Source organism: Micropterus salmoides, unplaced genomic scaffold (assembly GCF_014851395.1).
Source record: "Micropterus salmoides isolate LMB-PRFRI ecotype aquatic unplaced genomic scaffold, ASM1485139v1 Ms_hic_scaffold_11, whole genome shotgun sequence".
In the NCBI taxonomy this organism is placed as follows: domain Eukaryota; kingdom Metazoa; phylum Chordata; class Actinopteri; order Centrarchiformes; family Centrarchidae; genus Micropterus; species Micropterus salmoides.
In genome coordinates this window covers 12,239,211-12,478,948 of record NW_024040152.1, presented here as the reverse complement: position 1 = coordinate 12,478,948, position 239,738 = coordinate 12,239,211, and the positions used below count along the sequence as shown (strand labels likewise).

General features: G+C 41.1%; 7 protein-coding genes and 1 long non-coding RNA gene across 15 annotated transcripts; 3 read left to right on the top strand and 5 right to left on the bottom strand.

The window, feature by feature from the left end:
• Nucleotides 1-19,335: 19,335 nt before the first annotated feature.
• On the bottom strand, nt 19,336-25,739 carry rps19 (ribosomal protein S19). Its single transcript, XM_038710942.1, has 6 exons — nt 25,665-25,739; nt 24,772-24,842; nt 24,445-24,545; nt 21,958-22,141; nt 21,184-21,238; nt 19,336-19,390 (listed from the first exon to the last, which is right to left on the bottom strand). Exons 1-6 carry the CDS (start codon nt 25,713-25,715, stop codon nt 19,361-19,363), a joined length of 492 nt encoding a protein of 163 aa, XP_038566870.1. The 5' UTR covers nt 25,716-25,739; the 3' UTR covers nt 19,336-19,360.
• A 2,702-nt stretch (nt 25,740-28,441) lies between these two features.
• On the top strand, nt 28,442-31,035 carry LOC119896857 (adenosine receptor A1-like). The gene is made up of 2 exons (XM_038710286.1): nt 28,442-28,809; nt 29,724-31,035. Exons 1-2 carry the CDS (start codon nt 28,442-28,444, stop codon nt 30,574-30,576), a joined length of 1,221 nt encoding a protein of 406 aa, XP_038566214.1. The 3' UTR covers nt 30,577-31,035.
• Nucleotides 31,036-33,111: 2,076 nt separating this feature from the next.
• On the bottom strand, nt 33,112-180,610 carry cadm4 (cell adhesion molecule 4). Of its 4 annotated transcripts, XM_038710940.1 has the most exons (10): nt 69,394-71,783; nt 61,923-62,069; nt 55,836-56,123; nt 52,376-52,537; nt 50,602-50,692; nt 45,425-45,597; nt 38,686-38,796; nt 36,202-36,330; nt 35,145-35,223; nt 33,112-34,979 (listed from the first exon to the last, which is right to left on the bottom strand). In XM_038710940.1, the coding sequence occupies exons 1-9, from the start codon at nt 69,488-69,490 to the stop codon at nt 35,183-35,185; spliced, it is 1,239 nt and encodes a 412-aa protein (XP_038566868.1). In that variant the 5' UTR covers nt 69,491-71,783; the 3' UTR covers nt 33,112-34,979; nt 35,145-35,182. The 4 variants fall into 4 exon arrangements, with proteins under 4 accessions (XP_038566868.1, XP_038566867.1, XP_038566866.1 ...); XM_038710939.1 differs by lacking the exons at nt 35,145-35,223; nt 69,394-71,783 and adding an exon at nt 180,261-180,610; XM_038710938.1 differs by lacking the exon at nt 35,145-35,223 and having other exon boundaries at nt 69,394-71,782.
• Nucleotides 180,611-183,523: 2,913 nt separating this feature from the next.
• si:ch211-79k12.1 (uncharacterized protein LOC568891 homolog) lies at nt 183,524-192,293 on the bottom strand. The gene is made up of 7 exons (XM_038710937.1): nt 192,136-192,293; nt 191,295-191,416; nt 190,623-190,821; nt 189,349-189,494; nt 187,161-187,305; nt 185,235-185,379; nt 183,524-184,155 (listed from the first exon to the last, which is right to left on the bottom strand). The coding sequence occupies exons 1-7, from the start codon at nt 192,185-192,187 to the stop codon at nt 184,068-184,070; spliced, it is 897 nt and encodes a 298-aa protein (XP_038566865.1). The 5' UTR covers nt 192,188-192,293; the 3' UTR covers nt 183,524-184,067.
• A 2,132-nt stretch (nt 192,294-194,425) lies between these two features.
• taf12 (TAF12 RNA polymerase II, TATA box binding protein (TBP)-associated factor) lies at nt 194,426-197,946 on the top strand. The gene is made up of 6 exons (XM_038710936.1): nt 194,426-194,584; nt 195,239-195,463; nt 195,936-196,013; nt 196,330-196,444; nt 197,406-197,494; nt 197,620-197,946. Exons 2-6 carry the CDS (start codon nt 195,386-195,388, stop codon nt 197,653-197,655), a joined length of 396 nt encoding a protein of 131 aa, XP_038566864.1. The 5' UTR covers nt 194,426-194,584; nt 195,239-195,385; the 3' UTR covers nt 197,656-197,946.
• A 756-nt stretch (nt 197,947-198,702) lies between these two features.
• Nucleotides 198,703-202,204, bottom strand: rab42b (RAB42, member RAS oncogene family). Of its 2 annotated transcripts, XR_005443395.1 has the most exons (3): nt 201,658-202,204; nt 199,236-200,757; nt 198,703-199,191 (listed from the first exon to the last, which is right to left on the bottom strand). XR_005443395.1 is itself a non-coding variant. In XM_038710935.1 (2 exons), exons 1-2 carry the CDS (start codon nt 201,873-201,875, stop codon nt 200,307-200,309), a joined length of 669 nt encoding a protein of 222 aa, XP_038566863.1. In that variant the 5' UTR covers nt 201,876-202,204; the 3' UTR covers nt 198,703-200,306. The 2 variants fall into 2 exon arrangements, 1 of the variants encoding a protein (XP_038566863.1); XM_038710935.1 differs by having other exon boundaries at nt 198,703-200,757.
• A 719-nt stretch (nt 202,205-202,923) lies between these two features.
• On the bottom strand, nt 202,924-216,691 carry LOC119897317 (CTP synthase 1-like). Of its 4 annotated transcripts, none has more exons than XM_038710929.1 (18): nt 216,503-216,687; nt 215,070-215,247; nt 214,632-214,802; nt 214,376-214,476; nt 213,955-214,074; nt 213,786-213,869; nt 213,473-213,553; nt 211,278-211,429; nt 210,904-211,036; nt 210,614-210,702; nt 209,651-209,745; nt 207,756-207,818; nt 207,574-207,617; nt 207,387-207,483; nt 207,239-207,294; nt 205,464-205,560; nt 205,051-205,195; nt 202,924-204,464 (listed from the first exon to the last, which is right to left on the bottom strand). In XM_038710929.1, exons 2-18 carry the CDS (start codon nt 215,233-215,235, stop codon nt 204,392-204,394), a joined length of 1,767 nt encoding a protein of 588 aa, XP_038566857.1. In that variant the 5' UTR covers nt 215,236-215,247; nt 216,503-216,687; the 3' UTR covers nt 202,924-204,391. The 4 variants fall into 4 exon arrangements, with proteins under 4 accessions (XP_038566857.1, XP_038566860.1, XP_038566861.1 ...); XM_038710932.1 differs by having other exon boundaries at nt 213,955-214,071; nt 216,503-216,686; XM_038710933.1 differs by lacking the exons at nt 202,924-204,464; nt 205,051-205,195; nt 205,464-205,560 and adding an exon at nt 205,570-206,197 and having other exon boundaries at nt 216,503-216,690.
• Nucleotides 216,692-226,499: 9,808 nt separating this feature from the next.
• On the top strand, nt 226,500-230,936 carry LOC119897316. Its single transcript, XR_005443394.1, has 2 exons — nt 226,500-230,085; nt 230,116-230,936. It is a non-coding gene; the product is annotated as an uncharacterized LOC119897316 (long non-coding RNA).
• Nucleotides 230,937-239,738: the final 8,802 nt, after the last annotated feature.

Sequence of the window (239,738 nt, the reverse complement as noted above, 5' to 3'; positions counted from 1 at the left end):
GTACAAGTTATTTGGGTATTTACAGTTCAGATATACATTTATCATGAGCGACCAAGTGGCTTATTCACAATGCTATAATACCAGTCTGAGTGCTTGGAGTGGGTATTGTGTGACCTATGACGCTGATTTAGGCCAAATCCCATAAGCTGTTGAAAAGCATAAACAGATGCCAGTTTGCTGTAAGATGGCCTATTGGTACCAATGCCTATCTAAGTGCACAAAACAATCATCTGTCTCCTTGTAGTTATTTTCTACTGGCTGACTGGTGGATTGTGGAACAACACTAAATAATCGGCACACCCTGCAAGTAATAATAGTCCCCTGCAGAGCACTTGCATTCAAAGACACACATTCCAAACATAGTCTGTCCAAAACAGCTGGTTAATATTTTTTCAGCCCCGTTCGATGATGAGAGGTGATACTCCTTTTCAGAATACACAAAGTCACCCCTTTTGATGGATCTGATAGTTGAGCTGTCTAGAATACACACACACAAGGCTATTCTGTGCATAAAGAAGACACTGGCAGAAGTTTGTATAGGCTACTGAGAGTTTGACAGGACTGAGGCAGCTAGTTTACCCTCACACCATTTCATTCTCTGAATCTCTCTTCCTTACGGTCTATTCCAGGCAATGGCAGCACCAGCCACTGACTATCTCACATCAATACAACAACTCATTCCTGATATTGACCCAGTCATAATCATCTCTTCATGCTGTAGAGACATGAGATCCTCTAACAAGTCTTCTGTCCTGTGGTGAAGCACAGTGTAAGCCTTGCACTGCCTTATATAAGACCTATATCATGCCGCATAGCTGTGGCTAATGCTGATTTAGCCAAGCACAGGGCATTCTTACATAAGGCCTTTACGGTAGCTGTTGCTGTGATTTACTGTATTGGCTCATTACCTAATGGATCTGCAGGAGAGGAGGGGAAAGTGAGGATGGTAGAGGACGAAAGACTGAAAATGAATCCTTCTAGTCATTTCTCGATATAAACTCCAAAGTATTTGCTGAAGTCAGTCTTGGGGACAATCCCCTGCTTATTGTTCAGCTGGGTTATTTATAACAGGTGGAGCAATGGTGGAGCAAAGGTGGGCTTGAGCATAATGAGGAGGTAGTAATATGTCGATATGTAAAAGTCGTGTCAGACAAGAGTAGTTTTAAAATGACAGGTTGTCATCCTTCTTCAGACAGACTGGGTTTTTTGTTCTTTGACATAATCCACTAAGTGCAGAACACTCTTCAAATGCTATTATTTTAGAACCATGCTCCCCATACTTGGCATAAAGATTATATATCTTCAATTGTATGCTCACTTTGTGTAAACAAAAGTAATTATACTGTTACATGGTGCATATTAAGTAAATTGTCACCAACAAGCCACACTTTCTTCTCATCAACAGACCATTACTGAATTTTCAGCCTTTTATGAGCGCAGGACTGTAGCCATTTGCCTCTATATTATATTTTACATTATTATTTATTGCCAAAGGGCAGTTTTGTTTCTTAATAGTTGATGAAAGAATTTGAATTCACTTATCAATCACATAACCCACTGTCTCCCCAGCCATGTCCTGCAGCAGTCCTGCTCCAAGCACCTTGATGTGCAAGCTCCTAGCTTTGCAAAGAAAACTCATTTCAGCCCCTTGAATCCGTTAGCTCATTCTATCTGTCAATCAAGAGTTCATAGACCATAACAGACGGTTGGAAGATTGATTGACTGAGTACCATGGGCTTTCACACCCGCTTTACACTAGACTGCAAACATCCTGTTTGCATCCTAAAGGTCATTGGTAGATATAAACCATCAGGACTGCATTACTAGCAAATACCAAAGAAGCAATGCCTCGGCTGCAATCTCGGCTAGAGATTCTTTTCATTAATGACAGAATTGGTGCTAAGGCATCAAGAATGCCCTTCACTAGAGGATGTACAGCTCTTACTCTGGATATATAAGGACCACATCTAGGGGGACACAGTCATAAGCCTTCTTCATGTCCACAAAACACATGAAGACTGGATGGTAGAACTCCCATGAACCCTCAATATCCTTGCAAGAATACAAAGCTAGTCCACTCTTCCACAACCAGGATGGAATCTCTATTGTTCCTCGTCAATCTGTTTGACAAGTTTGACAAATCAGCTGGAAGCAACTTTCCAGAACCATGGAATAAGCTTTCCTGGGGAAGTTGAGCAGTGTGATCCCCCAACCACAACCCCCATCTGAGAGGTTTTTTGACTATACCTGATCTGGTAATTTGGTAGATGTTCGCATGCATAACATTTACTAATTTGCTAGACACAAAATACAGCTGACGCTGGTGGGAATGTCATTAGGTTTGCAGCATTAGACAAATTAAATTTTTGACTTGACAATGGCACTAAATAGAGTACTCCACCTATTTAGCATTGCACTCCTATATACAGAAATAATGAAAATTGATGCAGCAAAAAGAGACATATTGTCTTTTTTATTAAACACATTCTTTTTCCTTATCCAAATCTGGTATATACAGTACCGACAATGCAACTTCACCACTGACAGTTTGGTTGGAGATTTGGTTATGCTAATTGCAGTTAAAGTAGCCATGAGCCGCTAACCTCAAGCAGAACTGAGATGGGAGCTACGAAGGTTTGATAAGCTTGTTTCTTCACAACCTCTGATTTTTATTTTCATTTTCAAGCTGACATTGACTTCCTCTGGAGCCATAAAACGCTTTATGCTACTTCTTTCATATATGGAGTAGTATTCCCAAAACTTGTAAACAGACTTTGATGTGTAAAATCAGGGGTGTTCCCCTTAAAATGATCACCACAGTTATTACAGTTTATCCCGAGGGGGGCATTACTGTCCTAAATATTTAGGATTCATCCTCTGGGCACCATGGACATCTATACAAAATTTCATATCAATCCATTCAACAGCTGTTGAGATATTTCTCAAGAAACCCAAAATGTTAACCTCATGGGGGTGCTAGATGAAAAGTCAGGGTATCATCAAAGTCACTAGGATTCATCCTCTGGGAACCTTGAATGTCTATACAAAATTTCATGTAAATCTATCCAATAATCTTTGAGACATTTGAGAGACACTGTCATTTCTAGAGCTGAATTATTTCTATATAAAACCTTTCATGGCATGTCAAACAACTCCATGATTCCTAAAATCATATAAAAGGTCACCAAACCAAACCTCATCTACTAGAACTGAGACTTGTCAGCATTTTTAGACCTCAAGAGGAATAAAATCATGCAGTTGTATGACACTCTCTGAAGGTCCTTATAGGCAAATTGTCACACCCTGCAAAATATAAATCAGACTGCCCACTTTATAGTCCCTTGTTTAAGTGATTTACCAGCCCCACCCCATGTCAAAAATCCGGCTACCTGAAAGGAATAATATTTGACACGTCAGCCTAAAGCTAGGGGATAAAGAGAAACAGAGACACGGAGGAACTACAAAGGGAACAGAGATGTGTAATGAAAGAATAATGAAGAGAACAGATTAGAAGTGCAGGAGGAGGGGAGCACTTTAATGCCAAAGTCAGGGGATGGGTAACATACAGCCTCAGGGAATAATAGCAAAGTATAGGCAGAGAAAAAAGAGTGGGAGAGATAGAAAGTGAAGGTAGCTGTAATCTTATATGAATTCTCATGTCTGGTCCCGGCATTGCAGGGAAGACTGAATGAAAGATGTGCTGAAGCTCGATCCTTCACTTCTCCCCATGATTCTTTGATCTATCCATTTGTTTCACTCTGCTAGCATCTCTTTCTATATGTGCCCTCCATATCTGTCCAGTGTAATCTCTGTATATCTTTATTAACCCCTTTCCACTTGCCTCCAGCTCTCATTCTGTCTCCTTCTCTTTCTTGGCCTCTTTCCTCTTGGCCGAGCTACAGACGATCACACAGCTGTTTTCCAGGCATTGATACATGGAGCATGAGTCACAGTGCAGAATATGGGCAGTGACGAAGCTATTCTCTGGGAATTCAACACTACTGTATGTTATGTAGACAACTTTCATTCACTGCCAATTGGCTCTGATGATCAATAGATGAATGAAGTAACCCTTAACATCACTTTCTATTTTCTCTCCCATTGGTACTTCTTGATTTTATAGATTGGATCACTCAATGGGCCCAACAACAAGAGTTATGCTATCCCGGCAGCGTGCATTTGTATTGCTAGTTATAACAGGATCATGCTGTGCTTCGTTTCTGTCCCCTTAAGAGTTTCACTGGGACCATGTCTTTTAATGTGTGTTTTTGTCTATCACAGTGGATTCTGTGTGAGTGGGTGCCACAGTACCACTCACTCTTAACAGTAACTCTGTGGGAGGAAAATCTGTCATGCTCACCATCATCAGGGCCAAGCTACAGGAAATGGTACTGAACAATATGGCAGTCACATACCCGCCCTGTGCCTATAGAGTGGTTCAATGCAGTGCATCATAAAGGTCATCTGTGTGGAACCACAGTTTACAAGAACAGGGTCATACTCAACCCAGTACACCCTCAGGAAACAACTCATTCATCCCTTCCAGATTTCATGGTTTAAAAGGGTATTCAGTTTAAATATAGTCTCTACTTAAAGGGAAAAGGAGAGAGGCAGATTGTAGTGATAATGTAATCTACAGTAAAATCCTACTGCTGCTCCATAGACTGTGAATCATGAAACCACTCCTACAACACAATGACAAAAGCCATTGTGATTACACTGGGATACGGGGACATTTTCTAATTCACAGCTGTAAGCCTTGCATTCAAATAAAAGTCATGTAGCCTAATATCTCAAACAAAAAATGTCTAATCCCCTCAAGTCAGTCAGTAACTCAATGTCATAGAGATGTTCCCCAGCCTCGCAGAATACAATTTTCAGTGCAGCACAAATAATGCGTTTTATAATTCTATTTGTTTTATCCAAATTTGTTCAGTATTATTTGCACTGTGAGGCCCATGAGGAAAACCGCTATAATCCAGTGAAATTTGTCTTGCTTTTCTTCAAAGACTAACCCAGTATTGTGCATGTTTTATTCCTACAATGATTCCTATGACTATTTTTATTTTACACCAGTGTCAAACACTTTCATCCATTTTAATTCACTATGGAAATCAATTTGTGATAATGTTTTTTTTTCAGGCAGGTAATCCATAACAGTAAATATATAGACTTTAAAGGTTTGGTCACAGTTAACTTATCATTGCATGGTAACAGAGGTGAAAAGACAATTTTCTTTAAGTCTACAACTGACTTATTTTTCCATTCTGCAGTTGATCAGAGTCTTATGTCACACAATTAACACAAACTAAATTGCTTATGTTTGTGATGCTATTTCCAGCCTAATGAAACAGTTGACTATGAATTCAATTTAACTCAATTGTATTTATATAGTGCCAATTTATAAGAAGAATTTACAGAAGTTATCTCATCACACTTTTCAAATAGAACAGGTCTAGTCCTTTCTGTAATATTATGTACAGAGATCCAATGACTCCCATGAGCAAGAACTTGGCGACAATAGCATGGAAGAACTCCCTTATACCAAACAGAGAACCTTGAGCAGAACACAGGCTACGTGGGCAGCCCTTTACCTCCTCGGTTGGGGTACGTAAAGATTTAAAACAATAGTACCTGATTCCACAGGAGAAGAGCTTGGTAGCTGAAGGTTCGGGCTTCTTTTATACTGTGGAGACTCTAGGAACCACAAGTAATCCTGCAGTCAGGGAGCGTAGTGTAATAAAGTAATAAGCTCTTTTAAGATATGATGGTGCTTGGCAATTAAGGGCAGAAGGATTTTAATGTCAACACAAACTTTATGCTGTCAAAAGTCACAGGACATTAATAAAAAGAGAAGTCAGCAATAACCATTATTTGAGGCAGTATTATTTTTTAACTTGAGCAGCTATTTTAATTTAAATCTTAATATATTATTATTTAATATAGTGCCACATGTCAGGTTTAAACTTGACCCTTTATTACTTAATTCCTTATTATAGTATATTCTTTAATTCATACAGTACATTTTGCCAGTCATGATCTGATATAGTTACAAATGGAAGCTTATCTGCTTGAAAAAAAAATCATCAGGCAGTAAGGAACAGGATGAACAGTTTAATTTTAATTAAGTTTCAAGAGCAAGACCATATAAATATGACTTTCCAACAAAACTCTAAAATTAATATATTTTATATTGTTACTCTTTTTATGCAGATAATCTTTTTATGCTCTTGAACCACGGTTTGCTTTTCTTCAGAAGTCTTTTTCTGTAATGCATGTAAATGCAGCTTTCAGTGGAAAATTAATTAGGAATCGGTTTTTTTGCCTTCAAAGTCTCCAACGTCTCTGCACTGCACTTTCTGTTGCTTACAAACATACACACTCCCAAACCTCCAGGCTCTGCTGGGCTGTGCGGACATTATCGTGCTTACACCAACGTTGGCGTCGTCTCTGCACTCAAACCCGCAGGCTTTGAATATGAATACATAAACCATTTTATAGAATTATTAATCATACTTCACCACTGAATGAATTGCAGGCAATTGCATTTTCTCTGTGTCTGCCCCCGGGGTTACGATAGGAATATGAAAGTCTTACCACCTCTGTCAAACTTAAATGGTGTACTTATATGTGTGAGCGCATTCTTATTTGCATGTTTATGCTCTCCTGGTAGGTTTCCTGATGTGACCTAAAGCACTGTTATCGTGTAATTTAAAAGCCCTCTTGCTGTGTACATTCTCAAATACACACACATTTGCTTGTGTAACCACTAACCAGTCAAACATTTTATACATTTTCAGCCTAATAAGAAGACAATAAAGAGATTCTATGCAGAATTAGATTTTCAGCATTAGAGAATACTTGATCTGACAGAAATGGATGCTTACATGATTTCTGATGCAAGGGATATAATTTAAGTTATCCTTAAATAATCCTTCTTAAAGTATTGATGCTGAAATTCCAAATCAGCAAAAGGAGATACTAAATTAAGGCAGCCAGATAAAAGTATTATGTTTCTATGATTTTGTAGCTTGTAATTAGGTGGAATATTCGAATAGAGAACTGATGTTTGCAGATTTTAAATCAAGTCTGCTTACAGCTTATTATCTGAGTGTCTGAGCTCCAATTATATTTGTCTCCATGCCTCTATAGTGCTGCCTGATCTGTTTTTCCACCTGTGTGTGCACGTGTGTGTCTGCTGTAGCCTAAGTGAGGGACCCATCTGTGTGTGTCCAATGAAGCCTGAAACATTACATCTTTACTGATGTGGCCCCCCCCGCCCATGACAGGGGCCAGAGCAGGCCGTCGCCTGGGACGCACAGTGCCAAGCTGTCTTTCTCTCTCTCTCTCACATACACACAAACAACAATTCACCAATCCAAGTGATCTACTGACCAGCATACAAACCCTCAAACATCTTTCACTCACTGCTCCCTCATTCTTGTCTCTGTCCAAATTCTCTCCTGATTCTCTCCCCAAATCCCTCCAAACCATCCCATCCCATCCCATCCCATCCCATCCCAACCCAACCCCCACCCGACCCCACCCTCCTGTCTCTCTCCCTTTGAAATAACCTTTCTCTGCTTCCTCTCTTGCCCATAATGGGGGGTAATTATGGCTTTACAGCCACAATGACTGTGCAGTGGGGGCTGAGGAACCGTGACACACGCTCATGCACCATGGCCAAGTGTTGCCATCAATAAATACTTCTGTGACTCCACGGGAGGGCATTAGGAGGCAGAGTGAAAAAAAAAGGAAAGCAAAAGAAAGTGAGGGATGCAGGGGGCAAAAAATAAGAGATTGCAAAGAAAGGCAGCAGTGGGTGGCTGTCAGAGGTGTGCAGAGTCAATTAGTGTAAAAGGAGGAGGAAGAGACAGGAAAGGAGATGTGGGTTGCTCAGATGTTTTAAGAGTAGAGAGAGAACTAAGACAAAAACGGAAAATGTGAGTACAGCTAGGATCAAAGTGATTGAGTGAAGGGAAACAGAAGGAAAGACCAATGCGTTTCTGAATCGACCTGGGGCAAGAGATGGAGAGAGGAACAGAGGAAGGAGAAATGGCAGTAAGAGGAGGTTTCTGTCGATAAAAGCAAAAGCACTTCTGACTGGCCGTGCAGTTTGTCTAGCTTGGCCTGTTGGGTTGGGCCGGACGGGTGGCATGATGAGATTTAATGCAATACTGCAGTGGGCTGCCAATGGGAACTAGACGGGTTGCAAGGCAGTTTATCACACCGCTGTGGCAGAACAAGAGAGGCCAGCCACGTGGGGAGGGAGAGAAGGACTTTTAGTTACATTAATTTGCTGCTGATTCACTCACATAGACAGAGAGCATGTCTTTTTATTATTTGTGATTTTAAGAGAAACAAATTTAAAAACACTTTATAATTCAAGGAGTGGACATTGGCACTGGCATTAAAGATTAAACAGCCATATTAAAGTCAGCACATTTTGTCACACCTCATTGCCCTCCTTATGAGTGAATTACTTCTGCTGCTGAGCCTGCCCGCTCAAATCAATACCTATATTTGTAATCAATTGGCAGCAGATGGTTTTTGCCATAAATGGTATTCGACTGAAACTTGAGAGGCCAGCTACACAGCACTTGAGCAGGGTACATTAGGGGCCCCAGCCCACAACAATAACATCAATTACTGTGTGTTTGTATCTGCATCCCTTATAATGGATGGTGCTGGCGGATCACATGACTGCATAAAGTCCAAAACAATCCTCCATATTCATTGATCATGAGTCCAATATGACTCATCTTCTACCGCTAAACAGAACTCTGATGTCATCAACACAGGCCTGGCTGTTAAGTCACGCACCCACTGATGACATCGTGGTAACTTGTCATCGCTGTCAGGATCTGAGGCAGGGTGACGAAGCAATTGACCTTGGGCAGAGGGGAACAGAGATGGTCTCTGATAATAATGTGTTATAAGCCCCGCGAGCAGGAAGCATATGAAACTGAATCTTTGTTTTTGGTTTATTCAGAGAGTGAATCAGCTTTGTGTAATTCTGTACATTGATTATTCAAAGGAATTCTAGTTGAAAGGTTTCCAGCCTCCAAGCAAACAGGGCCTTCGTTCTTTTCACCACATTTTCTATTCTTCCGTTTTTAATGTAAATTACAAGCAGATTTTCACTTCACACAAGGTCATATTGAAATATTTCTTAAGCATGAATAGTTCAAATCACTAAGAGCAACATCGAAACTGTTGTTTATCTTTGTGTTTTTAAGAAATACTTTTATACTTATATGTGTAGTATTAACATATATCTGACACACAGCCTTACCTTTGCTGCAGCACAGTTTTGTTTTATACTACTTTTGTTTTACTTTGATCATGCCGTGACGTGCTGTTTGATTGATTGACTACATTTTCTTGTCACTGTCTTGTTTTTGTTTTTGTTTGAAAGGTGTTGTGACGCAAAAAAAACCATTTCATCTTCCTCTGTGCACCTGTGTAAGGTTGAATGGGAAAATTGAATGATTTCCTTGTGTCAGCAACTGTTGCTTTGCTTATTCACGTAATTTTTGATTCTTCTACCCCTGGTGCCCCTCTCTCTACCTTCTCCTCCCCCCATGCTCCTGCCCATCTCTTGTCTGAATGTGCATTCTGGAAAAAAGTAAAGTCTTGCTCATCTGCATGCAGAGTGCCTTGGTTCCAGCTGTGAACAGTGGATTGAAATGGAAATGGGAAGGGGAGAAAGAGCAGATTACGCTCCTCAAACGCATGCACTGCCTCCTGGCAGGCCCACAAGCTGAGTAGCACGAGAGAAAAAGGAACATATGTGGGTGGGTGGATGATGGGGGCTAAGAGGTAAAATGTAGGAAGCAGAAGCAGACAGCAACAAAGTGAGGAGAGTGAGAGTAAATGTGGGGAGAAAGGTCAGCAAAATCATTTTGGGCAAAAGTAGAAGATTGAGAGGCCAGACAGTAGAATAATCTACTCAGGAAGGCTGCAAAATGGTGTAAAACCAGATAAGACTATGTCCTCACTCATTAAAAAAAGAGCCCACACAAGCTCTAATAGACCAGACAAGCATATCTGAATAAACTCAGGCCAATCTTATAGATGGTCAGACCTTGAACTTCAGTAGCTGGTTTGGAAAGGCAGATAGACAGTGGCTGAAAGAGATGATTAGCTGTGTGTGTAACATTACACACTTTGTCACAAACAGAACAGATAAACTACACTTCTGATAAGCATGCAAGGTTGGTCTGAAGGATCAAAAGACAATTGGTGTATTGTACTTTTTGTGCAGTGAACTGTGTTGTGGAGAAACAACAGTGAAGGGAAAACATTTGAAGCACTTTATCAGCTGGAATGTATTACAATATGACACAATGGGAAAAGGAGCAATTATAATTGTTATAATTATCAAAGTTCTTGATTCTGTCCTTTAAATTGTTCTCAAAAGTTCTTGAAATTTAAATGAGCATTCATGGGATGGATCCTCTTTACATTACAATCAAAACATTTAAATTAACTTCAGTTTTACACACAATTTCCAAATGTCAGGGGGCCTGGCAGTTTGGTTCATTGCAATTCATGAGATTCCTGTGTCCTGGTGCTACAGCGGAGTGGTGGGTATTGACCTCAGCTGGAACACCCAGATGGGAAAAAAGAGGGAGAGAAGAAACTGTATAATGGAAAATGAAAAAATGAAATAATGACAAGAGAAAATGAGACAGAAAAACCAGAAGAACAATCTCTCTTTCAGGACCCAGAGAGGCGTGACCCTGTGCTGCGCTGCCTGCCCGTGTTTGGTAGGCCCGGCGGCTAGTGCATAATGTTAGCCTAATAATAATAATAATGTTGCACCAAACCTCTGCCACAAAGCAGGACCTGGTCGTCAAATTAAATGCTCTGTCAGAAGAGGGGTCCCTGTGGTGTGCCTGGATTTCTATGGAGGAACACAGTACAATTTCATAATTGTTGTCAGTGGTCTAAATGCAGCATTTGGTCTCAGCTCATCTCTAACCCAGTTCCAACAGGTCCCAAGAGGCACCTAATCACAGCTCACAAACCAGCATAATTGCAAAATACTGTATCTGGCATCATTAGGTGAAATTGGAAAATAATGTTTGTTTTTTGTGAAATGTGCAGAAATGCAGAGAATTTGCATTGCTTTACAAAAAACCACACCATTTATTCCTGTCAGGGAATGAGCAGAGCAAAGAAGTTTCTCAGGAGATGTTTTGACGGAGAACTGTGAAGAGAGAAGGAAGCTTTGAAAGCAGCTCAGCAGTTAATAAGATTTCTGCTAACACAACCTCACCTCTCTGTCACAATGTTTTTGCACGCACGCACGTGGTTTTTACTCACTCTTTCTCACACACACTTTTCCCCTGTCTCTCCTCACTCTCTGACACAAACATGCACACGCAGGGAAGACAGTAGTCCATTGACAACAGTGAAGGATAGTCATGTTTATCGCCATCACTTCAGGGAGGTAAGATACACAAACAAAAGCCCATTGACAGACTGAAGTCCAAGGACATATTTTTTTAAATAACTGTGTGCTTAGAATGAGTGGCAAAGGATCACGGACATATGGGGAAAAAAACCTGGTAAGTGAAAGGAAAACCATAAGAATAATATAGCAAGTACATTGAGTGAACAGAATGAACATAGAAGTGTTACAGTATGGTAGAAATGCAGAAAGGAACATAAGGAGAAAAGAGAAAAGATAAGAGACACCGAGGCGGTAAAGACAAAACAAGGCCATGTTGTTATTTGTCCAGAGGGAGGGGAGAGGACATCAGATTGAGCTGAGGAGGTCACTGTGTGTAAGAAACAAGTATGGCACAGAATAGCACAACAGAAGCCTGAGTTCCCTAAACTCTGCAAAACTGCACCAAAAACACACGTGCACACTCACACGTGTACATACAAACACAATGAAAGAATGTCCAGTAAATGGCAAACATGTACACTGGTGGTAGGGCCAGTCTTGGTTGCATGTGGCTGAATTTGTGCAGCTCATCTAGTTACTCCACAAAATTCAATTGAGAAACATGTTAACAAGTCACGAGATAATCACGCTGAGGCTATAGACAGGCTGCATGCGAGGAATCACTAAAGGTTTGCTATCTAGATCGTATTAGGTGGAAATATTCGTAAGAACAAACAGTCCCAAGAGGGCCTCTCTTGCCCACACAGTCTTACAATCCCCAGGTTTGCCAAAACTCAGACAACAGACCGGCAAATGGTTAAAATACTAATCCAACTGTCCATTTTAAACATTGCAGACACATTTAGAGACAGATTTTCTGGAATACATTTGACCTACTGTTCTCAGTGTTCATGTGCAATATGGGACTGTTAGATATTTTAGATTCACTTGTTTTGGTACATACCTCCTTAAAATGATAAACTGGTTTAAGTGTTAGCAGAGATGGAGATCCTTTACTTCTGTAAAAGCAGCAATACATCAAAGTAAAAACACATGCATAAAATCTCTGCATTAAAGTGTTCACAGTATTATCAGCAAAATTGACTTAAAAATTGACTTATCAGAAGCATCAGAAGTAACAATTAATAAGACACATACTGACTGGATGGCAGAATAGCCCCTCACAGTGTGTATTATTGGATTATTGTTACTGAAATATTACTGTGTATGCAGCATGTTTTGTTGTAGCTGGTCAATGTAAAGATAGTACTTTATCAACTTTTTGGCAGTTTAATTTTACCAATGCACTATATTTTATAAGCTGATCATATATGTTCTATGTAAAACCTTAATCAAAGCTCAGCTGTCAGATAACTGTAGTGCTGTATAAAGAAAAATGTTTGCTTCTGAGATGTAGTACAGAGTAGGACAAAATGAAAATAGTCAAGTAAAAGAAAGTACCACAAAAATGTTTTGTCAGCCACATCTATCTCTTATTCTTTACTTAAAAATTACTTAGAAATGCACATAGATGTGCATATAATCAGTTTCTGCCCAAAAGAAAAGAAAAGGTTTCATTTTGATTCCATGTTTGATACGACTTAAAGAGGTTCAGGGATTTGTCAAAAGCACAGAACATTTTTAGTAGAAGCAGAGAATGACACAATGGCAATGTAAGAAGCTAAGGAATTTTAGTCCTGATGACAAATGGTAAGGCTGGGGGAAGGGGGCGAGGGTAGCAATGGTACTAAGGGATAAAGGAAAAGGAAAAGGTAATATGAAAGGGTAATATGGGCAAGAAAATAACAGGAAGAGGGGAACACTGGCATACAATAGAAAGGTTAAAGTAGAAAGATCATTAGTTTTGTGAGAAAATGAGAGTCTGTGGTATGGTTTAGATTGCAGGAGGGAGTAGGAGGCAAAAGAGGCACGGATTCACTGGAAACAGAGGAAGGAATGAGGGTGTGAAGTCAGAAAAAGTTTTCCTGCATAACTTAAGCATCTCTTAAGTCTCTAACTTAAACTACAATATGCTGAATGAAACAAGAGTCTATAGCCATGCTAGTGCCTCTGATAATGCAAGAATGTTGATGTTCAGCAGATAATGTTTGTCATGTTCACCATCTTACTTTAGTATGTTTGCAATCAAACATTAGCACTAAACAGTAAAGTACAGCTGAGGCTGATGGGAATTAGTTTTGCAAGTATCTCACAAAATTACATTCTGACCAGTGATGGCGCTAGATGAAAAATCAGTTATTACAAACTATCCTCTGGGGAACATGAATGTGTGTAACATATTTCGCAGCAAACCATCCAATGTTTGTCAATATATTGTAATACAGAATTTAAGTCACCCACATGATATTTGACAAGATATGTGAAAGCTCTGACAGTCAGGGGATCGCAGAAGTCATTAGAATGTATCCTCTAAAGATGTAACTAATAACTGTTGTGAATATCAAGGCAATCCATCCAACAAGTGTTGGCAAGATATTTAATTCGCTAGAGGAAAAGTCAGGGGTTCAACACAGTCAATATGATTCATCCTCTGGGGATCAGGAATGTCTGAGCACAATTTCATGGCAATTCATGTAATAGTTTATTCAGTTTGGACCAAAGTGGTGGACCGACTGACATTGCCATTCTAACAATGCCATGTGTCTGAGTCAGTCATGACTAGTGTATTTGTCATATCTGTGGAAGTAAAAGAATGAAATGACATCTCATTGCTAATCTTGGAAATGTTCATGCCTGAAATGCATTTGGACAATTTAAGTTTAAATTGAACAAAGGCAAATTGTAGCAGAAATGACATGTTTGTTTTATTTTTATTTTTTTGACAGGGATAGCTGATCAATTGGATTTTGGTTATTAAAAAAAGATATATTTCATTTGATTTTATGACCATGCAGCCACAATTTGGAGACACCTTAGCCTGGAATACATTTTCTCCAGCTTGTCACTGCCATGAGCCAGAAGTGAACAGTTTTCCACTCAAGTGCTTGTGTTTACAGTAAATCCAACATGACATTAAACTCCGCAAAAGGCCACAGAGTGCAAGGTTAGCTCAACCACTCATTGTAAATGGAGCATGCCAAAGAGGATCAACTATCTTGTCATGCATATACTAAACCTAATCTTCAGTTAATACAGGAAAGAGACCTGTCAGGGCTGTGGGTGAGGAGAATCTGTTTTTTTAGAAACGGGCCTGGCAAGTGAGTTGAGGCTACTCTGTTGGTTACGTTCATACTTGGTCACTTTGACACCTCTGCTTGGCATTTATTTGGAGATATGTCCTCCCTCCCACAGACAGATAGGGGCAGACTGTAAGAGATAGAGAAATGATGAAGCACAGAGCTACAAACACACTTCCTCCTATCTCAGTCTGTCACTGTGTCAACTATCTCCACAGCCATTCGGTGTCATACCGGTGTCTGGCTGTCTCCCTCTGTCAGTCTTTTGTTCTGTGATGAAGAAAGCGCAGGGCCGCAGCATCAAAGTATGAATGACTTGAAAGCTCTGATCTGATGTAGTGTGCGCGCACACAAGCACAGCACAGAAATAATATGGCCTACTCTCTCTCACACACACATACAGAAGACACACTGTGCAATTCAGTCAGTTCTGCTGGCTTTGTAGACAGCATCTGTTCTGTGCCCTGTCATCCTCCCTTTGCACCCCACCCTCTGTGACAGGTGCAGGGGATTCAGACTCGCGATCTAAGGAGACACACAATACTCACAGAGACCCAAAAGTCACTGACACATGGTATTTCGACTACACACGCATGCACACACGCGCACGCGCGCGCGCGCACACACACACACACACACACACACACACACACACACACACACACCTGCTCTGGGGCAGTGCTGCAGTGCCCTGTGGTGCCAGGCAGGCTGAGCGGCACGATGTATGTTTACACCACCTGCTCTCAGGCCAAACACAGGATGAGGGATTAGAGCTGACAGCACACAGAACAGAAACACACATACAGTAGGCAGATGTATATCAAACACTCGAACTATCCAGGAAGTCAGCAAGGCCAAACATATTCTCTCCTTCATACACACAAACAACCAAACCCATCCATCAATCAGCTCTTACACACCCATAGGGACAGATGAGAGTGTGTAAACCGGGCTTCTTGTAGCCGAGGAGTTCTCTCCCTCCCAGACTTGTAATGCAGACGGCAGCGGCTCAGCTCTCTACTAAAACAACACCAACCTTTTGGCCTCAGACTAATTTCTATAAACACACTTTTGCCGACTAGGGCTGACCCCCGCCACACAGCATAAACACACCGTGCGGGGCTGTACACTGCGTCTGCTGTGATGGTTTAACCACTGGTTTGTTTAACAACACTTAATTTAGACTTAACTTTTACGATACAATTTATTCACAAGTACTAAATACTCTAGCTTAACATTATCAGTAGAGAGAAAGTATTTTTTTACACGCGCACTCAAAAAAACTAAATGAGATTGAGGTTTTTAAGTCAACAAAAGTTGAAAGGAAACAAAGGATCGTGGTTTTGATAAGAAAGCAATGTATTTTATGAGAAAAGCATTGTGTTGTGCGACAGGAAGCGCTGTTATCAGATCTGCAACACACGGTATCTACGGGGGCACAGATATCTGTGAACACTGCACTGCACTCCCCCCCCCCCCCTTCATATTTGGTGGTTGTCGTTTTGTTGCCTCAAGGCTAGCTGAGGAACAAAAAAAGCCAGCACATAAAGCTCCACTGGCCCATATTGGAAATGAAAATGGAAACAGATTGGACGTTTTAGTCAATTAGCCCTGCGTATTACATTTCCCTGTGGAAAGCTCCCGAAACTGTTGCAATAGTTGAGGAGTATTGTATATTATGCATAATGTTAGAGAATATATTCACAAGTACTAAATAACCTAGCTTAACATTTTCAGTAGAGAAAGTATTTTTTACACACGCACTCACAAAACTAAATGAGATTGAGGTTTTGAAGTCAACAAAAGTTGAACGGAAACAAAGGATTGTGCTTTTGATAAGAAAGGAAACGCTGATGTTATCTTGGCTAAAACAGAAGCGTATTCTATGGGATCTGTGTCAGCTTTGCCAAGAAAACTCCAATTTAACTCACTATGCCAGAGACTGGGAATGCTGGGAAACTTTCTGAGGTATGTCTAGTCTTTTAGAGGAAAACATGCCACAGGGCATGAAGCTGTGGGTTGACAATGTGTGTATGTGTGTGTAGGAGCTCTCCTGATAGTGGTTCTATTTTAGAGAGACTTGCGCAGCAGAGACATTTCTTAGCTATCTGCTGTTTCCAGCCCTGAGGAGGTGAGAGGCAGGTCTGCATCCATTCTCACTATGATCAAGCTTAGCTGCCAAAGAATTGGGAGAGCAAGTAGGTGCAGCCACCTCCACACATACACGTACACACACTAGGCACGACAAACCACTTGGATGTGTATTTGTTAAAGTGGTAATTGTTCCACAGCACTAATTGCTATAGTGAAGCCTGCTGATAATTACCCAGCACACAATGACAAATCAGTGCATAAACAAATTGACTGAGTGGAGCTGAAATTGCCTTGAAAAGCGCTGCACATTAACACCAGATACACAAAGCACACACACAGGTGAGCATACACACACGCGCACATACGCAGTGAAACAGTAGCGAGTGAACAGATATGGCAGACCTCCTCTGGTGGATTCCACACATTTCTCTATAACTCAAGGACATGTTTATCCTTCTCTCTCTCTTCCAAATTACAGGGTAGAAGAAAAAGAGGGATCACAAAGTAAGAAAAGGGGGAAGGAGAAAAGGATGGGCCAGTGGAGGGAGAGACGATTGGTTCAGGTGTTCAGGAACAGCTGGTCTTCAAATGAAAAACGGAGGGAGCGAGGAGGCGGAAGACAGACAGACAGGGAGATGGAGGAGATGACTGAGAGAATGAGGGGGGGTGTATGAAAAGACGAGATTAATATTTCCTGAGAGACGTGCAGAATAATTGATGGAGACTCTTTATGATGACTGACATTATAAAAACAGACGAGCCCATAGGATGGGGCAGCGTGCATTGCATTCTGTGTGCTGTGCTGTGTGTACTGTAAACACAGATACAGTGGATGACAGACTGGCAAACAACAGGCTCACCGTCCAGGGATCTGCAACACACGGTATCTTGCAAACACAGGACCAAAAGCTTGGTCATCACAAAACACACATACACAGCGAGCACTGCAGCCTGTGAACAACAGTTCAGCACTGTCAGCAAACAATGCCTTGCGATTATTGTTCTTCGAATCTGGACATGAATTGGGTTAATATAAAAGCAATCTGTATTATCTCAAAGGGGGCACAGATAAGTGAACAATGCACGCCCCCCCTCTTCATATTTGGTGGTTGTAGTTTTGTTGCCTCAAGGCCAGCTGAGGAACAAAAAAAGCCAGCACATAAAGCTCCCCTGGCTCAAATTGGAAATGGAAACCGATTGGACGTTTTAGTCAATTGGCACTGCGTATTACATTTCTCTGTAAAAAGCTCCTGAAGCTGTTGCAAAACACAATTAGAGGAGTGTTGGATATTAAGTATAAAGGCAGAGCTAAACATATTCAGGGAACCTTCTGATAACAGAAAATCAACTAAGCCATAAATCCCCTTTATCTGCACCTGAAATTTATATTTGAACTGTCAGGCTTTTTAAAATACTGCATTTATTTATAATGAGGTGTTCAGCATGCCTTAGAAATAGGCTGATGCTATTAGATGTATATTCGAGCTGCTGCTTTAAATACCGGTGAATGCACCTCAGAGGCAAATCACCTTAAAGCGCATGTATAGCAATGATAGATATTCTATAGGCTTTGGCACCCTCTGCAGGATTCCAGAAGCACCACCAAATTAAATCAGTCAAGTGCTCTCAGATCGAGTTTTATGCAACCAAACGTTTAAGTGTATCTAATTAGAAAAGCACAAGTGGTATTAACATGACCAAACTGAAAACCCAAATGTTTCAAAATCCTGCACTTTGGAAGAGACTGGTTTTGGATTCTAGCCTAAACACATTCACTATTTAGACTGCTTAAATTAGACACATGATGTAGTAATAAAGGCCTGCTTTCAATGAGCTAAGCAACCCCTTAGCCACACATTAAATGCTGTAGTCATTTAATATGGTTGCTTAATTTCTTGTCTCAGTTTGCCAAATCTCTAATTTTTTTTGGCACAGTGTAAAATAGTAAGTGTACAATACTCCTTCAATGGTGTAACACTGTCACGTTTGTTTAAGAATTGTTGTTGGCTGTAGAGTCTGTAGGTGGCACTCTGGCCCTGAATGAAACTCTTAAATCATGACATCATTCCTTACCAGCTATTGAACCACCAACTGTGCTGCTTATTAAATGTAATCATCTGCCTTTTAACAATTTTCCTTGGTTGTCATGGTATTATGGACAAATCTGTACAAACTACATCTGATACATGAACACAGTGGCAGAAAAAAAATAATGGAAGTGAAAGTGGTATTGCGACAGAACGTGTTGGCTACTGATGAACAGCTCTTAGGAAGCCTTTTCAAACTGCTTAATGAAACTGCACCCTGACGTGAGCTTTTGCTGGTTCGAGGATATGAAGATCTGAAAACACTACAACTAATGGTAATTTGCTGCCCTTTAGACATTTAAACCAGGCATCCAGAAACCAGCTAGGGTTGATTTCACGCAGCAGCTTGCTTTGCTATTGAAAGCAAGCAGTTTCAGGTCAACTACGTTAGCCTTTTTAATGAATTTGGCTTAACTTGAACAATGGCAATGACATATGAGTCCAAAGACCTATTCCTCAGACAGGGGTGAACAGACTTCAAAATACTGAGCAGAATGTCAATGTCCTCAGAAACACTTTCATTGTACACAAGTTACCAACAAAGGAGGACACAGTGTTTAACTTTGTCCAAAAAAGATTTATTAAACAGTTTTCTTGTTTGCAGCTGCAACCTGGGGGGGGGAGAGACAAAAACAAGACAGCATGAGACATACACAAGTTAAGTCCTGCAGCAGACAGGTGATGTAGTTCCTTTGAAAACTGGTGTTTTCTTTATATCTAAATCCAATTACTTGCTGGGGGGGGAATTGTATTTTAATGGTTTCATCATTTTGCCATATTTGGTGCTAAAGATCTTACTATTTAAACTCATTTATATCAATCAAGATCAAATGGATCTTACCATCTGCTTAATATTCAACTGGTTTACTGTTTACTTGTAAATTTCTTAGCACATAAAGGCCCACCACAACATTGTTTGAACAGGAAATGTGCAACTTAAGGGAGTAAGATGCTATCAAAATGCAATTTCATGGGGACTTTAGAGTGTACACAGTTTGGAAGAGAACCACTTTACTGTGTTCCAATTGCCAAAAACACCATGAATAGCCCACTGACAGTACATAGCAGAAACCTCACTTACAAGGGGAAAAGCATCAATCTCTTACAAAGCCATCAGAATCTGCAACACACACGGGGATTCACAAGGAGGTAGCGGAGCCACACCAACATGCTTCCTGCCAGTTTTGTGCAGTAGGTAGGCAGGGCTGGGCCCAGGTCTGCTCATCTGCATATTGCTCATTAGCATGGGTAAACAAGGAGAAAACTGGTGCCATACGGCAGACTTGCCAAGCATGAAATTCCCTCCTCATGTTTACCCCTTTTACCCTTGAATTATCACAACACTGCTGCCGCTCTCCTGATTTTTTGACAAGGCCCAACTGCGATTTGTTTTTTACTGAGAGCGAACAAACAATTCCAGTAGTGTGCCACAGAAGACACATAACACTTGGCTGGCAGACTCAAATTTGCCTAAAGGACAAGCGCTTTAAAAAGCCTGGCATGCTGAAGCGACACTGGGGCCGTGTACTCCCGCAACAGACAAGGTGTCGCATCAAAGCAAAGGGATGATATTTCTGTGATCGCACACGCTTAAGGCACCAACCGAGCATCTGAACGTCACACGAAATGCCAGTCTCTCTGTCAGTAAAAACAACCTTGGCTGGCCAGCATGAGGTTGCAATGAATCATCTGTGGAGCTTAATACTGGAGCATTTAAATTCAAGCAGAAGATTGGACCAGGCTTTAGCAACCATACTAGATCTCATTATTTAATGAAACAGGTTTTTTCTCATTACCGAGACAGTAGCAAATATGTAGAGGCACAGGTCAGAAGGTTTTGGTGGGATTCAAGGAAATGTTCTTACTGCAACTGCCGTGTTAGCTTTAACCAAGGCCGTAAACAGACAACACATATTGCTTGACAAACTAAATTCATCTCTTAAATGTACTGAATAAGGCTTAGCGTGGCTCAATGTGTTATTTGACTATTGATTCTGTTCACAAAGTTCAACCAGATGCAAAGCAGCAGTGTGTTTCAATAATTACTCATGGCAAGGCGGTGACGCAGACATAGGGGCAAGTTGGAGGTGTTGTAATTCATTAAAGACATACTAATGTACAAGTAAATGCATATATAGTAGTATGTGACACACCCAAACTTTTCTGGGCATACTATAGACAATAGAAGTAATTAAAAATATATGTATATAAAATGTCTATGTACTTTGATGAAATCTGTGGGGGGGATACAGATGCATAACATGCGCAATAGTTCAAGTATTAACTGTCTCAGATAAATGGTAAAGTGGTACAATCTTGCTTGGACTTTCACCAAAATCCAAATAATCAAGTTAGTTGTGCGTATGTCAACATAATATCTAGTGAAGACAGATTAGTTTCTCACCTGGCCAGCAATTCTATCCAGGTCTCTGGTTCCCTGGGCGGTTAGTTTGCGACCACTGAGGGAAATGGATAAAAGCAAAAAATTATTACAGAAAAATTGGACAATATATCACCCTTCATAACTTAAAAAAAATCAATATACAAAATGCTCAAGTCTGCAGTAACTACTTCCTTACGCCACAGTATTACATTCAGGGAAACATCAATTCTCCACCCATACACAAAAATCACTCATTATTAGCCCTGAAACAAAGGCAATTCAAAGTGGAATTTCATTTTTCTGCCCACTTGAACTCAATACAAATCAAGCCCATCAATTAGTCCTTTCAATACAGTGCAAATACATATTAATAGCAAAGTTGAAGCAATATTCAGGCTTATGCATTTAGAGATTTCAGTTTTCCAGCATCCCATTAATGGGGCTCTTTTATGTCATGCTTCTGCATTTGAAGATGGAAATGCAAAGGGGAAAAGAACCATCTGTGGCAGAGTATCCCAAGAATGAATAACCATATGTGTGGAGGGGGGTACCCAACTACTGTGCCCACAGTAGCCTTGAAACACTATATTGTGCATATGCCAAATACATGCCTCTACAAAGACTAAACATACATATCCAAAAGGGTCACATTGTAAAATTTAAACAAAACACAATTACTGTGATTTGTGGGCACTTAAATGCCAAACAGGTTACCTTTAACAAATTAATAAGTCAACATGTGCGTATTTTTATGCAAGATCTTATCTAGGGGACACAACGGATGGAGGCACGCACCCATTGGGATCCTTCTCAATCATCTTCAGCAGCTCAAGGGCCTGCAGCACTTTACGAGCAACGTTCTTGGATCCTACACTGTAGTGGGCAGGGCATACACCGTTCCTCTGGCGACTTCCATAGATCTTGGTCATGGAGCCAACACCAGCACCTCCACGTAGGTACAGGTGGCGGACTGTGGATGCTGTGGGAGAAGAAGAGGGGATGTTTTTATGTGGTGTCACAGTTCCATTACATTGCTTAGAGGGTTTTCACCATGGTAAAATAGAGATGTTGGATAAGTGGGGGTGAGTTCTCTGAACTGAAGAAGTCCTTCAACCAAGTCCAGTTGCCCCTGATTTTAACCTTCGTTGGATTGTGGGAATATTGGCCCTAGTACGGTTGACAGTAGTCATTAAGTTTAAAGTTTTGTTTATGCAGAAAACTGAAACACATTCCATGAGCCACTTTTTAGGCCAATTAAATTGAGCATCAAATCACAGGGTTCTGTGCTGGCCTTTATGAAGACAAGCAAGCTAACACTGCATAGATGACGTATCCGCTAACATGAAATCCACATATTTATACATCCCTTTAGCAGGGTAGAATGTTAGTCTTTTTCTCTTCTTCACATGCCAATTTGGGGCAAGTGGGTCAGAAATATACTTGCCCCATGTCAATATTTACTTGCCCCTAAACAAAGTTATTTATTAGCAGTTATCAATTTTGGTTGTCGTGTGTGTGTGTGTGTGTGTGTGTGTGTGTGTGTGTGTGTGTGTGTGTGTGTGTGTGTGTGTGTGTGTGTGTGTGTGTATATATATATATATATATATATATATATATATATATATATATAAAGGGCCAGTGCAAAGACATTAGTATTTATATATAAAAAAAAGAAATTCAACATCTTGCAGTTGTTTTGTAGCTCTTGGCGCGCACCAATGTCCAATCCAGAGTTGTAGTTATGTGACGAGAGGTTGTCATGTTATTTCTCTAATATCAATCATGCAGCAACTGCTGGGTCGAAATTGAAACCATGCAGACGGAACTTTCTCTGCTGCATTCTCTGTAACGGCCAGCAGGGGCCGAGTTCCATTAGAAATAATGGTAAAATGTTGCTACTTCTCAGCTGATTTATTACCTCAGTAAACACTTTTAAATGAGTTTATAGTCTCAGTCGCTAGTTTCAAGTCTTCTTCAACACAGCATGATGTTCATTTAGTAAATTATGGTCCTGTTTAGGGGAAAATAGACGATAATGCAGCGTATGCTTTTGGACAGGACTACCTGTGATTGACAGATCGCTACCGTGGCAACCTGTTCATCAGGATAGAGGCAACTCGTGTCTGCTGCTCTGTGTACATTTTTCATAAATGGCTGTCAGCAGAAGAACACGTCATGTTTGAGTCTGTTAGTATGTTTCGTTTTAAAGTAAATTGTTTTAACCTTTTTATTTTTTTTTTTAATTTTAAATGTGATTACGTTTGTTCGGTTTTTTTATATCCAGGATGTATTTAATAAACAATTGAACACTTTTGGAAGGAGGGACAGTAAAAATTGTCTTGGCCAGTAAGTTTCAACCCCACTGCAAAAAAGTTTAACGCTGAGCCCTGTAAAAGAATCCGAACAAGGACATAGCTTGTCAGATGTAAAGCAACAAACATTCTCGCATATAGAAAACAGTTTGACAGCCGCTCCTCCAGGAAAATGGATTTGTTAACTGTGAGTGAGTGATAAAATCATAAACTTAGACTAGAAACTAGAAATGGGTATTCATTAGGATTTTAAGCTATACTAGTATTCTTTACTACCAATATTCTTATCAGTTGTTTTTTCCCCCATTACTAAATAATAGCTTTTAAAAAATTAAACAATTTATGATGAAATGATGTTTCTAGAGCAGCAACAGTAAAGTTTGAAACAGCAAAGTTGCAATATAAACTCAATCTCCCACTGGAAGCTAAAATGGCAAACATTAACTAACACACCAAGTCACATACTGTCTACTACATAATCGTTAATTTGGTATGCAGTACACACTGATCACATACCATGCTCAGGAAAGTACTACAGCAATATGCATTCTCACATGACTGTCCCAGCTACCACTGAATCAAGATTGTTTATTACAAATGTAAAATCAACAACCTCTTCTACTACTTATGTTTCACAGTATCATTTTAAATTATTAAATCAATATTTTAGTGTTAAACACAGTATGAATATATACATAAAGTTCCTCTTAACTGCACATTAATGTCCTGAGATGTTTCTCATTTTACTGCCATTGCAAAGTCTGAATAAATTCCTGCTAATCTAGTATACATTTGGGTATTTCTCATGTACATAAATCATCATACCATGCAGTTGGAACACACTACATACTCAATTTGACATCATACTTAGCATACTTGGAATGAATATGTTATTTGTATTATGTTAGTCTGCAATTTTGTACACAGCCCATGGCTAATGAGAAACTAAAATTAAAATATTTGGACTTACCAGCTCTGATGTAGAACCAGTTCTCATCACTGGGTGCCAGCTCCTTGTGCTTACCCAACTTGACGAGGTCAACCCAGTCGGGCACCTTCAGTTTTCCTGACCTGTGGAGAGGCAAGAAATGTCAGTGAGAACTAAACCACAACAGGATGCCATACAAATACTTAAGTTTCTAAAATATAGCACTATGTACAACAAGAGGTACAGTGTCATAAAACAAGGATGGAACCAAGTCCACTGAAAACAAGTATAACGTTGTGTAATCACTCGTGGGTGCACAATGTATTGAAATCTTAAGAATAAGATGTGTGGGGAAAACAAGATACTCACTTCTTCAGGAAAGCCGCCAGGGCACGGACAAACTCCTGCTGGTTGACGTCTTTCACTGTGACACCTGGCATCTAGCGTTGTAGATGATATGGAATGTAAAAAGGCAACACATGTAACGTTAAGATACATTAACGTTACATTAGTCACATCTGACATGCACTAGGAATAGACTGAGTTGGGTTCTCCTGATTACGAGAGTTAACAATTAAGCTGTTCACTGGCCGGTGGAAACAACGTGATCTAACGTTACATAGAACACGAGTGAGGAGTAACGTTATCGACATCAGCTGCTTCGACGTTATGGGAACGCCAGACCCGCTCATCTTCACTTTTGATGTCATTACTAAATAGGAAACGCCAGGTCAACAATCCAAGTAGCAAGGGCACAATTTAAGACACATCCATGTGTGGGGGCTCTCGTTTACACAAGTTCAACCGGCATTAGACTCCCTTGGAGCAGGCGATGAGTGCTAAACTAAAGTTAGCTATCGTTACGGGACCCGTCTCAGGATGACCCCAAGTCATAAACCTTTAAAAAAGAAAATTCACTGAGATCCCAATACGCTGCACGCAATAAATGTTTTGGCTAAATGTATATCAACTTTACATAAATGCAATAAATAGTAAGTTAAATAGGGACAGCTAGCCACCAGCTAGCAGGCCTCAACGAGGTAGCATGGGGGCAGCCATTACTAACAGACCTATAGTATGAGCGCAGCATTCAACTAAAATCCTTGCAAAATACAAATATACATGTCTATTAATCTCCCGCAAAGCTCAACCACTTCATTAACAAGTGTGTTATATCCTGCCTGACTACATTTTGAAGGTAAATGCTAAAGATTTAAAGCAATTTAGCGGCATGTAACCGACGACTGAAAATAGCGCTTTACCTTGCTTGTGGACAGCGAAGGGAAGAGGGTGAAATGGGGTTTCCAACCCATGTTAAAACGGGCAAATCACGTTCCATTACGCGAGACTACAGCGTTGTTTTTTCCACCGATTCAGCTCATCACAGTCCACCGACCACATGACAATTGTGAATACTCAGAGAAGCTGAAACAAAATTTGTTGATAATCTTTTTGAGCCTTGGGATAGCCCATAGTCATCCACATACAGCTTTTTACTGTGTTATTACCTTGCACAATTAAATCTAGAATTGTAACGCAAAACGAGAGAGGCAATTATTATTATGTTACATTGAAATAGGCTGTAGGCTACATTCTGGTGCCACAAACACTATCTTTAAATTGAGTGCACACAAAAAGCATACATTTATCATTTATTTTAATAGAGTTAACTTATTATGATTCTGATTGTGTAATCTGCATTCACCATGCATTCCTCAGAGTCTCCACTTCTACAATTAACCAATAAACATAGGCTACTGTAATTAATTGCAGCAGTTTTTGATTTGTATTGTCTGTGTGTTTTTATGAAATACGGCTCCCTCGACTGGGCTCAGTGTTCCCTTGCCTGGAAATCAGCCCTTTTGGCAGACAGTGCGAGAATGATTGTATAAACATTGATATGCTTGGGTGATTTTTTGGAAATATAGGCATATTTTCCAGGCTATAACTGTCAGCCCTACAGTTTGATTAAGGTCATTTGCATGTAAAGTCAACTTTTTGAGCAAACAACACTTAGTTTTCAAGCTCCAGGCTTTGTTTGTTTGTCAGTTTTGCTGGAGAGTACACTATTATGTATTATTAAATGGACTATCTAAGATCACAGGAGGAATAACATGGATATTGTATAAGCCTAAAGGTATATTGTTTATTGAGGGCATGCATTCCCTCTGTATCCTAGCAAAAGTTCATACACTAATGCTGCATCCTTATTTTATTTAATGGAACAATGGCTTTAAATAAGACTGTGAAATGTCTTTGATATCTCTGCTCATCCATATCACCTCCAACTCATGCCCACTCCATCAAAAAGCACATTGCCTTCAGAGTTGCTTCTTCTTTTACTTTGTTTACTTTGTCTCTCTCAAATGAAGAGACAATTGGATGATTCAAAGTAAATCGGAGTGAGAAGGTTTTTGCAATGAGAACAAAGAATAAACCCTACTTTTGTGTGAGGCCATGCTCATGTGTGTATGTTTGTGTGTACCTTATTTACATTGTTCAGTGGCTGGCAGAGGTGGTGTTGCCCTTTGCACATTTCCAATGGAAAGGGCAGCCATGCTCCAACATTGACACAATTGATATGTTTGCAGAGACAGGAGAGAGAGATAGAAGGCAGGTGGATAAGCAGAGGTTTATGAATCAGGTTTATACTCTGTCAGTGGGGGCAGACAGTTTAGAGTAAGAGGTGAGAGGGAAAGATAGAGATACTGGAGGGAAATAAAAAGGCAGCCAAGTCATTCAGTGAATATATTATAGAGTTTTGTATAAACTATCTGTGTCATCTCAGGGCTTCACAACAGGTAACTGTACCTTTTTTTCTTAACTTACTTCTTTGGCATTATTATCATTGTCAACATCCAGGCACCACTGACCATGCTTAAAGGTTTTGCCTTATATGTTGTTTCAAAGAGCTTAATTGATTAATTAAGGCAATTAATTACACTGGGAGTGACCAGCAACCAATTTGAATTGCAAAACTCACACAGGGTGGATTAAACTCCATTAATTACTTCAGTAAATCAATTTAGCTTAGGCCCTTCAAGTGGTGAGACAGGAGACAACTGTGTAAAGTGATTATGAAGTGGTATAAAGAGGTTATTTCGGGAATGATTGTTATGGAAAAGTGACAACTAACACCAAATGTTCTGAAAGGGTCAAACTAATTACGTGGAATGGACAGGTGTCACATTGCTGCTGCAAATCTGCTTTTTCAATATTTATCTACCCTACTCTATGCAAGACTATTGTTTGAAAATGCACTAAAATTAGCTGCCAATCATTTTTTAATGCATTTGCTGGAAATCATTGGTGTGGGAGTGTGCTCTTGTGTGATTGTGAGCGTCAGTGCTCATGTATTTATGCATAAATGTTTAGGCCTATTTGTGTTTCAGAGAGTATGAGTGTGCAAATGATGCATGGTGGGCCAGAGGGAGAAGAGAGGCAAAACAAAGACCAGAAAAAGAGAGTGTTAACAGTATGTTGCCACCCAGCTTGGTGCTTGTTGCTCTGTGTTTGCATGGCGCTCACATCCTCAGTGGAGAAGTTCTGTCAAATCTGGTCTGGCCTGACCTTTTCACTCTCCAGGCACGTTTACAGCTCTCCTATACCTATCAAAATATCTACTCTTTCCCTGCCCGTCTCTCTGCCCCTAGCACAAACCTTCATCATTCTCTATCCTTCCTCATCTGCACTTTCTCACTCTCTTGCCTTGACCTACACCCCTATACTTAACCTCAAAACTTCCTCCACTCTTTGTCACTCCTTCTCATTTGTATTCTTTCGGTTCTTTGTCTTTCTCTATGTCCGAACACTGCTTTGACAATGCAAGTTAACACAGTAAGGAAAGAGCCGTGTGGGAAGAGGCAGGAGTGAGAGTGAATGAGGCTGTATTTACATAAGCATTGATACATTTTTCTGTAATTTTCTGCTCTTTCACATCATTATCAGTAATTACTTTTTAAACTGTAGTCAAATATATTATTTGCATTTATCAGTCTCTGTCTCGCTCTCTGTCTTTTTTTAAAAATCTCCCCCAGACATGGAATTCATGTGGCTGTACTCCCTGTGCCAGTGCATCCTATCTGTATTTGTAATTGTGGTGAGCGTGAGGTTATGCATGGCGGTCAGTGGCAGCAGTACAGTGGCTGACATCCAGGAGAGAATCCAGGGTGCAGGGCCCCAACTACGGAGTGTCACTTGTTGTCTGCGGCTGTGCCTGGGTTGGGTGGGGGCTGTAGGGGGTGCAGTCGCGGTTCCTGTGACCGTGCTACTCAACCTGCGAACGCCCCAGTGTCTGTACACCTGCATAACCTTGGTGTGCTGCCCCCTGCTGGTCAGGCAGTTTACCATGTTCCTGTTGATGCTGCTTACACTGGACAGCCACCTGCAGCATCACTTGGCAGACAGGTGAGCGTAGAAGAGGGTTAAATCAGTTTAAGCAGTAGAAGAATAAGTATAGATTGTGAGTTTAAGTGTCAAATATTAACATAGTAAAAATTAAATACCAATTAGATACCTTACATAATATTTTTCTCTGAAATATAATAAAGCATCACATACTGTAAATTTCAATTACATATAATGCTTCAATATTTTCTTGTATGTGTGGGAGAGGGTGAATATGTGGGTGGCAAAAGTCAACCAACACTCTCAACCATGCTTTCATCTGTAAAGGAAGAAAATCTATATAAGGTAAAAGAAAAAAAAGCAGCAATCATGTCACGAAGTGCCATTGTATGCTGTTTGTTCAGTGCTGCTAAGGCTTTTTTTTATTACGCATTTCTTATACTGCCATCTGAGAGAGACAGGGCGAGTAAATATCAATAGGCTGGGGCTCTTAGATGTTTGATTGACAGTCACCTACAAAACCAGCCTTTCGGTGCAAGAAAGTCAGTATTATGTCTATTTTAAAAAAGACAACTGAAAAAATTAGCCCCTCACTTCAGGCCTCCCTCCCTCCCAAAGCCAGAAAGTAAACCAGAGGATGTAATTAAGATTGGATTTTTGTTCATTCAGAACTATTTTCAAGAGCAGTCCTTGTGGCCAATTGAGATGCTTACAAATAGTAGATATGTGTAGATATAGTATAGCTGTTAAAACAGATCAACAGCTCTTTAGCACCTCTTGCAAAAGTCAGAAATTAATTTAAAAAATGAAAATGCCCCTTTCTTGATAGGACGAGTTCTTTATTCTTGGTGCGAGATGTGTGTCCAGGCAATGTAGAAACTTTATATCTGCTCATGTTCATTTCCTTCTTTAAGGCATTTGAGAACAGTTTTAGTATGCCAATCAAATAATTTTGTCCACTTTGTGAATGCCAGGTACTCCTCAGTGATGACCCGTCAACGAGCTCTGTGTGTGGTTCTGCTGTGCTGGGTGGGCTCTGTTCTGTCCTCCTTCGCCCAGTTCATCAGCTCGGACGTCCTCGACACCTGGAGACGTGGTGGGACTGGTCCGGGCACAGCTGGGCTTGGGCTGCCTGGCAACTGGACAACCTCTTTACCCCATCTTACCCCTTCCCCTAAGTACCACCATGACCGCAAGATCATTGGAAAGTACCTTCCATACGGAGGATTCCTGTCAAAGTTTTATGTGGAAGACATGCACAACTTCACCTACGCTGAGATTCACAGCAGCCACTGGGGAGTGTGCGCCCCTGACAACATTCTCAGTCCCCAGTTCCTAGTCTATGTCCATGGCATGACGGTGTTCTTGCTCCCCTTGCTTTGCCTGCTGGCCATTTACCTCGATTTGCTATGCATCAAGCCCAGGAAGACTCCTTTTAGTCATACAGATCCCCTGAATAAGGACTCCTGCCGGGTCCGTTCTCTGTCTCTGTCCCTCTCCCTCTTAGTTGTGCTGTGCCTGCCGCTCCATATTATCCATGCTCTCTTGCTTTTCACCCCCAGTACCAATCTTCCTGCCTGGGCTCATGCTGTTGCCGTGTTCCTCTTCCAGCTGTACAGCCTCGTGCCCCCGATCCTCTTCACTCCTTCTAAGAAAAAAGTTGGGGAAGAACGAGCATCCTTTCCTCTTTCTGTTCCCCACATTCCACCTGCAGTAACCCCATCCAGAGGAAAATCTGTCCGTATGGCCCTGTGTGAGGCAGTGCAGGCAGCTCCATGGGCTTCAGCCAAACACTCCCTTAAAGCCAAAGTGTGCCCAGAGGTCTGACTTCTTGACCAAATGGAATCTGGAAAAAATGAATCTGAGCTGTTCACCGAAAATTTGTCATTATCTTCAAGCAGTATGGCATATTTTCTTTAAACAATGTTCCTTCCATTTTTGTGTGTATAAGTAAAATCTAGTTTTTGAAACAAACAGCTTATGGCCCAAAGAAAAATAAATACAGCACATTCCTGTTTGTTGTTGGCTTTTTAACGAATCAGCAACCTTGTTCACAGGCATTATGAATAACTCGCAAATGAAAAGGCCAGTTAATTATCAGGTCCCACACCAAATGTCAGTGAGAAAATTAAGTCTCCAGCTGTTGACTGCTATACTGATCACAGATGTCTGTTTTCTTTGACTGCTCTTCCTATGGGTCTTATTCTAAGCCTGTTTTAAGTGTCTACTAAGCCAACCACCAGTGATGTAGATATATGAGTGACAGCATTTAATTAAACATTCAGTAATAACATAGTAGTCCAGAGAGAACGCAGCATTGTAGGGAAAACATAATTAACCTGGTTATGACACAATCTTCATAGCTGTTTTGATTAAACTTGTAATACAATGTGATGCTCTTGTAATAAAAAGGGCCTTGCTCACACTAATTGGATTGTTCATCTTGAACTGAGTTGGTTTAAGAAATCACTGATGGAGTTAAAAAGAAGAAATCCATCTCTTTCTGCGTGGAACATGAGCATGACACTTTCGCTCTTCTTTTTTCTGTTTCTCATCAACCTAGAACAGCTCTTCCTCGCCCTTCTTCTCTGAGTACCTCTCTTGTTGCTCTTTTTACAGATCTTGTGTCTATTTTTTTCATTTATCTTTTTATTCATCATGTCTTTCCCTGCTTTCATCTCCTCTTTATGTACTCAGAAAATACACAGTACAGTATGTCTTCCTTCACTACAAAAAAAAAAAAAATTCCCTGACTGGAACACATTATTGATAAGAGAAAAGTGAAAAAACTAAATTTCCCCAGCCTCCCTGGCTTGGCTGCCCATTCAATTGTTCTGTCTGCCTCTCTGCTTTCTGGTTATTCAACACATCCAGGCACCTCAATCAATGCCTCATGCTGTACTGCCACTCTGTACACACCTCCTTGCCTCGCTTGGGTCACACTGCCAAGACCCGTGAACATAAGCTGTGTTCACCAAGTCATTAGGGTTGGCTTCACAGCTGGATAACACTGTGTCCAATCCACCACAGAGCCACCACAAATATAAAGAGTTTTGTTTGGATGGACTGGGATATCTACTACAACTCGTAGAAATGAAATATGACTGTCATAAATGGGTCATAAACGGGGAATTCTCTAATGTGGACCCGTTCCAGGACGTTAATCGGTGAAACTAGCATCAGGGAGAAGACGCGTGAGTAATTCATAGACTTCTTGCAGTCATTACTGGCCAGACTATGTAACATTCACTGCATGTCATAAACTTAGGGAGGAATATTGGCTTGTTCCGATCTCATTTCTGCTTATGTCTATTGATTTAATAATCACCCTCTATGATCACTGTGATGGTGCAATTGTCATCAGGTCCAGCAGCTGAATAGTATCATTGCTATGGTCAGATAATGGACGGTTTCCCAGGATGCAACAGAGCAAGCACAGCATTAGCAACTACCCATCAATAAGTCATGCTCATTTGAATGTGATTAAAGTCTTCTTTTATGGAAAACATACAATATAGAGCCAGAGTGAAAAAGGTTTTTCTTTGCAGAAACAACAGTATCAAACAACCAACAAACACAACCAGATTGAGTGCTGTAAACCCTGCAGGAAAACAACAGATGAAACCTTTGTTTGAAGGACATACACTTGTCTGTTTTGAAGACATATAAAGGGGCAATATTCTCAGTTTTATTACTCATCTACCATGGTGGGCCTGATAGCAGGAGCTTCCTTCGCTACCTTTGCGTCATCATAAACTGAAGATATGCCTGGTGTTGAATTGTGTGTGTGTGTGTGTGTGTGTGTGTGTTAGAATTGTTTGTTGGCCGAAGTGTCAACTCATGCTGGTAGCGCCTGGCAAGTCCATTACTTTGATTGCCGTTTGACAATCTGTCTTTATGACAGCCGACCATGGAGCCTTGCCATCGATAGAAGAGAAACACATCGATCTATCACCCGGTGACCTCCGGCGGCTTTCAAATCTAGCCCTGCGCACAGATGGACATGTTGAGTGCTTCTCGACAGAATCGGGTATTGATTGCGTGGAAGTTAATGGCAGAGTCATATTTTTCTGTGTGCATCTGACTCAACCCTCCTGTCACCCTTTCGTCCCCACTATCTGTTCTTATGATTCATTAGCTACGCCACAGAACCTTCTGTTTTGTTTATTCTATCTATTTGGAATGAGCTGCCAGTTATAACTGGTTCCGCCGCCTTCATCTTTATCTTCCCTCCTATAACTCCACTATTCCCCATTGATCTAATCATATGCTCCATCTCCTGTTCTCTTTTCACAGGATTTCAAAAACAGCACCTGCTAATTACACAGTAAACACATTCAAAAACCAGTCTGATCCCAAAGGTTATTTTTGAATTCTTTTTTATTTTGTCGTGCTTTGTATCTTTCCCCTATAAAGAAATAGTTAGCTATATATCAACAATGACACATGGACTCTAAAATAAACAAGAGTGAAAGACAGGAGAAGAGACGACTAGGCACAGGAGACGAAGAGAGAGAAAGACTGGGAAAGAGAGGAAAGGTAAGAGTGAAAAAAGACAGCAATTTCTCTACAGTCAAACAAAAAACAAACCATGGGAAGTGTACATTTCTTTAACATTTACAATTGTAATAATAACAACGGCAATAATAATAACATTAACAACAATCATAATTGTTCAAATAATAATAATTAATAAAAAAGCAATAAGACCTCTGGTTTATCATAAAGACAAATGATTTTTTTATTCTTTTCTTTATTTTCTTTAAAGTTCACTGGACAGTAGTTTGTTCGGCTTTTCACCTCTATAGGCTAATATTCTGTGTTAGTATAGTTGCTTCATAATGCGTTTCAATAGTAAACTTTTTTCTTAATTCTTAAAAGTTTCCTTTACTTTATGTTGCTGTTCTTTTTTATACAAATAAGGAATTCAAAGATATGTATACTTGTTCTGTCAACATGTTTACTGTATGTATGAATGTGCGTGTGTATCTGCATATGTGTGGTATCATTCAGAAAAATATCCATCCATTTATTTCTCATTCATTCCTTTTGCTATCACTCCCCTTGTCCTACTTATTAAGACTTTTAAACCTTTTTTTTATCCTCTTAATGACATTTTAAAATAATTACGCTTTTATTTAATGCCTTAGCAAGTCATATTCCTTTCTTCTTTGTCGGGAACACAGCCCAATACTAATCCTTTCATTATTAGGAGCCAACAAAGGAGGAGCGATAGAGGGGGACAGACAGAGAGAAAGAGAGATATAAGGGAGAGGGGAGAGGATGGTAACAGGTGAACAGAGAGAAAGGGGGCGATAGTTACAAGGAAAGAGAACTGCCTTTTCCTCACTGTTGCAGCGAGGGGGGGGGGGGTTCATTTTTCCAGCCAAAATTATTGGCAGGCCACCCAACAGGGATAGAAAACAGGACAGTTAGCCTGTTCATATAGTATGGACACCTCCAGTGTTGTTAGGGAATTATTTATGAGTTGCGCTCTGTGGGCAAGATACTTTGGCAATTGCAAAAATTTTAATTTTCTAGCGTCTACCGCTCAATAGCTCCTGGTCAACTCCCCCCCCCGCCAACACCCCCACCACTGCTCACACTTTGTCCGCCAGTTAAAGATTGAGCATTGTGAAATGGATGTTTTTCTCCAGGCATGGAATTATAGCAGTCACCCGCTTTCTAATTCCCCTTCCACTTTGGCGACTGCAGAGTGCCTGTTTTCTTTGTGCTCCCCACTTCCCTCTCGATCAAAATAATTATGGCATCATGTAGTTTTTGTCTACTTTCACCTCACCCATCCCCCTCGCTCTCTACATTTTCCCCAGTTTCTCCGACTTACAGTATATGGCACAGTCGTTAATGGCTGGTGGGTCTATAGGCTCTATTTTTCTGAGTCTGTCTCTGGGTGTGTGTATAAGGAGGGTAGGGAGTGGAATGGAGTGGGATGGATCGGCTATGTGCAGTATCTGTATACAGTCGTTTTCAGAAGGCCGCCTGTAATGGCGTGTTGTATATGTAAGTGTATGTGTGTATACTGTATATAAGGTGAAATACAGGGAGAGTAAGAGATAGAGGGATGAGGTCAGAATAGAAGGGAATAGGGAAGGAGAAGGGCTACAGTAGGTACTCCTTCTTGCCCTGGCTGGCGTCGTTCCCATTGAGAAAGGCCTCCTGCACCTCACCGTGTTCATCCAACCCACTGGCCTCATGGGTAAGATAGGAACCTGAATGAAAAGAGACAGAGGGAGCGAGAGGGAGAGACAGAGAGAAAGAGAGAGAGACCAAGAGGGAGATTGGAGGGGGAAGGTTAGGTGGCAAAGCGTCATGATCATTGTAGCGCCATGCAGCATAATCAAACCAATCAGCCCTAATATTATTGAGTACCATACCTGTAACTGATTAATTCATTAGTTAACTGATTGTTAGGTCAATACCAAGCAAGAATAGGCTCTCGGGTACGGTACGAGCCTACCAGCGGAAATTTAAGGAAGGGGATGGATGTGTGAACAGAAGAGGCAGAAGAGGATGGGCAGGTGGAGAAGATAATAGAGAATAAAAGACAGGGAGGGAGGAGAGATTGGCAGAAAAGGGTGGAGGGAAGGTTAGGTACAAGAGAACAATGGCATGTTTGCGTCACTCAGAAAACCCATTACATACATTTTAACACCTCTCAGTTCTTTATGATTAATGATTCGGTGCATTACAGGTTACAGAGAGCAAGAACTGCTCGAGTCTTCTTCCTGCTTGAGTGTCCCTTCACTCCAGGGGTGAGTGACACTCTCATTCTCTTTAACGCAGAGGTTGACTGGCATGCTGACAGTCACGACTGGCCGAATACAAACCCCTAATGGCCCTGTCTCAACATGGTTTGGTTATAATGGTCCTGTCTCTGTGCTGATTGGCAGTCAAGCCATACTGAATGTTGACTGATGGCTTGTCTAGCCACAGAGTAAGTAATGCCTGCTACACTGTTCCCGGATCATTTCTTGGCAGCTGTGGTGCACAGTCAAAGGCTGCCAACATGGGGGCACTTAAAAAGATAGGGAATGCAGGGAGGCTGCTTTTAATAGATGAGCCTTGATACACTAACATATAGTCATAAAACATGGGGACCACACCTACATTTCCCACCCCATCCTATCCTATCCACTATCAGGGCCAAGGTCGTCCATCATGGACAGTGCCCGCCTGGAGAGGAGCATCGCAATCCTGTCTGCTTTGCGCTGACAATTTTACACCTCAGTTTAAAAGATTATTTTCTAAGAATATGGGTGTAACTGCCCTGCAATGATTTTTTCACAGCATGTTATGCCAGAAAGTGGAGACATAAGAAAGCGTGCCTATGAAAATTGTGATAAAATACTGCTAAAATGTGTCCCCTGAGGTGAAAGAAAGTTTTGCATTACTTGGTGTGTGTGTTTGTGAGTGTGTTTGTGCATGTGTTACCTTTCTGTCGGACAGAGCACCAGATGGTGACAATGAGGACACAGATGATGGTGAAAACCAGCAGTGCCAGAACTCCACCTATCACTGCATATGGTACTGCACTGTGAGTTTCTACCACTGCACCAGGATCTGAGAAAGAACAAAAGAAACAAATTTTATGTGTAGGTGGAGTGTGGGGTATATAAAGGGAAATATGGAGATAAAGGGAAAGTGCAGGCAAAGTAGGGAAAATATATAAAAAGTGAGAGACAGAACATTAAAACACCAGCATGTGGGAGAGTACAGGGAACAAGGTGATATCTTCCACTTAACTTGCATTATCACCTTTCATCACCCCCACTGCACAAAACGCCATACAGTCAAAATGGGTGAGAAAACGATGGAGAAATGAGAAGAGTGAATAAAGAAATAAGAATGTGAGCCTCTACAAACCCACTCTAGCCAAGCACCTGTCAACAACACAATGCATTTTGAATGAGGGGGAACTTTGAGTGTGTTTACACCCAGAGCAGTGCAGCCCTGAGAAATGAAATCAAACACTTCACCACAAGATGAGTGAAGAGAGATAATAAGTCAAGCTAAATTGTGTGACACTTTGTAGTAGAAAATTGCAGTAGTGGTAAGGAATTAGTCATGTCAACCTCACCTTGTACGAACTTTACTTTATGACAATTACTAAAACAAAAGCAGAAGAATAATAAAATAATGTGTAGGTTAATACTGAAATGATTAGTCAATTAAGCAATTTGTCAGCTGACAGAATTTGATAATAATGATTATAATAATTTGTCGGTCAGATAAAACAACCAATCTGAAGATATCACCTGCAAGCTCTGGTAAATTGGGATGTTAATTTTTGGAATCAATTAATCGACTAATTGAAAAAAGAATCGAAAGATTAAGTGTTAGTTGCAGCCCTACTATAGATTATGAAACACACTTAAGACCAAGTTTGTGTCTGTGTACAGTTTCACCAGTAAATAATGGCTGACAATAGCCAAAGCATTTTGGAGGGGGCTGAGGGGGTGTCGTGAAAGAGCTGGTAAGGTCAATAGGAGACAAGGACACGGAGTTATTGATGCAGCTCTTGGACCTTGACAGAGCGGAATTAAAACATGAATCATTAATACAGTGCTAACACATGGAGATCAGGAGAGAAAGAGAGAGTTATGGAGGAGGTAAAGGAAAGGAAGATGAGGAAGGGGTACAGGGATTGACAGCTGAAAGACGGTGCGTTCTTATGCATATATTTCTTGGATAAGTGGCTCATTGAGCATTGTGAAAAAGTGTGTCACATTCCTGCTTTTGTGTTTGATCAAGTATTGGTGTGTGTTTGATAAAATGAATACTGCCGCATCTGCAGGCACACAGGACAGGATCGAGCAGTCGGCCAAAGCAATATTTCACAGCAGATGAAAAGGCAAGGATTCAAGCACTATACCTTTACCTCACGCCATCCTGTTCTTAATCCACCGCAGCCCAGAGCTCCAGAGGAAATGACTGACAGTATTAAAAAGTGCGTTGTTTCTCCTCAGATGATACATCAGCATTGACTAAATGTTCACCAAACTGTTCAAGCATCTCCACACATGCCCAGCAGGTGAACAACCTCAACCTGCCACAGTCGGCGGCAGCTGCAACAGAAGAACAAGAAGGATGCTCCTGCTCCCTTCGCTACATCTCTCCTTTTAAGTAAGAGAGAGGAGATAAAGTGCAGCGAAGGTATGGAAAGAAAGAAGAACAGATTACAGGAAGCATGTGTTTGTGTGAGTGTGTGTGTGAGATAAATAAATTCTATAGATAAAAAAAAGAGGGGAACTACTTAGTGTGTAGTGTATAGTTTAACACAAACACACACACACACACATGCACACGCACTTAGCAGAGTAGTGCCAACAGCCTTTCTTTCTCCTGCTGTGTAACATTCATCTGGGAGAATACGATTAGACAACCACCTGGATCCCAGATCTTCTTTCTTTCTCTCCCTCTCGGTCTCTCTCTGTATATGTGTGTGTTTGCAGATAAATATGTTTGTGTAGCATCTCCACAACCCTCCACAGCCCTCCAGAGGCCAGCTTCAGTCAGCTAAAGGCTGGGTGCGTTGCCAGTTTCTTAAACTCTTAATGCAGATTCATCAACAGTACCTACCAAGCACCAAGACCCTCCCCAGACCATGCACACACACACACACACACAAAAATGCTGACTGTGCAATGTGTGTGTGGGGAGCATCAAACAGCCAGTGATAAGAAAGAGGGAGAGAGTGGGAGGTTGCGCACGATGCACACCCAAGTGTCTGCAGGCACGTACGCTCATGTAGATGCAGGGCAAAGGAAGGTTGCAGCAAAAAAAAGTGTGTGTGTGTGGGCCACATGAGAGTCATCAAATGAGCAGGGGAGTGAAAGACACCAAAGGAGAGCAGGGAAGGACGAGGAGAGAGATGGAGGGTAGCAGATGCTGAATAATAAGGTGTGTATGCGTTACCTTTTGGGTCCGGGGCGAAGCTGGATGTTAGGAGGGTTGGGGTGGTGGGATGGGAGGTGATTGGATGGGTGGTAGGAGTGGGAGGGACCGTGGTAGTGACTGACACATTCTCTACAGACAGACAGGGAATGGGATAACACACACATACACAAATGCTTTTATCTACAACATGCAGTGACATTTCAACAAAGGCGCTGCAGGGCTTTACAGCAAAGTTACTACTGCCTATAAAACATGACACATGCATTATTATGGTTGAATATTAATTGAGCTTCTCTCTTCCAATGAGTTTTGAGAAGGAGGAATAGATGTAAAATACAAGAACAGAAGGAAAGAGTTATTTTTCACCGACCAGCAATTGAGGCCAATACCATTTTGATAATTACTAATTACATTTCCAAATTAACTGCATATGTGAAATGGAATCGATCTTGACCCCTGAAAAGGACACAGATAAACGATGTTCTCTGGCAGGCCTCTATGCCAGCTGAGTGGGTTAAAGAAGATGTTTATAATGGGAAAGACATGCTTTAAAGCTTGGGCTGAAGAGAAACCCACCTGGCAGAGTGATATTCATCTTCCAGGCAATTGGAATATATGGGAACACATTCTCTATCACTGACACATTTTCTATGGTACAATGGCAGGAGAGACAGAGACATTGTCTGTGACAGATGCATTCCCAATGGAAAAGTGCCATGCAGGGACTGTCTCATTCAATGGCGAACAATAGCTTGGATCTTGACACATTCTCCAAATCAATGGCTGAGACACAATGGTAGGTAGAGAGGTAGAAAGAGACAAGTTCATATTGCCGTTAAAGACAAAAATAATGGCTGACAAGAACTAAAAGGGAGATGGAGGAGTGGGTGTGAATGCGCGTGTGTGCATCAGCACTTTAAGAATGGATAACATGCCACTTCATCAAACAGTCTCTATAAAACCGCAATGTGCAAGGAAGTCTACGTGAAGTCTCAGGACGCACACACACAAACACACACAGCTTCTTTTGAAACACATGCACGTACCCAGACCACATGTTCATGCATACTTACACACAAATGCATAATTGGCCACACACACATAATACACCCACAAAGACATAAAGCACACCTACACACACCTACCTACACCTACACCCCCCCCCCCCCACACACACACACACACACACACACTGCCCTTTCTGCTCAGGAGTAATTTATTGGTAAGTATTCCTCTGTTCCTCTGTCTCTTCTCTCCCTTTCTCCCAGTGGCCCTGAGATCATCAATCTCTTTTTGCACTCTTCTTATGTCAGCACTATACCTCCCCCAGTCTGTTTTTTTTTCTTTCTTCAAGCCCAGAATGGTCTTCTTCTCTTTGTAAAGAAATGTACATGATGCGTAGTGTATTTTGTGAGAAAAGACAAAGAGATGAGCAGAGTTTTCTGTGAAGTGAAGTGAGAGAGAGGGGGAAAGGAAGAATGGACATGGAATGGAATAGAGAGGAAGAGAAATTATCCCACAGTTGTCTAAGTATATGTGTCTGTTGCTCTTCTCCTGTATGCATGGCTATACAATATGTTGCATGTGTGTGTGGATACATGTATGTGTGCTTGTCACTTGAGCTTGAAGATTAATGGCCGAGGATGGTGCACTAACTGGACTATTACAAATGACCTAAAAATTGTTCTTTCTCACTATTTCCAACTTTTTCTTATCTTCCTACCAACATATCTCACTTCTTTTCCCTTGTTCTTCTTCAACCAAACTCTCTTCCCCTCATTTGCAACCCCTCCATCCTCCACTTTCCTTCATTTGACTGCGTCTCTGGTTTCATTCCTTGGTGACTACATTCCCCCCCTGCCTCTCTTCAACTTAATTAAGGAAAATGCCATACAGCTGTCATTCTCTTAGCCAACAGCGTCCCCCCCCCCCCACCCACCCACATCATATTGTTATTCATTAACACTATATGGCTGCCAATCAGGCACACAGCCCATGTTATTCCAGGGATGGATGTGGCAGCACGTGCGATAATGACGTTTCTCTTCGTATCTCATTCTTGCAGAAGTGCGCCTGAGGATAGTGCGCTGCCATTTTGGATGAGTCCTGTTATTCTTTCATGTTCACTGTTCCTGATTATAAGGACATTGCCCAGAGCAGTGGTGGCTCCAGCTGTCAATCAGTGCACTGAATGTTGGACATTGGTCAGAGGTCCACTGCTGAGGCATTCAAGGCCAACACTGATTGGCTAAAGACTCATTCAAAATGTACTCATATGTCAATATAGGTGCATTGTCATGTGTGAGGGAAAACAGCACTCAAGACCATTTCTTTCAATCAAAATTGACTCTGCATTATCTCTCTCTGGCTTCCTCTGCCACTAGCCCCCAACCTTTTTCCACTTTCATTCTCATTCTGTGCTTTTTGAAAGTCTCACTTCATTAAATAGAAGTCTATGTTTTTCATTCCAATTATTCTGACGGCTCATTACAACAGCCAAGGAGACACAGACTAATCCCTGGTCACCTAGTATCCCTCTCCATCCGACTATGTACCCATCCTTTCATCTTCCTATCACTCCCCTCTGCTTTCCATGACTCTTTCTATAAAACCATTAGTTTCACTATTCTTCCCCTTGCTCACTTCCTGCTCAGTTTTGCATAATTATACACACGCATACACATTCATAAGTGTGTTACATATATGCAAACTAACAATTCTTATCTCCCCATCTCTACCTCTCCCTCTCTCATTCTTTCTCTCTCCATCTCCCACACACTCTCATGCGATTCAATTCTAATGGGTTTTATTGGCTTGGCGATTCATCTGAGTGCAGCAGCTCAGTTCAATTACATAAGGGAGCCCTCCGGGTTTTCACCAGACAATCTGCAACATTCTCCTCCCAGTCACATGCACACGCATGCACATGCACTTTCGAATATATGCACATAAAAAAATCCAATTTCTCCTTAACAATGGTGGCACAGAGATGAAACAACCAACAGAGGCCACATCCTTTACACATTCTGCAAATAATTGCTGTGTGTGTGTTTGTGAAATGTGTATGTGTGTGTATGAGTGTGTGTGCTCTGTGATTCATTTGAAACTATTTGTCACATTTATATCATTAGTGACTCTCTGAAAGTTGCTGAAAGTTAATTTCATCGTATTAAGTTCTGAACACACACACACACACACACACACACACACCAAATTTCTCACTCTCTTTCTCTAAATCATAAACACATCAACACGCTCAGACACACACAGAGTTACACAAGTGTGACCAGTCATATAGAGCTCAGCTTTAATGCATCACGTCTTCTTGCCATGGCCTGGGCTCCCTGGAGAGTTTCCCACCTCTCGCTCTCTGTTCTCCTTCGCCAGCATTACGCCCGTCTCCCTTCATAAAGTGGCAGCGCCTGAAGCACCTGCGACAAATTGGCAGGCACTTTGGCTGAGTTTGTACCCGGTGTACAGACCCTGATGGCAGATAACTTTCACAGAGGGAAGGTTGACACGAAACGAGAAGGAGAGACACGAGAGAGAGCACTTGTAGTTTTTCTGCACCTGCAATAAAATGGTTCCTTTTCCGCTGATTCATCCTTTACAACACACATCCTCCAGCGCTCCCTCCTTGTCCCCCTTCCTCCCCCAGTGCACCATGGGATTCCCTCTGGGAAGGCTGGGAGCCAACTAAACTATTCAGTTTATCTGACAGGCTGTGGTACTGAATGGTAACCTGGGTCTGACCTCCATCGTCCTTCTTCTTTCCCTTTTCTTCCTTCCATTATTTCCTCCTACACTATCTCCCTTCCTCCCTCCCCTCTATCCATCCCCGACTCCTGACTCTGTTGCATTAACTCTCCCATACTCTCAGAAACCTAGGCATTTTTTGAGTAAAGAAAGTGAACTGCAGCTGAACCGAGAACAGAGGGCAAACTGGTGGCATGGTGAAAAACAGTTGAAAGGTTGTGGGAGGAGTGGAGAGAGGAAGTGGACAGGGGGTGTAAAAGAGGTGAGAACAGCGGGCAGAGTAAATGAAAGGAAGGATTTTGAGGAAAGAAATGGGGAGAGGGAGAGAAAAAGGAGAGCCAAAGGAGGAAAGCAGAAAAATAGAGAGATGGAGAAACTGAAATTATTATGACTGAAACAGAAAATCAGTTTACAGAGAATGGAAAAGTAAGGCACAAAAAGAGGTGTGAGATTGGGAAGAGACTGTATATTTTTTTCCTATCAACAAAGCCTTTAGGAATAAGTGTAGAGCTTTGTTACAAAATGAGATATACACTATTTGAAAAAAAGAAAACATAAAAAGACACCTACTATAAAAACGTGGGTGCTGGAATGAAAAAAACACACTTTAGAGTCATGAGTCATCTTAACATATTTTACCAAGTGGAATCATATTTATTTTTAATATTGACTGATGAAATTTGTATCATCAGAAAGTAGCACTTTACTAACACCATATTAAATGATCCATGGTGGTTTATTTGCATATGCAGTGATGTAGAGTAAACACACTGTTTTACAGTTATGTAACATTTGCAAAGACACACATATCACTGGAAACTTTATAGCCTGAATGCAAGGAGTTTATATGACATTTCTGGAGAAAGAATTAACACCCCGTAAGCCAAATTATTAGTTGTGACATACAGGAAAATGAAAAGTGACTTTCAGTCGTCTACAGATTAATATGATGGCTGAATCAACAACTCTGAGCTCTTTGAGATAAGGTTTGAAACAATCTGCCCAGTGGGCGAGCACATATTTTTTGAAGTACAGCAAAGCACCACTGATGTGTGGCTTCAGCAGGAGGAATTAAGAAGCTGATTGCTGGAAATCCAGAGTGCAGAGCAGAGGAGATGAAGCTTGGCTTATGTTGGCTATGTGGATTTCTGGTCTTTTGTGGATTTTGTTTTTTCAGACAGGATTCCTTACTTTAAATGTTCCCTTTTTTCACAATAACAGAGGATATGGGTAAAAAAAGCAAGATAAATCAAATTAATGACCAGCACAGAGCAACAGCATGAAATAAAGAAGATAAATGATGAAATGTAGGAAACAAGAGAAAAACAAATGAAGAAGACAGCTAAAAATGGTGAAGGAGGAAGCTGAGGAGGAGGGAGAAAGACAGAACATTTTTCTACAGAGGGGGCAACTCACATCAAAGCTCGACATGTCTAACCTTCTACGATAGAAAGAGAGACAGAGACAGAGAGAGGGAGGGATGTGGGTGGGGATGTCACCTTTCATCTTGCCACTGTTGCAACCCTTGATGCCTGTAGAAGGCTGCAATTATGTGTGCTGTTTGTACAAGAGCATGCGATGGTTGATTGTGCGTGTTGCACGTGTGGGAGAGAAAGAGAGCGTTAATGTGACGGAGAGATGAGGGGGCGCTAACCAAAAGCAGCCTAAAATGTTATATATAGTAAAATATCATGTCTCTTTTCCCTCCAACCGTCCCTCTGCTTCCAATACATTCTCACTCCCAACCTCCCAACTCGTCAAATATGGAGGAGTGGTGCTTGGATGCAATGACAGGAGCAGCCAGCAGGAGGGTAGTAGACCAAAATGGCAAACTTGCTGAGTGATTAAGCAAAACCACAAAAATATTGTATGGGAAACCGTAGAAGCCTCTGATGATGAGCTAGCTTTGTTGCTGTCCCATTTACTCTCTTGTTTCATGCGTGGATTAAAATACATTATTTCGAATCAGAACCTTTTTTGTAAAAACGGGCTTCAAACTCCAAGAGAAAGTTGGCCGATCTGTCACATTTTCTGAAAACTAACTTTATGGTGATACAACATTTTCATGCAATGTTGCAAGCTCCACCGTCATCCTCTTTAAGCCATGGTGTGCAGTTTATCTAGGTCAACCTTTATTAAGAATTTAGCAACCACCGGTGAATCTAGGTGCAACATCCTGGAAAACTGACAACAAAAGCCCCATACCCGCATCTGACACATCACCTCACCCTCTGATACCTCTGCTCAAGCAACAAGCAAAGTTGATTCGCCTGAATTTTAAATGCAACAGATGTTCCACTGTTGTTTTTTGCCAAATGTTACCATGTAAAACTCAGTTTCAACAGATTCAGCATTGCATTAGTACTTTGCACTGTAACTTCTGTTGTCTTTGTCTCCTATGTGTCAGCTTGTATTGTGAAGTTCATTTAGTTGTCACAAAATCTTGTGCTTTATTTAAGCTACTCTGAATGCCTTGAAGAGAGGATTGGGTCCAGAAGACTTGATAAATTGGTTCTTTACAAGAGATACGCTGAATAATGATGTTGGTGACTAGTATCTGAGCACGGTAGCCTACGTCTTCTTGTGGAATCAATATCTCTGTTGAATCAATTGCAAAGGAGGTTTAGCAGAGGTTTCCTGCTGTGTACCAAATCAGGAAAACAAATAAAGCTGAAAGACAGATGAGACACGCATCACAATTGAATGGTTCTATTGCCCAGTGCCAGAGTAGCCAGACTCCAAAGACACTAGGAAGATAAAAGGATCAATAAGATTTGTCCCCAAAATAGCAAAATAAAATAATTAAAACGCAAAACACAAGAACAAAAAATGCAACAAACAAAAGATCCATTGAACGTAAAATTATTCAGAACAGTTAAGAATTGTCTGGGATACTAATACAAGAAATGAAAACAATAGAGAAAAAGAATCAATGAAGCAAACTTTTTAAACACTTGTGGAAATTCTATGAACTTGTAACATGAAATGAACTATTACTCACCATACACCAATAGGGCATAATGATCAGCAGCGCGTCCGTAGTTGTTCTGGGCCTGGCACAAGTACGTCCCGTTGTGTGATTGGCTGAGACGGGAAATCTGAAAGGTAGGGCCAGAAATCTCTGCCCTCTCAGGTAAGGTGTCATTAATCTTAGACCACTGAATGTTCCTCGGCCTGAAGGGAAGGAGACAGAGAGAGGTATACTGATTGATAATGCTGAAATTATCTGTCTATTAATTGACTGATCAACTGACAGAAAATTTACATTTTTGATAATCAATTAATTGTTCAAGTCTGTATCAAAGAGAAATGCAAAACATTTGCTGGCTCAAGCTTTTTTATTTTATTCTATTTTTTTTTTACAATTTTCAAAATGCATAACAAGTCCTACAACAGCATAATGTTAAGCCTCTATTGTATGCCATTTAAATACAGCTAGATTGTAGATTTACACATATAATTACTTCTACTAGTGTTTCAATTGCCTCTACAACCACCAGTGTTGGGCAGTAATGCATTAGTAATCTGTTATAGTAATGTGGTTACATGTGGTTACAATTTGAAATTTAGTAATTACATTAGTTACAAGTCCCCTTAACGCTTAGTTACTTTGACAATTTGGGGGTTGGCTTGTTCTCTCTCTTACTGGGATGATATCAGTTTAGTCTTCAGTGGAGAGACTGGTCTGGGATGTTTTAGCTTGGCAAGGGGTTGGAGGTGTGGGGAAGCAGTTAGCCTCTACCAAAAGAGGAGAAAAAGGACTACCGATAACTCCAAATGTGCATATGTTGTCTCTTTACATGTACACTTGGTACATGTAGCTGCAAAAGTGTTAAGCCTACATTCAGAAATCAACTGGATATGTTTAGAGTTGGAAAGACTGTAAACACCGCAGCTATACTGTAAGCATAGGACTTGTGTAATATGCAGAGGGTCAGTAATTGCCTCCAAAATAATGTCCATAATAATGTTTTCTCTTTCTGCACTTGTTAAATAGAGACAGCGGGACATGTGGGTGTGGCTGAGTTGTTTAAAGTCACCTTGGATTAAGCTGGACTGAATAACAAAAGTTATTTTACATTTTGCTGTTGCATATTTAGCAATGAATGATATAAGTACTTTTTCAATGTGTAATAAGTAATGAATAATTTCTGAGATTTCTCAAGTAACTGGCAAATCACTGTTAACTACCTCTCTAACTAATACCACTAGTAAACTACTAGTCTTAAACACATTTAGTAAAACCTGAAGTGCTAAAGGGTATTAAAAATGAGAAAGGGAAAGGAGACAAGGGATGAAGCACAGGCACAGACGGATGCTATAAAAAGAGAGGTGAATAAGGAGGGTAAAGAAGCCCACAGGGGGACAATGACATGAGAAGAAAGTATAAAAGCGTTTGGAGAATAAGCCAATGGCAACAGAGGGATGCATCCTGACAAATAATGAGATGGATGGACAAAGGGCAGCGATTGTGTGAAAGGGTTGGCAAGAGGGAAAGGAGGGCAGATGAGAGAGAAATAGGGTGTCAGATGTGCATAGTGGGAAAAAAAAGAAAATGAAAAGTAGTTTGTGTACTAGTGTTATCACAGGTAGAGGAAAGACAGAGAGAAGACGAAATGGTGGGGTGGGAGATGAAGGCAGGGAGAAGGCAGACAAAATGAATTGGTCATGAAAGACAGGCAGGCAGAACAGACAGGAGGTGCGAGGATTACAGAGACATCCTGGCGAACAAAACTGTGTGTGTGTGTGTGTGTGTGTGTGTGTGTGTGTGTCTGGCTGAGTGTCATGGCTCATGCCACCCTGGCCAGATTACAATCCTGACTCATCTGGGTTCTAATCCCTCAGGACGTCTAATTAAACCTCTCTCTTGCTTAGTCACACACACTCTCTCACTCATCCTACACACACTAAACGTGCACAAACAAAATCTCGCTCTCTCTAGCGCACACACACACACACACACATATATATACACATGTACTCCCACAGTAATTCCTTCAAACGCTAACACACAAATAAGCAGGCAATTAAGCAAAATGACAAAACGTCGTCTGCATCTCTTCTCCTAATAAGAGGACAAACAATGAGTGTACCCCTCCTTCAAAAGGAAGTAGCATATAATTGGCCATTAATACCTAACAGGCAATTAACAGGGCCAGGGAGCAAGCGGGAGAGCGACAAGGGGACTGTAATGCGTGTGTGTGCATGTGTGTCCAGGCCAGCGTGAGATGAGGGTCAGAGTCCAGAATGGCCTCCTGTCCCATCTCTCACTGTCACATATGCGTGCACGTACCACACAAACACACACACAAACACACACACACACACACACACACAGTGTCCTCAACCAGCCGTTACAAAGCTGTAGTGGGGCTGTGGCCAATACGATTCTCAGCCAGTCCTCACTGTGAGATTTCACTTAAGTCATCACACACACAAACACACACACATGCACACACTTTGGCTGCATGAAGCTTTACTGTGGAGCTTTAGTGGACTTGATGCCCACAGACAGACGGACCATCTAGGGGAGGGTTTAAGAGCTTAGGACCCAATACCCTTCTGGATAGCGCACAAAGGGCTGTGAACACACTAGAAAAAGGATTTGTTTCAAAGCTGGCTCTTAAAAGTGTTGACTGCTGATTGGGTTTAGTAGCTCTACCCTCACACACAGAGCCACATACAAGTTTATATGTCCAAACTCATTTCTAGTATTCTTTTACACTACACTTTTACATCTCTGCCTCCCTCTAAAGCTCTTATTCTCTTTGTCCTTCATGCAATAAAATATGGATCAGGTGGTTTTTATCCGTCCGCCAGACATTAAATGTCAGGTGATATCGCAGATACAGTACAACTCTTTTGGTTTATGATCTAACTTAGATGCACAATCCATATCCTGATTGTTTTGATAACAGGGGTAATACACCCTTGGTTTAACTTCAGGAATGATCTGCATCATTTGTGAAGGACAGCATGTGGTCATACTCAGTTGGACAGTCTATATCTCCTTTCCATTTCCAAGAAAGTAGTTTATATGAAGTTTCTCAGGAGTTCATTTCTAAGAATAGTTCTTGTGGTAATTAGAGGGAGTTTATTGAGATTTGTGGAGATCAGAAGTACTTGGTTACTTGTAGTTTCCAAGAAAGAAGGCTGATAAAGCACACATGTTCTCCTTTCAATGGTGTTCACATCACCTTATTCTTGTACTTTTGACAAAGGGATGTAAATCAGCAAATAAATGAAACTGTTAAAATACTTTCAATAAAATGATAAAACATTATTTGGAGTCAAAGGAGTTTAGTTTACATAGACAGAAGAGACACTGCGGAGTCTTTTTCACAATGACTCTGTATCTGAATCTGTATTTTCACTAAATCTCAATCTGCACAGCTCCCAAGTTATTTGCAGGTCAACATTAATTAATATTAACGGAGACGTTTTTTCCGCAGTTTGCTTTGCATCTGGTACAAACACAACGTCCACAAATCAGTCACTGTATTTTTGTAAAAACAATTTCAAATACCTTTCACTCATTTTTTACTACGTTGTTTTTTGGATGCTGTGGTTGTATGCTTGCATGCCGTTCGTTTGATTATGTTTGTTTAGGCTACTATTCGTTACTGCTGAAGTTACTAGCTGCAATCCTATTGATACATAAACTAGACTCCATGGCTTTGACTTTGGCTTAGGAAAGTGTTTTATATTAATACATATTAAAACATTGACAGGCTTGTTGTCACACTTTCTACAGTAGGCTACTACAAAAAACATGCCATCTAATTGAGGCTAACTTGCCCTGGGAATATCTATGGTGGCTTTTCAAACCAATTTTAAATACCTGCTTGTTAGTGATTGTTAGTGTGGAGTGATTGTCATGCGATGACAGACATGGGTCGTTTGTGCATGCAAAGATGCATGTAATATTTTTGTGTAAATATGTTGAACATTGAAGTACAACACAATTTATATTTGAGCTGAATGTTAGTCCTTCATTCAATCCATACATTTCAATGTGGAAGATAAAATTTCTTGCAGAAAAATAAAAACTTGAACAAAGTTCCTTTCAGACCCTGTCTTGCTGTGTTTAAACAAACTGTTTAAAATCATCCAAACTGTCCAAACTGACCTGTTCTTTTTGAAAATTGCTTCAAGCAAATACAAAAAAACATTACCAGATACTTATCTACCTCATCAGTTGAACTGCTAAACTATTCTCTGCAGTCTGTGGCCACATCAATGACAACCTTTGGCTATGACTTCTGCAATCATTTTAGATCGCTAAATTCAAGCTTATTCTGAGTTACACTTTGAAAAGGTGCTCTGGGTAAATGTGGGATCTGAACTCATCTAAAGTCAGCAACAATTTTACCCTCATCGGTGTAGCTGTTACCTGCAGCTACCAGCTGTTTGGTGAAGTTACGACCTAAATGTCATTCTCATAGCTCAAAACTATTTCCCAAAACAGTTTTAATGTGTATACTTGCAGTCCCATTTTCTCATTATGAAATTTTGTGTTTGCAAGGGTTGTCGTTGAACTTGGCAACCTTCTGCATGTTGTCGTCAATCAAACGCTTTCAGTGTATCCTTAAGCCGATTTGTCAAGACTCACTGCAGCTTTTCAAGTGAAATGCTTTGTTTATTGACAAACCTTTTATACTTTCTGATTATTTTGTCAGGAATTCATTTTGGAATGAGAGAAAACACAAACACACTGCTAGGACATCCCAAAAAAGCTTCACAGGCAGGCTGGTAAATGTGCCGGTTTCATTTCTTGGGAAAAGTGAAGTTGAATGCATGTATGATTGAAATTCTTTTTCAAACTACGTGTTGCAGTATGGTGACTACAAAAAGGCATCATACCTCCTTAAACCAAGACCTGAAATAGTCTTTTAAATATTTTTTTAATAATAAGAAAACAGGCCATCATTCGCACACAACACTCAGCGTAGTGAGGTTTCTATATCGGCATTTCATTGTTATTTTTACTGCCATGACTCTGTACATGTGCTGTGCCTGTTTGAGTACGTATGTTTTGTGTATCATATTTTCAGGTTCTATAGCAGTTTGTGTCATTATGTTATTTGAAAAAGTAGGACATAGTTGACATTTAACTGAAGGCAGATCAAACCAACACAAAACAGTTTAGCACATGTACACACACATACACAGACTTACAGAGGGTTCCCAGTGACGGAGCAGGTGAGACTCAGCGAGTCGCCCTCTCGCAAAATGCCAGAAGGAGGAACAATTCTAACTGTAGGTGCAACTGTGTGGAGAGAAAAGGAGAGGAGGGGTAAATAAATGAGTATGCAGGTGAGAGAGAAGACAAGAAAGGCACAATAGAAAACAAATGGATCAAAATGATCAAAACGGAGCAACAATCAGACAGGAAAAAAATAAATAAAAAAATCAGGAAATGAGAGAGAGACAGCGAGGGAACAAAAAGGAGGAACAAGGGAAAAGCGAGAAAGTGGCAGGAGAAAGGGTCTTTAACATCTGTTTCCAAGGCAACCAGCCGACAATCCTACGGTTGAGACACCTGTTATCATAAGCAGCCCACCGCTCCAGCAGCTGCTGTACTGCACTTACTTCAGTAACAGAGCGATGGCAAGCCAAATCCACACTGACAGTTGATCATTATTACCAGTTCTCTGGCTGGAGGAACCATCAGCACACAGATTGACAAAACTGTTGAATATGAATCATTCTGACCTATCAACAAATATTAGTATACATGTGGCAAATTAATTAACCAAAGACTGGTGCAGATGTGCGTATATGCCTGTGGAATGTTTAACTATCCAGAATTATTGGTATATTTTTGGGATATTGAATGAGGAGAGAGCAAATGTAGCAAGTGAATATTGGCTGACTTGTTGAACAACATCATAGTAACATCGGGGGAGAAAAATTATTTTATGTACTTTAACATATATTACCACTGAATATGAATGAGCCACCTACTGCCCCCATGTTCCTTTGCAACACATGCTGCTACAATTTGTATTATTCTTATTTTTGCTTATCATTATTAACATTATTACCACTAAAATTACTTGTACTTTACTTTATCTATGTGGACTTTGCATTGTGCTTCTGGATGTTCTTAAACTTGTTTGATAGGATTAGAAGCAAACAAAATGGATTTACATTTTATAGATATTAAATGATGGATTTTAGACTTCTACAAAAATGGTTGGAGGGATGTAGCTCATAGCTGTCTGACATTTTCAAGATTAATCCTACTGAAACATCTACAGATGTGAAGACATTGAGAATTCAGCCTAAAATAAAAATATGGTTCTTTCTGAACTTGTTGCTCTGGGTAAATATTAGATATTAAGCCAATTATAAATTTAAATCTCTTGCAGTACTTTTAGTGTTTGGTTTTACCTGTCTTGAATGAAGATTTGTGCTGAGATTTCCAAGCATACTAACTTGTGCAAATAGGCCAGCAAAGATCCATCAATCCCACAGTGCTGGGATCACTGCACATACTAACGTGACAAAGGTTTTTTTCAACTGATGTTGGTTAGCTCCTTAAACCACAGGCCAGGACCTGGCCGCAGACCTGTTTCTGGCAGCTCTCCGCATGACAAGATTTGTATGTATTAGGTTTTAATGAGAGCTGGTCTCATACAGGCCAGCTCTGAATATCCTGGACTGTATATAAATGAGCTTCATTCTAAAATGAGATATCCACCATTTGAAAAATGAGTCTGCTACCCTGACAAAATAATGGGAGGCGTTAAAGTAAAACACTGTAATGAATAGTACTGAAGTAGCAACTTAAGTGACAGCAATACAGATGGAATAATTTGGGTTTTTGAAATATTTGGTGATGAACATTATGTTACTTCATTTGTTTCCAAGATGGATAGAAAAATCTTCACACACACACACACACACACACACACACACACACACGTCGGAAGATGGAGAGACTTACAATACACATCCAAGCGATAGTGTCGAATCCTCTTCTGCCCGCTGAGTGCCGGGTGGAATGCCTCGCAGCTCAGTGCTGCCCCGTTGTCTTTCCTTTCTACCGGGATTCGGATGGTGCTGGACACACTGAACGTCTTACCATTGTCCTGCTGGGATACCACACCTGGAGAGAGACAGAGGCGATGAGATGATGGAATGAAAGAAGACAGGTGGGACGGCTGGGAAACAAGTTAGCAGCCAAAACATGCCCGTTTTTCCCTTCTCCCTGCTGAGACATCACACCTATGGTGAGAGAGGAAAACAGACAAGGAGGAGGAAGAAGGGAGGGAAAAGAGAATGAGACTTTTAGAGGAGAACACAGGTGGATTGAAGAAGTGAGCAGACTGAAAGGAAGACTAAGTTAGAAGAAGTTAGTGAATGATGAATTAGTTTGTTTCACAGCAGCACCAGGTACCTGTAGAGGGGAGAATGAGTGGTGGAGGAAAGAATAAGAGAGAGAGAAAAGCAATTTGCATCTATATTTCATGGCAATTGTGAGCAGCAGAACTGTTTGTTTGCAGATGGTAAATCAACTGAATATTTTGTGTGTGTGCGTGAGTGAAAGAAAGAGAGAGAGAGAGAGAGAGAGAGAGAGATGGGGGGAGCAAGACAGGTAAATGAGAGAATATGCATAACCGAATTGAAATTTTAACTGAGTCAGACAGAGAGAGAGAGAGGGGCGTCAAAGGACCAGGGTGAGAGAAGAAAGGCATGCAGAGAGGTGCTCATAGACATACAGAGAGAGCGAGAGAGGGCAGCAAAATGGGCATGATTGATGGAGGGTGGGGGCGAGGAGAGCTGCGGCGAGACAAGCCCAGACATGAAAGAGGATGATAAGAGTGCCAAGCCAGATGCAGAGTGGAAGAAAGAGGAGGAGAGACAGGAGGAGGGAGGAGGGGAGGAGGAACAGCAGGGTGACACGGTCACGTATTGGGAGTTTGTGCTTGTTGAGGCAGAATACAACAACATTACTTAAATCGCGCTGAGTTTTCAATTATTGCTGGCCAGCAAATGAAAGCAGGCCCAATCAAAGCGTGAGAGAGGATGGTGGTGGGTGCAGATGAGCAGGAATAAGGCAGCAGTGGGAAGATAGTGTCTTAATTAAAGAGTGCTTTCCTATATCTGTTGGGATCTGCCTCTAACCTTTAGTGTCACAGTTCATTTAACTCACGGCCAAAAGAGAGAGGCGGGAAGAAGAGGAGGAGATAGGAGAGAAAACAGGAGAAACGAGGAAAAAGGAGGATAAGAGAGGAAAGAGAAAGAGAGGGTAAGAGAAATGAGGGGATAAGAGGAGAGAGTGGGAACAGGAAGAGAGGAGAAGACAAAAGAGGAAAGACAGGAAGAAAAGAGAGAAGAAACAAGCCAAGAGGAGAGAAGAGGAAACAAGAGGAGAGAGGAAATGAGAGGAGACAGGTAGAGAGAGGTGGAGAAGAGAGTAGAGAAGAGAGACAAAAGTGCAGTCAGCCTGTCTCTTTGAATGGCTACATGACTCTTAAAACCATTTGCAACCAATAACCAAGGTGAGGAGTGTCACGTCTTTGTCACCAGTGAAATTTAAAAGAGAAATAAAAGAAGAACGGGAGATCAGATGAAAAGAAAGGGAATGAGTAAAGTGGAAGGACAGAGAAGGAGAATAAATGACAGAGACAAGCATGTTCTGACAGAGAAAAAGGGAAGAGACTGGATGAAAGAGATGCCGAGTGTCAGACAAAAATAGAAAGTAAAAGAGACAACGGCTGACATGAAGTTTAGAAGGGCAAAGCATTGCTCGCTGCATGTCCCAAAAACTGTTGACACCAGATTATCTCACATTATTTCATCTAGTCTGCGTGAGTTATTTGAAGGCAAAGGGTATGAATTAATGAATAACAATAACGTAATAATGTGACAGCGATTTGTACTTTTAAAAGTCGTCTGCATTTATTAAAAAACTGAGATAAATTGAATAAAAAAATAATAGCCATTAGCCGGAGCGTGAGATGTTGTGCATAACATAACTCCTAAGAGATATTTTGTTCGTGCTAAGGCAACGGAACAAGGTTTTTGAGAAACTGAAATCAAAACCTCGCTTTATACACAAATGCTGATTTAACGGCAGAGCGCAAAAATATGATTTCTCAGGGGTCAAATAGGCTGAAGACAATGGAAAGATAGGTCTCAGATGTATTATTGAGCAAAGAGATCCAAAGAGAGCCAGCGAGTTAGAAAGAAGGATAGATCAAGGTAACAGACTAATAGATGGCTCATAGATTCATCAGATGCAAAGAAGCAGGGAGAGTTAGATGATGGTGTTACATTTCTTTACTTATTGCAATATATAATGAGTTGAACCACAAGATACGGTTTGTCTTTACCGTTCAAGATGGAATTTCACAAAAGCCAGGTCAATAAAGTCCAGTTTCTCCTATTTTGACCGTTCATTGCACATCATGGATACCTATAACCTTGTCGGCAATTCTGTTAAGTTTCTTCACTAACATTAACATCAATTAATGATGAGTTGAACCTCAAGATACAGTTTAGGTGTCTTTATTGTTCAAGTGCATCTTAATCACAAAAGTATCACTCGGCTGACGTATCACTTACCCTGTTAAAAAAGTTATAACCACCATTGTATAAGTTAAGGCAAAGTAGTGCCAATTGCCTTTTCTAAATATGGAAATTATGTATTGTTTTTCCAAATACAAAACAGACGTTGAATTAAAAAGTGCGTCTTTGTGAGTGTGTGAAGTTGAGGTAAAGTGAGAAAAGCTGGTGTGCATGTATCTGCATCTGTGCTTTCATGTAATGGTGCACTTGTCAGATAATGTCCAAATAAAAGACATTTGAATTGGAATTTTCAAGAGAGAGCATACAGAGAGCAATATACGGGGAGATGTTTATCTGCTTTGATAGGGAAAGAATTTGACTTGTGGACATATTAGACAGAAAAAGCACAGAAATATTTCCAGTGATGTCTGTCTTCTCAAAACAAAGATCAACACAAGTAGATGAACACACTTCTATGAACTTATGACTCTTCGTCTAAGGAGTGGAAACAGAAAAGTTCTCAGTGTTCACATCTCAAAAAAGTGTGTTTGATCACTTGAATCTACACTGTTGCCTAAAAAAATATTGCAAAGAGCATTTGTTTAAAATCAAGGAAACTAGTAGAGAGGGAGAGATTCTGGCAGCCCCACAGCCAAAACCTTCATTTTCTCCATCCATTTATTCATCCATCTTAACCTGCTCCCATCAACTGATCTATCTGCCATTCCCTCTGTCAACCCATCAATCACCCATCCATTCGTGCTTCTTTTATTCAGCACTCAATCTGTGATATCATCCACCCATTGTGCTTCACCTGCCCTATATTTCCCCATTAGTTACCTCATTTATCTTTCATAATCATCTAACGATTCATCAGTCCAATGTCCAGGTACCTGGTATTTCCCGGCCATTACGAATCCAGCGCAGGGTGGCGGCCGGCTTGCTGCGTGGCGACACACAGGTGAGCTCCACCTCGCCGCCCTCCACCGCCTCCTGCTTCACCTCCACCGCGGGCGTCTCCGGGGGCACCAAAACAGACAGTGTTGCCACCTGGTGGTGTGTAGCATCTGTGTAGAGCTGGCAGAAGTAGCCGCCCTCATCCCACACGCTGACGTTGGTCAACGTGATGCGCACCAGCCGTGGCGTGAAGAGCACCATCTGGAAACGGTCATCCTTCAGGGCTGGAGGTACATGAAGACAATGGAGAGGGGTGGGGCGTAAGTAAGACAGCATGGGATGGGGTTGTTGAGGAGGAGGGTACAGAGAGAGAAAGATGATGGGAGATGCAGGAGAGAAGATGGGGTAAGTGACAGAAAGAGTGCTAAGGTATAAAGTACATCAGATCTACATCACAATCTTGTGAAGTGAGACTAAATTTTGGCAATATGGGGGTGCTCAGTGTCTCATTTTACATAGAACTACCGGTTTTCTCTCAATAAGTTAATGTACAGCCTATTATGATATAAATTTCAACATATAATGCTGTAAATAAAAATGTGAAAAGAAAGTAATAAATATATATATATATATATCAAGAGCGAGAATAAATCCAAAATTTTAACCGTTAAGGTGCTCTTCAGCGTGTGTGTGTGTGTGTGTGTGTGTGTGTGTGTGTGTGTGTGTGTGTGTGTGCAGACAGAGACAAGCTGTGCCGGTGTTGTGCCCAGTTGTGCGCACCTCACGGGACGTTTGGATCATTTATCACCATTAACGAACCACACAAAGAATATTATATAGTTTTTAAACAGACCCACGAGGAACTGCAACTTGCGTGCAGTTGTCGGCCGCACGGCATACACGCAAAACTCTGCACAAGACCGGTGAATGGCAGAGGAGCAGAGAGAAAATGGTCAACAATAAGCCTCAGTTTAGCTGGAAATGTACAGTGTAAATTACAGTGAGTAATGAATAAAGACTGCAGCTCTGCAGCTTCTCAAGATTAAAGCGGTGCTACTGTGTGTTACACTACAATCACTAAGCAGACGAGCGAAATCAGTTACATATTCAGTGGGCTGACTAAGTAGGAATGTGAGTTACCTGCTGAGAAATGCAGGTTATGGGTCAAATCAGTTACCAGTGAAGTGGGTTGCCAAAGCATGCATGCGAACAACCTGGCTTGACGAATTAATAGCCTAGCTCAGAGAGTGGGTAGCTTAACTCGCCATCAGTGTTGGCGGCTTCGACATAAACATAGGCTCCTCCGGCCTCTCAGTAGTCTTATTTTTGGCATTTTCCCTGCAAAACTGCACCACCTACAGGGAAATAAAATAACAGCAGTTCAGACATGTTGATGTAGGCACACTGATGTTGCCACTTACAGGCCAAGAAAGTGACAGTTGCTGTAATTGCTTGCACTTTTCTTGCCGATAAGAGCGCAGGTTAGATTGGAACTACAGGTCCAGAGTTGCAGGGCTTAAAGTGCTTGCGTGTGGCTCTGCAGTTGAATGACATTGGCCAGGCCTGGTTGCAGGCACTTCAGATCAATAAGACCATGTATACTTGTTAATTAATGTCTACAAGATATTTTTTTTTTCTGTTTATCTTTTTGCAGGACGTAATTGGCAAGAACATCAAACAGCACAAGAGAAGCAAGGGCTGCTTTAATTGAGTGGTATGCGATTTTCAGCTTTTCAATCGGTTATTTCTTAGCCTTAAGACAGTTTGCTCTGTATTAGCAAAAAGTCAGTATATCTCCCACAGTCTGGAACAAGAGTAGAGTTTTCACCTCCCTCTAATTTGTGATGTCACTCCCATGGACAGCACTGCGGAGAAAAAATTGCAAAACATGGGAGAAATAGTGGCTGTGACAGCAGCCCAGATGATTTTCAGCTCTGGAATTGATAGTGCTGCTAAATCTAAAGCTCAGTTTGATATAAAAAGTTCAGAGAGAGTTTCCAAAATCCGTCTCAATGGAGAAGCTCCAGGCTGTACATTGATACAACATAACAGATGTCTCGGTTCTCTCATTTCCAGCTTTGAGGGAGACTGTTGTTCATTTTCCCAACCACTGATTGGACTATCCTAAACTAGAATGTATTCATTCATTCTCTTTGTAACTGCTTGCTTTAGTCCTCTGTAAGCCCATTTCTAATTAGTGTCTGGTATTTTTATTGTTCAACTTATTAGGTATTAATCTTTATTGTTTTACTCTGAAGCACTTGGTAACTCTTTTGAACAATGCTGTAAAGCTTATTGCATATATTTAAGGAAAACTATTAAATTGGGTGGTCATTGGGAGACAAACTAAGTACCAAAAGTGTACACAGTGTAAACACTACAATTCACTATGGAAAATAACCAAGGATTGAAAACGAACAGTAAAAACCCATCAGCTTTCTGAACGCTTAATTCTGGTTACTGAAAAAAACTAGAATCAATGACAAGAAAAATGGTCATAATAACAAATAACGCTAACAACTGTCTGTGGATGACAGTGGCTCAATGTCCATAGATGCTCATGCGAGACTTATTTTGTATCGACTTGACTGTGAAACCTCTCCCTCATTCTCCATTTCTATTTTATTCTGTCCCTGTCTGCACTCCTTTGTGTTGGTTTTGGCTCTCAGCAGACACTTCCCTGATGTAACAACCGGCCATCTCGCAGCATAATTCATCACAATACAGACACTACAGTATAGATATTGGCTTTGTGTGGGCATGGGCATGTGTGCAAGAGAGAGAGAGAAGGAGGAGGAAGGCCGAATGAGAGAAACAGTGTAATAGCTACATAATGTGTCAGGCGGAAAAAAATAATATAGATAGAAACAAAAATTCACAGGGGAATGAAAGAGTGGCCTGGAGCGATGGAGTTAGTCCACTGTTCCTGGAAGTGCACCACACTAATCTCTCCCCCAAAATTTCCCCTCCACTGGATGGCAGCGTGAGCATTGTTAGAGAGCTATTCCCCACAGATAGGTAAATCTTTTTTCCCTCTCTGCACTAAATGGCAACTAAATGTCAGACTTCTGTTCAGGTCCAAGTTCACCTTTATTGTCCTGTCTCATTTGCATGCTGAGGAGAGCTGGCAATAGGAGGAGAGATATGGACCACTGAGGAGAAAGGGTCCATTTGGTTAGTTCCACCGCTCTATTACAGCTATCAGCCCCCACAATCTCATAAAACACACCCCTGACTGGTTGCTCACTTGCAAAACAGGCAGCCTAATTCACAGCACTTAAAGCAACATTTCTATTTGGGCAGTTAGTGTGGAATGGCTCAGCACAGAAAGGCTTCAGTCTGATATCTGGGCGGCAGATGGGCAATAGGCAGAAATGGAAGAGCCCTACAGCGAGTGATGAAGCAAACGTGGAGGTAGAGAGAGCCAGAGTGAGATGTAATTTACGCTCCCGGAAAATGCCCCCAACGAGGCTCTTCAGTGCTTACGGGAGCCAAATTTGTTATGGGAAGCAATCTATACTTTATACCATGCCTAACCTTTGGATCATTTCCAAGTGCTGTCTCTTTCTCCATCGCCTGACGCTCCCTGTCCTTATTCTTTCTGTTGCTGTGTCTCTCTTAACCCTCCATCGTTTGTCTCATTCTCCCCCACTCTTTTATGTCTTCTTTCTCCTTTTCTCTTTCATTGTAGCTTTCAAACCCCTTCCTACTTCTTGCTCTGATTAGGCTTCATCGCGCTTTCCAAAGGGTGCAAGTCCATGTCTTGTGGGAGAGCAGACAGGGCGTCTCTGTTTAAATACTTAATGGAACTTAACAGGTAGTGCTGATCTGGTAGAATTGGGGTGAGAGTTGAAAGTAAGGTTTCTCAAAGCAGCGACCTCAACTACCCAATTAAGGCCACTCCGTGATTGAGGTGACTAACAACTGAAGAAAAGTTGTGTTGAACAAAAGTATTTGAACGATGTACCAGTGAACAGTGAAAGCGACTCTTTTGTCTTGAGTATTTCAGTCTAATCTTGGCATCATACAGAGACTGTTCCCCAAGGGAAGTGTGGGAGTCTTGATTGTGGAATCAATGTAATTACAAGTGATGGAAGTTGTAATGATTAGAAATGTGAAAAGGTGTTCAAAAGCAAACTTTCACATACATACATATCATGCCATATGCTTGAAAACATGAAAATATATGCCTTTTGTATTTGTTTTCTGTGGTCAAAAATGCAGGTTCAAGTACAGTATGTTCCTCACAGTTCTCGTTTGAGCATAGTTTACCTTCAGACAGGCTCATGAAAATATTGACGGAAATGTATTTAACTCCTTTTCAATACAAGTTTAATTGCGAGGTCTGCTATAGAAAATAATCTGACAGCCAATCACTTTGTCCACGATACTACAGTAGTGAATGTCTACCTACTTACTACAACACACTACCAGCACTTGAATTTATTTTACTTTTTATACACTGGAAAAATTATGAATATGCCGCCAGTTTTAAGTCTGTGTGAGACTGGTACTTGCATGGTTTTGCAGCTGAGGAGTTCTTTATCAACCACAAGCTCAAAGCCATGAGACAAATAAGCATAAGACCATAAGCATAACATTTTGAACATTGTGGCCATCTGACTCTCTGAGAGTCAAAATCAAGCTGGGAAAATGAACACCTGTCACACAATTACAACAGCAGAACAATCCATTTCAGAATTATAACTAATCAAAACTACTTTTGGAGCACCATGTCTGAGAGACTGAATGGACCGAGTATTCAATTCAAAAGAGAGAATCAGATATCAGGATGTAGATATAAAAGCCAGACTGTTAGGGAGTTTGCACAATGCCAAGCACCTTGGATGAAAGGTGAGTGAGCGCTCGTTCAAGGAGATTCTGTCTGCCACCGTGTTTCACCTAATTCCTATGTTGGATCACTTTGACTGTGTTTTTGATATCATTTGGAGAAAACTGCTGTGCAAAAGGAGGACAAAATCCAGCACAAGTGTGCACATTTTTGATGTTCATCTGTTAATGAATAGTCTCAGTTTACTTACAATAGATAGATGATTTGTTAGCTGATTGGATTTTGTTTGCTAGTTCTGATTCCATTTGGATTTGTAAGTGTTTTTAACAAAGTCAAGCCCACTAAATCCAACAATTTGTTTGTTATAATGTACCTGTTTATTAATAATGCAGCATCTGTGTTTTTTATCTTTTGTTTTTTTGTATTTGACTTGGACGAAACAAACCCAAAAACAAAGCATTCATTTGGTTCTTAGGTTGACGTGGTCTCAAAAGCTTAAGCGACCAAAATTTTTTGAATATATTCAAATTCATCCGCTTACCCTCAACTCTAAACAGTTACAAATCACAGTTTTACACCATAGCCTTAAGCCTGAGGTAACGTCTTAAGAAGGTTATCACATAGATTGCGTGGGACATAAAAAGGTATTGCTGCACCACAAAACATAATGCAAAAGATTTGCTCAAATTAAGCTTCCCCCCACAAATTTCAAAGGCAATGTTTAATATACTTGATCATTGTTCTTTTGCTCAGAGCTTTCCTAGCAGCTCTTGCAGAAAATCTGGCTAAGGTGGCAGCTTTTGCGCTTAATTATTTTTATAAAAAACATGTAGTGTTTGCCTGCCCTGAGGCCTTCAATGAAATCTGCCTTCATTATAATATTTGTAACAATGATACTTTCCCATAAAGCCACTTTTAAAAAAACATGTGATTGCCAAGGCCATGCTCTAATGAGAAGCTGTAATAAGTTCTGATCTCATCACAGGGGTTAACAGTGGATTATGCAGAGAGCTTCGAACTATGCTTTTAAAACAGTTAAAGCAGTCACACTGTTAGGGCAGAGAATAAAACCATCTCCTAAATTAACTCTCGGGTTATCTGACTTTCTAATGTGGAATCGCTTCAAAAGCAAAGTGAGGACATTTTCAATAAGAAAAATGTAAAGTGGAAGTGTTGGTGAGTCATTGCTAATGTGTTTAACAGTCTGGCTTCAAATGTCACTGAGGGCAAATACATAGACACAGATAGATTAAGTTTGTCTGTAGAGACAAGTGTGCATGCACATACATACCTCGCGTGCCATTGAAGAAGAGGGTCTGTCGGCGGGGATTCTGGATGACCACGATTGATCCATCGTAGTTCTGCAGGCGGCAGGAGATCTGGGCCGTACCTCCCTCCAAGACTGTCACATTCTCCGCCTGCACTGCCTGACAATGGGCTGAGGGACAGAAAGATGGACGTCAATATAGTGATAGAGAGAGTGGATGATGGAGAGGAAGAAAAAGAGAGAGAGAAGAGGAGAGGGACAAATAGGAAGAAATGATGCAGAGGAAGAGAGATGTTCAATTTGCGCCTCACTTGAGGTAGAACCTTTCAAAATAAGGTACTTAAAGCATCCTTCATTTACTTGCCATTCATCATATGGACAGAAAGGAGGAAACAGAGTGATAGAGATAACAAGACTGAGAGCGAAAGAAAAGACGCTGAAGGACTCAACAAGTAAAAAGGGGTCCTAATGAACAATGTGTGTTTTATGATTATAATAGGGATGATTATAATTACTGCCATTCATCTTTTTACGTGCACAAACACACACATGCAAACAGCCCTATTGCCTCTGGCTAGTCTAACAGAATGCTTCAACACACACATTTGAATACATAATGCCTTATTAAATCTCTAAGTGGCTGTTGCTCTAGAATATAAAACACACACCAGCACAAACACACACGATTGGACACACATAAATACAACCATGGGCACATATGGACGAAAACAAACTCACGCAAAGTCACAAAAACAGATCACAGTTTGGACTGCGGCCCCGCCACCACCTGGGTGGATGTTAATAGCTTAAACTGCAGCCTTATCGTAGAACTCTGAACAACTCTGTGAAAACGCTGGCCACGTACAGAGCTGTGAGACCATAGTGGCAGCCTTGAATGCACTTCACACATGCCATTTCTCATCCAGGTGCAAGCTAAACCAATTGCTTAAACTCCATTATCCCAATGTAATGGTTCTTATTATAGGTATTTGGAAAGTGCTAGGGGGGATAGCACACCAGCTTTGGCTCCTGCAAATGAATATGCCCATGCACAAGGGCACCTGTATGAACATCCGCGTGTGCTCCAGCAAGTACACACTCACCAATATGGATGCATAGACACATACAGAAATATGCATGTATGTGGAACGACATGCACACTCACAGAAACTTTCACATATTATCTTTTTCGAACAAACTTGTCTGGCCCCTAAACCCAATATTTTTAGACAAGGGGATGAGGAACAGCAGGGAGCCTCTTTGATGTTGCTGACAGCCCAAGAGTCAGTAATGAGGAGGTTGATTATGCTCTGATTGGAGCGCCCTCCATGTTTGTGGGTCAGGCTGTTGACACGGCTCCGTTGAGTCACACCTCCTGCTGAGCACAATGGACACCTCTGCCATGTGAATTCAAATGATTTATGCGCAATTAGCTGTACGGCTGTGGCCAGGAGTGGAATGTGATTGCCTTGAAGAGAGAACCAGCTTGCAGGGCTCCTCAAACTAGTATTTACCAATTTGCATCCCCATTTGCATTCTCTCTCTCTCCCTGGCAAAGTGTTAGCCGTGGGGAGGATTTAGAGAAAGAACGACATCAATATTGAAGCATGATGATGAAGCAGGCAATAAGGTGTGCCGATAAAGACGACAGGAATATATATTTCACTGCTGGGTCTAGCAGTGTCTCTGAGCTCTGTAAAGCAGGTAGGAAATGTTGTGAGACAAACAGATGGTGGCTGCCATAGCAGGAGTTGCTGACTTGACTGCTTTGGGCCAAAATAAATGTCTTTACCTGCAACTGAGCATGTCCTAACTTTCAGTAAGTGTGTGTGTGTGTGTGTGTGTGTGTCAGCATTGGGTGTGCATATGCAGGGGTTGGCATATTGCAATTAAGCTACTTTGACATCATCTGATCCCGCCAACTTCATCCAAATTTAATTCTCTCCTCGATTTTAATCTCTTTTAATGAAATACTCAAAGCCTACATATTCATCACATCGGGGGAAACAGAGAGACACAGTGGATATTGAACTGAAGACGGAAAGAAAACCAAGAGGGGATAAAGACAAAGGGGACTCTAATACTCTATGGAATAGAGAAAGAAATCTTGACAATTACCACTAATTGTAGTCATTATTGCTTCCATTCTCTGCATCAATATTGTGATTCATATCGAGGGCCATCAGGGCCTGCCACCGCCATCCCAATTATTTTTCTAATGGCTGTTATTACTCATCTCCGTGGCAACCAGGCTAGGCCGCCATTGTTTTAAACTGTTAATTGTAATAGTGCTGCTGTGCATCCTGACAAAGTCAGTGCAGCGTCTGTGTGTGATTAGTGACCCCTCAGAACCAACAGAGAAAGAGGACTTCAATGGGGAGAGCGACTGCAAACAAAGAAAGCGGTCAAAAGTTTGCTTCTGGGAGGAGGCCAGAAAAACTAATTAGCTATCCATTTGTACACCCACTTCTCCTGACAGCTGTCACCCCTTCAAAGGAAATTAGCTGCAGTGGCGTAGAAGTAAAGCGCAAAGAAAAGCGACAAAAGAAAAAATATATTAAAAACTGTTAACCGCTGTTTCGAGCGGGATGGCTGGCATCCGCTGTCGCCTGCTGAGAGATGCCACCCAGAAACACCTGCTAGCTGCTGGTGGATGATCAATCTGGGCAAAGAGAACAGAGGGATGGAGAGACAGTGGGGGAGTGAGGGCTCTAACCGGGAAATGATAGCAGGGAGCTAGGAAGTGATGGTTTGGGTATAATAATGCAGCTGGCAGGGGCTGGACAAAATATACGAGAGATGACGCATATTCCTCCATTCCCGCTCATAACGCAGCTGGGTACAGCACTTTAGTTTGACTGTGGATTTTATAGGCTTCACATCAAGGCCATGAGCCTGTGCTTCTGATCACCACTATAGTACCTACAGTACAGAGAGGGAGGGGAAGGAGGGAGAGGGAATCAACATCTGTGACAGAGGTATTAATCTGGCCTCCATTAAAATCTGTGCCCATAATAAAATACTCCACAAGCGTCAAATCACATTATGAGAGAATGCTGAGAGCAATCGATACCATGGTAGTGCACTGACGACTATGATCAACGGATAGATAAAACAGGAGGGGGAACAAAAACAATCACTTCTTTCTCCAACCAAGCGGGGGCAGTATTTCATAGCAGTCAATTGGTGCTTCTCATCATTTAAAATGCCGCTACCCCATGCTGTCACAGCCCCGAAAAAGAAGGAGCCTTTATTTACTACGGCAATAGAGATCTGAGAAGGGCCATCATTTCAAAATACATAAACAAATAAATAAATAATAAGCGTGCAAATTCATACGACAAGGCTGTTCAGGGGCCCGTCCTAATGGTCCCGCAATGGGGTTGAGTTATAAGCCGAGGGAGGCAGGGAATAGAGGGACAGAGGGAGGGGATGAAGGGAGGTGTGGAGAGTTAAAAGAGGGGGATTTGGGAGGCAGCCAGGTGGACTGCTGGCTCACCCTTGGTCACGGTAAATTCTAGAAACTGCCTCACTGGTGCAGGGTTAGCGGGCTGAATTACCGCCTTGCTGCGTCTCTCGCCCCCAGTTTCCCTCTTGCCTTATTTCTCTCTCTCCCCATGTCTCAGTGTGAGGAGAGGGGAAGATTGGACAAAAAGACAAGCCACATAAGAGATGAGCTGTCTCCATTTGCCCCAAACAAGCCCTCATGTATCCTTGAAGCTGTGCAGTCACTGTCTCCCTATTCATTATCTCTCATTATCTTTCAGTTGGAAGTGAGCCAAGAGCTTGTGTTGTCTTTGCATGCTGGCCACGAATTTACAAGGGAATCGATGCAGGAGACTACAATGCACAACCCCTTATGTTATTACTGCTTTAATTAAAACAATAACAGCAGCTCATAGTTTCCACTCTTAAGGGGTCAACCGTTGGCAAGTTCTCCATCTCTTCCCATCTGGATGTACATTTTTTCCTGCTATCCCCCGAGTCTGCGAGTCGAGCCCGTTTCCACAGTATGTATGCAAATTAAGTTTGCAATGTTTATGTGTGCGAGAGGTGTGTGTGTGTTGCTCCAGGTTAATCACAGAGTTTTGTGGTGTACTGACTCTATGAAATAGCTGACTGTAAGGTTCTTCTTCTCCATACCTCCCTCTGCAGACCCACAACTCTACCCCATTCCCTCCCCCGTTCTCTTCCCAGTCTAAAATTATCACTCCATCTCACTCAGGGAGCCAGATCTCTGCCAATCAAAACCAGTGCAAAGAAAAAAAAAGATGCTCCCTCTATAAATAATACATAATCCTTTACAAATCTCGCTTTCATCTCTCTCATTACCTTCGTTCTGTCTCTTTCTCCTGTCCTCCTTTTGTTCCCTCTCCTCCACTTAGCCTTTCTTCACATTTTTGAGCGACCCCCCCCTCGCTTCCACTTAGTCCACAACTCATAATTCTCTCCTCCTGCTGCATTCGTGTCTAATCTCATTCTCACCATCTCCCTATTTCTCCTTTTATTTAAACCCGCAGTCACTCCATCCCGCCCTTCTGCCTAATCCAGTCCTCGATTCCTCCGCGCTTCATCAGTCCATTTTCCTTTCTTCCTGTTTTCTTCCTCCTTCTCTTCTCCCTTATCTTGTATTGCATCTTTCATCATGCTTCTTCCTCATCAGCGTTGTCCTAAAGATTCCTCTCACTCTATTCTGGGCCTCCAGAGAATTGTTTCAATTCCTTCTTTCTCTCCCCCCGTTAGCTGCAATCTCTTCACTCCTGTCCTTCGTTCTTTCCTTCTTTTTCTCCCCTCTCCACCCCCCAACGCCGCCGCAATAGTTTCCTTCCAAGCTACAATAGGCTTTCATTCTCCTTGCAATCTCTCTCATTCTTTCTCTTTTTGTGACTCAGTGGGAATCTTTTCCTGCCTCTCTGCTGGTTCTATCTCCACACTCTCCTTTGCTAAATGTGATTTGTTCTGCAGCTCAAGTCTGCAGCATAATCGTGCTGTTTTTATAGTGTGCTGGGAGAGAGGAAGAGAGGGAGTAAGGAAAAGACAGAGAAGAAGTGGAGGGAGTGAATGGGACAAGAGGACAAAACAAATGAGTGGAGCAATATACTGAATATCTCCATTTTTCCTCCCTCTTTCATCTACTTCTCTACTTTTGCTTCTTTTAATTGCCAGTTGCCCAGCTCAGCTCTCTCTCTCCACTTTCAATCCTTCTATTTCTCTCTCTCCCTGTCTTTCTTAATCTCTCTTTGGCAAAGAACTTCAGAACCTCTCTCATTTGACTCTCTCTCCATCACCCACTGGTGTACTGTGAGCACTGTACTGCTAATCAGCAAAATCAGCATAAAATTGTTTCAGTTCACCCTTGACCTCTCATTAGAAACATTTACTTTCATTTATTTATATATTTCATGTCCTGTTTACCACCCTGACTTTGCTCCCCAGTCACACTGCCTGCATCCTCTGCATTGAAATCTGTTGTCTTCTTCCTCTCATCACCTCCACCTTTCTTGTCCTTTACCTCCTCACCTGCCCCTCTCCCCACTCCCATATCTATAGTTTTGACCTTCATATCTTTTTATTTCTCCAGCCCTTTGGTGTATTTCAATCACTCATCCTGCTTTTTTCCCTCTCCTACTGCTTTGCATCTCCCTGAGTGCTCTCCTCTCCTCTTGTCCACCCATCACGTTACTCATGCTGCTCTCTTATTCACCTCTTCTTACCCTTCACAAAGCAACATCTCACCATCTCGCTTTCCTTTCTACCCTCTTTCTAACAGTTAAAGCTGGTTAGCTTTATCTGCTGTGCAGCGTTTTATGGCCCGGGTCTGTCAACAACCCTACAACAATGGCCACCACACACACCCCTAACGGCGGATTAAAGGAAATTTACAGGACTATTACGCGATGGCTACCACACTGGAGATTCACCACAGCCAAAAGCACTGGTCGTAACACCCCTACAAAATCCACCACATGGCAGCCTTCCCTTTAGTTAGGCTCTGTGGCACACGTGTGTGTGTGATGCTGATGAGTGTGTGTGCATGCATTTAAAAGCAAGATTGTCTGTATGCTTGTGCGTGCACATTCAAGGCCCAACACAAAACTGCCCTACTGGCATGAATTACATAACCACACACTGACTGCCAAGACACAAACTCATTCTTCCACTGTATCCCTCACATCCCTATTGTCACTCCCACTCAGCCCCCCCCCCCAAACATCCCACAAAACACAATGTCCTTCTGTTGATCTAATATGCAAAAAAAACCCCGGCTCAGAATTGAGATTTTGGCTGGCACAGAGGAGATGGTACTGTGCACAGCAGAACAACACTTGTTTACCAATGAGCAGCAGGGAAAAAAACATCTCCCTGTATTAAATGCATAATAATAATGGCATGAGGTATTAATAGCACCTAGCAACTCTGCCACTGATCCGGACTCCAATTCAGGTACTGCTTTCTCCTCACCATCTCTGCATCTGTGTTCAATCAATCTCGTGACTCTTGGTTTCAAATCTCGACCTCACGCAGCTCTTTTTGAGGCCTTGTCTCGCGATTTATCTCTGTACCCCTCCCCTCCATCTCTGCCTTTCTTGCACACACACACAGACTGTGTTGTTCTCCATCTCTGTCTCGCTATTTCTCTTGTTCTGCCTCTGCTGCTTGCTCCCTCCCTCCCTCATATACAGTACAAGTTCCTATCTGGCCACATTCTTCTTTCCTTGTGTCAGTCTGTCTCTCCCTCAATATATATTGGTCTCTTGCACTGCACCCACCCCATTCTCTTTCTATTCGACATCCTCACCATTTGGCTCTCTATATCTCTCCTACTCTGGGGTCCAACTTTCTTTTATTAGGTTCTTCAGAGGAAAGCTGAGAACAAGGCTTCAGTCACTCCTATATCTCTCTTTCTTCCTCTGTTTGCATTTGTGACTCTTTCCCTTTAATTTTTTTGGTCCATCAGTCCACTCTCTTTCTTTGCCTGGTCTCTCATTTCCCGGTACATTCACCTCCTGGGCATATGCTCCTGCCTTCATATTCGCTCTAGTCTTAATCTTAATTACCAATTCTAACTTAATTACCAGCATTTTGAACAATTCATCTGAAGCTCTAATTTCGTGATTCCATTGCGAGCTAGTCCTCCCTTGGTCATGTGCTGGGAACTGCACTGGATCTCATTCTGTATCAATTTACACCAATTAGTATCACATTCATAATTGTGTTGTCTTTTTTATATAACAGACGGATCAGATTGCAGTATTTAGAGGTAGATCTGTAGGGAGTTTAAATTAAAGGAACAAGTAGCTTATGCTTACATAAAATTGCCACATCCTGGCTATAATATGTAATGAGTGTGTACATGTGAACATTATGTGCTTGTTTCCCTGAATTTTTGGTGTGTAATGACACCCGTGTTTCCTTCTTTAATCGATACTACACGTCTCATTTAATCTGTATGTGTGTGTATGCACATGTGAGTGTTCATGCGTGCATGACTTACGAGCGATGCAGAGCAGGACCAAGACCAGGCTGCGCAGGGCCAGAGAGAGAGGGGCAGGGAGGAGGCGGCAAAGGACAGAGCTCCGGACAGGCCTCATTGTGTATTGAGAAGCTGTGTGTAGGGATGTGTGAACGTGTGTGTATGTGTGTGTGAGGATGTGCACGTTTGATCAATGGTTCCTCTGTGACCCTGCCTGCACTGCTACTGACAAACTAGTCCACACACACACACACTCTGATTTGTTCTCAACTGCAATGCTGCAGACACGTGCACACGCTAACTGCCCAGCTTTACTTTAGTGCAATCAGACAGTAGTTGTTGTTTGAGGACAACACTTAAAGAAAGGACGCACTATGTACTACACTGCATGACAACACATACAAAGAAACTGCTTTAGCCGCTAGGTCACATAGAACTGAATTGTAGCCAGAGCTTGCATGCAAAACACAGAAGTCTGACCAGCTCAGGGCGCTAAAAGAGCTAGTGATTTAGACACACAGAGATGAGTTTGGAGCAACAAAAACTTCCACTGTTGACTTTAGCACCTTGTGCTGTTTAGAGAGACTTTAAAACATGCATTGTCTTAAATCCATACAGTGCAGAAGTTTTGCTGCAACAAAGCATTACGGGGGCCCAGTCCCATCTAAGCAAAAAGGCTGCTAGGATAGCTATTTTCTACCACAGTGCTCTGAGTCTCTTGAGACCAAAGCCCAAGACTCTGAGATCAATAAACCAGAAAACCAATACCAAAAGTTACCAAAGCAGACCTGCTATACTGTGTTCTTTACCAGCTAGGGTATTCAGTAATGGCAGCTATGCAATTAACCAAATGAGCAACAACTTAATTAGCTCAACTGTGTCAAAACCCAGAGCCAGTTCTGAGCACCAGACTCTTTAATAATGAACCACAAAATGAACCACAACAACAGGCTTGTCTCCTGTAGGTCAAACCACACTGCTCCAAGGAACAGAAAACATCAATGATACTATATTTCAGTCAGTTACAGGCTGAGAAACTATTCCAAAGCAAGTCAAGTTTATCTCTACTGATGTTGACTGAATGTTTACTTTTGAAACAGAGCTACCTACATTGCCATGCCCTCGAGGACAGAGAAATCTAGGGCAACAATGCTCATTCTCGAACAGATTGTATTTTAATGAGTCAAAGAAGTTTTTCTGCACTTCTCACCCAACAAACCGGCAGGCAGGAGTCAATGTTCCCTTGAGCTATAACTGAACCGGCCAGGCCTCTGGAGAGATGGAGACACTATCTTGCAACTCATCTAGAGATAGCTAAGGTTAAATAAAATCCATTGAGCTTGAGTGTTGGTCTATAAAGACAGAGAGTGGAAGTGCTTGCCCTGTGAAGAATAACCAACTTGCAAGGGGTTGAGCAAACTGCAGGCCTTAGTTTTACATATTACACTTTTTCGTCTGCTATTTTTCCTCAGAGACTTGCACATTATTCTCACAAGGTATCTACCATTAGTCGCTTGAATGCTAGTGCTCTTTTGATATGCTATCATGTATACACTGTAGCTTCAATGGACAGTGATTTTACATGGTAATTTTAGACTCAGAATAATCACAGGCTATCAGACAGTATAATCGTGCAGCATCGACCTGCCTAACGTTTCCTTTCCAACATGCTCCACTGGGTACAGTCAGTCCTTGGGTGCACTCCTGATACACACTCACTCATACACACTGATCTGAAAGCCTGCTGTGTTTAAGATCCTGACAGAGTTCCACTGATTGTCAGGACCTAATGCATCGTCGGTTTCAGGGAGTGTGTAGCTCTCGTATGTTTGTATGTGTAAGTATGTGTGTTTAATATGTGTGTGTATGTGTGTATGTGTTTGTATTGCAGAGACAAAGCGTGACGAGCTGCACCACACACCTCACTGAGCACTATCTGATGGAATAAAGTGCGGGTGTCATCCTTAGATTGCTACACACTGCCCGCTCTCTCTCTTACTTGCTGTGCCACTGCAAACACAATGAGCTCTAACGGCAATGGCCCTGACACTTCTGGCAAAGCCGAAAGCGGATCATCGCCAATCTTCCCTACAGCGCCGACTTCACCGGTCAACTGGCTGACGCTGAGAAAATTACTCTGTGTTAGTGTGCACCCGCAAGTTGGGTCTGACGCCTGGCAGCAGACAGACGGAAACGGAAAGTCTTTTCACTTGTTCAAATTGATCTCCTCAAATTGTGTTTAGTGTATCCATTCTGCCCTCTTTCTCTCTCCTCTTCCTTCAATCCTGCAGTCACTCCGTAGCAGCTTGTTAGTTCCAACAAGTTTGCCCTCCTTTAGCCTCACTTCTTTCCCATCAATCTGTGAAAATTGCTATAATCCCAATATGGTATCGTTGTCGATCACATCCATCTGTCTATCTGTTTTTCTGCCTTCCACTTGTTTATATAACCCTGGCCACCCTCCCCTTGCTTTCGAATGTGTGTGTGTCAGTGTGGGATCAGTGTCTGCATATTTTGCATACTTTTTTGTGAAGGTTAGAGATGAGTGTGTGTGTGGATGGAAGCAGTGACAATGGTTGTCTTTCAGGTCAACAAACAGTGACGGCGTGTGTGTCTGAATGTGCTTGCCTGTCCAGTGCTGACTGAAGCAGAGTGTACATTTGGCTGTCTGTCTGGTCCTTTCACTATCTACTACCCATTAATTTATCCATGCAGGCACACACAGAGGCATCACAGTGCCTCTTTATGTTAAATGGCCGTTTTTATGGCTGCAGGGATGCGCACGGCTGTCTGCTGACAAGAACTATGTACATGTTTGTGTGTGGCATTTGTAAGTGGATGTGGATAGAGCAGAAATGAATGTGACTCTGACTGTGTTGTGAGTTATGCTGATGTGAACCTGGCTCAATAAAAAGGTATCAGCCCCATATTTTTACACTGTTGAAACAGAAATCATTGCTAACAGCTAGTCAAACCTCACACCTGTCAGTATATTTTGCATCAACTCTTCGTACATAATGCAATTCTTTTGTTCATGCTCATTGCCACATGTACTATCATTACTGCTACTGGCAGTAAAACTAGCAATAAAAAGCCAGTGGTGGAAGCTAACTACACTAGACTCTGCATCTATGACTTTCATTGTCCTGTAAAACGTGAAAGGCAACACAGTTTTACTATAATAATAGCACCTCTACTTGTTCTTAATCAACTGATCATAAACTATCAGTTCTAATCTGCCACAAGCTGTATTTACAAACAACTTTATGCATTCAATTTGAAACATGCTGTTCCCTATTATCAAGTCAAATAAAGTCACTTTTATTTATCAAGTGCTTTTAACAAAATAGGGTCATCACAAAGTGCTTTATAGAGCAACAAAGGACATAATTACAGACAAAAAGAGGAACACATTGCAAACATTGCACTACTGGTGAGTGTGTGTGTATTTGTGTGTCTACAAAGTCCCTGTGTGGGCAACCCCCTGATGGGTATATTTGTTTTTGTCGCAGTGTGCGGAAGAAGGGAGGTAATGGCAAATTGTGTCCCCTATCCCCCTTCCTCTTTTTCTCTCTCTCCCTCTCATCCAAATCAAATTTTTAATGGGCTTCATTGGTGCCACCGTGGAATAAGTGTTGCCAAAGCACTTAAGGGGCTTAAGTCAGCGGCGTGCTGAAAATATTAAGCACTCAAACAGCCTTACAAGGATCCCTGCCTGCTTAAGTATGCCGAGGAGGTCGTGCCAGCATTTAATACCAATGGTATTAAAGCACTCCGACAAGGGAGAGGAACAGAAATATAGATATATACAGTATGTACCACAACTGGGAATAGATGGAAAGATGGAGGCTGATGGGAAGAATGGAAAGAGGCAGTGGAGGCATGCGGCAGGGACAAGGGAGAGTAAAAGGGAAGGAGGGAATTACAGGCGACAAGAGTAGTAGTGAGGTGAAGAAAAGAGTGCAACTAAAGACAAAGGAGAGAAAAGGAAAGTAAAAAAAGGGTGAGACAGTTGTAAAGAGTCAAAGGAGGAAAGGAGAGGAGGGAATGAAAAAAAAAACATGCAGTGTAGAGGAGGAGAGATGTGAGGGAATCGGGCCAAGGTGTGGGAGGTAAGGGTTGATGGGATAGCTGTGAACCAGCAGCACAGGGCTAATGCAGAGATTCTATCGGGAGGCTTATCCGAGATTAAATTCCTCTTTGTCCTTAAGGCGCTTCTTGGGTAAGCGGAAGTGTCGAATTTATTTCTTATGTCTCCCTTGAGGTTGTGCAGGCGAGTGGGTTGGGAGAATGTATGTGTATATGTGTTTGTGTGTGTTTGAGCATGTTATTGGGGGTACATGTATATGTGTCTGTGTAGGCGTGAATCTTGAAGGTTTATTAGTTGGCAAAGTGTAAAGGCGGGCATGTGTTCCTGAAAGGTAAAGATAAATCAAATCTCCCCGAAGGGTGTTTCAGCATAAGTGTACATTCAAGGAGTGTGATTGCATTAATGTCGGTATGGGAACATATACATATAGATATTCATGAACATAGATTGTATATACTAGTATTATTGTATATAGCATAACTTCTTTTTTATAAAGTTTGTTTTATGGAGCTGCTACAAAGTCCCACAATACTAGATAGTTTAATCACTCACAGGAAAGTATTATCCGAACTGTCCTTATTGAGTAATCTCCTTTGGGATTCTCTCCAGTGTAAGCTAAATTCACTTTGTAACACTTTGCAACTACTGTTTAAGATGCTGCAGAACCAACATGCTTGATTCCTTAATTTTTACAAGTTTTTTTATAAAAACATATATTGACCCAGGTCTGAGTACATTCAGTACAGTTGGCATGTTCAGTCCCCTCCATGGCCCTCTGCTCTCCTACTCCTCTTGTTTTTCTGATTTCTTGTTTGTCTGGCTGACTTGGTGTTAATAGCTAGCCTAGAGCCATGCACTAGCTAATCCAACTTGGTTCGCTCTGAACTCTCTAATTAGAAAAGTCACAGCTCCTCGATCTATGGACATTATCAGTGACTGCACTTTCTGGAGGCACAGCTCAGGCTACTTCCTGCTCACCTCACGCTCCTGGGCAAAGGGATCAATACGGCCCAATCATTTGGGTAGATTTTGAGTGACACCACCAGTCTTTCTTCACACAATTTAGGATTACAAAGTTTTGATTTTCTTTATTTTTCATAGTCTGTCAACAGTGGAGCCTGGCAAATAAATAAAAGTCAATATGGCTCACATTATGGCAGGCTAATACAAAATCACACAGGATTTGAATCACTGACTTTCTGAAATTACATGGTTGGCACGTGAATGCATGAGCAGGCCGTGTGTTTTTTCATGTACTCTTTATACTTATAACTATACCTTTCTCTGTGTTTCTACAATAAACCAGGAGATTAAACTCACTTTCTAGCAGATAACAGACATGGCACTGTCTTTTCACTGGTTTTATAGGGTGCAAGAAAAGATATAAAGGTACTGTGGTAGCCATTGTAGACATCCTATTATTAGTCTCATCCCATTATGCATTTACCATGCATCAACCGTGCATTATTCTTTCGAGCCTGGCAAAGAAGTGAGTGTGCATTTTAAAACACACTCTCAAGTGACAGACTGCAAGAACTGAAGATGGAGAATGCTATTGATGGCTGTTGCTACTGTAATTGAATAAGCCAGTTGAAGCTCAATACTTAGTAGAAATGCTCTTTTTTTTGTTTAATTCACTGTTTTGAGTTAACTTAATCAGATAGAGCAGTTATTTAATAAAAACGGAACTCTTTCTTAGATGCACATGCTTTCATCCTGAATACTATCAGAAATTTCCATCTTGGGGTCATACCCAATCAATGTGAGCCAGATTTGCAATTTGTATCCACAACTAATTCTGGAGAATCTTCCTCTTTTGTTCCAAAGAGGAAGATTCAAGAGGTTTTGATTACCAATTGGTACAAATAATGTTTTTTCTTTAGGATAAGATTTATATTCCCTGAGTATATTGTTGTTCCACAGGAAGGTCTGACATAAGTACAACATCCATAATCCAGATATATATTTTTATATTGAACACATGTGGAAACATTTCACAGCAAGAACACAGAACATTTCAGCTTAACTTTCACTGGCAATGTGTTTGTTTTGCTTTCCCTACAATGCACTTGGTTAAGGTGAGTACAAGATTGTGGTCTGGATTAAAGATAGATCAACAACTGCTTGAAGCATGAGATGCGATGCATTGACTTTTTCTGTATTTAAGCAAAACCATAATCTTTACCTAACCTTAAGTAAGCGTTTTAGTAGCCTAAACCAACCAGCGCACCACAGCATACAAACCCTGATCTCCGGTGTCAGACCATCTGTTGTAACCTCCTCCCTGTGACTTCTGTGCTACTTCCTTGACTGGTAAAACCTTGCCTGTAAATGCAATCCTGCCAGCAATTACTTTCTCTGCAAAACGTAATTTGCCTAGCAAATTAGTATATGTATTTTGTGAGCGACAGGGTTGCATTGTGAATGACTAAAAAGGCCCAGACATTTAGTTAGAACAGATTTTTTTTTTTTTTTTTAATTCAAGGTTCAGTTGAGAAAGACAACAGAATTCAAGGTAGCTGTAGATCTTCTCATTCTCTCAGATAAGAGAACTGCAGGATACAATATGTAAGCGTAGGCCAACAAGGCTGAAAGCTTTTCAATACAGACATGACACCACTGGCCCTCGCTGTTTCTATATATGCATTATTAGGAAGATCCACAGTTTAAGTATGAGAAGACATTACAGGCATATTTTATGCATGCTCACCCACCCCATCCTCCCCACCAGAATGCTAAGCTCAGTCATCCTTATTCACTAAGATAAATGCAAACAGTGTTACCTGCCAAGTTGAGAAGGTACTGTCAGAGCTTCCTAACGAGTGTTTCTGTGTGCGCTGTGAACCACATGCTACACAGCTACCTGCTGGGAGTAACACTCATTATCAATGTGGCATCATACCTCCCAGTGACAGGCTAAGACTCTCTGCTCACTGTTTTCTCTGCTGCAGTGCATGTGTCAGTCGCTCTTCTTTGTGTTCCTGGTGCATGTGCAAACATTTGTGTGTTAAGCATATGGAATCCTCCTTTGTTGTGTGACAGATTGGTTGTCACTGTGCCTATATGTGCATGCACCACTTCACTTTCTTGCGCTTTACTTTCTAGGTATATGCAATGTGTGATGTGTTACTGATGAGAATATCAACCTGTCAAGGCCGCAGCTTATAATGTTTGATTTTTGTGCGCTCTGCGGGAGGATGGTTTGTATATTTCCATGTGTATGTACAGCTGGAAGTGGGGTCTGGACCAGGTTAGCTGTGCGCTGTTGTGGGATATAGTGTGGGTTATTAGAAATGAGCAGCTATGTGCCACCTCGCCAGGGGGTTCCTTGCCCTCCGCCTTGCCCCCATTCCGCCAATTCACAAATGCCTAACAAAGGGATAATTTCTCCCTCGCATGATAAAATCTTTCCTTTCACCCAATGCCTCAATGGAACCCTTTATGGCTTTTTATCACATCTCTCTTTCCCCTCTCCTGAATCTCTTAATGTCTTTCTCACTGTTGCTTTCCAAACCCCTCCCTGCACATTTGCCCCTCTCCCTGCTTGCCCTCTCTGCCTCTGTTGCCTTTTTCCGATCCTTTTTGTGCTTTGCTCTTCTCTCACTCTGACCTTACAGAGGGTCTTTGCACTGAAGTCACTCTTGTTACTCTTTCTACCTCTCCCTTTCTCCCTCTCTCTCTCTCTGGAGGAAAATCACACACTCATCAGTTTGCCGGCTCTGTTCCTGACGAGCAGGCTCGCAAGGAGAATATTAACGAAGCTCCTCAGCCAATTAACACCTAAAGCACATAACAACCTTTTATACCAGCAGACACACGCACACACACATATACGTGATGCACATGCACAGGCACACTACTGCACACAAACACCTGCCGGAAAATACACACATTGGATGCCACACACAACTCAGCCTAAACACACCTACTCATACGAGCAAAGAGGATCACAAAAACTGAAACACACACGGGCCTCAAAGCAAGGATATGCTATAAAACACATACACATGCTCGCACACACACACACACACACTCTAATAGACTGTGCTGATGAGTGTGGGTGTAGAAGGAGGGGGACATTTAGAGGAACAAGGGGAAGTAATGTAGAGAGAAAGGAGATGCAACAAAGTGAAAGCAGCAGTGAGGCAGAGAGGGAGAAGGCGAGAAAGGAGACAAGAGAGGGGGGGAAGGAAAGATTGTGAGAGAGAGGAGAAAGACAGATTTATGGAGTGTGAAGAAAGGCATAAAGAAAAGAGGAAAATCAATGATTTAAGGTTAACGTGGCTTGGCTGCTCCTGACATGGTTCATGCTAATTTGAAGGGTTTAATAGTTGGTGGGTGTACACACGCGCACACACACACATACATACATATTTTGGACACTGACAGACACTTAGTTGTCTTCGCCAGGACATCGCAATGCATAAAACATGGTGGTAGAAAGGGCATTAGCACTGAACCTTTGCGCGCACACACATTTCTGGATACATGTGGGGCAGTATCCTTGTATGCATAAAATATGGTGAGAGACAGCAGGAGCAGGGGGCGTAAGGGAGATAGGGAGAACAAGTGCGAATGGACAAAAAGCATATGGTAATGACCCGGATAACGAAAGGCGGCTGCAAGGGGTGGAGAGTCAGAGAGGGACGAGTGTGAATGTGATAAAGTAATGGTGAGGAGGGAGAGAGAGAAACTTCCCTCACGGCCTGCTGCTTTTGGATTGAACAGCGTGCAAATGAAAAATGGAGATGAAATAATTAGACAGGCTGACTAGAAGCGCTCATCTAAATATGTAAATGCACTTAATTTTACTTTGATTTGCTCCACTGCTTCCCTATCACTCTCCCACTTCTATCGCTTCCACTTTCTTCCTTCCATTCTTTCCCTCTCATCTGTTCCCATTCCACGCTCTCCTCATGTTTTTCATCTCCTTTCTCCCCCTCTGTCTGTCTTTCTGTCACATGCTTTCCCTTCCTCTACATTCTACTCCATTTTCTCTCTCTGCATATTAAAAGTACACTATGTTAATACACTATAGGTACAGCTCAATTATTCACTGTTTTATGGACTTGCAACATTCAAAGAAAGAGAGAGTGTGTTTAATTAGTTAATTCACTCCTGTCTCCATCAATACTCACATACCACATGTACAACTAAGGAGTTACTGGTTGTTAAAATCATTCCTCCTGTCCATACTGGCCATAAAGTTATCCATTTGCATGACAGAAGTTCAGCTGAAACTAATATGAGGCTTCAGCAATCTCAGTTAGTCAAATCAAGTGGGCATATTTCCTTTTTGTTTTTCCCCACACACACTGTTTCCTTGAATGGTCGTGGCGGAGGGACACATCCTGACCTTCAGGTTTGTTGCCAGAATACATCAACTGCTTAGACCAGATACCTACTTGATTCGGCTAACTCAGACAATTGGAGCCTCATTAGACTGAGCTGAATTTTGGAATTCTTAAGGTGTGTTCAGACAGAAAGTAAATAAAATGTTTGCTTCGCTTCATTCTTGCGATTTTGACTGGACTGTTTGTGCAGCCCATGTTTGGGCATGTCCAGCCAATGTAACAATTGTACAGACGTAAGCTGTAAGCTAGCAAGAAGCTAGTATCCCAGCCTCCGACTGAACGCAGAACTCACCAGGAACTCCGCTTTCCTCTAGTCTCTCTCCTTTTTCCTCTCATCTCTGTGTGTTTATGAAGCAGATTAATAAAGGGGTAAGGGATAAGTGAAGTTTTTTGCCCAAGCTGGAAAAAACTGAACTCATGTGGACTCAGTTTGTGCCGCCACAAGCACATGTGTCGCTAATCAGGCTCATGTCTTTCCATTCACCTTTTGCAAACATGCCGCTACTAAAATTTGCCTCAAACTCTGTTTAACCTCTTAGAAACAGATACCTATTTCCAGGAAAAACGCCTAAAATAACTTACCCAAATTGAATCTTACTCCACAACCATTAGGCCTAGATACATAATTCTGGTCTCCTTTGATAGGTCAGAAAGGAATATGAATCAACTGCAAATGAACCTATTTTTCTATTAAAGAGTAAATGGAGATACAATAAAGAATGTATGATGTTTTCATCCATGCCTGGTATAAAATCTACATTTTAATAACAATATCACCATCAAAACCATCATCCTGTAGAGTATAATGCAACTGAATCTCTTCTAAAACACCTGGAATGCAACTTTAACTGTAAAATTCATGAATAGAAACTAATATACAACAGTTATTACACAATTTTTCTAAAATATACGGTGCGAATGTCCATGTTTTGGCCATATTTACTATTTATATGTTCACTTTTATTGGGAGTTTTCTTCAAAACACTATTCCTGTCCATACAACCATGTTCCAAATAACATAAAGCTAAAAACAGTAAATATTGATTAACATTCCTATGACCAAAAGCACTCCCATGCTTTATGGGCCCACACCTTGAGAGCAGACAGACGAATCATTTGATATCTTGGATGGCTGTGTAGCCACTACGGGTCGGTCATTAGACAACAATAAAGTAATTAGGGCCCGAGCACGACCGTGCGAGGTCCCTATTGAATTTGCTCGGATTATTAGGGCCCGAGCACGACCGTGCGAGGTCCCTATTGAATTTGCTCGGATTATATTTTTTTTTTTTTTTTTTTTTTTTTTTTTTTTTTCTGCAAAGTAGGCCCAAATGACATGGCCTAAACATACTCGAAAACTCACCAAAATTTGCAAACATGTCAGAACGGTGAAAAATTTCGTATTCTACAAGTTTCGCACATGGGCGTTGCAAAATGACTCGCTAGCGCCACCTAGAAAATTGGAAAAAATTAGCCCCTCGTTCACGTTCAACCTACATCTACGAAATTTTCTGGGGACATGTATCATGTCAAGACGCACAAAAAAGCCTCAAGAACCCATAGCCTAAAGTCAACAGGAAGTCGGCCATTTTGAATTTTACGGCCATTTTTGGATGATTTACACACTTCGTACTTTAACGAACTCCTCCTAGGGATTTAGTCGGATCGACGTCAAATTTCTGCTGTGCCTTCTAAAGGCATTGACGATGAAAAGTTGTGCTATTTGCGAGTTTTCGTCAATGGGCGTGTCCGTGGCGTCGATGATTCGCTATGAAACAGGAAGTTGTTGTAACTTCAGTGTACATGCTCACATCTGGACCAAACTGTACATCTAGGATGAGAGTCCCGCCCTGAACACATGTACATGCCGACATTCACCCACAGTCATAGCGCCACCTGCTGGCAATAGAAAGTGACCTTTAACGAAGCAGCCCCCGCCGCACGTTTCACCTACGTGCACGAATTTTCTGTGGTACGTGTATCTTGTCCAGACGCACAAAAAAGTCTCTTGGAGCGATGCCCTAAATCCAACAGGAAGTCGGCCATTTTGAATTTTACGTCAAATTTTGGATGATTTACACACTTCGTACTTTAACGAACTCCTCCTAGGGATTTAGTCCGACCGACCTCAAATTTGTGCTGTGCCTTCTAAAGGCATTGAAGATGAAAAGTTGTGCTATTTGCAAGTTTTCGTCAATGGGCGTGTCCGTGGCGTGGCGTCAAACATCAACTCTTCGCCATGACACGGAAGTTGTCGTAGCTTCAGTGTACATGCTCACATCTGGACCAAACTGTACATGTAGGATGAGAGTCCCGCCCTGAACACATGTACATGCTGATATTCACAGACAGTCATAGCGCCACCTGCTGGCAACAGGAAGTGACTTTTAACGAAGCAGCCCCCGCCGCACGTTTTACCTACGTGCACGAATTTTCTGTGGTACGTGTATCTTGTCCAGACGCACAAAAAAGCCTCTTGGAGCGATGCCCTAAAATCAACAGGAAGTCGGCCATTTTGAATTTTACGTCAAATTTTGGATGATTTACACACTTCGTACTTTAACGAACTCCTCCTAGGGATTTAGTCCGGCCGACCTCAAATTTGTGCTGTGCCTTCTAAAGGCATTGAAGATGAAAAGTTGTGCTATTTGCAAGTTTTCGTCAATGGGCGTGTCCGTGACGTGGCGTCAAAGATCAGCTCTTCGCCATGACACGGAAGTTGTCGTAACTTCAGTGTACATGCTCACATCTGGACCAAACTGTACATGTAGGATGAGAGTCCCGCCCTGAACACATGTACATGCTCACATTCACAGACAGTCATAGCGCCACCTACTGGCAACAGGAAGTGACTTTTAACGAAGCAGCCCCCGCCGCACGTTTTACCTACGTGCACGAATTTTCTGTGGTACGTGTATCTTGTCCAGACGCACAAAAAAGCCTCTTGGAGCGATGCCCTAAAATCAACAGGAAGTCGGCCATTTTGAATTTTACGTCAAATTTTGGATGATTTACACACTTCGTACTTTAACGAACTCCTCCTAGGGATTTAGTCCGACCGACTTCAAATTTGTGCTGTGCCTTCTAAAGGCATTGAAGATGAAAAGTTGTGCTATTTGCGAGTTTTCGTCAATGGGTGTGTCCGTGGCGTGGCGTCAGAGATCAAGTCTTCGCCATGACACAGGAAGTTGTTGTAACTTCAGTGTACATGCTCACATCTGAACCAAACTTTACGTGCTTGATAACTCTCCCACCCCGCTATGGAGGACCGATCCTGACACAGTCAGAAATAAATACAGAAATAAATAAATGCTCAATAAATAAATAAGCATCCAATTAAATACACAAAAAAAAAAAATAAATAAATGTAGGTAGTAATTAAATTATACAAGGAGACATAAATGTATATATTTTAATTAGTGCCTTTACTTATTCACCTTTGTTATAATTACCTTATTGTTTATTCAACTTTATTTATTACTAATTTTTTTAATGTATTTATTTATGTGTGTGTTTTAATATTTTTGTCTGTTTTATTCTTCCTTTGTATTTATTTACCTTATTTATTTTCACCCATGGTATTTATTTCTGCCTGTCTTAAATTTTGTATGCATTTCTGCCTCACTATGCAAATGAGGAGGGGCTGTGTCTCAAGGGGTCATCTTCTCTGCTATTGGTGGACCAGTCAGACAGGAGAGCTCCTACTCTGCCTGCAGACATCAACGATCTTGCCCCTCACACAGTCAGATGGCTTCCTTCAGTGCGCTGAGGTGTTTAACAACTCTGAAGACACTACCAGCCATGTCTTCCTTCTCTTTCACGTAGACGCTCCGACAGACAGTGCTTTCAGTTTGCTGCATGCATGGACACAGAACTGCGGTACAGCACACAGTAACGATGAAATGTGTGCTGTTATCACATTCTTCCTCTGTATGTACACATAAACAACAAGGCAGGGAAATATAAAAGGAATTTATTTTATTGTTTGGGTACATTATTGTTCAGTGTACATGCTCACATCTGAACCAAACTTTGCGTGCTTGATAACTCTCTGACCCCCAGACATCTACACGTCAATACCGATTTATATTCATAGCGGCAAGTGCTATGTAGCTCCACATAGGGGACACAGGAAGTGACATATAGCACCTTCATGCGGCGACATAACCGCGTAGGAAATTCACAGCCGCACCGGCAGAGCTCCAGAATGTGCAACTCGGCCGGCTCACACGCGGACGCGCTTACAAGTGCGAGGGCCCGCCCAACGCTGCTTGCAGCTTTAATTTACTTTGTGATTTTAAAACCCAAACCTTTGCTGTGTATGTATATTGTTGTGTTTGTTGTTATTATTATCCGGCTAATATCTCTTTGTGATTTGAGTGATATGAGTTACACAGCTGATCAGAGCTGGAGCTGAGCTTTCTTTAGACTGGTCTGCGGTTTAGGATGAGAGATATCTAGAAGGCAATAACTGCAGCCATGCACAGTGATTACAGAGCAATTTATGTGATATAAGTTCATTTAGATGATTGGTGTTTGATATGGATAAAAATGGTTGGTTTGACGTTCTGACTGACCCTCCTAGCTTCATGGAGGTGTGTGGCATGTAAAGGGTGACAAAAGGATCAGACATGGATTTCTATTTTGCATTTTGTGTAAAAATCGATTGCCCTGCCCTCCGTGCTTAACAGGTTTAAATACACTTTTACATTGGAGGGTATCATTTTACGGACACCATGGAGAGGAGGTATTGTACAGTGATTAATGCCTCTATCAAAACACATACAGGAATGTGAGTTTTAAGATGGACTGTCGCACTTGTCCTATGCTTGTATCCCTGCATGTTTGCGTGTGTCAATTACTCGAGATAATTTGAAATCCATGTTGTGATTTTTATAAAAAGTTGGCCCTTGTAACCCTACAGTAAGCAGATAAGGCACAATGCATTTTATTTATCTTGTTTTGAACTTCTCTCTTTAAGCGTCCCATGTAGTTCACAGCTCTACTGTCTTTTTAAGTCCAATAATTATGGTAACAGTTCACAGATCCTGTTCTAATTAAATACATTGTGCATAAAATCTAAACATGACTGGTTTCTGCACCTTGTAAACAAAACTGTCTGCAAAGCACTGTGAAATTAAAATCTCCCGTCCTCTTATATTTTCCAAGAATATCAATAATTGCTTTTCAAGTGTATGTTGACTAACCACATTATTAAATTAGTGCATTTTCATTGTCACTTGCATTTGCAAAAGTTTCTCTTGAAACTGAGATCTCAATTTTAATGAGACTACAGTACCTAGAAGCAAAAATAAAAATGTGTGAGTTTGCATGTGTGCGCATGCATTTGTCTATTTGTGTTAGTGTGAGTGTGTGTGTTTGTGTGGATTATAGATTAGAAGAGTCACCACGGAAAAAGACAGCTGCCCTTCTTAATGACAATCTGTCAGAGCTCTTCTCTAACCGCTCCTCCTCTTTCATCAGTCTGTCTTCTCTATCTCCAATCCTGTGCTACTCTCTTTAGTCCACTTGTACCAAACATCCCTCACTGGGATATTCACTTCCTGTTCTTCCTGTTTTGCAAGGTGACTCTGACAGCAGTCCTCCTCATTTTACTTCTTTGTTTCCTTTTTTGTCTCTCTCTTTTCTCTGCCTCTCTGTTGTCTATATTAAAATATCAATGAAGACTTGAATGGAGATGTAGATGCTTATTGATTTAGCATATTTTGAAAAAGCATAGAGTGACAGACTTCTGAATTGACTATAGGAAATGTAAATTTGTTGTAATAAGCCACATCCACTCTAGTCAATCATTGCAAAATTGTATCCATCAGCTGAGTAGTGACTTGATTGCGCAAATCGATTTTTAACCGAATCCATGCAGCCAATTATGGGATTTAAAACTTTTCACTTTTGTGGTGCTCCCTGGTGACACAGTATCCAAGTTGGTATAGCTTAAGCCAATTTTTGATGATGAGCATTAACACAAAAGTAAAAATGTAATATTTCAAAATGATTTGCAACAGTAAAGTCCGTAGATGATCTGCCAGTCTTGACAACTTCATGAAAATAGCATTTTGAGAAAATTGAGAAAAAGTTGCATAATTTGACATTTTTAGAGCAGAAGACCATTGGAGCAAAGATGCAGATGAACTGAGAGATTCAATTAGTGAAACTCTAAGCCAAGCCATTTTTGAGGTAATGAAAAAATGTATGTGTGTGTATGTTGTATATGTTTTAACTTATTTTCTACGTTTGAATTGATTTTGTATGACATTATGCTCTACAAATAAAGTTGCACTTTACCCACATTTCAACTTCCTACATCATAGGTAAATGATCATTTCAGTCAAATGATGATCAACGCTGACAAATCTCACATATTGTGACACATGATGAGGCCAGTAATTGTGGTAAGAAGCAAGGCTTGGTAAATAGATTAAAAGATAGAATATGTAATTCCTGGCCACATGCTCCAAACACATAGGGGGCAACACTTGATCTCCTCCCACCCTCTTCCTTTCCTTCCACCCAAACGTATAACCCCACAACCTCCATGTTTACAGTGAATCTGCGCTAGGACAAATTTTCCTCCTTTTAGTGATCTGGTAAATTAAAGGTAATGACATTTTCCATTACAGCAGTGTACTTTAAAATTATTTTGTCTGCTACTTCTGAAAAATAGTGCACTATCAGTGCTCAGTTAGTTAGCAACATATGTAAGTAGTCTTGTTATTATTAGGTTATTGGTAGACTGATCATTTCACACCCAGTCTGCCAAGTCAGAGACAGGGAAGATCAAGTGGTGGCAAGAGACTAAGTAGAGGTAGGACTTCTTTGTCCTCTCATGTTGGACTGAGGGCACAGTGGACGCTACAGTGACTCTTGATCGCCTCTCGGCACAAGTGGTTGACAGGCCAGGGCTTGCTGGTTAACATGCTCACTTTAAAACAATACATAGATGTATTTGACATAATGTCAGAACTATTATATTCATCAATTTCTTTAGATTTTTTAAAACTAAAATTCATCCTGGTCATATTTTACACATTGCACCTTTAAAGTAATTATTACTAAAAGAAAAAGCAAGTATGATTTATTGGATCAGTAAAACTTTATCACTTTTCTTCAGGCTACAACTTTGCTCTCCTTCTCACCATCTGTCTTTCTGCCACTGCTGTCGCAAGTCCCAGGAACATGAGCTGTCTTATGGGTTTTGATTTGATTTCTTTCAGTCCTTTGTTGCGCTTGTTTTTTTTTTTTTTACTTTTTTTTTTTAGGCTTTGTTATTTCTCTATTTTCATGTTTTTTTGTTCCTCTGAGGAGAAAAAAAGGGGACATTCTTTGTGTTACAATGTTTGCTTCTTTTGCTGACATCAGATAGCGAAAGGTGTCAAATGCAGCATATTTTTTTCTCCTTCCCTCCCTCACTAACACTTACCACACTGCCCACATACATCAGTACTGTACTGAACAGCCAGTTGGCATGTTCAAGGTACCTATCACTGCCTCCACACAAGTGACCCTGACACAGCACTGTTTATTCATGAGCCCTTTCCTCCTCTTCTCCTCTCCTCTCTTCTTCAAGTCCTCTCTAACTACCCTAAGGCTCGGTTTATTCATTTATAATACACCACCGTTGTTTTTACCTACATAACAGCCTAAAACTTAGTGCTGTCTTGCACTGGACTAAACAACATACAGCTGCACAAACATCAATCAGTCACAATACTGTGCAGGAATAATTAAGTTGATATACAATATATTAATCATAAATTTAATAAGCAGAGAGGGACAAATTTAAATAAACTCATGTACTAGCAGACCTTAATAAAAGCTCTCGACTTGAATATGCTAATTATTTTTTATAACTGGACCTTTGATTGATTATTATTATTTTTGGTTAAAAAAGAAAATTAATATAAAAAGCTGTCAAGACTCAACTTCACCCTACCTTTTATCAGGGCTGTCAGTCACACACAGCACTGAGTGGATCACAGCTGGGGCCAAGAGGACCAAAAGCTGGTTGAGCCTCCATCCCTTTTGTGCCAAGTGAAAAATCAAATTTATCAATTCATCTAAGAGATTTTCTTACCCTTGTTAATTGTACAGTGGGCTGCTGGGTGCTATTTTCTTTTAACAAGCAAATACTTGTTCAAACCGCTTTAACGAGCCAATAGCACACCGTGCGTCTCAAACCCAGTGAATTGAGCCCCCCCCCCCACACACACACACGTTCATCTATATACTTCTGGACAACTCAAAGTGGATGAAGGGGCTGCCAAGACACAGCAGAGGGATCCACCAAATGAGCTGAAGTAGCTCACAGCAATTAACTAACCTAAATTTTATATACCTCTCACCAATTAAAAAAATAATTTACAATTCATTCAGTTTGATCAACAGCACAGTTTGCTAACTAGCTTGAGGGAACTTGGGGGATTTGAGATCTTTTAGAGACTAACCACAACCCAACGCGCATGACTACAACGAGAATGACACTCCCAGAAGTAGACTAAATTAAGCTGCAGCAGTCACAAACAGGCCTAATAAGGCACTATGTGGGGCCTGCACACCAATAGATTCCACGATGTGTGTGTGTGAGAGAGAGCTAGATGGAGAGTTTTATTACATGACCTGAGGAAAGCCTTCATAACTGAAATCATGTTTGCATAAATACTCTAAATGTATTCATCTGCACTTTATACCCACGACCCCACCCCCACACATGTACAAATAGACACACAGTGTTTTATGATTGCTATGGCTCTGACAGCGGACCTCCTTTAATTTCCTTTTAGTCTTAAATGAGAGCTTGAGCCCATGGCTTGGTAATGATAGTTATTACATTGCTTTGCCTGCAGGAGGCTAACACACAGACACACACAGACACACACACACTTACACACCATTTAATTGATACATGTGCAATTGTTCAGTTCAATCATGGAGTTATTTTGAAGAGAACCAACACAGTAAACCTTGCAAACGCAAACACACAAAAACACACACAACCCCCCACAGCATCACACATAGACATAGTTAAACGCAATCAGCCATTGCAGCTGGTCCTTTTCTCCACACCAAGCTCTTCATACTAACATCCATCGCCTAGCAACCACCCATCAGGAAACATGCTCACCTCCGGACCCGAGTCGCCTGCCCCTGAAAGGCAGCCAATCAGGTGAGCTGCTCCCCTGGGACAAACTACTGTCATCAAGAGGAGAGGGGGGAGGGGAAGTGTGGAGGGTTAGTCAATAAGGCTTCAGTGTCACCAGCACAAACCTCTCTCTCTTTTTCTCTGTCAAGCTGTTCACTCTGTTTTTATGTTCTTTTGACACAGTTATTGATGTCAAAGCACTCAAACTTCATTCTCACCAACCCTACTCCTCTCTCTTACCCTCTCTCCGTGTGTAGGAGGCACTCTATGATTTTAAAACCCAAACCTGTTTTGTGAATATACTAGATCAGATACATATGGTAGACAAACAGTGGACTCTGTCTCAGCAGTATATATTTACCAACAAAATATGCATTGCATCTGGTTTTCTTGACATTTTCTCTTTTTTATCATTGTTTTTCAGACATTATCTTGTCAGATCTAGCTTGAAATGTGCTGCTATCCTGGCGAACACAGGTGCCTCAAATAACAAGACATGGCTGTGTGTTGTTGATGTTTTAGATTGTGACAGTGTTTGTGATGCAACATGTTTTGAGAGGGATTATGTCCCGCCAGAGAATTTAATTTCTTCTCGTAGCTGTCAGGTGATTGACAGTAAGCGGAGCACAATGTAACGCAGTAATATGAAAGCACTCAACCTGGGGACTCTCTGGCACAATGAGATAATGATAAAACAGAACTCTAACAAGACCAAATCAAGGCTTCATTTTTTACTGTGATGGATTTTCTGTCTTATGCAATTTCCAAGTCTGCACAAGTTGTTTTTCAAGAGGAATAAAAATGGCAACAAAAATGTCTTCTGCTGAGTGGAAAAATGAACTATAATGTCTCCAGCTCTGTTAAAACACCACTGGGAAAATATGAGGCACAAACTTAAACAAACAACAATATTATCCGTTAACAATAAAACAGAGATGATCCTGCAGGCTCCTTATATAACACTGACTTTAGGACCTCTAATCTCACAAGAACTCACTTGATCCAATGAAACCCCAATCGAAACAACAATGGAGGTAAAGGATCAGACTCAGCATGCTCAGCCTCACTTCATGCAATAATAAACTCTTCTCTCACTGTTTACTGTCAGATCTGCTGTTGGACTGACTGTGATTATTGCGCCGTACAGGATTTAGTCAAGATCTGTACAGACATCAGGTTTTAATTATCATATATGTTTGACATTATCGGGTAGCTCAAATCATGCTGTAAGTTCACATGGTTAGCTGAAATTGAATCTTAAAACGCCTCATTCTACCAGATAAACGTAGGCTGACCACTAGTCCCGATCAAGCCTTTGATCCAATTGTACGGGTGGGCAAATCTGCTGTAAATCAGCCCAATAATCCTCTGGCATACCACCAGCCTTACTCTGTCTATGTCTTACACCCTTTCTGACTTTCTCTCTCATTCGACTCTACACCGACTTTCATCTTCTGATCCTGTGTTATGAAATAAAGACTTATTTTGGAAGTCCAGGGCTTCATACATACATAATTCCAGTTCATTTTCAGCAAAGACAATGGTAAATGATAGGCAGATGGGGTATGTCCAAAATTTTAAGCTCTTTTGGTTGAATAATCAGTAGAAAAGATGACCAACTATTTCACAAAATATCTGGCTCACTGATAAAAAAAAAAAAGTCATAGTTACAAAGGTGTGCACAATAACTTGAAAGGAGAGAAGTTCACTAAAAAAACCCCAAGGTGCATTTTGGTTAGAAACAGTCACTGAGCTAAAAATGATGTTGCATTTTGGATGAATTCAGCAGCTATGGTGCATCCTTTGTTCACAGTTACAATGACAAAGTGTTCTGATTTTGCTACATGATTTATGACCATGATTGGCCTTTTCTCCATTGTGCTTTGGCTGAGGCTTCTGGCTATTGTAGTATTTAGAGCAATTCGCTATACTAGAGGGGGGAAAATTGTCAAAAAAAACAGTTGAAATAATCAGAACTGATGATCAAATGAACGTATAGTCACTTTTAAATTACCCACAATCTTAAAAAAACTAATATTAACAGTGGTACAAAAAGAAATAATCTGGAACTGGCAGCACCTCTCACTTTTTGGGTTAGGGGCTCCATCTTGCTGTGGCCCCTAATAGTAATAAAATATATGTGCACAAGTGTCAGGAAAGCTGGCTACAAGTATCTGATAAACACTATGTTATTACGATGCCATGTCATCATTTCAGGCAGCAGGAAACACTGTAAACCCCCTGCTTTTTGTCTCACTCCATCCCTCCCTCTGCCCTCCTCTATCACTGTGTCCCTGTGCCTCAGCTGCGATCCCTCCATCATTTCTATCTCTCCCTGGTGTGCTGTGCTTTTTCGCCTCATTGCTTCACCAGCCACCTTCCTCTCTGGGCCCCCTCTCCCCCTCCTCTCTCTCGGTTGTTCTCGTTCAATACCCTACACCCCCTTCCTGCCCCCCACCCCACCCCCACCCCTTCACTGTGCTACCTCTCCTTGACTCCCTCACTTTTTCTCCCACTGCCACTCCCTGCTTCACTCCTCCTGTCCTTCCTCATGTCATCGTGCATCATGCCATTTCTTATCTGTTTGTCACATTCTGCATCTTGCTGGGTAGTCATAATCCGTTCCACTATCTCTCCCTCTCTCTCCGTCTATCTTTCTTTGTGTCCTGTGTTTCATCTCCTCTACATGAAGCAATTATCTGGCTTTCATCGCCGTCCCTGTCCTTCTCTCTGTCTCATGTGTGTCAATGCCTCAGTGTGTATTTTGTGCTCTTGTATGTGCAGTGTCCACGTCTAACACGTCTATACACTACTTGTTGAGGGCTCATTATTTTCCATTTTTGTTTTGCAAAGAAAATAATTTCTTCCATTATATAATTTTTTTTAAATAAGAGAAAATATCAATAATGCAAAACTCTTGGATTATTAAAACAGCATTTGCAGCATCAATATTTCTTTTTTTATTATATTATTGTTTATTACTTCCTGCAGCTCTTCTGCATTCTCTCCTCATTTTCACTTCTCTATCTATTAGCAGAAACGTATTGCCACAGGAGGACTTTGGTTTGCTGCAAACTGTGGAAACCAGCAGGAAACAGTGTAACTTTTTGGTGCGTGGGAGCACAAAATTCAACTGATCAAACTGATCTGGTGTGTTCCTTTCAAAAAGCTCTGGGTGGGTTTCTGTTTTGGTAAAAATTGTTAAGAACTGAAACTGATGAGCCTCGTGTGTGTTTGTGTGTTTGTTTGTGTGCGTGTTACAGAATCTGATTGGTAGGGTCCTTGTGTCCAGCTGTTCTTGCTGTGAACACTAGAGCAGAGTTCAAAGAGAGGACAGGAGAGGGGAGGAGCTAAATAGAATGCATGCGCGCACACACACAATAAGCAGAACTGCAATTCAAAGTGATGCCTCCTGTATAATATAGGAGCATAGGGACACAGACATACAAATTATGGCCACACAGAAATGAAATGTGAAGTAGTGGCTGATGGAACCCTGCATGCAAATGCAAATTAAAAAAGTTAATATCCCTGTGTGGAGTCATACCACAGACACATCCTTACACACACACACAAAAACACAAGCTTACTGCATTCAAGAGAGCATTTGGCTAATGTCACAGCCCTTACAGTAGGTTGAAAGTGTCCCTAAAAGATCAACCTACTGCTGCTTTGAGTCAGCATTCAGATTTGTGTGTGCATATGCAAATGTGTGTGTGTGTGTGCGCGCGCACGCGTGTGTACTCCATTGAGGCCGACGGTGATGAAAATGCCTGCAGCGACAAGACAAGCTTCACCATGACACCAAACACACCCTGGAGGACTGTAGACACCCTGCTGCTCATGGACGAGTGAACGAGGGATAGATGAAGATGAGAAGAAAAGAAAAAAAAGACTATACAAACGGGAGATGGAGGCTGACGAGGGAGACATACGAATGGAGAGTGTTGCGCTGAGAAGGAGAGACTGAGAGGACAGGTAATTTGTGATGACAGGGTGAGAAAGGGAAAACAAAGAGGTAGCGAGAGACAGAGAGAGTGAGGAAGCAGGAGAGATATGCAACGTGATAGATAAAAACACAGAAACAAGAAAAGATGAAAGGCATCATAGAGAGATGGAGGGAATCTTCATCAGAGAGGAGAAAAAGGTAGAAAGAGTATTTATCTAAGCCCTGAGGGGAGGAGAAAAAAAAACTGAGTGAGTGGGAGACAGTATACAAGAAAGAAAGCAAAAAGAGGAGCAAGGGATGAACATGAGCAATGAGAAAAGCTGAAGTGGAGCTGCCTTTTGAAAGCTATTTGGTCCTGAACCCCCATTAATTCAGCCTGCATTTAGCTCTCTCTGTGAAGTACTTTGGTAACAATGGATTCATCAAGCAGCCTGCAGGATTTGAATTTAACTCCAGGAAGAGAGACAGGGATAAAAAAAGGAGGTTGTGGGGCGGGGGGGGGGGGGGGGGGGGGGCATAGATACAGTTAGGGGAAGAAGGAGAGGAGGGACCGGCCTAGTGTGTGGTGATCCTTTATTGTGTTGAGGGCCATTCATCGTGAATAGATGCTCATGGGAAGGGTGGAGTGTCAACTTTTACTGTCACAAAGATGAGTTATTGTTTGTTCGCCAAGACGGACACAAAGAGAGGCAGGGAGAATAACAGCGCCTTTGTGTGTGTGCGCACAGGTTGTGTATGCAAGTGTGAGAGAGGGCAAATGTAACGATATATTCATGCAAGTATGTGTATGTGAGTGTGTGTGTGTGTGTGTGTGTGTGTGTGTGTGTGTGTGTGTGTGTAGGCAGAACAACTGGAAGGAAAATGCAACATGATAACTGGAGATTGAAAAAAATTACATGCAATTTATTCCCTACAAAATCATGTTTAAATGTTATGCCATGTTTCCCTGTGGTCACATGCAGAGGCTACTGCATTTTCAGGAGGCCACACATTTTTGGCATACCCAATTCCCCGCATAATTGACTATCCACTCCTCCTCTCTCCTCCCCTCCTCTGCATCCTTTCCATTACTCCTGGCCCCCTCACTTGTCTCCCTCTGCTGGGATTATTTACCATGTACAGTACGTTGCTGCATCATCTGTCATGTCTGTCGCCTGCTCATCTCTCTTTCCCTCCCTACCATCTCGCTTGTCAAACACTGAGGTCATTATGAGCCATAAAATAACAGTAGACAAAGCGTTCTCTCTTGTGTTTTTCCTCCATTGTCTCCTTCTTCCCTACTTTTCCTGCTCCCATACTTATCTACCAAATTTGAAACTGACTTGGGACTATGGGGGCCAAATAAGCACCATAATCCCTCTGCTCTCCTGCTGACCTCCACAGGCTAAGATAACAGCACTCTAATACGGTGACCAAGAAACAACACAGTAAACACTCTGCAGAGCTGTTTGTCCACATTAAGACTCAATAGAGCCTCAATAAAGCCACACACCTTATCACCTCTGAGGTCCCAGTGTTTTACAGAGCAACATGAGAAAGACAGGTGTATGGCCCAGTGTTTTCGGTTTTTACCAATTTTCACCAAAAATACCCGGATTTTCTCAAAGAAAGTTCCCACTGATTTTCACCCATATTTTATGTCTTCACATTTTAGCAAAAGTTGTTGTGGGACCTGCAGCAAGAAGACGCTGCTATTTACAGTAAATGAGATCCTTTTGTGAAGAGACAGCTCAGAGAATGTTCTGGTAATAGAAAGTGAAGAGACAAATGGGGATAAAATGCAAATGAGCTGCTGATTATGCACCAGAGTCCCTCTAAGTCCTGGACGGATTATGAGATGATAGTTCCCCTGAGTATTGGTGCATAAAGCCCCCCCACAGATGTATGTATCTACATCTGTGCGGTAATGTGACCGCATATATATATATATATATATATATATTTCTTCTTTTTGAAATTGCATGGTTTCACTATGGAGCAGAAGACCTGTAACCATCCTACAGAAAAACTTGGGGTGACAAACACATACTAACCCTTTGAAGGTGCAACAATGGTTTCTTTCTTTTGGCAACTTCAAAGAGAATATTTGAGCCATTTCTTCTTTGTCAGAAAAACTTCTTGCTTTTTCACTTGCAATGTGAAATCTTAATGTCAATTCACAACGATGTTCTGGCTTATATGGGTTTCCTGCTCCACTGGGCCCCTGTGCCTGTACACAGTCAGCCTGACTGAAAATCAGTCCATAGCTTAGATAAGTTAAAAAGAGGAATGAACAGTTAAAAACCAGGGCAGCAACTATTCTGATTTTTCACCAGGATTTCAGATTATTAAAATGTTTAATTTAGATTTTAAGTTATTAGCTTGTAAGGTATCTGCAACCTTGCAGATATGTCACAGATAAATTGGAGGAGGTAGAGGCAGTGGAAAAGTACAAATGAAGGAGAAAGTATTAAATAAATAAACAGTGCTTTACTGTGGCAGGTATATCACAGCTCTGGCTGTGAACTCCAGCTTCTGTGTATTTCCACATTCCCTCCTTCCTGGTATGTTTTTGTGTGTATATGTTGTGGATGCGGCTTACCATTCATGGATCCTGGTTCATCCCCTCACCTGACTTCAATCAACTCATCTACTTCTTGCTTAAATAGTCCAGCTCTCCTGCCATTCACCACCAGATTGGTCAGTCTGTCTGTGACCATCACTTTCCAGTGATCTGCTAATGTGTTTTTGTGACCTTTTCCCTGTGCTTCTGCTAACAGGTGTTTTCCTGTCCTTCAGAATTCCAGTGCCAGCGTCTTTTGTACTCCACTGCATGCCTCAGCTAAACTCCAGCCATAATTCGCCATCTTCAGCCCGCATGCCTACTTCCTCCATCAGTCCTTCCAGCTCATTCACCTGCAGACTGTTTGTTCATTAAAGACCTTTACTTAAACTACTCCTGCTGTGTTCTGTGTCCTCTTCTGTGTCTACCTAAACAAAACACAACAAGGTGCTGGGAAAGAAATTACACACACTACATGGCCTGTGGCCTGTACTATGAAGAGAGTTTAACCTCCTCAGAGTTAACTCGGGGTTATCAAACAAACTCAGGGTTGACAACCTACACTGGTGTTAAACAGTACTACGACGGTGAATAAGATGTTGGTTAGTTGAGTCGGTGTTAACTTAATTGGAGTTGGTGCACGTTCGCATAAAAGGGGTGTGTTTGGCCGTGCAGGCAGATTTTTTCTGCAACATCGCACGCTCCGTATTTTCCAGAAGAATGCACGTTGATTGTGTCAAAAAATGAGGAGACACGTTAACGGCTAAATCTAATATTGTGGTGGTCAGGGAGGCTTGTTGGCATCGCATTGAGTAAATTGTAATTATTTTCACAGTGTTCATCCATCCATCCATCGTCAACTGCTTATCCTGCATACAGGGTCACAGAGGGCTGGAGCCAATTCCCGCTCACATCGGGTGAAAGGCGGGGTACACCCTGGACAGGTCGCCAGTCCATCGCAGGGCCACACATAGACAAACAACCACTCACATCCACACCTAAGGACAATTTTAGAGACACCAATTAACCTAGCCTGCATGTCTTTGGATGGTGGGAGGAAGCCGGAGCACCTGGAGAGAACCCACACGGACAACATGTAAAATCCACACAGAAAGGCCGGGGCAACCGGGGTTTGAACCCACAACCTTCTGCTGTGAGGTGACAGTGCTAACCACTGCAGCACCGCGCCGCCCTGTCTTCACAGTATTCTTGTTTGTAATTCTCTATTTAGTAGAGAGGAAAGTGTAAGTTTAGCCCACAATCACTATATTATCGTGCCAATCACTATATTGCCATGGATTGGGCACCCAATGTAGATGGGCTACATCTAAGACACTGGCCCGTTAATTAAGATCTCCTCCCTAAAATCACAAGGCTGCAGCGCTCGCTGTATGAATGTAATGCTGTTGTGTTAAGAACCACGTCATTTCAGCTGCAACCACATTGCAACAAGTCAGGTTGAAATCTAAATATATTTTATCAAGTGGTGTGTATTAATAGCCAACTTTTCATCAGAAACACTGAGTACATGTGTGGTGTGTAGTCTATAATAATAATAATAATCTTTATTTGTAGAGCACTTTTCAAAAATAAGTTACAAAGTGCTTTAACAAGTGCAAAGACAATAATACCCAAAAGACAATAATACAAAACAATACAAGATAAAAGCATGAAAACATTGAAAAGACTAAAATACACATTTAAGATAAATATAAGTATAAGTAAAATAGAATAAAATAAAAGGGATAAAATAAAGTCAAATAAGATTGTGAAAGGCTCTCCTATAAAAGTATGTTTTAAAAAGGGACTTAAGAGTTCACTGACTCAGCCGATTTTCGAGCTGATTTCCTCGGGCAGGCTGTTCCAGAGCCTCGGGGCCCTGACTGCAAACGCTCTGTCCCCTTTAGTTTTCAGTCGAGACTCTGGAACAGACAACAGACCTCTGCCCGAGGATCTCAAGGTACGTGCTGGTGTGTATGGGACTAAAAGTTCAGAAATATAACAAAGCGAGAGGCCATGAAGAGCTTTAAAAGTGATCAATACAATTTTAAAGTCAATTCTAAAACATACTGGGAGCCAGTGTAATGAAGCTAAAATAGGGGTGATGTGGTCATATTTCTTTGTTCTGGTTAAAAGCCTGGCAGCTGAGTTCTGGACAGTCTAGAGTCAATCAGTAGATTTTTGGGTTAAACAGGTGAAAAGCCTGTTGCAATAATCCAGGCGTGATGAGAGGCGTGTAAAATGGTTTTGTTGTCCTTAAAAGTAAACATAGATTGAATTTTTGCTATATTTCTTAGTTGATAAAAATATGATTGAACAAGCTTTGTGGTGTGCTCAAACCAGACACCAACGTTCTTTGCAACAGGCTTAATGTGATTTACTAGGGAACCAGCAGATGGCAGTATCTGATTTGCCATCTGCTGAGACCCGATGACCAGGATTTCTGTTTTGTCTGAGTTCAGCTGGAGGAAATTATTTGACATCCATTTTTTAACTTCACAAAGGCAGTCGGTAAGTGAACTCAGCATTCCAGGGTCTGTGGATCTGATGGGCAAGTACATTTGTGTGTCATCAGCATAAATATGAAAAGAAATGCCATGTTTATGGACAATATGTCCAAGGGGAAGCAGATACAAGGAAAACAAAATGGGTCCTAAGACCGACCCCTGAGGCACACCATATTTAACTGAACAGAATGAAGAGACATAGTTGTTTACAGACACGCAAAACTTCCTATTTGACAGGTAGGAAGAAAACCATTCTAGAGCAGTACCAGAGATCCCCACTCAGTGCCTCAGTCTGTCTAACATGATGTTGTGATCAATGGTGTCAAAAGCAGCGCTAAGGTCCAGGAGTACCAGGACTGAGCACATACCTTTATCAGCAGACATTAAAAGGTCATTGGTGACTTTAAGCAGGGCAGTCTCAGTGATGTGTTACTTCCTGAAACCAAACTGAAACTTTTCAAATAATTTGTTATTTTCCAGTACAGTGAGCAATTGTTTGGACACAATTCTTTCTAGAATCTTTGCAATAAAATTTTTGGATACAGTTTTGAAATTGATCTAAAATTTAGTGGGAGGTAGGGATCTAAACCAGGTATCTTGAAAAGTGGGTTCACGCAAGCCGTTTTAAAATATACAGGGTAACCTTGAGTTAACCTTAAAATAACCTGCATGGAGCAGTTTAGAGATGCAGCGTAAATTGTCATGGCAAAGGACCTCAGTTAACACCTATCCACCTTTCGTAGTACAGGTTAATCGGGAAGTTACACCCGACATCACAAAGTTACTCCTGAAGTTACCTGGATAAGCCAGTTACCTCACTTTGTAGTACAGGCCACAGTTTACTTACACATGACTTACATTCTGCAAACAGATACAGTACTCAGATGCACACCACTACTACTGAACAGGCCAACCTCCTGTTTATTTCCATCATTGGGCTTTGTTATGTCAGCCTTTCATCACTCTTTGTTGACCCTTACACACATACACAGACACTGCATATCTTTGTGACGCAAACAGAATTCAGAAAACCCCAGAGACAGTCAGTGCATGAAAAGGCTCTCCTCCAAATGGCTCATGTATTGAGCCTGGTCCCCCAGTGGATCTGCCCTATATTGACAGAGCAGAATGGAGAAGGCCCTTGTCAAAGTATGAGACAGAACAGTGTGACACAGTTCTCACACTACCTGAATGAAAACACCACTTCGTCTCCGTTCAAAGAGGCAATTTGGCTGTGATTGTGATTTGTGGCTATGATCTTATTGTGTATGAAGCCAAATGTGAAACTACATTTAAAACTCTCTAAAGGTGAATAAACAGGCTATATACTGAGGGAATGAAGCAATGTCTGAAATATGGATGCTGTTTGAAAATATAATCAAGCAGAAAAATAGGTGAGATTGAAGAAAGCAGAAGAAGGTGGTGTTACTCTTACCAAAAGCTTTTATCTAAACACACAATGACTGTGTTTTCAGAAAAAATATAAGTCTGCTTTGCAGCCCTTACTCATTGATGAAACACTAATTCAACTACAAGCATTTCATAAGAGATGTTTATATTTGCTGTTCAGGGTAAGGTTCTGTAAAAGGTAAAATGTATTTGTATAGTACTTTTATATACAGCGAGAAAGTGCCTCTCAAGTCAATAAAGCAAAACAAATGACAAAGACAGACTACCACAGTAAAGCACAGTCATTGATAAAAGCCCTCTTTGTACAAATAGGTGCACAGACATACTTTCAAACCACTATGACCAACCTAAAGGCAATAAGAAGGCTAGTCCAGACCCTGAGGGCCATAACAGCGAAAGTATGCATGTAAGGTCAGAAGTTAACAAACAAACTGGTGCTTTTTGGCTGAGAGACTTACAAGTTTTAAACAGAATCTTGCAATCGACATTGCATTTCACCAGCATTCAATGACACAAAATCAAGATCAGGGGTGATATGTGCCCTGCGGCTGATTCTACATAAAAAGTCTTGTTGTGGCATTCTGAATGAGCTGTAATTTCTGCAGCGCCAACAGCCAAGAGAGACTGAAGCATATATAATTAATTCTATTAGTTTGAAGCACAATAGGCTGTAATTTGGAAATATTTCTAGGATGGAAAAAGCAGGAGTGGAGGACAGAATTGACTAAATGTGTTGTTCAAACTTAAAAAGTTTTAGTACAAAAACAACATTGATGTTTTCATGACATTTTTTGGAATTAATCAATAGTTAGGCTCTGTTCTACCTTAAATGATAATAAATACTTGTGAATTTTTTCAGTTAAGGGAACTATTGGCTATCCATTCCTCACGAGCAGATAGCTGAGGTAGCACTAATGACGACTTCTTATGCAAAGACACAGAAGTAACATGGTGGCATTTTGAAGTTATGTTTTTTTTGAGTTGGTCTTCACTTTGTTTGCATCTTTTGCTCTACTAGACAGATATGTTCACACCGCCAACAGTTTTACACCATTCCACTATTCCAGTACCAGGGGGAGGGGGGGGTTATTAGGGCAAGAAAAATAGTATAGGGGGCACAAACCTCTAGCTAGTGAAAATGCATGTTATGCAGGTTTCATAAAATTCCAAAAATGTATTATGAAGAGGGAAATGAACTGAACAGTTTGTTACTGTAGAACTGACGTGTACTCCTATATGGTTCAAAAAATATCAATAACTACATATAATATAAACGCAGGGATTAGCTTTTACTACTTAATGTGACCTGATGAACCAACTCAAGCTCAATAACACCTTTCTTCATCGAAGGCATTTGTGTAGAGTAAAATTGCTGGGGAGGAGGACATTTATCCTGTTATGTTCTCACTGTCCTTTCTCCTTTTGCTGCTGATGGCCAGAGTGAATTGGAGGGGACCAGTGAAGCTGTGCGATGGGAGGGAAGGACATTGGGTGGAGAAGAAAGGTGATGCTGTGCTGATGGGATCTTTATGATGTCCTGTGTTGCTGGAGCGTGGAGCTGGGAGATGAGGGATAAGGGCCAAGAGAAAAGAGTGTCAGCAGGGCCTCTGGAAGGAGTGAGCGCTTGGTGGGTTTGGAGGGTTTAACAGAGTGGGACAAAGAAAAAAAATCTTAGCTATTTGCATGAAATTGCCTTCTTGCACATTAAAATAGATACATTCAAGCCACTCATATGTGTGTTTGGAAGAAATGTATTCATGCCTCAATGCTCTTGACACTCAACACTGTTGACAGTTGTGTCTCGACAAAAGAAAAAGGCTCCGAATGTCATACCTCACCCTGCATTTAAACCTTGGGAGACAAAGTATTTCCAATGAAGAGATACTTAACTTCTTCAACTCTCTGAAAAGGCTGCTGTCATTTCACTTGTGGATGAGAACAGAAGTAAACAGAAATAAAAGTTCTCAATTTTATATATATGTAAATGAATCACTTAAGACATGATAGTTTCTCATTTCCTTCCCGTTTAAGGAAATGGCCATTATTACAATAATGACAATCTATCCAATCACATGGTGCAGCAGTCCTTGACATTGCTGGCACACTATGAAATTCACATGTACAAATGAATAAAATCATGCCCTGTGTTTGGGGTAAAGGCATTGGTTGGGATATAATTTTGTGTCGCATTAGGGGAAATTCATGGGACAAAAGACTTCTTGTAAAAGCAGCATTAGCTTGCAAGGCAAAACTCCCCTTCTATTTCTGCGTGACTTTAAAGTTATTTCAGAGCTAGAGGTGGGTTAAGAGTCAGAGCTATAAAGAAAATTTCTCTCAGTCACATTGCCGTTGACATGTATGTTTAGGGGTCAACGAATAAGAGTAATCAATGAGAGGTAAGAATGAGTTCACAGATACAGCGAGTGTGCTCCTCCAATTTACCCATCAAATCATGTTTGTGTGTATCTGTCTACCTGTATCTGAATCATTTGTGTATGTGTGTGTGTTCACCCATGTGTTCATGATGCAGTGTTTGGAGCTGCCTGAGTACATCGCTCGCTGTGTGCAATCTGCAGCCGGTCTGTGGTTGTTGTATTTTTTTTCCCCCCTCATCCCTCCGTTGGCTCCTCACAAATGGCAATTTGTAAAACACGGCCCTCTGTTAGCCCTCTCCCTTGCCTCACAGCCCTTCCCTGCACGACTGCTCCTCTCCCTCATCTGTCCTCCCCCTCTCCTCTTCGCATCACTCGTTTTACTTCCTTCCTTCACTTTCCCTCCTTTCCCGTCTCTCTCCTCTTATTTCCAAACGTCCTGTGCACTCTGCATCCTCGGCTATCTCCCTCTCTCTGCCTGTTTATCTCCATCTGTCTTTCTGTGCCGCTCTCTCTCTCTCTCATTTGCCCTTCCTAGTCCATGTGATTTTTCTTCTTCATTATCTCGACCGCTTTTTTCCCCTCTTTGTCCGTTGTTACTGCTGCGCTCTCATTACCTCCTCCATCTCGACCTCCTGTACTTGGTTTTTTTTTTAGATCTGAATTGGTTTCTTACAAATAATGTAATTAAGAATTTGTTTCTCTGCATACAGTATCATACTGATATGCACATAAAGATGCAGTCACTGTTGAATCTCCACTTTAAACTGCATACTTTATGAACTCACTCTGGCTCCGTTCCCCGAGTGGAAATGGATGGGAACAATGAAAGTTTTGCACTGCTTTCGCTGTCACTCAAATTTAAAAGGAACGACCTGCAGACTGTTGGTTGAGTTGTTGTCAGTATAATATGTTGGCCTCACAGTAGTTGAAGGAAACATGCAGGAAAAAAAATAGTACCTGCAGTATCGCTGTAAGACTGATTAAGGAGGCAAAAAAATATGATGAGGGACTTTTACATGGCTACCAGTGTGCATGCATTCATTTTACTTAATAGTTACAGTACCCGTCTTTCTTAAGGGTGCCTTGAAAATTGAAAGAGGAATGGCTGATGATTGCTGTAGAAGTGCAGAAGGAAAGACAATGGAGGACAATGACTGATTCATAAATGGAGGAGAGGAAGAATAACCTGAAGGACAGATGAGAAGAGACTGATGAACTGATGACACAGACAGACTCCCTTCTCTCAGCCTTGTCTGCTTCATATTACTTCCTTTCTCTCCACTTGTCTTGTCTCATTTTTCACCAATAATGTCAATTGTTTACCCTTGCCTATTATGCAGTTCACCTCTAGTAAATTTGTTCCAGGATTCTGCAGTATTTAGCGTTATTGGCCAGATGAAGTTCTCTGCCCTCTTTAACTCTGAGGTAAACACTCTCAACCTCTGTCATCTTCATTAACCATCCATCCACCTTTCATATACCTCTCTCACCCCTTGACCAATCCATCTATCCAGCCACATGCCTGCATGCAAACACACACACGTGCACTTGTGTGTGTCACTGGCATTTCCATGACAACGTCAACATGAAAACGCCCCTCTCCGCCTGAGGTTCCGCTCATTTGAATTTCATTTGCATGTTTCTCGAGCAACCGGCGGCATTTGACTTTGACAATGGCGGAGAAACTGGCATGACCCTGTCAATTTCTGTCTCTCTTTCTCTCTCAGTGTGTGTGTTTTTCTCTTTCTTCACCCTTTCACCCAGCGTTTTTGTCATTTAACCTCTCAACTCAATCTCCGCTCATCACTCTTTTTCTTTTAACCTCTTTCGGTCCATTGCAGAATGGCATTCCCTTTTCCTTTCTCCTTATCCTTCTGTAGCTGCTGTTGTGAAAACAGATCACTTTCACTTTGTCAAATTGCACTTTTACCACCCCCATCTCTGTTTCTCTCATTTGTAAACATTTTTCTTCCACCATTTTCCATCCTTCTCTATCCCTAACACTCATCTGAAAGAAGCTGCAACTGTAAGCCTTTCATTCCTTCTCTGAATAAGAGTCACACTTGCAGCCTATTTGTTATAGGACAAAGAGCTTTCCATGTATTTCCTTTGCAGACAAACACAGCTGCTGCTAAACACTCATGCACACACACTTCGCTGTTGACACTGCAATGCGCGCACACATTTATTGACAGGCTATAACAAGAAACATACAGGCATGTGTGCACAATCAGACACATACACGCAAACATTCCTACTGAGAATCCAGATACATTATCAGTAGCAGTAAACAGACACAGAAAAGTGCAGTTACACACAACTAATGCTATTTACACTTCTGCCCATGCCAACATTCAGAAAGACGTCCCCAAGTAGCTGTGAAATTAAACTTCTTTTTCAGATCCAACATGTTGAAAAATCTTTTGACTGGTTAACCAGACAAAAGCATTTGCCTTTTTTTCCTCATTTCTTTTCTTTTTTTCCCATCATGAGGATTTCCAATTAAACTAATTCTCCATAGCTGAGATTAGCATCACTAATTTGCTTCCTCCCCTCCACAACAAATTACATGCCAGCATCAACAATGTGGCAAAGTCACTTCCATTCCCCATGTTCTTCTGGAGAAATGGAAAGTTAAAGTGATCTGAGAGTATAACAGAACATGGCTGTCGTGCAACTCTGTCTGTTCACATCCTCCACTGTGGAGAATTTAAAAGCCGTGCTAAGGATGCCTGCTGTAATTGGCTGTGCTGTTGAAGAGCAGCACTGTTTACAGGTTTCATTACTGGCAAGCCTACATGTGGCATGTCAGGGGTGTAAAAATAAGACAGCATCACCAGTCTGCACTCTGGATATGTGTCTATATTGCAAGAGCGTTTTGCTGTCTTTGTGAGAACCAAATGTGTGTGAGAGCAAAGAAGTGTGTGGAGGTATTTGTGTGTGGAGAAGTGGGAGATGCATTCATTAATGTTTGTGTCTGTGTGTGTGTGTGTGTGTGTGTGTGTGTGTGTGTGTGTGGTGTGTGGTGTGTGTGTGTGTGTGTGTGTGTGTGTGTGTGTACCTCGCCTGCATGTGTGCGTTTGTGAGAGAGGGACATTGTGTATGTCTGGTTCTCATCTGACATTTTAAAATCCAGTCAGCAAAAGACAGAGAAAGTTTTATGAAAACAGACTAACTGTCCAGCAGAGAAGAGACACAGAGAGATAGCGAGAGACAGACAGGCAGACTTACAGAGAGATGGGGGCGAGAGTATTCAAAGAGAGAGACAGAGGGGGAGAAAAAGCAACGGGAGGGAAAAGTATTCAGCGAATGAGAGAGAGAACAGTATTCAGAGAGTCAAGGGGAGAGGAAGGGCCTGTGCAGTTTCATTGATTTGAAGCAGTAGGAGGGTAGAGAGTGGGTACAGGGGGAGGCTCAGAGACAGAGCGGCTACTGTAGGAAAATGGCTTTATAATACAGTTAAAGAGCAGCACAAAAGACACAGAGTCTGATGGACAGACGGGTAAAAAGGGACAGCATGGAAGTCAGAGAGAGGAAGAAACAGGCTAAACAGATGGAGAGTTTTTATTTTAATTTTATTATATATTGGACTTCTAAAAATGTTGCAATCCATATTCAAGTAAATAGTTGGAATTGTTATCAACCTATCCAAGTGACAAAAAACTCTAAATTAGCAATTAGTTGTCTTTCTACTTAGTTGTCATCCCTCCCACTCACGATATTTAATTAATGTCGTAATTGTCAACAGCCCATTTGTTGGTATAAACTCAAAATTTACTCACGAGGATCAATAAACTTAATAAACTGCCATATTTCTTGATAAAGGTCAGTGAATCTACCTGATATACAAAACAATAAGAAACAGAAAATGTGAAATAACTGTATCACACATTTGTATGATTTGTAATGATGTGCTCACTTGTTTATATAATCTAAATTGAGATGTATTGGTAATGTGATTTGCCCACGTGCTTATGCAATGTGAGAAGGATCTGATTTTGATCATTCCAATAAAGCGTCTTGAATTGATTTGAACTGAGGCGAGACAGACGAGGAGAGAAAGAAGTGGTGGGTTGAAAGAGAATGAGAGAAATGAGAAAAGAAAAAGTCAGACTGATAAACATAGTGGTGATAAAATAAGGCTGGTGACATTTTATATTTTTCTTTTTGTAAATACATGCCATGGAAACACCAAAAACAGTAATAAATATATCCAAATAAATATTGGCAGTGTAGCCAAAGCCTGATATAGCTTACTCCTCTGTGGCATTGTTGTCCAAAAACTATTAAAGTCATCACTGAGCCACGCAGTTGCACTGGGTGACATATTACCTCACTACCATGAAGACGGGGACTAGTTTATTTTGAGTCAATACCACATACATCATCCAGCTGCTGTATACACACTAGGGCACTAAATGTGTATTAATCAGAAGCTATGTTTGCTAAAAACTACCAGTGTTCAACTGTTTCAAGAAATTATTTACCCTTAAAAGTAACTATACATTTATGACCTGTTTTTAAAGATTTATAACTTCAAGAGAGAACAGATGAGGCGAATATACCCTATTTGCACCATTTGTAAAGGTGTGCTTGCTTATTTGTTTAATCTAAATAGAGATGTACTCTTAATGTGATTTGCACTAGGCAACAACAGAGGGATTTGATTGTGTCAGTAAAGCATCTTGAATTGATTTGAACTGAGGTGAAACACATAGGGAGAGTGGGAAGAGGTGAGTTAGAGAGAGTAAATGAGTAAAGAGAAAATCGGAGAGTGATAGATATCGTGTTGATCAACCTTGTTGATTTAAATTAATTGTTTTATATACTTCATTGCTCTGGCAATGTTTTCCATTTCCCTAGCAATATAGATAGTTCAATAAAGGAATATGTAGACATAGTATGTAGACTTGTAGGCATGCAAAGTTTATCTAACTAGAGACAATACGGACAATAAGCAAGGTAATTAGACATCCAAAGGGAAAGACAGAGCTTTGAAGCAAAGGAGGAGGTGCGATTGCTAAGTGGAGAGAGAAACAGAGAAACAGAGACAGACAGAGAAAAGAACAGATGAGCTCAGAGCACCAAAGAGTAAACAAGCCCAAGCTGCACTCGGTCGTGACCTGCGGTAACCCCGTGACAATGTGACTAATGGCCTTGAAACATACAAGGACCAGCAGAGCAACCACTGATGGAAGTACACAGCAACTCACATAGACAATTTGCTGTATTGCAGCTGCAAAAGAAAACACTGAGATATAAAGAAAGTTAGAGTGGGAGAGATAGAGAAGATAAAAGTACCTCATGGGTAGGAGTTAGATTTGTCTACTCCTGCCACACTGCAAGAGAAAAATGAGCAGGAATATCTCTTTAACCCTAGTTTAGAGTAGTTTAAAGGTGCTACATGCATCATTTGAACAAGAAAGGCAGAAAGTAAAGCCTCTACCTGCTTCTAAAGCCAGTTTTCCCTCTGACCCATCAGGTCTGATTTTTGCAAATCTGCTGCATTACTTTACTGCAAAAAGGGAACATGCTTTACAGCACAAAGATGTGTCTGTTCTTCCAATGCAAACCAAGATGAAGCCTCCAGCGCGTGGCACTGTGGCAGATGGTGGTTCACATAATCCACTTGCATTTTGTTAAATCGTTGTATCATAATCTTACACATGCATTGTATACTTTCATTGTCATTACCAGACTTTGATTTGGAGAGATGGTGATGAAGACAAAGGAAGATGTGACAATATCTGGAGGTCAGGATATAATAGAATACAATAGAACAGCTTTGGACCAGCTGCCTTCACTTATTGCCATCACTGTTACTTGTTCTAATTGATGTTTTTTAGTGTCTTTGTTCTTCGTGTGTCTATTTTTACTGCACAACTAAAGAACTAAACTAAACTAAAAACTGAACTGAATAGAATAATGCTGGATGTGTCCACATACAATGGACAAAGGCAAAAGTGTTTATACCTCTTGGGAATGGACAACCTCACAGGTAAAAATACGGCCGTCATAGTGAGGAGTGAAAAAGGATAATCTTTTCAATATGTGGATAACAGCACATATCTACCCTTGAAGGTATACATGTTGTGATGCTATCGGTTATGTACATGAAAAGAAACTAGTTAGTAGTGTAAAGAATGAAAAGAGCGCTGAGAAAAATTTATTTTCTCACCTCAGCACAGCTGGCCAATTACTGTGTGAAGTAGGTAAGATCACCGGTTTTGGAAAATTACAGAAATTGTTGGACAAAGCTCTCACAATTTGTCAAAAAGGGTTTCAGTCGCTGTTTAATCACCTGACCAACATTTGCTGGAGCACACAGCCGCCTTAAGAGATTACAATTTAAAATTTACTCATTTTATTTAGTCAGCTTGTTGATCATCTGTCTAAGGGATCCGATCTGTCTGGATCGGAGGGTTAATGTCAGTTTTTTCTCTGGGAGTTTTTTTGTTGTTGTGATCAGTCAGGGATGTATTAGTTTTCTGTAGGGGATAAAGTGGTGGGATGCAGCTAGGCTCCACGAAAAGAGGAGGAATACCTCATCAAGCAACTCCAAACGTGTCCTGTGCATGTTTTGTCTTCTTAGTTGACTTAGTTGCCATTGTAAGCCAACATTCAGTGAAGTTTTGTGTTATTTGAACCTGCAATTTCACCGTTCACTTCTGGAGTTCTGCATACAATAATCAGGGTTCAGGTTACTTTATTTGTACCCATATGTAGATTTGGTTTGGCATGCACATAGGTGGGAGCTGTTATGGTTACAGGGTTGTGTGATGTTCTGCCTTTGTAGCTGGGCTGAGTAATGAAAAGTCATTTTACAAGTAATTTACATATATTGTTAAGTAACTACTAGAGTAATGTCATTATTTTGTTAAATGAGTAATAAGTTGTTTACATTTTTCACCACTGAATAAAACTGAATAGAAGAAAGGAGAGGCAGATTGAAGTAAAGAAACAATATGTGTGTGCCGGGGGCAGAAGGCAGTGAGTCAGGATTAAATTCATAGAAAGATGGGGGAAGGACTGAGATTAATAGAATGATTGATTGCCTAGGCACCCCAAAAAAAATCACGGAGGTGGCCTATTTTTCATCATCTTCATCTTTTCTGCCTGAAATTCATCCCTCCCTCTGTCTTTCCTCCTATCTTTCAATCTCTGCATCGCTTTGCCACTGGGGTTTCTTGCATCTCTCTTTCTAGTTTGTCTAACTTTGTCACTGGTCTTTCAGCATGTCTTCCTGTATCTCCTTAAACATTGAATCCCTTTCATCTTTTACACAGCCTCCATCCTTGTTTCTCTCTGCATCTCTGACGATCTTTTTCACATTGCTCCCTCTCACTCTCCGTCACTCAAATTATACAGTACTGTTGGTGTCAGTTAGCTATGTCTCGCTCACCGCCCACACTCGCAAACACCGTTTTACCTAAGCAACCATGGACTGTCGTGCACTTACACATACACATATAACAAGGGGATGTATCAGAAAACATACTGTTTCAGTCACCATCAACAGTGAACTGTCACACTCTCCTGACACACACAGGCGTACCTGTAGATGTACACATGTCAAAACATGCCTTTTCAACATGTTCAAACTGCTGGCAAAGCCTCTCCCACTCCACAACTTTCTCTCTCTTTCTCTCACTCGCAGTTTCTTTCTCTCCCTCTAGGCCTTCATCCTCTCTTTCCCTTTGTCATCCCCCTTTACTCATGGGAGGCAATTACGGTTTCCCCTGGACTCAAACTAATTAGCTGAAAAACTCCCACAAATAAATAAAGCATTCTGTGTGTGTACACACTGTTTGCGTACCTATGTGCTTGCGCTTGTGTGCAAATGAGTGGAAAATGAAGAGTTGAATATATAAATACTAATATGGCATAGATTTAGGCAAAGCTAAAGCCTTTTAGAGTGCGCATCCTAAAAAATGGCACTGAAGTGCTGTGCATACACACACACATGCTCGCAAACACGCTCTTATGGCTGCACAAAATCGATCAAAAGCAGGCACGCCAAAAGACATGCACATATCTGACAGCTTAATTTTGATCAAATATGAAATGTGTACACAGACACACACAGAGTAGCATATATGCGGTATCTGACAGCTCATTTTGCTACAGTTCCAGGGCTGAAATACAAAGCCAGTCATGGCAGCCAGCTGTGTCATGGAGACATTTCTACTTGTCATTTTAATAATTCACTGATATAACATTTTTCCTTTCAATACACACCCATGAAAAATGATAAAATAAACTGATATTAAATAGAGTTGCAAACAGATACACACAAACTCAGGTGTAGGTTGGTCTCTCCAACAAGAATGCTACAGTAACTTATCACCCAGGGGGCTTTCGTGCAAGCTGGTAAATCGAATGCATGTAAGTAGGTAATCACCCTACTTATCTGGGCTGAGGTATGAAAAATTCCCAAGCAAAAAATGTAATAAAAAAAGAGTGAATTCGAGACCTGACATACAGCAGTAAGGGAAAACAAGATTTCCAGGGTTGTATTTCTCTTGCAGTTTGAGCTTTTTGCAACTTTCAGCCCATGTATAACAAGAACCCATATCACAAACATACAAACGCACACACAGTAATGCATGCGAGAATAAGCACACCTATTTCTTGGAACTCTAAAGATGCGCTTACTCACGGGCATGCACATACACAAGGAGAGCCACACAAATAATTCTTGATTCATTGATTCCTCCAGGGGGGACACAGGGTTACTTTTAGTAATAGCACTGTCTCTCTGTAGCCAAAATGAACATCAACACACACACACACACACACACACACACACACACAGACACAGACACAGACACATACATACATACGCACAAAAACACGTGGCACCTTGGTGGAGAGGGGGAATGTGTCCCATTTCTTAATAACAAGAAAGCTCTGGGGAGTTGTGTGTGTTGATAGCTAAATGACACTTACAGGTTGATGAGCTGTGGATATGGCAGGGAAAAATAACAGGCTGCTAGGCACAAGGGGAGGAAGGCCAGGCCTACATAGGGAATTCATGCAGCAATGAGGAGCTGATTAAAGAGCCTGGCAGAAAAACTGGCAGAGGTGCAACTACATGCACTAGATCAGGGATAGCCAGGGAGTCTCAGTTCGCAGATTAACAATATTAATTCCTGCAGGCATAAATATTGTGTCTAAACAGCCTGTGCTTCCACTGAAGGTCTAAAATAACATTTTAACTTCAATCGTTCTGGAGCAAATGAATGATTAACTCATTTTATCTGGTGCTGCCTGGCTGTCGTCATCAAAGGCTCACTTGCTGGAAAACCTCCTACAACTTGCACACCTGAGGCATTTCCTACTGTACTTACAAATTTCATTTATGGGAAACATTTACAGGTAAAACCATTTTAAGCAGGAATGCAAAGCTATGACTGCATGTACAGGTGGTACAGTACACACATACAAAGTCAGTGGTGTGTAAAAGAAAATAACGTGGCTTCATTTTGTTTGAAAGCCCTGAGTATACAAGTGTTTGCAGTACTGTATGTGTTATACTATAGGTAAAACAGTACAGAATCTAAAATGAGCTTGAGCATAAACTACTTTTGGACTGAAAAATGCACATTACACTCAGACACTGAATTGGAAATTCCCAGGTTTACCACTTGCAATCTAGGTTTTCCTGTAGCTGTTAGCAGAGGCGGACCGCCTGAATTAATGACAGCCCTCTAACGTCACAGGAAATGAATTCACATCTATAAAATAAAACCTGAACCCACAGGGCAGGAAAAAAGCAGAGACGTTACTTCATGGCTAAGGCAATATATTTAATGATTGAGACTGTTGTTTAGACTTCCTCTGGTAACTAAACTTATAACAGCAGATGAGATGCCATTATGATCATACTCAGCTCAGTAGATGACAGTGATTGGGTATAATGAACATGCTTTCATGTAATTATTCAAAGCAGCAAAAACAGAAAAGCTAAATTTTCTCCAGCTGGGAAATGATGAGGTAAATAGCTCAATCAGCTCGGTTGACCAGAGTGAAGGTCGTATGGCGTTTAAAGGTAATATGTGGCTCATGGCCAGTAGAGATGCTATAGAGTAATGTTTTAATAAGGGAAATCATGATTTTTATATTTTAACTTAAATTTAAAATCAATTATGCTCATAACTTTTCTGATGAAATCTCTGAATGCATTTATCTTCTTGGACTGTAGCAGCTTTTTAAGCTGAGGGTGTGAGGGTTCTATAACTGATACCCACACTGACCTTATATCATAAGAGCAGCGCTCTGAGAGGAAACCTACAGAAATGCTGTAAAAACCTCCATGCACAATAGTTCCCACAGCTATCATGTTGGCTATTAAGTCAGTGTGTGTGTGTATTAGTTTCAGTCCATATGTTGGTGCTGAGCAGCAGGAGGCTCAATAAAAGGTTTACACAGTATATACTGTAGCTTACTGTGTTGGGCAATGCAGCACAGAACATACATTTATTGGCGCAGAGAGCCAAATGTGTTGCCTATAGCAAACTAGACGATGTGTACGTACAGTATGTGTGCATGTAGAGTGTGTATGTGTTGTGACTGCCAAAAAGACAGGAGTAGTGGAGGAGCAGTGACTTTGCTCAGTGGTGACAATGTGTATTACTCACATCTGATTACAAGAGAGAGGGCGAGGTAGGAGTTGGAGAGATGGAGGGGGTGAAGTGAAGCGGGAGAGAGGGAATACAATGAAAAAACAAGGCAGTGTGTATATATATATATATATATATATATATATATATATATATGTTGTCAGTTTATTGTCTTTGTCTATCTGCCACTCGCCACTTTACTACTCACACTATTAGAACACACACACACACACACCAGCACACAGCAGCCCCCTTTCCATTCTCTCCCTCTTCCACCCTCACCATATACATCTCCATGGAGACTGCCGCCTGGCAACAGCTGGAGGAGAGCCAGTTGCCGCGGCGACACCAACGCCCAACGTCCCCCACGGTAAGGACCAGTGATGTCACTGGGTGGCCAGGATGGGCAAACTATTATGGTCTGGACAGATGATGACCGTTCTGCGAGTTAAACATTTGTCTTCTCCCTTATCATTGCCATATATCAGACATGACTCTTCTTCAGTGACAGATTCTCTCTGTTGTTCATCTTCATTAGAGGTGTTTCTGTGCTGTCTTTGTTCATCTCTCTCTCCCCCTTTCATTCAGTCCATCTCTTTCAGTTTCTCACCCTTAATCTGTCTTTCTGGCCTGTTGTCTGTCTCTACTTTTTTCAACTAATTTGCTTCTCTCTCCTTTATTTCCCTCCTCAGCTCAGTTAAGCTCAAGAAGCTTTAATGGCCTGTTAACATTATTCTTACATAAAAATTCAAAACACATATTTGCATCTCCTTTAGATTAAAACTGACAAGACCACATGTCTCGTATTATAAAATCAGCATTATGCTAACATATGCAAGAATTACGATGTTTACTTAACTCATTCTTCACGGACTAGAAAGAAGCTCACACTGTATATGGGATTACAGCTGATTTATTTCAATGACAATGAGCACTGGAGGGTTTAGGTAGAAAACATATGTATTTTGTGTATTCAGATACTTTACCCTTAAGTTCCTTAAGTAAAAGTACGCTTTATTTGGAAGGGTACCTCTGACATGTATAGATTACTGGATACTGGATTATGTGTGTTCAAAACAATAAATTGATCTGGATCTGTTCTGTCTCTTGTGCTGACTGAGTCTGTGTGCATCCTTCAGTTGTGAAATGTTCACCTATGTTCAGTGGTCTGCCACTCTACATGTTGCAAAGTGGCAGTTTAACATGTAACAGACCTTCACTCTACTGGAAATGTAAATGAAGAGGCGCTTGCTTCAGAGCGCTTGCTTCAACTTGAGGTTTTGCCAGAGGCACAAGTGACATGCAATCAGCTTCAAACATGACTCCTGACATCTTGTCAGACCAATTATGTTAACCACTAACATCTCTCATGGACACCTGTAGAGGAAATTTGCCAAGACAGTTGAAAAGCTTGTGATGGCATAAGCCATTTTTAATATAATCATTCATTGTCTTGTCCATTTTCAATTTAAAACCGCTGTGCCAGGTTACAGGGCTCTACATCTGAATCACATGTTTAAATGATCAAAAATATAAGGCTTGAGTTGTTAGTTTCCTTCGATTATTTATTTAAAAAATCTAACAAAAAAGCTGTCAAACTTGAGGTCAAAGACTGTGTCGGTCCTCTCTCGTTGTGTCCGCCTGTAGGTTCAGAAAAAAAGGACCTCTTCACACACACCTCTTCCTCTTTCCACAGCTGACCAAAATCTAAGTTAATCAGTAAGGTTAATCAGAACAGCTAAATTAATAAACAATTAATAAATCCAAAAAATTGGCTCCAACCTCATCATTATGATCATTTTTTCTTGTTACCACTGGCACTGCCCCCCATCTCTCTCCTCTGTGGGACAGCTGTCCTACACTCTGCCTCAATGATCCCATAAGAGCCCCGCTTTATCATGTCAGCCACTCTTCTTTTCCTCAGCCCCCTCCCTCCATTCATCCACTACACGTAACTTACTCCAATCATAACACACACATACAGGGGTAAAAACATAAACCCAACTTGCATAGGTAAACACTGCAGATTATAACAGAGCCACTCGATGTATCCTATAGTACAGAAAGACACACATAGCGGGATATTTGTTTCTCTTACTATTAACCCTTCACTTTACATGTCTCACCCAAAGCATTACCTCAAACTGATCCTAATCTTGAGCCTAAAATAAAGCCATAAGCCGAACACATCTTCCTATAACAAGTAGTAGTAAATCTCAATAAAAGGTTCTCAAACGGATAGAAATACAACATACATGTGACACACAAACACAGTTATTTTTCTTTCTTACGGTTGACCAGTGACCCTAGGAGAAAATGAGAGCTTGGAAGGCAAGGAGACAAAGAAGTAAAGCCTGAGAAGAGAAACAGGCGTGTGATGAGGAAGGCAACAAGGCAAGAAAGAGTGGTCCTGCTTCAGTTAGCTCACTAACGTGATCTGAAATATTCTGTGCTCACAACATACTTAATTAATAGGGCGACACAGGGCCTATAGCTAAGCTAATGCTAAATGTAATGAAGAAATGAACACAGAGGCTAATGCTACTGGAAGTTCTGCAGACAGTACTATCTAGTTACTGGAGTGGAATAGATCAGTGCTAAATGGCTTGTGAATTAAGTAATTTGCTCTTGAGTAACTAATCTCCTTGTCTTGGTGCAGCAGTGGAGTCCTGGGAAAACATATAAGAACACATACTGTTGACACTGTATACATCCAGACATTTACAGCCTATATGCAAAAAGACACTGAAACAACTCAAACTGACTTATTAAAATAAAATGAAGGAATTAAGTAATTCTCCTTCACACTTATTTCAATCCAATATTTATGGCAGTGTGGAGAAGTCATTTAAACAGATTTTATGCCATCATTTAGAATAAATGAATCTACAGAAAATGGTTAAATGAATAAATAAAAACTCTTTGATATCGATTTTTTTAGTGTCTAATCAAATAATGGGTCTGCATTGAAGTAGCTCTGTACTTTTATAAATCATGTCCTTGTTCATAAAGGTCACTGGGTGTACAGTTGTGAAAATATGTGCTCAATAGCACTGAGTGGATATAAGGGTGCACCTCAACACGTGATATGCATGATATTGTATGTGTGTTTGTGTGGTCGGTGACTTGTAGTGAGGCTGATTTCTGCCCCGCCTGTGAGCCGTCTCGGGGATTAAATGCTGACTTTGACTCCTTGGCCTTCTCTGACACTTCTCTCATCCCATTTTCTCACTTGGTCTACCCCGCCTCCCATCTAATCTGTCCCTCTTTCTCTCTGCCAGCAGTCTTGTTTTTCCTTCCACTCCATTTGTTTTCTGTCCCTTTCAGTCGGTTCTCGTGTTTGTCTCCCTTCTTTCTCTTTCTCTCTCTTTCTCTCTCTCTCTCTCTTATGGCTGTATTGTAAATCTAAATAGCCTGACACAAATTAACAGAGAGAACCCCCCCCCCCAGCACACACAAACCACCACCACCACCACCACCACCACCATCCACACACACACACACATCCTTTCTCGAGGCTGCTCCTGCTAATGGGATAGTTGGACGATTGATTGCTTCCCATCACCATAACATTGGTTATATGTTGATAAGGGCGCACACAATCAGGTGCAAATACACACATAAACAAGCATCCCACAGGCAAATATTTGTCACATTTGTCATAAGCATTACACAAACAGAGAAACAAATCATCAAATTTGCAGTTTTCTTCTACAACTATTTGTTTATTTTACTCTCAGACTGCATCCACACTGAGTGGGAAAGTGCTTACATGTGAAATCGGCTTAAGTTACACATTAGTGTAGTCAGGTTGTTTCTGTAAAGATCTCCATCCACAGTGAAATGCCAAAACATTAACAAGACTAAATGTCTCCTCTTTCAGTTGGCAAAACAACACAACTGTGCATCACAACTCACATCTGGCAACTTGCTTGGTTGAGTCTCAGCTGGTTCATTCTGCTATCTGCTCTCAGTGGTCACCTTATACTATGTTTCAATACAGCCATACCTACAATTTAGCTGCTTCCATTTACATCCCTTTCTATTGCTGTTGTCAAACAACTGAACAAGCAAAAATGTATTTGATCAAGGCCAATAAATATAATTCCTCCACTGCTGCACTGATCAGATCACTATTTTAAGGAGGAGTCATCAAAATAATATTATGAACAAGGTTATGTTGTGTGAGTGATTGCAGAGAAGGTTAGAGGCAACAGAAAGGCATGTTCTTAACGTCACTGCCATACAGACACCAAACATGTCTGAGCAGGCTTTCACTGAGCTACATTTCCCCTGACCTGAGGACTGTGCTTTTGGATTTATCCACAGTGCTGTGCAGTGAAGTCCTGCAGAGACCATGGATGAGGGTTTGAGAGACCAGGGCAAGCACATCCATCTACTGTGGTCAAACACAGAGACAGAGATAGTTGACTGAGCACACACGCACACATTCACACACACATATCCATGGCTAGGCAAAAAGAACACATATAAAAAAGTACACCCAGCCATGGCATTCAAGCCTAATTAAAGTACACTTCATTGGAGATATATGGGTCTGCTTAGCAGGCCTGGTATATGTGTGGATGAGAGAGGGGGACAGGCAGTTAGAAAGACAGAGAGAGAGAGTGGGGGTTTATAAATGTGTGTGTGTGTGTGTGTGTGTGTGTGTGTGTGTGTGTCTGTGTGTGTTTGCACTTCTAGCCTGTTAAAGTTTGAGTTGGGTGAATACACATGGGAGAGCCAGTCTATGTGTAGGCAAGGTTTGGAGAGCTCATTACCGCATTTGTGTGAATCAAACTATCTCTAAAAAGATGTTTGACTCCTGTCTGGCTGGGATTTCTCTTTGTGTGTGTGGTTGTATGTGTGTCCCATCAATTATGAACAGAAACATTTTCTGCCCTCACTTGAGCCTCTGCATGTCTTAAGATGTATTCTATAATAGATGGATTGACTTTTTTATCTTTGTAGGGACTTGTTTTCACTGTATGTGAAATGTGTGTTGATTATCGTCATTCTGATCAGTAGGTAAAACTTAAAGCACACATGCGCACAAACACAAATGCAGTCTGCCTGAAACAATTGCCTCGCTGTCTGTCTTTCTCCTCCTGTTCTCATCCGTCCTTTTTTCAGTCTGTACTCCCACTCCTCCCTCCTTTGCTTCGCTGTCTGACTGTCATGACAGAGAGACTGATGGATGCACAATGACAGACAACCCCCTCTGCACATTTCAAAGGCCACACGCAGACAGGCACAAACACACATACAGGCATAGACGTGAAAACACACATACTGTATGCATGCACACAAATGGAGATAAAGACATACAAATATAATACATACACACACATCATGAAGAAACAAAAGACCAAATATACAGTTAAATATGAACAAAGAGGGAAATGAAGACAAGCTCATATGAAAATATAAATATAGGTATAAACTCCCACACATACATATACACATGCCATGTGGCCAGACTGAAGAGGCAGAATCCTGGTGGGCTGCCCAGTCTGTGGGTTGGTTGGAGCATCAGAAAGTAACAGCTTTATAAACTGACCAAAATGACTTGCTAAGATGAACCAACTGTTGACCGTCTGTGTGGTTTCACCAGCCCCATCCTTGCCTCTTGGTGTGTCAGATTTTTAATGGTACACACCCAAAATATAATGCAACCTAATGCAAAAACTCCTACCTTTGTGAAGATTTGAGCCTGTGATGTATACATGTCTATAACACCTGATAATACGACGCACTACAGTTCAACAACCAGAAAGTACCTAAAAGCTAAAAATTGCATTGCTGATCATACAATGTTTCCGCTTGATTCATTCAGTTGTAGCTGACCGCCACACCAGAATTGTCAACAACAGCACACAGCAATCCACAGTGCATAATATTGCTTTATGTATCACTATTTGTCAGCGGTCACTCAAATTGTCACCGCAGAAACCCTTTTGTTCTGCTCTGTGCATTTTCTGTGGTAAGCAAATGTTACATTTGGTACAAATTCTAATAAATCCAGTTCAATGTAAAGGCAGAGGAGGGCCTTTACTGTGAAACCCTCCTCCTTCACTTCTCTCTTTTTGCGAGGAAATCAGTTTGCCACATATGTGCAAGAATAAATGGGTTTTATCTATCTCTAAACCATGATATGGAGAGTACATCAGAAAACAACTAGGCCTGATGTCACAGCTTATGAGCGACAATACATTTTTATTAACTAGAGCAAAAGACAAAACACTACTAAGGAACTAGCAGTGCCTAGCATTTTATGTTGTGTAGAAAAATAGTAAGACATGCAGAGGCTATTTCCGGCAAAGTAAACCTCAAAGCTTTCAACATGTAATGCTGATCAGCAGTACCAGTTCCCTCCCGCATTAGACCTGTGGACATAGAGAGGGAAGAACGGACAGTGTTGAAAAGCTCAGTGTGTTTGTAAGGTCTGTTTCTGTACAGAATACCAGTGATCTTACAGGAGGAACTGTGTGTGTTACACTGATTAGACAAGTTGGACATGTCTACCCCAAAGCTCAGTAAAAAAGCGCCAGGTGATTTATTTGGTGTTGTTGCTCCACAACACTTGAAAACAAAAAGTGGTAGAGACGCTATTTTACAGGTGTTCATGCGGCTGTGTCAATTCCCTGTACATACCCACACTCCTATTTTCATGCAATAAAGAAGAGCAAAAACTAAACTGCGCATAACGTGTCATGTGATCAGGAGCTGGCAGCCAGAAGCTGTTAGATGATGATGCTGATGATGCTTAAACTGATATCAGTGGGCCAAAACTGAGACATATGGTATAAAAAACATTGCATAACTTTATTTGTGCTGTTTATAAAAGCATTTGCTAGTCTTTGTGCAGTAAGTGCTGGATTTTAAGTGCAGAATTGCAATACTTGGCTACTGAATCTAATGCACGCAGTGAGCTTCCAAAGACATTATTGGCCAATGTCGTATTATGTAAGAATCTCATTTACTGTTGTACTTGAGTCTGCCAGTAGATATCAAGTAGCAAAGTAATTGATGAGGCAATGCCGTGAGAATCCTTGAGGACATTGACAGCTACAGTTGTGCCCTGTGTTAAGCAGTATGCAAATTGCAATGACATATTTCAGTACCACCACTATTACTGGTATCATTACCAGCTGTATAATTTTTGTTTTTACTGAACAGATTCAAAGTGCAGAAATAAAGAGGAAAGTGTTAAGGGAAAAGGGCTAAGAAGGCCTTTGTGAAAATATTCCAAAACTACCCATGTGGAGTCATTACAAACACAAACTATTACTACTAATTTCTCTAATGACAATGAGAAGGCAAGGCAAAGCAAGTTTATTTACAAAGGCAAGTCAAAGTCCTTAACATAATCCATTAAAATGTATGAAAACATGACATCATGGTGAGTATTTAAGGTTAAGTATAAGGCAGTGCCGAACATTTTTAGTTTTTAACCTGAATTTAAAGGGGTTTAAAGTTAGAGTAAGTTTAATATCCTCTGGAAGTTTGTCCCAGCCCTGTGGTGCACAATAACTAAATTACATTAGATTAGAATAGATTCAACTTTATTGTCATTGCAAAGAGGTTGGGTACTGAGACAACAAAATGCAGTTTAGCATCTAACCAGAAGTGCAAAAAGCAGTCAAGTACAACGTAAAGTACATACTATGTGTATAGAGGTATACATACTACTAACCGGGTATTTTATTTTTAATAAAATAAAGTAAAGGGTAGCTGCTTCTCCATGCTTAGTTTGCACTCTAGGAACAGTTAGGAACAGTTCAAATGGTAAAAGACAGTCACTGATATATTTTGTTCCTAAGCCATTGAGAGATTCATAGACAAGCAGTAATACTTTAAACTATATTCTGTGATCCACTGCAAAGATATGAGAACTGTTGTGATGTGTGCGCATGTGTGTGTGTGTGTGTGTGTGTGTGTGAAGAAGTGTTATTCTACACTAAGTGAGGCATTTAAGTGACATTGCGGTATAGCGTTGGTCTGTAACCAGTAACCTGATGGAAATGAAGGCATGGTTTAGTTTGATTCTTGCTATGTTCTTGCTTGGTGATAGAGCAAGGTAAATTTGGGTGTCATCTGCGTAATTGTGATAGTTTTTGCTTTGTGTAATGTGGTCTATTGGACGCATGTAAAAGTTAAACCGAACAGGTCGATAGACTGAGCTAGTCTAGCTTTTTTTTAAAAACATCTTTTTTCATTTGAGACTATCTTAAGTTTGAGATAGGGTCAAAATGGCTTAGTTCACACATAGATTCTCAGTGTTTGATTACATTAAGTTGTATCTATGAATTACTCAGTGTTGCCTCCCACCCAGAGAAGCACAACCATAGTACACTCAGTTATTCCCACAGTGCAGTCACTTATTCACACACACACACACACACACACACACACACACACACGTGTACATGCAAGCACATGCACACAGGGGCCTACAAATTCATCACAGAAGCATATAACTCACTGCCTAAGCTTCTCTCTCACACAGTGTTGAATCCACCTATATCCTCATTTTCCCATCTAGATAGAGTAACGCTACAGTAGCCTCCAATTCCATTTTCTGCACTGACTCTCGCCCGACCCCTCCCTTCCTCGTTGTGCCCGTCTCTCACTCCTTTCCATTTTTTCTCCCTTTCCCTTTCTACATCTCTTCCTCCGCCTCTGAATTCCCTCCGTCTCCTCCTGTTGCATAGGCCACCTCTTATTTTCTTTTTTCACTCTCAATTCCAGTCTGTTAACAGCTCCCTTGTTGCATTTACTCTCCATCTTGCTCTCTCTTTCTCTGTTTGCACAGTCCAGTGGGGCTGCTGACAGTAACCACAGTACAGTAGGTTGCAATTAATCTTTCAAATAATTCTTTCTAACAACCGACAGTAGACACACATGCAGAGCGGGAGAGAAAGAGAGAGTTGGGGAAACAGCGATGGATGGAAGCAGTAAGGCAAGATAGACAGCAAAACAAAAGGAGAGAGCAAGTTCTATTCACATACATATATTATAAAATGATGACTAACTTGTTGTCCATGTGCAAGTCGATTTATTTTATTCTCTTCCCATAATATTCAGAAACTCTAAGTAGCCCTTCAAGCTCGCTGAGGAGGAGTGGAGGTGGTGCAGTAGCTAGCTGCCAAATCAGCTTCAACACGTCACAATCTCAGAAGGGATAATTAATCAGAGATTAATGCATTAAACTTGAACCGCACATTTTTAATATACACTACGTCTCCATTATGACATTCATTGTTTAATACAGTGGCAGCCAATATATTTTGTTTAGTTGTTGGTGAAATAAGACATTTAAAAGTGCATAGATTTGAAAAGCCATTTCCTGTAGTTGAAACAGGAGTGTACTGATTGACAATGGCTTAAGGTAACATTCTCCTCTGCTGTAGCTGTATTTTTAGTACTAACTGGGCATTTTATTTTTACAGCATTGTGAGGAATTCTTTGCAATCCTTTGCATGGGTCAGAGTGTTTATAGTGTTAAGCTTTTCTTTGCTTGTCAGGTAAGTATTCTAGATCTAGGTGAAGTGATCAAAGGTTATTCTACTCTAATACATCTTTTTATTTCTCTGAATACCAGGTAAATCTACACAAAGAAGTGTAATTCTACACTAAGTGAGGCATTTAAGTGACATTGCAGTTAGCAGTGTCAGCTCACAACGCAGCCTGGCTGTTTCTGTGCAGAGTTACCATGTTAGCCCTCTGCTTTCTGACTCATTTAAACCTAAAACTGTTAACATTATGATGTTAACAGTTAACAAGATCCATTTTGTTGCAGTTTTCATATGATATAACATGAACTTCATCAGAAGTCTGTAATCCACAATATCTGGCCAAGAACAAAGTTTAAACCTCTGCTTTTAAGCAAAGTTCTCAGAAAATAATGGAAATTCGAACATCTACAATGTAACTTTTGGTGAATTTATTTTCTCAGCCTCATATTTATCTTTAGGGTGTGAATTCACCACCAATGCAGTTTTGACCAAAAACTGGAAGGCATAACAATATATATATATATATATATATATATATATATATATACATACATACATACACACACACACTGCATGTTTAGGTTTGGTTTTATCTGTTAAGGTGCAACTTTACATGAAATGTGATATTATTTTCTAAGACTGGCATCAAATTAAAGCAAATATTCTTTTGCAAATAAGACTAATTTCTTTTTGGTGATCAACTTCTCTGAAACTTGTAATAAGTCTCAGTAACTCAAAAGTCTGTCAATGTTACACCAAATAAAATAATTCCTATCAATGTCATCACAGACACTGCAAACAAACCTGTCAAACTGTCGTTATGTGGCATGCTGAGCTGTGCTAAATTGTGCATGACCATCTTCCCGACTTTGCAGCGGCTTTTAATCACACTATTTAATTAGTGTTTATCCATTTAGACATATTGCCTGAGTGTCTTGGCTTTTTGTTACACAATTGAAATATGCCCTTGTAACATAAAGTCATTTTCTATGCTTGCCAGTAAAGGAAGAGTAATTAACACTAATTTTGATTCATTTAATTTAATTGGAGAGGTAAACATATAGCCAAGAGTGGATCTTGTAAAAGGCTATATGAGATGAATGGAAAAGAAGAAAGGAAAGGTCAGAGTGATGGTGCAGTGGTGAATGGTGAAGAGAAAACAGCCTCTTTGGTAGAAAAAAACAAAGGGAGCAGAAATGAAAAAAGACAGGGACTAAACAACAACATGAGAAAGGGAAAAACAGGGAACAAAGAAGAATGATGGTGAAAACACAAGAAAACAGATTAGCAAAGAAAAGAGTGTAAAGAGATCAACTATAGGGAACAGAGCAGAACAAGACCAGATCAGAGGAAGCAAGGACTGAGAGGAGAAGCAGGTGTAGATGAGGAGAGGGAGAGATGAGGGATTACAGAGAGATAGTGTGAGACACAGAGATTCTGCAAGAGGTCACTCTTCGCTCTTATTGTCTGCAGAAGACAATCATGGCTCACAGTGAGTCTGTATGTGTGATGGTGTAATGTGTAAACATCTGTGTGAATGTGTGTGTGGGTGTGTGTGTGCTGACAGCTTCTTTCTCACTACAAGGAATAGTAGGCGAGGGGTTGTAGAGAAGGAAAAGGCTAAGAAACCATGACGCCATCAGGCAAGAAAAGGAACAATGTGGTGTTGTACATCAGCTGTAAATCAGAGAAAGACACACAAAAAGAGACATTTACATTTTAGGCATGTGATGAAGGCTTGTTTAGAGTAACTTACAGTGAATACACCTAGCCAAAATTCTAAACATACAGGTATAATCCGATGGAAAGAAGCCAACAGAGCAAGAAAGACACCACAAATTTAGTGAAAATAGTCAACTGGATTTTTGTCTGGTGCAATAAAGTGAAACACATTCGGTGCCAAGCATGAAGCTTTTCAGGCATCCATAAATTCCTTCCTCTACCTAGTATTGTATACAGCAGACATTTTCAAACTGTGAGGAGCGCCTCTCCAGTCTTCCGTGAGCGCATTGCAAAAAGGAGCAGCTAAAAGCTCATTCGGCACACATCTGCATATTGACCTCTGAGCTTACAAGGCTAAGAGCTACTGAATGAAGTTCAGATGAAGATACTTATACATGTTCTCACAGACAGGTGTCCTCACTGTTTTGTCTGTAGATTCACAACCTTATGTCTAGAGAGTTTCTTTCCTCCTGTCTGCTGGGCAGAAGAGATGCTCATAACATTGGCCTAGAAGCAGAAGGCTGAATTCCACAAGAAGCAGGAAAAAGAGGTCTTTGGCAGTATTCTGTCTAACACAAAACAATGTAAATTGACTGAATGAAATCTCTAAGATTAAAGCACAATTGCAAGTAGCTCTAATGTCACAAAATAGATCAACTATTTTGTTTAACTCAGACTCATTAATGCAAGTAAACGTTCACCTTACTTGTGAATGCATGGTCAGGTGTGCAAAAGTCAGAGCCATAGTGACCTCACAAAATATGGAAAATATATTCTTGTATTCTTAGAGCAAGGATGAATTATAGAAAAGGTGGAAAAGGTCATTTTTCCCCAGCAGCAGAGCCAGAGACATAAGACAGAAAGACAGTGTCGGCAACAGTATGTGGATTGATTAATTAAAGATCTTTATCTTTCATTTCACTGACAGAAAAAGAAAGAAGAGACTGCGCTCCAGAAAAAGAGAGATGATTGGATAGAGTGAGAGGGAGAGATGAGGGGAGCGGGGAAGTAAACCAATAGAGTAATAGATAGAAAACATATGTAAAGATCGCTATTCTGGGGGGGTAGATAGATTGAAAGATAGTAGCGGAAGAAAAGAAAAATGACGGTGATGTGGAAGCGAGGAAAGCAGATGTGAGTGAAGAGGAGGAAATGAGGCGAGATGTAACGATGAGGGAGACTGTATAAAAAAAATGTGATGAAGATGTGGAGGGGGGTCAGGGTGAGGAGAATTTTTACCTCTTTCCCATGATGGAGTGACGAGAGGTGGGAGGCGGAGAAGAGAACAGGAGCTGTAATTAATGGAGGAGACAGGGAAGGAGGAGGTGGTTTGAGGGCTTGTGCCGCTAAAAAAAGAATAGTGTGTACAAATTTTCACTCTCTCTCAATGGACTTTAAGACTGCCTACTGTATGGGAAGTTTAAAATAATACCACCTTATTTCAGCTATACAAATACAACCTGCATGGTTGCTTGTGTTTACATCATCATATAACAAGTGGTTACAAATTATTCTCATTTGCACAGCACTGTAAGTGTTCACTGTAATTCTGTCTGCATTAAAGTAAGCTGGTGTTCCTATGCAGTCAGGTACATAGCTCTATGGGCACAAACACACCATATCATTACCACAATTATCCCCTTCATTACGCTGTGATATTATTCCACTCTTTTGCTTTGTAGAGCGAGTGTATATTTCTCTCAGCTTATTTATATAAACACCTGTTAATGGCCGGCTCCTCATTCTGTCTCACAATACTCAGAGCTTTTATCCACAGTTTAAATTTTGCAGAGTTTGTGTGATCGAAGCAATGTGCTAATTGAAAAAACACAGGATGTAATGTAGCCTAACACGTCCTTATGTCATTATTGTCATTATCCAAGCCAAGCATTTACACAGCAGTCTGGCAAAAAAAAAAAAGGTATGCCATGCTAGTTTTCACTCTGCCATCACCCATCACAGATTTTTCCACAACTCCTGCACAAACATGCAATTCCAAAATTCACTAAACACTCTACAAACACTGCAAACACTGTTTTTTTTCCTGCTCTCAGTCAGTACTTACCTGCGCCTCAGGCCACAATACTGCAAAAGACATTTCTGTGCATCAACATCATTAATCTCTGTGATACTAGTGGATGACTTCGCTGTGTCAGAAGTGCTCACTCAGCAGCAATTGTACCAACAATCAATGTCCAAACTGATGTTTGACCCTGCTGGTTTGAAAGAGCCCACCTATCAGAGATTTACAGTGAATCTGCAAGCTGTGGCATCTTTCTACAAGCATCTTATATTTTCTGAATACCTTGCAGCTACAGGTACAGTATGTTCTCCTAAGGTGAAGTTCATGAATACATAGCTGAGGGCATCCAATCGCTCTCCATCACCCCTGAGCTCTAAGTGTGGGCTTGTTAACGAATAATTCTGTAAGATGTGTTCAGAGGTCCAACAAGGTACTTAGGATTCAGGGCAACATCACTTGACCCACGCGGGCAGGCAGGCTGAATAGCCTTGGTAATAACAAGACCGGAGGTTGAATGAGAAAAGTCATTATAAAAAAGTAACTGACAGGCAGAGAGAGATGTTTTGATTCGAAGACTCTGAACTTGCTCCCCTTTCACTCTCCTGTCTTCCAGCTCCTCCTTCTTGATTCATGCTACATCCACTTCTGGCATCACTCGACTCGCTTTCGTCATCTAATCCCACCTTCCTTTTTAGCTTTTCCTTTCTAGTTCTTGTGTCTTTGCTCCTCAGGTTTTCTCATTTGCTCCTGTTCTGTTTGCGCCTCGAAGAGATCACTCGTTTACATGCCTCTTAATCTTCATTTTTGTGTTTTCATCTTTATTTTCATCTTTCTGTCTTCCTTTTCTCTTTCTGCCATTCATCAATTCCTTTCTCCCTCGGCCTCATTTTACCTCTCTCTCATCATTTCATTTTCACCTCCTCTCTCAATCAACTTCTAGCCTTGAGCCATTTTTCCCCATCTGCAACTGTCCAACTGACTCTTTTCCTTCTACCTTCCTTCACTGCCTGTCATCTGTGGCGATGTCAGATGGTGATGGTGATGACTTTAAACAATTCTTTTCATAGGAAAAAAATTATAGAAAGTGGCATCAGACAAAGTAAGAAAAGTAGAACAAAGGTGGTTATGGAAACTTCTAAGAGGTGCAAATTGAATTTCAACTGCATAATCAAAAAGAATACATTGCTGCCCTCCGTTATTTCTCCCTTTTTGAGTCACCTTTCCCTCCATTCCTTTGTCCCCACCTCCCCTCCCTCGATTTATATCCCTTGCTCCCTCTTTGCTGCAGGCCAGGTGCCAGGTCTCATTAGAAAGTGTTGGCCGACATAGCTTTCTCACTGACCTCACCCACTGTTTCTCTCTCTCTCCCTTGTTCTGTCATGTCCTGACCGCTCACCCGTCACAGTGAGAGAAAACACTACACACATGACACGTACTACATTGCCCATGGGTGCCGATACACAGTGGTCCCAAACAGACAGAACCTACTCATAATTCAACTCAAGCCGCTGCTTGAACTGCCAGGTTCAGATAGAACTCCACTTCCATAAAAACCCAGCAGCATCACCTGCACACACACACACACACACCGTAAATTGCATGTGAAGGGACCACTCGTCCAAGATCATATAAACACATGTGCAATCCGCTCTACACACAAACACACTCAAAATCTCTCTATACACCCTGTGACTACAGCTAATGCTCGACCCCTCAGGCTCAGACAGTGCAGCACCAATGACCTTATTCGGAAAACTAGTCTCAGATTCAGCGCTCCAGCCTCTCTCCTCACACACTCTCACTGTGGGCCACCTACTCGAATTGGAAGCCTGCCAGTAGCAAGGTCAGGGTGGGTGTAACATGATTACATAGGCACAACATAAACACACCATATCGGCCTATCACTGCTAGCCAACCCTTAACTTTTTTTTTCCAGTGAGCTTCATTTCAGGGTCGCTGATACAATTGCTGTCCCTCCCCTCACGAGTCACATGTACGTAATAGGCTGGAATAAGGTAGAGTAATGAGTACCGTATGCATAATTTCTTTTGATATTTTACATTAGGTATTATACATTTAAATCAGTAATGTTTACTTGCCAGCCAGTCACTTTTGACCATCTGTCACTGTGTCACACTCCATGCGTGATTAAATTTAGTTTTTATTGCTAAGCCATAGTTTTATTTTATTAAGTTTTTATGTAACAATAGTTCAGAGCATGTGCTTTGAATGTGGGTGTTACGCGATCTCGCACTACAAGATCTTGCAAGATTAAATTGTGACAATATTTCTCATCAGGTAAAAAGCTGTCTTGCGAGACTCAAGCAAATGACATTTGTGTCAAGCCACTCATTAATTTTCTCACGCAGTGAAATACAAATGTATAACTGATAAGATTGACTCATGAAGTGAATCAATACCATACCATGACCATACCAGTAATCAACCGCAGCTCTTGCACCGTGAGTCCAGACAGCTGTGATGAGAGGTAACGTAGCTGATAAGAGTTTTGCAACATAAACATCTTAAAGAGGTGGTATTTTTCTCATTTTCAGGGTAAAAATCTTAATTAGGGGTTGTACCAGAACAGGTTTACATGGTTTAATTTTCAAAAAACGCCATATTTTTCCTCATACTGCACATTGCTGCAGCTCCTCTTTTCACCCTGTGTGTTGTACGCTACGCTCTTGAGCTACAGAGTGATGCATCTTACTTGTACAAAAACTTTGTTGGAAGTTGCACATGCGCAGTACCCAGGTAAGGACTACTAGCCAATCAGAAGCAGAGAAGGGCGGGTCGTAAGAAACAAGGTAGTGTAACCTAGCAGATGGTATAAGTTACTCACAGGTCCACAACCACACAACATCATTGTTCCACATCTTACCATAAACCACTACAAAAATCACCATATTTCAACTAAATTTTACAAAAACATTGGCCAAACAATTTGAACGTTTGCTCAGTAGGTTTCACATCAGGTGTAACATTAGCATTATAGCTATAACTTTAGCTGTGTTAGCCAATGTTTACAACAACTCCGCACTTGAACCGTCTGTGAACTTACATTGCCGTGTTTATTTTAAATATAATACACAACCGATAAAGCATACTTACAGGTTGTGATTGTGAATTTCCAGGCCCAAACAGAGTCGGAGTTGCATCGTCTTTTAGGACTAAATGTTGAACTGTTGTCGCTGTTCCGACGATCTACGCTGCCTTGCCGAAAAATTCTGCCATAGCGCAAAACGATAGACTCGACTCTACTCGGCCCTGCTCCGTTTTCCATTGCAGATAGTACCCAGAGGTAGTACGTAGCTTGTCATCATAGCGACGCCACACACAACTGCTGCAACGTAATGTTACGACGACACACACACCAGCGATCCACACAGCTTTCTTTTTTTTAAGTTAAAACGTTTCAGCATTACTCAGAATGTAAAGACAGATAAGTGGTATGAAAACCTTCCAGCTGTGTTTTCCTCTGCCGTTGTTGCTACAGTGGTCTGTGTGACGGCGGGAGCAGAGGGCTCTGTGAGCGGGCGGCTGGCCGGCCTCACACGCTCCTCCTGCGGGTTGGCACAGGCTTCCTCCGCAGTCACTTGCGGAGCTCCTCAACTCCGAAAATACACAGCACATTTGATGAAATTCCATACGAAAACTATAAAATATAAAACTTTCTGTTGCTGGCCTCTGTCTGGTGCACGCAATGATGATGCAGTGAATATTCTCTCTGACCAATCAGCAGTCTGTCGTGTTTTCACGTTGCATTTTAGTATCCCTCAGCTCGCATGGAACCTCGACGGAGGTGAGGTGATACGAAAAAAAGTACCTGGAAGCCGGTATAGGTACAACATTTCTACAATGGAAAACCAAACAAAGGCGAGTCGAGCTGGTACTGTGCAGTGGAAAAGGGGCTTAACTAAAATCAAAGGGCCTCCGCTCAGACTAGCTTGGTTTGAGGACGTGCCTGACCCCGCTAGCCGCTTGGCAAGCTTTATGAAGCGTTTTCATTGTGACGTCACAGCGAAGAAAGCAAAACGGCCGGACTACAAGCGAGCTGTTTTCAAGCAGTTCAGAGCAGTGCTTTCTGTGGAAGATGGGAACTCCCTTTGGGCTGGACTTTGGGCTTTTTCACTTTGCAAACCTGTTACATGCACAAAAAAGATAAATAACTCAATAAAGGAGAGGGGAAAATCCAAAAAGCATAATACCACCTCTTTAAAACTGAAGCCAGCCTGCTCTGTTTGGAAGCTCTGAATGGGATAACGTTACTTCCAGCGGATCAATAATGTAGTTCTAACAACAAAAGATTTGGACTGGACATTATTTGTCACATTAGTTGTGCAAATGTAAATGGCATTGACAATATGACACTCCCTCTCAGAGGCACTTGTTTTCAGACAAGTTATTGTTTAAAGGAGCACCATCTCATAGCGTAGTTTTTCTTTTAACTCAAAGGTTGCTCTTGCTGTTTCCCTCTCTCCAAACAAAAACAACACGAGATATTTCACAGTAAAAATAATAGCTCTTCCCTTCAGGCTGGAATCAGGTGTGTGTAGCCAAACCGAACAGGCTACAAACTTGGAGAGGCTCTTTAGATACAACAAAAGTATCAATTTATATAATATACAAAAAGTGAAAATATGTGAAAAGGTGAACATTTTAGTTATAGGACCACCATCAGCACAAAGCAAGAATTTTTATTGATTAAATTGGCCAGCAGACAAACAGCAAGGCCCAATCAAAAGAAAGACGACAAGAGACGGTAGGTGTATAAAATCTTTTTGTCTCTTACCACCTCTCGTCCAATAGCTTCTCTTTTTGCACCTGAAGAGCCTCTTCCAGTTTTGTCAGCGCGTGTGCCTTTTGATGGACTATTCTTGTATGTATCATTTATTTGTGTTTTCACAGTGTAATTTTTATCTCACTTTGACAGTGTTGTTCAACTTACTAATATTTTTATTTTCTTTCAGTATGATAACCTTGGTCTGTTGAGGTGCTGCACAACTCTATAAGTCCTTTTTGATTTCTTAATTACTACCTTTCATGCATTTTTGGTTTTTGACTATGCACAAAATTATTTCAGAAAACAGATTACAGTCTGTTGCTAAAAAATAAATGGGTAATCTTTCTATTTCAGTGGAACAGTGAGTGGAGGAGTGAGATTTCTAATGTATGATAATTACATCTGGAAAAAAGCCTGATACATACTACAACGTGATGTGGTGCTGGTTAGCCAGACAGGCAGAGTTTGGGTCTATGAGCTTGTTTCAACCCGAGGACTGGGTGGCAGCTCTTTCATGCCGTCCTCTAGCTGTCATCGTCATGCACCCACTCACGCGGAACCCAAATTATAACAGCATGGAGCCATGTGAATGCATGGATTTGTGCTGTGTGTGTGAGAGAGAAACAGAGAGTGAGAGAGAGAGAGTTATCAGTGTGTGCAAATGTTTTAATGTGTGTGTGTCCATGTATGACAGAAAGAGAGAGAAAGGAGAGAGAGGAAGATGACGAAAGGTTAGGGCTGAACCACATCTCTAAATTTGGCATGAGCTCAGATCAAAGGACGGCAATGGTGGAGAAAGAGAGAAAGAGGAGGGGAAACGATACTCGCGCAACAAAGCTCCAGAGTTTTCTGCTCCCCTATTTATTTTCTGTACTATTATTTGTTCCTTTAACATTTCAGATCACTCCCAAATTTAAAAAAGCACCTTTTTTCCCTTTGAAGGAGTATTTCCCATTTTTGAAAGCTTTTTCAAAACTGTCTCCGGAGTGGACAAATCTGAAAACGCTGGCCTTGCGTTTTGAGGCTGGAACATGCTTCTCTGGGCACTACATAAGTAAACATTCACAGGGCTATAGGAGACATTTGCGTGGCTGTTTCTTGATATAGATTCACAAGTTGTTTTTCCATTTCAAACCCACCACCTAACAAGTTTTGGATCAACCACTCAGCCTGCTTGACGATCAGGTTCCATTTGAGGGCATTTGGGACATGTGGTGCAAACTACAGTTAATGATGACACCCAGATCTTTTTCATGTTTAGGAGTGAACGGGGATATTCAAGAAAACACGCTGTTTTCATGCTTCAATGTTATTTTGAAATGTAGCTGTTTGTCTCTTTCGTCTTTGCCTCCCTCCATCGTCTCTTCCCTTCCAACCTTTCTGCCCCATCCCAACTCCCAAATGGTTATGTGATTCATCACGCTCCCTCTGTCTCTATGTTTCCCTCTTTTTTTCTCTCTCACTCCCCGTCTGACGCTCTCTACAAGGGTGGAACAAATGGAGATCAGTCGGACTAATGCTGAGTTAGGCCCCTCGTTGCTCTGACAAAGCTATAGCATTACCCCTCTCATTTAACCAGCACTCTGATCCACAGGCTTACACACACACAAACACACATACACTTGAAAGGGCACACTTTATCTCCATTTCTCTCTTGAACACTCACACACACACTAACATAAACACAATACAAATGAACACACATGTCCAGAGGTTCTTATGCATTCTTTTCATGCATAAGTGACATTTCAGCCCCAGAACGGTGTTGCCTGCAGTGTTTCCAATGCTCAGGTCAACTGTGGTAGTCTTTAACAAAGACTTCTCAGAGCCAAGTGTGTCAGAGCCTGGCTGTTGTGTCACTTTTTTAGGAGATCTTGGATAACATTCTTAAAGGATAATTTGTTTGTTAGTTTGGGTCATTGTTTCTACTGGTAATAATAACTGTACTCACCAAGTTAATCAGGAAACACATACAGTCAAGCGATATAAGCTAAAAAATAAATAAATGTGAACAAACTGATTGTGAGGTATACATAATCAAACAGATTGTGCTTCTTGTACCATCAGACTTTGTTGTAGAAATGTTACAATGTTGCCAGATCTCAGCAGTTACATTGTTGACTATCTTATCATAACTGGTAGAAACTACAAAAATGAAACCCAAGCTGTAATAAACAGGAATTATCCTTTAAGAACCTTCAGTGTGTCTGCTTACACGTAACAGGATTTTCTCTCTGATTATCACCTCTAGCACTGCTTTTTCTTTGTTTCAGCACCAAATCGTGTCATTTTCTAACATGGTACAAGTGTAGGAAAAGACACACACCCACACAAACTCACCTACTCACACATTACGCACAATAAAGCATATTAGTAGGAGTCTTGTACTTCAATCAGCCAATTAACCTGGAGCAGAGCAGAACAAAACATTTGGCATTTGCCAATAGGGCAGCAACCTTCCAGTAATAATTACTCTTTGAAAGAGCACACACACACACACACACACACACACACACACACACACACACACACACTCCCCCCAGCATGGCATCCATCACACGTCATGTTGGAGACAATGGCGGGTATACTTCCAGCGTAATCAATTATTTATCCTTGTCCACACATGAGCAATCTCAAAATGAAATGCTGTGTCCACACATAAATACACACAAATAAAGACATATACACACACAAAGTGATTGTTGTCAAAGTTGACAACAGCATGCTGACAATATGAATGGTGTGATTCTGAACAACGCCTAAGGGCATCAGAATACTTCATGAAATGGAAGGCCTACACACATTCTTGAATAAAGGCAGAGTAACACACACACACACGCAAGTACATGAATAGGCTCGACATCATGTGTACAATTGAGACATTTTTCCTGGAGAGAAAGTGCCTCGGTTTTGAAATGTCAAGATAAAATACTGTGACAGTGGTGGAAGAAAACATGAGAGAAAGTTTGAAAGAGAGAGAAAAGAGAGAAGGAGAGGGAGGCCTGCAAAGCCCATGTATATTTGATTGAGAAAGGAAATGCAGGGAGTTGAAAAAGGAAAATGAGGAAAGAGAGAAAAGATGATGGAGAGTTACAGTAAATTGGCAAGGCCGCTTCTGAAAGCACGCTCTAGGGGAGAGGGAGGGAAATAGAGTGAAAGACAGAATAAGAGGCAGAGGCTAGGGAGTCGGAGAGAAGTGCAGAAGCAAGAATGGATTGTTAGCTGGTAAACGACTGTCACTTTCTTTAGGGAGATAAACAGATTTGACACCTCCGCATTTTCCCTCTCTCCTCTTGTCCCTTCTTTTCTTTGAACCGACACGGCCTGACAACCCTTCAAAAAAAAATCACTTTCTGACTCTCTCTTCCTTTCTGTTCCCTACTGTTCTGTACCATCTCTCACTCCTCCGCAGCATTTTTCTTTCTCTTTTCTCCTCTTAGATATGTGCGTCAAACTCGCCCTTCCGGCAAAAAAGCGGCATATAAGAAAATAAAAGAAAGAACTACATGAATAAAGACCCCATTTCCCATTTTCCACATGCTTTTCTCTTCCTCACTTGCCAGGGCCTTGTGACAAGATTAGACGAGAAAGGAGGGGGGAATAAAAATCAAATGAAAGAGAGTTTTTTTCCCCGACATCTGGAAGAGGTAGAAAGGGATAGAGAATGGAGCAGGAGCAGTCGAGATGGAGAGTGTAAACGACACAAAGAAGAGGATCAGAGAGGAGGTACGCATGGAGAGTCGGAAAGGGGTAGATGAGTGGAGAGATGAAGAACAGAGGACTTAAAGGAAGACATGTCTGTGCAGAAGGCTTGTGATCAGCTGTCACTTGGGATCTGTGGACCAAGCACGTGTGCGCCCCTACCCACTTACACGTTGCCCTTGCTCGCTTAAAAACATAACAACAAAAAGCTTAGAGATACACACATGTCAATTGAGGAGTTCATCATTACCATCATGACTGCAGTCTTGAGATGGAAAGCAGTGTTGTGGACTGGTGCTGACCGAAGAGACGCAAACACCAAAATAGATATGAGGAATAAACACAGGCTTGTTATACCAGCATAAAAGAAAAAGATAGGAGAAAAGAGGGGAGGGAAGGAGAAACAGAGACAGCAAGGGCGAAAAGATGGAACAGCAGCAGTCATTCGAATAAGCGAGAAGGCAAGAAATGATGGAATAAAGGAGGTCAGAATGCATTAGAGCAGAATGGTTTCTGTGTTGTCTTCCTGTGATAAAGGAAGTTGTTCTACTGTGATAGTGAGGCCTCTGGAGGAAAGATGGGAAAATCTAAACAATGTGAAAATTAGGCCATGCAAACACTCACAGACACACACGCACAAACACATGCACATGTGCTCTTTCACTCTGTACAACACATGTTACCCACTCAAAGGGGATCGCAAAGAAGCACAAGGCAAGCCTCCACTTGTCGGCAAGTATCTCCACTCCACTCTACACACACAAGCAGCCTCACAAACACACACATTCCCACTCCGGCTGTTTATGTAGTCAGTGGCAGAAATAAATAAAAGGCAAGCATCTAACAAATAAAATGAATTTTTAATCAATGGAGCCATTTGAATTAGCTCTGTCATTAAGTAAACAGGAACAAGGCAGAGTTTGAAATATTCATGTTGGGCCCAAAATTCATTAGGCTGTTGTTAGGAGGTGTGGTCCCCCAGGGGCCCCATTCAGATCTGGGACAACACCAAGGGCACAATGATATATATATACAGTACACATACTGTTATAATGAAGGGGGAGAGGGGGATGAAGAGGAAGCAAAACTGAGAAAAGAGAAAAGGGAAGCAAAAAAAACAAATTGTTCTAACACTCAGAGGGCTTTTATAGATATTTAGGGAGAGGGGCTGGTTAGCAGGAAGATGAAGAGAAAATGTAGAGGAAGCCGGGAAAAGCTGAAAGAATGACGGAGAGGAGAGCGAGGGATTAAAAGAGGAAAAGAAACTGAGGGGGAGAGGAGAGGGATTAAAAGACGACGAGAAACAAAGTTAGTTGAAAAGGAGGAGGAAGCACAGAGGAGGGATGGGCGAAGTAGCAGGTACTGGGGATGAAAATGGGAAGAAAGACAGCTGGAGAGAGCGGTAATGCATTGTGAGATCATAGGAGGGTATTGATAACAGATAGGAAATAGAGGTGGGGACGCTGTGTTGTGGATTAATCTGTGGAGAACAATAAAGGATTTACATGTACATCCTATGTTATGAAGGCAAGCCGTGCACCGGGAGAGGAAATGTAGATAACAGAAAAGATGGAGAGATTATAAAAGGGAAAAGGAGGCTGCGAGACAGATGAGAATGATGGAAACTGATTGAAACAAGAATAAAGATGAGATGTGATGGAGAAACTGAAGCAAGAGAGTGAGAGGAAACCAAAAAGACTGAGGCAAAAACAGACGAAAATAAATATATTAATATCCCATATTTTTCTTACAGCATGTGACAGAGCAAGAGAGTATGGCAGGAGAGAAGGAGAGCAGAAGCGAGGGAGAGGGGGGTGGAAAGGAAAGAGCAAATGATTGCAGAAAGGAGGGAGCATGGGCGATTGCGTAATGACTTTAATGAAAGCATTGAATCCCCAACGGACACTTTAGATATGACTCCTGGGGGGGGGGGGGGGGGGGGGGTTGCAGGAAGATGGAAGGATGGAGAAAAGGTCCTGTGAATAGCAGGGAATTTCAAAAAACCTGAAAACTAAAAAAAACAGATTTTGGGTTGCATTTTTAGAATAGCAAATTGAAAAGTGTGTGTGTGTGTGTGTGTGTGTGTGTGTGTGTGTGTGTGTGTGTGTGTCAGAGAGGGATTGGCAAATACAACAAAACACATTATAGAATTTTAATATGATGAAAGCTCCAGGGGTTTTGGCACTGTGTCTTACAAATAAATCTTCCATTGCCTCAAGCATTTCGGGGAGAGTATATATGGTATTCTGTTTTGCCTTTGCTTTCATTTCCAAAAAGGAAAAAAATAAGTATTTGTGTGTCCCTGTGTGGATTTGTGCGCGTTTTGGGGATAGAGTAACAAAAATGTCTTATAATCTTATTTCTAATCTTATGACAACTCTCTGTTGCACAATTCTCCACCTGGCCTATTAGGCCTAAAGCCATTTCTACCACAGCAGTCTCATGTTAGATTAAAAGGCTACTCCACTGATTTAGCAATACCATCCTATATTGATGAACTCAGGAGAGGCATTTTTTTTATTCCAACCATTTAGCTTCCTTTTCAAAACCCAGTTTCCAGCATTACCCACAATGCAACTGCTGACAGTTAATTCTGAGATTTGGGTGCATAATTCTGATTGGCACGGTGGTGCAGTGGTTTGCACTGTCGCCTCACAGCAAGAAGGTAATGGCCCCATGCAACCTTTCTGTTTGCATGTTCTCCCCATGTCCGCGTGGGTTCTCTCTGGGTGTCCGGCTTCCTCCCACCATCCAAAGACATGCAGGCTAGGTTAATTGGTGTCTCTAAAATTGTCCTTAGGTGTGAATGTGAGTGTGAGTGCTTGTTTGTCTATGTGTGGCCCAGTGATTGACTGGCGACCCGTCCAGGGTGTACCCCACTTTTCGCCCAAGTAAGCTGGTATAGGCTCCAGCCACCCGCGACCCTGTACGCAGGATAAGCAGTTGACAATGGATGGATGGATGGGTGCATAATTCTAGCAGTGGCTAATGCAGTTCCCCTTTAAAAAGGTAATTTCACTCAAAGTAGACAAACATATTTTCACACTTAATCCTGGTGTCAAGTCAAGTCAAGTCAATTTTATTTATATTGCCCAACATCACAAAATTTCCTCAAGGTGGCAGATATCTTTGGGTTAATCTTCTAATTTTTTTACATTTCGACCTGTGAGATTTCTTCCTCTTTTGTGGTGCTCACAGCATCTGAAAATTACATAAAAATATCCACTAATTACAAGTTTGGTTGTTCAGTCCCTGGCTCCTCCTGTCCACATATCCAAGTGTCCTTCAGGAGGACACTGACACGCAACTGCTCCTGATGGTTAGGCAAGTGACTTGCATGGCAGCTTCACAGCCACAGGTGTGTGCAGGTTTTCAATGAAAGGCATAATGTAAAGAGCTTTTGGTTAAACCCATCCATTTCCAAAATCTATTTTCCTCTATTTACTGCACAATCCACGCAACACACTTTTTAAATGTTGGTTTTCAATGCTGTTGGCATCACAAACCTCCAGTGTATTGAATCTCGGAGAATGATATCTCAAATCCGGGCAAATAAAATTTAAACTGCATGGCTAGATACCACTATAGTTTATATTGTTTTGGTGTTTTGTAATTTGGGCGAACTGACCCTTTAACTGAATTTCAACCAAACTATCCTCACTTCCCTGAAATGTCGTTAATCCTAAGGTCTAGGGCTCAGAGTGGTTCTCACAAGGATAGAGGCAAGGGAACACACACACACACATTCACACTTACGCCAAAACCCCTCTCCAACACAATAACATGGTTTGAAATACTCAGTATGTCTGTCTCCCTCTCCATCTCTTCCTCCCCTATGCTTCTCTCCCATCACCGCCTGAGGGAACAACACCCACTAAGGCAGACAGAGGAAGGCTGGAGGTTAGACGGGGGTTAATTCAGTCTTTTAAACAGGACAACCAATTGGATTACCAGTGCCGGTAGACGAGGCAGCCACTCTTAGAATGAAAAAGGACACACCTCAAAAACATGGCCAACCCAAATTACACTACCACCCTCTCACACTCCCATCACTATGCAGATCATGGAGCCAAGTGTTTGCAGGACCACGTAGGGAGGCCAAACTGGGGTTGCTTTGTTTTATCATCCCCTTACAACTTAAGCAAATACCAAGTGATTTGTTTTTAAAGTGGATGGGATTGAGCCTCCCAAAAAGAACAAGAGAGAGCACAAAAGAGGAAGGTTCAAAGACCCCACCACCAAGCACACACACATATACACACAAGCACTCTGAAAAACACGTCACGACAAGATGAAAGAGGGGTGGATGGGACGGAGAGAGTGATTGATTTTCATGCCGCTCTAAAGCGGATCCCTCTGGAGGCCTGGATAACGTGAGAGAGAGAGAGAGAGAGAGAGAGAGAGAGAGAGAGAGAGAGAGAGAGAGAGAGACAGAGAGAGAGAGAGAGAGAGAGACAGAGAGAGAGAGAGAGAGAGAGAGAGAGAGAGAAAAGAGGAAATTGAGAAACAAAGAGAAAAAGAGCATAAAGGAGATAATAAAGAACGAGATACTTTGCCCTACTCCAGTTACCAGCAAGTTTTTTTCCCCTTTCAGTCTTTCAATCTGTCTTCATTTAGTTTTTCTATTCTTCCTCTTTTGACTTACAGAGGACTGTCTTTATTTTGACTGGAACCCTAATGGAACCTGAGCGCTTGCTGAGAGAAACAAAAAAAGAGAGAGAAAGAGCAGAAACATGACTGACAGAGAGAGACAGACAGATTTAAAAGTGGGATGAATGACTGCGTGGATGGAGAGAAAGAGAAGGGGCGGAGAGTGAGAGAAGAGGTGAGGTGAGTGAAGTGAAAAGTTGGTGGATGAAAAAAAAGCAGATCAGAGGGTCTGAAAATCACCACAGAGATTGGAAAGGAGGTGTGCGCGTGTAGGTGTTTGGCTGCCTATCACTCTGTCAGTCTGTGTGGTGGACTTTTTGTGTGTGTGTGTGTGTGTGTGTGTGTGTGTGTGCGCGCGCAAAAGAGGACAGCTGCAGAGAAGAAGAGAGAGGTGGGGGGCCAGACTGGGATAAAGGGCTTTGCAGCCATGAATGTCATACTAATAAAGCCCAGTCGGATATTGAGGTTCAGCTTGTGAGGTGAGGAACGACAGGAGGAAAGGAAGAAGGGGAGAAGGGAATATAAGAAAGACGACAAATACAAGAAAGGGGAGTGAGAAAGATGGAGGGAGTGGTGTGAGAGGAAAAAAAATGACATCGCTCAGGGTGACACATTCACACAGTGACTAAAACTTCTCAGGAAAAGGAAAAAAACAGGTCATTACAAAGAAGGCGAGAAAGTGAGACAGAGGGGTACGGAAGGATAAGGAAGGTGTGAGGAATGGAGAGGGGGAGAAAAGTGAGTAAACGGAAAAGTAAAATCACATGCGGGTGGCTGAGGGGTATAGAAGAGGAGGATGAAGAGAGGGGGGATGATGGAAGCAAAAGAGAAACGAGAGCGAGACAGAATGAATGTTTGTTGAGATCCCATTTTCCACAGAGGAGATGAAAGAGAGAAAGAGGGAATTAGAAAAGAGTGGGCAGAGAAGAGGAATGAGCTGGTGATATGGAAGAGTGGGGGAGAGACGCAGGAGAAAAAAAAAACTAGAATTACCGCCCCCCGGTTGTATGCCTCCGCCAACCAGTCAAGTTGCATGTCTGTCCAGGTTCATATATAGTGAATACTTGAAAGGAATTGAATAAAAGGTATAACTGTATTCTATCTCTATATTTATGATACCTAAAAAAATACTGTATGATTCCTGTGAAAACATATTGTTGAACTAGATGTATTGGCTAAAAAGGTACACAACTAGATGATTACTATGTAAAAATGGATTCTTATATTGTATAGCTACACAAAATGTGGCGCTTTTGTTATCTCCTGGTATGCATATATGTTAAACCTCTCTATGAGCTGCAGGTGAAAGGTTTGTAAAATGTTGTGTTTTGACCCCCAGGGCCACCACAGTCTCTTGAGATATCACGTTCACAAAAATCAGACAATTGTGAGGTCACAGTGATCCTTGACCACCAAATTCTAATCAATTTATCATTGTGTCCTGGTAGACGGGTAGACAGACGGACAAACCGAATAAAACCTGGCCACAGCTATCGCCAGCGCGGAGGCATAATGTCCGAACAGGAGCACAAGTGAAGGAGGGTTATAACGTAAATGCAGGAAAAAAAGAGAGGCAGCGGAGAGTTTGATTCTGCTAATCGAGAGTATGGGGGATGTTTGTGATGTGGGAGAGTTATCATTACTGCCATCTAAAAATAACATAGGCATTGGGCGGCTGGTCTGAGAAATGGGGAGAGAGCAGAGGAAGAGGTAATTACAGCAGGCCTATTAGCATGTACGCCGCCCTCATGAAATATTCACACAGGAAACTGGGACTGAGGAGTAATGCTTCTGCAAGTGCCAGAAAGACAACCTGCCAGCTAGCCAAGCAAACTATTGGGACATACAGACAGAAACAAAGACGATGACGATGCTATCTATTCATCCCTCCATTCATAGAATCAGACTTGAAGTCCATGGGAAGCAAAACACTGAGACACACAATCAAAAAAGGTGGCTATGTAGTCAGCCATTCCCAGGTATCTGCAAGCTTCAGAAAGCTAGATAAAATGCTCTTTCTAAAATGACACAGTCAAGAGAAAGAGCTAACCAAGCGAGCTTATTTCCATATAATTGAATTTAAATTTTAAACTGTACATTAGCAATATAAACAAAAGGGCACCAGGGAATTGTTAAGGGACATTAAGTGCAATTGTGTTTAGTAATGCAGATACGATTAAAATCATGTTTATTGTACAACTAGTTCTTTTCTCTGTTACTCCTCCTGAATAAAGAAACTGTATGGGGAAAAATTAAGCCTCTAAACTGCATTGAGGACATTTTCATTTAGACAATTTAAGACATTTTCAGGCTTTCAAGAAACCAAAGATACTGTGATCCGAGCCGCCAACAAGCCATAAAGCCTATTAGCAGACAGACACGTAGCCAGACGGAGAGACAGTGTAATGAACAGCAGGGAGACACATGGTTCTGAGCCTGCTAACAGAGCCTCGTGTACTCATCTACCAATTTAGGTGACGTTGCTGCAGTGGACATACATGTAACAAGTGCATTACTGCACATTCACATGATCATGCACACATGCAAAACCATATGTCACCCAAAGACACAAGGACAAACAGATGGAAATAGGAACAAATAACATTGTTGTCATACACATGCATAAAAAAAGACATAAATAAAGACATTAATCCAAACAGGCATTTAGACATAATATTTCACTGACACTCAGAGCCACCTAAGCGCACACAGACACTCACCCCCAGTGTGCTTAAACACTTGCTAACTCGGTGACGTTAATCCTGGCTGACATTTTGACACGAATGCAGAGCAATATAAATAAACATACGTCCACAGCACATCTCAGACCCAACACAACACCTCTGGCATTGATATGAGCAGACAGTCTGACACAGAAACACACATTACACTGTATTCTTCACTCCACAAGTAGCACACACACACACACACACACACACACACACACAAAACCCCTGAAATACACAGAAAGGAAAACACACATACGCCACAGCAGATAAACAACAGATTTCATAGAGTACTTTCACACATTCAGCCTTTACTGCACGCTTGAAAGCATAATGATATTTTGCAATTCATGTGTTGATAGAATGGTTGTTACAAACAATTATTTTTCAATTAATCACTAAATCATTTTGTCTGTGAAATGTCAAAAGGCTTTGCAGTGCCCAAGGTGACATCTTCAAATATCTTGCTTTGTCTGACTAGAAGTTGAAAAGACCAAGGGAATTCAGTTTGCAAGTATATATGACAAACACACTAATAAAGTATTTTAGCATCTTTCAGCTCATTGTTTTGGTCGGTGGCTTTACAGTTTTGGTTCAGTCTCACAGCTCTCATCAAGCTTATTTCCAGACACAGCAAGCAGCCATTTTCAGCAAAAAAGCTCTGATAAACCGACTGCACAGCACTTGCTCACCACTAAACAACAGAAAAAGTTAATGACTTGCATTCAGCAGCTATTTCTCATAGGTGTTGCTGGTGACCAAGACGGAGCTACAACAGGGATAAATATTGGACTTACATTCACCAGTTGGCCAGATACATAACTCCACATAATTGCTAAAGTTGCTCCATGTCTGTTGGAGGCAAGTGTTAGCCATAACAACTTTAACAGTTAATAATATGTCAGTGTTGTGCTTATGGATTGCTCCACCTCCCCTAAGTTGGCGATAAAGTCAGTTAATGCAGATTTAATAACGTGACAGAAGTACAATTGTTCGAGCCCAAAGTGGCTCTTCTACTGGGACACACATGCTACAATTCTATGATGTAGATGCTTTATCTATCTAATCTAGGATTTTAGCGGCTGTGGTGGTGTTGTATGAATGCTCACATCCCATAAGGATAAATTTAAAGGGAAACTCCCACATTTCACATTTCAACATTTTGGCAATCTTAAATGTCATCTGTATTTATAATTCCAAAATAATTTCTAATACAACCAGCAGTGGCTAGGTAAAATGTAATTTTTGCTTTGCAGATACAAATAGAGACAGACATACAGGAGACAACAACAGACACATGTTACCAATAAGAGAGACAGGCTCGCATACTAAATTACCCAGAGTCACACCTTGGCACACACTCACAGCCGGCTTCCCGAAACTAACAAGTACAAACATGACCTAGCCTTGTCCCCGAGAAAAATCACACTGGTGAGCTGGCATACAGTTAAACAGCTTGGTGCCAAACATGGACACCCACACACAGTGTACCTGCAGCACAGTGACGCAAATATGCAAATAAAGGGTGCTGGAAAATGGAGAATGCTCGATGTGAATAAGCAATCGCTATTAAGAGTTCAGATTGCAGGAGTGGAATCTTGACTTTTTTTTTTTTGGCAACACTTACAGTCAACTACACACGTGCACAGTTCACATTCACACACCCAGGCACACAATAATAATGACTAGCTCACATCATGAACAAGTCATTTATTGTAATATGTGTCACAACATCCTTTTGATTTCCATTTCAACCCTCAAGCACCACCCCTGACCTCTAAATGCTTTCACCAAGCCCTTTCCGTAGGAGCGTGTTCACATGCAAGTTTTTTTATTCATTCTCTGCAACGTAACTCCTTTGCTTTGATCCATTTGTGTGGGTGACAACAAAGCTGATTTAACGTTGGTGCCACTCAATAGCTAAACTGGGAGCATGTGAAAATGTAGGTCTCAGTATTCATCCAAATGAGCAGCAGTGTGCACTGCGAGAAGCTGAAACAACTGCAACAAACTAGTCTTGTAATGTTTTTATGGATATACAGAGAGAGATGCTGTTGTCTAATAGCGTGGTGTCTAATAGCGTGGTGTCTAATAGCGTTCTTAACTTGTATGCCACAATAAAACAATAACCTACAGGAAAACTCATTCATATTTCATGTTCAGGTATTTGGGTGATCATAACAAAACAGCATATTCTTGGTGATGTAAACACAATTGGCTATGTGCATTGCATTTCTTGGCTTTGGTTGCACATTTTTTTTATTCAAACAAATAAGTGCTCAAAGATAGATTGTGTCATGTCACAATGTCATTTTCCATGTCTGAGCTGATTTTTTTTAAGCTCTCATGGACAATCATATTCAGTGGAGGGCTGAGAAGATAAAGGACATGAAGACAACAAAGTGGAAGGAAAATGAAAAGTTAACCTCAATACCAAGAGCTCCTCCTAACATTTAAAAAGGCAAACTGTCCTTCTGTACACACACACACACACACACACACAAACACACTCATATAGACACACACACTCATATAGACACAGACACAAAATATCACACCCTGTCACACACACTTAACCAAGATCAGACCAATTAGGATAAAGGGGGTCAGGTCCCACTTCTCACTGCCTTTTCAGTGCTACAATGCCGCTACAATCCCCAGTGCTCCCCATCCAGACAAAGACTGACAGTACAGCCATAGTCTCAGACATTGATTACGTAAATCTCCTTACATAAGAACTATACAAGGATAAGTGTTTATTTGTTTCTCCCGAATCAGTGTATTTGTATGTACATGCACAAGTGTTGCGTTGTGTGTAAATGCACAAGAGTTGCATTATGTGAGGAAGTCCATGTGTGTGTTTTTCCAGCATGTTTCGACATTTGTGCATGCATGTGCTTATTATATCTGTAAATCCCCATTCACAGACAGATGTGCCCCAAATGTCGACCCAATAAACAACCAGAGCATACGGTAGGTACTTAAACTGAAGGAGCGGTGAAGGTCAGATGGATATGTTTGGAAAATGTTTAACATCAAACAACAAAAGAAACTCCAAATGAAATATCCTTTTGAATTCATGAAACCCCAGAGAGAAAAAAATGCAGTATGTTCTTTCAATCTATGAACAACAGTCTGGTTTGTTCCCCCAGTTCGTGCAGATGCACGCAGTGACTGACTCATGGTTTGGAAGGACAATGTAATTGGGTTTTGGAAGTGTCTCTCTCCCGGGAAATGGCTCCGTGTTTGCCTCTGTGATATTTGTGACACAGAAAGAGTTTTCTGTTGCACAATACATACTGTCAAACACTGTAATCGGCACTGTGGTAGATAAAAGATGGGTAAGCTATGACATTCAGAGATTATCATAAGGGTAGCATTCATTAATATAAAAGTGAATAATCTGTTTCTAGGGAAGTGTTCATTTTACCTTTTATTTATTACATTGCATTTCAATGTTGTATAAATTATCACTTTGATGAGACTTACTGTAATTTATGCTCTTAGTTGTACAGATAAAAGCTAGTAGAAAAAAGAAACATAAAATCTGTTATTTGAGAAAAAGGTGAGAACAGAGTTTATTATTTTGGTGTTTTAGCCAGCTCTGACTTATAGTAGATACACAAGCAGCTACGCTGTTTCAAAACTACACCATTTAAACATTATGCCATAGACAGTCTTTCTCAGTGAAGTTGTTCCTTGTATTCATTCACATTCACAGTTACACACAGCCACACCAGGGAGCTCCCCAGTACAACCCCAGTCTTCCGGTATTGAACACCAAGCAGCTCCACTGGAGCTGCTGAGGGAAGGTAACCTTGGTGATGATTTGTAAGAGGTGAGGAGAGCATTTTCCTTTTTGTTTCTCCTCACATCTAGATTTTACCTAAGAAAGTCAGACACAAACAACTCATATTGTTAGATAAATTGTAATTGTGAAATGAGGTAGTATCCATCCATCCATCCATCATCAACTGCTTATCCTGCGTACAGGGTCGCGGGGGGCTGGAGCCTAACCCAGCTGGCATCGGGCGAAAGGCGGGGTACACCCTGGACAGGTCACCAGTCCATCGCAGGGCATGAGGTAGGATTAATGCAAAAAAACAAAACAAAAAAACAACCAAATTCTGGAGCTGCAGGGTTTTCCAAGCAAAAAGAAGAAACATGAATCTTTGTATTCAGCTACAGGCTGTTCATTAGATAAAGAGTTAACAGAGGCCCGCACTAGTGTAATGACAAAATGCTTCAGTTATCATTTCTAGTCATACAAAACGCATGGTTGTCACCTTTTTACGTTATTTTGATAAAGCCGTGGGGCGTTGCAACGGCCAGAGGTGTGGGCGGAAAGAAAGAGCCATGCAGCAGGGGAAAAAAGACAGGGACAGAAAGAGAGAGTGTGTGAGAAGCCCCCAGATATAGAGAGAAGTGGTTGTGTTTGCACGAGATAAGGCCAAGGAGCTAAATCACATAGTGAGCGAGGAGGTATGCTATTAAGCAGGACAAATATGCCTATTCAAACAGCAACTTTCACAGCCCAAATGAAAATACTTCAGGGCAAGCGACGGGAGAGAAGGAGCAAGAGACAGGGAGGGAGGGAGAGAGAAACAAGGGGGAGAAGACAGGAAAGGGTAAAAGGGGCAACGGAAAGAAGGAGCCAAAGATGGATTAAGCCCAACAGAGGGAGAGCAAAGAGAGATAAAACAGGCAAGGCGCTATTTCATTTGTCTAATTATATTTATCTATCTCTCGCTCACAAACAAACAAAAGAGACAAATGGTGCTGACTGAATAAACTAAAGCTGAATGGGTACAAACAGGCACTCAAACACACAAGCACAAACACACATATTAACCAAAGGCACGCAGCAACAACAACAAAACAAATCCAAGGGGAAGAAATACCGAGAGTGAGAGTAAAAATATGGGAACTGAGAAAAGCGGCGTATAAATGAGAAAAGCTGAGAGTGGAGAAGATAGTAGGGCTGAGGGCACAAGCCAGATTGACACTGAAAAATTAATGCGCAATTGCAAAGAGGGATGTGTGTGAGACTGAGATGGAAAGAGAATGTGTGAGTGACACAAGGACGGAGGAAAAGAATATTGGTCCCAACACTGACAGATTTAAGGTTATGGTCTATGTACTCCTTCTCAGCCACACACATACACACACACACCTTAACTTTCTCCCAGTCGCTCTACTCTCATTTCCTCTTCCCGCTCTGAATGCTGCCTCTTTCACCCTTTCCATTCCCATTTCTCACATCCTCTTCCTCTTTCTCCATGCATGTGTGTGGAGATTTGGCTATTTGTCTTCTGTAAGTCACACACATGCATTCGCGCGCACACACACACACACACACTTCAAAGACAGTTCATCTTCATAGATCTGATTGTGTCAATTTGTCTGAGTGTCACGCAACTTTCCAATTTGCCATCTGCCTGACTGGATCTTATTGATTGGCCCACACACTTGTCATTCTTCCAGTCTCTCACCCTCCTGTCCAATCTCCACATCTCCATATGAGAAGAGTTTTTAGACCCCCTCCTTGCACCTCCATATATTCCTGTCTCCATTCTTTCATTATCACACCTCCTCTAACACTTATATCCTAGCTACCCTTCTCAGCACCATTCCCACATCCCACTTCACTTTTTCTCTCATTTCACTCCCTGGGCTTTATAGCGCACACAAATCAGGGCAATGGGCTTTTATGCTGTGATCAGTAACCCAAATGGAAACGCAGGCATAATAGTGATTACCTGTCATAGCCTGGCTTAGCCTATAAGCAGTGCAGGAGCATCCATCGCCAACTTGAAACGGCAGACTAACAGTCTTAACAGCCTCTGTAATTCAGCAGAGGTTCCCGGCAGTCAGAAACTGTGTTGCTCTCTCGCGCGGCTTTGAATGCCCGAAGAAAACTTTGGAGACATTGAAAAGTTTAACTCCAAAATATGAACACACCAAAAAGAAGAAGTAACTTGAAGGAAAAACACAGGGATTATTGAATTTCCTTTTTTTGTTTACCGCTACAATTTTTCTTGTTACTTATGCCCATTTTACAATGTCATTTAGTGCAGTGCAGTTCTAAACTTTTTTTTATTTTATTTTGATTGCACTTGTGTGTAACTGTGTCTGTGTGTGCGTGTGTCATTCAAAGTCTCCTAGGAATAGACTGAATTTGGAACTCCATCAAATACCCTGCTGACAGACAGACAGACAGACAGACAGACAGACAGACAGACAATCTTGTCAATCTGCAGCTGCAATCCATCAACAGAAATGCAGGGTATTTTATTCAGGAGGAAACAGCTTACTTTTGTCAATTGCTCATTTCTGGCAATGACTTTGCTCTGGCAATAAGTTTCCAGATACTGTTTGAAACAGTGTGCTCAGCAGGACACCAATTTATGTTTGTTTGGTCAGACTGGTTAAAAAAAAAGATGTATTTGCCAATTTCACATGGCGTCTGTCATTTCCTGTTTTTAAAACATGTTAAGTTAACGTTCACCGTTGTTTTAACCACTTATACACTGTATTTGAAGGAAGAAAGGATGATGCAGTGGTTAGAGAGGCTCTACCTTCAATAGAAAGTCCCCAGGTTCAGTCCCTACAACATTTAAGGTGTCAATCAGCTGCCATGTGTCTTATTGATGTGTTTCTCTAGAAAGAATCTGACTCACACGCTTTAATCTCTTCATAGATAACGCATGAAAAATGTAGAAAAAAACTCTGTTGTTTGCATAAATTAGAAATGTGATACAGTAAATGAGCCACACACTGTATGTTTCCTTTCTTTTCTTTTACCTGTGTTCTTAAATTTGTAAAAATGTCTATATTGCCTTTATTGATTGCCTTTATTGTAAATATCCACAGTAATTTCTTCTTGGTTAGGTTTTGTTGTCATTTAGTTGTCTCCACCAAATTCAGTAGTGGTTTTGTTGTTTGGCTTTTTTAGTCCATTACTTTTGAAGTATGTTGTTTTATAAGCCTGTTACTTTTTATTATTTTCTTTTTCTATTAATGCTACCTTGACAATCCTTTTACCAGTTTTTTCCCTGTGCTTTGTTATATTTATTTGCTGAAATAAAGCCTACCTCACTGAAGCTATTTCCAGGAATACTCGGTTTTACAAGCCCAAGAAAATCTCCTGCCATGATGCAAGTCTGCATCGTTTGACTCTGACTGCAGCTGCCATACAGCACAATGTAACCACAGAGAAGAGACACACAGGAGACAACATGTCATCATGATCAATCAGAGCCGGGTAAGACATGCAGGAGAAAATTGATGTAGGCCCACACGAGACTGTCAAGGCAGTGGAGTCAGATGAGTGCAAGCTCTGTCTGCAGTCAAACTCCTGAGCTGTCTCGGAACTCTTCAGACTCAGGCCGACTAACCAACATTCCACACCAACCAATCTGTGTTTTCTCGGCCCACAGAGCAACAGTTCATCATTCTCTCCAGCAAACCCTGTGGCTTCCATTCCCCTTCTTTGCGCATACACAATATGTATTTATTTAAATTAAACTCTTTTCAGTTTCAGTTCAATTACCACTTACAGTAAACATCCTACACTAATGCACCCCACCCCCACATCCCAGGTTATTACAAGATTGGTAATAAAGTAAGTTGTCTTTTTAACACAGGCTAGACTACAAATGTACATACTTTGATCCATCTCACAAACATTTAGTAATAATGTTGATTCGAAAGTTCTATTTTTAAGTAATAAATAAATGCATAACCATTATCAGTATGTAAAGCCATGCCCTGGTGTTGTCAGGTAGGAATTTCATTATATTATCTAAAATCTGACATCCTCTCATTCTACATCTTCTCGCAGTGTAACTACTCAATAGGTGACATTGCAGTTTTAAAAGGTGAAATAAGTAAGATTTTTGCCAATCAATAAAATCATATACTTCTGCAGGGCTTTAATAAGGCTGTTGATCAATAAACATTTGCTTTGACAGACAGTGAGTGGTGTGGTTTTAAAAACATATTGTCTTCTTCTCTCTTCTGATTTTGAGATAGAAAAAACAAACACAAACATTTTCTTAGTTTCAAACTCAGTTTTCAGCTCTTCTGAGATTTTACACAATCTTTTCTAGCTTTCGTTGGTTTGCGAGGCATAATGGGAAAAACACTGATTTCAGTTAAGAGCACAGCTGTGCATCTCTGCACCAATCCGTCAGTTACACGTGGTGAACTGCCTTTGATTTGGAGAGCAGCGAGCAGAGATAATCAAACATCCTTCTGCAAAATGGAGTGTTTTCAAAAAAAAGCTTCAAACATTCACAGGGGTCGAGGTCAGTGAAGGGGGGCTTTAATATGAAAAACTGGGGGCTTGGGGAGAGTGGGCGGGAAATAAAAATTAGCTTCATCGTATAATCAATCACACTTGTTCCCTACCATTAATCAGCTCTTCTCAACTCCTCAAGTGCCTCATTTTCCCCTTCCAAATTCATTTCACAAGCTTCGTTGTGCATGAGCTACTCTTCTTTTTGGTTCCCACAGATCAAGCCATTTCAATATATTTCATAATCTCCTATATTCCATCACATCTCATAAAAGTGAAAAACTAGGAATAGCCAGACATATAATGAATTGTTTTCTCCCTGCTGCTGCCGCATTGGATCAGCTGCAATAACAGGGACTTTAAATCAAAGTCATCCTACAGAATATGGAAATATACACCTGGCAATGGTCAAAGTCAGTTAACTCAAGTACCTCTCATTGAGCAGCGCTACTACACCTGATATAGCTGACTTTGAAATGAACGTCATCATTTTGCCAACAGTTGCTATTTATAAATCACATTTGCATTAATGTCCAGTAACACCCTCATCCTATTCATAATGAATAGGCTCATTCTCACCTAACCAGCAGCAGAAAGGGAGACTCGATGGGCAATATGGAGAGTGTCCAGTGAAGTCTTCAGTTATATCAAGAAAACACCCACACCCCAATAAAATTACTAAAAGTCCTCCTTTACCTAACTTTTTTGCCTAAGTTATCAATATTAAAATCTAAAAATCTATAAAACCTCCTCTCCTTTCGAGACCCTTGAAGGTTCCTGTTGTCAGATCTGCTGTTTCTTGTTCCACACAAGACAAACAGGACTTGGCTTGGATAAAATTGGCTTTGAGCTGTTTGCAGCAGATTTCATCTCACCGTTAGTGGAGGTAATGTTGCCCAAGGCAGGGCAGGTGATCAATATTATCAAGGTGTATCTTCCAATGGAATCAATCACATCTGACGGCTTTCCAATAGAAAAGCAGAAATGAAATGTGCCTGTCTCCTGTGAGGAAGCGATGAGAATCACCGTGGTCACTAATGTGGCTGTGTCAGTTGCTATTCAGGTCACCGGGTTGGACTTTAAACAGGGTTTTGTGGGACTATATTCCCAAGGTTAAAATGAATTTGTAAAGACTACTGGTGAGGCATTCTTACTTTGTTTGTACTTTCAGAGTTTAAACAGTAATGATGTTTTCATTAATTTCACTCTAAACCAAACTATGCAATGCAGTTTTATCTAGCTCTACCCTCAGGCCAAAGAATAATTCATATTTTAACCTTCACATGATTTAAAAGAGGAATTATCACTTCAGATTTTAATTTCTCACTCATGCCCTGAAAAGGAACACCTAAGGGCTTTGATTGCTGTCTGTAATCAGACACGATTTTTCTTACTGCACAAACGTCACAGTCACAGGCATCTGAAGAAACAACAGGCTTTCTAATTTGGCATTTAATGTGCCAGCAGTTGGGAAATGAGTCTCAAAGCCTAGAATGGCTGCTCCACCAGCATGGCCACCCACTCTAAAAGAATGACCATCTTTGATGTAGGCAGCCAGGGGCCTTACTATTGACCTGAGCTGTGTGTGGGGTGGCCAAGATTGCCTGGCTCTTGATGGGAGATGTGTTTGATGACAGCAGCACCACTAAACGGGTACGGTTCCAAATTATGCCTTAACTACCTCTTTTATCATTACTCAACCATCCTTATCCCCCTCTTCCCACTTCCCGCAGGGCTCTGCCGTGATGAGAGAGCACGGCCAACCGGGGGACTCAAGCATGTCTGCATTCTGTATTTATATGTGTGTATGTGTGCGTGTGTGTATGTGTGTCTGTGGTTTCAATGCATGCAGGTGTGCATTTGTGTAGACCAGGGCTTTCGTTCATCACTGAGCCCAGCTCTCAGGGCACTGCTGGAGACATAGGTTGTCTCGGAGGACACTGATTGGCTCAGCGGGCGGCGATGAGCTTGAGGTAGATGAGGTGGAAATGAACTAAACCTGACCTGCCGTGCAAATACACAGTCACTCTACAGTCACTCTTGCACATACACACCACTTGTGTGGTTTTTTATATACACAAGCACTGATGAATAAACACTTGTACAGATGAAAGCTTCTCAGATATGCTTTGATACAACATTTCATTTACACTTAAATTAAATGCACACAGACCCACTTCATCTATATAAAAATGTATCCAACAGCTTGACGACACCATATGATGGCTCATCGTTTGTATTCCCTCCGGTCTTGCTGTGCGTGTGCGTTGGATTGTGTGAGATGTTCTTAAAGATGTTCTCTTCTTAATTTTCTGCATCCCACTGTGTACATGCACAGCAGGCTCCCCTTTTTGTGTGAATTTCTGTTTTCCAACGGTTTCATGTACGCGTGTCTGAGAGATTCTCAGATCTTTCCATGTCCCACCGTGTATGTGCTCATTTGTATGCATCTGTGTTTGGCTACAGACAGTAGTGTTCTTTGATGTTTATGTATGTGTGAACATGAATTATGTGAAATAAAATTTCTACCTATGTTTAGGGGTGCTGCACTGTGTCTTCTCTCCCTTGTGTGTGTGTGTGTTTTTGCCTTTCTGAACCCCTCATAGGTCTACTATTGTATATTATTTTTAGCACATTTTGGCTTTCCAAACACTGGGACGTCATGTATATCACTTACATCACCAAGACTAAATTCCTGCCAGCACAAAATAAATTTGGGTATCTTGCCAGTGCCATTCTAGTGTACCTGCACAAACACAATTGCACAATGTGTAATGAAACACATACATTGCTTTGACAGTGTGGTTATGGCACATTACAGTTAAAGATTATTTCTGCCTTTTTCACAATACCTCATGATTAATGTAGAGCCAGTGTATGAGTTAAATACATGGTTTACCCGGCCTGTACTTTGAATGTTACGAAATCATAGATCAAAAACGTGCGAAAGTCTAGAGGGGATTTTTGTTACGTCTCCCCTCCGGTTACTCCAATGGCAGAATTGGTTTTTTTCCCCCCCTCGGCAATGCAGGAAATCCTTGCAGCTATCTATCTGCTGGGGGACGCATAACACTGTAGAAAAACACAGACATAGCATTTGTGAGGTTTCTGAAGGGACGTATTGAAGTCTGGCCATCTTTGTCAGTTTGCCTGTAAAAAAAGATCTGGGGGATTTCCTACTGCCTTCAATACAGTTTCTGCAGGGAGCAAATACAACACACAAATGAATTTTGCAGGCATCATATTTACTGCAGTCTGTATATTTGTGTTAAATTTGACTTGACCAGTGTAATGCTAATCCATCCATCCTGCTGGGTGGAGTTGGCAAGTTTGAACCATGGTGTGAGCATTGTTAAGTATTAAAATGCTTGTCTGGCCAACTTTGTCTAAAGTGTGACAGTAACTAATAATGTATGCTGACCCCTGCGTGGCACAGCAAGCTGATTCAGGGCTATCTCCATACTGTTTGTCACTACTGTGTAATGTCTGTTACTCCAGTCATCCTGCCATCCAGTGACATCAATTATGTCAATAAGACGCCTCCTCTGCCAACATTTCACATGCATTATGGCGTGTTGACACATCAGTTTTCACTCTACTGTCACTATAGCGGGAGTTACGCTGCTCAAAGTGCAGAGAGGAAATACGGATACAAAATGAACCTCGTGGAGATCATTAAAGTGAGCATAAGTATCAGTGTTGCTGACTTTACCACATTCAGTAGTGTGGCCTGTACTTTAATAACAAGCATTATTGACCTGCAAAAAGCATTTTAAATATAAGGTCACCAACTGAGAAGAACTGGATAACTATTTTCATCCTAGGAGAAACAGATCACTACCAGCGGTCAAGAAAAAGCACATCAAAGAGGACTAAATCTTCAAAGTAAAAAATATATATATATAAAAAATAAAAAAATTATATATCACCCAAACGTGCCCACCATATGAAATTATTACATTACATTTCTTGCTAAGAACTTATTTTCTTCACCTAGATGTTTTTTATAGAAGAAAAAGTGCCAACGTCAGGTGGGCTTGTGTCTGAACCAGATAGTGTTCTTGCCACAATATATATTCATAAGAGCTGCAATGAATGACATTTTTTTTTATCAATTAATTATGGATTTTATTTTTTCAGTTCATCTTCAACTCATTTGGTTTATAAAATATCAGAAAATAGAAACAGATGCCAATTACAATTAACCAGAGCCAAATGTGACATTTTCATATGGCTTATTTTGACCAACCAACAGTCCAAATCCTAAAGATATGCAATTATCTATCTATTAGACTAAGAAAAACAGTAAATATGAACATAGGAGAAGCTGGAACAGGTGAGGTTTTACTATTTTTGCCTACAAATGATAAGGTAATCAATTCATTTTCTGTCTATAAAATAATTGCTTAATGGAAGTTTAAGCTCGAGTATTCATCATTTTAACTCATTTTGCAGACCATATTTTATTTTCTGTTTGGCTTGGGGTTAACTTGAAATTGCACTAATATGTGTTTAAACTACAGATAAAGTAACTTTCCACTGGTCAGTAGGCCACTGGTTGGCTAAACAAAAAGTGAGTCTTCTTTCCAAAAATGCTAAAAAAAATAATTAAAAACAAAACGAAGTGTGTGTTTGTTCTTTCCCACTGTTGCTATACAGTAGCCTAACAAGGGTGGCTCACTAATTAGTTTCTGCATCAGTCTGTGACTGTGAAGTGGGTAAGACTATAGCAAAACAATTATCATCAAGAGAGCTCACCCCATGAGTGGACAAGATAAGGCAGCAATGCCCTTTATCACAATCAATTCCTGTGGCCAGCCCTTCACATCATCCCTCTTAAACTACTGGTCACACTGAAGCAGAGAGAAGAAGAGGAGTGATAAAGTGAGCAGTGGTGGAGTTGAGGTGAAGGTGAAGAGTCAGCTGAGGAGAAAATGTAGGGGGTAAGGTGAAAGAAAAGGTCAGGGGAGCGGACAGACGTAAATAGGGATGACATGAAAGACACAGGTAGTAAACCAATAGGAGGACCAATTCAAATCCTTTTCAGGCCCAGAAAGCCACACGGGAGGAAGAAAAAGAGGAATAGTGCCACTGCATGGAGGGAGGGATGAAAAATGGCGTGGGGGAGAGAATGATGCGTGTCCTGCGGGCTTCGAAAGGCAGAGAAGAGAGACGCCGTCAGGCGATGAAGGAGAGAGCAATTAGATTTATCTGCTCATTAACAGAAGGGATAATTGACTACAAGAGTCTGCAGCGATACACTAGGAGACAGGGGGAGAAGGAGAAAATGAGCCAGGAAGAGAAATGAGAGCAGGTGGAAGGAGAAACGACAGGATCCAGGCAGGGAGGGATTGGGAAGAAAAGAGAACAAGGCAGTGGAAATAAACAAGGGGGACGTTAAAAATGAAAAGAATGAGGAGAAAGGAGAGAGAAGGATGGATGGATGGAGGAGAAAATCAGTCCACAGAGAACGCTGAGAAAAAAAAAGGATTAGTGAGGAAAGAGGGAGAGTAGGAGGGGGAGGCAGGAGGAGTAAATGAGGATAAATGTACAATGTAGTGTTTGTGCAAGAGGGTGCGCATGTGTGTGTGTGTGTCGACATTTATACACATTTCTTATGTTTCTGTTTTTAGGCATCAAGGCAGGTTCTCACACATGTGTGCATAGTCTCCTGCCGGTTGTATACATTTTTAAATGACACATCAGACTGGATTTACAAGACCGGTAAGAAGTACTTCTGTGGAACAGAAGACACACACACACACACACACACACACACACACACACACACACACACACACAAGAGTATGAACAGAGCTGACCAAAGCCACATCATTGTCCACCTGCTGATAGGTTCTCATTTTCAGCAATCAAATCCTGACACACTGCTCAGAAATGGTGAAAGGGCCTGCAGATTGGCATGTATGTCATTAGCCCTTTGTGTTTGCCAATCAGTCACTCATACAGACATATTAGTGACTGATGATTCATTACTCTGTCCTGAGGTGCCTAAAACCCTTTCCATACACAATAAAGTGTTGACAGACAAATCTCCTAGCTTTTATTTCTGTTTGATTAACTGGCTATGCTTTATTTGGGTAGTTTTAATGATGCAACATTGAAATGCATTTGGATATTTTCAAACAAACAAAGTTTTGAAGGAGGTGTAATTGCTGCATTGTTAGGTCTTGGTCTTTATGTCTGTCTGTTTGGTCTGTGTATCAGTGTGTTTCCTGTTTTAGTTTGGTAATCGGCCGTCTCTGGTATTGGTATTGAGCTTTGTTTCCTATTGTCCTGATTACCAAATGTGTCCCACCTGCTTTTGTTACCTTCCCTGTTCCCCGCTATGTGTTATGTCAAGTGGCTCTGCGTGTCCTTCTAGCCTACCACCTGTAAGCCTAGTTTTCTATTTTGTTGGAATGAAGACAACAAATTGTAGTCTAATCAGCTCCTTCTGGTGTCTTGCGTTAAGGCCCAAATTCCTGTTTTCTTGGCCCATGACTTGGTATCATGAAAGTGATAAAATTATATGTGACGAAATTATACAGCACAAAGGTCATGAGCAGGTCAGGTTGGGTAACTGGGTGTACAAAGTAGAGACATTCTAAAATATGTCATAGTCAAAATGTCCTGTCTTGTGTTTTAAATCAGCACTGACTTTTTATTATCCACGCTAGTTGCGTCCACCACTCATCTGAAATATCTCAACAACTAATAGATGGATTGCATGACATTTTTACAGACATTCATTTCCCCACAGGATGAATTGTAATAACTTTGGTGACTGCTGGTGAATGTCATGATCAGGTAAAATTATGATTTTGTCCAATAATTTTATGACCAAATACCTCTAAAACTAATGACATTCCGACATTCCATCAGTCTCAGCTGCAATTTGTGTTTAGTGCTAATTGATGTTGCACGCTAACATGCTGAATTACAGTTTTTCCTCAATGGCTTAAACACATTTCTTGAAATTATGCCTCTTTTTCCCAAAACTCTAAACACAAATCCACAACTTCTCACCCAATTCCCCAAACATCCTATTTTCAGGTCAAAATGAAGCTCTCTCCAAACTTTGACCTTAGACATAACACACAAGCCCTCAAAAAACACACACAGTGCAATACAGTTTTACACACTGGTGAGATAAATTCAAAACAACACTACAAAAACTAGTTATTTATCTTGCTTGTGGTCCTCCCCCTCAAAAACCTTTTCACATGATGAACACAAAAGAAATAACAAATGTATACATTTCCTTAGTGTACTGTACAGTACAACACACCAAACACTTGTCTTTGGTCTTTGACAGGCCAGAGATTCTTTTTCTCCACCACCTCCTCCTCCGCCCTACTCCTGCTCCGCCTCCTCCTACTCCTCATCTTCCTCCTATCCCATCTCCTCCTTCAACTCCTACTGTTCCTCTACCTTCACCTCTTACTCCTCTCCATACTGTGTTTCCTCTTCCTCCGCCCTGGTGTCCTACACCTCTTCCTTCAGATTTATCTGGATCCATTGTTCCAAAACTGAATGAAGTGAAGTGGCCCTTTTATCTATTTGAAGGTTCTGATTGATGTGCTATCAATTTTGACTGTTGTCACATGGGTAGTTGTGTGCTAATTGAACTTAACCTGTGCTGATTGAGTGAACAATATTGAATGTCAGTGCTTTCTCAATGACAACATGGTGTAGGCAATGAGAAATAAAGGGATTAGTGTGTAGAGTTTAGGGAAATGGGTGTGCTTTTTGAAAAATGGAGGTATCGTTTTGAAATTTTAGTTCAAAAGCCTGGTTATAGTGTTTAAGTAATGGGGAAAACTGTAAGACAATGAATGTGGTTAACATTATACCTGCTAAACATCAGCATGTTAACATTGTCACAATCTTGGCCAATGTTTCAGGGCTTCTGGCGTAGCCAGCAGATATCTGGATAATGGCCAAAACTTCCTCTTCTGTGCATTGGCCATTGTTTACAGTCCAATTATGTCTGTGAAGATTCTCAGTCATCAAGGTCGTAGTTGTCCAAGGTGGGTTCAAATCATTGGCAACTAGAGAAACATTTTTTGTCTGCATCTCAGGTTAAATGGTAGGTGGTTTCTCGAGTCTGCAATTTTCCTGGGTATCCTTTCATACAAATACCATTCTGAGGGTGTTCATACCAAACTGCTTAGCAAAATTTCTATGAAAATTCTCAGTCATCCAGGTCATAGTTTTCATAGTTTGGGTTAAAATCAGTGGCAAGCAGACTTGGTTGAAGACATTCAAAGACGTTCATTCTGGTTCCACCATCACCTTCGCCGCATCCTCTCTTCGGCCAGCATTTCTCCCCTCAGGATCGGAGCCGCAACTTCAGCATCTCGCAACGGCATTCCCGAACACTAATATTAATAATGGGCAGCTGGTCTTCCCAAGCATACCACAGCTACATTCACTCAGATCAGGTCTTCTCTTAATTAACCTGAAGCTTTTGGGTGCCCGGGTGCTACGGCAGATCTTCCCTATCATAGCTTCATCACAACACCTCGGATACAGCATCTAGCAGGCACAAGCCAACAATTCTTGTCTTATCCATCAATAAAATCATTCAAAGCATCTGTTGACAGTGTGGTCCTTGCTAGTGAAAGAAAAGTTTCCTCATTATGTTGGTTAAAAGCGTACTTTCATAAAAAACATACAACATGTGCTAATGCAGATTAGTTGTATGAATTTTATATTTAGGAGACAGGTATAAATCATTATAATCTATATCTATTTATTTATATTCAACCATCTATCAGTTTATTTATCCATCTGTTTGTCTCTGCAGTGGCACCCGCCAAAGTTTACGGCAGCCCTCAACCACCCATACTTAAAGCTCTGCGGGATTTCAAATTTAAAAGACAAAAGCTTCGAAGATTTGACTCCATGAAGCAGCAGCCTGACTCTGAGCCAGACACGCAAGTGTTTCTGGGATGGCTAGACACGAGTCAACGTCTGACGTACCATTAATGCAACATCACGCCTTTGATCCTACAGAGGTGGGCTCAGTCCACACAGAGTGGGAGGTAGAGACTGGGAGAGAAAGAGAAAAGGAAAAAATACAGAGAAAACGAAAGAGAAAGCCACCCCTCGTCACCACCGTTATTTTTTTTTTTCTGATGATGACTCAATGAATCTCTAAGTAAAACAGCCATTGCCCTCAGTTGCATCATGGATACGGCAAAGATGAGAAAGAAATAAAACACAGGGGGGGAAGGTGAGAGTAGGCGAAGAAAACTCTTGAGTCTTCATCACTCCTCAACTTGCACAATTTAATTTTCAGTTTTGCCCCCCCTGTTGTTTTACTCACTTTCTCCTTTTCTCTTACTTCTCCTCATCCCTCAGGTGCTAAACTTTTGTTGAATTGCTGTCTAGTCTAGTGCTTGTGTGTTCATTCATTCTAAATTAGAAAACGCAGTGGAGTTGCATCATTCCACTGCAGATAGAATGTGCAGTGAATTGGATTTATTCTACTAATGCAATTATGCATACTGGTAATCAAGTGTTATTTATGGGGTTTTCATTATGAGAATATTCGAGCATCTAATGAAATGGATTTAAATTTTATTATATTTTTATTATTATATTTATGTTTGAGCCACACTTGCACATAAAAAACACATAAAAGCAATTCAAAAGTCTCGTACATTGAAGCAGCTTTTTGATTTGTTGTTTTGTGATTTGGGTAATGCTATGTCATTCGCTCCAATCCATCACTGAACAAGAGGCCATAAATTAATGTTTTGTAGAGCTGTATAAAATTTGAGGTTATAAACTGAAAGAAAGGTCTCTCACATTTTCTTATTAATATGAGCATTTATATGATTTTAATGATTGCTGCGACACCTATATATAAAAGGTGTATATAGTGTACTCATAACTCTTATTCTTATTTTTCAATTCTATTCTTATTTAATGTGTGTGTTTTTCTGTTGTGTTGTATCTGGAGCTGCTGTAAAAAGTGAATTTCCCCATTGTGGATCAAAAAAAGTTTGTCTTATCTTATCTTACAAAACCTACAAACATTTATAAAGTCTCCTACATTTTGTTTTTGATTCTGCCTTTGATGTCGCATTTCTGTACTTCTCCACTTCTTCCAGCACTGCAGCAGTTTAGGGGTTTTATGAGAAGAGTGATTGTGAAAGTGGAAGTGAGGTTTAGCTTCCAACAGTTGGCCCGCTCTCAGCCTATAAGACTGTGAAACTGCCTGACAACGCAGCTCTCCATCCAAACACAGGCACTCACCACAGACGTGCATGCACAAACACATGCATGCACACACTAGTATACCTCCATGCTTGACGGGAAGAGGAAATGGCTTTTCTCCATTTGGAGAGCCACAAACAAGAGGTGCTGCCGGCCCATTTCAGATAGCAGTCCTCTTAAAAGAGCCCCTCTGTTTATGAATATGGAGATGAGGATTTAGGAGAGAGGGAGAGGAGGAAAGAAGGGAAAAATTGAGGGAGGGAGAGATCAGAGAGTGAAAAAAGGGAGCAAGAGTGATTTTCTGTCTCTGAGGTGCTTTTCCTGCCTGCCCTGTGGCCCTTGGCTGGATTTACGCACTGGATTTAGAAGTGTGTGTGTGTGTGTGTGTGTGTGTGTGTGTGTGTGTGCGTGCGTGCGTGGCGCAAATGAGAGGGTCTATGTAGACACAAAGCCAGAGGCGACAGGTCAGAGAGTAATCATACACAGACATGCCTATAGTCATGGGACACACAAACTCACAAACATTCACACACCTTAATAAGCTCCCTTCCACTCATCTATTTTCTCTCTCACACAAAACCCCCCAATCTTCTCCACACCGTTAAACACATCTGCAATCACACACTCACATATAGAGCACATACACCTATGTATCAGCCGAGTGCACAGTGCCGCACTTCTCCACCTGGCTCCTTCTCATCCTTCTGTTAATCTTTCTCTTCATTCACTGCCGAGCCAGCATCCATTGCACCTTAGATAAACCTATATGGTTTTCCTTCCCGCCTGCGTTCATTTATATGCAGCTCTCCAGCAAAACAAACAGTCGTCCGTGTACAGCAGATAGCATCTCAGTATCACTATCCAGCAGCCACTACACACCACATGAATTATGGATAGGTGGAAGTGTGAGGGGGAGGTCAGACAGGAACGACACAGGCCAGTCTCTTGGGCCCTGTTAGATGATTGATGACAGCGAATGTAACAGTTCATTTTCATCATTATCATTGTTAGCATTGTGGTAATGATAGTAACACTTACAGAGCCACTGTCAACATGTGAGATAAAACAACCTTTGTATATGGGGACTGACCTATGATCTCAACAAAATAAAATTACATACAGATACTTAAGAGATATATAATTGCAATTATCATCATTGCCACCACAGTCAGCATAAATTTATCTGATCATTACTGAGACCATACTGTTTAACCTAGGCTTCACCTGCCTTTCGTCATATCAACATCATGACACCAAATAATATATGTATCGTGGTAAATGTTGTTTTTATCATTGCCATATATTGTAATTAACAGATGGAGAGATTCATCTGCTGGCAGAAGAAATAAACGTCTACTCCTATAGGAGTGATTGTTTCATGATTGCTTGTATTTAATGATAGGTTCACATTTGTTCTGTCCTTTAGTCCGTCCTTTAACAATACTCAGATGTCCATATGCACATTGAAAGTTGTTGGTTGCTGCAACTGCTCTAAGGAACATTATTTCACAGAAAGCATTGAGAGACAAAACTGCATTCCGAGATTGAGCCAAAGCAACTGTAAGTCTTCGGCAGTTAGACAAACCAAGTAGGTTCTTTTAAGCCTTCTTGCCTAAGGGTTTAAGGCGCTGACCATGAAGTGCACTGTCTCCAGTTTGAACCCATCTAAGGACTTGTTGTTGTTGTCCTTCCCCATATCTCTCTCTAATAAAGGCCATACGACCAAAAAGAAAAACTACAAAAAAAACATCCTTGTGTTGTTGTCCCTACACTTCAGCTCAGCAAGGAAATACTGCCTGGGGAAACACAAAGAAGGGATTTTGTACTAAAAACACTGTAACTGGAAGATACCAACTTGATTTGTCCATTTCAGACTGCTGAAGCTTCATATTAGAGTCTGTTGAACTTGAGGGGTTTTGTCTCCCTTCTTTTACATCGTCATCGCATTAAGGAATCGTTTCAGAGCCAGTATGGACAAGAAAGAATGATTACAGTGACAAATAACTTTTCCAATGTACATAAAGTTATGGGAGTATTTTAATAGCATAGGTCTAAAAATTATTATTATTATTTGTTTCTTAGAGACACACGTAGGCCTGAAATACACATATGCACACACAGGACCCATAAATATGCTGTTGTCAAGGAGAGATGTTGTTGAGACTGATGGGGCTGCCACAGAGTGACGCGCCCTGAGGACTTAGGGGTCCAACGCCTTGCTCAAGGACACCAGGAGGTAAACCCTGGCTGATGTCCCTATGGACTGAGATACTGCCGCTACTGAGGAATTTTATTCTTCTGCTTAGTTTGTACTGAATCATTTGCACAATAATTATGTGGACCAGCTGAAAACATATTTTGCAATGATTAGCACAGCAGGCACCACTGGGCTCCAACTCTCTCCAGCAGTCCAGAGACATGCAATCCAGGTGAATTGGGAACTCTGAAGTGAGTGTATGACTAATGCAGAACGTGATAACCCTGTGATGTACGTGTCATCTCTCACCTAATGCATGCTGGGAAAGGCTCCAGACCTCCTCTGACCCTTCACAGGATAAGCGGGAATAGAAATTGGATGGATGGATAATTAGCAGAACTGACAGCACTGGCAGCCATGACACCATCATCTCTGTTACTGTAATCATAATTCCAACCATCATAATCATAATCAGCATTACACCAGTATCTTCATCACCATCATCACCCACCCAGGAGGATGGTATCTTACATTATTACCTTCACCATCATCATCACAATGCTAACCAACATCACCGCCGCGGCCGCCTGCAGCTTCATCATCCTCCTCCTCGGTGGTTTCACAGAACTTGTCAGGCCTCATTTCTTAACAGCGGCACCACATAATGAGAGCCATAACCATTATTGTCCAAAGGTCTCCTGTTCCAATCCTTTACTTTACCAAATGACTTTCCCTTGCCCCGGCTCTCTCGCCTTCTCTATTTCCCATTCCCCAGCTCTAATTACACACTGTTTATTTGGCCTCTTGGCTGCCCCCCTAATGCAGAGGAGAGGCGTCATTAAAAAGATTTACAGATGTAATCCCCCCTCCCTCCACACTCTCTCTCTCTTTCTACCCCTCTCTCTAAGTTCCCGCCCCCTGGCACCCCCCAAATATAGCTCACCCTAATATCACCGGCGGGATTAAAATCCGTTTCGATTAATCCCTTTTTCTCGCTGCCTCTCTCTTTTCATGCTTTCTCTCTTACTGCCCTTTCCACCTCTGCAACTTTCTCCAGCGTTACCCCCCCCCCAACTCCTAACGTTTTAGGTTAAAACTGTTTTTATGAGCTGACATTTTGTCTCCTTCACTCACCCTTTCCTCTCTTTCTCCCTTTCAGACCCATAAGCATTATTCCTCTTGTATTATGTTATGTTTAGAAACTGTAATCATTCTGGGTGCCTAACTCAAATGTTATCTCCTTCTATTTGCTATCTATCTGCTTCAAACCTTAAGAAAGGAAGTGAGCAAGATCATTTCCTTCCTCTCCATAACCTCCGATCATAGCCCTGATGGCTTTCACTTGTTCAACTTTTTCTTTGCCTTATTTGACCTCTTGGAACAAGCACAAGAACACATATACCCTTTAAATTTAAGTATAAAACATGCACAACAAGCAGACACAAATAGCAGGATTAAAATCAAATTCAATTAATCCCTTATTCCCATTGCCTCCTACTCAGCGATGCTCCCTTTCTTGCACACTTTCCACATCACTAACTTGCTCATTTTATTCCTCAACCCCTATCTTCTCAGGTTAAAATGGGTTTTTCTGTGTGTGCATGTGTGTGTATGTGTGTGTGCGTGTGTGTGGGCAGGTAAATAATTTGTTATTCCGCTCCCTGACTCCATGTTATCGCTCTTACCTGATTTTCCCACACCTCCACTCTCTGCTTTTAATTACACTCTTTATTTCACAGCTCTTCCTGCTAATCTCTCCATCTAAGGCCTATAGCACTCGAGGCTGAGCTTTCACTCCCACCGCGGGCTCTTTGTACTCTTTCAAAATAGCAACAACGGCAACAAACCCAAGTCTAAGCACGCACATGCAGATAATACCCGCACACCACATCTCTTGAAACACATTAATACACCCAAATGAAAAAGTGAAAGCAAAGATGCACAAATATCTGACATCTGATTTATAGCAAGAAACTTACACTTTCCTCCCTTCGTGCAGTGTGTTTCAGGTGGTGAATAATGCTGCTTTATTAACAGTTTTGGGCGATAACTGATGCAATTCAACTTCAAATAAATTAGTAATTTCTACACAGCCAAGGTAAATCGTTGCAGGCTGAGATCCATATTGATTAGTTGCTACTTTAAAAAGGAAAAGGAAGGGATAATTTTGATTGTGTGTGTATGTGATTGTGTACAAGTGTGTCTGTATGTCAATAAATGTGCTGTTAATGCTCTCACGATCTCCCCACACCTTTCCGACAATGGGTTGGTTGGACCGAAACATTTACACCCACTTCACACTGATTGGTCAGCTGCAGAGGTGAGAAAGTATGCCGAGTTCGAACTTCTCTCTCGAGCTCTCATTTCCCCATTTGTTACATTACAATTTGTAGCACTTTCGTGTGTACAACTGAGTGTGAAATGGAAAGAGAAAGATAATATCAAAAGAGGAATTTGGGCTTTGGGCGACATTTTATTTGGAGCCTTAATCTTTCCAGCACATCATGCAGTCGGTCTCAACAGATTTTCAACACAGCTCCACATAACATTAATAGATGAGTGCATTAACATCCTACTTTCTACATGATCATTTTGTTCTCGTGCAAGTAGATATGTTAACATACAATATGTTCATCCAAATTGTGCTATAATGTGGGAATAGCATGCATGGAATAGCTCACAACATATCAGTGTGTAATGGATGTGTGTAATTACAAAAACAACTGCTGTGGAGCTGTCATAAGATGTTGCCAAGGCCAGACTCTGGTAAGGACAAAACAAGTCTGGTTTATGTCCAAATAAGGTCAAACACAGATGTGATGACATCCATTCTAAGATAATTGTGCGAACAGGCATTACGCGTGTGCCCTTGCGCAAAATTTCACACTGAGTTGAGATGAATTTGACAGAACAATGTGTACACAAGGCTCAGTAAATCTGGCCGAGCGTTTGCACATGCACATTGAAGCTTTTGTGTGTATTCACTGCTTTTCGGTTTTGAATCATTGGGTCCCCAGAGCATCGACACCGCACTTGTGCTTACACAAACCTGTAAACGCTGCCAGCTAGATTCATCAGTGCTGACAGCGCTTTGCACTGCTTCCGCTCAATAGACTAATGCAAAACGGACAGCGTGAGCTCACACTGAGCTGCTCTCAGGTGTTCTTGATAAATTCTTTTATTAAGCCTGAGGTTACACTATTCTTCATGGTGGGAATTTACACCAAATATCAGATGTTTCTGTTGTAGGTGCTTTATGAAGGCAATCTTTATGAACTGCAAAAAGAACTCTTTGCACTGGATGTTGGAAAACAAAGGCACTAAGATAGGTTTTATTTTTAATAAACTAAAGCTGAAATATCTTTCCACCAATCGGTCTTCCATCACTTGACTATTTATTTTTAGTTATTTTGCTTTTATTGTTGCAGTGGTTTATACAGGATGGGTATTTTCTTCTCTTGCTGCCTGTGTAGTGCAGTGAAGTGTAGAGTTTGTATTGTTTCAGTAACTGGACTGTTTTCCAATCAAATACCACTGAGCTTTTCTGTGCCAGAATGTAATAAAAGTGTCTGCTGGTTATATATTTTTTTTACAAATCATTAGCGGTGGCTGAGGGAGGCCTGTGATGATGTCACTACATTTGGAATCTTTTCAGAGAAAAAAAAGTAAAACAAAAATAACACTTTTCATTTTCATATCTGTCATTAACTTTCATAGGTAATGTGTTTATGTCCCATGATCAGTTATATTCTCAACTTGCTGTGTTGTACATAAATACATAGATACACAGTATGTAATCCAGAAAATTGGTGTTGAACAAAAGGATCTTACAGTGTTATACCAAAAGTACATGTCTCTTATCAGCATCTCCATTGTAAGTATAAGTCATATTTTAAGTGTGTTGGTCTGATGCTGAAAGGGACTAAAGGCTACTTACTAGATTGCTGTTGATTATGGAAAAAATTATACACAGACCGATTCTGGATTTTTGAGACCAATATAGGTATATTTTAAGTTTTTTTTTTTAATGTAAACAAACAAACGGTTTTGATAAGTATCCCTTAAATATCTTAAGTGACACTGTTTCTAAATTACCTCAAACATGCATTTGCCATTTCTGTTGCTTATTTCTTTTTAACCGATCTAACTGCAATACATTATCTGCCAATAAATTGGTCTGGCATTTTTAATCCGTCTTACTATAAAATAAATATGTTTCTAGTAGTTCAATATACACACACATACACACACAAAGTTTTAAGCCTGTTTTCGCACTGTGCAGACAAACACGTTTCTGGGTGTGTAAGTATGAAGTGTTCTCGTGCAGTTTAACAAATCATGATTTAACAATTAACTATTTTTAACATTACTCAACAAATACATCTAAAATGTTTGTCACCCTGATTGTTTGAAGAGTAGAGGAGAAACAAGAACAGTGGAGGGAAAAAAAGGAAAGAAAAGTGATAACCCGAGCTGAACTAACACCATGCAGATGAGGTTCTGTGACTGCTTTGCTCTATCCATCTTTGTCATCCACCCTTGAGATGTCTTTATTACACTGAATTACATTACAACGCTGTGCTCTGTTTACACTGGGGAAACATCCCATAATTGAACGAGTGTCACACTTGGATCCAGACAATTGTTAAATGTAAATATGGCATTACCAAAGTGGCTCTGAAACCCACGTTGCATTCATAGCTGTCTATAGTTCTATATTTGCGCTGCAGGCTGGGTGCAGCAGTTAAACACACCTGATTTCCAGGAACTCTCCTCAACTCTAATGGCGTGAAAATTGTTCTATCACAGGAGCTCTGATACGATGTTGAGGGGTAAGCAGCAGTGTGGGGGGAAAAAATCAGAGCTACCTTTGAGTAAAGACATCAGGTGTGTAATGCCATCACATACCCTCTCTGCCTCTTGTCCCGCTTTTAAACAAGCTGAAAGCCTATCCACTCTTTCCAATAAGACCTTTATTGTCCTATAATGAATACATTTCCCATAAAAGAAAGGTGCTGTGGGAAAAGGGGAGAGAGGGAGGAAGAGAGATAAAGAAAGACCCAGAGCAGAAAGAGGTAAATGAGGATAAAAGTGGAACAAACGATAAACACAAGTGAGAGTGGCGGATTTAAGGCTAAGCAGGCTAACAGGGTTTTGGCCAAGTTCTTTGCTTTTTCCAGCACCTTCATATTTCACTCCCATTGTTTTCAGTTTAGTATAAAAGAAGTTTTGTCAGACTGGTTTGCACTTGCAGTTTCAAATCAGCATTCAGTTTGCTGGCTGCTGTGTGTGCCTTGTTTTCTGGCCCGTTAAATAACCCTCATTAAAGGGTAGCAGCAACTAATAACAATGTCCGAGCTGCACCAAGTTTGTCCCTGTGCCCTGTCCCATTCTCTCCTTGTTTAATTTCCCTTTAAGCCTGCTTATTGATTCCAGCCCCTCCATTCCGTAACTCTTTTTATTAATAACACAAGGCAATAACAAGAGTGTCACAACCCCCAAGTTTCGCACAAGCAATTAATAAGATTAATCTGAAGCTGGTGGATGTGTGTTTGCAATGGTCTTTACAGTATGGATCTCTCCCTGACAGTGCGCCTTACCTCATCATACCCCTGCCATGTTTTTCCTCCCCTCTCCTCTAGGCTTTCCCTCCATAACTCTCTGCCAACTCAAACTTCTGAAAGAAGGTGCGGAGGTTTGGACCAAGTACAAGAGAATGGGATTTAAGCAAGACTATGGCGAAGAGAAACAGAGGCAAAGAGAATCAAGAGAATAAAGAGAAAAAAGACAGAGCGCGAGAAGAGAAGGGTGGGAGAAATGGAGGAGGAAATGCCAAAAGGCAAGCAGTGGTGGTAAATTCAGAGCCGGACAAGGTGGAGAAAGACGGAGACCGAGGAGACGGCAAAGAGAAATACGGATGTGCTGAGGGGAACAGAAATGAATAAAAGATGGAGGGAGACAGATAGGATTGAAAGGTAGCTGAGGTGAGTGAGAGAGCTACTGGAAGTATTAGATTTTCGGTAGACATTCGCTCCCTCTCTCTAGTCCAGCTTCGTGCCATGCTGTTGATGCAACTACTAAACTGTCACAGTACAACATGTGTGTGAGTTCAAGTAAGTGCTCATTCACCTACTTGCGTTGCATGTGTTGCATTTATGTATAGCATATATGTACAGATGGAGATCTGTTGCTGTGAATCTCTATGTGAGTGGGATTGCAGAGCATGAAGGATACTTTTCAGAACTTTGTGTGCGTACGCATATGTGTGGGTGGGTGTATGGCAGAACATCACTACGAGTCATCACTATAACTGCAGGGTTTAAATATTTACAGAGGTTATATACATTCTTTGACACTTTAGTAAGAAAACTCCACCTGTGCCACACAGACAGGCTAACTGTTACAGCTGAGAAGAATTCTGTCAGCCATCTAGCACTTTTTTGTTGCTGTTTTTGTTTGGTAAGACTGCCAGGAGTAACATGTCCAAGGCTGCCAAATATCAGAATCACTAACACTGTTGTGTCCTAGCTCAGTGATATCTGCAACTAGGGACTGGTACCCTAAGGATAATTCCAGTTTATTACAACCTGGCTCTCCTTTTCATAGATTTGGCTTTTATTGTTTTTATCGGTTACAATAATATTGTGCTCACTAAATAAAGGAGAAAAAAAACACGAGCGGTCAGATGGTCAGACAAGTTGTATCAAGCCAACGGTTCAGATAATCTGAACCATTCTTTTTACTATAGGAAGTACAGCAGGTCAGAGTTGATGCAATAAGTCAGTCTGTGAAACTCTCCAATGTTTACAACGGACATTTGGTAATATTTTTACCCTGCCCTGTCTTCTAGTTAATTTTGGAGCCTGAGAGTTAGTTTCCAACCTGTATGATCGTCTGACTGCTCTTGTTTTTTGCCTCGTTGAACATTTTAACAATATTGAAATGATGAACAAGATTACGTAAGTAAGTTCCAAGTTGTAATAAAACAGAATTATCCTTTATTCTGTTTAACAGAAAAGGCTTAGATGTCAAAAGCACAACACATCTCTAAGATTAAAAGTCTTCTTCATCTTTAAAAACATCAGCATCAGAGGTGCCATGTCTTCATATCTGTTGTAGACTTGACTTGTTTAATGGTTGATTGTAAGGCGATAAGCAGTCACATGTGCATAGTGCCCAGAATATATTGAACTTACTACATTAATAATGACAATAACGACAGTTAAATCAGGCAAGTTGTTTGTTATATCGGCCTCACACATAAACCCACACACACAAATGGAAAAGGATAACAGATGCATCCTCGGCAAATTATACATTATTTTGTGTGATTGTGCTGATGCTCCTCTTGTGTGGGTGGGTGACCAAATCACATAGCCATGCTACAGTGCCAGTGACAGTCAAGTGTGTGTGTGTGTGTGTGTGTGTGTGTGTGTGTGTGTGTCTGTTTGTGTGTGTACATATACACAGGATGTATCTATGTGTCTGTATGCTGAGGACTGAAATGAAGGTGGGCTGTTATCATCTCCCCTGCCTTCCTCCATCCATCCCACCTCTCTGTCCTCTCAGTAGCAGGTCCATGTAATTTAGTTACAGCCACATCATTTTCGTGAGGGTCGGATGGCAGCATTTTGTTCCCTTACACCCCCTTCCCCCCTCCCTCCCTCTATCCATCCACTACCCCCGGCCATTCCCGGCACTTCACAACTGGATGAGCAAAGCGGCAGTGGCTACCTACCTGGCTCCGTGATTGACTGCAGTGCTGCTGAGCGAGCCTCACTGTATCTGTGCCGTGTTTATTGCTTCTTTCACCTTCGCCGTAATTGAGTCCCTTCCCCATGCGAAATATGCACCGTCAGACAGGCGGATGTGTGTGCGGAAGGAATCTGTGAGGGGTGTGTGTCTGTGTGGGAGCTGGGAGTTGACTGACAGGCTACATAACTCAATTCAACAATTCTGAGGAAACCTGATGGCTGTTTTCTGTGTGTGTGTGTGATTGAGTGTACACAAACCTGTGTGTGGCTATCTGACAGACAGTGTCAACTGTATATATGTGAAAGTATATGTGGGCTCTCTGGAATTTTATAGACGAGAACCTGGCATATCTCTAAAAGGAAAGTGTGTTTAGATGTGTGTATTGAAAGTACCCAAACTAATTAAAAATATATTTCTGCATACGTACATGCTTGCTTATTCACAATTTAGACTCAGGCTCAGGCTGAGCCAGTCAGGAGTGTGTTTGGCATGACAAAAACGCCAGGACAACGATGCATGTGTATGTGCCTGTATGTGTGAGCAGAATACTACTCAGCCTCTTTCAAACACTCACCTACACAAGAGTACACACAACTGTAAAATGACCAATGTTCCAAGAACAAGCAGAAGAGGTGAATTGTGATATATAATGGACAAGTGAAATAGATAAGTGCCACAGAGGTTAAAGAAGAGAGATGGAAAAGCTAAAGGAGGAATAAGAAGAGTGATGAAGAGAGTGTGTGTGTGTGTGTGTGTGTGTGTGTGTGTGTGTGTGTGTGTGCGTCTGAGTGATGGCCTGATCAAAAGAGACTGGTAGGAAGTAGATGGGGGGAATTAAATATGAAGGAGCTAAACTCTGCTTTGCTGTAAATAATAGGAACACAAAGTTATGCAAAGGCTTCAGGAGAAATATAAGGAGTGAGTGGGGTGCTGAAACAAGGAGAGAAGATGTAGTGTTAGTTAAAAACATTCATGGGAGCAAGAGAAGGTGGGTGGGAAATGAATGGAGATGGTTGGAGGGACTGCATGGTCTCTGAAGTGCACGTACGGTGAGAATAAGCCTCCACCTCCAGAATATTGCAGTGCAGCATATAAGTAAAATGCACAGTTCAGCAAGCCCAGAGCAAGAGAGATGGGGAGGGAAGGTAAATCTGGAGGTATGTGGTAGAAAGAAAAAAAGGCAATTGACTATAAAAAGAAAACAAAGTTAAAAGAAAAGAAAAGGATTTGGAAGTTATTCTGAGAAACAAGAACAACAGCAGGAGAAGAGGCATGTAGAAAATAAAAATAATACTGTAAATGAATCGATGCAGCGTTCATAAAAGGAAGGAGAGACTGAGAAAAATAAAGAGTCAGACAGAGGGAAAAAACATTTTGTCTATGCAAATGCGAAGGGGAAAGCAGAAGCACATGCGTTCAAGCTGGCCACCTGGGCCCTGTCAATCCTCCCTCTCTCCTTTTCTCTTCCTCTCACTGTCTACCTCTCCACACCTGGCCACGGCACTCCTATTGCCTGCGGCTACAGTACAAGAGGTAGATAGGAAGAGGAGGCGGGAAGGGGGTGCAAGCAGCAGGGAGGCAGGAGAGACTGTCCATCAGCAAGCGATCCTGGCAATGAGAAAAAAAAAAAACCTTCCCCTTCACCAAAATCTGTCTTTCCAACTATCACGGAGTCTCCCGCTCATTGCAAACCCTCAGTAACATATAGCAAGTAGAGGGTGTGCATGGGCATTTAAGTACCAACAATGTTAGACATAGAAAGACAGGCACACAGGGAGGGGTAGGAGGGATAAAAAAGCTTTTGAGTGATCATGGTGAGCACAAACAAAAAGACACTAAGTCACTGCTGGGGCCCTTGAACTCACTTCACACTGCAGTAGAATTGGGAGTGAGGGATCAGAGAGGAGAGAGGGGTTGAGGGAGAGAAAGACAGATGGGGGGGGGGGGGGAGAACAAGGCATAGAACAGGCAGGGAGAGGAAAACCAGTGTAGCGATCAAGAGTGAAAACAGGTTTTGTTTGAGAACAAAAGGTAGGAAAAGGGTTGCTACATGGATGAAAAAAAGCTGAAAACACTGTCTATGTGCATTTGTGAATATGTTTGTACTTACACAACACAATCACCAGGTGTGTCCCTCTATTTGTATACGCGATCCTAGGGAAGCTCATACTAAAGGATGCCAGAGACGGAACATGGCATTTAAAAGAGAGAGAGAGAGAGAGAGAGAGAGAGAGAGAGAGAGAGAGAGAGAGAGAGAGAGAGAGAGAGAGAGAGAGAGAGAGAGAGAGAGAGAGCGCGCGCGCGCACTGGGACACGCTGCAGTAAATAAGTTTGGAAAGGTCTCTACAGTCTCCCGAGTGCAGTGTAATATTTGTGTTCCTGCATATGTAAATTTGCGTATGCATGTGTGTTTGTATGCACGTAAGCAACTTGCCTGTCTGCTTTGCTGCAGATTTGTGCACACTTCTGTAACACAACCAGAGATTTAGACATCAGTAATCATTTGGGATCAACCTGCTTTTTAATTACCTGTGGTTTATGTTTGTTTTAAATTTTCCCCATAAGCTCATAATTCACTTTCCCTATAGCACAACTCAAATCCATCTCTATATACGCATCAGTTATAATTGCATGTACAAGTAGTACAGTGTAGTCACAAAACTAAATTTGAACCCCTTACTAGTGCCGTCATGCATCATCTGTGGCAAATTTATTAGTGAGACTAATAATAAGGAAGTCAGCATAATTAAGTATAATCTTGGTACCTCTATGTTATTTTAGTACTTGCACTATGCACAACACATAGAGTTGTCTAGGAGCAAGAAGTGAGCTGTTTCCTAATTTCATTTTTTTGCATTTGAATCCTTCAAAGCTGAAGAAACTTGCAAGCAGTAAAACATATCCAAGAAAGTTGTCCAAAATGTCAAATTATGCTTTGTCTGCGTTTGGCAATATTACAGATACAGACACATTAACCAGATATGGGAAACTTCTCTTCTGCTATTTCAGTTGATCAGATCTTGACGTTGAGAAATTAGCTTTGTCATTTTTGCAGGCTCATACCTTCTTCCATCAGATTGTTGAGGCTTCATCTTTGTTGGCAACCTCAATTTCCTGCCTTACAAAGCGTACATCAAAGAGTTTTTGCTTCATAGTGACTTGACATGACTACAGATTTTCATGTAAGTTTACACTGATGTTATGCAAGACTCAGAGTGATGCCTAGCACTAGTTATCATTGTCAATTGTCATTTTGTGTTTTTCTAACATTAAAATAAAGATACATGTTATTCATTCAACATGTTTATTTTATATTGTAAATTTTAATGATGGGAAAGCACATTTTTAAATAATAACATCATGTATTACGGGTCATGTTGGATCAGATAAACAGCAAACTGTATCCCAAAGGATACTAAAAGACAATACCCATCCCAGCCACAGCCTGTCCACCCTGCTGCGTCTGGCAAGCGATCCAGAAGTATTCGCCACCAGACTACTGAGCAGCTTCTTTCCTCAGGCTGTGAGACTCCTCAAATCATCCTCTGCTCTCCACCTTAAATAATAGTTTTCTGTTTTGTTTTTGTTTTTATGTGTTGCATGAAGGGACTACTGCTCACATTTCATTGTACAAACCTTTGTTGCATTATGATAAATATTATGAACCCTGAACCTTGATGACTAAAATAGCAGGAGTTACTGTGATAAAGGGGAGGACAGATGGCAGCCATCTTGGCCCTTGGGAAGAGAAAAAATAATCAAGAATGAAAGCACATTCCCCCACAGCTTTATTTTATTAGTTTCTCTTGCAATAAAGTATTGCAGTTACTGTATATGCAGTCAAGAGGCGACAGCGTCATGCTGTGTGTACTGTGCGGCTCTCCAGACTGTAGGATCTATATTGCAGACACAAAAACCACTTGCTGTCCATGGCTAGAGTCCACAAAAGCTAAAAATGACTTTGGTACCGACCATAGAACCCCACTGGCTGCTTTACAGCTCAGTTAACCAGTATGGCTCAGCGGGTGGCAGTTGCTATGAACCACTGTTTCTCCGCAACTGCGCCCAATGCCCAAGGCCTGTGTCAAACTCATTCAGTATCACAGACTGTATAGCTTTTCCACTCCTCTACTGCAATGGCCAGAAAGTGGAGACACAGTCCTTCTGCAGTCCATGATAGCATTATTCACCCGGCAGATGGACACAGAGATAGAAATATGTCTGTGGACATGAGTCAAAGCACTGCTTCAATCTGCTAGTGCAGTTTAGGGGGGGGGGGGGTGTACCTGTTAATGGCCATAAGGTGAAACAGCAGTTGTGCACTTAAATGCCCCTTCAGCCGCTCGAGAGAAAATGAATCCTGGGAGAGAATCAGCCAGAGCTTTCCTCAAGGTCATTGGTGCTTGGCCACTTTTTAAGTGGCCTTGCCAACTGTAACAATCTCTGCAGAAACAATCGCAGCACCAATCCAATTTGGCCCGGCTTCTTTTCTTCTCTCTTTACTTCAGTGCAGACGGCTGCATAGCTTCACTTTTGTTTTGCCCTGCTGAGAGCAGAGCATGAATTGATGACCTTATGAATCTCAAAAGAGCCCAGCAAATCATTGCGGTAAATCTCACCCCAGCACATTAAGCATGACCGCAGGCTTATTCCCCTCAATTTTTTTCCTTCTTTCTTTGTCCATCTCTCGCTCTCATTCTATTCTTCCTACAAGCGCTTGGGGTCTTTGTGAGCGGCCAACTTTTCAAGGATTGTTTTCATGTGCTGCTAACTAATTGGCTATAATTAATGGCTGTTTATGGTTTGCTAATTAAGTGGATCAAAGCTTACTACTCCTGACATTGAAGCTCTTGTCTTAGGCCTGAGAAAGAGATACAGAGAAGAATAGACAAGAGACAAGCGGCAGAGAGTTTTAGGGAAGTATCGGGAAAGCTGCAGTAGATTTTTTTTTCAGTAGCTGTGTCAACAATCACTTGGCATCTGTCCAGAATGGAGCAATCTGAGTTTGACCTATTGGCAGCTCCTATTATCACTGGTCTTTCACTGATTGCTAGCATTTGATTTTTAAAGAGCGTCCAACAAACCAGAATGTGCGGTTTTCTGTAACATTTGCAAAGATAATCTGTGATAATATTTTCTTACTAAATACTTTAAACATTCAATAATATGTTTTAATAAGGTCTTGTTACACTTTAATAAAAAACAGGAAAAACCTTCCCGACGTTTCTGAAACCACAGCAACTGACACTACCACTTTATCTATGCCAGATATGGTCATAGCTCAAGTGAATTTGCCACTCGTGAGAGAGACATGTTGAGAGTTCTCTAAGATAGAAACCTCTTCAGCATTGTTGTGTCCGCCTTCTGAAAATCTTCACCTGATTTCCCAGTAGATAGTGCAGTGCTTTGACTAGCAATTTTCAGCATCTGACAATCTTATCAAAGCAAACCTATTAATGGCGATGATACGAAGAAGGATTCTAAATGGCAAACAGATGAATAGCCCTGTGCGTGTGTGGGTGTTTAATTCTCCAAGCCGAAGAACCATGTAGCTTTTCTGGAAGTGGGAGGACTGCCTATGAGCTGCTGGGAAACTATTTCAGTACTTGTATGTGTGTGTGTGTGTGTGTGTGTACTGTGACCTCATCGATCATGACACCTTGTCTCTCTGGTGTGGTCACCTACACAGTGCTTGCCCCTCTCTCCGTCTTTATCTCTGTGTATCACCATCCATCTCTCTGTCTCCCCTCCTCCTCCTCCTCATCCCCATCCTCTTCTTACACTAGTACCCTGCACTTTTCTGCTTTGGTCCCACCTTCTTAATCTCACCCTTCCCTCCTTCCTCACCTTTTTGTGTCTTCTAAATCCGTCATTCAGCGCAGCAGGGGTTGCTCTCTCTCCCTCGCCTTTTTTTTAAATTTTGTTTTACACCCATCCATTCTGCAAATCCTGCAATCATTCACTTGTTTGTTGGACTCCTCTCTGTCTTTCTTCTCTGCTCCACTCCTCCCTGCTTCACTGGTCTGTGACACATGCCCCTAGTGCTTTCCCTCCCCACACCTCTCTTCCTTCACAGTTTTATATACTGTGCAGTGAACCATCTATCCCTCTTTCTTTCACCCTCCCTCTCTGACCCCATCAGTCCCTCTGTGCCCCGGCTAAGCCTGGTCACTCTTCATCGGCTAGCTTCTACTGGACACACACACCTCCCAAGGGTAAAGGGAAATGGGGACTTGTTGGCAACATTCGTGCCCAGCATTGACAGTTTCACCTGGGTTTCAGTCCTTTACTGCTCCTCCTTACCCCTGGTAAAGCACCTCATTACCAGCCATTCTCCCCTCTTCTTGTCTCTACACCAAGTCTTCCAGATGAGATGTGCATTCACCTCCACACTGGCAGAGCACACCGTTTCCAGCTCTTCAATTTTAGGCACTTGCCCTTTTCAGCTCAATCAGCCTCTCTCATCCAATCACGGCTGGTAAGGGCTTTGTCGCAGCGCCTGAGTGGGGATAATCACCTTGGTTACTGGTGTTACCGGAGGCCGTTGTCTGGCCAAGTTAGCGTGGCGCCCTGCAGGAGCTGCGGAGACAGGTGTCACAGCACCGAGGGAGGGTGTTAAACAAGCCCTGGGCCAAGCAGGAGGTATAAACGTTTACTCTTAGTCATGGTAACTGTGTCACCAATAGCGAGGAATGCTCACCCCATGGCATTAGTGTTTCAATGTTGTTTCAGACTCAGGATCCCTTTTCTCTCCCTCCACCTCTGTTACCCGAATGCAATTCAACTTTGACTGGCTTAAAACACCAAGTACACCTTGTAACCCAGTGGAAAGAATACATAACAACTGCCTTTGTGTGTAATGCCAAGAAGCAGTGCGGAGGGAATCGCTGTTTACTGATTTCACACTCCCATGGCAAAGACAAATATACAGCGAGAGGGGTCAGCGACTGGAGAAAAGCTGCTGGCTCAGGGGACATCAGGTCACACTATGGAAAGCTGTACCCGAGGAGGGCGTTTCGCTTTTATACTGAGCCAATCAAATTGGATGAAGCAGGATTGATTGGCAGGCTTCGGATGCCAGCAAATGGAGGAGACGTCCTTGGCATCCTACTCAGCATTAAAAAACTTCAGCAGCAAAGTTGGTGAAATGCCAGTTGTTCTCAGAGAGCGACACGTAAGGACGACATAGATCACCATTATGATAATCACGCACTGTACTGTCTGGGGAATAGTAATGGGAAGGAGATGAGGTGGCAGCCATAAAGAGTGTTTCTACATTAGCGCTGGCCTTATTAGATTGACAGAAAGTTTCACTAATGGACAATTAAACAAATGGTCAAATGAGATATAAGCCTTCAATTACCAATTGGTGTCTTTGTGTGCCCCTTTCAATCATTGTGCCTCATGTATTCTGTTTATACATGAAGCTCTCCATGAAACACAGACCGAAGCACGGTGCTGTAAACAGGATGTGAAAAGGGATATGAGACGGCCATGTCATATGATGAGTCCTTGCAGTGGAAACAAAATGTCTTGTCATGTCTTATTTCCCTTTCCTTCTATTGAAGTTGATGTAAAAATAAAATCCTCTGTGGACCTAGTCTATAATGCTAGAGGGGGTTCTTAAGATGCAATCATTGTGTGAAACAACAGCAGCTCAAAAACAGGAGTTGTGGATCGCATTGAAGACTGGGGGGCAGATTAGGAGATAATTACTGTAAAATACATCACCTGCACTAAACGGTGAGACTAGGAACTTCTTCTGCTTCTGAGTAATGGACTCATAAAAGCCCAGGGGAGAATAAAAACAGCCCACACAAGCTCTGTAACTCTTTCAGTCATGACTAGCCCAAAATGTGACACAGTCCAATTTGTTTATGGAGCTTATGCCATGGCAGTTGCTCCGCTGAGATAGTGGGCCACCCTGTCAGGACCCTTTAAGACCGCATCAGATGATCAAACAGGGCCGTGCACGACAGCAGTATAGGCAGCGTATTTTTAAAATAAGGCTCATTTCAGCTTCTCTTGTGCGGATAGGCATGCCAGCACTGTCTGCCAAATCCAGGTTTTCCAATTATTTAGACCTACAAAAGACAGGGAATTATAGGAAAAAACACAACGCAACACTGAAATCTGATCTGAAATCTGGCCTCACATTTACATTGTGAACCAGCAGATGGCAGGGCAGAGAGCAAGGAAGAGAGGTCTCGCTCTTTTTAATTAAATTGTCGACAAGTTTATTTTATTTTGGAGGTGAATTATCCTCCGAGGTTTGGATCAAAGGATAAACCTTGGCTTACGGTGAAGACTTTTTCAGCGCATTAGGGAACAAATAAATACAGTGAAAATGCAAGCCCAGCGCAATGTGGAAGAAAGTAAAAAGACAATCTTACCTCTGGCATGATGCAAACTGGGTCTGACAAGCATCAAAAACTACAATTGTGCTTAGACAAACTCTTACATTAGCAGTCCTATTCTTATGTTCAAAAGAAACTCTAATGTACTACGTTAGCTTTTTAGAGTTGTGTTAAAGTTGTGTGTATGTGTGTGTGTACACGTGTGTGTTTCAGCACCAATGCTTTTGCTCATGTGCATCCATATTTTTTTGGTTATTGTGTGTACAGCATTTCCCCTGATGTTTGTGTTTGTACGCCAGACCTCCCTTCTGTGACTCACAATGACATTGATTTATGCGTGGCCTCTGTGTATAGGTACTAGTTTGTGTGTGTGTGTGTGTGTGTGTGTGTGTGTGTGTGTGTGTGTGTGTGTGTGTGTGTGTGTGTTGTGCTTGCACACATACCAGCTATAATTGGTATTCAAATCTCTTCCCACAAGTACGTCCAACTGCTGCCATTTTTCAACCGCCGGAGCCCCAGCCAAGGTCCAAACAGCATGATGGGGAACAAGCTCAAACGGATGGCTCTCATTGCACACATTCAAATAAACAAATGGCGGTGATTTAATGCACGCAGCAATGAGGCAGGTGGTAATGGAGGCATAGGAGAGGAATGGGGAGGAGGTGGAAGAATGGAAACGATGGAGGGGCGCATTGTTAGCGATTAAGGATGGGAAAACAGCAGAGGTGGAGTTAGCAGCATTTGTTACTGTACGTAGGGTGTAAGTTTGGCCCCCAGCTGCTGTGGATCAGCCACCCCCACAAAGTCATGCACTCAGCGCATAAACACACAGCGCTGACTGTGTGCATGTGTGTCCCTCGGGCCTTCCCGTCAGACACACTGTGAAGTCTTTCTGCCTTTCTTCTCCCACTCTTCTTCTCTCACTCGCTCTTTTCTGCCTTTCTTGCTCTCTCCATCTTTCCCCCCATCACTCTGTCTCTCCTCCATTCTTCAAAGTAGGGCCAAGTCTCCCAGGCTCACCATCTTCACAGCACCCTCTCAATCCATCTGTCCACTCATCCGTCTACACGTCCAATCAATCTGCCCATCTCTATCATGGCATATTAACAAACGTCAAAACCCATCCCCTCCCACCTTTTTCCTTTCTTCTAGATTAGTTTTGCCCCATTTTCTCTGTGGAGGAAAATGACCAAGACATGAAATACATTTTTTTTTTACACATACACAGTAGATTGCATATGCGCAGCGTGTTCACAAACAGACCATTTTTACACTTCTTTCCCCTCCTTCCTCCATCCACCCCCTGCCCATAACACCCCTCCACCCCCAGCTCCCTGTCTCTCCAGGCCCCTGTCAGTGGCTAGATTAATGACCGTGATCAGCGAGCAGCCCCCAGCAGAGGTTGCCTGCAGCTCGTTCAAAACGCGGCACTGTAAGCAGCACACACACGCATGCACACAGACATAAAGCACATTTACATGCAACGCACATGTATTAATAAATAGGCGCCTAGACACACACAGACACACACGCACACCACTCACACAGTACTCCAGTTAGACTGACACAAACGTCTACATGCTTGTGCATGTAAATCAACCCTCTACAGGAGCAGACATAAATAGATACACATTCAACAGAAGAAATCAATACACAGGCCATGGTGAGGTTGGTATCAGCGCAGCCACGAGAATGGCTATGGAGCAATGTAGCACTCCCTATATAAAGGAGACATCATCACAACAGCACAGGTCTGACTGTGACAATATCCGACCTAGAACTTAACCCTTTCACTGCCTCGAGACAACTTAAACAAAGCCCTATAAAACACAACAGCCACAGGACACGGTTCAGTGAAGCAACATCTTCCTGGTCATCAGGAGGCTTTCAGTGGAAGATTTGTTATGAGTCTGTATTTTACCACATCCAAGCAGATGGCACAGAATACCATGAGGCTGAAGTTGCTCGGAGTCATGACTGAGTCCTAAATCCCTATTTTTGCAGCAGACTTGTGATAGGTAGTGACCACGAAATATGGTGTACTTATGAGGGAGCGATGCAGGACTATCCCAGACTGAGCAGTGCCAGTGGGGAGACTAATAGCAACAAAGGCACTGCAGGTGTCATTACAAAGCTTTATAATATATATAAGTTAGGTGTTATTGTATCTGATAAGGTGATGTCTCAGAGGTCCTTTCACTCCTTCACACTATTGCAGAATATATAAAAGCAGTGACAAACCCCACTGCTGGGTCTGGTGTGTGACACACGTCTGGTCCACTGCGGGCATTTGTTATGAGCTCTCATGTGGCTGTCAGAATATTCAATCAGAGCTCTCTACATGCATGGCTGTATACACACTGGGCTGCATATGCCTCCCGGGACTCCAGCCTCATTTCACACAGCAGCTATGATACAATAAATCCCAATCACGGTCTGTCCAGAGAAAACGGTCAAAATGCTGTGACGCACAAGTCAACAGAGCACGGGAATAATTCATAAAATGTTTCTACTTGGGCAAAAAGTGACAGCGAGCCTGCGCCTTTCACTTTTGTTTTTCATCTTGTGGTATTTCAGGGTCTTTCCAGCTTTGAGAAGTGGACAACAGAATGACTCATACCAAAATAGAAATACGGATGTTGCCCAAACGGCTTTAATTCTGATTACCCAGCGGCAAATATTAACAGTGGCCCGCAGGATGGCTGTTAACAAGAATATCTGCACGTGTTTTTGTCCCGCGGTGAGCTCCTCCTTCCATTTTCCCAAGTCTGAAAAGACCGGGTGCATTTTTAAGCGTTATTCAGCTTCTTCTTAGAGGACTTAGGCAAACTTGCAGTGGAAAAGCCTCACCACATCGAGACGGCTTAACACTCTTCTCAATTCATCACACTCATTCACTCTCTCGGTCGAGCCTTACCAGTGCGCACCAAGCAGGCTACTGTGATGATGGTGAGAGGGACGCAGTAGTTCCACACGGTCGCGAAAGCCATGGCTGTCGCTGATATTCCCCCCGTGATCTCTTCCTTCAGTATTCCTCTTCCTTGATGAAATCAGAGTGACCTGAACCCGCAGGTTCACTGACAGCGCCTTTAGCGTCTGTAAACGTGTGCGTGTGAATGCGCGCGCGTACGACTTGTGCGCGAACGAGTGTGTATTTTACCAAACCCTCAGTGCGTAGCAGGTATTCACATAGTAATGCTCCCTCTCATACACACCCACTTTCTCTCGCTCTGAGTGCCTGAATGTGATGGCTAAGCCAGTTTTTCTTGGTTACTTTACATTGTAAATATGTTTAAAAGCTTGACAGTAGGGCGGGCCAGTGCGGGTTTCTGACCAATTGTAGAGAGCAGGAGCAGGTGGAGGGGTGTGCGGATGAGAAAGAGGGGTTGGGCTTTAAAAAGAAACAGGGTATACAGGAGATCAGCGGAGGGAAGACGGGCTGCACATTCGAATTAATTGAAATCAATTCGCTCTAAATGTGATTGATAACCAACATTAATTATTCCGACGCAAATAACCAATTTGTTTCAAATTCAGTTCCAGGGACCGACAACGATGTGTGACACAATGATTAAAATGACGAAAAATGAAACAGATGTTTATTGTTTGAAGAGACAATGCTGTTGCAATCATATTTTTCTAAAGTCAGTTGTACAAAAAGACACATTATAAGACAGACGTGGTGGCAAAAATAACTATTTATCATTATAAGATGTGTTTATCTAGATTATTTGGCGACTAAAACTGGAGGAAAGGTTATATATTGACTCACTGCGAAATCAGAACATGTGCGTTAGGTGTTTTGAGATTAGGAGACATTCTGTTGCACAAGCTGCCTTGTCTCCCAAATGTGCAAAGGGCTCATCCAGGACAGCAGAAAGCAGACCTAGGTGTATTTGGTTAAATCACCGGTCACAATGGTGGTAATGGCCCGGAAAGAAAACTTGTGCTCCGGACTAGCCAAGTGTTTCTGCTCATCTGTAGTCAGGCCCTATTAGGTCCAGCTAAAGGGGCTCTTTAACTTTACCCTCATGCTGTGACCACTGTTTGTCCATAATTGTGTTTTCCAGTCAGAGAGCGCTGCTCCATTATGAAAATTGTTTCTCTTTCCACGTCCCCCCCCCCTCCCCCACAATCTACTGTTATACCATGGGCTTGTGGCATCCAAGGCTTGAAGGCATCTTTTTGAAACTGTATCTTTGGCGCCTCCTTCAGGTAACATTATGGATAGCACGTCATGGGTTTGATATCTGCTTTGGCCTCTCTCTCATCTGTCACAAATCCTCCAGACACTTTGGTCTGTTCGGCTCAAACTGTCAGAAAAGTTCAAACAGGCAGTAAAGCATCAAAGCAGTCTATTAGCATTAATATTAATATTTCTACCCTTGACTTCTTTGAACTCACGCCACATATCTGACCTCGACTTGTGGATCTGTGTGAAATCTTAATATCTCAGCTTCACGCTCTCTCAGCTCAGTGATTTACTTTCTTGACAAAAGTTTTAACCTTGGTGTTTTTGGCGAGGATAATAACTGCCCCGCTCATTCCCCAATTCCCATCCCATCCCATTTTTCCCCAGTCAGCCGCTCCGCAAGTGTTTGTTCCCTCCGGTTGGCAGGGAATCTGTGGCAGCATCTCCACCGCACCAGATGGGGCATTGTCAGGAAGTAATGAGGGGAAAACACCTGCTTCTCCAGCGAACTCCACTCCTTCATTTTCAGCCATTTGACACAACATATGCAGGATGCACATACAAAACCAAGTGGCCGTGACGAGAACAGCAGTGGGCGACGGCACAGAGCTGATGCATTAGTCAATGAGGTGGCATGTTTGCTACAACTCATCTTTACATGTAGGTTAGTGTCCTGAGGACAGCTATGACGTTTGCCTACCTGACTAACTGTTGACACTAGTGATGAGTAGCTAGACTTTAGTGTCACAGATCTGCATCTTTGTGCAGTTAGGACCCTGCCTGCACCAGACAAAACATTTTGGCTGCTCTGTATTCTCTGCACAGTTCCTGCATCGCCCTAAGCTGTTGTCCGGGGGGTTTATCCATGAGGCACTATCAAGGTCAAAATGTCACTGTAAACTACACTTCTCTCCCTCCCAACCAGCGGCTTGTACCTCAGGGACAGCTCCACTGTGTGAAATTCCTGATACATAATCTTGTCTTTTCTGGCCAACCAGTTGAAACCCTAGGACCAAAGCCCACTAGGGAGTCCACAGCTTTTTACTCATGACTGACTCAAAGGCCAAAACAAAATTGTGCTCACTGGCATTTCACATGCAGGAGGGTATTTTAAATTTACAACATTGTTTTTTTTTTCCTATGGAGCGTGACGCATTTTTAAAAGTCTCTGTTTTGGTTGTCTCGCTATTGTTCTCTTTATTCCTGGGGTTGACCTAAGACATAAAGTAAGCAGAAGTTTGTGGAGTTGGAAAAGAAATACAAGGAGTCTGTAAAATGCTCAACAAAAGGATGGCTGCAGCAGAAGCGAGCTGTACGGGGGGCTTGAATAATCAGTTTAATAACATTATCCTGGCTGTGCTCTGTGGCGCATGCACCCGTTAATGGAGTGTCATTGTTAAACTGCCGCTACGCCCATTATTAACGATGGCCTACAGTCAACCACACACCCATAATAAAACCACATAAAACCCAACATAACTTCAACAGACAAGCGTAATGAAATTCTCTGCATTGAGTACGATTATGGTAATAAGTGATGGTACTGTGGCCCACCGTTAAGGGTTACAAGGCAACAGAGGAGAAAATTAAAAAGATGTAGTTGTAGCTAAATCTAGTTAATACTGACGTAGAACTAGCAGTGGCTATCCCTGCCTACTCTTATTATTCTCAAGTGTGACTCTTTATTTCATGCATGTGTTTGTGAGCTGAACTCACTGAGAATGAGTTTTGTGCTAACAGGCAGATGGGGAAAAACAAGCATGCACAGGCACAGTACTTTGAGTAAAGGTCACCGCTTCAGAGTAAGGTCTTACAGACTGAAGGTAAAGGTTGGTAAACAAGATGATGCAAGCCTTAGATGAAACTGGATCGAGAAGATGTGCAGCCAAGCACACATGCATGGCGGGTTTTAACCGCGTTGTCAATATTCCCCAACCGCTTTTGTGTCTCTAAAATGGAACAAAATCAATGGCACACATGTCAGTAAATATTATTTTCTGAAAGCCATTTAATATCAAAGAAATCCAAAGTACATTAAATAAAATAGTAGAGTGCAATGTGCTGTCACAGTAAAGATATAATAACCATCTCACAGATGCTTTGAACTGGTTGTGCTTTAGGAAAAAAAAGGATGAAAGGGAAACAAACGAACAGAATAAAACCTTGTCCTATCACCCAAATGGCTCAATCAATGTTTTGTTAAGAATGAAGCTCACCATTTTCCACACTGCAGATGCATTATTGCAGCATACACCCACAAGCAAAGCAGCTTCTGTTCTCTAAAGCAATCATTTGCCCTTCAGGTTTTATTACACCCAGCTTGTTACTGATTTTGATTTTGCTCTCCCTACAGTCTCTAAATATCCCTCTTTTCTCCCTCAGTGTGACCATCCATAACCCTATACCATCTCCTCCCTCTTTAAGTATCTCCTTTATGCCATCCCTCATTTTCTGGCCACCCACTCAATCTTCCTCGCCTCTCGTTCCATCTTCCTCCTACCCGCCTCCTCATCCTTCCACCTGCCTGTGTAGTCACACCAGAGGTTGTTTGTCTCCGCAGGTGGAGGGTAGGGACTCCACACTGTTTTTGTAGATGGGCTTTTTCTGAGACCGGTCATCACTGGAGAGAGGGAAAGAAGGAAAGACAGAAGAGCATCATTATCAGTATATCGACCTCCCAGTAGGCACTAGAAAATTATAAGTGAGGAAACTAGAACAGAGCATGGAACCACACCTGGCTGTTCATATGAACTGTCTTTTCTATTTTTCTCTTTTTATGCACACGTGCTCATATACACATGACAGCACATGCCAAGCCACACTTGTAAGGATTAAACTTTTTCTTTTACGCCACCATAAAGACACAGAAACCATGTATGAATCAGGCTCTGGAAATTCTGCATTTTGAAAATGCTTTTTTGTCAGCCCATATGGAAAAGACGTTAATGAGCGAAGCTGTGTGGGGTCACGGTGCACATTAACATACAGTCAGCAACAGATTTAATGGGCCTTCCACTAATGCTCTTAGGATTGTAGCCTTATTTATTCTTTATATACTATTATTCACAGAATTAAACCTGGATCTATTAGCCCAGGTTTTTTATAAGAGCAGAATGTGTGTGGATACACATGGGAGAGGAGGGAGCATGAAACAGATCAAGGATGAGGTCGGGCAGGTCAGGCCTGCTGAGCTAGACTTTAATATTCTGTGTGGATAACGCCTTTTAAACCACATAAAAAGCACACAGGCGCTAGTTTGTGTGTGGAAAGGTTTTCTGCAAAAACACTTGGCATACATAACGCATACACAAGGTGAAGTAAACACCAAGGTACTCAATGGCACACATACCAAAATACACACACTGAAACTGAAATGGCCTTGGTTCTATCACATGAGACAGAATGAAATACTGCAGCAATAACCATATCTGTGATATAAAGTCAAACTGCAGAAGCAGACACTGGGGCTGAGTTAAGGAAAATAGGAAGGTGAGCGTGGATAAAGCATTGTATAGAAATCAAACAATCACACAAGCGTGCGCACACACACACACACACACACACACACACACACTTACTTGCATTCAGAGACACGTTATCCATCAGATTCTGAACATGATTTAAAATCACAAGTGGAAGAGCAAATGGATTTCACTTTTATGAAGGTGGTGCAGATGCAAACAAACAGTTGTTCCTTACATGGGTCCCTTGCTGGTCTTGGACTGCTTGGCCCTGCGGCACAGGAACACACTCATGGAGAGGATGAACACCAAGAGAGACACAGCCCCCGCCGAGGTCATCAACACGAGACGTCCATTACTAGACTCATACCAGGGGGCATCCTCTGTGGGACAAATCATTCAGACATGAAGGTAAAAATGCATCACACGGACTCCTAAATCAAAAATACTATGATCTTCCCGCATCCAGGCAAAGCTTCTAAAGGCAACCTCCTGTTTGTTTGTTTGTTTGTGGAAGAAAAGCGTGTCTGTCTGGAGTTCAGATGGTTGTACGGTCATACGCAGCACTGATCTTCAAGAACTCTGCCTTTTACAATTTTAAAAACTGTCTATCTCCTTCATGTGCATACATTACCAAATTATATATATATATCATTTGTGGATTCTGTGGACCTCATGTGCAGTGGACAAAGAAAAGACTATGGGGGGAAAAAAGGTTATGAGGGTTTGAAGCCGCAACAAACACATGCCTCGTCTGTTCACATACCCAGTAATTGTTAAGAGGATTTCTTTCTTTTTTCCTTTTGCACTAGCACTGTTTGCTAGAGGTTTGTACTCCTATTGCAGTGCAACTTCAAACAGCATAGACATGAAACATTTGCTCACCATACTTTCAAGGATGAGCAAACATTATTTTAGCATCTAGAAATTATTACCTTTTTTAATTAGTACATGTGCTTCAGAGAAAATACTGGACACACTGAGGAGCCCTGTGACCAATGAGTCAATTGCAGCAGTAATAAGATAACTCTACCATAATAAATAACATGCATTGGTTTAATTGCATTTTTAGAGGTTGCATAATTTCAACGATTGAAATCACAAGGCTTATGAATCCAACTGAGTGAGAGGACAGTATTTAAAAATTGCAGTGCATTAACACAGCATAGTCATCTCACAGGTCAGTGATAAAGATGATGAAGACAGATGAAGTGTCGTAAATTGGATTAGCTATAATGTTGTAATGAAATTAGTTCTCCACTTGAATACAGTCTTCACGTTTCATGAGAAATAAGACAGTTTGTCAGTGAGACAGGCTCTGACAAAGAAAAATTGTCACTCCGTAGACATCAATCCACAAAAGTGAAAAGACAGCCAAACTTCTAATCAAGCAGTGTCTGCTGAGCTTATTATCATTATGTACTATAATGTACTGTATAGTTTCTGATTATGTTAGAAAGTCACAGCAACCAATCCCCTGCTCACAAATTTCAGCTTCTAATGGCTCACGAATAATTCTAACTTCCCTTAAGTCTGTGTCTCTTTGTTCTGTGCTCTAGAGTACACTTATGTTTGACTTGATATTTCTGTCAAAAGCAAAAGGTCAGGTAAAATCATTGCTTCTTTTATATCTAATAATTATCCTCTTATCCTTTAAAGTTGGTGCAGTTCTGTCATTGCCTTTTATTTTAAATGTATTATGACCTATGGTATCATCTTACCTATTTTCTTTGAATTTTTTTTTTCCCATTTGAGACTTTATTGTCACCTTTTTTATGTGTGGTATTTCCATAAATGCCTTCACCTCTCTTTATTACAGCATCACAGTTTTTTCTTACTTCATAATTTCTGCGTGCAGATACATTAAACCTTAACCCCGCACTCCTTCCTTAGAAATTTAGGGTTTTAAAAAAAAAGTGTCACGCTTTCAAATGAGAACTTCTGCATTATGTTCACGATGACGCAAATGCACCCAAACACTTGACCTTGCTGGTCACATCTGAGTGGCTAATTGAAAAGGAAATAGAACAAACTAGGGATTTTGTCAGCTGAATTTTACAACAGTTACAAAGAAAACTCAAACCAGTTCTAAGAATGAGGAAGCGGTATATGACCACTCTAGACTAACAGGCCTTGTCCAGGTAGACGTCAAGTCTCCTCTTACCAGGCAGCACAGTGACGCTGATGGTGCGGCTCTTGCGGAGTGACTCCACAGAGGGATGCTCGGCCATGCAAGTGTACTGTCCTGCATCCATCGCCGTCACCTTCCTGAGCGTCAGCGTAGAGGAAGGCAGGATCCAGTCGTCACCCTAAGTGAGAATAGATGGAAACATACAAGGGTGCAGGAGAATTACAAGCAGAACAAATATTTTATTGGCTAGATTGTTACGACGACGACAATCCAAAAACTCCTACATATTAAAATTGTGCTGAGCTGAGAGCACATGAGAGATGGAGAACAGATGATGCCAGTTGGCGAAAGATAGAGACAGAGAGAGAAACACAGACTGTCAGACATGAAGATTGTGAAAAAGCGAGGCAGAAAGTTGTTATTTTGGCTGATTTGTGTATCAGTAAAAGAGGAAAGACGGACAAAGAGAGAACGAAATAGAACAAGATAGACTGGCAAAGGCAGCGGGACACAGACAGAAAGACAGACAGCTGGTGTGTGGTCCTCAGAGAACAGTCCACAAAGTTCCAAATGAAGTGTATTTACCTGAGCAGAAATCCCAATGAATGAACACACATCAACACAAGTCAATACCCCAGATAACACCATCATTCGCAAAGAATGATGCCGCAACAACACACTGTTAACACAACACATAATGAGATGGCAAGGGAGCAGGATGAATTGTTGACACAAAAATAGCAGCACTATTATGAGATAGAGCCCAACATGGGAGGAAACAAATAATAGGCCAAACACAAGGATTGGAAAATAAACAAACGTAGAGGAGGGGGTAAAAAAAAAAAAAAAAAGACATTACACCATGCAAATGATTTGGCTCCTGGGAGCTGCAGCTCCTGCCAAGAAAGTCCATTTCAATTTGAATGGATCTGAATTAAGAGGATTTCCCATAAAGGCCAGGTTTGGCCAAAGCAGCATTTTGTATGCAAATCCACTGGCTCCCAAGCAGTGGCCCGTTTCTGCCTCTGTCCTGCTGTCATTACCGGGGGCCAATGTGCGCACAGGGTCTGTCTGTCAAAGTGGGCCATTCGGATGCGGCTTTCTGCCCCATATCTGTTCCTGTCATCCGTACAGTGGGCTTACACACACACACCCACACACACACACTCTCCCACTAACATTTCATTTCATCATTTCCTAGAATGTGTCATTCCTCTTTTGCAAAGGTCCTGTGACTTATGTAAATAGCGCACGATTAGATCGACAGGTGAATCCTGACTACTGGTGCGCTAATTTATTCCAACATACAACAACGGACGTGTCTGTCATTCTTCAACAAATGACAAAAACCTAAAGCACTACATATGAACATGCCGAGGACAAACAGTATTAGCAGTATAAAATGTCCACTGAATTGGATTTGGACTTGTAAGCCCATTTAAAACCCGGATTAGCAGTGACCCTTTAACAAGCTTATTAACCCTGAGCAGACTTATCAAGAAAAATAACAAAAGGGGAAACTTGGCAATTACGTCTGCCTTTTCCCAAAATATCTTCATAGCTGCATGGCTTCATTACACCTGTTACTCGCTGGTGGTGGTGGTGATTTTGATGGCACGTTGAGTGTAATACCATTTTCTCACCACAAGAGCACAGTGTATCTCCCAAGTCAACTTCTTCTTGTTCTACATGCCTATTGTCACTAGTCACTCCGGCATTTTACATTGTGATGTCTTAATTTCCCTCGGGTGAGGGTTCCTTAGCTCAGCGAAGAGCCCAGTTGAATAATTCAATACTGGTTAACCAAACACTAAAAAAATCATTAGAAATCTATCCACATAATTGTTTTCAGGTTGACTGGCTCTTGTCTAGACCTCATTAAACTATTAATCCTCTGTAAGTGGGCAAGCTGCAATCCCCAGCGAGTGGTGGGCCTAAGCCAACCGGTACGGAGCACTTCTTCAGAGGAGGGGATGAAAAGACAACAGCCAAGGGGAAACAAGTGGCTTGAGAAAGTCAGAGAAGAAGAGTGTGTTAGAAGAGGGGAGAAATATTAAGAGAATGCTTGAGCAAAGCCAATAGAGAAAGAGGGTCCTAGAGGACAGGAAAAAAATAAAGAGGTCACGTTGAAAGTGGAGGGAGGGAGCGGGAGACAGAATGACAAGTTTCCAAAAGCATAATGAGGACACTGCCACTGTGCATATTCCTGAGGCTTTCTCACGTCTTTATTCCAGAAGTAGCTCGGCTCCTCTGATGAACTGACAGAGCACTTCACCACCACGTCATCACCGAGTCGCACCTTCAGCTCCTGTGGGACACCCAGGTAGCTGGTGTAGCCTTCCCTGGACAGTGACAGCTCCCCCATATCTACAACGCAGCGGGAATGAGGAAGCATCATTGAGCATTAATGAAGCAAGAAATGGAATGTACGCTGAAGCTACCTCTTCAAGAGTTTGGGACGTGACTGAACATATGTTTACAGGGGTAGCAGATGGTAAACACTCAGATCTTTTAAGTATATTTGAGTATATAGGCTCAAGTATGAATGCCTTCCAGCGGTACAGACTGTACCAAGCAATCAATAATAATGGTAATAGGCTTCATTTTATCGAAGTCTTTAGAGAGGCAGTGTTGTGAATAATGGCTCATTTTCTCTTCCATCTCAATAGATGGCCCATGTCCATCCAACTCCTGGCTTCTCTCCATCTCTGTCTACTTCAGTCCTAGTCCATTCTAATCTTTGCCTCTTATTGATTCCCCCCATGAGGTTGAGGAGCCTATCAAACACCATCACAGTCGATTTGATGGCCACCGAGAAGATAGAGGACACTGATAATCTGACTAGCTATGGCACAGATGCCGTTTCATGCAACTGTGTACCCTATGCTGATAGTTTCAAACTCAAGCCCCGCGAGAAGAATTTGTCTTTGTTTGCTTGGAGTGCAGACAAAATGTGAAATGACTTCAGTAAACCTATCCTAGCCAACAGTGTTTGCACTGCATCTGTACTTTTTGCACTTATTTTGTTGTGTACCCTCTGCAGCTGCACTGCATAGATATGTCTTGTGTTATTAACTATTCATGTGTTTTTCTATCCCTCACTGTGAAGAAAGCTGTGTCCACAGTGTCTGAAAGATTGTTTTTACCTCCTGCTTGTTAGAAATATGAGGAAATTGCAAGGTCTCAGAGTCTCTCTGTTCTGCCTTATCACCTAGACTGTTTACCAATGTCCATAGATGTGTTCTTTACACTTCCGCCTTTGTCAGTAATGTCAGTACTCTCAGCTATGCCACGCATGTCCTGTTTGTAAAGTGAAACTCAGAAGCTGCGTATCTGACATGCATGTCACATTTTTATAGCATATTGTCAGATTCCTGCACACAAAACATAGTTCATTTGGCAAAAGGGAAATATTGTGTCACAGAGTCATTGTTCCACAGACTTTCAGCAGACAGCCCCTACACAGTTCCTACCCATGTCAACCCGGGCACTCACAATGCACTTTGAAGTCCAGCGGCTGGGAGATGCTGTCTGGCGCAGTCACATTCTCTGCGTCAGAAACACAGCGGTAGGGACCCTCATAGTACCTTCCTGCATGGGAGATGGACAGGACAAGACTCTCTGCAGTCCGCTCGATTTGCATCATATAGGAGCACCAAGATCGCTCCCAAACTGAACGCCAGCCCTGCATGTACTGGTAAGGGAAACAAATAAGATTGGTCATTGAAAGATCATTGTTGTGGATACAGGTGATGGTAGTTGTCAATTTATATGCACTTTTGATAATCCTAATCTAAAAGTAACAAAATTATCAGCTGCTCAAGGTGATGTTTACATTGAACAGCAGACTGCCCTTTTAGGAAGAACAACAGCAAATTAGTTTTGGCAACAAATGTTATGACATGTCACACTGTTCAGGAGGCACTCTTATGTACAGTGTCCGCCTGTATTTAAACAAATATAAAAAAGATGAATCTTTCTTTTCCCACTACTACAAGAGTTACTAAATCACTGAGAATATTTTACATTAATTTTAGAATAAACTAAATAATAACAATAAAGCTCTTGAGCATTATGGTGAGAGGAGGGTCCTGATCTTTTGAAAAGTACCACTTCTTCCCTGTGTTTCCTCTCACACCCACCTACCCATTTGCTCCCATGGCTCACCTTGGAATAGACTTCAAAGTGGACCTGGCTGATGTTGAGTTCAGAGTCTGAGTACAGACACTCCAGTGTGATACTCTCTCCCTCCAGGACCGGCTGGGTTGGCCCTTTAATAAGCAAAGTGGCTGCATGTGGACAGAGATTATAGACGCGGGTTATTGATCACAACATGAACAGGCAGGGGGCTGACCTGCGCTGGGGATCTAGCTGCTGCTCTGGGCAACACTTTCAAAACAACCTCTCCCTTTCCTGACATTTGTTTCAGGTTCCAGCTGGAAAACTGCCAATACTCTCAAAGTCACAATGGCCACATGACCAGCGACAGGTTCTTCCTCCTCACTGACACTAGTGACGACACAGGCATTTTGTCTTTCACATTAGGCAACAATTACAACACACAACAACAGACCATTTACATTATTTCTTCACAGTTAAGCTTTGAATTTTATGGATACAGGTCTCTGCATACAGTGTGTATACATACAAATATTTAGCTGTTTTTCTATTGGGTCCCTTGTTAAAACCACCAACATTTCCTGTTTTTTGTCTGAGTCTTGTAACCACCAGGGGAATCACATCAGTGTGAAATAAGAGAAAATGAAGCGGTTTCTCTGGAGGACAAACAAACTCAGAAACAGACAGGCAGGCTGACAGAAAAGCAGGTAGACACACACACACACACACACACACAGGGCCAGCAAACTGTATGAATCTCTTTGTGGAAAAAAAAAAGACCAGAAACAGACTTGAATATTAAACCAATATCTAATTTCAGAGGGGCAATAAAAGTTAATGTTTTCAGAAGATTGTAGAAGAGTCGATGAGAAAAAATAAACATATTTACCATAACTGCCATGCACCAGGGCGACCACTGCAACAACAACAATTACTTTCATGACTTTGGAAAACCTTCGCAGTATCAGAAAAATGGTGTGCAGTCCTACGCAGCTTGTAATCTGAAATGAAAGTTTGCTCTGTATTTATCTATGTGAGAAGTGGGTGTGGCTTTCAGTCTGGTGTTTTTCAGGAAGTGGGTCCAAAGCAGTCTGAAATTCTGAAATCAATAATATACTGTCCATCCAAATCATTTTATAGCCGGGATTGCCCAGTAAGCCTTATTGCCTATTTCAACTATCGTATGGCTCTCTTTTGCTGAGGAGCATACGCCTGAAATACTGTTTGTTTGTGCGATCCGTGAACTAAAGGCACTGTGCAGATCTGATAGGCTAATCGAATTCAGTTACAGTGCGTCATTTGTAGCTAACAGGAATCGGTGCTATCACGTTTTCAGCCTGAGCTTTGTTGTTGACATCAGTATTTTTCTGAGCAAGTTCAACAGAATTTGAAAGAGGTCTTGAAACGTCCCCGGCCCGCAGAGCTTCGGGATATCACGGTGTGATATGTAAAGCCGAACAAGCAAACATTTTACGCTTCATTTGCTGCGGCCTTTGATTGATTAGCTGTTAACCTGAGCTGAAAATGAGACAGGATCGAAAGAAATTCGGTCTGTCAAATGGTCTCATAATGCAGAGTACGCCGACTTAAAATGCTTACAGAGTCATAACTTTCAACTAACTACTACCTGACAAAGCCTAAAATATTCACTTTCACTCTATGTGACTTGCTGCATCCACCATAGGTTTACATAGCGAGGCTATTCTGCTGGAACATGGTACAAATAAAAAACATGTTAGAAAGATGTAGAGTAAATACCTGTCAGTGTAACAAAAAAAAAAGTCTATTTGTGTACGCTACCTAAAGCCATACACAGTCGTAACCTTATCTTTAAAAATGTGTATCCTATATTTAACAATTGGCTGAAAATAGGACCCTCATATGCTCCGGCTTCCTCCCACCGTCCAAAGACATGCGGACTAGTTAATTGGTGACCCTAAATTGTCTTTAGGTGTGAGTGTGAGCGTGAGTGGTTGTTTGTCTATGTGTGGCCCTGCGATGGATTGGCGACCTGTCCAGGGTGTCAGCTGGGATATGCTCCAGCCCCCCGAGACCCTGTACGCAGGATAAGCAGTTGACGATGGATGGATGGATGGAGGACCCTCATATTCTTGGGAGAGTAGGCGGGCACATTTTATGAATTCTTTGATCTCCTTATGTAAATGATAATCACTGCTAGGATATCTATAACTTCATTTAGTGACAAATAATATATTCATAAATTTTGGTGTTTGCATTGTAATAAGCTTACTTACCAGAAAATAAACGAATTTTCTTAAAATTATGTTGGCTTTATGAACATGCTTTATTGTCATTATTTTACGTATTATTAGTAATAAGCTATTATGATTATTAGTAAGCTGTTATTAATGGTATAGACTTCTGTCTATTTTTGTATTGCCTGTTTAGTTATATTGTTTTTGTATTTTTTTTTTGTACCAGGTGCACATTTTAGACAGAGAAGATGGATGGTTTGAAAGAGGTGTCAAGGAAGCCATCTACACCAGGGTTGAGAAGCCGTCATTGAACAGGGGAGGGGGTCTACGCCACCACTTATCCCCCACTTACAATGCTGTCCTTTCATCACTTCCCAGGAAACTCAACAAACGTAACCTATTGGCCTCAGGTGAAGATACCAACGATGGTCGTTCAGTCTTGGCCTCAGGTGAAGATACCAACGATGGTCGTTCAGTCTTGGCCACAGGTAGTCTCAACGACTGCAACGACTGTAACGACTGTCGTCACAGCAACAAGGAACACTAACGAACCAGCGGTATCGATGACCCGGGATAACGACCCCACTGAGGTTAAATAGCTGAGTTTCCCTGCCAGTCAGTCAGAACTGAAGAAGTCCTTTGGATAAGGGACGAAACGTCTTCCAGTATCTTCAACCAAGTCCAGTTGCCCTTCATTTTAACCTTCGTTGGATAACTATGACCTGGATGACTGAGAATCTTCATAGACATCCTGTTTTTGTATTGTTGTTTGTTTATTCATTGTTTAATTCAAGGAAAGGTCTACACCATTCCTGTCCTTGTATAATTATCTAGCGTGTTTGCGTTCACAGCACTGTATCCTCTGGGACCAGAGGTCGGTTTTATTAATGAAAATCAGTTTACTAATCTTTGTGTAGTTATACAAACTTTCCAGCAGATGGCAGAGGAGATTTGAAATGTTGCCACCGGAAATGGACACGAACAAAGCGGAAGTATTGAAATATTTGTTCGGTGATTTTTCTAGCTGTGTAGAGTCTATTTGAAGACGTCTTTCTGTATCAGACTCAGTCATTGTCGTCGCAACGACGCCGAAACATGGACAGATAGTGTTTGTTTAATTGGGTAAGTTGACCATTTAGAGCGTAATTTTAGGATGCAGCGTGCACAGAGCCGCGCCGCTAGGTTAGCTGCTAATGTTAGCCTGTCCGGCTAAATTCAAAGCTTGATAGCTGCTATTGTTTTTAGCACATATCATCATGTTAGCGAAGGTATTTTACTTGTTTGCTTTGTTGGTTGAAGCTGCACGGCCGCTTAATAGTTTACTGTCTGATCTTTTTATTTTACGTGTGTGGTATTATTTAGCTAACTTGGTTTATATTTTGAGTAGATCCTTCAGTGTTGTTTACGGTTAACGTTATGTGTCTTCATGTATCTAATAAGACTGATATTGATAGTAACTATTTCTACTGCACTGTTCAAAACAAAGGGTTTTTTTTACATGGGGGAAAGATGAAAACATCAGCACTGCGATTAAATATAAACGATGAGGCAAAAATAAAAAATTAAAGATTATAAAATCAACGAGTAAAATAAACTAATCGAGTACATAATACATGTTAGGACTGGGAAAACAAAATATAAGACTAACATTAATAAATGGCTTATTCATAAAGATTATGCTAGCAGGTTTATCAACGCATTGCCTCTTTGATGCTATTTTTTGTACTTCACTGTACATTTGTACACTGTACAACTGTTCATTTCTGTTTTCCCCAGATATACGGACGTGGTCCCTGTAAAAGATAATCCTTCACTGTGCTCATCTTGGACTGTCACTAAGTACTCTGACACACACAGGTGTAAACAACAGTTTTGCCTCTTGTGAAACTCCAGAGTAGACCCATCTTTCCTGTGGCCACCAGTATGGCTAACAGCACAGCAGCAGCAGTAAAGGTTATGCCCCCAGGCCCTGCTGGCAGAAGTAGTCCAGAGGGATCTCAGGTCAGTTCATTTTTTTTACTCACCACACCCAAAACTCTGCTGCCGCTGGGCTCTGTTGGGTTGCTGCATCAGCATCTGTATAGAGTCCCACTGACACTTTCTTCTGGATAACTGTATGTTATCCAGAAGAAAGAAGAATTTAGGCAGTAACATTTCATATACGTTGTGTGTTGATTTATTGCATCATTTTGATATTAGCCCAGGTTGTGCAGTTTTCTAACAGACTCACAGTCTACTAATTACAGTCCCTCTGGCTCCACTTTCTTTTACAACATTCGCTATTAATCATGTTTCAGCCCCATAGCTCATTTTGAGTCTCATCTTTAAATGTAAAAAAAAAAAAAAAAAGCCTTGTGGGTTCCCCGTTGTCATTTTTGCATTTAGTCATTAGACTACTGTAGAGGGCACACAACATCTGCACACCTGTTCTCTTTTGTAATGAAGTGAATGGATACATCTGCTATATTTCCAGGTGCTCAGTAAGAAGAAGCTTCAGGACCTGGTGAGAGAGATCGATCCAAATGAGCAGCTGGATGAAGATGTTGAGGAGGTCTGTCAGTGGTTTATATGCAGTTATGAATCAAATCTGCACTTTGATTTTTTTCGTAAGCGTAGTAAACATAAGTAGCAGGGGAGCTTTTGGTGTGAAATTAATACCACTTGCTTCCTCCAGGTTCTTGTTGCTCTAAAGCTTCCCTAACATACTGCCACATCCATCATTTGGAAATATTATTCTATTGAAAGTCTGGCTGCATGATAAATGGTTTGAGCAGCTAGAAATATGAGGGATTTTCCAGCCGGTGTGAAATGTTGTTCTCCTTTACTGAACGCGATTGATGGTTTTCAAAATGCCTGTTCCTTCTCAGATGCTGCTACAAATTGCAGATGACTTTATAGAGAGTGTAGTGACAGCGGCCTGTCAACTGGCACGCCATCGCAAGTCCAACACCTTGGAGGTGAAGGATGTTCAGTTACATCTTGGTAAGTTGCTGTTGGCTTTTTTCAAAGGTTGGAGTACCTAATGTGTAAGGGTGGGTTTAGTGTGTCTCAAGTAAGAAAATCTCAAGAATACATGATATGATGGTCAGCTTGTAATCACTGGTGGATAATTGCTTTCAAAAATGATCTCATGATGATGCTTCATATCATGCAGATTTGATGTGTGATTCATTCATTTCTTAGCCCTAAATGTTATCCCATTAATTTTATCCATAATGATATTTATGTTCAAATATGACCATTACATTTGATGTAAAAATGTATTTACCAATCCTGTCAATTTAAAAAAAACAATACTGTATCAAAAGTGTATTTAAATTGACAACTACCATCACCTGTATCCACAACAATGATCTTTCAATGACCAAGAAAATTGAACGGAGCAGATTTATTCCTTTTGAATCTTCTGACAGGTGCCATCTCAAAAGGAAGCCTTCGTGGATCCATGTGTTGTACAGAAAATACAAAAACAAAGATCGTTGAAAATGTTATGCCAATAAAATGCCATGTTTTCCACCCTTGATTTAAAGTAATTTGTGCTCTTTGACTGCAAACAGTCAATCATAAAATGCAAAAGCCTCCCAAGAAATGTAGTTTTAGGGTAACATGGATACTAAATGATTGGCTGGTACACTGTAGTCTCTGCTGCTTTGCTGTGTTCAATTTAAAGCAAAGTTATGGATAGTCAAGACAGTTGTGGAAGGTGAAATTATTTGCTTTATAGCCCTGACAACATTATTAACAGTTTTTGGAAACAAGATGGAAGTTAGTTCTTGTGAGTTTGACACTTCTGCTGATAGACTGAAGAACCAACAAGGAAATATAGCCCTGAAAGCAAATGTCCTTGTTAGATTTCTGAAGTGATGTCACTGAATATCTGTTAGGAGTCCTGACTAGTTCATACAGCTGGTGTCCGGCTAACATTGTGCATTGCTTTTCCCAGAGCGCCAGTGGAACATGTGGATTCCTGGTTATGGCTCAGATGAGATCCGGCCGTTCAAGAAGGCTTGTACCACAGAGGCTCACAAACAGGTGAGAATAGAAGGCTTTGTTTCTTTTGGACATGTTACAATATTCCTATTAATGGTAATGTAGAGTGTACATGGGTAGATGAAAATTACAACTGTTCTAACTGTTTACATTTGTTTTCATTTCAGAGAATGGCGCTTATCCGCAAGACAACCAAAAAGTAGCAAGGCTACACCAATATGTTGTACCCACTCTGTTCATTCTCTTTTCTTTTTGGTTTTTAGTTTGATCCTTTCCTATTGGGATTGTTTTTGACTAATGAAGAAGAAAGAGATGGTTTGGGTGTTGTTGTTTTTTTGACATTAGATAGTGTGTTATTGTCATGACCTTTTAGTGTTTTGCCAGCACCATCACACAATAATGTAATTCTTGTCTCTGATTCTGTTTTGTTTCCATTAAGCTAAACCTGGCAGAACTATACATTGCATTTTTGTCAATAAACATTTACTGGAATACTTCTTTTGGATGATGACCACTGCTGTCTCCAGTTTACCTTTTGATACTCTAGAACATTTGGATGTGAATGTTACCTCTGCCTCCTTAAAATGAATATTTGTTGTCATCTTGCCAATAATAAATAATAATAACCGTTTAGTATGTAAGAGATTATGGCTCCCCTGTTTACTCGTACAATGTTGTTAATATTTTTTTTTAATAAAAAGAGGGTCAATAATACCAAATTCCTACTGCAAATGGCGGCCACAAATGCAGTTCTCAACTCGATTCTTTGTCTATGTTGTTAGACATGTATGTGCTGTATTATTACTGAATGTAGTAGGTTTTATTACATTAACACATTTATTTCAAACATTCTTGTAAATTTAATTTTTTACTTCGGTCTCTTTCAGAATAATGCATCAAATATAATGATAGAAGTTCCCCGGATGTTGACTTTTCACACTGTCAGATTAAAAAATAAATAAATTACTGATATTATTAAACACAGATGTTTCGGAGTATGGCATTTATTGCCGACTGAACTGAGAAAAAGTTAGCCACTGGAAGGGTAAGGAAGGGTTCTGTTTGAGTTTGTAGGCCAGGATTATAGCTTGTAACTAATTCTAGTAACTAGTTCATTTTTAGTGCTTGCAACTGGTTATCTTAGTAGATGACTGCACTTTTTTTGGAGGCAGAATATTTAAAATTATGAAATATAATCAGTTCACTGTGTATTTGCAGAGAACCAAAGACACAAACCAGTATACAAACAGTTGACAACCTGTCTTGTGTGAATCTTTAATCTGGGTGTCTTAGTAGTATAATCAATTGTATGTGTTCTGGTTGCAGAAACACAGGAGGCTGTTCATCTGCCAGATGAACAGTAATTGCAATAGAAACCTCTCACATTTCAAAAGAACCATATCTAAAGGTACCCTAGAGTTTTCATTCCATTAATTTCAACAACAGCACCTGAAAACAATCACTCACTCACGGGATGCAGTGCAATTATTGACGATGCAACAAAGCCTTTTCCAGAAAACTACTCTGGCCCAAAATATTCATTCACATAGAGCCTTAGGGTGATGTTTGTAATCTGAACCAAGGGACCTAATACCTTAACTGCTGCCATTCATGTACAGAATGAACAACATGGGCAAGAAAAACAAAAATTTCTGTGAGAAAAAAGCTAAATGTTGGTGCAGTTGTTCCCAACCTTTTTGACCAGAGCTTACTTGCAACTCGTCATCACAAGTTACAGCCTTGTGTGTGGGCATGAGCTGTGAGCAGTCTGACAAAATACAACATTTAGGCTGTAAGTAAAACAAAAATGCACTATAAAAAGGGCATCAGGATGCCCAGGTTGGCAACCAGTTTTCTACTGTACAGGTCTTGAGGTCCACAAAAAGAGAAGATGTGATTGCATCCCAACCCTTGTAGATTGAAAGCACGGTGATGCAGTCACATACAACACTAATGGTTTTGGCTCAGTATGTCGTCATTGCAACCCCCTGAACTGAGGTAACAACCTCATCAGTCCATGTTAATCTGGTCAGCTGTGGACCTCGGATCTCACACAGAGTGAACCTGCCTGTCGACTTTTTCAAGATCCTATAAATAAAAAAAGCTATAGATGTTGCAGTTAAATAATAGTCTAAATGTAGCTATGCTAGCACCTCAGTAATCCTGAAAGAAGGCACACTGAGCTAAATTCTAACATGCTTACAGTGATAATGTCAACATGCTGATGTTAAGCAGGTCATATTTACCAGGTTCACGATCTTGGTTTAGCCTGTTAGCAGGCTAACATTTGACAATTTGCAGGGAAAAGTACAGCTGAGGCTCATAGGAATGTCATTAGTTTTGCCGCTATTTAAACACAAGCCCAAGTATTGGGCAAATTAAAATTTTGATCTGATAATGGCGCTACATGAAAACTTTAGGGACCTTGAACACCTGTAGCAAATTTCACAGCAATCCATCTAAAAATTGTTGAGACATTTCACCCAAAATTAAATGTCAACCTGCTAGTGGTGCTAGATGAAAAGTCATGGAATCACCAAAGTGAGTTTTTAACATTGCCACGCCACTATGATGGCTTAAAATAACAGTTAAACAAAACTGTCATTTATGAAGTTAAATCTTCACCTATTTCAGGAATGTCAAAGTATCATCAATAAGTCCCAGAGTGTTTTCTCAAATCAATGCTTAAGATTCTATCTTCACAACAAAGGTGCAAAACAATGCATTTCAAATCTAAGTGTTTTACGATATCCACATTTTTACAGTATAATTTTGCCACAAATACAACTTCCTAGGGGCTGGTTTTGGCTCTACAGTAACATGAGTGTATGGGTGACCACCATCAGCCCACAGTTTAATCACAGCACTTCTTTTTGTTCTTGGGGGCTGTGCTAGGCTTTGCCAGGACTGCTCTTTGTAACTGCAGCGCCTGTGGTGCAGCGCACTTGACTCCATCCCAGCCCTCTTGCGGCTCTACCTCTCCACTCAACAGACCCTGGTAGACACGTCGAGTCAGCAGCTCAAAGGCATCCCTCACGTTCTGGCCTGTCTTGGCTGAGGCCTCCACGTATGGCATCCCTAGCTGTCCGGCCAGTTTCTCAGCCTCTTCCTGGCTCACCACCCTTTCTCCCTGAGCATCTTGGTCACTCTTTTGGCCCACCAGGATGAACAGGACTTTATGCGGCTGCACCCGCTCGCACACCTCAGCATGCCACTCCTTAATATGGTCAAAGGAGGCTCGGTTGGTCATGTCAAACACCAGCAGGCCTCCGACCGAGTTGCGGTAATAAGACCGGGTCACTGACCTGAGGAAAGGAGAGAGACATGGGGTGGGTGGAGGTTTGAATTTCAACACATGAAAACCTCCCATAGCCGTCAGTGGGTAGTGCAGAGTTCCAACTTTGCCACTAACTTATTTCCTGTTCCAGTGAGCAAATAATCAGCTGATCCTCTGCACTTTTTGGGTTAAGCTTTAGATAAGCTGATTGACAAATAGTCTGTTTCTTTGTAAGAAATTGATAAACCACTGTGTTTTTCTCACCCTAATGATGGAACTGTCAAGAGGCACATAGTTCCCCCATGAGTCACTGAATGTTTAAACCAAAGGAAAGGCTTGGTGCAACAGCCAGTTGGTAAAAACATACTTCTTCATTAGAATGCTTCAAACCGGATTTGGCTGAGCATTTAGCTTAGTCATGTGGGATTAGCAAGCTAGAGATATCATGCAGAGAGGAGGTAAATACAAACAGGCACAGTTTGCAATTTGCTACAGTTCATTCAACTGGAGAACTGAAATAATGAATTTAGAGACATAATGAAACATGTTACTCCTAGTGTTTTTATTAAATATGCTGAGCAAGAAGAATAATGCCTATTTCCACATAAAGCATTACACATACTGCATCTCTGTGCACATTGCACACTGATCTTGTGAGGGTGACAGGGTCATAGCTGAAAGCAAACACTGATGAACAGCTCCTGTGTGAATGAAATAACCAGTGGTAGTTTATTTGAATATATTTGCATGCACATGAGTCATTTATTTAATTTTCATCATAAGAACTGTGCTTTTTACTATACAATGAGTTATAGAACAGAATCCAAGAATCAGAAATTTGCATTTGGATTGGTGTTAAGCTATGATTAGGTCCAATGTAAAAGACAGACACCATGTCCCCATTTTTCACAAGAGGTTTCATCCTCACCTGAACCTCTCCTGTCCAGCTGTGTCCCAGTACTGTAGCTTGACACGGACACCCGGCTCCACCTCCAGGAAGTGAACATAAAAGTCTACACCAACTGTCTGGTTAATGGTCTCCAGGAACAAGTCTTCAGTGTAGCGCTTCAGTAAGGAGGACTTGCCCACTGTGGAGTCCCCCAACATGATGATCCTGAACTGGTACTGCCACAAAGTCAGGTCCATTGTTGCGGTTAGTGGGAAGAGAGGGGTGAAGACAGGGGAATGTAGAGAAACCACAGCAGCCACTCCTTATAAATCTCACAATCAGTAGAGCAGTCTGTGTTCACAGTCATCCCAAACTCCTATGCCATTGGTGGCTGCAGCAAAAGTCCCTCAGTCTCATTCCCGTGGTGGTTCGTCAAATCCTCTAAAGCACGTATGTAGAAAAATATGTCCCACAAAGTAGAGCCCAGTATTGCTGCCGTTCTCGTCTGAGGTGCTGATCCTTACTGCTACTGTAAATATGCGCATGAGTGTGCTATGCAGGGGTGTGGACTTCTAAAGTTTGCTTGTTGATACTTGATAAAAGGTGGGGCAAGAGCACAAGGACACAGGGAGGGCCAGATGTGGGAGAAAGGGGAGGCGGGACGGGTAATAAGGAAGTAGTGTATTTACATATAAAATCAAACTGGAGTTTCCTGCTGACACCAGCTCATAGATACATATCATTAACAATCATAGTAAGTAAAGGTGAGTGAACTGTTTGCCCACAATTTTCTGCAATTCTTATCTTCAGACTTTATGATCTTGTCTGTAGAGTGTACATTGCCACATAAAAAGAGAAGTTGATAACAATACAGATTTACATCCCCTGGGAAATGCTAGGAAAGGCTCAGGATATGCAGTTCTACAATAGGTTTGAGGCATAATGCTATATTTAAATGAAATGTTTTAGTGATGACTACCTTTTCACTTGCATGAATTTAGTCAGCTAGACAAGTTTGTTTACATTATTTCTGTAAACCTAAGCTGCTACCTTTTGACATTTTGAGGTGCAATGACTAGGATGGCCTCTAGGGGCTGCTTGAGTGGCTTTAGACTTTTTGTTTTGTATGTAAATAAATACACTGGGAACCAGAGGTTTCAAGTAATGCCAAAGGACACTGAAAACAGTGCTATCAATGAAGACAAAGCGTTTCAATCTCTGTAAGACATGTGACTGTATGTTGCTTTACAGTTTCAAAATTCAAGTGTCAGTGGTAAAAAGCAGAAATTCTCAGCTCCACTAGAATAAAGACAAGAGGAATAAAAATCTATTTATTCAGAATGAACTCACACATCCCATCCCATGCATTTGGACATCATAAATATACACAATATGACTTTTTCATACAGTTGGGTCAACAGATAAATGAAGGCATTAGCAGCAATGTCTGAAATACCCAGGTCTAGTTATTACTTGCCAAGCCAACAAGCGAAAATGTAACTTGCAAGCTTGATGCATATCATCTACACTTGGCTGCTACTGATGTTTTGAGCTCAAATCTAGTTTTTTTTTGTATCAGATCTCATATGCCAAGCTTTCTTTGTCAGTTAATATTGTTGACTAAGGGTAACTTTAAGTTGGCCCAATTATCAGATGACTATGCATTCATTTTAGGAAATTCTGAGTCAGATGTCAAAACCATTATTGTTGATGTCAGCAGGCAAAATGTCTCAAACATAAAAGTCATGCAACCTGAACTAGTGAGTTCAGGTTTAAGGTCTAAAAACACCCAAAGTGCACAAATTTGCCTATTATAATGTTCATGCATAAATTAAAACCCATACTCCTGGTGATTTGGGCTGCCTAAACAATTCACTAAGACAGAAAAATTCTTACCCCACTCACAAAAGCACAACTTTGTGGTCCAGTTAAATCTCACACTCGTACAGACTTGCATGTACACTCCAGTGTAAAATTATTTGTAACCAGAATGGCATGTAGTTTATACACTTGTGTCATAACGCTTATGTCTAAGCTCATTAAACTTGAAAGGATAAATATATTAAACACATAAAATTGTAACATAAAATAACAAACATTAAAAGAGGTAAATGTATCAATGATATGTCTAATTGTCATGATATACAAGACTTTGGTGGTACAAGTCGCAAACAACTGTACGAAGTCATGTTTCTTATTAGTGTTTTCATACATTGGTTTGGATTGATATGCAGGATGTTTGCTCTGACAAGAAACCGGATTTCACAGACGCCGATTCCTAACCTAACCTTTTGTCACTGTTGCGATGCTTCTGTCAAACTGATCTGCTTATTCTGAGATAGTCCCAAATGTCTATAGTCAAGTCTCAGTTTTACCCAAGCATCATAATCTTTCGTTTCAAGACAATGCACATACGGTATACTGATAAGCTGATGTCTTCCAATTCATGTCTCACCCTATTCATATCTTTTCTCCATTCAACAAAGGTATTCCACAATGTCCACATCTTTTCTTACAATTCCCCCATAAACACTTTATTCCAGCTTTCGCTTACTGCAGCAACTTTAAAGCCCCACAGAGCTGACGCAAAGACATCCCTTTACCTTTAGAAAAAAAGTAAAGATATAATACATTTTGTACCTATCGGAGTATTAAAAACAGTTTAGTCAAAGTGGTTTTGCTCTGTCAGTTAAGGGCAGATCAGCTCTTTTCTAAGCATTTATCTGCATGCGTGACACAAACACACACGACGACATGTGCTTTAGATTTAGGACTAAGAGGGGAACTTCAGCTCAGAGATGTCTACTTCCGGAGAGCTGCTGCCGCTGCTGCCGCTGTAAGTGTCCCTGCAATGGGAGATGAATACATAAAATTAGTATTATAGCAATAATGCCTGACAGGGATTGTTTTATTTCTGATTGCAGGTGCAATGATGACATGACACAATGATAACTGTAAATTATAGCTGCAATACCCATGGGTCTTTTGATGTAATTACATTGCATAATAATACAGGAGATTATGACGCTGAATAAAAATATGCTCGTAAATTTTGATTTATGTTGACAATTCAACTAAATTCAATGATGCATAATACATTATACACTATGAAATAAGATGCTGAAGTTCCCCATTTACGTAATTTACCACTCAAAGTTTAGGTAGATCTTAGATTTTAACCAATCAGCATTCATATCAGTTAAGAGATTAAATATGAAAAAAAGTGTTTAAATGTGATTTGATGACACTCCAAAAAGGCCCAGTTTTACATTGATTCCAGAGCCAGTGCAGAGGAAAAAAAAAAATTAAAAACAGAGCACTACAATTCTACACTTCAATTTAAATTTATTGTATAATGTATGTGTAATGCTGGTGCACCATACTGTAATTTTGTGGTTCCACTAAATAACATTTAAATACCACAGTGCTTACCGAGGAGAAAGGCGACAGCCCTTGGTCAGGTAGCTCTGGAGTTTTCCAGCAGCAGCCAGCAGCAGACCAAAGTATGGAGGAGAAGGTTTTATGGGCCTTGAGGTGAACTCTGGATGGTACTGAACTCCAACAAAGTAACAGTGATCTAAAATATCAAAGAGAGGTCAGTTATTACAGATATATTGACCTTCACCACATAAGGCTACATATACCAGTTAGCATGCGGCTTGTCTAAAAACACATCGCTAACATTTATACATGTAACAAAGAAGGATAAATTCACGCAAAGCATGTTTAAGAAACAGTAAAGATGGCAGGAGTACATTCTAAAGATCAGGCAGGTGAAAGCATATATATAACATGTATTCATTAGCAACAGCATGTGGATGTTTGGTTTTAATAGTTCCACTCACCCTCTAATTCAATGACCTCCATTCTCTCTCCTTCCACGTCCTGGCCGACAAACTGAAGACCCTTTTTTTCAAAGTGGTGCTTCAGCTCAGGGTTCACCTACAATGAGCAAAGACTCAATGAGTCAGGGAAGGCTTCTGAGAAATAAGGTTTTGATCTTATAATACTTCAACACTAGATCTGGACACAAAGATGAGAAGCACAGAGAGTAAAAGGTCACCTCACGTCCCTGCAACATGAACAGGCAAAAGTACAGTACTGTGCAAAGGTTTTAGGCAGGTGTAAAAAAAAAAAAAAAAAAAAAAAAGCTGTATATTAAGAATGCTGTCAAAAATAGACATGTCAACAGATTCCATTTATCAGTAAACAAAATGCAAAGTGAGTGAAGTGAGTACCTTCAAAAATAGCATACATTTTTCAAGGTACACTTGCACAAAGTCAGGACGCAATAATTTTCTGAAACAAAAATAGCTATGTAGGATGACTGGGTGAGGAACATACCTGTGGCCAAATTGTCATATCACAGACATGAAAACAAGGCTATGCATGAAAACACTTAACTGGGGTGCAGATAAATGGCAGCAGGTGCCCTGGACCGATGAGTCAAAATTTTAAATATTTGGCTGCAGTGGAAGGTAGTTTGTTTGCCAAAGGGCTACAGAGTTGTACAAGAATGACCGTCTGCAGGCAACAGTGAAGCATGGTGGAGGGTCCTTGCAAGTCTGGGGCAGCATTTCTGCAAACGGAATTGGGGATTTGGTCAGAATTGCTGGTCTCCTCAGTGCTGAACAATACAGGCAGATACAGGTACTACAGTACCATCAGGGAGGCATCTGATTGGCCCCAAATCTATTCAGTAGCATGACAATGACCTCAAACATACAGCAAAAGGTCTTAAGAACTATCTTCAGCATAAAGAAGAACAAGGAGTCCAGGAAGTGATGGTATGGTCTCCAGAGCTCTGATCTCAACATTATCAGCAGGTAGGGGGTCCAGGGAGAGCAGAAGGGATGAGCACCGTTTCCGGTAGCGTAACTAAAATAACACGTTATTATGCAAAATTCGCTTTTAACTTTTATTATAGCCTACTAAATAATGTTCTTCTACAATACGCCTGATAGAATTATTTAAATGTATTCATTACATGGTTGTTTGTTTGTTATAGCCTACAGTTTACTAACTGAGTTACTATTAACTTTAAAATGTAGGCTATTTGATGGTTTTGATCTGTAATGAAATTAAGCTATTGTAATATTAATAAACACCATAACTGCCACACCTATCGTTGTCATCATTGAGTTTGAAGTGCTCCCACACAGCTGAGTTCGTCGGCATTTTGTTTTCCTTTGATGAAAGCAGGTAAAAAAAAAAAAAAAAGACAGAATAATCGAATCCCAAAATTTAAAATCAAATACCTATCCAATGAACGAATATTTGAGTCCAGCCCTAGGGATTACATAAAGAGAGAGCAGCAACTGAGGCGGCCTAAATCCACAGAACAACTGTGGGTAGTTCCTAGACATTTGGGCCTACCTACCTGCTGAGTTCCTGCAAAAACGATGTACAAGTGTACCTAGAAGACCTGATACTGTTTTGAGGGCAAATACTGATTTGATTTTGATTTTCTTTTGTTCACTCACTTTGCATTGTGTTTATTTATAAATATAATCTATTAAAATGTCTATTTTTTTTAAAAACATTCTTACTTTTCAGCTTTTTTCCCCCCACACCTTTTTGTCAAAGACAAAAAGCTTCAAAACTGTGTTTTGGTCTCTACCTCAAATCTGTGTCTGTGCCTCTCCTCAACATATTCTACATCTCCGTACAGTTTTCCTAGAACAATGAAATATCAGTCATTAGCAACACAATAGCTGGAAAGACCAAAAAGTCAACAAGTCCACCATTCATTTAAAGTGGATACATACTCAATACACTGGTGCTGGATTTGAAAATGGTCCGCCTCTTCCCCAACCTCATAGTCCCACCCATCTGTCCTGGGTTGTGCTCTGGCATGTCGATCACCTGTCGAGATAAAACAGGATGGTAAAACCATTCTGGTGAAGACTTCGCTGATATGATGTGATATGAGCATGACAGAAAAAGATAACCTACCACGGGGTATTTGGATTCTGGATTAAATTCTGTGGAATTGGCGTCTGAAAAAGATAAGCGAAACTGATCTAAACTCAAATCGACAGCCCAACAGGTCTAAGGTTCTTTCATCATTAAATTAGAAACCACAGGAATCAAATGTTTCTTAGCAGTGTCCCCAGCGGAACTGCGTAGTTACTCACCTTCCCATCCGAGAACATTGCGGGCGAACTCGCATACTGCCAGCTGCATGCCCAAACATACCCCTGCACAAAACAAGACCAGCAGGATTTTTGCATAATGAGAGCGCTATTGTAAGGATTCATACATAAAGGACTGAACAAGATCCCCACTGTGCAAACCACTTACCTGACTAACACTACAGTATTTGCATAAGATTATACAGTGCTAATAAAACATATTAATCTCTCTTTGGACTTTTTCATGTTTCATTATTTTTACAACTTTGAATGTTGAAAAGTAGATGAATTAAGCAAAGGAAAAAAATGATTCTTTGATGTCTGATAAATCCCTGCACATGGATCTCAATTACGTACAACTGAGTAGTGCCTTTCAGGTCTATATTCATAGATGGAGTGTGTCAGTCTGTAACAACTTTATGCACGGTCCTGAAAACAAAATTTTCTCATTTGTCTATGCCTAATTGCTCAAACTCAGGTAAAGTCGCATGGAGATTGTTCTTGAACAGCAATTTTCAAATGCCTTATTTTCTCAATTACTTTGCGTTCTGGACTCTGATGTGGCTATCAAATACATAAACATTGTTTTTCATTCTGTACAGCTGTGGCTCTGTATATCAGGTTGATGTTTTGCAGGAAAGTGCATTTTAGTTACAGTTCCTGGGCACACTGTGTCAGCTTTTCTTTTTTTATAGATTTTTCTGCATCTTGCTAAATTAATTTTGCCCCTTCACAAACCTTTCAGGGCTTGTTGCACAGAAGCATCCCCATGGCATGCTGCTGCCATAGAGATGATAGACACTGAACCTAATATGCAACTTCTAAATAATCAGGGCTGCACCAGTGGTGATTTATTATTATTATTATGATATTTAATTTAAAGGGTATGTTTTTACTTTCACTTTTTTTATTAACCTTTGTCAAAAAATTAACTCCACTGTGATTCAGTCTTGTAAAATGGAATCAGTGTCAGCAAATAACTTCTTATGCCGGGAATCCACTGACTCCGTCTACGGCACGTTACGGCTGCGCCACGGTTTTGATGCGTCCATAGCCCCGCGTCAAAGTCCACTGGAAGCATGTCAGAAGCGTTTCAGCAGCGGAGCGTGCAGCCTGCCCCACCTTACTGACTTGTTATTAATTTGTCATTTTCGTGCTTCTGCTACCTTCTTCACAGCTACATGTGACCCAGTTTCGTTCCGTCAACTTCAGGCTGCATTTCCCACAGGGAGCATTTCAGAATCAGAGCATTTTGCCTGCATGACTTTGATGATATGTTTAGATTTTGTTGATTTGGTAACCAGTGTTTGCATTTTGTGCTTCTACTATGATTAAGTAGGCTACGTAGTTTAATGAGTTCCTTTTGTGTCCGTTTTAACCGTGTTTATTGTTGTTTTACGATCAGGAGTCTCCACAGTTTTATTTTGAAAATTGACCGGATTCTCTCTGCCGTTCTGTGTCTCACTTCCTGCCTGGTTCGATCTGCTCTGTGCTGCTTGACGCGGCTAGCAGCGAAAATAGGAGAGCCGCTTCTGAGACGCGCTGCGACCGCAGCTGGTGGACTCACGAGCATTGACTTTAATGGCCGCGATTAGCTCCGGCAACCGCGGCGCAGCCATAACACACGCCGTAGACGGAGTCAGTGGATTTTAGGGGTTAGAGACACTGAAGGTATTAATTTTTTTTAATTTATTTAATTTATTTTTTTATCTACAGTACTGCAAGTATCAATCTGAATACCAAAAAGCACTGCCATATCTAAAGCAATAGTCGACAAAAAGGAGGGAATGACATGTTTTATGTCTAGGCCTCAGTTTTGCTCATAGCATGAAATCTTAAAAATATGATATAATTAAGTGGAATGCAGAATTTATGAGACAAAGTAGAATCTCGTTTACCCAGCAATGGCTTATTCTGTTTCCTTGCCCAGTTAATAGCAAGCATTTTGCCTTCCGTCCCTCTCACACCAAAACCTCCTGGTACCAACACACCACTGTGGGAAGGAAGAAAGCAATGATGGTCTCAGTTCATCTCATAAATTAGTCCAGAGTATTGTTGACACAACCATTACACAATCTAAAACACCTGTATGCAGAGACACATTACTAATTCAGTCACAACACTTTTTTTATATCTAAAGACAGACTGAGAAAGACAAAGCTAAAGTAGCCCTTGTACATGACATCTATTATTTGACTAAACAGAAATGCCTCTTGAAAGACTGCTGCCAGCACAAATTTGTATTAGCAGACTATGCAGAGAAAGAAAATAATATGGATGTAGTTAGGTGTTGATGGAAATATAACTTGTACTTCCTTGTAAGCTTTTGTGTGCAAGGGATATTAATTGCAATACCCCCATTCACACAATATCATTTTCCTGAAGACAGTTATGTATAAGAAATCACAAATAATTGGGAAAAGTGATTTTAGTCTTCAATTCCTCTGTCACTCCAGATTTGGAGGTAGTCTAACATGCTAGGCAGCTACTGTAATAACCATCAGGTTAGTAAATTAGTTCAATAACATACTAATGGCTACTAAACTAGCTTGCTATCTAGACGGCATTTGCTTTTCTGCATTTGAGATATAATGTAGTAAGAAATAATAGTTCATAAAACAAAAACCCAATGCTTCAATAACACAATTGTCCATTTTTGCAATCTAGAGTTTAACAGTACATTGCAGATATAATCTAATAATAAAACATGGAAAATGTCATGAAGCTGGATAACCCCCTAGGCGTGAAAGCACTCTGCTGCCATCATGTGGCAGAGTGTAAAACTTAATATTAACAGTTTCAAGTATTCAACATTGTCCAAGTTTATTGGCGCTTGTGTTCTCCCAGCTTTGTCTACTCACTCAGAACTGCAGAGCTTTTGCCAGGCTTCATGATATTTTACTGGCTCATCTTGCAGAGTGGTAGTCTCCAGGTCTGCAGAGTCTATGTACTGTGGTAATAATTTGGAAGGGAATCAGTCAACATCATGGCCAACAGGCTAACTACTGTATACATATGGGAACATACATTAGTCGTTATGCCTGTTTTAAAAGTATTTGTAACGACAATCAACACATAAACTGCAAAGCAGAGCAGCTAAATCCAGAAATCAATTAAAAAAAAATAACAAAAGTGTGAAATGTTTTCATACCTTGACCTCTAGTTTGTGATTAATGGCCAGGGCTGAGTGCTCTAGGGCCTTGATAACGGAGGTGTAGGAGTCTGCTAACTTTGTGTATTTCCCCACTAGGGCTATGGAAACATGCTCCAAGAGACGGTCAGATCTGAGAAGAGAGGAAGAGATGAATCATGGTACTGACCTGGTGCACCACTTCTTCATTTGTCTTTCAGAGTTCGCCATTCTTTGGTTTGTAACCCAAATCCCAGAGATGACAAAGTGCCTGAGTGACTTAATAGTTCCAGAACGGATAATGGTTAATAATTTGTATTGATTTGTGTGCTTTTCCTTTCAACCTTTAAACAAGACACAGGCACAGAAAAAGTTAACAATTAAGTCTTCCTCACCTGTCAGCCATCTCCTTCCACTTTGTGAGCATCTTCCTGGGCCTCCTCTCGATAGGCAGGTTCAGCCGCTGACACAGGTAGCTCACAACCCCCTGGTCCTCCAGCAGCAGAGGCACTCTGTAGACCGAGGAGACGTCTTGGACACAGATCACCTGGAAAGAATTATGAAAACATGTTCTTTCAGCTTTTTTTTTTTCAGCAATGTTAGCATTTGTATGTTAACTTTACCTGTGCCGCCCTTTGTAATATTTTTTATTTGTAAGGATTCTCACCTTTTGAGGCTACAAGTTCCCAGAGTACATGAGGAGCTTTGTGTGCAGTGGACGGTGCAACAATATAGTTGCATGGCTCTTACATCCCAGTGGATAGCCGACCAACTGACCAGCCAGTGCCAGTCACATTCCCACATCATCGGGAAATGATTTAATCAAGTATCACTCAATCCTAATTGATATTAGCATACAATGAAGTAGCAGTTATCCTTCCTTACTTAGCTCATGTCGTTCTTATATGTACTATATACCTCTTGTATGATAAAATACAACAAAACAATACCACAGCTGCAGATGTAGGGACAACATGGATTATACCAGATAGAGTTGTGGTCAAAAGTTTGCAAACCCTTGGAGAATTGGTAATATAGATCCCATGTGTAAAGACAACATGCTTGAGCAGGCAAAACACATGACTTTTATTTCTTATGAGATTCACATTGAACTGTAGGTCATAACGGAATGGCACAGTCATAAAACAAAAAATGGCTACAAAGAAAAAAAAAATGACCCGACCACTTTTCAAAAGTCTGCATACCCCTTAGTTCTTAATACTGTGTATTGCCACCTTTAGCATCAATGACATGTAGTAAATTAAAAACATCTAGTCTTTTGTAATAGTTGTCTATGAAGCCCCAAATTTTTGCAGGTCGTATAGCTGCCCATTCATCTTGGCAAAATGCCCCCAGGTCATGCAAAGTCTTTGGTCGTCTTGAATGAACCTTACATTTGAGATCTCCCCAGAGTGGCTCAATGATATTAAGGTCAGGAGACTGTGATGGCCACTCCAGAACCTTTACCTTTTTCTGCATTAACCACTGGAGAGTTAACTTGGCCTTGTGCTTTGGGTTATCATGCTGGAAAGTCCAAGAGCGTCCCATGCGCAGCTTCCGTGCAGAAGAATGCAAATTGTCTGCCTGTATTTTCTGATAACGTGCTACATTCATCTTGCCATCAATTTTCACAAGTGCCTTTAGAGCTCACACACCCCAAAACATTTTAGTGAAGCCTCACAGCTTTTGAAGCTGTGTCAAGGTATTGTCGGGCATATTGTAACCAGGCTTTTTTTGTGGCATTGGTGCAGTAAAAGCTTCTTTCTGGCAACTTATCCAGCCTATTTTGGTTCAAGTACCATCATATTGTGCTCCTTGCAACAACCATCTTTTTCCAGAGCAGACTGTATTTCTCCTGAGGTTACCTGTGGGTTTTTCTTTGTATCCTGGACAATTCTTCTCACAGTTTTGTCTGAAATCTTTGGTCTACCTGACCTTGGCTTGGAATCAAGAGATCCCAGAATGTTCCACTTCTTAGTAAGTGATTGAACAGTACTGACTAGTATTTACAAGGCTTTGGAAATCTTTTTATATTCTTTTCCATCTTTATAAAGCTTTTGACAGTTCTTTTCTGCTCCCCATAGCTCAGTATCTAGCCTGCTCAGTGCATCCATTTGAGAGCTGACAAACTCATTGACTATTTATACACAGACACTAATTTTAAAAGCCACAGGTGTGAGAAATTAACTTTAAATTGCCATTTTCACCTGTCTGTGTCAGTTTGTGTTGTGTGTCTGTAACAAGCCCAAACAGTCAAGGGTATGAAAACTTTTGATCAGGGCCATTTGGGTGATTTATGTTATCATTATTATTTAAAACAACTATGTAAAAAGAAATGTCTTTATATGATCACTATCCTTAAAGCAAAGTCAGTTATTTTGCATGATCAGTCATATTTTAAAAATCAATGCCAGAATTTCTGCCAGGGTTTCAAACTTATGAGCACAACTGTATTGACTAATGTTAGCAGAATGCTCCATGCAAAAAGCAAGTGTGTTTTTTTGTTTTACACACACACACACACACACCCCCACACACACACACACACACACCCACACACACACACACACACACACACCCCCCCCATCACCTGTGTGGGCTCCACATGACAAAACATGGAGATCTTCTCCTTGACAGCCGTTTCTAGGGGCGATGAACAGCGGCACATAATCTGACAAGAATCAATGCTTATTTTTTATCATAACATACCCACAGGACATGGGAATAATCTCAAAGATTCCTATGTAAACATCATATCTTGTATTTTAGGTCAGATTGTATTTGTTTGATGAGATGTACGTAACAAAGAATTATTGGTTATGGATTTCTACACATAAAGAGAGTTTTTATCTGGGGTGCAGGAGGGAATGCGAAGTTTAAGAACAAATTGTAATCTGACTCACCAAATCTGGAGACAAGCCCAGTCCTCTGAGCTCCCTCACACTGTTCTGGGTCGGTTTGGTTTTCTGCTCTCCTGTGGTATTGGGCTGAAGACACACACACACAAAAAAATCTCCTCAAATTGTAGCCCCTTTCCAACACAATTAAAAAATGAGTAAATGTGTACCATACCTGTGGTATCAGGCTGACATGAATGTTGCAGAAGTTCTCCCTCTTCACCTTGAACTGGAACTGTCTGAAGGCCTCGATGAAGGGCATGCTCTCAATGTCCCCAACCGTGCCTCCCAGCTGCTGACAAAAGACACCAGCTTTGACCAAAGAGTTGCATGCGTGAACAAACATGTTGGTTATCAGCACCTTGCATAATCCTTTGAACTTGCAAAATGCCATCAGCTATACTATGCCTATAAACCTGACCTGACTGGTTTTGATGCATGCCATAGTAAAAGAACTAGTGGAGGTAAGGCTGCAAATATACTTAAGCTGAAATACTTTTACAGTACATATTGTCAAACAAACACTCAAGTAATACCACTAAAATGACAAATGTTGCAGTGAACAGAAAAACAGTACTAAACAGTGCCAACTTTACCTCTATGACACAAACTTGAGGCTCCACACCATCACAATCTACTGGGATCATGGCCTGCTTCATCACCCACTCCTGGATGGCATCTGTGATGTGGGGTACCACTGAAAACAGAATATAGAATAAAAGTCATAAAACCAATCAACACTACTCACTGGACATACTTGGTAAGGGAAATGCAGCTCTTGCCAAATTATCTGTCTGAAGAAACACTGAACACATGTTTTGGCACCAATCTAGAGTAGGTGCACTCACTCACCCTGTACAGTCTTGCCCAGGTAATCTCCCCTCCTCTCCTTGTTGATGACAGACTGGTAGATCTTTCCAGTGGTGAGGTTGTTGTCTCTGGTAAGACGGATGTCCAGGAAACGCTCATAGTTCCCCAAGTCTAGATCCACTTCCCCACCATCATCTAGAACAAAAACTTCACCTGCACAACACAGACATCAATTTATCATAGGGTTAGTGAAAAAGCAGATCTAAAAATGACAGAAATGCAGTGCTTTGCACACTGAAACAATAAATACCTATTGTATGGAAACAGCTTGCCCCTTGCCACCCATCTCAGTCTACCCTCTATGCCACATGTTGCCCCACCACATCTTGCCAAATATTAACTGCTGGACTGGATAAAAACAGCAGATGACACGTCAAGGAGGATAAAAAGCAACCTTGTTGAATGCACTCAATTACTCACCATGTTCATAAGGTGAAAAGGTGCCCGCATCTATATTGATATATGGGTCGATTTTGATGGCTGTAACATGAAGTCCGCAGGACTTGAGGATTGTTCCCACGCTGCTGGCAATGATGCCCTTACCAATACCAGATATGACACCACCAGTAACCAGGATGTACTTCATAGTATGTGAAGACTAAACACAAAAACAAAGGGACAAGTATTCAGTAAGTAACCTGCAAAAATACTATGCACAACACCTCCAACACAAGTCGCTCAACCACATGTGTGATGAAGAGCTGATGCAATACACATTATGAGCTGTGAATGTACTCTATTACTCAAGTGGATTATAACACAACTACATTTACAGATGCTTATTAATTTTCACTGGATCACAGTTATCTAGCGGTCTGGTTTAGTCCTTTTTTCTCTGTGTTTTCAGACTTTTGCCATGTAATATTACATAAGTTGAAACAGCCTTAGAAGACATCAATCACAGTCAAACTGGCGTGCTAACAGGTCAGTGGTTCTCAAACTTTTTCACATCAAAGACCCCTAAACTGACACAAATTAAACCACAGACCCCCATTTAATAAGATTTTGTCCTAGAGTCCCCCATCTGATGGAATTGTTGCTTTTAGATTTTTTATTACAGAAAGCGTATGAAACCCATGACCCAAGTAGTCATACATTCTGTCATTGTACTACTTATGGATGGAATTACAATGAAAATACAGTATTACCCTTTTACCTTGGAACCCACTCAAGGTCCCCACTTTTGAGAACCACAGTCCACACGTTACATTTCTGTGTTTTGAAACTTGAAGGTGGGCTACACCTTTGTTTACATCTGGATCTCGAATTTGTTCCTTCACGTCAATATCCTGACACATAATGGATGGTGACACTGAACGAGTAACGTTAAATTAAGCTGCTGGTATGTTACAGAAGACAGTCACTGCAGGTTTAACATTTAACCACATTATAATGAATGAAACGGCGGGAAATTCGATCGACCCAATCAGCACGCAAATGTCAAGTGACTTCTTTCTGGGTGACTTCAGTCCACTAATAATGACATGATGATGCCTTTTCTTAATTGTCACTAAGGGAGTACCCGATACATACTTATATAAAGCTGTTATACTGGAGCGGCTTAGTTAACTTATACATCGTCTACAAATTGCCGCAAGCATTGCTTGTCACAACCAGTTCTGCAAAATGTACGTTATACCAGAATGTTAACCGACAGAGGTAAGGGAAATATGTACAGTCTGCGTGACTTACACAGCAACGAACAGCAGGTAAGTTAGCTAGCTGACTTAATTATGACCAATTTCGAGACGACAACGACCAACGTTAACTTAGCAGCCTTTTAACTTCAACCTTGTAACGTTAACTGACTCTCTGGCACAAACATGGATGTCTTGCAAACCAGACATACTTACCTGACAGCTAACGGTACAGAGAAAGACGGGGTCGATAAGTAGCGTTTAACTTTTGTAACTGTTTTGAATTTAACCAACTCCGGTTCTGTTTACGAAGCATCAGGTTCAACGTTCCTGCTGCAGTACAAACACGTGTCTCAGCTGCTGATCCACTTCTCTACGGTACAGCTTGTGTTCCTTCGTTTCAGGATTCCATGGAGGACTATATGCCCTTTTCACAGCCTGCCAGGCAAAACTTAGTCTGTTGACTCTCAGGATCCACCAATCAGGTGGATGAATTCGGGTTAGGTTGCCGAGAACGACTCATTGAGAGGCTGTACTCTGGGCGACAGTTTCCCAAATATTTTCACCATATGACGTCACATATATATTGTATTGGAGTAAATTAAGTATTTCAAGGTCAATTCAAGTTATTGTAATACCATGGACGTTATTTTAAAAAATGCTTTATTGAAATCGGTTAATTATGTTGTCCTGTCACTGTACCGTTAGTGGACATATTTGCAATTACTGTGTATTTAATAACAGATATTTTACATAGGCATATTGTTCATTTTTTATTGTAATTTGCAATAATTGCATTTTATTTTTATTTTCTGTTACTATGCTTAATGTTTTGTACATCTGTTCATTATTTGTTCTTTTAAACGGCAGTGTCGCCACTAGATGGCGTAGAAGTGCTATGTTGCAATATTCATCAGATATCTAGGTTAAATTGAGCATTTAACATGCACAAGGTTACACACAAACGAATGCAGTGACTTATTGAGGAAAATAAGCCATCAGATATAGCAACAAAGACACTAATACTAATATAAGCATAGATACCCTTATAGATTCTGGTTTGGTCAAGTGAGGCACTACATAATAGAGCAATGGTCCCTCAAACGGCATTTATACAGCAACACTGTCAATTAGATATTAAAGTTTTCCTTCATGTATTCACTGTCCTGCTCATCCAGTTTTGCTGTGGGTAATGAGAGTGGTGATTCTGAGTAATTTCTGTCCATGATCTTGATCTAATTAAAGACCTCGTCCCTGCCACCTCATTTTCATAAGCTGTTCCCTTCAATTACATTTGACAAGTGAGCACAGACACATATTAACCTCCTGCATGAAGAGGTACTGTGCTTCTCTTATCTCTCTGCAATCTTAAAATAACAGGGAGGGCAATTCAAATGTAATTCCACATCCCTGAATACACCTTTTGGAAAACACATCTGTGGATGACAGTGCACTTACCCACCTATAAATATCATCCTGTTTTCTGATACGGATGACAAGATAGTGCCATGCAAAGTCATTTTTTCCAGTGTGTTTTGGTCAAATGTCTGGCTCTTAAGTTAGCTGTGCAAGCTCATCCTTGTTTGTTATTGACTGTGTATATAATGTTTTTTACTTTCCAAAAAGAGCAAGAGAAACCAATAAATCTGGAGAGATCTGAAAAATGAATGAAACTTTACTCACAATAATATATAATCATAACAATAATAATATATAATAACTTTCAAAAGGGGAAATGGACCTAACCAAATTTGTCCATCGAAATCATGTTGGAGCTCATACAAAATTGATTGCTGCTATGTGGACATAATGTCACATATAGCACTGCAGTCTTGTGACACTGACTGAAGTGAAAACACAAAGTGACACGCTATTTTTAGTTTGGTCCGGAATTTTCTCTTTTGAATGAATAGTTTCACATTTTGGGGAATATGCTCATTTGCTTTCTTTCTAAAAACGAGAAGATTGATACCATTCATTTACAGCAAAGAAGTTGCTGCACCTGGCCGCTGTTTGAAATGTTTCCTGCACAAAAGTTTTTCATAAAACAACAAGAAATTTCCCTTTATGTTGGGACAGAGAGTCAGGCTTAGGTCTGGCTAGCTGTTTAACCCATAGCTTATGCTAAATTACGCTAATTGCTTCCTGGCTCCAGCTCCATAATTAACACACAAACAGAGGAGTGGTATCGATCTTCTCATTTAACCCTATGAAAGCGAATAAGCATATTTCTCAAAATGTGGAACTATATTATATATATAACTTATATTCTTTAATGTTATCTGTGGTGCAGATTTTCTGCAGCTCAAATAAGAACAAAAAACGGTTATGTTTCCTTTTGCTAATGCATTGTTCTATTAAATAGCTCAAAAACATCTTGGCCTTTTTGACTCACATTAAAATTGATCTTGCTAAGTCCTCTAATTATTATGTTTTAGGAATATTAATTGAACACCTGTACCAATCTCCATTAAAAGGTTGTATGTAATGTGGTAGTATAAGCTAAACTGGTTCAAAATGTAAATGCAAAGTAAAATGTCCACAAGCTAAAATGGGATAGAAACATTCCACCCAAGTAGAATATCAGTTTATGGCTGGCAACATTTTCTTTACCTCCACCCTGAGAAGTTAGATAGCACAAGGGTCAGATGTCATGAGCTGCTTCACTCTCCCAGACCTCCAGTGGCCTGGAGAGGTGCAACTCAAACAGACACACAAAGAAACAGTAGCCCACGTCCCCCTCACCCCATACACATTATTTATGAATGGGAGTGGTGCCTTTCCCTGTCCTCTTGAAGTTTTGGAATGTGCAAGATATCGATTTAAGACAGGAGCACAGATGGCTCTTAAGGCACAATGCAGCACATAACCATTCAGAGGAAAAGTGAGCTCTTGGGCAATTAGTGTCATTATGGCTGCTCATGTGCTTGGTGGGCTGGATAAAAAGTGGCTGTGGTGGCAAATTGTTAGTGCGGGACTGCAGCAGAGCAAAACCAAAGAACAAAAAAACAAAACAAAAAACAAAAATCCTAACACTTTACAATTTTAACCAGGTGATGGACAGAATAAAGGGTTTATAGGGCTGCAAATAATTATTGATTAAAATCTACAATTTTAATTAATAAATTTAAAATGTCATAAATTGTTAAAAATAAATGGCTATCAGAGTCCATGGTGCTGTTGTAAAATATGCTTGATATTGACCAACAGTTCAAAACCCAAAGGTATTCAATTTAAACTCACATTTCAGAAACTAGGACCAGCAAATATTATTGATTTTTATTGATTTTAACAATTAATCTGTTTTCAAAGTTTTTGTATATTAATTCTCTGTTGATCCACTGATCAAATAATTGACTAATCATTTCAGCACTAGTGTTAAAATATTAATTTGAGGCACCTGTCACTGAAGGAATCTACTTTTATTCATCATTATGTAATACTTGAATCAACGCTTTTGTATGAGATTAGTGGTATTTCTGAAAACAGAAGTTCTTGACACCAACACACAGCCACACACCCACATATATTCCTGACAGCTAAAGCACACATGTGAAAACAAGATTAGGTGCGGTTGTAAACAGGAACGAGACAATAGGCTCACTGAGAAATCCATCTCATAGACCTCTTGGGAAACCCACACTGAGAGTTTGTAGTCATTGTCTTAGTTAATACTCTATTTATGCTACTTGTGTGTGTGTGTGTGTGTGTGTGTGTGTGTGTGTGTGTGTGCGCGTGTGTGTGTGTGTGCATGCACGCTTGTGTGCGAGTGTGATACCTACCATTCTCTTCACATTGTCTATAAGCCACAAGTTATTGAGAAAACAAATGTCAGTTGAAGGGCGTTGTCTGTTTGTCTGATTGTTAGTCTTTCCTCCTGTTACTTGGAGCTAGTCTAATTTGATTAAGAGCACCCGTGAAGAAAGGCATTGAGGAACAGAGTTTATTGGATAACGTGGGACAGAAGATGACAATAGAGAGATGAGATGGAGTGAAATAGAGAGAAATAGAAAGTGAATGATATTGTGAGAGAGAAGGGTAGAGAGTCAATCGGATAGAGTGAAAGAGACTCTTCCCATGGGGGATGATACTCTGGATCGGTGCCCGGTATGCCACTGCACTGTCATCTGTGAGCTGCCTTTGTACATGTATGGAGGCCAGCATATCCCATGATCCTCGCTATTATCCCGACCCAACACCTAGCATGTAGCCTCCTGCTCTTTCCTGCCTATTTCTTCTCTTGCCTCTTCCCTCGACCTCTCTCCTCTGCACCTTTTCCCTTTCCCTGTTCTATCCTTCTCTCCTCGTCCTCATAACCCTCTGCTCCTCTTCACTCTAATTTCACTCTTCCTTTCTCTATCTCTCTCTTATTTCTCCTAGCCAAAGCACAGCTATAGGCTGGGCCTCTGCCACCTCCATGAAAACAGATGACAGTGTTTTGTTTTTTTCCGCCCCACTGCCGCAGACCCCCCTCCAAGAGAGGTCTGTCTGCCTAGGAGGAGCCCCCCTTAAGGAGGACATGCCTGCTCAATAAGAGATTGAGAGGAAGATCAGGGGAGCTCATTCATCAAGCCATGTATTTCATTATAAATAATGTTCAAACAAGCCTGGGTACTTAGGGTGGTGGCCTTTGACCTGGGTGGCTATGATATGTTCTGTGAAGAGTTTTTTGGTGGTGGAACAGTGACGAGATCAATATGCCGAAATTAGGCCAAACCTAGAATGCTTTTGTTGTTCTTGTAATGACAACACAGCTCCGTTTTCTGTTTTAATCAAAAAGCACATTGAAGATGTTAAATAAAAACAGATAGCCATGTAAAGATGATTCTCACACAGCATAAATGGGCTAATGTAAAACAGGATGATTCCATTCAGTAGTTTAACTGTTATACACTGAGAAATTATTTCCCTAATCCAAATTAAATTGGTATCATATTCAGTGTTGTTCCCCAAAATAAGTGAGGTATTGACAACTCCTTGGACATTGAGTACTCAGTCTGAAAACAGATTGTACCAAAGATAGTGAAGAGATGCCCCCTGATGTCTTGTGACCACGTGCATTAGCACTTCTAGACCACATGCCATTCTCAAGTCAGATGCTAGGCATTGGCGAACAAGCAGTCCTTTTATCACAAACTCAGTTATTCGGTTATTTCAACCTCTTCATGCATTGAAGACTGTTCAGCTTGCTTAGACCACTTAGCCATGGCAGCATCCTTTACAGGCAAGTGGGATTGGCTGCTAATATTTCAGAAACCATCAAGTTCAAATAGTTCATGAATGTAAAGTTTACTGGCGTTTTATTTCCTTCGTCATAGTTCGCTAAGACAGGTGTATGTTCTGAAACCATTACAAGATGTTGTCACCGCTGCAAATTTCCCCTTCCAACAGACAACAAGCTGCATTAGCATTTATTTGGAGTTGTGTCTCTAGCCACCTGAAGAATGTAAATCTAGATATATATTCACTCTCCTTTTATCTCTTTTTCAACTCCTGAAGGAAATAGCTCACTCTTTCGCTGCTAAATGCTCCACTATGTTCACTAGCTAGCTAGCTTTGTCTGTCTGCTGGTTGGTGGTGGGCAGGTAGTGTACAGTGGATTTTTCTCAGCTTTTTCAGTGAATACATCCTCAGATGAAAACACCTGAAAAGAGTTGAGGGGATTTTTTTGTGATAATTCTCTCTAGTTTTATCACTAGAAAAGTCAATGTATAAATATATTGATAAGTGCAGCTTTAAGATTTCCAAATTCCTGAAATTAGTTAAAGGTGGGGTATGCGTTGCTAATCCAATACACGTCTTTTTGTCAAATTCAGCAAATATATCTCCTCAGGGTCTGCTAGCTGTCCGTGCTGTGTGTGCACGAGTGGCTGTATATAAAAACAGCCCTGGTTCTGTAAATGGGAAACAACAACCATTCCAGCCATGATTTGTGTGTCAGGAAACACTAAATTATATACCCATACATTAAAATTAATTTCTGGTTGGCCAATATGCTATTGTTGTGATGTCTGCTATAGTATAGAGTAGTGAGTATTGCTGTCTGGAGCTGGTGTGCTGGCTCTGGAAACGTCCTCGTCCTCTCTGCATGTTAGCTTCGAAGCAGCAACTATAGTGACACTTTGCTAACCCACAACCTAACCTGCTCGGGCAGACTACACAACTTTCAGTGTTGGCAGATCGCTGTGCTGTTCAGGCTACACAACTTTCTGTCTTGTGACGGGAGTCATTGTGGTGTTCATAGTACGTGACTGATCGGTGACGGGAGGTCACACACTATATGAGCTGACAATGACACTGTCACCCAACGGACTGGTCTTCAAACCACGTACTGTCAGAAGTGTCACAGGAAATGAGGCAAAGCTACACACGAAACAGCAGTTGTTTATTATTCTAAAGATAGCCATTATAAAGACAAAGAATATAGGTGAAAGAATGGATTAGCACACGTGGGTAGCAGGGATTGTCTGTACTACAGAGAGAGCTGGAGGTGAGTAAAAAGTGTTTTACAGTGAAATAGTAGCTGCCTGCTCTCATTGGCTGGATGTGGATGTCGAGTCGGCAGACTCCTCCAGATATTTAGTATGCTAGATATCTGGGTGGCATCGGCTATGTGTCAGTGATGCGTCGTTGAACAGTTCACACATAACGGCTGGCACATCGATTGAATGCTGATTTCCCCCGATCACAGCCTGACGGTCTGCGAGCTCAAACCATTCTCATATCAGTGCGTCCAATACCGACCCTTCAGCGTCCATATCAAACTCCGCAATTTGCTAGTGCGTTGCAACACAGACTCAGAGGAGGCTAACCCTACCTGCTTGCGTGGCCGATGTGCACAGCTGTAGGGTTAGCCAGTCGACATGCATATATTTACTGACTTAGGTTTAGGCACAAACTTATGTGATGGTTAAGCTTAGGGTAAGTTGCTTCGGGGGGCTGTCAGCGCCTTAAACATAAACTAGCTAGCAAGCTAGCTATCTAGTTAGCGACCAGAAGTGCTACTAGCATTTTCGGTCACCCCATGCGTCATGTATAGACGCACCTGGAGGCGTCTTATACACACGCATCTGGGGCGTCCCCTACAGACGCCGAAGGGTACCTTTCGCATCAAATAACTATGCTTTGTAATCCTTTCTCAAATCGTCTGTATATGATGCCCTGAGATGAGAATGGGCAGGCGGGCTCGGGGACAGGCAAATCAAGCTTAAAATCGTGTAGTATGAAATAGGCTTAAGCTAACATTAGTTTTATTAATCTCTATATCGCTCAAAATCATGGTATTGGATTTCTCCAGAATCACTTACCCCACCTTTAATTGTTACAATGTCACTATACTTTAATATTATCACCAGCACTCTTTCATTGCTTTCATGTTTACCCTACTTGAGAGAATTCGATAAACATGCAATGTTCCCAATTCCACACGTGTGGTATTTTGCCACCAGGAACCCATCATTAAATGGTTGTTTTCATTCCTGTCCCTTACCTCACGTGCACTTGCCCGTGCATTATGCCCACAAATGAGCTACAGTATTATACAATGAAGTGTTCTATTTTGGTTGCCTTATCAATAGAGGATCTGTCTCTGTCAGTATCTCAGCTCCCTGCTTCATCTATGAGAAGTCCTTATGAATGAGTGCAAGGACAAGGGATGACTTGATTGGAGGAAACCTCATTTTGGATCACATGTATGGAAAAATGCAGGAACTAGTGCCTGACGCATCAGAGACAAACAGCTATTGAACTGTCCTTCTGTTGTTTCTCTGTGGGGAGCCCCTTCCGTGTCCTAGCACGTCATAGTTGGTGCTTGCATGTTCTCCTACCATACAAACAGTGTGCACTATATACAGTACAGGACATTCCTGCCTATTGTGACACTGTACAGAGTAAACAAGTTCTTAACTCTGCATGTGCCCTTCTTATCTCTTGGTCAGTGTTTATCAAGGAATCTTCAGTACTCATGCTGGTGGGGGTTAAATCTGCAAAGAAATAATCCACTTAAGATTGTTGACTCAAAGGCGTGGTAGCTCAGCAGGTGCTCATGAGTTTGAATCTGACTCATGACTTTTGCAGCATACCTCCCTTTCCCCTGTTTTCCCTTCTTCATTGTAGGCAATCTAGTGAAGCATGGCTGCCATAAAAATAATCATTAAGGAAAGATTATCTCCCTCTCACCTCTCTCTCATTTTCCCTCCATCTCTCATTGAGTTTGGAATGCACCAGTGCAATCACCCCCACTGAGAATAACACTCATGTTGAGTAATTTTGTCTTACATAAGGGAGAGTATTGCACACAACAAGACATGTAAAAACAACATCAGGCAAGGCCAGAGGGAGAGAATGCAATCCTCAGCTATTTGTAATGGAGAACAGGGGAGGGGCAGAAGGGTGGAAGATGGATGTGATTTCACATTAATTGTGTGGGTTCACAGGAGTGTGCATGTATGTGTGTGTCCACATGGGGTGGGAGGTGTTAGTGGAATTTCTGAGAGCTATGCTGATTTTACAGGCACAGGAGGGATTGTGTGTGTGTGTTTGTGTGTGTGCACATATAAGTCAGCATAGATGCATGTGTGAGTATGTGCCCGCTTGTGTATTGGGGAACACGTGATTTTGTGGCTGTGTGTGAGTGTGTGTGTATATGTTGTGGGCCTCCACACTTGGCTGGGGGTAGCGAGTGGAATCTTTGGAGTGTGATGTTAAATTTGCAGCGTCTGTAGAGCCAAAAACATGCTGGTGAATCTTCCACAAGTCAGTTGCTGTACAACAATGTTTTTGTTGCTACGAAGAAAAACAAGCCACACAGGTAGGTAAATTAGCTTTATTAGCATTTGCTTTTTTATTGCCTTTAAAAGCGCCATTAAAGGCAGGGTAGGCAAGTTGATTCTAAAACACTTTTTGTCATATTTGTTGTTTTGTCATATTTGTCTTTATACACCAATATATATTAAAAAGTTAGGTGCACTGAAAAATAGAGCTGTCTGTAGTCCTCTCAGGGCTGCAGTAAACACAGCCACTCGTTCCATTCGGACCGAATGCAATGATTGGCTGGCTGAATGTCACTCTCACTCGCTGCCATGGCTACCAGCCCTGCTGCTGCAGGAGCTGCCCCCATGCGCGCACCCGCTCAGCTCGCTCGGACCTGACGAGCGAAGCGGTCAGACCAGAGGAAATATCTGCGTGGCTTTTCAACGATAGTAACTGAAAACTGACGAACACCAAGGGGCTGAAAAGTTACACCGTGGTGGCTTTAATTCTGCTGGACAGGTAATCTGGCTTTTATCATTTCGACGGTAATTTGTTACTGTCATCGCTAGCAAACGTAGCTACCTACTTAGCATTCAGTTAACGGTTGCTACGAGTGCAGGCCATACAGTCTATGGTGCAGGCTGGTGTAGGAGCCATCTAGGTTTATTATACTATGTTTACACCTATCTTTACACCTTGTATCTAATCTGTTTGTGTTATTATCTTGCGTCTGCAGTTGATGTTTGACTGTATGCTACTTTTACAAATGTGGTGATATAGCTGTGTGTTTGTAGTTATGAGAGACATTTCAACATTAGTATACATAAACAATAATGGCTAAAGGTCCCCAAGTATCTGTGTTTCTGGTATATAAGCTACTTATAATATAGTTTTGACATTGTTCGTAGCTAAACCTACTGTGTGAAAACCTTTTAATGTAGTTTTACCAGAAGTAAAAAATCCTGTATGTTTTATTTCTACTGTGCCCTCAGGTCACCTGCAGTCTTCCAACACCCTGTGCTTCTCACCAGTACACTGATCAGACTGCTGGCTGGCCAGGATTACAACCACCGTGTCCACAGACCAGCCAGGAGAAAAGATGATGACACAATTCAGTATGTTGCATTATGAGTACTCTTGTGCATTTTACTCAATATTGGACAGAACATTCATCAACATGATCAGATATTTTTATTGAACAGGGCTTTGTTGTTCTCTGACAGGACTTCTGTGTCCACATTACACACCAGGTCAATGTTCATGACACAGATGAGCCGATGGCTAAAGCAAAGTTGTAATTAATTTTTGTAATCGGTAAACGATAATAAAAAAAGTATATATTTTAGGGCTTACATAGGGGGCTAAACACCAGAGAAACTTTGAGACAAGTACACTGGGTTAAAATATATATGTGTGTGTGTGTGTGTGTGTATGTGTATATGTATATATATATATATGTGTGTGTATATGTATGTATGTGTATGTATGTATGTATGTATATATACAGTGTATATATATACCTGTTCATATGCTGTTGTTGGAGCGTGAAGCTCGACACAGGTCCTAGAAGATGTGCTGCTCGGCTTGCACCTCGTCCTCTCCATCCTGCCTCTTCTTCCTCGGACCCTGGCAGCCCTCCCTCCTCTGCTTCGCCTCGACCCCGGTCCTGTCCCGGTCTGTGCTTGGCTCTGGGGTGCAGTCCTCATCAGAGACAATAATGCTGTCACCATGGAAGCTCTAACATGCAAAACAACGTACATGTTATGAGTCTAACATGAAATTCACGTTCCTGTAGTGTAACGTGTAACTGATGGTAACGAGAAAATGTGTATCAGCCTGTTGTTAGCTTTGCCCAATGTTAACACAGCTGTTAGCACAGCTATCTGTTGCTAACAGTTACCTAGGCAGCTCGTTACTGATTAAAACTCGGTCTTTTTAAACCTATCCAATAATAACATGCTAGCTTGATGGTGAGTACTAACAGCCGGGTTAGTTTTTTATTTTCATAATAATAAAGTTAGATATTTTCTTACCCCTGATGTGAGCCGCTACTCTCCGCTCGTCACACTCGTCCTCCTGCGGTGTCGGCAACGCACTTTTACGTGTTTTGGGGGCATGGTTTTGGAAGGAGCTCAGAAGGGTGGGAGTTTCTCTGTTGAATACTTTCAAAATTCAGCAGTTTCTGGCTAGTTTCTCAAACTTACCTACCCTGCCTTTAATTGCAGTTTTTAAATTAACATTAAATCAAATACGCATGTTATGTGAAAGTCAAAAAAACCTACACATAACGCCCTTTGGAGTCCTTTTTTTGTTTTGTTCTTTTGTTTCCTTGTTTCCTTATTTAATTTTCTTTTTTGTCGTTTGTTCATTAATTTAAAAAAAAAAATTCTGTATCCTTGTCTCCCTGTTTCTGTGTTTCAGTCTTTGGTGTCCTACTTTTGTTTCTACATTTCCCTGTTTCCTTCTCTTATTTTCTTAAGTTAATTTTCTTTTGTTTCCTTTATTTCTTATTTTGTTTTCGTGTTTCCTTGTTCCCTGGTTTATCTAAGGTGTGCTGTGGTGGTCATAGTATTTAGATCCCTCTGCCATACTAAATTGACATTTTACTGAAGTAAAGCGTCTTTAGGGAAGTCTTGTGTCTTGTCTATGTTCCATCCGCCTTTAAACACACTGTTGTGCAGCGCCTGTTAAAAAAGGAAAATCCCAACCCCTCTGTTCTTTCTAACTTCAGGCCCATCTCTAAACTGTCTTCCTTATCTAAAGTCCTGAAGAAAGTAATTTTTACCTAGCTGCAAACATTTTTAATTAACCATAATGTTTATGAAAAGTTTCAGTCTGGTTTTAAACCCCGTCACAGCACTGAAACTGCACTTTTAAGAGTTTTTAATGACTTTATTTTAACTGTTGATTCAGGAGTCTCTGCTGTCTTAGTGCTCTTAAGGTGTGTTCACACTGAAAGCGAATTTAATATTCGCCTCACTTTACTCACGCGAGTTTGACATCTGGACATTTTGAGTGTTCACACACAACGCGTTTCAAGCAAATAAATACAGCCCGCAGATACTACTGCTATTTGAACCCAAAGTAAACCTTGTGCTGTGATTTTATTGCAAACTGGTCAAACTGATGCCAAAATAACTACAATATGATGCCGTTTTGTTAGTCATATGAATTCATGCTTTGCCAGGTCTTTTAAAATGTTTTTTTTCTGAATGACACACATTTTCTGAAATCACCAGGTAGTTCAACTTCCTCGCTTTCTTTTTCCAAGTAATGTCCAGCTTTGTCCGTTTTTTATATAAATATGAAGTAGAATCCAGCAGAACTCCAGTGCCATCCAACACTAACAACAACAGTGGAACCGGATGTGCATGGAAGCTAGCTGCCGAGAAGTGTGAGTGAAGATAAATCAAAAGCTAATTTAATAAAAGCAGTTAACTCTGAGCTCCTCCCGTGGGTAAACGATGTAGTTGTCAGATCAGAATCCAGACCAACTACGGGTGTTTATTTCTCCGAAAGCTGCAGCACTGCTCCCCATACACTTACCCATTCTTTAGCAGCTCCCTGTCGGCCTGCGGATTGTCATTACACCGCTCGGCAGGTCTTCTCCAAACAACGCTCCGAAGCCGCTGGTGACGTTTGGAATATCTCATCGCTGATAGGCTTTCGCAACATGGCCCAAGTTGAAAAATTTCGAGACAAACGCCTCATTCGCGCTGCCCGGAGCGAATTCGCGTCTTTGCATTGACTTTGATTGTAATCAAGCCGCCCAAAACACTGGATTCGCTTTCGGTGTGAACACCGGTTTCAATACCTAACAGATGGGAGTTTCTCTGTCCACCTCGGTGATTATTCCTCTGAGACAGCCCAATTTACCTGTGGTGTCCCTCAAGGTTCTGTCTGAGGCCATATCTTATTTTCTTTATATATGCTGCACCTGGCCTCCATTTTTAGTACGAGGTCGCTTTCCACTGTTTTGCAGACGATATACAAATTTATTTGCCCCTGAATGTAAAAACAAAGGGCTCACTGCAGCCCTGCTTGACTGCATCAAATCATGGATGCCCTGAACTTCCTCAACCTAAACAGAGACAAGACAGAGGTCATAGTGTTTGGACATCCTGAACTGCTTTGTGTAGGTTCTCTCGGACCTTTAACTTCAAATAATCGCTCAACCGTGAGGAGTCTTGGTGTTGTATTGGACAGTGCATTAAAATTTCATAAACAGATATCCACCACTGTTAGATCTTGCTTCTTCCAGTTTAGAACTATAGCCAAGGTAAAGGCCTATCTCCCTCCTAAATATTTAGAGAGGGTGATTAATGCCTTCATAACTTCCGGTCTTGACTATTGTAACTCCTTATATGTGGGCTTGGACAAGTCATCGCCTGCAGTTAGTCCAAAATGCTGCTTACTGCCACCTGACAGGAAAGAAAAAGAGAGACCACATCACACCTGTGTTGGGCTCCCTCCACTGGCTTCCTGCTCAGTACAGGATTGATTTTAAAATCTTTTAACTTTTAAATGTCTTAATGGATTGGCTCCACTTTACCTAAAGGAGCTTCTTTGTGTTCACACTGAGATCTGCCAATCTCCTCCTGCTGGATGTACCCAGAAGCACACTTAAAACTAGAGACGATCGAGCCTTTGGTGTAGCTGCCCCTACACCAACCCTAACCCCTAACCTGTGGAACAACCTGTCAGTCCATATCACAACCGCCCCAACTCGAACGTTGTATATCACTGTTAAAAACACATCTCATTTCTTTGACATTTCCTTTGAGTTAAGTCAGTTATTATCCCTGGTGATTTTAATATCACTATATATCATATACTGTATGTTCTAATGTTTTATTGCTGTACTTTTACTGTGTAATTATTGTTTTTTTAAATGTAATTTAAATTTTTAAATGTAAAGCACCTTGGTCCTGGTTGTTTTAACTGTGCTATATCAATAAAATTGATAGAGCTAAAGAGCACTCTTGGGCCACAACAGGTCAGAGATTATTGTCGAAAACAGCAGAAAGGCCTCACACACCTCACCAAAGGTAAACTTTCCAAAGGTAAACTTTCCAAAGGGAACGCAGAAATCACTCCTGGAGGATCTGCATGATCATTTTAGCATTTAGCCAGACCCAGTATGCACCTTGGTTGGTCACATGTCATCAGTGTTGGGCAAGCTACTTGGAAAATGTAGTGAGCTAAGCTACTACCTACTCTAGATTAAATTAAGCTTCACTACACAGAAGCTACCCCCCCGGTGAAATGTAGCAAGCTAAGTTACAAAAACGTGGCAAAAGTAGCTTAGTTACATCTAAGCTACATTTACTAAGCTACTCTACATTTGTAGGTGGGGTTTGAGCCCAATGACAATATGGCAGTGACAATTTTATTTATTAATAAGTAGTTTCATTGAAAAACTACATACAAGGGAAAATGGCTGTGGTTAATGCTGGGTCTGTGTCTAATAATTTTATAACTTTTTTATCTCCTGTGATTTGGATTTTTCATTTTTAACAGAGACATGGGCTGGTAATGGTGAGTCAACCATTTTTGGTGAATTGTGTCCAGCAAACTGTTTATTCATTAGCACCCCTCGTTGTGTTGGCAGAGAGGACAGAGTGGCTACAGTTTTCAAGAATTGGTTTAAATTACAATCATTTTCATTTGGGAGCTAGTCTACATTTGAATCACACACTGGAAAAATAGATTCTGTGACTAACCTTTATTTGGAGTTTTGCTCTATAGACTGATTCATTGTGACATTGTACCAACAACAGCAGTCCTGGGTAGACAACTGGCAGATGATTTGAATTGAGAAGTTTTGTCAAATTTGTTTATTTCTGTTAAAAACATAACTGTAATGTTTAAAAATATATCGTAAAACACAGTGGTCCGACCTGACATTTCTGCTTTGCTTATTTTATGTACTGTGATGCTTTGCTTGCGTCTTTGATAAACAAATCTATCCAACAGTGACCGACATCTCACTGAAGTTTACTGTAATCCAAGTTAGTTCTGTTAAGACTATAGCAGAAATTTCCTGTCTCGTATTGTTCTATTGCATGACAGACTGTAGATTTTGGGCAATTTTAATATTCACGTATGCTGTTCAGGTAAACTCGTGGCAAATTATCTCATACATGTCCTGGATTCTTTACTCTTGACCTTATTATGTCTTATGTGTTTTATTCTGATAATAAGATGCTTATTGTATTCGATGCACATTGATCTGCTCCCAAAACTTACTATTCCTGTTACCCTTGAGATGCCATCTCAACCTCCACTTCTTCTCGAGCCGAGCTTATATCACCTTTCAGTTTCATTTGAAATATTTAAAAACTGTCTGGCTAACTTCACAACAGCAGCCAAGAAAGCAAGGGCTTAATAGGGATCCACCCTAGGGGCCAGTTCTATTCTGCCTATACATGCTCCCTCTTGGAAACATTATTAGGAAATACTAAAACAGCTCCTGTCACATCTTTGCTGATGATTCACAGCTCTACCTCCCCCTAAAAACTAGGGATTCCCTGTAGCCTCTCCTGGACTGTTTCAAGGATGTTAAAGGCTGGATGGCAATGTCCTTCAGCTGAACATTAACAAAACTGAAGTAACTACCTATGGTCCCTTGCAAGGATGTTGACTGGTACTAAAAAGTGCGAGCACATCACCCCAGCCTCTAGTCTCTCTTCATTGGCTGCCTGTACATTTTAGAATTAATTTTAGGGCCTTGCTAATTGCTTTCAAGGCTCTTAATGGGCAGGCCCTATCTTATATCAGACCTTCATTGTTTCTGTCAAAACAACCTTTGTTACAAAAAGTATTTGCTCACAGGCTAAAAAGTCCAGTTCAAGCAAACTGTCTGCCCGGCTTATCCCACAATAGTGCCAGTGGGATTGAGGTGAGGGGTACAATGTAAAAACACAGAACTCTAGTGGAATTTTAATTACAAATTTTCACATATCCAGCCACATTAGAAAGGGATGATTCAGGTTGAAAACTGACATGTGGGTAGGAATTGTCATATATGGATTGTAACTCAATTACCGGTAAGTATATTATTGTGTGAGATATTGCCATTTAGTGAGTGCCTATTTGCCAGCTGCTAGCGCAAATATTTGCGTGGTAAAGCACTTCAAGCAAGATCAGACAAACATAGAAGCCAGTATACCCAGGTTGACCCAAATAGTATTTGACCCTCTAAACACTGAGGCTTGACACACATTTGTACTTTGATGCCTCCTTCACTAGCCTGGGAGATTTTCTGCTTTTCCATAAAAGGGCTATTATTAACTCTAAACAGTGCTGCTTAACTGAGGTACAGGAAAGATGGAGTCATTCTTGGAATTACAATGTATAAACTAGCCTGGTATTTTGGAAAACTGAAATCTACACATAAAGTTTAGCTTGTTTTAGCTAACATGGGTGTTAGCTGGTGTGTTCTTCTACATCTAGAATTGGGTATAACTTTGGTGCTGTTGCAAATGCCAGTTCCCAGCTTTACTTTCTTGATTTTAAAAAGCAACCTTGATGTTTTGGATCACATTCATCCAACTGAGCATAGTGTTTTAGGCCTGGCATAACCAGGCATAACCCCTGCCTTTAAATCTGTCTAGTCTGTCGTAAGATTGTGACAACATTTCAGCTGCTCCCCGGGAAATTATGAAAGCAATTACAATTGATCATGTTTTCACATTTCTGCTCCTGTATCATGCACTCTGGCTCTCTGTTTATCCAACTATCACTCAATTGCCCTTTCTCACCCAGCGTCTCTCTCCAAACCAGAGGTGGATCAGAATGCCCAACCCAGCATGCATAATCCACAACACTGACCTGAATTCCCCTCTTTTTCCTTTGCTTCCTCTGCTTCACTGTTCTTCTGTCACTGCTGCCCCACCCCTTAATTTCCCCCCTCTCTCTCTCTCTCTCTCTATCTCTCTCTTTCTGTCCTCCCTCCAACTGTCCTCCTCAAAGTGAACCCAACATATAAGGTGGTTGGTTGCAATTTTTTCATGCTGCTTTGTGTACAATCATCATATTCCCAGCCCTTCACCTGTTTATCAGGAGCTCACTTGGTGAAAACACTTGTGTGCAGGGTGGGTGTTTCCAAGGTTACCGGAGAGGCACTAAATAACTATGACAGCTGTGGCTGGGGACTCTAGTCAAGCAAAACGATATCGCCATAGATACAGAGTACTAGAAACAATGACACTTATTCCCTGTGCTCTAAAAACAAACAAATTGGTATCATGAACTCAAACAGACATAAACATGAGCCTGATTCCTTAAAGGTGAAAGCTTGTGTCGTGTGTGAGCAGCTGTAGGCTAACAAGATGTTATTGGATATTAGATTGCCTTAATAAACTGCGCTATGGCAAGGTTTCTGGACTGCCAGCCAGTGGCCGTCAATGAAAGCTCTTTAGGAAGAGATCCAAAATATAGTCACAGCTAACAGCGCTACAAACCTGTCATTATATTACATCCACTTTACTGAGAGGTTAGAGGCAGTGGAGAATGCCTGGATTGTAATCTCCACAGTAGTACGTCTCTGGCCATCTGTGCCACAGTGTTAGTGTGTGTGTCTGGTGGTCTATGTGACGTCTATTCTGTGCCCATGCGTCTGGTGCTGCATTCATCTTTCAGTCACCCAAAAGCAGATGTCACCAGGACGATGGGGAACTGCATATTGCCGTGACGACCGACCGGTGGCAGGTTGAAGGTGTCTCCGCCCCGTGGTGCCCAGCAGATGGAAGCTGAGGTCATTATCTGCTGCTCTGTTCATCTCCTTACCCCCCCACACTCCCATGCCAACTCTCTCTCTTTCTCTCTCTCTCTCTCTCTCTCTCTCTCTCTCTCTCTCTCTCTCTCTCTCTCTCTCTCTCTCTCTCTCTTACTGTGTCACCGAACTGCAAAGACATATCAGATCAGTTACTGTGTGAGTGTCATTAAATGTAAACATATCATTAAGTGTTTTACATCATGTATACACATTAGGCAACTTAAACAGTTTGTTTTGCTATCAGTTAATTCTCATTTTCACAGTCTTCTCTGTGGGTGTGATAAATGTTTCCTTGTTTAGAGGCACTGCATCACATCCCTGATACCAGTGATGGAAACTATTCAAAAGTGTTCTCTGCCCCCAATTGTTAAGCAACTCCATTTCCTCATAATCAGCAAGAGTAAAGAAAAAATAGCAATATGTGGCCATTCAGAACAAATAAACCAAGTCAACAACTACAGGCAGAAAGTAGGGCAGTCTGGAAAGAAGCACTCTGCCACAGCAGGCAGCGGTTTCTGGTTTATTATGCTGCCAGCGTCCTTCTATAATAAGCTGTGCAGGCAGTATGGAGGACATGGGTAAATCCATGTTTACATGCTTCATGTCATATCCTTTCTGTGTGCTGTGCTTCAGACAGCTGTCAGTAACAGAGGGTTTCCCTGACCACTGCAGCATGGAATGGCTATCTAGCATGCTAGGAGTGTCAGCAATTATCCCTCAAACTGCCGCAGGCTAAGGTATATTGAGCAAATTTCCCTTCCTGTGTGCCTACTGCTCCTGCTGCTCAGCAGCTCTCTGCTGTTGTTTTTTTCCTCTCTTACAAACATGAGACAGATGCATGCTCCAGATGTGCAATGTTGTGCATTATTGAGGCCATGGGGTATTTTGTTTGCGTTACAGCAACGATGTTTGCAGCTAAAAAATTGTTCGCTCTCTTGGTTGAAGAAACATTTAACTATTTAAATACATATGGGTAGCTTCTCCTCGTGAGTCAGCGAGTTAGAAGTGTTTTACAGCCATGCACACATGTGGCACACAGACGTGCCAAACACCAGCTCACTGGGGCGTTGCTGTCTGGTCATAAGCTTTATTTTATAGAGCTAGGCTTGTATAGGATGGCTTTCTATATAATTTATGTTCCACATTTTTTTTGTGTGTGCAACACTTCAGCATAAAGTTAAAGCTAAAATCTATAAATTTTATAATCTATAATCTGTATTTACCAAAGTCACAATGGCACTTTAAATGAAATACTGTTCTTAGAGCAGATTGATAATTTTATGTCCCCATGAACCCAGAAGTTATTGTTTCAGAGCCCCTTTAAAAAACAAACTTTTGTAATTATATTTTCACCTTTTACATGATTAACTACACCTATATTTCACTTTATTATATATAAATCTAAAGTTGTAATCAGTTTTTATTTATGACATATATGCTCGCAATTATGAAATATCTTTCCACAACACATCAGAATTTAATAGTTTCAGTCAAACAATGGTTTAAACATCAACAAAGGTTTGAACACTGAATGAGATTTGAATGGACTTACTGCTCACATTACACAATCATATACGTGCATACTCACGCACATTTCCCACCAAATATATCAGTACATCACTGTACAATACATACAAACACTGATGCAAGCATACACAAATGTGCTGAGTCTGTTTTGTCTGTCTGGGGAACAGGGGCTTTGGAGTGAATTGTGTCATCTGTTGCATTTCTTTTTCCTATGTAGCAGTCTTTGTTTGTATTACCCTGTTAAATTAATTAACAGATAAAGTTCATTTATTTTATAACCCAATATCCCATACATTGATCCAAAAGGCTTTACAGTATTTACATGCTTTATGCGACTGCCCACATAGTGACTGCCCATATCATCCGTAAATAATTCTATTAGGGTGGAGACTGTTTTGTGTCCAGACGGAAGCTCAATAATTAACATAATTCCAGACTGTGAGGCACACTTCAGTCTGCAGTGAGGCTGCGTGTGTGTCCTCCCCCCGTGTGGTGCATTTCAGGGAACCATTTTTGGCCACTGCACCGTTTTAGTGAGTAATCGTGGGGCTTTGGAGCTCTCAGTCCCCCATTTACATGTCAAAAACTCCCCAGGCTCTGGATGTAAGGGACCCAATTTGGAATGACAAAGCTCAGCCAGAGACAGCTGATCCACAAAGGAGGCCTGGTTAAGTTCTTCCTCCCAGTCACCAGCTGCTCCACTGACCCATAGTTCCTCTATTCAGCAAACACACACACAAGTGCGGGGGGTATACTGCCACGCGCATTCGCGTGTAGCTATGGAAAAACTGAGAAGGGTGCCTTATTCTTAATCACATAATATATTTGCAATTGATTCTTACTCCATTATTTGGACATACTGCTAAATCAATCAATTTTCTTTAGATACCAAAGTGCTTTTACTAAAAAAAAACAGGTTGCGCAAACAAATACTTGCATGGTTGTGTCTTTGGGGTGTTGGTGACATTACTGCTTACTGATGAATTCCAGTGCATGCATACTTTCTGTTTCAATTGCTTCATTTATTTATTTCACTTGTTTATTTTTTAGAGAAACAAAGCATAGAACATCAGGTGAACTGAACTGTCATTGATTTTTAACACAGCCCTGTGTGTGCAGCATCTGTCAAATAGAACGCCACTCTATTTGTGGCTGCCGCTGACACAAAGTGGCTTAGGGATTTGTCACCTCCCTCCCTGCATTGTGCACTGGAATGACAGGATGCTGGCTGGAACTTGTATGTCACACCCAGCGTGTTTTTCTTGGATTTGTGCTTGACATCCAAATGGAAACATGTTGCTCCTACTCCTTTACACCCACTTTCCAACTCATGCACCTGACCTCTAAGAGAAAAAACACAGGCCTGAGTTTGTAAGACAGTACTGACAGGAGGAGATAACTGTAGGATCAGGCCCAGATGGTAAGGTATGACCAGCTCCTGTGGATGCGAGGAAGAGATTACATAAGTAGATTTAAACCAGTGAAAAGGGGGACGTGTTTCATTAGCGTCACTGATGCCAGATCTATATTTGGAGCATGAGCCCACAGAAACAGACGTGCAGGGATGAAAATAGCCTTTAATAGCCCAGTTTGGGAGCTTTATTTCATTCCACTCTCCTGCCACAAGGATAGTGACAGACGGAGTACACTCCGCAGAGAGCAGCTCTATTCACCCAATCAGAGCGATCCCTAGGGCAGAGAAGGAAGGAGGAGAGTGTGGGAAAAAAGAAAGGGGTGGAGGAATGGGTGATGGAGATACAGAAGACTAGATGTGGTGACAAGTGAGTGAGCTCAAAATCATGTGTTGGTTGTTAGAGAAGCCATTGAAGAATGATACTACAAAAGAGCTGAGTAGCTTTACTACAAGGAATATTTAACAGTCAACTGTTTTACCTTCATGTTATACTTCATGTTCTGATTAAACAAAAAGGATCTTTATTAATAGGTCTACCCCTGTATGGGTCCTTTCCACAATGTTGCCAGACACTTGTAAATGTAAATGCTCCGTATTTGTATAGCGCCTTTCTAGTCTTTTCGACCACTCAAAGCGCTTTTACACTACATCTACATTCACTATTCACTCACATTTATACACTGAGCCTAGTGCTTAAACAGAAACTAACATTCACACAAATTCATACTCTGGCGGAACAGCCGGTTCAGTATCTTGCCCAAGGACACTTCAACATGCAGCCTGGAGGAGCCGGGGATTGAACCGCCAACCCACAGCCACCCCACTTGCAAAAACAATGTGACCCTCTCAGTGGCAAAAACAAACACTTGAATGAACGTCATTTGACGGGGCACAATTGACCCTTCGCTAAGCCATGCACCCCTTAGTTAATGTTGCTAAGTCCAACAAACTAAATTTATCACGGCGCTGCCACTGTCTATGACTGCACTTCCTGGAAAAATATTTTCTAATTTTTGGAAAAATTTAAAAAGCAATCTCAGAAAGGGGACAAAAAGGTTTGCATTATACATTTGAAGGTTGTATTCAGGCTGTCAAACTGACGTGAAACAAATAAAGACAGAAGCTAAAGCCTACCTAACAGAGTAAAAGTGAACCACCACATCACGTGATGACTGATACAAAGGACAACGATATTTAGGATTAACACTGTAAAGCTAGGTAGGTCTTCACAATTGCAATTACAGTAGTGTTATATAACATTACATTCAGTGGTAAGTTAAGTTAGGTAGCATTAGCTAACTAAAATTATATTAGGAACAATCCACAGCCTAACGTTACATTTTTCTGGATTTGTTTTAGATTTTGGAAAGGGATTAAATCATACTTCTCCTTTAAACTACTACAAGTTCCCCAGGAACAGCGTTTGACCATATCTTGGAAAAATACAGCTAAAAAGCTAGAAAACGACTCTTTTGCATTAGATTCAATGGAGCGCAGCCATGAAAGTGTCGGACCACAGTTAGAGCGTCCGTAAAGATTACATTGCAGCTCTTTTGTAAAAATAAGGTCCTGGTTGGTTTAAGTGCAACAGGTGTGTCAGTAGAGTCTTTCTAGTCCAGAAGTGGCCTCAGACATAAGGATAGAAAGTCACAGTCAATGCTGCTGCAGATGCGTGGGGGGCTGGGAGGGAGTGTGTGGTAGAAACCCAATCTCCTCATATTGGGTGCCCATTGCCCCCAGAGAGAAAGCAAGAAACAAGAGGCCCAGCTGTCCTTAACAATGGACCTGCCCCTCACCAGCCAGGACTCAAAAGGCCTCATTCAGTCCCCAGGCTCTCCAAGGGCTGCTTCCAGGGAAACTAGCCAGGACATGCTTACATTCACAGCAGACATGTCTGTCTATGTTTTGGATAAGTCTGTGTGTTTGTGTATGTCTGTATGCATGTATGTGTATATTATTAGTTTCCAGAAATTAACTATCACTTAAATGATAATAGTGGTGTAGATTGTGTTTCTGGATCTACTTTGTCATGAAGTGGTGGGTTTTTATTCACACAGTCAGAGACAGAGAGAGCCGTCACTTAAGACAGAGATATTCACCATAGCTCCAATGGAGTTTAACAACAGAAAAATCACAAATATATAGGAAAGCTCAATAGTCCACCGTGAAGCTCAAGACTTGAACTTGTTGTGTCAGAGCTTTTTATTATATAGATATATTAGATATATATAAAGATATAGTTGCAATTTAAATATATTATATAGAGCCAGCTTTGAAGCTTACGTGTTATCATTGATTTTTCTGGTCTTCCCACTTTTCCTCAACCTCCATCATCTAAATTGACCCAGTTAATGATTCACATGATCCAACATTTTGTTCTTCGCCTGAGACTACCTGAAATGCAGTTTAGGATTTGCAGCAAATTCTAAATGAAATAACATTTTGTCTTAGTTCTGTGCTCAAAAACCAATATATAATTACAAACATTTTCCAGCAACCTTTGAAGTATACTGTTTGCAGATACCCGGAGTTAAATTCCTGGGGTTCTTTTGGCTGTGACTTCTGATGAACATACAGGTGTGGGAAGCCATTAAGGGATCACTCAGAGGGGGACCAGACAGGGGACAGGATGAACCTCCCACATTGCAATGAGCAAAATCACTGCTTTGTCGAGGTGCTGTTAGATGGATTTTTGGAACTTTGGAAAAAGCCAGGCTAGGTGTTTCCACCTGTTTCATGGCTTTTTGTTAAGCTAATCTAATAATCTTTTGGCTCTAGCTTCATACTTATTGGACATATATAAGAGTGGTATCAATCCTTTCATCTAACTCTCAGCAAGGAAATTCATTTAGAGTAAATGCTCATTCCATACTTCCATACGTAAGTATCATAGTATCAGCAACATGGAAAGTGACCTGCTGTGCATTTATCCTCATCTCATCCGTTGAAATTATAAAGGAAATACTTGGAGGTCTTTCAAG

What these genes read in the sequence shown, in the direction of transcription:
- LOC119896857 (XM_038710286.1), top strand. Translation starts at nt 28,442, where the DNA reads ATGGAATTCATGTGGCTGTACTCCCTGTGCCAGTGCATCCTATCTGTA. An exon ending in CAGCATCACTTGGCAGACAG is followed by an intron (nt 28,810 to 29,723) that starts GTGAGCGTAGAA and finishes TGTGAATGCCAG; the next exon opens with GTACTCCTCAGTGATGACCC.
- cadm4 (XM_038710938.1), bottom strand. Translation starts at nt 69,490, where the DNA reads ATGAGGCCTGTCCGGAGCTCTGTCCTTTGCCGCCTCCTCCCTGCCCCT. An exon ending in CTTCTTCAATGGCACGCGAG is followed by an intron (nt 56,124 to 61,922) that starts GTATGTATGTGC and finishes ATGTACCTCCAG; the next exon opens with CCCTGAAGGATGACCGTTTC. An exon ending in GTGCTCTGTCCGACAGAAAG is followed by an intron (nt 34,980 to 36,201) that starts GTAACACATGCA and finishes CTTTTCATTCAG; the next exon opens with GTTCCTATCTTACCCATGAG.
- taf12 (XM_038710936.1), top strand. Translation starts at nt 195,386, where the DNA reads ATGGCTAACAGCACAGCAGCAGCAGTAAAGGTTATGCCCCCAGGCCCT. An exon ending in GTAGTCCAGAGGGATCTCAG is followed by an intron (nt 195,464 to 195,935) that starts GTCAGTTCATTT and finishes CTATATTTCCAG; the next exon opens with GTGCTCAGTAAGAAGAAGCT. An exon ending in GGATGTTCAGTTACATCTTG is followed by an intron (nt 196,445 to 197,405) that starts GTAAGTTGCTGT and finishes TGCTTTTCCCAG; the next exon opens with AGCGCCAGTGGAACATGTGG.
- rab42b (XM_038710935.1), bottom strand. Translation starts at nt 201,875, where the DNA reads ATGGACCTGACTTTGTGGCAGTACCAGTTCAGGATCATCATGTTGGGG. An exon ending in GCTGGACAGGAGAGGTTCAG is followed by an intron (nt 200,758 to 201,657) that starts GTGAGGATGAAA and finishes TCCTTTCCTCAG; the next exon opens with GTCAGTGACCCGGTCTTATT.
- LOC119897317 (XM_038710929.1), bottom strand. Translation starts at nt 215,235, where the DNA reads ATGAAGTACATCCTGGTTACTGGTGGTGTCATATCTGGTATTGGTAAG. An exon ending in ATGTCAGCCTGATACCACAG is followed by an intron (nt 213,870 to 213,954) that starts GTATGGTACACA and finishes GTGTGTCTTCAG; the next exon opens with CCCAATACCACAGGAGAGCA. An exon ending in TGGAAGGAGATGGCTGACAG is followed by an intron (nt 211,037 to 211,277) that starts GTGAGGAAGACT and finishes CTCTCTTCTCAG; the next exon opens with ATCTGACCGTCTCTTGGAGC.
- si:ch211-79k12.1 (XM_038710937.1), bottom strand. Translation starts at nt 192,187, where the DNA reads ATGAAAGTAATTGTTGTTGTTGCAGTGGTCGCCCTGGTGCATGGCAGT. An exon ending in CCTGGTGCATGGCAGTTATG is followed by an intron (nt 191,417 to 192,135) that starts GTAAATATGTTT and finishes GTCCACATGCAG; the next exon opens with CCACTTTGCTTATTAAAGGG. An exon ending in CAGCGTCACTGTGCTGCCTG is followed by an intron (nt 185,380 to 187,160) that starts GTAAGAGGAGAC and finishes TTTGTCCCACAG; the next exon opens with AGGATGCCCCCTGGTATGAG.
- rps19 (XM_038710942.1), bottom strand. Translation starts at nt 25,715, where the DNA reads ATGGGTTGGAAACCCCATTTCACCCTCTTCCCTTCGCTGTCCACAAGC. An exon ending in ATTGAGAAGGATCCCAATGG is followed by an intron (nt 21,239 to 21,957) that starts GTGCGTGCCTCC and finishes CATTTCCCTCAG; the next exon opens with TGGTCGCAAACTAACCGCCC. An exon ending in TGGATAGAATTGCTGGCCAG is followed by an intron (nt 19,391 to 21,183) that starts GTGAGAAACTAA and finishes TCCCCCCCCCAG; the next exon opens with GTTGCAGCTGCAAACAAGAA.